Consider the following 279,531-nt stretch of genomic DNA (forward strand, 5'->3'; position numbering starts at 1 on the left):
CCTCGTCTGTGACCTGCACCACAGCTCACGTCAGTGCGGGCTCCTTTAACCCAATGAGCGAGGCCAGGGATCGAACCCGCATCCTCAAGGATACTAGTCAGGTTTGTTGCCACTGAGCCACAACAGGAACTCCGAGATTTCTTTTAGAGGTGATGAAAATGTTCTAAAACCAACTATGGTGAGAGTGGCACTCGTCTGTGAATATGCTAAAAATGCTGAGTATACACTTGAATGGTGAATCGTATGGCATGTGAATTATAGCTCAAGAAACTTGTTTTCTAAAAAGAGGAGTTCCCGTCGTGGCGCAGTGGTTAACAAATCCAACTAGGAACCATGAGGTTGCGGGTTCGATCCCTGCCCTTGCTCAGTGGGTTGGTGATCCGGCGTTGCCGTGAGCTGTGGTGTAGGTCGCAGACTCGGCTTGGATCCCACGTTGCTATGGCTCTGGTGTAGACCAGTGGCTACAGCTCCGATTGGACCCCTAGCCTGGGAACCTCCATATGCCGAGGGAGCGGCCCTAGAAATGGCAAAAAGACAAAAAACAAAAAACAAAAAACAAACAAAAAAAAAAAAAAAAAAAAAAAAGAGAGAGAGAGAAATGGGGAAGGGGCAGTTGAGATGGAGCGGGAAGGCTGTGACCAGAAACAAAGCCCAGGCCCTGTCTCTCCTGGCTGCCCCCCAAGCCAAAGCCTGCATGTCACAGAGGCAGTGTTATGGTAGCCCCCCAGCCACAACTCGGGAAGATAAATTGGCCCCAGAGCTATAGGGCTGGGTCCCTTCTCCCCTGACAGCTCCCCCTCTGTGTTTTTTCTGGCACAAGAAACATTCTGTCCTCTTGTATAAATAGGGGAAATTTATGAGAGTTTTTCCCCTTCTCCTCCCTGGTGGGCTACTAGGAAGGGGCTGGGTGGGTGGGGGTGGGAGATACATATGTGAAAAGACTAGAGGGAGTCAGGGAGCTCGGCTCTGGCCCTGGCTCTGCTTTGCCGGTTTGACCATCTGGGTGAGGAGGCGGCTGGAGCAAAGGTGCAGCCTGTTCATTCCCAGGCCCAGGGAGGCGGGTCTCCCAGGCAGACTTCCAACGAGGGGACACGGGGGAAATCAGGGAAATGGGGCCTGACTATCCCCAAGCCTTATGCGGGGGAGACACAGTTCCCTGCCTGGTCTGGGTTATTTTTGTCCTTGTGATTTACTGAGGCGGCTGAAAGGGTAGAGAACCCATTTTGGATTCCGAAAATGACAGAAACATGAAGTGCGTGATCTTAAGCAAGTCAATTCCTCTCTCTGGGCCTCATCTGTGTGTGTGTGTGTGTGTGTATATATATATATATATATATATATATATATACATAGTCTTTTGTCATTTTAGGGCCGCACTGATGGCATATGGAGATTCCCAGGCTAGGGGTCGAATCGGAGCTGTGGCCTCCAGCCTACACCACAGCCACAGCAATGTGGGATCTGAGCCATGTCTGTGACCTACATCACAGCTCATGGCAACGCCAGATCCTTAACTTACTTAGCAAGGCCAGAGATCGAACTCGCGTCCTCATGGATGCTAGTCAGGTGCGTCAACCACTGAGCCACAACGGGAACTCCTGTATGTCTATTTTTTTTCAAGGGGGGGCGCTGCTGAACTTTTACGGGTTTTCAAACTGGTTTTCACCGTAGAGTCCTTTCTTCAAATAAAACCTTATGTAAAACCTACCGTGGGCGTGCTGCCGAGCTTCTTGGGTTGAAGTCAAGGTAGGGAGAGGAGCTACCCAGGCCCCTGTGGTGACATGACGGGGCTTAAGCCCAGCACAGGATGGTCGCCAAGGTCCCCTCCATCTTTGTCCTCAGATAGGAAGGTATATTAGGAAGGATGATGGCACACAGCTATAACAAAAAGGGGCCCAGTGAGTTCCGGTTGTGGCTTGATGGTAATGATTTCAACTAGTATCCATGAGGATGTGGGTTCGATCCCTGGCCTCCCTCAGTGAGTTAAAGATCCGACGTTGCTGTGGCGTCGGTCGGCAGCTGCAGCTCCGATGCAACCCCTAGCCCAAGCACCTCCATGGGCCGTGGGCGAGGACCTAAAAAGACTAAAATAAAATAAAATAAAATAAAATAAAATAAAAAAGGCCCCGGACACAGTCACATATAGAAAACAAATTTATTTCTCACATAACGATCTGGGAGGGAGCAGCCCCAATGACAGGTGGTCCTGCTCCACGTGGCCAGTCGGGAACTTGGGTTCCTTTCCTACTGCTGGTTGCTTTGCCCTCTGTTAGGGATTTCTCTTCAAGGGCACGGTCCAAGCTCAGTCTCAGGCGCATCCGGTTCAGCTCACATAAAAGAGAACGGACCCCACATCTTAAGGCTCTGATGACCTTACTCGGCTCACATTCCCCCCTGGCCGCTCCTGGCAGCTGGGGAGCGGAGAGTCTGGCTGGGACGCTCTCTACCCTCCAGGAACAAGGACAAAAGGGACTTTAGTGGACAACTGGCAGTCTTAATCCAAGGCTCCATCCCCTCAGAGGAAGGGAAGTAGAGTCCACAGTCCAGAAAACGGTGTGATTCCCAATGAGGGTCCACCATCCACCCCAAGGTCAGGGGTCCCAGGAAAGTGACTTAGAGGTCTCCTCCCGAGAGAATATCCTTCTAACCACCTTCTTCGAAAGGATGTGAGAAAAGCTTCTGTCCCCACAGCCCGCATGCCACGCCCTTTGTCGGTCTCACCTCATTCTCCAACCTCTAGTCCCAGCCATTGGGCATGACTACAACTATGGGGGTGCAGGTTGACCAGAACTAGGAATGGGAGGCAAAAGCCGGCTGGGGAGCTGGGCTTTGCAGGCAGCCCAGGCCTGATTCTGGTGCCAGGTGGACTCAGTTACCAGATGTAGGACCTAAAGGGGCCACTAAGCTCTCTGATCCTCAACTGACCCTTCTGGATATAGGAATAAGAAGCCCACTTGTCAGGATTCCTGCATGCATGAGACGGGATAACTGGTATACCTAGCACACAGCAGGCCCTCAAGAAATGGTAATGGATTTATCTGGTGCCAGCAAAGTAAATCTGATCCACATCCCCTGGCCTCACCCAGCCTGTGCATTGGTCCTTCTTTCCTTGCCAAAGTGACAAAGCCAATCCTTAACCAATTGAGCTACCAGGGAACTCCCTGCCCTCGTCTTTGCTTCCTATCTTCCTTCCCTTCTTACCTGAACCCTGGTCTCTTTCCTCCTCCAGGAAGTCTTCCCTGACTGCAACTTTCCCACTCCCCACCCCCATCTTCCAGCTGACCCACGGTCTGGCCTCTTCCTTGTCCCAACTTTACATAGGTCCTGCCTCAGCCTTTGGAACGTCCCACCTCCCTGTTCAGAAAGTGTGTGGCAATGGAAGGGAGTTAAGATTTGTCACGAGGCAGATCAGAGTTGAGATTCCAACTTTCTAGCTCTGTGACTTTGGCAAGTTACTACATCTCTTTGGACCTCTGTTTTCTGCACCATCTCAAGTGAGTTCAGGTAAGGGGGGGGTGGCTAGTACATAGCTAGAAGGTATTTAGTAAATGCTAGTCCCCTCTGCTCCACCCCATCTCCCCCAAACCCCACTCTAGGGACTGACTCTCTCTCAAAGGGAGGTATTAGACCAACAAGGTAATTTCCCCAACACAATCCTCCCAGGGGAAAAAGAAGTAACTTTCCTTTGAGGTCTGTGGTCACTGAGAGGGGACCACCAACCCAAGAGCCAGAGCAGAGGCCAGGGAAGAACTCAGGGCCCATAGGTCCCAGTCTGCCCCACTCCCCGACCCCGCCCTCATTGCACGCACCCCAGCTGTTAGACCAGATTCAGGGATGAGAGTGAGAGGGCTGACCTGTTCACAATCTCAGAGAACCCACTGAGCCCTTAAACTCCTAAGGGGTTCTGTGCCCCATCTTCCAACTTCCCAGATCAAAAGCAGCAATGTCATAAAAACTCAGAGTTCCTGCTGTGGCGCAGTAGAAACAAATCCGACTAGGAACCATGAGGTTGTGGGTTCCATCCCTGGCCTTGCTCAGTGGGTTAAGGATCCCGAGTTGCCATGAGCTGTGGTGTAGGCTGCAGACACAGCTTGGATCCCGTGTTGCTGTGGGAGCTCTGATTGGACCCCTAGCCTGGGAACCTCCATATGCTGTGGGTGTGGCCCTAAAAAGCAAAAAAAAAGAGAGAAAGAAAGAAAAACAAAACTAGTGCTTCCACAGTGCTTCCTACATGGACCATCGCTGTTCTAGGCACTTCACTCGTATTAACGCATTTAATCCTCCCAACAGCCTATGAGCCAGGTACGATTAACTCTCTTTTACAGATGAGGAAGCTTCAGTGTGGAGAGGTTAAGTAACTTGCCCAAGGTCATAAAGCTGGCATCAGGCAGGGCTGAGAGTCAAAACCAGGCAGTCTGACTCTAGAATCCAGGCTTTGAACCACTAGGCTATACTAAGAGCTGGCATGCACTGGTGGTTTCGAGGTGCCAAGCATTGCAGAAAACACACTTACGTGTGTTTCATCACATGGCAAACAACCCCCTGAGACAGCTACTCTCGAACCCTTAGCTGCTCTGCCTCACATCTCTGCCCTCCCCTCCCCCAGCACCTCCTTCTCCAGGTGGCATTTTGAACTCCTAGCACCTTCCTTCACAAATGTACTGTTACCCCCACCCCCAGTGCACAACCTTGTGCCCCAGCTACTGCCTGTTCACTTCTGCCTCTTCTCCTCCCCGCTGCCCACTCCCCCCACGCCCACCCCTGGCCTTCCTCTCCCCACAATGTCCCCCACAGCTCCAGCTGGGTCGGATGAATGTCATCTAAAAAGACCCTCAGACGGTCCCCAATCAGGCGCCCACCGTGCCTTGATCTTCCGCCCCTGGAGTGTGCTGGAGTGAGTGTGCTGGAGTCAGAAAGTGTGCTGGAGTCAGAAATAAAATCCTCCTTCTCCTCTGCCCCCACTTCCCATCACTCATCTGGGAATCCAGGGCGAAGAAGGGAGCGAAAGTGCAGAGTGTTCATTTAATATTAACAAATTGAAATGAATTCTTTTAATGCCAATTAACTTGGAGCGGCCCCTTATTAATAGTAATTTAGATTCATACTTGAGAGAGGCCGGGACGGGGGCTGGGCCAAATGTGCCCAGAATGTCAATGTGACGATGGAGCTGGGGACCCAGCGGGGAGGAGCAGTGGCGGGACGACTTCTGCCGAGTTGGGCTGTTTCCCTCAAAGGAACGGACAGAGTCTGCAGAGGCGGATCTTCAGGGAAACAGATTTCGCTTGTCATTTGATTTTGGTTACCTGCAGTGAATCTGAATAGGCTGAAACCCTATCACACCATTTTGACGGTTTATTTCACAGTAAATTGGAAAGAAGATTCCTGAGAGCTGGGATTTGCCCCCAAACTCTCCCAAACCAGACCCCACTAACGTGAGGGGATCTAGTTCCCAAGCGAGCTCTCTCTCCTTCTTTGTGTCCATTCAAAGCCAGAGCTGGAGATCAAAATGGGTTCACCCCAACCCCTGCCACCTCCACCTCAATCAGAGGTCAAAGAGGGTAGTAAACACTGTGTCTCTTTTCTGGGAATCTTCGCCCAGGAGGTAAGAACCCCGACTGGCTGACCCTGAGTTAACCGCTTATATCTAAGGGGGGGGGGGGGAAAGCTACTTGTCCTTTTCTTAGAATTTAGGGGCCGAATAAGAACTAAAAAAATTCCATTTTGAGTACCAAAGACGTGCCCAGAAATCTTCAAATTTAGGGGCAAAATGAGAACTAAAAAATTCAACTTTGAGTACCAAAGACTTGCCCAGAATAGAGCCAAGGAGTAAGAACTTAGTTTCAAACTAAAAGGTCAAATAGAAATTCTGCTTTGCCTGAGTTTGTTAGCTTGGGAAGTCAGACTAGAGGTGCCCACAACCAGAACCCCGAGTGTAAGCTTTGATCCAAGTAGGACAGTTTCTTCTTCCCAGGTTGCCTGCTTGACTGGATGGATGGGTGAGTCACATTTGAGGCTGGGAATTGTGGAAGTTGGCAGTGGGAGTTCTGAGATGGAGAAGGTAGGAGGGCAAAGGGGGTTGCAGAAGGATAAGGAAACGTACAGAATGGTACATTTTGTTGAAGTGGTGAAGTTTCAAAAAGTAAAAACTTCAAAGATGGTTTAACATATAAAATATTCAATTTAAAGAAGAGATCAGTTTTTAAAAGGAGGTCAAATACATCAAACTATACAGCAGAAATTAGCACAACATCGTAAATCAACCATAATAAAAAATATGTGCAAGAAAAAAATATATAGTCAAACATACATCAAAATTGAAAGATGAAACAAAAATTTAGGGCAATGCATAAAACACTTTAAGTAAATTGTTCTTCAAAAGAGGAGGGGTCGGAATGAATCAAGAGACCTCATTCACACCCCCACAGAGTTTCCCAAACAATAAATTCATTTACAAAACAAAAAGAGAAATCAACACAAAACCAACCCTTGAGCCACACAAGAAGGAAAAAAAAAATCGTGTCGATTCAGTAACAGCCAAAATACTTGTGAGGGAGGAGAAAAACGAACGAAAAAACCCTTGAAATATGTTAGCTGATTATTTGTAAATATTGTACTTGGAAAATGGGATGGAAAAAGGCACAAACTTGACATCATCAGAAAACTGAAACTTGCAAAAACATAAGGGGTAACTCATCTCCAGAGTAAACTCTCAAGTAGAATGCTCCTCTCCAAAAGAAGAGAATATAAAATTGATCCAAAAAGTACCATCTGAACTTAATCTTTCCCCAAATCGGAAATTACACGAAAAAATGCAAAAGGATTATTATATTTTTTTATCTAAGAGAAAAACAAAGTCTCCTTTTAATTGTCTCATGTGGCAAGAAGGGGGGACGTTGTTTGCAGGTGCCAGAAAGGATGGCGGAGAGGGGGTTTGAGGGATAGAGGACCCGCTTACCTTGCTCTGGAACGGCGGCCGCGGGACAGAAGTGGGCGCGGGACCCTGCTAGAGCCTGCTTGTTGGGAGAAGGGAGGATTAGGGGATCCCGGCGCCCTGTACGAATGCAGAGAGTGGAAAGACTGGGGGCACCCATTTCCCCACCTCCACCCGCCTCCCTCCCTCGCGTACCCGGGCCCTGAGAGCTACTGAAAGTTACAAATTGCTTCCATTATTAGCTCATCCCGGGCGGCCTGGTCATTGGCCAACCCCGGACCACGTGGTACCTCGTACCAATCGATCGAATTTCTAGTTGCAATTCTCTGCGTGTCCCTTGGTTCTGGGGAGGAAAGGGGGGAGCGGTGGCGCGGGGACTGGGGAGGGGCTAAGGAGGGGGGGGTCACTTCGCCCCCTCACCCTCTCTCTCTCTCTGCCTTGTCCCGGCCCTGAGTGTCGCCCCAGAAGGGCTTGAAGGAATGTAGTGGGTTAGGACACAACGGGGAGGGCGCAAACTGGAGGAAGCGAGAGACGTCGCCAGGGACCCAGGGCCCTCTCCTTCTAGTTCCCCGAGCCCGCCCGCCTCCACTGGCAACTCCCTGTAGAGCGCCCAATCTGCCCCGGCCAGTCTCCGGGCTGGCAGTCTGGCCAGTACCCGGGGCGCTTGAGTGTCCTCTCCCCGGATCACTGCTTGGGCCCCCACCTTGGGGAGGATGCGCCCGAGGTCTCGTCCCCGGGGCTCACTCTGAATCTGGCGCCTGCTCTCTCAGGGGCACCCTCCCCAACCCGACGGTGGAGTTTTTGCCCCTCCTGAGACAGTGTGAGAGAAGGACAAACTTTTGAGTGGATAAAGATCAAGAAGAGCCCGTCCAGAGCAGGTGAGTTGGGTCTGGGAGGGGTGCGCTTTAGCCTGAAAACAGCGTCTCTCTCTCCCCCTCTCTCTCCCTCCCCATCTTCTCTCCCCCGTAGGCAGACCTATAAGCTCCCCCCGCCCCAACCCGGGAGGAATTTGGGCTGGGGCTGGATTGTCGGAGGAGTAGGGCCAGAGCAGCTTTCCCCCCTCTGAGTTTGGGGACTAAGGTGGCAGCTGGCAGGGGGAGATGTGCTGCTTCTGAAACAGGAAAGAACGGGAGAAACTGGGGGCCTGGAGAGGCATAGAGGCTGAGAGTGGTCGCGGCTTTCTCCAGGCGAAACTTGCAAGAACTTCAGAAAAGTTTTCTGTGGAGCCACAGAGAAAGGAGCAGAGTTAGGGTTTTGAGGTTTAAAGTGGGAGGGAGGGCCCCTGCTTCTTATACAGAAGGAAGGATGTGTTTGTTTGTTTGTTTGCCAATCACGGTTGGTTACCATGTAGAAAAAAACCTGAGCAGGTCCCGAACCTGCTCACCCAGTAAGCTCTTAGAGACGCTTGGAGATCCCCAAAGGGCTTTCTCCAGAAAGCAAGAGAAATACCAGCTGCTCTGCGGGGGTTGGGGAGCAGGGTATCAGCCCAGAGCCTGAGCCGGGGATCTGCTCCAGCCCCTGCTGCATTTGGACCTTTAGCTGATTTTAAGTGAGGAGTGCCATGAACTCTCCTTGTAATTCCAATTTGACTCACAGACCCATTTCCCTAAAATGGAATTAAGGGAGCGCTCCTCCCCTCACCCCCAGCACATCAGCCTTCCTACTCTCTCCAGCTCCCACAGGAGGGCCAGGAAAAGAACCCCGTGCCCCATCCAGGGGCTGAGTTTGCCCTCCTCCCCAGAGAAGTTTCAGGAGGAAAAGATGAAGGAGGCTCTTCAAAAGGGCAGGAAGGACACAGGGTGGGTTCAGAGGGTGCAGCTGAACTTGGGAGCCCCGGGTTAGAGTTGCAGGAGTGGGCAGGCTGGGGAGGGAACCGGAGCTGCCCTGCAGGGTCTGCCCTGCAGGGTCTGGTGAGGGTAGGGGCCTAGGCAGGTGTTCCGAGCAGGGCCAAGGGAACTCTGGAGCCCCAGAAGGGGAGGCCCAGCCTAGGCAAAATGTTTGTGTGGTGCCTGAGGTTTGCAGGTCCAACCTAAGGAGCCAGGCAGGAGGCAGCGGGAACATTTGGAAGACTTCTTGGAAAGGCCCGGGAGAGGCTGTGGATCCCAGGAGAGAAAATTTCCACACCCAGCGTGGGTGTTTCTAGCCCCTCACCTGGTCTGCATTTCTCAGTCCGGAGCTGCCAAACTGCCCAGGCCTTTGTCTTTCACTGTGCCCGAGGTTTTTCTGCGTGTAATGTAGAGGCTGTCCCTGCACCTGCTCCTGAGGGAGCCCTAGGGCTGGGCCCACCTAGCTGAGAGGTCCCAGGGAGCCACAAGCGGCACTGCCTAGAGGCACGGCTATCTTGGGGCGTGGGCTTTGGGAGGGTCAGGAGGGTCGTGTCCAGGGACAGATGTGAAGCCAAGGTGACTGATATTCAAATCTAAGCCCATTTCTTTCCTCCCATCCCATGGCCCTGCACACCTCTCCAGCCCAGAGGAGTTGCATGGAAGGTGTCATCCCGCCCCAATCTCAGCATTAACATGGGGACCAACTGGGGTTTCTTTGGCCGGCTCCCTCAACTCTAGGCACACTAAGAGAGGGCACTGGGGTCTGGATTTTGCCCCCTTCCCTCTCTGATGAGTCAAGTCCTCTTCCCCCTGCTGCCCCAACACCCCCCTACCCACAAGCGCACACAGTCTGTGGAGCCGTCTCTCTTTTACTCTTTTCTTCTCTTCCTCTGTCTCTTTTACTAGGATTGATGGAGTGACAACAGTTTGGCAAGCATCCCCCTAAGCCTGTAGCAGGGAGCTGTGGACCCAGCCCTGACTTCTCAGCCAGAGGGGCACAGCTCATTCTTGGGCCCTTGAAATTGAACCCCATGTTGTTAAAAAAAAAAAAAAACATGAAGTTAAAAAAGAACAACGATGAAGTGTGGCTAGGCTGCCCGAGGCCAGAACCCTCAACCTGGGGAGGGGGCAGTTGTGTGCCTTTTCCCCGTTGCAGAGAGAGGATTTAGACACAATGCAAGATGGGAAGGCAGTCAAGGAAACAGCACAAAGGACTGGGGAAAAAAAAGATCTCGAACAATACAGAGAAAAGACTGGGGAGGGAAGAAAAGGTTTGCGAATGCCTCCGTGCTGGGGGCAGAAGAAGGGAGCAGGGAGGGAGGGGGCCAGAGAGATGAGATGAAGGGGTATCAATAAAGCGTGGAATGAAGAAGCAAGGTTAACGTTAATGGGTGATATGAGAGAAAAACCACAGAAAGGGAGGAACGAGAAAGAAAGAAAGAGAAAGGAAGAAAGAGGAAAAGGAAAGAAAAGACAAAGCAAATAAATGAAAGGAGGGAGCTGGAAAGTGAAAGAAAGAGAAGTGAAAAAAGGTAAAAGAAAAATGAATGGGAGAAAGAGCGAGCCGGGTAGGAAAGGAGGAAGGCTAGGAAAAGAGGGAAGGAAGAAAAGACTCTAGAGGGGCAGAGGTGGAGGGAGGGTGGGAAGAAAGCAAACGAAGGAAGGAAAAGGAGAAATAGAGATACAGAGAGAAAAATAGGAAGGAAAGAAAGGAAGGGGGGAAGGGGGTTAACAGAGAGACGGTCCCGACTGGGGAGGAGCAGCGAGAGGGAGGGAGCAGGGAGGAGGCGGAAAGGTGCAGGGGGGCTGTGGAGGGGGGAGCTGCCAGGTACCCAGGCTGCCTTGACCCTGACCTCCCACCACCACTGCTCCCCCACTGCCGCCCCCACAGTGCTCACCGCAGGCAGCTGCAGCCCTGGCACAAGGCAGGTGGAGGCGGGGAGCTCCTCCAAGAAGAAGTAGCTGACACAGCTGGAGGAGCTCCTCCTGCAGAGGCACCTGCCTGGCACAGGCCTTAAGTCTCCAAAGGTCAAGATCTGGTTCCAAAAGCAGAGCTAGAAGCAGAAGCGGTTTAGAGAAGGGGATCCCACCCTGGCTCAGTCTCCGGACCCCCCTCCACCCTGACCCGGGTGGCCGAGGCTGTCTGCAGACTGGACTGCTTTGTTCTTGGAGGCTCTGGCTCTGTGACCTTGGGCCTCCGTTTGGTCTCTATGTCAAAGGAGGCCCCTGTGCTGGAGGGTTCTTCTCTCCCCTGTTCATGAGCAGAGGAGAGGGAGCGAGGGATAAGGCTGGGTTCCTTCTGGGAAAGGCATTTTCATTTTCTTCCTTGGTAAGAAGAAAAAATATCTTCCTCCTTTACTTCAAAACCATCCCTGCCCCCAGAAAGCTACCTTTCAGGGCTAGGGATTTCTCCGTGCCAGAAGGAGTCGGATTAATCCGGAAAGGGCTGGGTGTGAGATTTGCCAATCCTGGAGGAGCCAGAGAAGGGCTCTCACTCTGGAAAGAGAGGAAGAACACCCCTTCCCAGGGTAAGCCGACCTCAGTTCTGCCGTACATCTCCCTGAACTGGTACCCAACCCAGAGATGCATTGGCCAAGTGGTTTTCGATTCAGTTTGCAGAGGAGATGAACTTCGGGTGGTTGTGTCTCTGGGGCCTCTTGGGCCTGTGCTCCCACACCCTGCCCATGACCACCCAGTTAAAGCCAGTGAGATAATTCTTTGGTTCCCCCAAAGTGGGATGGAGCAGGTCAGCACCTCTCCCAAGGGCAGCTTAAGCCTTGAGGATGGGCTGGAACCACCGGCTGGAAAACCACGTTCCCAGTAAACCATGCAGTTCTCCTAAAGGGGGTTCCATTGTGGCTGGTAGCTTTCCTCCTTGTCCTTAAGCTTCCTCTTTCCTTCTAGATCTTTCTCCCCATCCTCTTGCTCCCTTCCTTCCCTCGCCCTGTCTTTTCTTTTCTTTCTCTCTCTTTTCCTTTTCATCTCGTCCAGGCTGGGGCTCTTGCTCCGTCTTTGTGCGCAGAGGCTGTGCTCTGAGACCTTCAGACAAGTTACCATGTGTCTGAACCTCAGGAGTTCATTATCTGGGTGCAAATATTGGGATTGGACGATGAGAGGCCAAAGGGGGCGCAAGCTTCGCTGTGCAAGTGTGGGAGGTAGTGATTGTTTTCTGTATCAGTCATGCCCACGGCCATCACATCCCCCGTGGCTAACCCCAGAAAATCCTTCCCATCTCCCCCATCTGTAAGCGCCCCTGCCCAGAGGGGTGGAGTTGCTGGTTCCCCCAAGGCCGTTGCTCTCCTGGGGCAAGTGAGGGCCTGCAGGAGCTCGCATTGGTGAAGGCAGGATGAGGTCAGTGTTGCCAGGTCAGGGCCTCAAACTGTTAAATAAGCAAAGCTTATCTCCCCATTCCCGATGCATTTAGGGGTCCTCTTTCTCTTGGATGACGAAGCCGGTCGATTCTGATTCTGGATCTTGACCGTCTCTCCAAAGTACAAGCCCCTGATTAGCCAGACCCATCACCAACCACATCTGTTCATCACAGAAAGGAGGCCACTGATTCCAGGCCTTCATGGACAGGATGCAGACTCCCTGCCCAGAGCCCCTTCCTTGCCTCAGCCTGGCCCCGAGGGGGAGGAGGGAACCCCATTGGCTTCGCAGGATCCGGAATCTTGACTCTCCTCGGGCAGAGCAGACAGCTGCAGCTGCAACCTGGAGCCTGATGCTGGAAGCAGCTTCTGCCTTTGGGGTCTCCCTGCTGCCTCAGCCTCTGCTCTGTTCGCTTTGCTGTTGCGTTTTTCTTTCTCATTTAGGGGGGTTGGGGGACAGGGAAATGAACTGTTTCTCCTCGGGCCCCTAATCCTTCCCCATCCCCCCACCAAACCCATAAAGCTACGACTGTAATGAGCTGCCGCTTCTGGCCCAGCTCATAAGTTACTCAAAGCAAATTCAGATTCTCTTCTGGGCAGGTGGAAGGACAGACGCCCATTCTTCAGTCCTCCCTTGCTCACTGATCCATTTTAGGGGCATTTTGGGGGTCAAAATTGAGACCGGATCATTTCAATTGGTATAAAAGTAGCATTTTTTTTTTTTTAAATCAAGGCAGAGGCCCAGATTTCCTGAATCAAGGAATAGGAGGCCTTCTCCGGAACCCACACCTCTTCTCTGGCCTCTCAAACTGGTGATGCTGTGAAGGTTTGGTGACATGGAGGAGGAGAAGGGACAAGAGGGCAAAGAGTCGTTTGCTTTATCAAGAAATCAGTGGCTTCGGCGATTCCTCCCACTGGTATTTATTTAGTACCTACTCTGTGCAAAGCGCTGTCCCTACCTCAGTTTGTCACGACAGTCAGTAATGAGATTCCGGCCACTCTCAGGCTTCAGTGTGTGTGGACAAATATATAAATAAACAAACGGATGGAAAAGAAAGTCTGGATTTTGACTGCTGCCTTCGTGTGCCTGACCTCAGCTCCCCAGGCCAGGTCGGTGGGAAAACGGGATGGCCCTGGGGGCTCATTTGTTCCCCCGCCCACCCCCCGCTGGAAAAACATTAGAAAGGGAGCAGGAGCCAGGCATGGGGATGGGCAGACGCGAGAGGCCTGAAATCAAGGGCTTGGGGTGATGGGCAGAGGGGGTCCCCCCAAGGTACCGTCCCATCTTTGAGAGGTGCCTTGTCGGTGGGGAGGGCCGATAGGTCTGTTTGAGTTTCTGAGCAGGCCTGCAGGTGGCCCCTGGTGGAGTCACGTGCCTGAAGGTGACAGCAAGGGTGTGCGTGGGCAAGTGAGCCGAGGCGGGGTGCACAAGTGTTCACGCACCAGGCGCCTGTGCACTGTGCCAGGGGCGGGGGGGTGGGAGGGGGGCAGGTGCAAAGATCCGAACATATCTCCACATACATGACCCTCTGTGTATGTGGGAGCGTGTGTACCCGCTGAATTATTATAAAATTACACTGACCCTTACAGAAAATCCATACTGGGCCCGGCCTTTCTCCCCCGACCTCTCGACCTCTGGGGTGCCTGAGGAAAGAGCTGACCGGGTCACCGCCTCCCCCTAGTCAATGAGTCTCTCTCCATTAGCATAAAACATGAATCCACTGGCAGCTTGACAAATTATAACTAGCAGCCAGAGTTTTGCCAACTGGCTGGCTTGGGCGCTGTCTATTTATCATTGAAAATGGTAAATCATAAGAATCCAGATGACTTAATTATTCAAATCCACCCAGGACCCAGAGAACCTGCAGTCCCGTCAATCTCAGCGCTGGGCTCCAGGAGCGGGCAGGGGGAGAAGGCTGTGAGGCTGGAAGACTCCAGTTCCATCCCCGCCCCTCTTCTCTGTCCTGCCGGGCAAGCAAGCAAGCAGGGGGCTTCCTCAAGCCTGCTGGCCTCCCTGCCTTCCTGCCCACCTCCCCAGGCTGAAGCCTGGCTGATGGTTTTGGCTGCTGACCCTCCCGCGGCTCTCCCGTCCCCGCCTCCTGCTACCCCTTCCCCAGGCTCCTGCGGTGTTTCTCTGCCTCTCTTTGTGTGGGTCTGTTAGCTTGCGCTCGCTGTGTTTTAGGGCCTTCACTTTGATTTCTTCTCTCTCTCTCTTTTTTTTTGCTTTTTAGGGCCACACCCCGTGGCATATGGAGGTTCCCAGGCTAGGGGTCGAATCAGAGCTGCAGCCATTGGCCTACGCCACAGCCACAGCAACGCAGGATCCGAGCCACATCTGCGACCTACACCACAGCTCCTGGCAACGCCGGATCCTTAACCCACTGAGTGAGGCCAGGGATCGAACCTGCAACCTCATGGTTCTCAGACGGATTTGTTTCTGCTGCGCCACGATGGGAACTCCTGATTTCTTCCCTCTCTCCTATTCTCTTCGCCATTTCTTTCTCTCCCCTCTCCCTGCAGATGGACCCTGGCCCACACGCTCACACATGTGATGAGGTTTGCCTGCACGCCCCCTCCCCCGTTCTTTTGTTCTCACTGGCCCTGAGTGCCCACTTCAGGATCCCCCCCACACACAAACTGCGCCCCCCTTGACTCAGAGCTCCGAGTTCTGGAAGGTCTGAATCCTCTCCACCTCACAGCCACACAGAAGAACAGGTGTCAGCAGTGATCTGGGCTTATCCTGCCTTTCACCCCTCGCCCCGTATGCACAACTTCTCTGCCCCTTTCTTCTGTGGAGTGCTGCATGGCTTCAGAGGCTGCAGACAGGCTATCCTGCCAGAGATGGGCCCCAACAGGAGGCAGCCCTGTGTCCCAAAAAGGGCCACCTCGGGCCATCCCCTTGCTCCCAGCATGGAACCACCACAAGCCCTTACAGAGGGACAGTCACTGTGAGTTTTCACAGAAGCAGAAGCAAATTGTATACAGAGCAAAGCCTAGATCCAGAGGTCTGCACACTGAGCTTCTGGGGCTCTTTTTTTTTTTTTTAAAGGGCTGCACCCACGATATATGGGAGTTCCAACGTTGCCAGGCTAGGGATCGAATCGGAGCTGCAGCTCAGCTGCCAACCTACACCACAGCCATGGCAACGCCAGATCCGAGCCGAGTCTGTGACCTACACTGCAGCTCACGGCAATGCTGGATCCATAACGCACTGAGCAGGGCCAGGGATGGAACCCAGAGCCCTCATGGATACCAGTCGGGGTCGTTACCACTGAGCCACAACAGGAACTCCTCTGGGGGCTCTTTGATCTCTGGGTCCTTTTATCTTTGTGTCCCTGGCACGTTCCTATTTCTTCCAGTCCTGGTCCCCAAGGGAAGTCTCTGCTCTCCCGGCCCCCGATGGGGGTGGTGCTGGGTGGGTCCGCCGTGTCCCCTCGCTGGGGTTGCCCTCACTCTGGAGGAGAATGTGGACGGTGGGGAGGGGCCCCAGAGGAGACTGTCGATGGCGGGGAGGGGCTCCAGAGCCCCCCCTCTTTGAATGGTGTCCTGGTTTGTTCTTTGGAGAGGCTTGTTCCACTGACAAGGACCCCAGAGCCCTGTCCCCAGAGGCTCCTCAGAGCCCACTTCTGTGACTGCAGAGGCTTGCTTGGCTCTGCCTGGCGATGTCAGCATGTGTGACCGCACGCTTTCAGGAGTCCTTGTGCTGGAACAACAAGTGACAATGTCCCCACCAACAGGGCACCTGAGGAAACAATCCTCTCACTCCCCATAATTCCATTTCGAGGCCTCCCCGCCGTGTTGCTCTCTATAGACACCGGCCTTGCCAGATCATCGAACTCTGAAGAAGGAGCTGCTTATTTCTGCTACAGAAAGCCAGTAAGTTCTTCCTTGAGTCTAGCCTTCTTTTCCTTTCGGAGCGGAGGATGGAGATGGTCGGGAAACTTGAGATTCGGCCTCCTCCGAGAGAACCTATATGGGGCACCCTTCCACGGCGAGAACACCGCATCCCCCTCCCTCCTTCCTCCCTGCCTTTTCCCAGCCAGGTTGATATCTGACCACAAGGGCAGTGCCGAGGGTGAGGCAGACGCGGAGAGGATCAAGATTCAAAAGCAGGCCAGCAGCTGGACAGCAGGGAGATCAATAAGAGAGATAGATTGAAGACAGGTTTCTCTCACTTTTTTTTTTTTCTTTTTCTGCTGGCTCAGCGTCCCTGCCCTGGTTCCTAAGAGCAGGTGGGGGACAGAACCAAGCTCTGGCCTCTCTCTGCCCTTCTAACTCAAACAGGTTCCTAATCCCCGGGTAGAGGGTAAACAGCCCTCCAAGCACAGCCTGGATTAACCACAGAAATGCCACTAAGGTATTTTGGGCACCGTTCCTGCCCCCGCTTCCACCCCATGTTACTCATTAGCCCAACAGCTTGGGAGAAGCAAAGGGAGGGGTGGCCGGGAATGCCTTTGTGCAGCCCTGCAAGCCCAGGATGGAGCTCTGGAAAGTGTCCCTGGGCGAGTCGAGGGGGGTCGAGGGATTCCTGCCCCCCTCCCCACTTACTGACTCCGAGATCAGCGCCAGGGCAGACAGCATATTTTTCCTCCACACCCTCCCTGAACCCCCCCACCCCCCGCCTCCCCTTGGCTGTTCACAGCTGGGAGGCAGGTGGGGGACAAGAGGGAGAGTGGAACTGGCTCCGGAAATCAAACGACCCAATAAAAAATTAATTGTCTAATTAAAACCATGAGGAAGCCCCTTGCCAGAGTCTGGCTCTGAGTCGTCAGGGCTATAAAGGGTGGGAAAATGAGTCTCGGCTCCTAATAAATTCCTGATTTGCAGCTTGGTCTATCAGCGAAGGAGCAGGAGCACTGAGCACTGTGTTGGGCCAGGCGTCCTGGAGCTCATGCCATACCTCCCTGTGCCCCCAGCCCCAGTGATCACACCACCGCCCCCCCACACACCCAGCTCCTGCCCAGAGACAGGAACCCCTCCAAAAGGGACTTCCAAAAGAGAAGCCACAGCTCAAGGCTGGCGAGTACTCCAGGATGACTCTCCATTTCCCTGATCCAGGGCTCACCCGTTTCTTCCAGGTCTTTCTTCGGGAAAGGAAATGTTCCAGAAATTTCTCCAACTGGAGAAGGGTCGTTTGGTTTTTGTTTTTGTTTTCTTTTTTGGCCACCCCATGGCATATGGCGTTTCTCCGCCAGGGATCAGATCTGAGCTGCAGTGGCCACTTATGCTATGTTACCACTACGGCAACACCAGATCCTTTAACCCACTGGGCAGGGATCGAACCTGTGTCCTGGTGCTGCAGAGACACTGCCATTCTCCTGTTGCCTCACAACAGGAGCTCCCGGAGGGCTCTTTGTTTAGGTTAGCTGATCACTGTCATAAACAAGTTGACTTGTCGGTGCGTTTTGACCTCACCCCTTCCGTTTTTGTGAAAAATGCATTTTGACTGAATTCATGAACCAACAGCTCCCTCTTAGACTTTGGTGCTGAGTTTTGCAGGTAATGACAGAGAAACAAAGAAAGGACTCCCCCACACATACGAAAAAGGACTATGCAAACTCTGCCTAGTTGACCAAACCCTCTAGTCCAGAAATGAGCACAGAATCTGGCAACTCTCAAAGGCAGGTGGGGACCTGAACCTTCGCCCTGGACCAACGAATGGTACCAATTCTTCCCTTGGGTCTGTCCCGTACCTCTGTGCCCTCCCTCCCTCAGCAAAAGCAAATGTGTTATACACAGAAACACTGAGTCATAACAGCAGGAGAAGGAGGAAGTGCTTAGTACACAGCCTTCAACATCATAATACATTATTTTATTGTACAGAATATGATATGGGATGTATATCTGAGATTATCTTCTTTAAACAAACACGGGGAGTTCCCACTGGGGCTCAGCAGGTTAAGAACCAGACTAATATCCATGAGGATGCAGGTTCAATCCCTGGCCTTGCTCAGTGGGTTAAGGATCCACCGTTGTTGCTGCAAGCTGTGGTGTGGGTCGCAGACGCGGCTCAGATCTTGCATTGCTGTGGTTGTGGTGTAGGCTGGCAGCTGCAGCTCTGATTCAACCCCCTAGCCTGGGAACCTCCATATGCCGCAGGTGCGGCCCTGAAAAAAGAAAAAATGGAAACCAAACAAGGGCTGTCCTTCGGAACAGTCACCTTAGGAGGACACACACTTACACCATCTACCCTACGGATTAAAACATTTCTACAAAGACTCCTTTATAGCCATTTTACAGACTACTCAAGACAACCACGATGAGCCAGGCATTATTTTTGACTGATTCTAGAAAAGCAAAAGATAAAGGGTTGTCACCAGTAAGGACATTCAAAAAACAGAGTCACATACCCTGAAGGCAATACTGAAAGAGGAGTTACACAACTTGTCGTGAAGGCCTTGTTGGGAGGAGGGGTTCCCACAAGGTGACTGCTAGGAGGAGGCAGTGCTTTCAGCTGCGTTTCTCTCTGGCCACATCTGGAATGTATTATTTATCATTTCTGATGATCGTTCTTTCGTTCATCTGGTTGTTATTTTTCATCCTCAAGTGAACGAAGGCTTCCCTAGGAAGGAGAAAAAGGGAAGGAAAAAAATGCCTGACCCCCATCTGGGTCAGGATCCCATTTCAGATTTCAGCAAATTCCCATGCCCGAGTGTCACCAGGGTGGCTAGTGCTTTCCGTTTCCAAGAACCCCAAACCAGGAGAGATCCCGATTCTGATTCACCTCCTAGTAACTGCAGACCTACTGGGTGCCACTGGGTCCTTCTATATGGGTTATTCTTTTCTATTTTTATTTTTTTGTCTTTTGTCTTTTTTCTAGGGCCGCACCAGCAGCATACGGAGGTTCCCAGGGTAGGGGTCGAATGCCAGCTGTTGCTGCCGGTCTACACCATAGCCACAGCAATGCCAGATCTGAACTGTGTCTTCGACCTACACAGGTCACAGCCACGCGGGATCCTTAACCCACTGAGAGGGGCCAGGGATCGAACCGGCAACCTCGTGGTTCCTAGTCAGATTCATTTCCACTGCGCCATGATGGGAACTCCGTGTTATTCTTTTCAATTTGGGGACTTGAGACTTTTTCCTTCCCCAATGAATGGAATGTGTCAGCTCTCTTCCCTGCTACCTAGTGTAAGACTGCATCCTGCTCCGTGGCCCTGGTGTTCTGGGAGACAGACACCCCGGTTTCCTGGTGCCATGCCTTTGGAGATCATTTTGTCCCTCTCTCTGTCCCCAGGCAAAGCCTCGTTTGAATATTCCGCATTCTCAGGTTGACCAGCTTGAGCTGGTAAACAGAACCTCGACCCCAAAAAGGCATGATGGTGGCCCACCCTCAATCAACCTGGGGGGGCGGGTACAGGCTACCGTGTACATCGAATTCTATGTGAATGGCACCACCTAGAGTTGTGCTCCAGGAGTGCAGTGAGTAGCTTGGTCCCTGGAGCTGAGCAAGGCTGCCACTGTGCAGCCCAGAGATGCTGGCGAGTTGGTCAGCCTCACGCAGCATTCCTGGATGAAAAACTGAAGTTTTGACAATGAACGTGTCAACACCTCAGCCCCCGAAGAAGGGCTCAAAGGGGAGATCCCCTCCCCTCATTGACGGCTGGGAGATCTAGACTCAGGACACAGCTCACTAATCTTCTCTCCATCAACTTCAAAGGCAGCTCCAGCCCCAGGGAGGACCTCGAGGGTCTGGAGCCAAGCTGATCCGACCAAGCTCAGTGTCAGGAGACAGGTGCTGGAGCTCAGGCCAGCCTGGGCCTAGAAATCACAGTGAGACGTAGGATCCGGCCTGGCCTAGCGTTTGGGGAGCGATGGGAGCTGGCAGTGGTGGGGCGGTCACCGTCCTGAGGGTAGAGTGAAGGTTTATGACGGCCCAGGCCCCACTCTCGCGGGGGGCAAAGCTGCTCTAGCCTCCTCACCCGCCTCCGGGTCCCACCGGGAAATCTCCTTCTACCCTCTGCCTAGCCCTGCCTCCTCTCCTTTCAACCTCTTTCATACTTTCCAATCCCAAAGAGTCTTTCTGAATAAAACTCACTGACCTTGGAGTTCCCATCATGGTACAGCGGAAACGAATCCGACTAGGAACCATGAGGTTGTGGGTTCCATCCCTGGCTTCGCTCTGTGGGTTAAGGATCCGGCGTTGCCAGGGGCTGTGGTGTAGGTCGCAGAGGCGGCTCGGATCCCTCATTGCTGTGGCTCTGGTGTAGGCTGGCGGCTCCAGTTGCGATTAGACCCTAGCCTGGGAACCTCCATATGCCGCAGGTGCGGCTCTAAAAAGCAACAAAATGAACAAACAAAAAACACTGACCTCGGTCATTTCCATAACACAGCCCTTGAGCATTCTCTCGTCCTGCAGGGTCATCTGGACCCCGTGTCCTCCCCTCACTGGGACAGGGGTCCTTCCTGTGTCCTCTTCACCCCATTATGCCAGGATGCTCCCAACCCTCAGCCATTAGGGCCCCAGATGAGCCACCACTTCAAAGGCTGAGACATTCATGTTGAGGAGAGAGTCAGCCAGTCGACAGCCAGCCCGTCCTGACATGACTCCTCCACGCCGGGCACTGCGGGCCCCACAAAGAGTAGAAGTAAGAGTCTGGTCCCAGGAATTCCCGTTGTGGCCTGAAGAGTTAAGAACCAAACTAGAGAATACGAGTTTGATCCCTGGCCTCACTCAGTGGGTTAAGGATCCAGCATTGCCGTGAGCTGTGGTATAGGTTGTAGACATGGCTCGGATCTGGTGTGGCTGTGGCTGTGGTGTAGGCGGGCAACTGTAGCTCCAATTCTACCCCTAGCCTGGGAACCTCCATATGCCTCATATGTGAGCCTTAAAAAAAAAAAAAAAAGAGTCTGGTCCCAAAGAGCATTGGGTCTCACGTGACCAAAAAGGACACATCCATCCCAGATGAATAAATACCAATCATAAACCTGACCATGACGGTGAACCATTTGGGCATCACATTTCAGAGAAAGTGGTGTCAGTGAGGGCCCCCAAAAGGATTCACAGAGGAGGTCAGAGAGGAGTCGCCCCTGCAGCCCCTCAGAGGCCTCGGGGCTGCAGAAGAGTCATGGCCCAGGTTGTCCTTTGTTTCCCGGGAGCATTGGCCGTGGGTGTGCACGCTCCGGCTGGGAGCTGCTCCAGCAGTGGGGCTTCAGAGCCAGCAAGCACCTCCTCTCTGCCGGGCGCTCTGTCAGGCACTAGGAACCCGGGAAGGGTGAGGGAGTCCGTGGCTTCAAGGCTGACTGTCTAGGTGGGAAAAGAAAGTGTAAACAGTTCTGATGCTGTGAGGACTAGACGGGAGGTACGCCCACCACGCCCGCACCTGAACCTCTGAGAGGCAGGGGAAAGGAAGGGGCAGAGAAGACCTCCTGAAAGGGGGGCTGATGTAAGCTGTAAGCAAGGGGTGCCCTTTCTCCCCCCCACACACCCCTCCCAACACAAAGTCACCTTCCCCCCCAAGAAGAAACCATTGGCTTCTTCAACCAAGGTCACAGTGGGGTGTCATAGCCCAGCGCCCTTGGGGCAGAGTATTCAAATATGAACTGGGGCTCCCCCCTAGCCCACCTGCCCCACGGTCCGCCCCAGCCTGCCAGCACCCCGGCCAGGTGCTCTCTGACTCCCAGGCCTGGGTGGAGCCTGGGGAGCAGGGAGGGAGGAGCCTGCTAACTCCTAGAACCACAGGCTCAACAGCCTGCTTCCTTCCTCCCTTTGGGCACGATGCCCCTGCTTCCCCCTCATTCTCCGTCAAGATCCAGCTCCCATCTCCCACTGCAGCAGCTGCTCCTCCCTCTGCACCTTTGGACGGATGGCCCCCTCTTCCAGATCCTTCCACAGGGGCGGGGTGAGGCAGCATATGGCCCCACTCTCCTTGGCCTGGGCAGGCTATCTTGGAAATGAGAAACCCCCCGTGCCCCATCCTCCCCTCCCGGGAGCACCCTCCCTCCCCTCTCCACATTCCCCAGAAGTTCTCAGACTGAGATCCGTCCTACTCCTACGTGCAGTTATGTGGTGAAATCACTACTTTCCTGCCCCGAGGCGCCGCAGCCGGGAAGGGAGCCTACTCCGACCTTTGATGGAGGCACGTTTTAAAAGGCCCACCTGTCCCCTCTCTCTCCCCCAGCCCCCAGCCTGAACTGCTGGAGCCCCTCATCACAGCTTTAAATCCCAGGCTACCCCCAGACACGGCCAGGATCAGGTCACACACCCCCTCTCCCGCTGGGGGTAATCAAACCCAACCGTGCGCACTCGGGGACATCTGTCTCCGGTGAATACGGAGGAATCCCAAACTTGAGTGGTTCTGTGACACTTAAAAGCTTCAAGCAGGAAGATCTGCAATTTCTCTTGGAGCAGGGCGGGTGGGGAGGGTCGCTCCGAAACCCTCGTTTGATGTTGTGCTTTCATGGTTGCGGTTTGATCCAGATGTTCCCCACTTGTGGGATTTTCGCTCTGGGAGGGAGGGGCCCTTGGCTGTGAAGACATTTCCATCACGTGCACGTTTGGATCGGGGCGGCTGCATGAGGATGCGCTTCTAGCTGATGTCACACCCTGCTCTGGACAACCCTGCCCCTCCACAACCAAAGACCAGAAGAGGGCATTCTCAGAAGGGGGCATTCCCAGCTCCTTGCAGGTCTGCTGTGTCACTGTCCAGATGACCTCTCAGTTCTTCTGGCTCCATAAGATGGAAGTGGGGTTGTTTCCCAAAGATGTTTTCCAGATCATGGGAAGGACAGGAGAAGGAACCAAGAACCAGATTTCTGGCCAAGGAACAAACAATTATCTAAAAAATTGTGGGGAGCTCTGTTGTGGCTCAGCAGTAACAAATCCAACTAGTATCCATGAGGACGCAGGTTGGATTCCTGGCCTCGCTCAGTGGGTTAAGGATCCGGCGTTGCTGTGAGCTGTGGTTTACGTCACCGACATGGCTTGGATCCCAGGTTGCTGTGGCTGTGGTATAGGCTGGCAGCTGTGGCTCCGATTCGATCCCTGGCCTGGGAACTTCCATATGCTGCAGGTGTGGCCCTAAAGAGACAAAAAGAAAATAAACATTTTTTTTTTTTTTAATTACGAATGTAATCGCACTGAGAGTGACAAGGTAGGGTTTCTAAGGAGAACGTTTGAGCCCTCTTTTGGATCCATCCTTCAAGGGTGGACATAAACCTTTCTAGACTCACAGGCCCCTCTGCTCCCCAAAGCTGGAAAAGCTTAAGGCTGTCCCTCCCCAGAGGCTTCACTGAAACCCTGGAAATCTTTCCTTCAACCATAAGTGTCTTCAGAAATTCTCCCTGCTGGCCAGCCTCAGTCACCGCTGGCTGTAGCAGGAGGTGGCTTCCTCAGGGAAAGCACGTCAGTTGTACTCTAAAACGAAAAGAGTCCTCTAAAACCCTTCGGCTTCCTTCCAGATAGGTCTGCCTCATGGACTCAAAAAACAAGCTGTCAACTTTATCAAAAATCAGCTTGCTCCTGGAGCTGTGCTGGTGACCACATACACACTCGCATCCTTGCTGCTTTGTGGAGGTAGCAGCCCTAACCTGGACATGTGGGTGTTGAATAATAGGGGACAGACGGACAAAAGAAACTCCAGCTTTGCTGGACCAAAACACCAGACCACAAGTGGATCTTTTTTTTTTTGCTTTTTTTTTTTTTTTGCTTTTTAGGGTCATACCTGCAGCATATGGAGGTTCCCGGGCGAGGGGCCAAATTGGAGCTGTCACTGCCAGTCTACACCACAGCCCGCAGCAATGCTGGATCCTTAACCCACTGAGCAAGGCTAGGGATTGAACCTGTGTCCTCATGGCTGCTAGTCAGATTCATTAACCGCTGAGCCACGATGGGAACTCCCCACGAGTGGGTCTTAAAGGACTTGTATCAGCCACAAGGTTGGGTAAGCAGACTTGCTTTAGGGGAAGTGGCCTTCGTGGGGAGAGACAAAGCCCGGGAGGCTTCTGGCAGGAAGGGGAGATGTGAAAGAGACCAGAGGGTGGGAGCCACTGAGTGGATGAGGAGGACCCCGTGCGGGGGAGAACTGGGAGACAGGCCATCGGGAGAAGAGAGAACGGGTTCCCTGTTGGACTAGAGGGAGGAGGGACGGAGAGAGAGATGGGCACAGGAAGGACGAAGGAGGAAGACGGAGAAAGGTCCACGCACTGTCCCACCTGGAGAACTGGGGCAGCTGTTCTTGGCTCCCCGTGCTCTGTGTAACATCGGGGAAATGCACGTTTGGGGGATCAGCTTATTCTCAGGAGGCTCTGAGGGTCGGTTCTCAAGCCTCCCTCTCCCCTTGGACTTTGATCCAGTCAAGCACAGATGGGTCAAGGCATGATGGTGAGGGGGCGGGTGGCATCGGGTCTCCCCGGCTTGAATGTTTTTTATATTCCCCCACATCCTCGCTCTCTCAAGCAATAATTTCTCATTTTGCTTGGTCTTATATAGCCCATATGTCTCTGGCTTAGAGACCTAAGGAGCACTCCATCATTCTTAAGCTGGGCCTTGCCACCTGCAGGCCTCTCCCCTCCCACACATGTGTTCGCACAACTGGGGCAAGTGGTTAGCTTCCCCACGGCCCCCTCTGGCCCCTCTCGCCCTCCCCCCCTTCTCATCTTTCCAACGAGACTTAGAGCCTTCTCTCCTGCGGGAGGGTGGGAGGGGCATGGCAGGGATGCTCACAGCTGCATAGCAGCTGGCCCACCTGTTCTGTGCACTCACAGTGGCTCCCTGGAGGGGACTGATGACAAGGGGGAAAGGTGCTGGGAAATCGTGCAGGGAGGGGGCATCTCTGGCGTGGGACTCTCTACCTGGCCTGGTGTGGTCTGGGGGCAAGTCGATGCTCAGCAAGGTGTCCTGGGACTTGGGGAGGGGCTGACAGTGGCGGAGCACCAGCCCGCTCAGGCCACATCGCGTCTCGGCGTCTCCCCACCTCCCTCTCCTCTGCCTCTTGCACTCATCATTACTGTGGAATCCAAGTGAGGACACACCTGTCACCAGGGCTGCCCTCATCTCTCCTGGTGGCTCCACTTCCTCCACCCTACACCCTTTCAACCACACCCAAAGGATCTCTCTGCCGGCTTACTAGAGTCTGATGCAAATTCTCCTCCAGAAGCAGACCTGTTCCCCGGCTCCTACAGGTGCCGCTGACAGAGAAACTGAAAGGCAACCGGAAGAAATGCTCCTATCTCCTCTCAAGAGAGGCTAGCAGACCACCCCCCCTCCCCGCCAGCCTGTCCCCAGCATCACCACTCCTAGGCTGACATGAGGAACCTGAGAAGGGAAGGGCCATCACTGCGGCTGGTGGGCTGCAACGCTTCCCACTCTCTTATTTTAGTTTAAACCTAGGCGCTTCCCTCCACATGTGAGGGTTCTGCTTAGGTGCCATGGAAGACCCCCAACACCTGCTGCTCACCCACCTCCTCTTCAGCCCGATCACTGCCAGGACCGAGTTGTTTGGGCAACATGGACCCCCAGGATGGGGCTAAGGAGCGTGGGTGGGAAGGCAGAAGTGAGCAATACTTCCTTAGTGTTTCCTGCAAACCCTGCCAGGCTAGAAGTGCCACAGCCGGGGCCCTGTACCAGACCCACCGGGTCAGTTTGCCGAAAACCTCCCTGAGATGTGTGTGAGGCCCCCAGACTCACTGAAGATGAGATCATGGCCAGCGAGCGATTGACACGGAGCATCCACGATGCGCTTGGTGTGGGCCTGACTCTTGCTAGGGGAGATCAAGAGAAGTACATCTTACCAATACTGGAGACCCCACTGGGTGTACAGAACCCCATACTTTTACCCTCATCCCGTTCAGGCATGCGCTCCTATGTGGACCTCAGACACACGGGCTAGACAGAAGACAGAGCTTCCCTGAGCCTGGACTCTTAGTGTTGTACAGTGGACTCATCAGAAGACCTTTCCTGGGGTGTTCCCATCGTGGCTCAGCGGAAACGAATCTGACTAGTATCCATGAGGACGCAGGTTCGATCTCTGGCCTCGCTCAGTGGGTTAAGGATCTGATGTTGCCATGAGCTGAGGTGTAGGTTGCAGACGTGGTTTGGATCCCACATTGCTGTGGCTGTGATGTGGGCCAGAGGCTATAGCTCTGATTTGACCCCTAGCCTGTGAACCTCCATATGCCTCGAGTATAGCCCTAAAATGACAAAAAAGAAGACCTTTCCTGGACTCACAGAGGGATAGACAGATGGATGGAGGGAATGGAGGAATGAAGGGGGCTGGGGAACAGGGTTGGAGAGATGAATGGTCTTGGCTGGACTGACGGACGACACCAGGATGGATGGATGACGGCTGAGGTTTGTTTACCGGCAGCCCCCAGCCCGCCGTCGCGGGGGGAGAGGAATGGCGGCTGGCACATCAGAGGGCTCTTACGGAAGCTCACAGAGATGATTTAGATGGGAATGAATCAGCTCCATATGGATTAAGTGTCCCTGCAAATCCCAGGATCTTACAGATGAGGGGACGGGGCAAGGGCACTGGGGGGTGGGGGGAGCAGCATGGAGCTGGTGCTGGGAAACAGGCCAGTTGGAGGTGCCCTCTGAGGGCACGGGCAGGCCACCTGGCACAGACACCACCCTCCCTGGGTCCATCTACCCCACCCTCTCTCTGGCTTGGTACCAGGCTTTAGGAAAAGACCTTGTCTGATGGAGGAGTGTCCTCTCTGGGTGAGTTTCTGTCTGCCTCCCCTTGCCTCCGTCTCTCTCTCTCTTTTTTTTTTTTTTTTTTTTGCTTTCTAGGGCCATGCTTGTGGCATATGGAAGTTCCCAGGCTAGGGGCCGAATTGAAGCCACAGGCACAGCAACGCCAGGTCTGAGCTGCACCGTCGACCACAGTTCACAGCAATGTGGGATCCTTAACCCAATGAGCACAAGGCCAGGGATCGAACCCTGGATGCTAGTTGGGCTCTTCACCGCTGAGCCACAATGGAACTTCCCATCTCTTTTTCTCTCTGAGTCCCCCCATGTTTTTCTTTTCTTTCTTTTTTTGGTCTTTTTAGGGTCACACCCACTGCATATGGAGGTTCCCAGGCTAGGGGTCGAATTGGAGCTGTAGCTGCCGGCCTACGACACAGCCACAGCAACGCGGGATCTGAGCCACATCTGTGACCTACACCACAGCTCATGGCAATGCCAGAGCCTCAACCCACTGAGCAAGGCCAGGGATCAAACCCGGGTCCTCACATATGCTAGTCACAGGTTCACTAACCACTGGGCCACAACCAGAACTCCAGCCCCATGTCTTTCCATCTTCATTTCTCCATCCCTCTCCTTCTCTGTCCACCTTCTGTGCTGTCCCCGGTTCCCGTCTCTCCCTCCACTCCCCCCACGTCTCTTTCGCTAGAGGTATAGATGGCAGGCAGCTGACACGCAGTCCCGGTTCCCTCCAGCCCTCCCTCTGGCTGCAGGCACGCTGCCTGATCTCTCCAGGGCCTTCAAGTTTAGGGTGGGACGGGGGAACCAGGAAGATGGTCTGAAAAGTGACAGAGAGTTCTTTCTCTTCCCCTCCTTCCACCTGGCCCTCAGCCCTTCCTTCTCCCAGCACCAGGTCCTTGGATGAGGGGGGCACGTTCCCCAGGCTGGGGCAGGTCGTGCAGACCATGACTTCCCAGGGCTTCTGCTGGCCGTGGGGTTATCAGAGGCACCATCTCCCCACGCACCCCCGATCCGTGCCCTGCGTGGAGGGCCTGGGAGCCGACTGCACTTACGAAGCCGGCTGCCATGTGGACGCCGACCTGGATCAGAGCACGGGGTAGTCATATATGACAATTGGTTGAAATATCACAGCCACTCTCCCCCCACCCCCACTGGTGATCTATGGGCTGCGTGCCCTGTAAAAATTATTTATCGGGGCCTCAGAGTGTCCTGATTTAGTGCTGCTGCCTCTGGGGCCGAGGGGCCTGCCTGTCCGCCGGAGCCTAAGCGTTAAACGACGCTAAAAAGTTAAACGGCCAACGTTGGGGGCTCACTCAAGGAGGTGCCGTAAAGCTGTCGGAGCTGCTTAAATCAGGAGCGAGGATTCCCAGGGACATCTTCTCACCATATGCCTCAAGCCAAGAAGGCTCTCCTCACCCCCCTGCGCTCCCCGGATCCCAGCCGCCTACACAGGCCGGGGGCCGCAGAGGCTGGCCTGGGGCCCAGCGCAGAGGAGGCCAAGGATGGCCTCCTGCTGGCCTTCTCCAGTACCCCTGGGGCAGCGCCCAAGAGGGTAAGAGGCCACGTGTCCAGCCCTCTGCCTCTGGCCACTGGTTTCCTCGCTCAGATCCAGTTCTTAAGGGCTTCCAGCAAAAGGTGGTACAGCAGCCTCTTCCAGTGGCCCAAGTGAGGCAGTGCTTTCCTAGCGTCTGATTTCAATCTGTGTTCCTGTGGATCAAATTGAGCAGGGTCTTCCTGCTTGGATTTGGAGAAGGTGTTCCATCCAAGTCAGCCTGGGACCTCTGGTCTCCTTTGCGCCCCCCACCTGCTCCTGCTCACACAGCTCTCTGAAAAACAGAGCCCCACCCTTCGATCATTGCCCTCCACCAGGCACCCCTGGGTGCCAGCCTGACACTCAGGCTCATTGACAGTTTTCCCGCTGAACCCCAGTCCATGCTGCCACCACCCGGCCGCTGCCGAGAGAGAGGAGGTGGGCCTCTGCTGGCTGCCTATCACGCCTTCTTTCAGCAGCAGTAAAACTCACCTCTTAAAACCACCACTTGGGTCCCTAATATTTGCCTGGCTATATATCTCCGGTGATATATGGACAGAAATTGCTCGTAAACGGCTATAAAACCTCTCCGTTGAGCTGGGGAGGAGGCGCGTGAGGGCGGGCACGGCCCAGGCTACAGGAGGATTGGAAGTCGAGACGTTCCACAGAGCACCCCAAATTCAACCCCGGATCCCACGGACCAGGGGCTGGGTGTGTGGCCCTCAGAGGAAGGCTGGAAGGAGGAGCCCCAGGGGAAGATCTCCAAGCCCCTCAGGTGGTATTACGGGGCTCTCCTACCTGACTCCGCCCCCGTAAGGTGCTGTGTGGCCTTAGGCATGTCACGAAGCAGCTCTGTGCTACAGTTCCCATCACTAGAAGGACAATGACACCCACCCAGGCTCCTCGAGGAAACGCACAGTGAACTAATCCATGCTTTGTCAACAAAAGAGGCTGCATATATTGGGCACTAACCCCAGATGGGCCTGGCGTCTTGGGAAGTCCTGCCACAGGCTGGATGCTCTACCTAATCATCGCCAATCCTGACAACACCCTGCCACCTAGATACTGCCATCACCATGTCGTAGATGCAAAACCTGAAGTTCACTGAGGTGCATATGGGGAGTCAGTTCCCAGGGACTGGTTCCAGAGCAGGTGCCCTCCCCACACGACAGAATGAAACCCCAGCAGCAGGAGGGATAACAGGCGAGACACGAGGGGAACTTCCAAACAGGCATGGGGAGGGTGTCGTTAGGAGGTCTCCTCTCCTGGGTCCCTCCTGGGTTAGGAGGCCTCTCGTGCTCTGACACGTCTATTCCAGTCTCCCGAGGGCCTGAGAGCCAAGGGTTCCTGCAGCGCATGCCCAGTCGCTACACATCATCTCCCAGAGAAACGGCGCCCAAAGTAGAAGGAGAAAGCTGGAGCTTTGCAGGAGGTCAGTCCCCTCCACCCAGGAGACCAGGAGACACGGGTCTTGGGTGGGCCAGGGGAGGAATGGCCTTCGTAGGGGCAGGTCAGCAGGTGGAGACAGAGATGGCCAGAGTCGCAGAGCCCCTGGCCCAATCCCACCCCACCCCCAGTGCCCGGGGCATCCCTTCTGCTTACCCCTCCCCTGCCCACCCTCTCCCAGCCTCTGGATGCCTCTTCCTCCAAGACTCCCAGCCCTCCCCTCCCCCCGACCGCCCTCTGTCCCCTCTGCTCCCCCCACATTCTCCCTCCCCACAGCATCTCCCTGAGAGCCACTGCCCCCTCTGGTGGTTCCACCCTCCCCCTCCCCCACCCCCACCCCCACACTGTCCCTCCAGCACCTGGCCACTCCCTCCAGCGTGAGCCCTCGTCCTCTCCCTCCTCTCTCCCAAGTCCCTTCAGGCCCTGGTTGCCCTCTGTGCTGGCCCAGCCTTCCCTCCCTCCTGGGGTCGCTCTTGCTCCTGGACACCCCTTCCTTCCATGACCCCCAGCCCCTACCCTTCCCCGAGTGAGCCTCTCGTGGCTTCTCCCCTGCCCTCCAGGACCCCCAGCCCCTGTCCTGCCCTTTGTCCCCTTCTTGGGACGAACCAGGACAAACAGGAAGAAGGCCACCCTCTGCCCCACACCTCTCCTCCTCTGGTGGCTCCCACCCCCAACCCCACTTTTCTTTGAGTTTCCAAATCAACCTTCCTCCAATAATAATGATAAAGCAGGAAGCTGGGCCGGAGGACAGTACAGATTTTTCTTCTTGACACGGAGTTTCCGATTAAAGGCAAAGGGACATAAATCCTCCTGCGTAATTGCTGTGCTCCAGCTCGGAGCCACTCGGAGGGGAGGCTCCCACTCCTCTGCCCCTGCCCCCTGAGAGCCCCACCCCCATCCTGAGCAGGGCTGGTCTCCAGAGGCTGGGCTGGGCTGGGCAGGGAGCAGGGAGGAGCATAAATCCTCCAGGGGTCCAGCCTAGATGGACTGCGGCTCATGACCCACCTCTGAACACCCCACCTCCCCCACCCCCACCCCAGCCCCAGGCAGCCCCTCAACCCCTTACCCTGAGAGCATGCTTTATATTTTGGCCAAGTTTCTCAGCATTCATGATCTTGTCTGATTCTTGTAAGGACCTTGAAAATTATTAAACAAACATCAGATTGATTTAATATCAGGAGAGAGGGGCCCTGAGTGACTAGCCAGTGCAACTCCCCTCATTTTACAGATAAGGAAACAGGCTGTCGAAGGGACTGGCAGGGCTGTCCTAGCCCCCTCAGAACTCGTCTTCTCACCTACCAGGAGGGGCTGACACTGCTGAGATCTATTACCTTGGGGCCCAAATAATCTCCTCTCCAGGGGTAGCCTTACTCACTAGAGAACCTCTTTAAAAATTAGGAATGCCTGGAGTTCCTTTTGTGGCTCAGTGGGTTGAGAACGCGACATAGTATCCATGAGGATTCAGGTTCGATCCATGGGCCTTGCTCAGTGGGTTAAGGACCCGGCGTTGCCGTGAGCTGTGGTGTAGGCCGACAGTTGCAGCTCTGCTTCAACCCATAGCCTGGGAACTTCCATATGCCTCAGGTGCGGCCCAAAAAAGGAAAATTAACTGATTAATTAAGAATGCTTGCTTTATCCCCTAAGATTCGAGAAAGAAGACATTAAGTGTGTGGGAATTGCTCCAGGGCGAAGATTAAGGGCAGATCCTGGAGTCTCCAAGCCTCCTGCCTCCACTTTCGTGCTCATTCTCAGGATTTTACTCCCAGAGATTCTAACCTCTGGTGACTCTGCGGGTTGAACTCTCAGGCGGGCCAGGAAATCTCCGCCCACGTCCCTTCCCTCCCCAACTCTGCCTCTCCCCCCTTTTCCATCTAGGCTGCCCACTCTTCTCCTCCATGAAGCCCTCCTGATTTGAAACCCTTGGTTCTTCACCTCTGTTTCTGCCCTGAACGACCCCCTCTGTCTATTCCTAAATCAGGTCCTGGATGTAAGTGTCTTCACCCCTCATCCGATAGGCTGGGCCTGTGTGTCCTCCCTCTGCACTGCCATTGCCCAGCCCTCCCATCAACTGCCCCCTCACACCCGCCCAAATCCAGGCCCCAAGCTGATCTGTACGGATGTGTGTGCAGATGTGCGTCCTGGGAACCCAGCCGGTCCCTCTCCTTTTACCCACAGGATATACCCACATACCCACAGGATATGGAAGTTCCCAGGCTAGAGGCCGAATCAGAGCTACAGCGGCTGGCCTGTGCCAGAGCCACAGCAACGTGGGACCCGAGCCGCATCTGTGACCTACACCACAGCTCACGGCAGGCCAGCTCCTTAACCCACTGAGCAAGGTCAGGGATGGAACATGCATCCTCATGGATACGAGTCCAGTTAGTTATGGCTGAGCCATGACGGGAACTCCCGTATCCTATCATATCAGTGGGCATTTCCACAGAAGCCTCAGGATTCCCATCTGAGGTATAAACGATCATGGCATCTGGGTTTCTCTGGCCCTCGGGGGCCCTCTGGTCTGCTGTCCTCCCAGACATCTCACGGGAGGAGGCGCCTTCAGTGGGACCAAAGAAAAGAGAAGTCGCACCCGTCACATCCTCGTCTGCTTCCCCATCTCTAGCTAAACCTGAGTCTGACTGATTCAGCCAGGGCTTCCCCAGGTCTAGCCTCTAGGCCTCCTGCTTGAGTTTCTTGGGCATCCTGCCCAGCTGGCAGATGACCGGGTCCCTCTCCTGGGCCTGACTGGCATCCTTCACGCTCCGCATGACCCATATCCTCCACCTGTGCCCTTCGCACCACCCCCCGCCCCCCACCACAGTGAATCAGTGGGAGCAATGTCCAGTGGGGGTTTTGAGGTCTTCAAGAAGAATGTCCGGCGAGTTCCCGTTGTGGCTTAGCGATAACGAACCTAACTCGTATTCATGTGTATTCATGTAGATGCGAGTTTGATCCCTAGTCTGGCTCTGTGGGTTAAGGATCTGGCATTGCTGTGAGCTGTGGTGTAGGTCACAGACACGGTTTGGATCTGGCTTTGTGGTGGAACTTCCATATGCCGTGGGTATGGCCCTTAAAAAAAAAAAAAGGAGAAGAATGTCTGGTCTGGGTGAAGAAAAAAAACAAGTGCAAAGAAGCAAGAAGCCCAGCTTGAGGGGTTCAGGAACTCCTGCAGGGAGACTGCGTGGGGGTTGCTCTGCGATGCTTGGCGCTATTGCACTGCCTGGACTGGCTAGTCCTGGCTGATACTACAGGGCTCGGCGATGTTCTCATAGATTCTGGATGCTGATGTTTGGTTGAGGATATAACCGGGAGTTGCCCTGAAGATGACGGTGGGTTTTCTGGGCTTTATGGTAGGGTTTCCCTGAGATTTCTAGAGGGTTAGTCTAAACGGCCGCAAGCCCAGGCTTCTTCCTGGTCCTGGACAGGAGAGGGAGCTAAGGCTATAAAAAATAAAGAGTGGGTGGGGGAGCAGAGGTGGCCCAGGTCTCCAGAAGAGGGGATAATCTGAGGCCCTTCTCTATCCCATCTTGGTAAGGTCCCCAAACCTGGCCAACAGCTCATTTGTGGAGAGCCGGGAGCTGGGAGTGGAGAAGGATTCTTTCTCCCTTGGGAGTGACTGCCAGCCGGAGGTGGCGCCGGGGCATGCTCCCAGCTTTCCTTAGGGAGGAAGGACCAGGGAGAGGGGCCTAGGCAGGGGGGCCGTCCCCCGGGATGTGTGTCCCCAACAACCACCAGGCTCCAAGCTCCCACCTCAATCTGAGAGCCACGCCTGAGTCTGAGGCGGGGGACCCTGTGGAGGAAAAAGAAAAGATACAGACCCTTCTCCCTGGAGACCCCGCTCTTCCAGGAGGTGACAGCCCCTCATCGTGGACCCTGTCAAATAAATGGAGAATCGTCCTTGCCGCTTAATGATGGAAAGCTTCCAGAGGGATGGGGGTTGCGGGGCAGGGATTGGGCAGAGAGGTGGGAAGGGAGGGAGTCCCGAGCAGGAGCAGGCTGAGGGCCATTTCAGAGGTGAGCAGGGATGAGGGGGTGGGTGTTCTGGCCCCAGAGACCTGGGGTGGGGTCAGAAGAGTCAACACCCTGTACCCATCATCACTCAGCAAACATTTGCCAGGGCGGCAGTGCTTCGGGCGTGGCACCAGGATACTTGAGATGAGTAGCAGCTGGAGAGTTTTGCAGCTCAGTCCCCCCTCAGACTGGCGGAGTTCTCCAGGTCCTTGCTAACTAAGCTTCCACCTCCGCGTGTCTCCAATCCTAAAGAGGCCCATTATCCGTAATTCTAGCTTCTTTCTTCCCCGGGGGTCCCACTCCTGCCCCTGCCCTTGCCCTAGTCTCTGTCACTCCTAGTCCCTGGAGCACGTTCTGGGCCACAGCCACAGCAGGAGGGATTGGAGTTAGACCTTCTGAACACCTTCCCAGCAGCAGGGAGGAGGAGATCTGAGGAGCCGAGAGGGAGGCCAAGGAAATAGTGTGTGCGTGTGTGAGTCCAGGCCGACTCTGCATGGCGCTGGGAGAGGCATCATTCATCCGCCCAGGGATGGAGATGGGGCAGGGGGAGGAGAATGAAAAACACCCACAGCCCATTAACCTACTTTTGCAACTTCATTAAAACAGAGTCTCCGACATGTCGCCATAAATTGTCTTGCGAGGAGGAAGCCAGATCCAACATCCAGTTCTAGTGGTGAAGCTTCTGAGAAGAGGCTGGAGTCACCAGGGTGGAAAGGATAGACACTGCTCGGGGGGGTGGAGGCTGAGTGGCTTTGCAGGCTGGACCAGTCCTGCTGCCAGCTGCAGGGTCTCCTGGGTGGGCAGGCTCCTGGGTGAGGGGCTAGGAGGGGGCATTTCTATATTACACAGTTGCTGCCCTGCTCAAGAACCCTGATAACAACAAGGATTTACTGTATAGCACAGGGAACTATATTTAATATCTTAAACTATAATGGAAAGGAATTTTTTTAAAAGAATATAGATATATGTATAACTGAATCACTCTGCTGTAAACTGAAACTAACACAATATTGTACATCAACTATACTTCAATTTTTTAAAAAAAAGAGGAGTTCCCGATGAGGCTCAGTGGGTTAAGAACCTGACTAATATCCATGAGGATGTGGGTTTGACTCCTGGCCTTGCTCAGTGGGTTAAGGATCCGGCATTGTTGCAAGCTGCGGCATAGGTCATGGAAACGGCTCAAATCTGGTGTTGCTGTGGCTGTGATGTAGGCTGGCAGCTGCAGCTCCGGTTCGGCCTCTAGCCTGGGAACTTCCATACGCCATGGGTGTGGCCCTAAAAAGACAAAAAATTTAAATTAATTTATTTTATTTTTTGATGATCTTTTTAGTTTTAAAGATTTTCGTTTTTTTATTATAGTTGATTTACAAAAATTATTTTTTTATTTAAAAAAAAAAGAATCCCCATAGTTTCCTAGAGTCCCTTATAACAAATCTCAAAGCTCTCCCCAGCCTTTCCAAGCTTTCTTTAAGAAGCTCTGTTCTGCCCGAAGCCTCCTGAGTGCAGCCTGCAGACAGTGTGAGGTCCGCGCTGCCCTGTCTGAACGGGCGGCCTGATCCAGCAGACCAAACACTGGCCCAGGGTGAACAGGCTGGGCTTCCACTCCCCAGCTGGCTGATCTGGACCCAGTCCTCGTGCAAGGAGAGGGACTGCCAGGGTTCCAATCTGACTTTGCCACTGAAGAACCTCTGCCAAGTCACTTAACCTCTCTGTCCCTTAGTGATCTCACAGGAATAATGACACCTCCTAAAGTGACTGAGTCTTGAATGCAGAACCCACAGAAAATGCACAGCACTGAGGACCTGGCAACATCTTAGGACATTAGTATCTACTTATGTATCTAGGGCTTCACAGACCTGAAAAGTACCTTGGAGTTCACGGGAATCTGATCCCCTGGTTTTACCAATGAGGAAACTGAGGCGCAGGGAGAGGACGTGATGAGTCAGAATTGGAATCAGAGCCCAGGTTGCCTTTTACCCAATCCAAGCATCTTCCCCCAAACATCCAGCAGGGCCTCAGTTTCTTCGCTTATGCAATGAAGGTATAATTGGAATAGACCAGTGGTTTCCTTCTTTTATTTTTGTCTTTTGTCTTTTTAGGGCTGCACCCACGCATATAGAGGTTCCCAGGCTCTGGGTATAATCAGAGCTACAGCTTCTGGCCTACGCCACAGCCACAGCCACAGCAACTCAGGATCCAAGCCTCATCTGCGACCTACACAACTCATGGCAACACCAGATCCTTAACCCACCGAGTAAGACCAGGGATCGAACCCGCAACCTCTTGGTTTCTAGTTGGATTCCCTTCCACTGCACCATGATGGGAACTCCCTCCTTCTTTTATTCTTGTTATTGCCTTAGAACCACTGTTCAAACAATATGCTTAATAAGCAAAGGTGGACGAGGTCTGGAGAAAATAGTCCAAGAGTGGGTGGGGGAGGGGTCCCTCCTTCTGCCTCAGCAGCAACCCCAGAGGCCTGCCAGAGACACCAGGGTGTCACAGACCCCGGGTCACGCCCCTGGCCAGATGACCTCAGAGCTTCTGCCACTGGCACTTTGGGAGGCTGGTGCCCCAGAAAGAGCGAGAACTTTTTAAATCCCCTTGGGGAGAAGAAGGGCCTGAAAAGAGACTGTGGGGATGAGGTTGTTTCTACATCATCTCTGCACAGAAAAGGGGTGGAGGGAGCGAGGGAGGGATGCGGGGACTGGACCAGAGGGATGCGGGGACTGGACCAGGCATTACACACCCTGAGCGCCTCCACCCTCTCCACGCATCCCAGCTCTGAGCCGCCCCGCACTCCCGCCATAGCTGCAGCCCAAGAAAACATGGCCATAAAACAGACATTTGCTTTAATTTTCACTTGAAGGGGCAATTTAGCACAGGCTGTTTGCAAGCTGTCGGAATTCTTTACGAGGCTCTATCATGTTTTCCCAAAATGCTCCCCCCAAGCGGCCTCCCGGGGTCAAAGTTCATACATCACTATTTAGCGGGGAGAGGGGTCGAAGAGAGCATGGGAGATTGTGGAGAGCAGAGAATATATATTTTAAAAATCAGATCAAGAGCGGCTGGAAAAACTAAGAGCAAGAGAAAGCCAGGACAGGACAGACCATGGTCAGAGGTGAGTGCTGTGTGACTTTGTCCAGGCCTCTGCCCTCTCTGGGCCTCCCACAAGCGGGTCCTGGTCATAAAAACCAAACATTGTGATTCAGGCCCCACCTCAAGGGCCCTCACACACTTATTCACAATGACCTGGATGCTTGATTCGATTCACAACCAAAGCCATCTCTCTGAGTCCTGATGGGCATTTCTGCTCCGCACTCACCCTAGCACTCCCTCCCAGCAACTTCAGCCCCCACAAACTGCTGACCCTTCTCTGTCCCCAGTCTCCCCCTCTTGGTCCCCACCCCCTGCTGGTTTTCTAGGGTCTTTTTTACCCTCGGAGAAAGTACTAGATTTTAAAGGATCCTCCCAGCTACTCCAAGGAGGTGAAAAGTCTCCAGCCCACCTCCTCCCAAAGCGAGGCCTGGCTCCTCTCCCTGGATTTTCCCACAGTCCATCCCCTCTTCCCTCAAGAGCCCTGGGCTGAGAGGCGTCAGAAGGAATAAACCTCCCCCACCATAAACAGAGCCCTCTTTCTGGGTCTGGATGTACCGAGGTCATTGGAGATCACAGAGCAGGGAGGGGCTGGAAAGCTGGACCCTGGGGTCCCCTCAAAATCTTCCTGATCCCCTTCGGCTCCCTGTGAAGAAAGTTCCTGCCTCCAAGGTCTTGTGGAGGCTGGGGGCCAAGGGGGCCAAGGGTTGGGGGGCCCTCATCCAACCCTCTCCCACGGGTGACATGGGAAGCAAAGGGGAGCCAGAGGCCATAGTGTAGGACAGGGGTCCCTCCCCACACAAGACCCCTCCCCCTGCCCCACACTTCTGTGGAATTTCCCTGGCCACTGACGACAATTCCGGCCTCCGCATTCCCAGAGCAGGGTGATGAGGCAAGGGGGATGGGCCTCAGGCTGGGAGCGATCCCAGAGGTCAGGGCAGATGGGGGGCAGGATGGCCCGGAGACTCTGGGAGCCTGGGGTGTGGGAAATCCCGAGATCCCTGCCTTGCAGCCTTTGCATAGGAGACTCCCCTGAGGGGCAGACCGGAAGCTCACGGGGTGTTCTGCAGCCCAGACCTCCCAGCACAGACCCCAAGGACCCCAGGCTGATTGCAGAGGAGGTGAGGGTGGGGTCCCCCAGGCCATGATCAAGGAGAGAAGAAACAAAGCCGAGCCCCACCCACCCACCCACCCAAGGAGACACGAGACAGGAAGGGGACCCAGACACAACTCCCCAAATCACCGAGTTCCTAACTGTACTGTGCAAGTGAATTAAGCGTCCCCCTATTTAATCTTCTCTAGTGACCCAAAGCAGCCCGAAGAGGTTAAGGAAGTCTAAGTTCCTGTGGGTCTGTCTACACCTGACACCAACTCTCTCCCTGGGTCGGGAACCCTCTGAGTTTAATTGCCAATGACCTGGTAACCACCCCCAGCCTCCTTACCGTCGGTGTCGAAAGGGACTATCTATGCCTCTATCAGAGGATGTTTGTCTCCAGCCTCAGCACCACAGAAATGCAGACTCTTAGAGGAGGGAGGTCGAACGTCCTCGTGGGTGGTACCATTGGGAACCCGGTGCTGCTGGCTCAGGGTCACGCAGCCCGGAAGAGCCAGAGCAGAGACTTGACCCAATTCAGATGGATGCCCTTCCCTGGAGCCAGGCCCTCAGCTCTTTACACATACAGATGCCAGTTCCCATGCTGGCAACAGGGACATAAAGATGACTAGATATAGGCCCTGCCTTGAGGGGCTCAGAGGTGGGGAGAAAGGGCCCTCCCCCTAACCCGTAGAAAGACTTACCCTCGGAATGTCAGGGACATGTAAGGAAGAAGCTGCTGGAGGCTGAGGCAATCAAAGAGGCCTCCCGGAGGAGGTGGCCCTGACCCAGTAGAGATGTGCATGGGAAGAGGCTTGTCCCCGGTGATCCACCCTGGAGGAGGAAATGTAAATGCATAGGATGAGTCTTTCTTCAGGAAGACACTTTTTTGTTGTTGTTGTTGTTGTCTTTTTGCCTTTTCTAAGGCCGCTCCCACGGCATATGGAGGTTCTCAGGCTAGGGGTCTAATTGGAGCTGTAGCTGCTGGTCTGCACCACAGCCACAGCAACGCCAGATCTGTGCCGCGTCTGCGACCTACACCACAGCTCATGGCAACGCCAGATGCCCAACCCACTGAGTACGGCCAGAGATCGAACCCCCAACCTCACGGTTCCTAGTCGGATTCGTTAACCACTGAGCCACGACGGGAACTCCCAGGAAGACCCCTCTGTTGGAGGATTATGGGGGACCAGGCTAGGAAGTCAGGTTGGGACCAGATCAGGGAAGACCTTGAACGTGAGGCTAGAGACTCTGAGTCACCCCATAGACACCAAGGAGTCATGGAAGGTTTTCATTTGGGGGAGGAGGGAGGGAGACCCACACAAGGGGGCTTCTTGGGAAATTGACCCTGGAAGCAGCTCACAGGGCAGACACGTGGGGAGAAAACATGTCAGTGTATCTGTGTGTAATCTCCTAGGGCGGGGGTGTGTGTACACGTGTTAGTGTGATGCTAAGATCAGGAAAACCTGGTTTCCAAAACCGCCCTGGTCTGCTCCTGGTGGGAGGGGAGATGATGGATCGCCAGCTCCCCGCCCCTTCTATCTCCCTCCTATCGGCCCTGAACAGGCCACAGCGTTGCCACTGTCCCCAGCAGGCCCAGAAAAAATCTTCTGAGAAGCAGAGACACACACTCGGGAACAGAGTGAGCATCCCCTGGCCTGACACGTCCCCCAAACCTCATGACAGTCGTGAAGGACACCCAGGACACTAGGAGAGGGCAGGGGAGGGAGAGGGCTGACCAGTCAACAGCCTGTGAGTTCAGAAGGGCAAGGAGAGTCAAGTGCTGGGGGACAGGTCTGCCAACTGGGACCCAGGTAAACACAGGGAGCAGGGGAAATGCAAACAGAAGAGGGGTGACTGTGGTCACTGGGAGCCCACCTGCCCCTCGCCTTCCTGCTCATTATACTCACTGCAGGCACTGGCTGAAGTCAAGGGAAGAGCTGTCTTCTCAGGACAGCTGTTTCATTTTGTCCTCCTTAGGGACCCAGGGTGCCAGTGGCTCAGGCCACCCCTTCCCCCTCTTCCCTTAGCTGAGACCCCCAGTGATGGGGGGGCACTGTGACTAATGAATCCTGGTGTGGCTGTCATTACTGAGCCCTGCAGTGTCCATCAAGAGTGATCAGCAATCGTCACACCATCATATCCACTGCCCCCAGGGGGAGGGGGCCGGTGGCCAGGATTCCTCATGCTCTTCACCAGCTCTGCTCATTACTTCCCTGGTTTCCTGCCTTGAAACCCACGAAGAATCCTAACTTGGGGATTCATAGCATCTCAGAGGCACGGCAAATCTTGGAGAGGTCTCAATCCCTCCGTAACCACCGACTTGCCCACCTCCAGCCCGGGCACGGCAGCCCACCAGGAGTCCAGCCATCCCGCACTGGGGACCCATTAAAAATAGGCCCCTAAGACCTTGGTAGGGAAGCCTGGAGGTGTTCTGCCCTCTTTGCAATCCCAAGGTGTTCCCCCACCACTCCCCAGGCCAGCCCAGACATAGCGCCTTCAGCAATGATCTGTGACAAGCTTCTCGAAGGTCCAGGTCCAGGGCCACCCAGCTCCACTCCTCCAAGAAGCCCTTCCATGCTCTCCCTCCAGCCCTGCCACTCTAACTCCAGCTTCTGCAGCTGTGTGCTGTGGACCTGCCTCGAGGCAGGAAAAGGAGACTCTGATTCGCTTCCCAGGACTTCCTCCAAACCTCTACCTCCCCGTTTCTGACTTTCACACAACTGTATCTTGTCCCTGACTGCCAGGAAGCTCTCCTCCATATTTAACCTGAACCTTGCCCTCAGTGGGAAGGACTCGAAGAAAGGTCATGTATTCAAAGTCCTGTCGCAGCTCCCCAGGTCACTGCTGTTATGGCTGTGACGTGCTTTCGTTCCCTCTATTAGCCTTCCAGAAGCCCTGCCTTCCCCCCCACCCCACCCCCACACGCCCATCACCCCAGAGCAGTTCAGGGAATGCCTGCCTCCAGGCCTGGCTCTAGCTCAGGATGTCAGCCCAGCCCCAGTGGAGTAAGCGGGGAGGTACAGCCCAGCCCAGCCCCCAGCCCAGGCTGGAGAAGGAGGTAATTAGGAGCTGTGCCGTCCCTGTCCCCCAACAGGTACAGCTGAGCAGCTGCATCCATCATGGGGGGGGCAGCTGCCAGAGAAGGGAAGGGTCACATGGCTCAGCAGGACCAACAGGAGGGTGAGGGGGACGTCGTGGGGGCCGGGGATTGGCTGGGCTGCAGCCAGAGAGTCAGGCTGTAGGGGATAACCTGAGAATGACCTTGTGGGGACTTTAGCCCCCAGTCTCTGCTCCTCCCTAGACACCCCCCACCTTCCCCCCAGTTCTTAACCCTCCCAGCTGCCCTTGCCCATTTTCTTTCCTCCTTCAATACCAATTATCCAGGGTGCAAGGGCCCCTCTTAGTCATTTTTTAAAAGGAAAATGGCCTCTTGTGTGCTTAATAGATCTGCAAAAGCATGTGGGGGTGGGAGGGGGTGGTTTTCTGGCCTGAACAAGAGCTGGTGACTCCATGAGAAACACTGCCATTAGGTTCCCAGGGAGAAAGGAAAGGGCGGGGAGCTTGTGTGGATGGAGGAAGTGTTGGTGCAGGTGCATTTTTCTCTAATTGCCTGTGTTGGTGCCAGGGTGTGAGTGTGAAGGAGCGTATGCTGGCAGCCGTGTGCAGGCGCGTCGTGTGGGTGCAGCCTGGGACGTGTCTTGCATCCTTGCGCTGACCTGGGTACATTACCGCGGGCTGCAGGGCACCTGCGCAGAGATGAGGGTCTTAACCTTGACCTTCTCTCTGTGCTTATGCCCAGGCTCCTGTTCACACGGCCACAATGGGCTTTCATCTTGCCCGTTTCTGACCCAGAGAGGGGAGCCCCCCACACCTCGCCTGCCCCTGGGACCCCTCAGCACATCTACCAGCTGAGTGGGCAAGGACCCCCCCCCAACCCCCAGAGCCACAGGTCAGGGTGGCAGCTGGTGGGAGAGAGGAAAGGAAAAAGAGAGGAGGGGCCGATTCCCCAACACCTGGGAAGGTTCTTCGTTATATATGCAAATGTCCTCATTAGAGATGCAGAGTGCTTCCCGGAGCTAATGGCTGCTGCAGCCATTTCTGCGTGCAAGAGCTGAGCAGGAGGAGACTGCGGCTGGGAGAGAGGAGGCAGGACCGCTTGCCCTCTGGCTGAGCAGCGCCAGGGCTCTGGTTCCCCAAGCTCATGATCTCTGGCAGACCTGGGGATGGTGGGGGAGCCCAGAGGAGGGGCAGACAGAGCAGAGGGGTGGGAGGGGTGGCAGAAGGCACAGCTCTGGCACTTGGCACTGCCTGGCCTCCCACTCCCACCGGGACTCCCCAGCAGGGTCCTTTGAGGAGGGTGGTAGCCAAATGCACAACCCTCACCACCAACCCTCCGCGCACCAATCCCAAAAGCCAGGCTCCCTCGGGGTCTGGGAGCAGCCTGCTTCCTGGGCCTGCCTTCCTACCACCTTTGCCATCAAACCCTGGGTTCCCAAGGTTCCCAGTCCCATTGTCTTCTTTTTCTGTCACTCAACCGTAGAGAAAGGAGCCGGATTCCAGATGCCGCTGCCTCTCAGCCCCTTTGGACATCCACTCATAGACCCGCCACTCCTCAGGGCTGCCTTCTGCTTTTTCACCTCACTGCCACCGACATGGCACCAGGGACAAACACCATCAGCTCACACACACCCTTGGAAACGGGCAAGTATTCGCCTCATTCCAGGGGCACAGGCTGTCCCACTTGGGTGAACGTGCCCTCAGCCGCACACCCACACCTAAATGGTCCTGCCAGCCTCCGCTGTCCTTGGGCACATGCATCACCCCGTTTGGGGACCAGAGTCCACAGAGATGTCCACTGCCCTACCCCCCACCTCTCCTCTCGTTGCTTCTCCCTCCCCCTCCCTCCCTCCTCCCTGGGCACCCGTTTGCCAGGGTTATTTATAGAAGCAAGCGATAAATTCAGTGTGTTTCTCGGCGCGCAAAGCTATAAATAATGGCACAGATCATTAAACCCCGAGAGCAGGCCCAGCCGCCCCGCAAACAAGATGAAGTGCAAACCAGCACGTGAGCGGGAGAGAGGGAGGTGCAAGGCAGAACCCTAGACCCCAGGCTGGCGGGCCCCAGCCTGCACCCCTCAGCCTGGTGGTCGTGAACTTGGACCTCCGAGGAGCCTGGCTGGGTGGGCGGTGGGGGAGGGGAGAGCAGCGCTGGGGCCTGGGCTTGCGGGCTGGCAAACGGGCTCACCCCTTCTTAATTTCCACACCCTCCCTCCCTCGTCACCCTCTTTCCAATCTCCCCACCCTCTGCTTCCCTCCCTGTTCCTTGGTCTTTCCAATGCTTTCTTCTTCCCAGTCTCTTTCCCCCCTCTCCCTCTCTCCATCCTCCCTCCTTTCTCTTTAACCGTCTGCCCTTCTCCTCTCCCTCTCCGGCCACCTGTTCTCCGCCCAAGCCCTTCCTTCGCCCCGTCCCGAATCCCCAGGCCCCAGGAGGGGCCCTGATCCCACCCAGGAGCCCTCAGAGGCAGAAAGTCCCCTGTCAGCAGAACGCTGGAGCTGGCTGCTGATTCAGTGTCTATAATCTCCCAGGCGGAGGCGGCTGTGGCAGGGGGGGCAGGGAGGGGGGCACAGGGAAGATGGATGAGGTGCAGAAGAACAAAATGGCACAGACACCAGGGACAGGCTCCTGGCTGAGGCAGGGTCCGGGGAGCGGAACCAGAGCCCCAAGCTTCAGCCCAACCGCACCACCGTCGGCCTGATGGTGGGCGAAAGAAGTGCCTGCTGGGTACAAGAGACGGCAGCGTGGGAAAGATCAGGCAGAGAGAGGGGAGTGGGCAGGAGCCGCAGGGAGGTGTTGGGGGAACTGGGGAAAGAAGGGTGAGAAGGAAGCCAGAGAAACCAGGGCATGGCCCACCCAGTTCCACCCGCCCCAGGTCCAGTGCCAAACGGGGCAGCCATCCTGAGAATGGGCCACAACATAGGAGGTTTGGGGGGGGTCCCTTCTTCACTTTTAGAAAGCACCTCCACTCTTCGGGGTTCACCCACCATGACTTAGACCTACTTTTTGGAGCTCTCCCTGGCACCCCACTCTAGGTCACCTACATTCTGGGGCCTTTCACCCCATTCCCCTGGGAAGTTCTTACCACTTCCTGCTTCAGTCTGAACCTCTCTTGGGAGGGCAGAACCTACATCCAATATGTGTCTACGGGGCCCCAGAAAAGCAAGCAATGCCTGAGTCTTTGAAGCCTAATCAAACCCAGGGATGGATGTGAGCGCTCTCCCTCCCCAGTGATGCCGGGCAAATAGACTTCAGATGGAGCAGCGGGGCTAAGACTCGACATCCACCAGAACCCATGGGTGCTGGGGGTTGGGAGATGCCAGGATGGGGCCGTCAAAGCCCCTGGAAGTGAAGAGGGACCCATGGGCCTGAAGAAGGTACAGCCTGGCCTTGTGGCCAGAGGTGAACGAGAAAGCCCTGGAGCCTTCCCCGTCTGCCCCTGCCCTCCACACCCCATGGCCAGGCGGCCATCTGCTCCCACTCGCTCCCCTGTCGGCCACTTTGATGCAGAGCTCCGTTATTTGCCAGGGAATTTATAGTAGGAGCCAGGACAGCGGCTAAATCCCCCAACCACAGAGGTAAATCAGCTGCTGCGATGGGCCGGAACGAGGGAGCTGTCGGGCTGGGCGCCTGCACAGCAGGGCTGGAGAGGAAAACACTTGTCCCTGTTCCCCCCTGGGGTGGGGTGCAGCCAGTAAATCCCCTCAGGCACCGATTAGAGCTGGTGGGGCCAGATCCTGAGGACTGTCGGTGCGGGGCGCAGAGATGGCACCGCAGCCGGCAGCACCCACAGAAACAGGCTGCAGCCAAGGAACAGGACGGGCCACAGGAGCATCTCGGAGCAGCTGAGCGAGTCACAACAGATGGGAAACCAAAACTGGGTTTCCCAGGAGCTGGGTGGAGCAGCATCACCACCAAAGAGGGCAGGGTCTCTGGGCTCAAATCCTGGCTCTGCGACCGATGAACTGTGTGACCTGGGCAAGTTACTCATGTCCCTGTGCCTCAGTTTTTCCATCTGTAAAATGGGGCTGAGAAAAGCAGCTACCTTGTAGTTATGGCGACGGTAAAATGAGGGGACATGCATGGAGTGCTCTGAGCAGTGCCTGGCGATGTAGGGCTCGTGGTACTGTCTCACAGCATATGCTCTTAAAGTTAGGCTAGATCCGGTCTTACGCAAAGAGAGGAGGAAGGCAGGACAAATGACCTTCGGAGGAATCTGGGGGTGCCAAGACGATGTTTCAAGAAAGCGGGTTTTCTTAACCACCCTGGGGAGAAAGTGAAAACTGCTTTGGAGTTTTCCGGTGGCCTAGCAGTTAAGGATTAGGCATTGTCACCGCTGTGGCTCAGGTTTGATCCCTGACCCATGAACTTCCACAGACCCACAGGTGTGGCCAGAAAAAAGAAAAAGAAAACAGCTTCTCCTGGGACCATTAATAGATGGATTCCTGTGGGTAAGAGCACAGGTGCCTTAGTCACATGGGCTGACCTTTGAGTTTCAACACCTATTAACTGTGAGACCTTCGGCAACATAGTCCACTTCTCGGCACCTGACTGTCCCCATCTGTAAAGTGGGGCTGATAATACCACTCATCCCACAAGGTTATTGAGAGGTTACATAAGATCAGACATAATGGAAGTGTTTAGTGGTGCCTTGTCCATAGTAAGTGCTCATTAAACGTTTGTCTTGATATTACTATAATTTCATAAAGGGAATGATGGCTACTCAGGGGATCCTCTATCCAAGCAGGGAAGCCTACGGGGGGCGGGGGGGCCGGGAAGGAGGGGAGAGGGGTGAAGGTTGGGGGTGGGGACAGAGGGATCAGTAAAGAGAAAGAGAGGCAGAAAATGGAAAAGGAAGACAGAAGGAAGCAGGTAAAAATGGGAGGCTGGGAGGCAGAGAGAGAAAAGCACAGAGATGAGGCGCAGGGAGGGTTGGGGAGCAAGATGGATGGAGAGAGGGGAGAACCTGCTGGGGGAGGGGGAATCAGGAGGACAGATGAACAGAAGGGGTCTGTGGGGAGTAATGAGGGGCAGGGGCAGTGAAGAAAGAAGAAAGAGGAAAAGAGATGGGAGTACAGGCCAAGAGCCAAGGGAGGAAGAGCAGTATCTGGAAAAATAGCAAGCTGGAGCTGGGGTCGCTCCTCGTTATGCAAACATGGTTCCAGGCGCTGCTCCTCTGCCCCCTCCCCAGCTTTCATTTTCAGCTTGGCTTCCTCCTGGCCTCCCTCCTGCGCTCTACTGCCAGCCTCAACCTTCTCAGCACCTCGGCCTGGATCAGAAGAGGCAGGAGGGTGAGGGGGTTGGACTCTGCTCCCCAGGGGTGAGAAGGAGAGGAAGGACCCCAACAGGGGTCCTCACCCCCTTCTGGCAGCTTCCCCCTTTGTCCCCATGAATGTAGACAGTGGCCAAAAGAAATGCAAGAATGGGGAGTTCCCCTTGAGGCTCAGCGGGTTATGAACTTAACTAGTGTCCTTGAGGATGCCGGTTCTACCCCTGGCCTCACTCCGGGGGTTAAGGATGCCGTGAGCGGTGGTGTAGGTTGCAGATGTGGCTTGGATCTGGCATGGCTGTGGCTATGGTGTAGGCTGGCAGCTGAAGCTCCGATTCTACGTCTAGCCTGGGAACCTCCATATGCCGCACCTGAAGATGGAATGAAAGAAAAAGAAAGAAAGGAAGGAAGGAGGGAGGGAGGAAGGAAGGAAGAAATACAAGAATGGAATAATAACAATAACAGCAGCTAAAGCGTTAGCATTCTGCCTGCAGTTTACAAAGTGATTTTCAAGTTCCAAGTCTCCCAACACCCCTAGTGATGGAGGCAACGTCACCCGTTTATTATTGCCATTATCATCAAGGAGACTATAAAGCTTACTATCCATGAAGCATGTCACTGGTGCTAACTCTCCTACTCCTGACAGCAACCCTGTTAGCCCCATTCTACAGATGACAAGCTGGGACTCAGATCCAATGTCCCTTCCCCTTTGTCTCACCTCTGATCTCTCCCATCCTGGCTCCACCCTCTTTCTAGTCTCTCACCTCCTGTCCTCTCTTGATTCTTCTCTTTCAAGAACTTTCTGGAGTTCCCATCGTGGTGCAGTGGTTAACGAATCCGACTAGGAACCATGAGGTTGAGGGTTCGATCCCTGCCCTTGCTCAGTGGGTTAACCATCCGGCGTTGCCGTGAACTGTGGTGTAGGTTGCAGATGCGGCTCGGATCCCGAGTTGCTGTGGCTCTGGCATAGGCCGGTGGCTACAGCTCCAGTTCGACCCCTAGCCTGGGAACCTCCATATGCCGCTGGAGCGGCCCAAGAAATAGCTAAAAGACAAAAAAAAAAAAAAAACTTTCTCCGTCAAATCGGCTTTTGGTTCACTCTCCAGGCACTCCTTCCCCCCAGTGACCGGCAGGACCTGGTGTGATCACATATGCCTGGCGGCCCCTTCACTGGGTGTCACAGGTGGCAACCAAAAAGAAATCGCATGGCGGTGGAAGTAAACTATGACAATGTCTTCATAGATGCCGCTTTTCCCCACTCTCCTCCCCCAAAGATCCCAGAGGATCTAGCATGTCAGGCAAACATAACAGAACCGTTAAAAGCCATCTGAAAGAGTAAGACAAGAGCAACAAGTCGGGGTGGGGGGAAGAACGCACCCCCGCAGAGGAACCTAAGGATGAAGAGTTACCCTAGAGGAACCCAAAACAGCCCTCAGCTCTCAAACACAAAAAATAAATCAGGGAGTAGCTGAAATCCTCCTCGCCTCCCCCAGAATCTCTTCACCTGTTCCCTGACCATGGACACAGCACATATAGTATGCCACACATCAAAGATGGCATCAATGCCAGGGACAGATTTTCTTTTTTCTTTTCTTCCTTTTTTTTTGGTCGCACCTGTGGCATATGGAAGTTCCCAGGTCCAGAATCAAATCCTGGCTGCAGCTGCAACCTATGCTACAGCTGTGGCAACACCAGATCCTTAACCCACAGTGCCACAGGGGGAACTCCTGAGACTTTCCACTCTATAGGTTCAAGGAGGTTTTACCTGAGATGTGAGGGGCACAGTTGCTATAGAAGTGACAGGACTCCGGGCCGAATGAGCCGGAGAGCAGTGAGGACTGTAAAGGTGGGAGGCCGTGGGAAGAAGGGTCCGTCCACATGATGTGTCCCAGAGCTGAGAAACTGAAGCGGGGGTGTGTCAGCGGCAGCGCTCAGACCGGTTTCCTGCCCCTGAGTCCTTTCCCGAATGGCCTGTGCTGGACGAGGTCCCTGCCTGCCTGTCAATCCATCTGCCTTGCACGCGATGCTGGTGACGGCTGCTCCTGGCCACTTCTGCTCCTTAACACATCAGCATGGGGATCACTGGGAACCAAGATAAATCAGCTGAAAATAATATCTCACGCTCTCCCGCAGAAACAAAATCTGCCCTCCCTGTTGGCGTAATTTCCAGCCTGCGGGAAGAGGGAGTGCCAATGAGATGGAGAGGACAGGAGCAAGCGAGGAGGAAAGACAAGGACCCGTGTCAGGGAAAACCCCAGATTTGCGGGGGCGGGTGCTCTCCTACAATCACAAAAATGCTGCCCCTTCTCCAGCAGCCAGCAAAAAAGAGCCGACACTCATATGTGCCTGTGGTTAAAATACAAACGCTTTAAACTTGGTTGGTTCTTGGGAAGGCTGACATCTGGCCTGGCCTGAGCTGGAGGCATCTAAGCAGGAAAGCCTCCAAGCTTATGGTACTGGGGACACACCCCAAGGCGCCCACTCCAATGTCTTAAAATGCATTGAGGGGGATTTTCGTGGCTGGTGGGGTTTAAGACCAAAGCCCAGGAGTTCCTATGTGGTGCAGCAGAAATCAATCTGACCAGGAACCATGAGGTTGCAGGTTCAATCCCTGGCCTCACTCCGTGGGTTAAGGATCCGGCGTTGCCGTGAGCTGCAGTGTAGGTCGCAGACTCCTCTCAGATCTGGCGTTGCTGTGGCTGTGATATAGGCTGGTGGCTATAGCTCTGATTGGACCCATAGCCTGGGAATCTCCATATGCCTCGGGTGTGACCCTAGAAAAGACAAAAAAAAAAAAAAAAAAAAAAGGGCCGAAGCCCCATCCTGAGCGGGTAGGTGGATCTAAGCATTCAAAGCACGAAGCAGTCATGCTTCACCTGCTCAGCTGCCATGAAAAACCCACCTCATTTCCCCTCCCCTCCATTTCCTGAAATATAGTTTGTCCTCATCAGGGACTCCTGAGTAAAAAACCCTAGAGTTAGGGCAGATCATAAAAGATCCCACATAACAAAATTAGCTCTTTCTGGAGTGGCTCAGCAGTAGTGAACCTGACTAGTATCCATGAGGATTCCAGTTGGATCCCTAGCCTCACTCAGTGGGCTAAGGATCCAGGGTTGCTGTGAGCTGTGGTGTAGGTCATAGATGTAGCTCAGATGTGGCGTGGCTATGGCTGTGGTGTAGACCAGCAGTTGCAGCTCCAATTCCACCCCTAGCCTCGGACCTTCCTTAAGCCATGGGTGTGGCCCTAAAAATAGCAAAGAAAAAAATATTAGCTCTTTCCCACAGTGATGGGAAAAAAAGCCACACCTCCAGCTCTTCCCAAACCCAGGCACCACTCTCTTACCTTCAGAGCCTGACCAGGCCTCCGGCAAGTACAGAAATGAACAAGGCAACTGAAAGAGAAGGGCCGCTCCACGGTACTCCAGGTAAACCAACAGATGGCAAAGCCTCTCCTCCGAGCACCTCTTCCAATACATGGAACTCCCTTCCGTGGCTCCCTAATGCATAAAGAAGAAACCTGCTTTACACCATGCGCTGATTCCGCAAACTGGCATTTAGAGCCGTCCTTAATACAGACCCACTCTGAGCTCCCACACTCTCTCCTTCCTCTACCACCCCCCTCTCCCCAGCAGCTGGTCCCCACATGCTCCAAGGAACATGCCCCAAATCATCCTGCTTCCAGCTCACGTTGCCTGGAATGTCCTTTCCACCAGCTCCCAGGGCTCCCATAGGCCCAGCAAAGCTCTCCCCATCCTCCTCCAAGACCAAAGGCAAACCCAACCTTCTTTCACTCTTGCAAGTTGTCTCCCTTCCCACTAGATGGGCCTCCTGGCTCTTGTTCACCCTCGTGCCTGGTGCTAAGAGGTAGTCTGGGGCGTGGCCATGGAGCTGAAGGAAAACTTCAAACCTGTTCTTGGCCACGCTTTCTTTTCTGGGACTCACAGTGGTCTCAGAAATAATGAGGCCACTCAGGGACACAGAGGTGGCAGATGTCTCCAGAGCCCTGTTGCTTTCAGTCTGGGTGGGGCCCTGGGGAGACAGAGGCTGCTTCAGAAGATGTTAGGGGTGCTTCTAGGTTCCTGAGACTGTTGGGATAGGTACTTCTATTTTTTTTTTTTTTTTTTTTTGTCTTTTTGCCTTTTCTAGGGCCACTCCTGTGGCACATGGAGGTTCCCAGGCTAGGGGTCTAATTGGAACTTTAACTGCCGGCCTATGCCAGAGCCACAGCAACACCAGATTCGGGCCACGTCTGTGACCTACACCACAGCTCATGGCAACGCTGGATCCTTTACCCACTGAGCGAGGCCAGAGATCAAACCCGCAAACTCATGGTTCCTAGTCGGATTCGTTAACCACTGAGCCACGATGGGAACTCCAGGATGGGTACTTCTGGGGGACCATTAGACCAGCGGTGGTGGGTTTCCTTTCTTCCTTTGGTCCCTCTCTTTCACGATCTCTCAGTCTCTCACAATTGTCATCATTCTCTTTCCATTAGGCAGGGGGGGGTTCCTGCTGCCTGAGAGACATCTCCCCTTAGAGCTTTGCCGCTCAGAATGGAATCGGAGAACTGACAGCGTCAGCAGCCCTGGAAACGTGCTACAAATGCAAACTCTCAGGTGCCAGCCCAGACCCAGTCAATCCAATCCTCCCGTCTAACAAGATCCCCAGGTGGCTGACTACCCATTAAAGTTTGAAAGCAGGGGCCCAACGGGGAAGCTGAGTGCCTCAGACCTTCATTCATTCATCCCTCGTTTCGATAAATATTTAATAAGCACCTACTGGGTTCAAAGTGCTGTGCTAGGCATTGGGGATAAAACAGTGAATGATTCAGACTGGGGTGCCCGGGCTGGCAAGAATGAGATCGGTGTTCCCCACCTGGTCGTCCCAGCTCCCCAGAGTGGGAGGGGGACTTGGATCAGGGGCAGGGGTGCATTTGACTGGAGACGCTGTCAAGACCCTGAGGCTGGTGAGGGATCCTTGCTACCCCCCTCCCCCATACAAAGATAGGGACTCAGTCAGTGAGACAAAAGGGAAGGGGCCAAGAGGAGGAGGGAGAATGCTGTTTAGGAAGAAACAGGATACGGAAATGAGGAAAACGGGAGTTCCTGTCGTGGTGCAGTGGTTAACAAATCCGACTAGGAACCATGAGGTTGCAGGTTCGACCCCTGGCCTTGCTCAGTGGGTTAAGGATCCGGCGTTGCCGTGCAGGTTGCAGACGTGGCTCGGATCCCGCGTTGCTGTGGTTCTGGCATAGGCCGGTGGCTACAGCTCCGATTCAACCCCTAGCCTGGGAACCTCCATATGCCTCAGGAGTGGCCCTAGAAAAGACAAAAAAAAAAAAAAAAGGAAAAAGGAGTCCACGACAGGCTCCCTGAATGCTCCCGGCCCCTCCAGAGACAGACTCAGTCTCACTGCTCCACCTCCCCATGGATTGTCCCCTCCCGGACGTCCCCCATCCCAACTGCAGGTAGATGGCCTCCCACAACAGAGGGGTCCTTGGGGCCCCCATGATCAGAGGACAGCACCCGCCTCCAGCACCTTCCACCCCCAGGTAGGAGGGGATGTGACCATGGCAGAGGGACGGGTTTGAATGGCGTAGGGACAGTAAGAAGCACATGGATGCGGACGGTGTGGGTGTGAGGTGGACGGACTGTGCTGTGGAGGATGAACTGTAGGGACGCCCATCCAGGGACGACTGTGGTCAGCAGTGCAGGCAGGACTGTCTCAGCCAGGACTCTCCAAGGGGAGACTGTGAGGCGTGGTCAGATTGGGATACATTTGGATGATAAGGCCGACAGACCTTGCATATGGATTGAGTATAAGAGGTAGGGGATGGGAGTTCCCATTGTGGCTCAGTGTTAACAAACCCAACTAGTATCCATGAAGATGTGGGTTCGATCCCTGGCCTCGCTCAAGGAGCCAGCGTTGCCATGAGCTATGGTACAGGTCACAGACATGGCTTGGATCTGGCATTGCTGTGGCTGTGGTGTAGGCCGGCAGAGGTACAGCTCTGATTCGACCCCTAGCCTGGGAACCTCCATACGCTGCAGGTGTGGCCCTAAAAACAACAACGGAAGACGTAGAGGAACGAGAGTTAAGATGACTGACCCCTGGGTTTGGGGCCTGAGCTACCTGTCAGATTAGGGTAATCCAAGGTGATCTGGGGAGGGTTCTGGAAGAAAAGCTTGGAGCAAAGTTTGAAGAGAAAGACAGACCTAGGGTATAAAGTGCTGAAGAAAAGAGTCCATGTTGGGAAGTCATAAGGACTGAAACGAAGAGATGGGGAAAGAATGGGAAAATTATTCAGGGGTCCTGAGTCCAAGCCTCTTGAGGGCTAGAACTGCATCATCTGTTTCCACTGGATCCCTTAGGGCTCCATTGCTATTCTGCACATTTCTGACATCAGCAAACATTTATTACTTGCTGAGAAGTGGCCCAAAAAGGAGGGGAGGGTGGTATAAAGAGTGCTCAACTATGTCCTGGGAGCTCTGGCCACCTACTGACAGAGGGACTTTGAGCAAGTCACTGTCTCTCAGGGTCTCAGATCTTCAGGTCCTCTCCCACCCCAATTCTCTTTCCTTGGCTCTAAGACCAGAAGGCTGAGCTTCAGGAGCCACTCTAGATGTTCGAATAGGTGGGCAGCCTGGAGGGGAATGAAGTCAAGGCCCAGAGAGTGGTTGGGACCTTCTAGATACAGGTCAATGAGGGTCACATCAGGGTGGCTGGAAATGAAGAAGAGTGATCAAGCCAAGAGCCACCTAAGCCCTATGCCCGCATCTTCCTTGTTGTGATGTCTCAACATTTGGGAGGAGTTTTTGCAACGCCACAACTTCTCAATATTGAAATACATGGACTCAGTCATTGGATGGCCTTTTCTTTTCTTTTTTTTTTTTTTTTTTTGTCTTTTTATGGCTGCACCTGCGGCATATGAAGGTTCCCAGGCTAGGGGTCAAATCGGAGCTGTGGCCGCTGGCCTATACCACAGCCACAGCAATGCCAGATCCGAGCCGCATCTGGGACCTACATCACAGCTCACAGCAACGCCAGATCCTTAGCCCACTGAGCAAGGCCAAGGATCGAACCTGTGTCCTCATGGATGCTAGTCAGATTCGTTTCCGCTGAGCCAGAACAGGAACTCCAGATGTCCTTTATTTTCTATCTGCTCTCATTCCTTAGGGGATCCATTCAGTGTCACTGAAGACCCCTAAATTTATATCTCCAGCCTGGCCTTCAGCACTAAACCCAGACCTGCGCATCCATCTGCTGACCAGACACCTCCACCTGGTTGCTTCACAGGCATCTCAAACCTAACATGCCCAAAACTGAACCCCCAAACCAGCTCCTCCTGTATCGTCCCCTGAATAAGTTCATGGCAACTCCACAGTTCTGGTCACTCAGGCCAATCTCTCGGCCTCATCCCAACTCCACTCCTTCTCCCACATCCTCCGTCTGGCCCACTGGCAAATCCCTGGGCTCTCTGCAAAGTATATCCAGAATCTGACCACTTATCACTACCTCCACTGTCACCGCCCTGGTCCAGGGCCACCACCATCTCTTACCTGGTATTGCAATAGACTCCTGCCTGGTCACCTTGCTTCTGCCCTTGTTTTCTCAACTGAATCTCAAAAGAATGCTAAGAATTTTCCATAAAAATACAGGCAGATCATGTCACTCCCCCGCGTAAAACCCTCCAGTGGGTCCCCATCTTACCCAGAGCTAAAGCTAAAGCCTCTTGGTGACTTCTCCGTCCCCACGGGATCTGACTCCCATTACCTCTCAGACCCACCATGCGCTCCCTTCTTCTCTCTGCTCCAGCTGCCATCAGCCTCATCGCTGTGCCTCTAACACAGCAGACACTGCTCGCATCAGGGCCTTTGCCCTTGCCGTTCTCTTTGTCTCTCTGCTCTTCTCCCAGAAATCTGCGTGAGCCCACAGCATCTGGTAAATGGCAGGCTCCATATGTTGAGGGGCCTGAGCAAGGATAAGAAGGGGAAGGAGGAGGAAGAGGAGACAATGATGGCGTCTAGGCCCACATAAGAAACAAAATGCCTGGTCTAGCCTTCTCTGTCTTCCTCCTCCTGGGGGATTTGCTCCACCCTGGTTCCTGAGCAAGGACCCCACTTTCCATCCAGCCCTCAGGAGAGCCCCAAGACCCGCTGGCACACATCCACCCAGGACTCCTGCGGACCTCCTGGAAATGAAACACCTCACTCCCCTGACGCTGAACAGCCGACATTCTCTGCTTTGCTCCGAAAGGATGTGGGAAAGAATGGGTCTCGTCCAGTCATTCACACAGACACACTTGTTTGCAGACACACTTGTTTCCACTACCCCCAGCTGGGCCTGTGCCCATCAAGTCCATCACCACAACTGTCCCCTCTGGTTTTTTTTTTTGGAGGGGGGGGCCACCCCGTGGCATATGGAGCTTCCAGGTCTGGGATCAGATCCCAGCCAAGCTGCGGAACTAAGCCACAGCTGCAGCAGCAACAGATCCTCAATCCGCTGTGCCTGGCCTGGGATCAGACAGGTACCAGTGCTCCCAAGTCGCTGCCAATTGGTTTTGCCACAGCAGGACCTCCTGTCCCCTCTTTTGCTACAGTTGCAGTGTGCCACGGCCACACCAGATCCAAGCTGCGTCTGAGACCCACACCACAGCTCACAGCAATGCCGGATCCTTAACCCACTGAGCGAGGCCAGGGAGCGAACCCGCAACCTCATGGCTCCTAGTTGGATTGTTTCTGCTGTGTCACCACGGAAACTCCTTGTCCCCTCTTCCTAACCTCTGCTTCTTTCCCTCCTCTGCCTGCCTTCTTGCTCCCAAACATCAGAGCCCCCATTAACCCTCACTGGAGGCACGCTGAGGAGTGAAGGCTGGCGGGTTGAGGCCACAGACCTCTGAGTCTCCAGGGGAGGAAGGCAAGTAGACCCGAGGTGGAGGCTTTAGGGGTCGGAGGCTGCAGAGGCCAGAGAGACAAGTAAACAAGCAAAGGGAAACGGAAGCTATGACGAGATGGTGATCCGGAGAGACGCGGAAAGGGCAAGGGCCACAAAAGCGGGGGGGTGGGGTCACCTGCAGAAGGTGCGGGCCAGAGCCAAACCCCCGGAGACAGGGCGTAAGAGAGAGACAGACGGAGGGGCAAGCCCGCCAGGCAGGGAGGGGGGGCGGCGGACCCAAAGAGATGGAGAGACGCACGGCCAGACCAGAAGGCGGCAAAGGAGGCGAGGGAGGAAAGAAAGAGCGGAGGCGGGAGTGGCGGGAAGCGGCGGGCGCGGGGCGGGCGCAGCGGAGCGGGCGCGGGCGCCGGGAGCCGGCTCGTAAAAGCCGCGCCGAGCGGGGAAATTGCCGCCAGAATCGCTGAGCTCCACAAAACGCCGCCCGCGCGGCCCGCCGCCGCGCCCGCTCCAATCTCCAGCCTCATCGCCGCGCGGGCTGGTTATGCATTTAAATGTTATTTAATTGGATTGCGGAGGAGCTGGGGGCCAGAGCGCCCCCGCCCCCGCCCCGCACGCGCCGCGCGCCCGGCCTGCTGCCTCCTCCACAAATCTGTTTTCCGAGTCACAGATTGCGGCGCACCCCCTCCCCCCGGCTCCCCCACCCCGGCGGCTCCCCTCCGCGTCTGGGCTCCTTCTTCTGTTCCCCCCCTCCCAAACGGAGCCAGAGGACACTCAGAAAGACACAACAAGTCCCCTGAAGATTGCATGAAAACGCGAGGGCTACACGAAAAGACACCAGACGCACAGAGACACAGCGGCAGAAAAATGGGTCACACAGAATGACCCGAGTGTCCACCTGGGAGATTTTAAATGCGGAGACAAAAAAGATCCCCACGGATCACAAAAGTACACAAATGCATGTGTACCCTGGAGACCCACACTAAACAGGGAACACATCACTGTATGCCTTGGAATGTTTCTTACCAAGTGCCACGACAATACAGGGGGACAAGATCACGCTGACTCAGTGACCTCACCTAGACATCCCTCAAAGCTAGGTAAGGAGTGAAATACACATTCACTCTCATTCTCAGGGCAGCCTTCACCCCCCCAGTGGCTCAATTGTGGTGCCTTTCCAGGGTTGGAAGGCAAACCGTTCCTTCAGAGACATCTTGTTCTTCTCCTACAGCAGAAAGCATCACTGGATGCGGTTCTGAGAGGCAACTGCATCAGTCATCAAGTTTCTTCAAATTAAACAAAGAAACATAACTGAGCCAAAATCACAACAAGGTGGGCTTGAGGGTAGACACAAGGAGGCCTTCCTTAGAAGACAGAGAGGAGGCTGGGCTTTCCCCATCAACTAAAATAGGAGACTCCTTTTCGCATCCTGGACTAGAAGTCAGCAGCATCAAGGTAGAAGGAAGGACAGAATGACCTAGTGAGGCATGTCCCCCCTCCACCACACTCCCAACCAGCAGACAGGAAATTGCTGGCCTGAAATGATCAGGGTCAAGTAGCTTCAATTAATGAAAATGGAAATGGCAACCCAGCTTGGCACAGGCCACCATGGAGGACTGTTCTGGGCACTTGGCCACCCTCTCTGCGAGCAGGGCCTAGAGACTCACATCAGGCCAAGATCCTTGAGCAGGAGGTAGGGGTGGAATCACGGGCAAGATGTGCAGCAAAATTCTACTGCAGTTGTTTTGTTTTTGATAGAATGAGGGGCAAAACAAGAGAGAGAGAAAAGGGGAGAGACAGTTTCCCCAAATACATTCTAATTCAACCTTGACTGGTAAGCTTGGGCTGGGGCCAGGCTGGCATTAAGACCTTGGAAGAAGCAAGCAATTCAGCCTCCCCCTGAGCAATTTATTTCTGTATCACCTGATGGTCATAGCTGGGAAGTTTATCCATGTGTCTCACCTCAGTGTCTCATGGTCCAACTGAAATTATTTCCTTCTTTGGGGCATTAGGGAAAAATAGAAAACAGCTGGCCTACATCCTCCTAAACAGGAATATTTGGAGAATTGAGACCTAGTCTGGGCTGGATCACAATCTCTATTCCCTTCCTCCACTCCACTCATCTTCTCTCCCCAGCGATGCCCTGGCTGGGTTTCTTGTGTTTTCTGAACATCCCCTGACACAGCTGCTTCAGTTTTCCATCCCAGAGGTTCTCAGAACAAGAGATCAAAAAGAAAGCCCCATCTCCCATCTCCCACAGAGCCAGGCCCATCCCCAGGTTCTGGCTGATTCCTGGTCCTGAGCCCCCTCTTCTCATCCTTGCAGTTGGGGCTGGGAAATTCTTGGGGCCATCTGACCTTTTTTCGAACACCCACTCCCTGGAGGTGGCACGATTGAGCAAGTGGTAAGAAAAGAACTCCCTGGTCACCTCCCTCGCTCACTGGCACACGACCTCCTACCCACGCACTGAGAGCTAATCCCTTCCTCAGTGTGCCCAGATTGCCGTGTTTAGAACTTGTTCACAACACGTTTTCCGTTTGATTTATACTATAATTAGATGCTTGTATCTCCCAGCACCAGACAGTGAGCAACGTGAGGGGAGAGAACCATCTAATTCACCTCTGTCACTCCCTACGGTGCCTAGCGTGGGGCAAGGCACACGGCGGACATCAATAAATGCGTGTCAAATTGAGAAAGACAAGTGAAGGACCCCACGATCTTCCTTTAAGCCATCTTGTTGCGGTTACAAAAAAAAAAAAGAGGAAGAGGCTTTCCTCCTGACACACTCCATCTTGCAATCTCAGAAGCACCCCTACCCCAAGCACAGCTGGGTTTCTATCAGGTGTAAGTGTGTGTGTGTGTGTGTGTGTGTGTGTGTGTGTGTGTGTGTGTGTGTGTGTGTGTGCGCGCGCGCGCATGCGCACACGCGTACATGCTGTGATGGGACTTTGGCGACCCCATCGCACCTCTGAAGCAGAATTTGCATCGCCATCACTGTGCAAAAACTCAGGGGACACTCGTGTTACTGGATGGGCACCTGAAGGTAAAACTCCAAAATCAGATGTGTGCACGACTTACGCATTCGTCCAGGACGCTTACTTTGTGCCAGATATGAGGTTAATATGGGGAAAGAAAATGAAACCCTCTCCTTGCCTTCAGGGCACCCAGTGCAATCCTGCCATCCCCTTGGCTGCTTATCCACAGCACAAAGAGAAAAGTAAGTAACAGGCTGCACTTCAGACCAAATCAAGATCTCTTAAAGTAGAGCTAGGGAAGTTCCCTGGTGGCTCAGTGGGTTAAGGATCCCAATAGCCCTATTGCTGTGGTGCAAGTTCGATCCCTAGCCCAGGAAACTTCTGCATGCTGCAGACATGGTTGGCGCTTTCACCGCTACCACCCAGGTTCAGTCCCTGGTCTGGGAACTGAGATCCCGCATCAAGCCGCTACATGCTGCGGCCAAAAATACATATATTAAAAATAAAATAAAGTAGAGCTGAGGCGCTGGCCTTTTTTTAAAAACCTCTACAGGGGCATTCTGACTTACAGGCAGGGTTCTATTCAATGGTACTTTCCATGATGATGGAATGTTCTGTAACTGCACCATCTAATCAGTAGCCACCAGCCATGTGTGGCTATCGAGCACTTAAAATACGGCAAGTGATTAAAGAGTTGAATTTATTACTTTTTTTTTTTTTTTTTTTTTTTTTAGAGCTGTGGCATGTGGAAGCTCCCAGACTAGGGGTTGAATCGGAGCTGTAGCTGCTGGCCTACGCTACAGCCACAGCAACACCAGATCCGAGACACATCTGTGACTTATACCACAGCTCATGGTAACACTGGATCCTTAACCCACTGGTCGAGGCCAGGGATTGAACCCGCAACCTCATGGATACTAGTTGGGCTTGTTACTGCTGAGTCACAACGAGAACTCCTCCATGAATTTTTTCACTTTGCTTAATTTTAATCAAACCAGCCATACGTGGCTAGTGGCCAGCAGATCAGACTGCAGAACTCTCAGCACTCCCAAACTACTTCAATTTGGCTTTAAAATACCCTTGACAATCTTATTTTGTAGCAGCTGACATCTCCATTCCCTTTGGCCCCAAAGAAAACAATGAGTTTGCCCTCCTTAAGGACACTCCCATTTGCACTGAAGAATCGGCTCTAGAATGGATTGGGGGGTAGGGACCAGTCTGGTGGATTAAGTCCTAGCCAGCTAAGCCTCCACCACCAGACTGGAGAAAAGGCACGCCTGAGTACCCTTTTGTAGAGGTTGACATTGATGGGGGAAGAAAAAAGCAAAGACAATGACTTAGGTCCCTGTTTTGAACTGAATTGCTGACTCCCCAGAATTCCTATGTTGAAACCCTAATCCTCAATGTAACTTGGGGAGATATTTGGAGAGTGAGCCTTTAAAGAGGATTGATTAAGGTTAAATGCAGTCCTAAGGGTGGGACCTTAATCCAGTATGACCAGTGTCCTTCTAGGAAGAAAGATACCAGGGAGGTGTGTACAAAGAAAAGGCCACAGGAGGACACAGCCAGAGGGCAGCCGTCTGCTCACCCAGGAGAGACCAAACCTGTGGACACCTGCATCTTGGACTTCCAGCCTCCAGCACTCTAAGAAAATAAACCTCTGCTATTCAAGCACCCCGCCCCCAGTCTGTGGTATTTTGTTATGGCCGCCCTGGCAGATTAATTTGGCACCCTTGGGAGAAGGTAGGCCCAGGACCCTCTTCAGCCTCCCCCCAAAACTGAGGGCAACAGCCCCACTAGGAGCCAGGTCCAGCAGACTCTGTCACACCGAAGTCGTCACGTCATTATCTCGTTCAATACCATTCAAGAGCCTCAATGCACCACCCAACCTTCCCCCACCGTCTCATGATTCTCACCCCAGTGCTGGCCTTCACCCCGACTCTAACCCCCAGGATACCTTCTCTACACGGAACCCCCTGTCTTCCCATTCCTGACCCCACTGCCCTGCCCTGCCTCCTGTACAGCTTGTCCCTATGCCCATCTGTTGGGTGTTTTAAGTGTGTATGTTCTGGGCATCTTTCCCTGGACTGCGAGTTCTCACAGATTAGTCTAGCATTCAAGACTCTGCCCAAGCTGGCCCTACTTAACTCCCCAGCCTGTACCCCCAACTGGGCCAAGTCCACACTTATGTACCTGCTACCCCTTGAACATAACCAAGCTCTTCTCTAAGTTCTCCAACACCTCCCCAGCCTCTAAAGCCACCTAAAACGCCACCTCCTCCAGAGAGCTCTCCCTGGTGACCTCAGCTAAATATGTAAGAGAACAATGGTGTCTGTCTCTGTGCAGCTATTTCCCAGTGCCTTATCCAGTGCTCTGCAACATAGGGCAGCAACTATTTAGCACCACTGCACTGATGGCAGAAAGGAAAGGAGTCTAAAGCATGTTGGAGTGCAACACTGTAATGCAGGAGTTCCCACTGTGGCTCAGAGGGTTAAGAACCCAACTAGTATCCATGAGGATGCGGGTTTGATCCCTGGCCTTGCTAAGTGCATGAAGGCTCCAGCCACAAGCTGCAGTGTAGGTTGTAGATGTGGCTCAGATCCCACACTGCTGTGGCTGTGGTGTAGGCCGGCAGCTGCAGCTCCAATTCAACCCCTAGCCTGGGAACTTCCATATGCCATGGGTGCAGCCCTAAAAAGAAAAAAATAAATGAATGCAACTCGGATACCAACCCTCTGGAGTTAGCAAAGATCCCTGAGGTTTAAGGACAGAGCCCTCAACATGACTGCCCTCACTGCAGATGCCAGCTGCAAGTTCAGGGGTACCCAGGTCACCTCACTTCTAACTGGCTACAAATTCAGGGGTTCCCACAACCCCCTCAGGTTCAATCACTTGTTAGAATGACTCACACAACTCAGGAAAGCACTCCACTTGCAATTAGTTTTATTATAAAGGATACAAATCAGAATCAGCCAAATGAAGAGACATATAATACAAGATCTGAGAAGGGTGGGACCCAGTTTCCATGCCCTTTCCCCATGGAATCAGGAAACATCACCCTCCTGACACTTTCATGTGTTCACTGAAGAGGAAGCTCGCAAAGACTCCATGTCCAGAGTTGTGTTTTTATGGTTTTGTTTTTGTTTTTTTTTTTTTTTTCTCTTTTAAAAGAGCCACACCTGCAGCACATGGAGGTTCCCAGGTTCCCAGAGGTCGAATCGGAGCTGTAAGCCACTGGCCTACACCACAGCCACAGCAACGCAGGATCCAAGCTGCATCTGTGACCTACACCACAGATCATGGTAATGCCAGATCCTTAACCCACTGAGCAAAGCCAGGGATTGAACGTGCGTCCTCATGGATGCTAGTCAGATTCATTAACTGCTGAGCCACGACGGGAACTCCTCCAGAGTTTTTATTAGGGTTTCATTATCGAGGCATAACTGATTGAAATCACCGACCACATGCTTGAATTCAATCTCCAGACTGCCCCCCACCCCCGTGAAGGTCAGGCTGATATCACCTGGCTGGTCTTTCAGGCATGGTCAGCCCTCCTGAGTCAAATTTCAGCATAAAGGCAAGTGTGGTCCAAGGGTCCCACCATGAGTAAGAAACTCCTATCCCTTGGGAAATCCTGAGGATTTAGAGGTTCCCTCCCAAGAACCAAGGACAAAGGCCCCTCAAATTATTATACAACGGGAGAGGGAACACTTAGACTAAAAATCTTACACATTTTGAGAGCTGGAGATGACCTGTCCCATATGTTCCTTATTAGGGTGGTCTCTGCTCTCCTGTGGATTCACTTCCCCAGCCTTTGCTAAAGGGATGCACCACCCAGCCATTCGGCAGACAGAAGAACCGAGTTAGCTGGAAAGGCCAGGCTCCCATCTACCGGCGCCCTACTCTCCACAGTGCCCTGAGCAGCACGCAAACCACCGGACAGGCCCCTCACAGAGACCCTGCAGCTTTGCTCAGACGATGAGAGACTGTTCCCACCATTCCCCAGCTACCCAAGAGGACCCTTCTCTGCAAACAGGGAAGAAGCTAAGAGGGGAACATGTGAACTACCACCTTCCAATTGCTGACGCACAGGAGGGAAAAAAGGGCCCACACACAAGGGTTTAGGGGCTTTTAATGCTTAGATTGAAAAAATCACAGGCTGGGTTTTTCATAAAGTCATTGGTCCAGCTCTGGCGGGGCAAGAATCTGCCCCTCACTCAGGCCCACCCCGGCCTTGGGAGCAGAGGGGCTCCCCGTGTAGTGTAGCGCGGTGCCTTCCCCACCCAAAGGCGAGAGCCAGGGGAGGTGGGATGAGCACCCGTGCGCCAGGCACTGTGCAAGGCACTTGTAAGTGTTATCTCAGTGAATTTCCACACCAGCCCCAGGAGGCAGAAACCCTAATTTACAGAGGCTCCTGAGGCTTGGAGAGGTCGGTCAACTCATCTACAGTCACGGGGTTCACAAGTCTTAAGGCTGGGTGGAGATCCAGGTCTTCTGGTCCCTCCCGTGCTGCCACACTGAATTCTCTCTCCCTGACCCGCCCTCAGTCTCCCATCAGAAGTTCACCCTTAGCATCCATGGCTCATGCTTTCTCCTGGTCCCTGTGAGCGAAGGGGTGAGCTGAAGGATGAGTGGGGATCTGGGCAAGAACTTTTCTCTACAACTGAAAATATGACCTCAGAAGTCACTGTTGAGGTCACTCTCCACCAAAGAGCAGCCCCCAGGGCAACAGGGAGGTAGAGCAGCTTGTGGGCGCCGGCCCTCGGTGGCGCTGGGACCCACAGACCAGAGGCCACGCTCAGAGGAAGGTGAAGTGAGCAGGAAATCGGGAGGGCGAGCAGGAGTAGTGTTGCAACTGCCGTGGCAGGTCACAGCAACCAGGGAGCGGAGGGGAACTTTGTTGCTCCGGTCCAGGAGGCGCGTGGTCATCTGCTTGTCCAGAACGACCCTGGGGGTCTTGGAACGCGTCCTGTGCCGGCCGCAGGGGCACTCATTTCGTCAGCAGCGGCAGCAGCCCCAGCTCATTCAGTCTCTCCTTGGCCACTGCCTCCCAGCCCTTGTTGGCCTGTGGGCTACGAGGGGAGGGGTGCAGGAGCCCCTCCACCTGGACCTCAGGCATCAGGCCGGCCAGAGCCCGCCGTGCCCGCTGCTCGGCCACGCGCCCCACGCCCACCACCAGCCGCACCCCCAGCAGCTGCACCTGCCGGCAAAGCGCTGCGTCACACACCCCGAGGAGCTGTTCTCGCTGCTTGGCCGGCAGTTCGGCGGGGGTGAGATTGCGCCCACTGGGGGCCAGGAGGAGCAGAGGACACAGGTTGTGGACGAAACAGTGACGGAAGAAGACCTCGGGCTGTCCACAGAGGTTCCGGAAAAAGCCCCAGAACCGGGCACCACTTACCTCGGACTGAGGGCACTCCAGTCCCAGCACTGGTCGCTTGGGGTGCTCTTGGGGAGGGGTCAGCACAGAGCCCCCGATGCCTAACCAGTCCCGGACCATACTCACTTCCCCAAAGGGCACCTGGGGGGAAGGAGCGAGACACAAGGGGTTCAAACTGGGCTCTGGACCAACCCACCCCTTTCCACCCTCCATGGGGATCCAGCCTGGCTGCTGCCCGCCCCCCACTGACACCCCCAACCCCTGTCTCCTTCACCCAAAGGCCCAACACAAGGGTTCCTGGCCCTTGGCTTAATCCTGTCCATCTCTGTCCAATTTTCAGGTGGACTCAGGTCCAGAAGAATCTACTTGTTTGCCTCCACCCCCACGAGCCTTTGGAACCAGAGACAGGGAGCACACGGGGAGGAGAGGTGGCCTGACCCACGGCGTGATACCGGAGACAGAAAGATGGCCTGAGACGGAAAAGTGGCCGGGGTTAGAGGAGGCACAAGGACAGGGCTGACCCCTGTTCTCTGGGTGCCCTCTCAGCCCCAAGCCTCAGGCTGTCATTTCCATCGATCATCATTGATCACCTTTCAGCCCCCAGTTGGGGTCAATAAAAGCGATTGAGCCTCCTGCCCTGAAGCTCTTCCCCTCCCCCACCTGCCAAGCACCCCCACTGAGGGGCAGTCACTCAGGCTGAGGTCTGAAAGGGAAGCAGTTGGGCAACCCCCCCCTGCACCCCCCCTCCCAGCCTGGCTCAGGTCTGAGCCCCTCCGCAGCTAAGAAATAGCACCCAGGTTGCTGGAATGTCCTGTGTCCCTTCCACACCCACCCCTGGCAACCAGTCTCCTGAGGACCCAGTAGTCCCGGTCCCTCTCCTGACCCCAAGCACACTCTAGGGAGAGGAGGGAGCCAGCAAGGTAAGGCGAGGGCGGGGCCGGCGGAAGGAAGGGCTCTCAGAGGCAATTAGTGGACAGCTCACCAGGGAAACGGAACTACCATTAATGCGCTTGGCTAACATGGGCAGCGAGGCCGGCAGAGTATCTGAGACCACAGGAGCCGGGGTGTGCAAGGGGAGGGGGCATGGCCACGCACATGCCCCTCCACACCACACGCAGCCAAGCATCCAGCCTCCCCCTCCGCCCACCGGGGGAAGCCAGGCTCTTTACCCCAGTCTGGGCCATGCCAAAGGGTCCTGGGTTCATGCCCAAGAAGAGCACTTGCTTGGGGCCCTGGCAGTAGCGGGTGACGTAGCTGCGATGTGGCTCCCAGGCGTACTCCACAGGATTGTAGATGAGGCCCACAGGCTCGGAAAACTGTAGTTGCTTCAGCTCACCATTAAGCCGGAGCTCCTCCTCCAGGAAGCCCTCAGCCAAACTTCGAGGGGAGGGCTGGGGCTCCATAAGGGCGCCTGCAGGTTCGTGGAGGGGCCCCAGTGGGAAAGCCTGGGGCACAGCCATGCCACTGTCACCTGGAAAAGAGATGGACAGAGGTCCCAAGAGCCCTCAGCCACAGAGATGAGAGAGCCCCAGGGTGGCCAGGGCCCCCACTACCATTTCCTGGGCTCAGAAAAGACCGTGTCAATTGCCCCCCAGCCCCCTCACTCATCTCAGTTCCTGGTAATGAAGGGCCCCTCCTCTCCCCGTATCAAGTATCCTTCCTCTTCGTGGATCACCTGGAGAGCAGAACCCCAAACCTTCAATCATCCCCACTCCAAACCTCCCTTCCATCACCAGTTTGAGTCACCAGTTCCCAGGCCATGCCTAGGTTTTCAATACATGTTCACAAGGCAAACTTTGAGCACCTTTAATGTCATCCTTAATAAAACAAGTCCAGGAGTTCCTGTCGTGGCACAGTGGTTAACGAATCCAACTAGGAACCATGAGATTGAGGGCTCGATCCCTGGGCTTGCTCAGTGGGTTAAGGATCCGGCATTGCCGTGAGCTATGGTGTAGGTCGCAGACATGGCTCGGATCCCACGTTGCTGTGGCTCTGGTGTAGACCAGTGGCTACAGCTCTGATTAGACCCCTAGCCTGGGAACTCCATATGCCGTGGGAGCAGCCCTAGAAAAGGTAAAAAGACAAAAAACAAGCCCAGCCAGGATGGGCTGTGTCCTGGAAACCAATGGGCTGAAGGATGGGATGCAGGCACAAACCACACCTCAGAGACCAATTACAGGGAGCCGATTACAACAGCTTCCAGGTGGTGAGCAAGTGCTCTGTGCAGGTACCCCTCACTGACGCCCATTATAATCCCATGAGGTGGGTATCCCTGCGCCCACGTTACTGGTGAGAGGACTGAGGCTGAGCAAGCTCAAGCAAGTTGCCCAAGCCCAGTTAGCAAGAAATAAAGCTGGGATTTGAACCCAAACCATCCGACTCAAGGCTGTGCTCTTAATCACTCGTAGCCATGTGGCCTTAGATAGTCCAATCAGCCACTCTGCTAATTCTACAACCCTCCCCCCCAAGTCTACCAGACTCAGACTAGAAGCCTGCAAGCTACGTAACCCTGGCCAGAGCCTCGGATCTCCTCATCCAAATCCTAAGAAAAGCAATATCCACTTAATATTGCCATAAGAATGGAAAGAGACATTATGAGTAAAGGGGAGACTGGGGAGGAAAGAGGAAAAGGGAAGAAGAAAGAGGGAAGTGGGGAAGGAGGCAGAGGGGCTCTCCAGTGAGCTCTGTAACCCGCAAAGGCCATTCCTTCCCATCTTCCTTCTCACCACTCCCATGCAAAATCAGCGTTCTACCCTGGCTCTTCCATTCTCTTTCCCAATGCCTTTCCTATCCTAACCCCCCAAAACTGCACCCATGCCAATTCTACAAACCCAACCATATACACTGCTTGAGAGAACCAGGACTGGGCTGCCTCCTACCCCTCCACACATGCAAATCGTACCGCCCCTTCAAGATGCAGCTCAAACTATCCTTTTCCTCTGCAGGACACTGCAGAATTTGCTGTAGCCTCCTGGCCCCATCCAACCCGAGTAGGCCTGGCGTGAGGCCTGGGAATCTGTATTTTAAACAAGCTTCCTCAGGTGATTCTGATGGCTGGTGATGGCTGAGAACCACTGCATGTAACCACAGTTAGTGGCTTCTTTGTGAATTCACATCTTGCCTCCTGGACTAGACTTGAGCAGATAAGAGCGGCGACCCTGTTCAACTTCCCCCAGTATCTTCAAGGTCCCAGCTTTTATTAGGCAGTCAACAAACACCTGCTCAGCTGTCTCCAACCCACCTTTTTCAATCCTGTTTAAAACTACCTTCTACCAAGGAGCCTCTCCTGATGGACTCCTCCCCACTTCTATATCCTGAGTTCACTCAAGGCTCAGCTGCCTGCTTTGTACTCTGCTTGTTTCCAAGGGTCTGATAGGCTCTGGGTGTGTTTCCATCACATCTGGGCCTCCCACAGGGCAGGGACCATGGTTCTCCTCCCTCTCAAATCCCTGCCCAGGTCAAGAGTAACCTCATCCCCAAAATGGAATTTCAGGGTTGACACAACAGCTTGATCTATCAATCTGTTCTCTGACCCTAGCCTAGGGGAAGGGGGGGTGGGCAGGGAACAGAGACAAACTCAGGAGATCTTTCCCTAGACTGATCTTAGAAGTCCTTAACTGATCTGTCTAGGTGGCTACCCAGGGCCAAGTGGACTCAAACAAACGCTGAGAAGGGAGCTGTGGAGAACTCAAATGTCTCAGGGGTCCTTGCTCTGCACTTCCCCAGACAACACCACCATTAGTGGACTGGACGCTCCAACACCAGACTGCTCTCAGGTCTACCTTTGATCTTTAGGGACCCATGCTAAAGACAGCAAGGCTGGGGGTACACTTAAGAGTGACAAGGCTTTATTTTCAGTGTTCCAGAATTTCAAAGCCTGATCTGATGGCATGAGCCACAGGCTGTGTATTAACTGACTCAAATTCTTGTCCTAGCTTTATCTCCAAGCTTCTTCTTTTTTTTCTTTTTTGTCTTTTCTAGGGCCACACCTGCTGCATATGGAGGTTCCCAGGCTAGGGGTCCAATCGGAGTTGTAGCCGCCAGCCTACACCAGAGCCACAGCAACTCGGGATCCGAACCGCATCTGCAACCTACACTACAGCTCACGGCAAAGATGGATCCTTAACCCACTGAGCAAGGCCAGGGATCGAACCTGCAACCTCATGGTTCCTAGTCGGATTCGTTAACCACTGAGCCCCAAAACCACTGAGCCATGACAGGAACTCCATTTTTTTTTTTTTTTTTTTAATCTCCAAGGTTCATTTCAGCAAGTCACTTAACTCTCTTCTCTATGAAATGAAAAACACAAATTCCATCCAACCTACCGCCAGCTGTTAACTGATTTATTTTTTTCAATATTTATGAATATCTTACATGATAGGCACTGTGTAGTCTCTCGGTGGGCAAGAAATCCAAAATGAATAAATGTAGGCCAGACTACACTTACTGCTTGTAAGTTTAATTATAAGACAGATAATTGTAATATGCTGTGACTCCATTTAAGGTCCTTTAAAAAACACCGTGAAAGCTCAAAGGGGAAACTTGGAAGTCCTATCTAAAGTCACCAAGAGCCAGAGACTTAGGAAATGCAGATACTTTATAAATCACAGTGTCATATCACGTTAAGGGCAGAGGAAGCGGAGGGCGATCCAATGACTAGACTTGCCATCTATGCCGACACTAAACTCAGCAAGTGCAAACGGAACCCAAAACACTAACCACTCCCCTGCCCTTGGGGGCACTCCAGGAACCCCAGGGACAATCAGCAAATCCTTAACCAGTGAAAATAATAATAGAGCATGTACTCAAAAAAAAAAAAAAAAAAAAAACAACGGCAACAACAACAAAAAAAACCACTTAATCTCTCCTCCTGGTTCCGAGGGGGCCGACGACTAAGGCTCCACAAAAAAACCTCCGCATTCGCCCGCGGGCTCCGCCCGACGGGAAAGCCTTGTTCCCGCAGGCCCCCCGAGCGGCTCCATGGGCTCCGCTCTGCCTGCGCTGGGTAAACCCCAAACGGAGCGAGGTGCCCCAAAACACAGGCATCCCGACTTCCCGCCTGCCACCGCCCAGAAGGCCGGGGAGTCCCCCGGCCAGCCCCAGCGCCCCAGGTTCCCAGCCTCCAACTTCCTACCTGGTCCGGTGCCCCATCCGGCTTCCGGTTCCTTTCTCCCGCCCCTGGGCGCAGAGGACCTTGGGAGTCGTAGTCTACTTTGTTTAGGGAAGGCGATTGGTGTAGCCGTAGCCACTTCCGCCGGAAATACTCAAATTCCCGGAAGGCATGCTAAGTTAGCCCTAAGCGATGCTGGGAGTTGTAGTTTATTCTTTACACCAGGGCTAAACCGGAAGACTTCAGAAGTGAGAGGCTAGGCCCCGTAAGGACCTTGGAGATTCTGGGTTCTATCCATATAGGGTATCACTCTTACAAAAGTTCATCCGCAACACTATTCCTAAAGAGATTGCCAGTCAAGGAGCTTGAACTGTCCCCAATCCCTGAACTCACTTGTGGATAATAACAGCAGCTAAATACCATTTCTAGCCCTCCTGCTGCCCCAGGTACAGAGAACTCTCTGCTGCAGCCCTCAAGGACTGTATATAGAACAACCACGGAGGCACTTCTGGCATCTCTAACAACTCCTTAATAATGATTCTGAGACTCTTCCATCCCCTGCCATTTTCACTTTTTCACTTCTCTCTCTCCTTAATAATGATTCTGAGACTCTTCCATCCCCTGCCATTTTCACCTTTTCACTTCTCTCTCTCCTCTGCTTTGCTATCTATGCAGCCCTATGACCTCCCATCATTCCCAATCCTCCCTCTCCGATACTCTATCCGAGACACCTTCTCTGACCAATCCCATGGCAGGACCTAACAGTTCATTTGCTCCCACCTCCCCAACCCAATGCTAATGCCCAAAGCTGTCCCATTCCTAGTTTTGTTCTTGTCCTGTATCTGGGTCTGTTTCTGTGTCCTAACTATTAAGATTTTCATTTGACTGGAAACCCCCTAAGGCCAAGTATCTTCTAGATTTCTCCCATCCCGACACACTGCATACTCCAGCACAGCAGCTACTGAGACCAGGGAGAAGCAAAGTCCTGCTGCAGGTGGCAAGGAAGGAGACCAATGAATTCCAGGACAGGAAGAGGTGAAAGAAAAAGGATGCTCCCCCTTCCCTATCATCCCCTGCTCTCCTACCAACATATAAAAACTTAAGAGTGTGGCAGGAGCTCCAGGGAACTATAAGCAGTGGTCCTCTGAACCAAAGGTGAGAAACCACCCCCACCCTTAAGACTTTGGAAACTGTTATTCACTGGAATCATACCTTAACAAAGTCCATTATTTCCTGAGCTTTCATTGGTACCAGATTCTCTCCCTCTCTGTGTCTTTGCCTTTCTCTGACTATGTAAGTATAACTTTATCCCTAGTCTCTTGTATCGATTTCCCTGTGTATCTCTAACTCCCTCTGTGTCTACTTCCCTGTCTCTGCCTTTTTCTCTGGAATGAGTGAAATAAGAGTATCCTGGACTGACAAACTTTGAAAAGCTTATGATTACCTAAGGGGACAGGTTGGGAGGGAGAGGGATGGACTGGGGGTTTGGGATTGGCATATGCACACTGAGTTATATGGCATCATTGGCTAAAGGGGACCTGCTGTTTATATAGCACAGAGAACTCTAGCCAATATTCTGTGATAATCTAATGTGGGAAAAGAATCTGAAAGAGAATGGATATGTGTACATGTATAACTGACTCACTTTGTGGTATAGCAAACTTATCACAACATTGTAAATCAACTATACATCAAAACTTTTTAAAAAATGGAAAAAAGAAAAAATAACAATATCCTGAACTTCTAGACTGACTCCTCACTCAGGCTCCTCTGTCTCCATAGATCTCTGCTTCTGTCTGTTTCTAAACAAAAATCAAGGGGGAAGAGGAACCATGCTGTTGTTTTTATCTAATTGCTTAAGAATTCTAGGAACCTCATCATCCTTTGGACAACCCTTCTGCCACCCCACCCCTCACCCCTTGCTGCCAAGCACTTCCAGGTTATCGTCATGACAGCCCTTCATGTTCCAAGTCTGCTGACAAGTATGAGTGAAATGAGTGATGGGTAAGCAGAGATCCCCAGGACCCTAATTCCAACATCCTGGAAGGGCTGGATAACTGTTTCCATCCCTGTAAGCCCTTTCACCCAGGGAGCCCAGAGATCAGGGAGTGCCTACATGGGGAGAAACTGAGTCTTGGGCAACGCACAGTGAGTCCCTGTCGCTGACCCCAGATGGGGCCTGGGGGCCTTCTCTGTCTCTTGTCCATGCTACTCCTTCCCACCTGGTGAGTCCCTCTGGGAAGATGGAAGTGCAGGACTCTCCTGAAGTGGGGGTGATTGGAAACAGAGACCCACATACTTTCAAGAGATAGAGCCTGGGAGATGACACTTGGGCTGGGTGGGGCCTCCCAGCCTGCCTTGTCCATGTCTTAGTCACCTGGCCCTCTGGAAAGTCTCCAAGTGGCTGGCTGACAGGAGTTTATGGATAGAGCTCTGGGGCCCGAGCAGAAGCAGACCTAGGCTATGAGCTGGACAGAGCCTAGAGAGGTGGGTCATTTCTTAGGGGCCAGCCAGGCCTGATGCAGGGCCCTCAGCTGCCTGTCAGCCTGCTCCTGGGGCTGGAGCGCAGGCGGGAAGGGGTTAACCAACTGGCTTGTTTTCCTTTGGTTTCCTTAGGCTGTATTGGGCCACGAGCGCCATCTATCGGCCTTGGGAGGTCCTAGCTCTGACTCCCAGCTCACTTGGGCGTCTAGGCTGATCTTTTCGCCCTTCCCAAGCTTCCAGGTTCCTAAAGGAGGGACGGGGGCCTGCAAGCTCAGGGCTCCAGTGAAGAAAATAGCTACTGGGGAGTGTAGACGGGGAGGGCCAGGTTTCTCCTTCCCAAGTACCAGGTATCACCCTTGTCAGCTCCCTCCACCTCTGCCCTCGGGAACCCCAAAGGGCTTCTAGTGTCTGACTTTCAGTGTGGCCGTGTCCCCCTGCCCCCCTCAGTGGGGACTCTCTCTCAGTTGCCCTTTCGGTCAGCCCAGTAAACATTAAAAGGGCTTTGGAGAGGAGAAGCGACATAGCAGAGGCCTCTAGAGTGTGGTCTGGATTTGATTTTGATTTGTCTTTTTTGTCTTTCTACAGCCTCACCTGCAGCATATGGAAGTTCCCAGGCTAGGGGTCAAATTGGAGCTGCAGCTGTGGCCTACCCTACAGCCACAGTAATGCCAGATCCAAGCCATAGCTAGGACCTACATGACAGCTTGTGGCAACGCCAGATTCTTAACCCACTGAGCGAGGCCAGGGATCGAACCCGCATCCTCATGGATACTAGTGGGGTCCTTAACCCACTGAGCCACAACGGGAAGTCCCGTTCAAATCCCAGTTCTGCCACTTACTAGGGTTGATCAGGGGCAAGTTACTTAATTTCTGTGTGCCTCAGTTAGCTCAACTGTAAGATGGGGTAATCACCGAAATCCATGTTTTCTTTTGTGATAATTAAGTGACCATTTTGTAGGGTGCTTCGGGTGGTATGTGTAGCACAGGATTAAAGGTTAGTTCGTGGTATTATGACCATGCACCAGGGTCATAACAACGCCGATGCTAATCTGAGGCCCCCATAAAGCCACATCAGACACACGAGCACAGAGGACAAGACTGGGTAACTCGTCCCTGGAGATCACCACAGAGACAGTGACCCATATGGGCTAGGTTTGGGGGTTGGATGATGAAGAAAGTGTTTTCAGGGCTCCAAGATCTGCAGGAAATGGGATAAGAGGAAGCTCTAGGAAGAAAAGACATTAAGGAAGAGGCATTCACAGGCCCTTAAAAGGATTTTGATTTTGAGGCGTGGGGTGAGCTAGAACCACTTTATCCCAAAGATATGTCCTCCGTGGTGCAAGCACAAAAGTCTCAGGGTTTGGTCAGGCTCCAAGCCGCCAAGAGCCCTCATATCACAGCCACATCCCAGCGCTCTGGGGGGATTTGACCCTCGAGGTCTCTGCCCCAGGGCTGGTGAGGAGGGAACTCAAATGGAGAAAGCTGTCTGCACATCCTGCTCCCATCTCCCTCCTAGAACTGGACTAGCAGAGGAGCCAGGCTGTGGATTCATCCACGTGTTTCTTAGCAGATTTGAGCATCTCCCCAAGTCAGTCTTCCATATCACTGCCTTCATCTACCTTCCTGGAAAATGGGCACTTAGGATTCTCCCCACACAGAGGGGCCAAGGGATATCGCCTCAGTTAAGGCAGAAATGCAGAGCCAGCAGGCTCCCTAGCCCAGCCTCACTGCCCCACCACCCCACCTCAGCCCCACAGCAGCACAGACTAGCTCTATGGATTGATGGCTCTTAGCTGGAGGCAGGTGACAACTTCCAACGTCTCTCCAGCTCGGGTGTTCTCCCTCTCCTGAGGCCTGGACGCCTGGGTCCCCAGGAGACAGAGCAGGGACTGGCTAGATGGGCTGATTTGCATCGCTTACTTGGGAAGCAATTATCGGAGGAGCTGTCAGCTCTGCGCAGCGCTCTCCTCGCTAATCGGATTTTGCCAGAGCCTGGGGCTGGGGGGGAGCTGAGTAATTGGGCTTGATGCAGTGGTGGGAGATGTCGGGGCCAGAAGGCTGGACAATCTGTCTGAGTGGCGTTAGAGTTGTCCAGAGCAATTATCCCCAGGGGGCCACCCAGACCTCAGACAGACAGACAGCCAAGGGGATCCGTCTGCTCACCGGGCCCTGCAGCAGGAGGATGGAAGTTCCACTTTGGGCAGAGGGGGAGGCCCGTCTCCCACAGGTTGAGTTGAACTAAGCCACTGAGAAGAGGAGTCAGGTTAAGTCTGGAAGAGGGGCTGAGTAGCCACGTGGGCAGAGGACCCGAGAACCCCAGCTTCCAGCCCACTCACCTCCCAGACCCTGCCCTGCCCTCCCAGCAAACCAGCCACGGTGCAGGAACTTGGCCAAGGAGAAGTTCTCCCAGCCCTGCTCATCCCCCTGCCATGCTCCCAGAGCACACGCTCCACCTGCCCCTACCTCTGGCACTGTCATTTGCCTTCTCTTGTCCCTGCAGCCTTCTACCCACCCCCTCCTTCCCACCCACACTGGCCCACTCCATCTCTCCCCAAATTTTCCAGCAGAATGCTGACCCCTCTCCCTGCCTCTGGCCACCAACCCATACCTTTCAGACCAGTGAAGTTGATGACAAGAACCTTTACCGAGTGCTCCTTCTACACGAGACACTGCCCTAAGGACTTCCCTCCCGTGCGTTCTCCTGTCTCATCCTCACACTAACACCGTGAGGGACACGCTCCGCAGCCCTGTTGCTAAGGAGGACACTGCCACTGGCTGAACTTCTCAAAGGAGGGACCACTGCTGATCTTCGCATCCCAAGCCACCAGGGCAGCCCTGGCGTGTGGTTCATGTGCAATAAATATCTACCTGCTGAATCAATGATTGACTGAGTGATGTAGCCCCCCCCCCCACTTCTGGCTGACCTCCAAGTGACATCTACATGGGCTGCTGCCCCCCCGCAGGTCCTACCCCCCACTTCCCTTACCATCGCAGCTTGATCTCCCTCACACGCCTGCACACACTCTGTTCCTCTGCTGCCTTTGCCCATCTTGCCCCCCTCGCCTGGAACATTCTTCCCTTCCCATCTCCACCACTGAATACACATTCTGCCCGCTCCCCAAGGCCCACAGCAAATGCCACCTCCCCTGCGACGCCTTCCCTGATCCGCCCTTTGCACGAACCTCCCTGGCGAGTTTCACTTATTGCTGAAATGTCTTACAGCCCCTGCTGTGAATTTTGAGAGACCAACACTCAGCCTTCTCTCTCCTGAACACAGGCCCTCTGCTTTGTACCTGCTAGGTGCTCAATAAATCCCTGTTGAAAACACGGATATCTGCTCCCTGTTTTTATCTCGTTCGGAGATGTTCTTACGGTGGATTGAAAGCATCGCTGAACCTTCAAGGGCACTCGGAGCTGAGGGTCTGGCACTTACCAGCGGCGTGACCTTAGGATGATCATCACCTCTCTGAACCTGGGGCTGGTCATCTCGTTCTTCACCTGGAAGAGAGGATGACAACGGCTACCTTGCGGGCCCAGGGAGCCACCCTCATCGTATCTGCTTATCTGTCTCTGAGCTGTGGAGGTCTGTCTCTCTCTCTCCATCTTTCTGCCTCACTGCTGAGCCTCTGCCTCCCAGACCCCCATCAATTCAGGCGTGCAGCCCAGGAGTCCTATCACTCAGCCCCCTCACTGTCACTCAGGCATGTCAATTTTCCTGATGCTACCGTGGGTGGGGGGAGGGGAGGGCCTCGCCCTTTCCCAGGGTGACCAGAGGACCAGCCCCGCATTGGCTCCCTCTCCTCCTTAACAAGTGAGGCCTGTGTTCTCCCTCTGAAAATATTAATAATAAAGAATCAAGGCACTGGGCATGAACCGGATGCAAATTGGCCCCAATTCTCAGCCCAAGGAAGAAAATGCCTAAGCTATGGACTCTGAGAAATCCCGGGCTCGTTTGCATGTCATTTGCATTATATTTACATGTGATCAATTTCATGTTCAAATGCACAATCCTCCCTCCCCAGTTTTTCTCCTCCAGGGTCCCCACAGCCACTGCCCCTCATCATTCCCCGCAGCCCCTGCCTCTCTTCCCCCAGCCCCTGTCACAGTCCTCCTCACCCTTCTCCTCCTCCTTCCTGCCAGGTTCCCCAGCGCCACCCCCTCCACTTCCTCTACCCACAAGGACCCACTTTCCCAACACCCAAAACAGATTCCTGGGGTCTTACCCCTCAGTTCAGGAGGGGCATCCCGGCCTGCCCCCTCCCACCCTGAGCCGGGCGGGCACAGCAGACAGCAAGCGCGCCTCTCAGCAAATCCCAGCCCCATTCAGCCTGGTGATTAATGGCGCTGCCCTCCCCATGAACCTGCCTTTAATACTGAGGAAGTTATGAAACCGCTATACATCAGCAGCTCCGGCCCCACTGCCCCCGCCCGCCTCCTCCGCTCCGCCACCCCCCACCCTCCAGCTCCCTCTTCAAAATCTCATTTGGGCTCCTGCCGCCTGGGCCCACCCCTCCTCTGGCCTTTGCTGGGAGGAGGGGGTGTCTGCCCCTGCTGCCGTCCTGGTGAGGTCCCACATCTCATTTTCCCTTCCTCTCTCCCCCCTGCTCCGCCCTCTCTCCCTCCACCCCCCCCCCCCATGGCTGCATCTCCGGACCCATTTAGAATTGCTGACATTTTATCTGCATTACATACATCACTCCGTCCCCAGCAGCCATCTCTCATGGATTGTTGGGGGGCGGGGGCAGGGTGGTCCTGAGCTTGGGAAGATGGTGGGGAAACCGGGTGGAGGAGAGGAGATAGATAGCACTTCCTCTACCTTCTTCCCCCCCGCCCCGGGCCCTCTCCCCTGCCACCTGGGAGCTTGTGCGGGTGGGACCTAGGGTAGGTGATGGCAGAGGCTGGTATCCTACCCTCCTCAAGCAAGTTCCTCTTACTTCACATCAAAAGACATTTTCTTAGACGGCACAGACCAGGGAAGGTCATGTGGTCCAAACCTCCCCTCCCCCGGTGGGACTCCTCTACAAAAGATTATGATGGCAGTTATTTAATCTCTCTAGGCTGACCTGTCCTAATAGCCCCCGTTCCTACCTACTGGGAAGTCCCTCTGAATGTCTAACTCCTGTGCCTCATGCTGCAGTCATTTTCTTCCTGCTTTGTCCTTAGGAGGTGGAACAGCAGTATCACCTCTCAGATGAATTAAACCCTTTGTTCTGATGCCTGAGCCATGAGAAATACAGTCACCAGCCCACACCCCTGAGTCTTATAAACACAGTAAGAGGCAGAGGGTGGGGCCCCTTAGAAAGGAGGAAACTGAGACCCAAATTCAGGAGGAGGAGTGAACCTGTCCGAAACCAGGAGGCAAGGACCCCGGGGTCCCACGATCCCAGTGAGCAGTTCATGGAGATGAAGAAGGCAGAGGCCAGCAACAGATAGAGAGGTCTAGACCAAGAGACAGACAGCAGAGGGGAAAGGGGGGCGGGGGGAGCTGGGAGAGAGACAGGCAAACAAAGAGACAAACAAACAAAGAGCTAGACAGACAAAGGGACCATCCGCCAGAGACAGGCAGACAGGCAAGAGGAAGCCAACAGAGGCGCTGGTTGGCGTGTCCTGAGCGGACCCATGAGACGGTCTCTGTCTGTCTGCCTGTCAGTCAGGGTCTCTGGGGCTTCCTGCCCACGGGGTCCACATCTCTCCGTTTTCCTGGAAATGTGTCTTCTCCTCGGGCCTCTCCACACCCCATCTCTTACCCTTCAGTCTCCCCAGCCCTGCCCCATCCCTGTTGCTCCTTCTCTCAAGACATCTTTCTGACCTGCCCTGCACTCCCCTCTCAGGGAGATTCAGACACTTCCTGTGGGCTTTGGGCAGCTCCCACAGGAACCGGGCCAGTCCTCCAGGGATGGACAGGATGGCCAAGGGCTCCAGCTCAGGGGACAGCTCCCAGGTCTGCTGAAGAGAAAGAGCAGCATAGGAGTGTGTCCCCATGTCTGGCAGGCGTAGCCAGTGAGGCAGGAGGAGCCCTGGAGGAGGAGGTGAAAAGTCCCTCGGCCTCCACCTCCTCCTGCGGCTGGACCTCAGACTGCACAGACCTCAGGCAGTGGATGGAGAGGGGAGTGGCTGGTTTACATGTTGTTTGCATCTCATTAGCATGTCCCTGACTCCCAGTCATCCCACAGACCCTGTCTCTCCAATACCAGGCTCTCTCCAGCTCAGTGTGGTCGCTTGGAGGGCTGGGGGCGGAGAGAGGGTGGGTTCACAAACGGGTGCCTAGACGTCTTTCTCCCGCACCTCCTTCTGGCACAAGTCACACACACCTGCCCTGCTAAGGGGCACCTCCTCTCCCACCTTGGGGCCAGCCTCTCAGCCCCATGTGCCAGCCACATGGTCCTCCGGACATGACTCACCGTCTTGCCTCTGAGCTTTGTGCCCATATTTCCCCCAGCCTTCCCGCTGCTCTCTGTTTAGCCAATATCAGCATCCCTTAAGGCCAGGCCCCAAGCCCCCCTCTTCCACGAAGACCTGGTCACACAGCTCAGAGTGGCCATAAGACTACAGTTGTCAATACTAGAAGACACCTCAAGAAACCACCCCCATACATAGAGAACAGACTTGTGGTTGCCAAAGGGGAGATGGGGGAGGGAGAGAGATGGAATTGGGGGGGTGAGTAGATGCAAACTATCACATTTATTTACTTATTTATTTATTTACTTTTAATTTTTTGCTTTTTAGGGCCGCACTCGCAGCATATGGAAATTCTCCTGCAAGGGGTCGAATCAGAGCTGCAGCTGCCAGCCTACACCACAGCCACAGCAACGTCAGATCCAAGCCACGTCTGCGACCTACACCACCACAGCCCACGGCAACACCGGATCCTCAACCCACTGAGCAAGACCAGGGATTGAACCTGCATCTTCATGGAGACTAGTTGGATTCGTTTCTGCTGAGCCACAAAGGGAACTCCAGCAAACCATTACGTTTAGAATGAATCAACAATGCAGTCCTACTGTATATAACACAGGGAACTATATCAAACCTCCTGGAATAGACCGTGATGGGAAAAAACATAAAAAAGAACATATAGGAGTTTTCTCGAGACACAGTGGGTTAAGGATCTGGTGTTGTCACTGCAGCAGTTTGGGTCACTGCTATGGTGCAGTTTTGATCCCAGGCCCAAGAATTTCCACATGCTGCAGGCACAGTCAAAATAAAGAATAAACAAATAAAAATAATTTTTAAGGAGTTCCTGTATCTCCCTGACTTGGTCAGTTAAGGACAAGACATTGTCTTTGTGAAGATGTGGGTTCGATCCCTGGCCTCGCTCAGTGGGTTAAGGATCCAGCATTGCCACAAGCTGTGGCATAGGTCACAGATGTGGCTTGGATCTGGTGTTGCCATGGCTGTGGCGTAGGCCTCAGCTGCATCTCTGAGTTGACCCCTGGCCTGGGAACTTCCATATGTCAAAAAATAATAATAACAACAATAATGATAATAGTTTTTAACAAGAATGTCTCTGTGTGTATAACTGAGTCACTTTGCTGTAGAGCAGAAACGGGCCCAACAGCGTAAATCAACTGCATGTTAATTAAAAAAAATTTTTTTAAAGAAACTACAGTTTATCCTACCTGTCTTCAGGTAAATGCTGCATCACTGTCCCTATTATATAGATGAGGCAAATCGAGGCTCAGGATAAGTTAAGTAAGTTTCTGAGGACAGGATAGGCAGCAACAGGGAGGAAGTGAGAGCCCAGAGCACTCCTCTCAGTGTCCCTTGTCCTACCCTCTCCTTGTCCTTCATTTGTCTGGGAGCAATGCCCTGTTCTGGAAGCCTCTTGTCTGGCCAGTGAGCAAACCATTAGAGATTGTTGCTGAACTTTTCCCGGATTGGAATTTTAGTCTCCCGCAAGCTCCCTGGGCTCCAGCCACACAGGACTATGAGCAGTTCCCTGATTTCTCCTTGCCCCTTCTTAGCGACATGTCTTTGCCCAGGGTGGGTCCCTCTGACAGGACTGCCTTTCTTCCCATGCCCTTATGAAGTGGAAAAACTCCAGCGCATCCCTCAAAACCCAGCTGAACTCTCACCTCCTCCGAGAAGCCTTCCTTGATATTCCTCCGTGAGCCCCCCAGCCTCATATTTAAATCTTCGAGGCAGCACTTGTCACACTGCTGCTGACATCTTCCAAGTGCAGGGATCACCATGCCCCGCTCAGCACCTTCTCCAAACACACATTGTTTAACCGGACCCGATTTCATTACCACCATCCTTGCCAATCCAGATCCACGAACAGAAGTATCGACCTCTCTTAGGGAGGTCAAGGAGAAGAGCCAAGACATCTGAGCAATATGCATGAGGAGAAGCCACTCTAATGCGGAGGAGAAGAAGCCCAAGGAGGACTTTGCAGGAGGCAGAGCCGCGATGCCTCCACCACGGGCTGGCCCACCTTCACCTTCAGCCTGCAGAAGTCCCAGCGCCTCTTCCGGGGCAAACTGGAGGTGGTACGCATTACACAGCAGCAGGAGAACCCCAAGGTCCTGTCCCACGTCACGAGGAAGTTCATCACCCACTGGGGCAAGAGGAAGGCGGCCCAGGGTACCCTGCAACAAAGCCTGGACCAGGGGCCCAGGATGTGTGTATCTCGATTTTCTAAATGAACCTTTTCACCAAACTAAATGCAGCACAGAGAGAGGAGTGTGGAGGAACAGAGGAATAGAACCGAGGGAAGAAGGGGGAACAGGAAGAAAAGGGGCGGGGGTGGGGGGAGAGTCAGAGAAGGGCAGTAAGCAAAGGGGGGAGGAGAAGCCGGGAGACCACACCTGCGACCCTCAAGCACATCCAGCAGAGACCCCAGCCTTGGGCCTATCAGCCCGGGCACATCTTCTCCAAGAACGAGTGAGGCTGGGGAGGGGGTGGACAGAGGCACCCCCTGGCCCGTGTGCCCCGGGCTGTCACCCATACGATCCACAGAGCTCCCCCAGGGGGCAGGAGGTATTCTTCTCACCTACAGGTGGAGCCACTGAGACACAGAGACATGCCATTTGCCTCCAGGCAGTGGGCTGACTCCAAAACCCCTCTCTCCCCACAGCCCAGGGCCCTCATGGCCTTGAACACAGACAAGAAAGAGGGGCAGACATTTGGCATCCCGCTTGGAAAATCAAGGTGCAGGGAGCAGAGCAGTGCCAGCCACCTCCATACCCCACAGAGGAGTGTGAGGTTCAGGGCATCTCCCACTCCAGGAAGTCCTCCCCCCCCCACACCTCCGCTTTGATGGACTCTTTGCCTCGCAGGTTGATGGCGCTCAATCTGCTCTGTTATTTCATCCTTCCCGCTGCCAGCGATCACCAGCCAGGGGAGGGAGGGTTCAGTCGTTTTCCTTCCAACAACTCCTCACAGATCTCTTCCCAACCCCAAAGCCCAAGGATCCAGCAACCTCCATGGTTCTCTGAGGCTCCGAGATGCCCCGAGGCAAGTAGTTGTATCCAGCTGTCCTCTCTAATGCCCCGTATGGAAGTAGAGATGGGAACTGTGGGTCATAGGGGACTCCTCTAGCCCACAGAACCAGAGCCTCACCCCAGCTGAACAGGCAACGTCCCTGCTTTCATCTTCCTTCAGACATCAGACCCAGTGGCTCATGCGCGTCTCTGACTGGAAGTCCCTCCTGATGTCTAACTTACATCTTTCCTGCTGCTGCCTATCCAGTCCTTGGCTATGACAGAGTTGAGTCTGCACTCTACTGGTCAGGGGGTGGGGAGGAGAAGAAGGACTGCACTTTAAGCCTGGGAGAAGAGAGGAGTGGCAATGCACAAAAGAAAGAGGAGAAGGATGGCTGCTCTACCCATTCCTTCTCCCCTAGTAGCAATAGAAATGGAAGGTAGACAGCTGAAGCCGTCCTGATAGAACGGGGTTATGAAGAGCAAAGACGGTGTCCCCCTCTGGTTGCCTCCCAGCCTGGCAGAGACCCTTCAGTGGCAGCTGCAGGAGGATGGCCAGCACTTCCAGAAAAGCTCCGTGTGCTGGTGCTGCTGGGAATCCTGGCAGCTCCAGCGGGAAGGAGAAAAACCTGGTTCCAGAGCCCCCTTGTGGCCATGTGCAGGCAGGACCGGCAGCTCTGCCTCCGTTGGCCCCAGGGCGGGGGAGGAGGGGCTGGAGACCTTGCAGCCCTGCTTCAGGGAGGTAGCCCTCTGCATCCCACCTTTGGAGAGAGGCCCAATCTGCAGCCCTGAGCTCATCACACCCGCCAGCTAACCCCAGGGACAAGGTGGGGACAGAGACCAGAAAGGGCCTCTGTAGCTCTGGGGCAAAGGCAGCTGCAAAATTGCATGGGGACACACAGGCACGCACATCCCTGGCTCCATAGATGTAAAACACACATACACACACACCACACACACACACAGACACACAGACACAGACACAGACACACACACACACACACACACACACGGATCTCCCCACAGAGAGGTGGCTCCCACAGACTCTTTGTTGTCCCCGCCCTGAGAAGATGAGGGAGGTTGGAGTGGGTGGTGTGGGCACAAGTCCCAGAGCAGGGACAATGGGCAGGGCCACGGTGGGCGGGTGCCCCACCCCATCCTTCAGTATCAGTGGGTCCCTGAGGAGCCCATGACCACTGACCACCCCTCACCGGTGTCCATGAGGGGGTCAGAGGACGGATACAGGGTGACCCTCACAGGACCTTGGGGGTGTGGAGAGACTAAGGAGAGGAAGAGCTCGCAAGTCTGGAGAGAGACCTGGCAGCCCCACTTGGGTCCGCAGCCTCCTTGGAAGTCCTTCCAAGATCTAACCTTGATCCTTCCTGCTGGGATGGGAGAGGATTTCTCTATGGGGATTACTCTGGCTTTTGCCTCTGTCTTAAACCAAACTAACACTCTGGAAACTGGAAGAGGGAGGAGGGGGAAAGCTGGCCATGGATGAGAGAAAGAGCAAGAGGCAAGGGAAGGTGGGACAGGTGACAGTCAGAAAGGGGGCATTTAAGACACTCCCCCCATATGAGAGGAAGGAACAGGGATTGTGGACTCCCCTTGAAGAAGGGATTCAGGGCTGAGGACAGGGCAGACCTCCCCAAAAAGTGTTGATGTGTCTGAAAATACTTTAAAAACCAGAGATGACAGGGAGAGGCAGGAAAGGAAGAGGAAGGGAAAACATAGGAGATGGAAAAGGGAGCATATTATCCATGAAGAGAAACAGGAGTTCCTGTCATGGCACAGCAGAATGAATCCAACTAGGAACCATGAGGTTGCGGGTTCGATCCCTGGCCTCTCTCAGTGGGTTAAGGATCTAGTGTTGCCATGAGCTGTGGTGTAGGTCGCAGATGTGGCTCAGATCCTCCTTTGCTGTGGCTGTGGTGTAGGTCACAGCTGTAGCTCCAACTTGACCCCAGCCTGGGAACCTCCATATGCCATGGGTACAGCCCTAAAAAGCAAAAAAAAAAAAAAAAAAAAAAAAAAACACAGAGAAACCAACAGAGTGGAGAAAAACCCCACAAGCTGCAGTGGTGAGAACCTACCATAGATGGTCCGTCTTAACCCCCCTGGGCCTCTGTTCACACCCCTTCACCAGAATGAGGGTCATAGCACCTGCCTGGCTCTAAATGAAAGCAACCCCATGGCTTCCTCCCAAATGCAGGCTGGCAACTGGGTCAGAACAGGAGGCAGGAGGGGCCCTGGGAGACCCCACCACCTTCCAGCTCTGATCTCATCACCTGGCTGCCCACCAGGGCCGAGGGGAAAAACATAGGTCCTGACCCCAGAGCTCGTGGGTCAGAGGGACCCAGGAATGTGAATCCTGAGTTGGCTGGCGTCTGAGAACCATTGACTTAGCCTCATGCTGTCAGTTTTCAGGGGAGGGAAGTAAGGTCCCGAGAGGCTGAGCCACCTGCCCAGGCCACCATCTGCACCCTCGTCCCCACACCCTCTGCAGGCAGGGAGAGCTTCCTCTTCATTTCAGGCCTTATCAGCTGCAGGTTCCAGCAAAAGTCTTCCTGGCCTTGCCTCTAAGTCCTGCCATGACTGGGGCCTCCATCCCTCTCTCTGACCTCTTGCTTCACCAGAACCTGAGCTGAGCCCGAATCTCTGAGGTCCTTCCCAACACCTAACACATGGGGTGTATTCATTCAACAGGAACCTGTAGCATGAATGACTCCATCTCAATCCCTCCTGGCTCTACCAAGGGGGCAGAAATTTCCTTGGAAGCCCTGGGGAAAGGCCAGGAGGAAAGCTGCTGGCTCCTGTTCCCTCCAGTCTGTGTCCTGTAAGGAGCCGATCCCTTGGCCCCAAGTCCTTCCTCAGCCACCCCCACATGGGGCTGGGAGAGCAGCCGGGCCCAGCTCTGCTTTGGGGCTTCCTTGGTGAGTCGCTGGTCTACCTCCAGGTAAACACGTGATGTCAGCAGGCCCTTTGGGAGACCAGGCAGGGCTGGGGGCCTGAAGAGACCAAGGGTTATAGATGCGCCACCACCCCACTCCCCAACCAAAGGCCAGGAGAGGGACCAACCTGATGGCCGCTGCAGGATGCAGGGGTGACGTTCTGGCCCCTGTCCAGCCAGTTTCTGCTGGAGGTCCACCCCCCAGCCAGGAGGGAGCCCACCTTCCTGCTCTTGCTACACACCTGCCCAGATCGGCAGGTCCCGCCCTGTCAGCCTCAGGGGGGTCTGTCCAGCCTGAAGCTATCCTGCCACAGAAAGCCAGGCAGGCACCGATCTTGGGAAGAACTGATGGAGCAAGAGAAAGAGAGAGTGGCCTGTCCATGTGAATTGGTCAGTATCATTCAAAATCGCCCCTGTGGGGAGTTCCTGTCGTGGATCAGTGGTTAACGAATCCAACTAGGAACCATGAGGTTGCAGGTTCCATCCCTGGCCTTGCTCAGTGGGTTAAGGATCCGGGATTGCCATGAGATATGGTGTAGGTCGCAGACGCGGCTCGGACCCCACGTTGCTGTGGCTGTGGTATAAGCTGGTGGCTACAGCTCGGATTAGACCCCTAACCTGGGAATCTCCATATGCCATGGGAGCAACCCTGGAAAAGGAAAAAAAGACAAAAACAGCAACAACAACAAGACAAAATCACCCCTGGAACCAAGTGCTGGCAGGCTGGGAACAGGTGGGATGGAGTCAACCAGGGATGCAGTGAGCTGCAGGGCTTAGGGACAGCAAGGGACAGAGAAGGTGGGGAGAAGGAAAGAGAAAGCAAGACAGAGAGGATGGTGCCAAGGCAAGAAGGGCAGCTGGCTTCCGGCTGCCTCTATTTCCCCTTTGACACTATTGCCCATCACAAGGACTCATCATGCAGCCTCACATGGGAGCCCAGCCCCACCACTGTCCAGTGGCTGGGCCTCCCTTCGGATCCCCAGAGCACTCAAGGGCCTTTCCTGGGAGAGCGCAGGGCACCTGACAGGGAGTCTGGGATAAGGCTTCCGTATCTGAACGTGCTGTATGATTTTGAGAAAGGACCTATGCCCACTAGGGCCTTTGCTTTCCCTGCTGTTACAAAACCGGGGAGGAATTCTCACTGTGGCTCAGTGGTTTAAGAACCTGACTGGTATCCTTGAGGATGTGGGTTTGATCCATGGCCTCACTCAGTGGGTTAAGGATCTGGCATTGCTGTGGCTGTAGTGTAGGCCAATAGCTGCAACTCCAATTCGACCCCTAGCCTGGGAACTTCCACATGCCAGAAGTACAGCTCTAAAAAATTAATTAAGGAAAATTTTTAAAAAACAAAGGGGACAGAGTTCCCATCATGGCACAGTGGTTAACAAATCCGACTGGGAACCATGAGGTTGCAGGTTCCATCCCTGGCCTTGATCAGTGGGTTAAGGATCCGGCATTGCTGTGGCTCTGGCATAGGCCAGGGGCTACAGCTCTGATTCGACTCCTAGCCTGGGAGCCTCCATATGCCGTGGGAGCAGCCCCAGAAAAGGGACAAAAACAAACAAACAAACAAACAAAAAAAACCACAGGGGACACACCAGGGGACACTGGAGGTCTTGAAAATCACCTCCACCTTGGCTCCCAGAGACAGCGATGCCAAGCTTAGAGATGGTGGGGGAGGGAAAGAGCCTGAACTGAGAATCCAGACTCCCTTTGTGACTCAGCCGAAACGAACCCGACTAGTATCCATGAGGATGCGGGTTCGATATCTGGCCTCATTCAGTGGGTCGAAGATCTGGTGTTGTGGCTGTAGTTCCGATTTGACCCCTGGCCTGGAAACTTCCATATGCCATGGGTGAGGCCCTAAAAAGAAAAAAAAAAAAAAAAAAAAAAGACCAACAGGCCAGAACCAGAAGGAACCAGTATGATCTGTGCACCAGTACCCCTGATGCCACCAGAAGGAGTCAAGAGAAAAGCAGCATCTCAGGCCCGGCCCCAGACCAGCTGGACCAGAATCTGCTTTTTCACAAAATCCCCAGGTGATGTAACGTTGGAACCTTTGAAAGCATCACACCTGCAGACGGCCAATTGTGTGGGTTTCACATGGAGCAGCACAGGCCTGGCTCCTCTGCTTGGTAGTGACTGAGCTTCCGTTCCCTCCTCTGCAAAGCGATGAGAAAACCCACTTCGCAGTCACCATGAGGAGGGGAGGACCACATGGAGTAAAGTTTGGCACATATTGAACCTCAGCAAGTGTCAGAGAGGTTCCTGCCATCCTATGATACTTTTTTTTTTTTTTTTTTTTTTTTTTTTGTCTTTTTGTCTTTTCTAGGGCTGCTTCCTGCAGCATATGGAGATTCCAAGGCTAGGGGTCCAATTGGAGCTGCAGCCGCCAGCTTACGCCGGAGCCACAGCAACGCAGGATCCAAGCCACATCTGCGACCTACACCACAGCTCACGCCAACGCCAGATCCTTAACCCACTGAGCAAGGCCAGGGATGGAACCCGCAACCTCACAGTTCCTAGTCGGATTTGTTAACCACTGTGCCACGACGGGAACTCCATGTGATACATTAACCTTAGTGCTTAGAGCTTCCCTAGGATGGCCTGGTTACCTCCCGGCTGTGTGATTTTGGGGCAAGGTACTCGATCTTTCTGTGCCTCCATTGCCTTATGTGTAGATTGAAAGTAAAGTCTCAAATCCCGTTGAAGGATTAAGTAATTAAATGGTTTTGGCGCATGTGGCAATGACCACTCAACGAATATTTTTACTATTATTATTATGAGAGCTCTGATCTCCAAAAATCTAGCTGTTGTCATCCAGCTAGATTTTGAGGAAGCATCTGGGGCAGGACGTCTTAGGAGGAGAGCCAGGGAGGGGAGGGCAGGACCACTTCCGGGTGGCAGCCACAGTGGCTGGGGACCCAGCAGGCCCTTGTCCTGAAGCCTCGTTTCTGAATGAGACAGCGTGCACGCCTAGGTCACACAGACACACCAACACACACTAGAAGGGCAGTGGGTTAAGAGTCTGAAAGCTCTGCCACAAACTCGCTGTGCAAACTTTAACAAGCAGCTTGACCTCTCTGTGCCCTGAGCCTCCTCAGTGGAAGAAGAGGATTGGGCTGTTAGACAGTCTCTGAGTCCCTTCTGGCTGTAACATCTGTAACATTCTGATTCCATGGTTCTGGTACATTGGAAAACATACACCTGCCCCCGTATGTGTCACAACAGTGGATGACGGCAGGGAAGAAGGCCTCCCTCCCCACCTCACCCTCACACACACAGAGGTACTGGGGCAGAAGGGAGACACTGGGGAATAAGCCTGGTATTGCCATAGGCACACAGGCCCTGGGCTCTCCTCAGGGCCCTCCTGGGTGAATTCCATCAGCAGGGCCAGGTGAGCCGGGCACACCCCTTCCCAGGCAGCACAGTCAAGCATCTGCTGCCCCCTGCTGGCCAAAGAAGGGATGGATGGCTGGCCTGCAGAGCCAGACCCAAAGGCCAGCATGGGTGGGAGGAAGGAGGTCCAGCAGGCACCCTGTCCTTAGGGGTCCCCCTTAGTCACGTCCCTTCCAGGATCCAGGTGAAGGCTGTGAGGAAAAAAAACGAGGAGAAGAAAGCCCGTTGGCTAATTTGGATCCGTTGTCAGGGAACAGAAACAGGAAACATCACACAGAACGATGATATTTACTACGTAATAGACAATTGCATTCACTCTGAGCCAGGCACTGACCTCAGTGCTTTGCAAATGTTCCCTCTTCTAGCCTCTGAGATAAGTACCAGCATGATTTCCCATTTTACAGATAAGGAAAGGGAGGCAAAGCAGTCAGAGAGTTACACAGCTAACGGGCTCCCATAGAAGTTGAACCACCCCTCAGATGAAGGTGCAGAGAAGGACCAAGTCGAGGGAGAGACACATGGACGCAGCTACAGAAACGTGGGAGAGGAGGGGGTGGGGAAGGGGAAAGAGCAGCAGGATGGCTCCGAGAGGGAGGGCAGGGAGGCGGGCTCCCCTTTGACCCCAGGGCCCCAAAGATGCTATCAGGCCAGACCCGGCCGGAAAATCCTTCCTGGATCCCTCCACATTCCAGCCTCTGCCCGGCTGGTTTTACAGCCTTGCAGTGCTGCCCGACACTGTTTATGGCAGCCCCATTCTCCAGCCCTTGTCTCCAGGCCCCAAAGGCATCTGGCCAGGCTGAGGGAGGCTTGTGGGGGCAGGGGTCCCCCGCCCAGCCTTCCAACCCCTCCTTTGAACCCTGCTGGGCGCCGGAAGGAGGGGGCTGGGTGGGCGCCACAAGGGCCCCTTCCAGGGCCGTTACTGAGTGTCTGGGGGGAGGAGGCAGACTCCCAGGCAAGGGCCACCCCCCCAGGGACCCAACCCCTGTTCTGCCCACTGCTCACTGTATGACCTTGGGCACATGATTTAACCTTCCTCAGCCTCAGTTTACCAGTAAGTAAAATGAAAATAGGAGTTCCCATCGTGGCTCAGCGGAAACATATCTCATTAGAATCCATGAGGACGCAGGTTCGATCCCTGGGCTTGCTCAGTGGGTTAGGCATCTGGCGTTGCCGTGAGCTGTGGTGTAGGCCGGCAGCTACAGCTCTGATTCAGCCCCTAGCCTGGGAACTTTCATATGCCACGGGTGCAGCCCTGAAAAGACTAATAATAATAGTAGTAGTAGTAGTACCTCATGGTTATTTTGAGAATTTGACGTATTACATATAAAGTGCCCCAAATTGTAACCGATATTATTATCTATTGCAGTTTGTAAACAAGGCAAAGAACTAGAGATTCCTGCCCCATTTAGGGGTCCTAGAAATTTTCCACTAATTCTACCTCTGAGCCAGTCCCTATGCTACAAGCTGCCTCTATCTCACCTCTCACCATGGGCGTACCCCACCCGGGCGGGCCCCACCCCAGACCCTTCAGCCTCCACACCCTCTGCCTGGGCTTGGGTGTGTTGCCCTCTGCTGGCAACAGGCAGAACTGCAGCCTCCACTCCCCTCTGGGACCTAGAAACCCAGGGCTTTGCAAGCAAAGAACCAGGGAGGCAGGGAGGTTCTCCCGTGTTCCAAGTAGTTGGGAAAACCTCCACGGAACCCAGAAAAGACCAAAGGCAACAGGTCCCAGAGAGGTTTTGAGGGAGAAGTCAAGGCCTAGAATGTCTGTGTTCCAGGCAAGAGTTTGGGCAGATGAAACTGAACGGAAGAGGAGGAATGAAAGAAGGCTTTCAACAAGGGCTTCCCGGTGATGCTGGGAGAGGTAGATCAGGGAAGGGAGCAAAGTAAGACACCTTCTTTCCAGCGAGGTCCCCACCTGACAAAGACGGGGCGAGGGAGGACATGGAGAAGAAGCAATGTGTGGTGACCCCGGAGAGACACAGAAGGGGTGAGAGGGGGCACTGGGGTTAGGAGGATCCCCCCCACACACTCCAAAGATGGGAAGAGGTTAATTGAGGCTGTCTGCTGGCAAGAGAAAGACTCTGGCGGAGCTGGAGCTGGTTCCCTGGAGTGTCTTCCAGATAACACTCAAAACCTGGCTGAAGATGAACAACTCCCAGGGAGAATCAGGAGAGAAGAGCCAAGAACCCCGCCTCCTCCGCTCTCCCTCCCTCCTTCCCCCCCACCAGCCACCACCCCGGCCCCAGTAACTAGACTGAGATGGCACTGTGTTCCCCTTCCTGACCCCCGAACTGGGGACCCACAGATCTCCCCATCCTTTGCTCTCCCACCCCTGCCACCACTGGGAGATGTCATAAGAAAGGCGGTCACCCTTGGGACTGGACGCCTGACCTTCCCTCAAAGCCATCAGCAATGGGTCCTTGAGCAATGTCAAGGGCTGCAGGGCCCGCTGTCCCATTTTTCTGCGCCCCTGGACCCTCCAGGAGGTCTGCTCTCCCCCTCCAATTCCTTTCCTGCCACCTGCCCCCTCCCTACCCCAGCACCCCCAGCACCCCCAGCTGTCAAGAATTCCAAACAAGAGCCTGGGTTCCAGGCCCCATGTTTGTGTTTATCTCACGACAGGCTCTGTCTTGTCAGAAGCTGCCCCTGCGCCTGACCCCCTGCCCTGCCCCCAGGGCTCTGCTGAGAGGATACACTGAGCAGGGACGCCCCGCAGACAGGCCCTCCTGGGGTGGGACCTCAGGGCTGTGGGGGCTGGATGCTCAGAGCAGCCTGAGCCCGGAACAGGTGGGGCTGGGCCTGTGAGGGCCGCTTCCCGTCCCCCTCAGAGTGGGGTCTTGGGGAAAGGCCTGCAAACAGGGCGCCAACGGGAGGAATAAACACAGTGCATGGAAGAGAAACCAGAGAGGCAAACATGAAACCGACCCTGAGCAGGTCATAAACAAAGCAGGACTGAGGTAAATAAAGAGCAAAATTCACCATAAACAGAAAGTGAAGTGGACTCTGACAGAAGGGCCTGGCGTGGTTAAAACCATCACTCACCCCTCCCAAGGGACCCAGGAGGGGAAGGGGACACAGGAGCACCTGGCCTGGGGAGAAGGAGGCCCTGGAAAGGGACAGAGTGAGGGACAAGAGTTCTCTGTGACCTAACAGTGCGCCACACAATGATAAGAGGGATGGAGGTGAGACTTCCAGAAGGACCGCCTGGTGTCAAGGTGGAGTCCCCAGAAGTGGTGGCGCGGGGGGGCGGGCGCAGGGGGGAGATTCAGAAGCTGAGGCCCACCCCAAACCTTGGAAGAGGAGCGCGAGTTCCTTGGGTCACACAGCAGGTTATGGCTCGGGTTCGATCCTTGGACCCAGAACTTGCACATGCAACAAGTGCAGCCAAAAAATAAAATGAAGTAAAAGCAAATTCAAATTTCAGGAGAGGAGGCGTTCCTGTCGTGGCTCAGTAGTTAACGAACCCGACTAGCATCCTTGAAGACTCTGGTTCAATCCCTAGCCTTGCTCAGTGGATTAAGGATCCAGCATTGCCGTGAGCTGTGGTGTAGGTCTAGATGTGGCTTGGATCTCTTATTGCTGGGGCTGTGGTGTAGGCTGGCAGCTGCAGCTCTGATTAGACCCCTAGCCTGGGAACCTCCATATGCCTCGGGTGCAGCCCTAAAAATACAAAAAAAAAAAAAAAAAGCTTCAGGAGAAAGGAGTTCTGAGTAGGGTAGGTAGTATGCACAAGAAGGTGCAGAAGGACTCATCAGAGACCCCAGAAAGAAAAAAAAAAAGGGGAGTTCCCGTCATGGTGCAGTGGTTACCGAATCCGACTAGAAACCATGAGGTTTCTGGTTCAATCCCTGGCCTTGCTCCGTGGGTTGAGGATCTGGCATTGCGGTGAGCTGTGGTGTAGGTTGCAGACATGGCTCGGATCTGGTGTTGCTGTGGCTGTGATGTAGGCCAGCAGCTACAGTTCAGATTAGACCCCTAGCCTGGGAACATCCATATGCCCCGAGAACGGCCCTAGAAAAGGCCAAAAAAAAAAAAAAAAAAAAAAAAAAAGAAGAAGAAGAAAACAGCATACAGGAGCCAGCAGGTAAATCCAAAACCAAAGGTCAAGAGCCAGCCACGGGCATCGCCGCTGCTTCCTCATCCTTCCTCCTGCCGGTCTCCTCCTTCCCCACCTCCCCCTCTCTGGTCTCTACCTCCTCTGCTTCTCTTCCTGTCTGGTGGCATCCACCTCTTTCCAAAGCATCACGTTCAAAGGCAAAACTTTGCGTCAATCCGAGCATCGCTTTTCTATAGCAACTGACCCGCCAGACTGAGGTTGTGGGGACCTCTGCAACATTTAGGACTTGCCTCTGTCTCTCCTCACCAGGTCCCTCCCTATTCTCACCCTGCCCCCCACCCACACCCACACACTCGCAAGTGCAAGTTCTCTTCATTTTCCTTTCACTTTTGTGGGTACACAACAGCCCCTACATCTTGCATGTGCCCAAACCGTGGAAATCAGAAAGAGAAGGATGAACTTGGAACCTGCCTTTGCAAAGAGACCCAGGTAGACCCCATTCAGTTCCTAATCTCTCAGCATGGCTGGGAGAGTCCGGGGAAGGATGGGGCCTCTAAACCTTCCCAAAGCTTCCCAGGACCAGGAGAAGGTCCAGATACTGTCAAGACCCTAGAGCTATAACCTGCCCCCCTGCTGCCCCCACCACCCACCACCACACAATTACTATTCATAGTACACAGCTGGGTGATTAATGACCTGATTAATAATTACTCAGGCTAATAAAATAATTAATTAATTTGGCAAGCCATTATTTATCTGTTCATCCCCAGCCTGAAACTCTTCAACTAGGAGTTTGGGAATCTCCCCTCCAGGCTCTTTCAGAAATGTGATCATTAATGCGAGTAAGGAAGCTGGCGGGGGGGGGGGGGGGGGGGGGGGACTTCTCCATCCTGAGACCCACCCAAGGTAGAAGAGGAGAGGGCCCGAGGGCTTTCTGAGAATGCAGATGGGAAGGGCTGAAACAAACTGACCAGGCAAGCCCCAGCCCTGGAAGGAGCTGTCCAGGGAGGTCTGGGGTGCGGCTGGGAGGACACTTGGCGGGGGCGGGGGCGGGGGTGGGGGAGGAGCCCACAACAGGGAGTTGGGGGGGGTAGGGAGCCGAACACCCAGGTTTGGGGAATTCTTGGATGTGTTCTCTCCAGCAAATGATTGATGACACCATTTTCAACAAATGATCTTTATCTCGCCTCTTGTCTCCCAAATTTATGATTTTGCCCCCAAGCTCCAGGCTAGACCTGCAAGGATCAACCGGGTGAGTCCTGGGCTTGGGGGAGGGCTGACTTGGGGTGGGCTCCAAAAATCAGTGGGGTGTCTCCAGGACTCTGAAGAGGGGAGAAGCCTCCCCGCTACCATCTATTTCGGGGCTCTTGAGAAAGAGAGCTCTGCGTAGGACTTCGATTTGAGTTTCTAGAACCTACAGGGTCTGAAGCACCCACCTCTCAGTAGGGAGGGGAGCAAATCCCAGGAAGAGAGAGGGGACAGCTGATCTCCTGGGAGCTGGGAAGGGAGGCCGAGTCTGGCCCCAGGACTGAGGGAGGGAGATGACTGGCACATAAAGCCACTCTTTAAGCAGGTGAGCGTATCTGTGCCACATTCCAGGCTGAGGGGTAGACATGAGACATTGACTCTCCGCGTCTAAGGCTGAGACAACAGCCAGCCATTCACTATAAATTCAGACCTATTTGCAGGTGCAAATAACCAAATCTTGCCCTAGGGGAGCTTGAGTTCCTATTGGGGCGGGGGGAAACAGACTTGCAAATAGATCATTCCCCCCCGAATAAATGCCATTAGAAAAAGAGGTGTGTATAAAATCCATGGGGTTGCAGAACTATTCACAATAGCTAGGACATAGAAACAACCTAAAGGTCCATCACCAGAGGAATGGATAAAGATGTGGTACATATACATAATGGAATATTACTCAGCCATAAAAAAGAATGAAATAATGCCATTTGCAGCAACATGAATGGACCTAGAGATTATCATACTAAGTGAAGTAAGTTAGAAAGAGAAAGACAAATGCTATATGGTATCACTTACATGTGGAATCTAAAATATGACACAGGAGTTCCCGTCGTGGCTCAGCGGTTAGTGAACCCAACTAACATCCATGAGGACACAGGTTCGATCCTTGGCCTCTCTATGTGGGTTAAGAATCTGGCGTTGCTGTGAGCTGTGGTGTAGGTCGCAGACCTGCATTGCTGTGGCTCTAGTGCAGGCCAGCGGCTACAGCTCCAGTTAGACCCCTAGCCTGGGAACCTCCATATGCCGTGGATGTGGCCTTAAAAAGACAAAAAATAATATGACACAACTGAACTTATCTATGAAACAGAAACAGACTCACAGACATAGCGAACTGACTTGTGATTGCCAAGCAGGAGGGCAAGGGAGAGTTTGAGATTAGCAGATGCAAACTATTATACGTAAGATCTTAACAATAAGATCCTGGAATTCCCATCGTGGCGCAGTGGAAATGAGTCCAACAAGGAACCTGGCCTCGCTCAGTGGGTTAAGGATCCGGCATTGCCATGAGCTGTGGTGTAGATCGAAGACCTGCCTCAGGTCCTGTGTTGCTGTGTCTGTGGCATAGGCTGGCAACTGTAGCTCGGATTTGACCCCTAGCCTTAGGAACCTCCATATGCCGAGGGTGTGGCCCTAAAAAAAAAAAGAATACATATATACACACATATATGTACACACTGTATATACCGTTCTGTATACCTGAAGCTAATGAGTCATTCTAACTCAACTATACTTCAATTAAAATTAATTTCTTAAAAAGAGATGTGGTAAATATATACAATGGAATATTACTTAGCCACAAGAAGAATGAAATAATGCCATTTGCAGCAACATAGCTGGACCTAGAGATTATCATGCTAAGTGAAATGTCAGAAAGGGAAAGAAAAATACCATATGATATCAGTTGTATATGGAATCTAAAATATGACACAAATGAATTTATTTACAAAACAGAAACAGACCCACAGACATTGAAAACAAAGTTAAGGTTACCAAAGGGATATGGGAGAGGGATAAATTAGAATTTGGGATTAACATATACACACTGCTATATATAAAACAGATAACCAACAAGGACCCACTGTGGCACAGGGAACTATATTCAATATTTTGTAATAACCTATAAAGGAAAAGAATCTGAAAAAGAATATCTATATCTATAGATATATATATATCTCACTGTGTTGTACACCTGAAACTAACATGACATTTTAAATCAACTATTCTTTAATTTTTAAAAATTTAAAAATTAACCTCATGGCTCCTAGTCAGATTCGTTTCCGCTGCACCAACGACAAGAACGCCAAAGAGGGGACATTTGAATTGGGCCCTTGAGGAATGAGTAGGAATTCGTCAAGATGGAAAGGATGTGCAAAGCCACAGGAGAGCAGAACGTGCTTGGAGAGTTGGGAGTAGGGAGGCAAGAAGGCACCTGATGAGACTGGAGGTCAGATTATCAACCATCAAGGTGGCCTGAGCCAGAGTCTAGACCTTTTCTTGTAGGCAATGGGGAGGTTCTAGAGTTTTAAGTAGGAGAGTGACCTGCACTGATTTGTGTTTTGGAGAATATGGGAGGTGAAGAGGAGAGATCGCAGGCAGGGTCCAGTTGGAAGGCTGAGGCATGCCCAGGCTGAGAGATCATGAAGGACCGACAGGTTGGGGCAGGGAGCTGGGAGCAGGCAAGTTGAACTTCAAGCCTACATGAGTCTGGATATAGACTTCATCACCCATGGCACTCGGTCCAATGGTCCAGTGGGTGCGAAGATGGGCAGGCAACCTGGGACTTTGATACTTCTGAGGGGTAGGGAGGAGCCTCATCCTCCTCCACAAATTGAGGGATAGGGAGAGTCAGAGCCAGGCCTGGCTGGTTGTTAGGCCCTCGGGATTAAGTCCGGCTTCAGCAGGGGCGTGTCCAGGAGAACAGAGACCATCAGAAGCCCTCCCAAGTGGTGGCACAGGGGAGGGGCCGCGCGGCGGTGCCCCCCGTCGCCAGCAGAGGGCGCGCGGGAGGTGAGCCAGATCTGGAGAGGTCAGTAACGAGGTGGCCGCGCGGACCCGGGCGCCCTCTGCTGGGAACTGGGCCCGGAAGCCCGGACAAGTGGCTCCCACAGCGCGGTCTCCCATCTCAGGTTTCTGCGGCCGCGCCCTCTGGTCTATGTCTAGAACCCCGCAGGGTCCCGCCCTGGAATACCGGATCCTTGGTCTGACAGCCAGTTCTGGGGGCCACCTGTCGCATCCTTGGGCTCCCTCTCTAGCATCTCTGACAGTTGGCTCTCTCTTTTGCTTGATCACCTCCGGGACTGGGACCTACCCTCTCCAAGAGCTTCAATCTGTGTGTGTGTGAATGCGGGTATACCTATGCCTGTGCACGCGGGCGTCTGTGTGGCTTAAACTCCTATGGCTCACAATTAGCATAAAATAATACTTTCACGTCCATTTTTCTTTCCAACAGCCTGGAAAGTGAACAAGACAGGAGAACATCCCCATTTCACAGATAAGGAAATGGAGGCCTTAAACCGAGGTCACATGGTTAGTAAGAACAAGACTTGGAGTTCCCACTGCGGCGCAACAGGATCGTCAGAATCTCTGCAGCGCCAGGACACAGGTTTGATCCCCGGCCTGGCACAGGGGGTTAAAGGACCTGGTGTTGCCACAGCTGTGTCCTAGGTTGCATCTGTTGCTCAGATCTGGCTGGGGAACTCCATATGCCACTGGATGGCCAAAAAAGAAAAAAAAAAAAAAAAAAAAAAAACAGAAAACAAACAAAAAACAAGACTTAAAACCAAACCTCTACCCCCAGGCTATATTCGGTGTCCCTATGATGTGCTAATCAAGGTGTGTTCACAGATGAAGGATCACCCAGAGAAACAAACTAGAGAACTAAGAAAAATATCAGCCTGGCTAGCATGAGCAGGGTAAGCTTCCTTAAGAAGCCCTTTCCCAGGGTTACGGATGGACATTTCAGGAAGTGCCCTAAGAGTGCCAATGGCGGCAGGCGTGGTGCAGTGGGAGCCAGTGTACAGACCTTGGTGGAAGTCTGTGCCGCCAGAGTGCAATCTGAGACTCAAGACTGGGCTCATCCAGACACAGTTCGTCCCATCTGACTGGGGATGGGCCTGCGGCAAGCCTCAGTTGGGGGGCGGGTCGCAAGGCCACCTAGTGTCTGTCCTGGTGGGCGGTCAGAGTGAGAGCACCTGGTCCGCTGCTGCCTATCCCTCAGGCTGTGCAGTCGCTTCCGTGGGGGAAGGGCAGCCACGTCCACCTAGGCTTCTGCCAACCTGTCTAACTCTTAAAATATATTCTCTCTCCTGCCCTCACCATTTTGATGGGCTTCCAAGGTAAGAAAGTTTCTGGTAATTTTCCATCAGCCCCCGAGTACAAGGCATCATTAATCCCCTTACGCCACACCAGGAGGGTCTGACCCCAATGGGGAAGTCCTTCCTGGCATCTGACCACCATTCCTCCTGCTGCAGCTAAATCTAACAAGCTCTGTCCTTATGGAAGAAAGCAGGTACTTTAACTTTCCTTCTTTTAGTTCAACAACCCAAGCCTCCAGACCCTTTTCTGTGATGACATTCCATTTCCCCATCCTGACAAGGCCTCCCTTTAGGGATCATCAAGATCTTTGTTATCTCCTGCCTTTCCTGGTCAGAATAATCCAAGGCTGTTTTCTGATTAGCGGCCCACACTCCCTCCCAATTTCCACCTCTCAGTACAGGACACACACACACACACACCCACACACACACACACACGCCCCCCGCAGCTGTACTCCCATCCAAGTCCCACGTGCCTGGGCCCAAAGATGGCCTCAGTTTCCCCAGCAGGGAGTTGTGCTATGTCTGCGGCGCCCTCCTGTTTTGTAAGGGCCCCCGCTCCACCGCATCTAGGTCATCTCGTTCCTCCCCCAGCTTCTGAACTGGACACCTTTACGGTCTTTCATTCATCTCGTAAACATTTATTGAGCGCCTACTATATATGTCTTGCCTCGACTCACTCCTAGCCCTCCGGCTGCTCCCTGGTCTTAGAGGAAGAAGCAGGAGATCCAGCATTGCCGATCTCCAGGCTGAAGCTCAGGGTAAAGAGCTGAAGGTCGTCCGCAACCGGCTGAAGCCACTGGGGTAGGGCGGGGCTAGGCGGACGCCCGCGAGTCTGAGTGCTCAGGGACCGCAGAGAGGACACTGCGCCAGGCGCCCCAGCCTCCCCGCGCTCCCGCCTGGCGCAGAATTTCCCATTCTTAGCGCAAGGAAGACCCCTTGTGGCTGTTGTGGGAAGAGCTGGCAAGGAAAGGGGGCAAGGCAAGAGCGGGGAGATGACAGTTCCCAGCCCTGATTTTCTTCTAGGTCTTGCCTAGGTGGAGACACTCCCAGGGCAGGGGTGGGGTTGGGGGGTGGGAGGTGGCTGTGTCCCGCAGTCCTTCACCCCATTCCCATATCCTCAAAAAAGCAACAACTGGGACTTCGGGAATAGTCTTCTCATCAAACCACAGGAAAAATAAGACAAACAGTAGCACGTGTGACTGTGGATAGACTTCTGGAAGGACTTCTCTAGATGTGTTCGAAGGGACGGATCGCAACGAAAGGATGAAAGAAAACAGGATTTCCGACCCTCCCCTTCCCTGGCGGTGAGGAGAGAGACGTTTCTGAGGTTGGGGCGGGTGTGGGATTATCAGCCCCTGCCCTCCGCTGCTTCCGCACAGAGAAGGAAGCTCTCACCAGCAGGGATGCTCAGGTGGCCTGGGCACCGGGGGCCGTCGGGTGGGGTGGGAGTGGGGTTGCACAAGGTCATAGGGGACAGGGAAGGGACTCCACATTCGTCACAATAGATTGTCGCGGTCCTGAAGGGGGACCCTCAGGGCAGGGAAGAGCCTCCCCCCCCACACACACACACACCGGGTCTGAACTCCTTCGGGGAGCGGAAGAACACTCACAAGACTGCGCCCCTTCCCCCACACTCTGACGCTGCTGGAGATCGAGCCTGGGTCCGGGGCCGCCTTCATTTTCATGCGTTTGCATACCCAGCTGCGCACAGCTGCATCCGGCTTTGGGCCATAAATTCATGGCAGGGGGCTCCGGGCGGCGAGCGGACCCCACGCGGGGCAGGCGTTCTCTCCGCGTGCCTCTATTGTCGCCCCGGGCGCTTGCGGGTTCTCACGCCTCCCTGAGCCCCCTCCCCCGGTTCGCGCAGCCTTCTGGGCATCTGTCTGCCTCGGCCAGCTGCAGGCCGGGCCTAAAAGCCCACCTCCCCGTTCTCTGTCTCTCTGGAACTCGACCCGGTCAAGGTCTCCAGAACGTATTCATTCAGCTTGCTCTGACGCCTCGCTCGAGCCAGGGGTTTCTGGGCGGATTTTCTTGCCAAGACCACTGCGTAGCCTCCTAGGTGATAGTCCTGCCCCTGGAGGCACCTTGCCAAAAAACAGGTCTAATCATGGTCAGTACCGTAAAACTGAATTCTCTAGGCTTGATGAATAAACCTTACATTGTTCACTCTCATCAAGGAAACCCCTCGCATTTTTTTTTTTTTTTTTTGTCTTTTTGCCATTTCTTGGGCCGCTCTCGTGGCATATGGGGGTTCCCAGGCTAGAGGTCGAATCGGAGCTGTAGCCACTGCCTACGCTCTGGCGGCATATGGTGGTTCCCAGGCTAGGGGTCTAATCGGAGCTGTAGCCACTGGCCTACGCCAGAGCCACTGCAACGCGGGATCCGAGCCGTGTCTGCAACCTGCACCACAGCTCACGGCAACGCTGGATCGTTAACCCACTGAGCAAGGGCAGGGACCGAACCTGCAACCTCATGGTTCCTAGTCGGATTTGTTAACCACTGCGCCACGACGGGAACTCCAGCCCCTCGCATTCTGCTGGCATCTCTTTGTTCAACTAACAATTGGTGCTAAAATGGTCCTTCTTCCAGGGGAGAAATTAGTTTCCTCCCTAATTTCTCTCACCTCTGGCAATTTGTAATGAAACGTCTGTTAACACTTACAGTATAAACGTTTGGTCAGTTGCATCCACCAGATTGCAGAGCTGCCTCAGTTAAGACAGGGACTGTGTTTGCTGCTATTTCCCAGCTCCCAAGTTCACGGTCCTGGCACCCAGGAGATGCTCAGAAATTCTGAATGAAGGAGGGAGAGAAGGGAATGAAGGAAGGGAGGAAAGGAAGAAGGAAGGAAGGAAGGGAAAAAGGAAGGAAGCTAGCTGTGATTTCCCCAGGCACCTGGAATATGACACACATAGGAGACACTCTGCTGGTCCCAAGCATCCTTTACATAACATCTGTGAGCCCACAGGAGAGTTCCTCCCCCACCCACCCATTCCCTTTTGGCCCAAGCACCTCTCCAAGCATCCTTAAAACTGTGAGGAGTGAGAAACCAGGCGGATTATGAATGGAGAGCTGGTGCAATGAAAGAGCACTGGACTTAGAATCCTGAAGCCTAGGGTCAAATTCTAGTGCTGCATGACACCTCGGAAAAGTAACTTCCTCCCACCATTTCCTCAACTGGGAATAACAGAAATAAAACTGACTTTTTTTTTTTTTTTTTTTTGCCACGGTCTCAGCAAGTGGAAGTTCCTGGGCCAAGGATCAAACCAACACCACAGCAGCAACCCAAGCTGCTGCCATGACAACACCGGATCCTTAACCCACTGTGCCACAAGGGAACTCCAATATTGACAATTTAATAAGAATATCATAATGGGAGTTCCCGTCGTAGCGCAGTGGTTAACGAATCCGACTAGGAACCATGAGGTTGCGGGTTTGGTCCCTGCCCTTGCTCAGTGGGTTAACGATCCAGTGTTGCCGTGAGCTGTGGTGTAGGTTGCAGACACGGCTCGGATCCTGCATTGCTGTGGCTCTGGCGTGGGCCGGTGGCTACAGTTCTGATTAGACCTCTAGCCTGGGAACCTCCATATGCCGCGGGAGCAGCCCAAGAAATGGCAAAAAGACCAAAAAAAAAAAAAAAGAAAAGAATATCCATAATGATTGAATGAAATAGTTCATGAAATGCTTACTCTGTGTCAGGAAATGCTGGACTCCTTGAGATTCCAGGCAGATGATGTAAAGATCCACCTCACCCCCTTCTCCTGAGGAGGAGAGAACATCCACTAACCATCCAAGCCAAGAAGTTAAAGAGATTGAGGTTTCCAGGACCTCAGGTTTCACCAGTCTGCATTCTGCAGGAATGTGTGGGACAATAAGACAGTCACCGTGTAGGGTGGACATGGCGCCGCCTGTCCTCGGAGTATCGTCCTCACTGCTTTTCTCCTAATGGCTACCAGGGGGCAGCACAAACCCCCAAATCACCTCAGGCCGCTAGAGGCAGGTACCCTTTTGGGCCAGCCTGAGAACTGAGTCCTGGTGGGCACCTCCTCATCCCCTCCCCGGCAGGGCTTGGTGTCCTGTCCATCCTTTCTCCCCCGCCCCCACCCCTCGCCCAGTGCCTCCTGTCTTTTCTGGTGGTTTTGTGCTTCCTTGGCTAACTTAGAGCAGACTCCTGCCCCCAGTTGCCCAGCCTCCCCTTGATCACAGCCAATCAAGTAGGCATCTCAGGTCTGGGCATCCCAGGGCTGAGAAGGGTGTCCTAAGTAGGCGTCCCAGGACTGGGAAGGACATAACTAAAGCCTCGGGGAACAGAGCCCAGCACAGAGTTCTTAGGAAGACAGACCCAGGTTCTAGGCTTAACTGTCACTAATCAATAGTGACACAAAGGGCTTGGTCTCTCCGAGTGGTGAGGCGTAAATGCACTCGCTGCATGGAAAGCTCTGCTCTATGTGTATCTTGTCCAGTGTTGATCCTTCTGACTCAGCCCAGGGTGCACCCTACCTCTGCTCAGGCCAGAGCCTCCCTCATACCAGCCCTATATCCTGTCTGGTCTCAACTTCCTTGAATTGGTGACAAGACCTCTCATCCTTCTGACATCTTCTTGGATACACATACTCCTCCCTCACCCTGTCCCGCAGACAGGAGGCTCAGTGAAGTTGTCCCTGTCAGGACTTTCATCACTTTTCTTTTATGGCGATGGTGTCCAGAATGTGCCTGAACACAGCTCAGGTGCCCCCCCCCTCACGGGGTGCTTTTTTCTTCACTCTCCATCACACTCATCCTTCCTTTTTTTTTTTTTTTTTTTTTGTATGTTTAGGGCCACACCTGTGGCATATGGAAGTTCCCAGGCTAGGGGTCAAATCGGAGCTACAGCTGCTGGCCACAGCCACAGCCACAGCAATGCCAGATCCCCAACCCACTGAGCGCGCCCAGGGATCGAACCTACATCCTCATGGATCCTAGTCAGATTCATTTTTGCTGTGCCACAACCGGAACTCCACACCTCATCCTTCTCACCCTTCTTTATACTCTTTTCTTTTCCTCTCCATTTATTTATTTATTTATTTATTTTATCTTTAGGGCGCACCTGCAGCATATGGAAGTTCCCAGGCTAGGAGTCGAATTGGAGCCAGCCGCTGCCTACGCCACAGTTCGAGGCAACACTGGATCCTAACCCACTGAGCAAGGCCAGTGATCAAACCCGAATCCTCACGGATACCAGTCAGGCTCATGACCTGCTGAGCCACAGTGGGAATTCCTTTTCCTCTCCTTTTATGTACCCATGCTTTTTACTTCCTCTCCTCTTTCTTCTGAGACTTAGTTTCTTCCCAGCCTTTCTCCCTCTAGAAATCCTGTCCTCTCTTCATCCCAAATGTTTCCTCTGCTCTCTGAGGTGAGCTGTCCATCATCTCCTTCCAACTGCCCCCTCTGTGCTCTGTGCCTCTCCTCGCAGGCCCAAGATCCTACCAGGGCACGAAGGATTTATGAGCCACTTTTTGAAGATCCCAAACTCAGAAGCCAGCACCCTCTGGTGCTTTAAGGGACATAATGTGCAACCTCACTGCTGGGACAGCCTCGATGATAAGGGAATTGAGATTTTGACAGTCCCATGCAGAAAGCAGGAGGGAGGGAGAGAGGATGGGGTCAGACAGCCCGGACAGTGAAGGTCTTGCCAACCATGTTTTTGTTTGTTTGTTTGTTTGTTTTGGTTTTTTTAGAGCCACACTCACAGCATATGGAAGTTCCCAGGCTAGGGGTGGAATCAGAGCTGCAGCTGCCTGCCTACACCACAGCCACAGCAATGCAGGATCCGAGCCACGTCTGCTAACTATACCACAACCCAGGGATCGAACCCACATCTTCATGGATACCAGTTGGGTTCGTTAACCTCTGAGTCATGACAGGAACTCCATGTTTTGCTTTTTTTTTTTTTAATTTGGTTTTTGTTTGTTTTGCTATTTTAGGGCCACCCCTGAGGCATATGGAGGTTCCCAGGCTAGGGGATGGAGCTGTAGCTGCCGGCCTACACCACAACCACAACACAGGATCCAAGTCGCGTCTGTGAACTACACCACAGCTCACGGCAACACCAGATCATTAACCCACTGAGCAAGGCCAGGGATTGAACCCACGTCCTCATGGATACTAGTGATATTCGTTTCTGCTAAGCCACAGCAGGAACTCCCTCATGTCATCTTTTAAATTATGTTTACATCCTTGTTCACTGGCCATCTTGCAGAAAGTCTGTAGATGTCACTGCCATCCCCCAGCAGGAACTCTGTCTCAGCTCCAGAAGGCAGGGACAACGTGTCACTCCATCTGTAAAGCTCTTTGCTTTGACAAGTCTCCAGGATACTCAAGAGGAGGCCACAGAAGGCAAGTGACACTTAGAGGACAGAGAAAGAGTTGAGGCCCAAGAGACCACTCACAGGTTTGGCGGTCATGAGCCTTATCATAAGCGATGGTGGAAATCATGAGTGGATGAGCTATCTCAGGAAACAGAAGAAACTGAGGGATGAGAATAAGAGCTGAGAGTAGAACACTGGAAACACCACTAGTTCAAAGGTACGAGGTTGTGTTGAAGCAGCCAGAGAGGTAGAAGGGGGCCTTCCAGACCCCAGGACCTGATAGGACCCATACATAGTACATTCATAATAAATTTAAACAATACATAGTGTTATTTGGGTCTCACCTGGGGTACCAAAAAAAAAAAAAAAGAAAGAAAGAATTCATGGTGCCATGAAACTTTTTATTTTGCTCTACCCTTGGCATGTGGAAATTTCCAGGCCAGGGATCAAACCTGAGCCACAGCTGTGGCCAGAGCCACAGCAGTGACAACACTAGATCCTTAACCCACTGCACCACTAAGGAACTCCTGGAAAATATTTTATAATGAGCGAAAATATACAAAAATGTAAAAATAGGAATTTGTCTCCTATGGACAAAATCTGATCTATCCCACAAACATAAAAAATATGTATTATATTAACAAGATAGGATTATAATTTTTACACTTTTATCAATTTTTTCTTATGATTTTGTGAAAAATGAAATAATCATTTACCATTTGAGCTGACTCCCCTAGGAAACTGACACAGGAAGGGGAAATTCACACAGCCTATGAATGACAAATCTCCACTTGAATTCTCACCTAACGATTTTTTTCCAGTGCTCAGGCAGTTCTGGGCTGGTGCTTTGGCTAATTCCGGAGCAAGGTCAGCTGGGAGTTTCTATTGCTTTCTAACCTCTCTCAATCCACACTTCATCCTGCCACTCTCTGTGCCCTTGGCCTTTCAACACGTTTGCTAGCCTTGCAGTAGCATGCTGCCCCTGAGGCCCTTTCGAGCCTCTCTGCCTTTCCACCTGACCAGACATGTTGCCTGCAATTTCCTGCCTCCGATCTATACGGCTGTCCTGGTGTGGAGCTAAGAGGAGCTTTGTCGCCCTTAATGACTTTCTCCTCTTGGCCCAGAGAAGCCCGCAGGTACCTAGCAAAGCCCGTCCCATGCACCTTTCAAGTATATTCATAAAGGGTTTGGGGATTATCTGCTGCCTTGAATTATTCCCTAGGCCATTGCTTCCCCACGGTTACAGTAACACAACTTGGGAGTTAACATATTCAAATGAACAAAAATATACATTCCGAGAGTTACAATCCAATTAACACATCCCTTGAACCCTCAAACACACACAGACCTGTCATTTCCTCGGGGGGGGGGGGGGGAGGGCAAACAAGGAGCTGTTTGTCCCATCTCATCTTTGGAGACAGCAACTGTTATTCAGTTCTAGAAATCTATAATGCACAATAGTGCAACCCTATCTGCAGCCTGTGGGACCCCTGAACTGCCAAGGCCCTCCCCCACAAATAAAAATCACACTCTCCTCTCTTCCTGGGACCACATGAAGCAGGACTTGGGATTGAAGGAAGAAACACCAGGATTCCAGGCCCTCCACCCTCCATCAGGCTGGAAATTGAAGTCAGGGTGCAGAAGGGCCTTCTGAAATAATCAAAAATATGTTTTAGATTTTTCAGGATGGTTATCCACTCGAGAGCAAAGACTATTCTAACTCAGAACACGAGAGTAAACGCTATGTTGATTCACTGCCCAGAGCTCTTTCGAAGCGAAGTTCCAGCCGCATGCATCTGGGGGAAGACAGGATGCCTGGGCGCAGAGGACGCAGCCTCCAAGGGCCTCGCAGGCCCCTCGGTGTGTGTCCACATCCCGCGCATCTGTTTTGGCGCATGCGCACGCGCACGCGCACATGCCCAGCCCACCCTGTTTTCTACCCTTCTTCCTTTCGTGCCAGTCTCCCGGTTTTTCACAGGAATGACTTTGTACCTCCCTCCCTCCGTCCCGCCGTTCCACCCTCTCTCTCTCTCTCTCTCACACTCCTCTATCCTAGCTTGCAACTTCATTCTTAACCATGCCTGACCCAGCTCCTTAATCCAAACAAGAAAACCTCTTCTCTGATCCAAACCCTCAGACCCTCAATAAGTGAAAGAAACGTGGAGCGATGTAAAAGGAGATGAGAGATCTAGTCCCTGCTCCTCGCTTCCCTCTATAGTCGGGCTGGGACAGCATTTTAGGGGTGGGGTAAGGCATCAGGGAAGCGGTTTCCACCTGTCACATAATCCCTTAGTCTGATGAATTGAGTTCCCCAAGAAGAAAGCTTTTACTCTCACGCTGAAAGGCACCAAAAAAAAAAAAAAAAGAAAAAAAAAACAGACTGAAATAAGGATCCAATTGGCTCAGCTGGCCACTACAATGCAGTGATTTCCAGCCTTGTTACTACACCCTAGATTCCAATCTCAAGGAGGGTTATGAAGTTCTTAAAAGTGATTATCTTAATTTTTTTTTTTTTTTTTTTTTTTTTTGTCTTTTTAAGGCCGCATCCGCAGCATATGGAGGTTCCCAGGCTAGGGGTCCAATCGGAGCTGTAGCCACCGGCCTACACCACAGCCACAGCAACGTGGGATCCGAGCCATGTCCGTGACCTACACACCGCAGGCTCAGGGCAATGCTAGATCCTTAACCCACTGAGCAAGGCCAGAGATCCAACGTGCATCCTCATGGATGCTAGTCAGGTCCATTAATCACTGAGCCACAACAGGAACTCCAATTATCTTAAGATTTTTAACAGAAAAATATAACAGAAGAAAGGGTGGGGGAAAAACTGTAATTGTAATGTATACATGTAAGGATAACCTGACCCCCTTGCTGTACAGTGGGAAAATAAAAAAAAAAAATTAAAAAAAAATTAAAAAAAAAAGAAAAATATCACACAGTGACCTGTTTTTGTAGGGATGGCAAGGGTTTCTTTCTCTCACCTACAAAATCACACACAAAAAAACAATAAAAGTAGAAACTGTTTTTTAAGGTTAAGAATCACTGTTTTAGACATCTCTACTGAGAAAATGAGGAGGACTGAGGGTGGAGAGATGCTCCAATTCCCAGAAAGAGAAAAATGTGTGATCGTACTCTTCCCCACACTTCCAAACGGGGAAGTGAAAAGAAAATCTGCGTACTTTTCTTTCCCTCCCAATCCCTTCCCTCCAGCCCTCTTATTAGCTGTTTTACTTTTATAACATGGAAATAAAAAACAAGGAGAGAGGAGTTCCCTAGTGGCCTAGCGGGTTAAGGATCTGGTGTCACTACTGTGGAGAGGGTTCAATCCCTGGTCTGGGAACTAACTTCCACATGCCACAAGTCTGGCCCAAAATAAAACAAAACAAAAAGAAAAAAAAAAAAAAGGAGGGGGGAAGAACTGAGAAGATGATTAAAAAAAAAAATCAGAGAGGGGCAAGTAGTCAGGGAGAGGCAAGAAGTGTGGAGAACACTGGGAAAGAGAGAGCATCCTGTGCCTCTGTGTCCCGGTCTAGAAGCCTGTGCTGCAGCCTCCCCAGCATCCTTGAGGAACAGGGAGCCCCTGCCCTGCTCTCCAGGATCAAAGCGGCAGCTCCATCGCCTCTCCCCTCAGACAAGACTGGGGAGGTGAGGTGGGAACTAGAGAAAGGAGGACAAAGGAGCACTGTCAGGCCCAGGTCTCTGGGAGCTGGCTCTCCTGGCCCCTGCCAGGAAGAGTTGAAACAGAAAGCAGCAGAGGGTTACAGCAGAGGTGAGGGAAGTAAGGAGAACCAGGCTGCCCAGAGGGGCTGCATGGCACCGGACTGGAGAAGGAATGGTCCATCCCCATTCCCACGCAGCACAGGCAAGAGTTTTTGTGCACCTGTCCTCCTCCCTGTCGCTGCAGACCTCACCTGCCCCCACCTCCACCCTTGCTGCAGATGCAGAAGCAGAATTTCATAAGCTTCAGCAGCTGTGGCCAATACCTCAGCTCCCCACCAGTTTCCTTCCCCAGAAGACAGCAGCAGCGGGGGAGGGGGGGCAGAGAAAAGGAAAGGGTGCAATAATAAACCCAAACCTTTTCATCTCGGCAGCCCCCATATTTATCGGCAAGCTCAATTCTCAGCAGCTCTTCCTCTCTCCTTGGCTCATAACCAAATGATCACATAAGGCTTTGCTGAGAAGAGGCATGAGGCTGTTGAGCCGGCATTGCCTCTCCCAGTCTGGGAGGGGGTATCACATTATGTGCAGAAAGAGATGCACCTGTTTCCAGAGGTGGCATGGGGTAGAACGAGCTCGTAAAGAGTCCCAGATTGTTGCAAGAAAGATAATAATTTGATGGGGTTGAAATTAAATGTCCAAATTGAGGCTGCTTATGGACTTTGAAGGGGGTGGGGAGAACCTGGGGTGGGGAGGCTAGAAATGAGAAGAAAAAAGACAAAGAAAGAGAAAAACACACACGATAGAGTAGACAAAGGGGAGAAAGCATAAAAAATACAGACGCACAAATAAAGACAGAAGCTGAGAGAGGAGGGAGCTGGCACCTGGAAGGCAAGATGTTACAGCTGCAGAGAGGGTGGGGGAAGCAGGAGAGCGATGGGGAGAAGGGAACAAAGGCCAGAGCCTAGGAGCTAAGAACCAGACCCCTCCATTCCTCTGCCTTCAGCGTGTCCCGACTTTGAGCAGGGGAGTTCATGTGGGTTCTCGCTCACTCTTTACTCCCCACTCTGCTGGAATAACACAGCCCACCGTGCTGTGCGTGATCCATGCTCACCCATCAGGTGGCCAAGCTTTGCCTTGTTTCCCACCCTGCCCCCACCCATAGTCACACCCCAGGCTTGGGAAGCAGCTCGGTGTATCCACAGGCTCTAACAGGCTCCCCTCTGCACACGCCCCATGTGCAGCAGCTCTCAACCCTGGGGCTCTCATCCCCCAGCTGACACTCCCTTTCACAGGGCAGAGGCTGCCTGGGGGGCTCCTTCCTCTTAACAGGGTGATTTCAAGCTGTGGCTCAGCCATCCAGCTAAGCGCAGACTCCCACATAGCGATCCTCCATTTTCCCCAGGCTGTAGGGGCTGCATTGATTTCCTGGGCTCTGCAGCCCCTTTAGTGGAGACAAAAGGGGATGCACAACTGGCCAGCCCTGGCCCAGTCCAGCACGCTGAGGCAGGGTTCCCGGGAGAAGAGTTATGAGCGGTGATGAGCTCATCTGAGTGAGCGCCAGGCAGGCATAGCCCCTGACACACCAGAGGGAAACAAAACCAAGACATAGTTGTTTAGGAGTGGGAGGGGGTGTCAAAACCCTGGAGCCATGCTCTCTGATGGGCCCAAGGCAGAGACAAAGCAGAGTGATGGTGAGAGAGCTAGAAAGAGATGGAAAGGAAAGGGGTAAGCAGTCCCAGGCTTCAGAGGTGGGAAATAAATAATGTCCAGAAGGGTCTGGCTCTGAAGTGGACCAAATGGCTCTCCTGTCCCATGTTTATGGGGTCATGGACCATTAAACCAGCCAACCTACAGATGTCTTCATAAGACTTTACGAGATTAGACTGGGGAGACCCCATAACTCAGCAGCAAGAAGGGAAAACAAGAGGAATTGCAGATAAGAGATCGTGGAAACGAGAGGGCTCGGCCTTTGGAGGAGGCGCCTCTCCGTGGGAGGATGTCTGGGTTCTGGGATCCCTCTGTCTTCACTTCTCACTCCTCAGTTTTTGCCATAAGATCTGCATCAGGCTTATTTACCCAATAAATTCTTGATTATCCACACACTCCCTTTTCCTTCCTAAGCCAGCTTCCAATTACCCCCATACCCCCACCATGACTAACAATCATTAAGGCCTCAGTTTCTTTGGCATTTGTGAAGCAAATCCAAAAAAATAGTTACATTTATAAACTCACATATACTGGGGTTTTCAAAACTGATTCAGATTATTTGTCAATGTGGTTTTCTGCAAATTCTCGTAACCAGGAGCTGATTTTTCAAGGGGTCCCTGGGTTCCTAAAGGTTAATATTTATTCTCTGAGCCACTTGGACCATGAAGCCATAGTCTGAAGGGGTTAAGGGAATGGAGTAGGAACAGGATGCTTGTTCTCTTTTTCCCTCAGGCTTGCGCCACCCTGTGGTCTCACAAAGTCAGAGACCAACGATCCTTAGAAAAAAAGCCCTTGTCCTTCCTCCAAGTCACCCAGCTTTCGGAAACACACGTGCGATTACCAGCTGACATTCGGGGCCCAAATTAAGGAAGAAGCCTAAGATCCAGATCTTCAAACCACTACTCAGGATCCGTATTTGAAAAGCAACCATTTATTAGAACCAATACAAGAGTATGAAAAGAGGGAAAAGAGGAGGGTGGAAGAGGGGGAGAGAATGAGGTCTGCATCAGATGTCAGTTGTGGAAACACATAAATTGCCTACTTTTAAACATTTACATTTAAAAGGCGAACATATATATATATCACTTATCCTAAAAAAAAAAAAAAAATCAAAAGCAGACATGTTTGGCTGAAATAAAACCAGGAAACACAACCAAAACTCCCCCACAAACCAAAAAGGTCCATAGAGAATTCAATTTTCCACTTTTCCATTCAGAAATCTGGCTACAAAGTGTGATTTGTTTGCTACTCAGGATGGTACAGAGCGCTGAAACCCAGCCTCTCATGTCTATTCGATCCCATCCTGAGGGAAGGGGAGGGAAGGCCTGCGGGCCATGGGCGTATCAACTCCTGGCTGCTTGGCAGGATGTCAGACTGTGCTCTCTCCATCCTCCAGAGAACCGCCTGGTGCCGCCACTGCAGTGAACAGAGGAGCAGAGTCCACAAAACACCGAGAACCGAAATGGGACCGCAGCAAGGGGCCGGGACCTTGTGCTTTTTCAGGGGTTACACATCTAGGGTCAAGGAGAGGGAAAGAGCCCTATTGGGAAGAGGAGCTGGCTGAGCCCCTAAACTGAGATGGATAGTAAGGCTCTTGAGCCCACACCTGGGCAAATAGAAAGTGTCCAAAGTTTTCCCAAACCAGAGGGGAAAAAAGGTCAAAGTCAGGTTCAAACTGTAGACACTGAGAAAGAGATGACAGATGCTGAGTACAGTGAATTGGATGAAGTTTTCAGGAGTATCAATGCCCAATTCTGAATGTTAAGTATATCTCCAATAAATTTTTTTTCTAATGTGGCTCTTGTTTGGTGGGGGATGGAGAAAGTGGTTATGCTTATTGAACCAGCTGGTTCTCATGGGGGGCAGGGAGGCTTGGGTACAGATACCACGAAGGGGTGAAGTGATCCAACCGACCTCAGATCAGTTCAGGGAGCAAAAAGCAAAGTTATAAATCAAACCCACTGTGTGCACTTTGCTCCCAAGACGGCCCAAGTCTGTTCCAAGTCCATGGGGTACAGGACCTTAGTTCCCAACCTGCAGAGAAACAAGCAGGAGCATCCCTGATTCCCTAATCCAATGCTCTTGGGTCTCAAACAGCCTCTCTTTGTGGATGCAAGCCATAGAAAATACTAAGTGCCTTCCCCCATAACATCCTAAGTCAGTCTGGACTATCAAAAGACGCCAACATTCTTGAAAACACTGTCAACATCTGAACTAGCAGCTTTGATGAGGGGTGGGGGGCAGAGAACTTGCCGAGGTCACTAAGTAGTTCCAACCTTGGGACAGCTCAGTGAGGACAAAAGCCTATGGCAGGCCTGGATTTCGGCTCAAGGCGTCCTCCATTGAGGACCCTAAAGTATTCTATCAATTTTGATTTACAATGCCTCACAACACCCCTGTGAGGTAGTCAGTATTATTACCCCCATTTGACAGATGGGGAACTGAGGCATTGAAAGGAGTGACTTGCCCAAGGTCAGCCATTATGAATCAGTTGAGGAGGTTGGCACAGAGTCTGCATCCACTCAATTCTTGTTCCACTCCCTAGAGCATTTTACTTCTCCCATGCACTTGGGAGCAAAAGGGAGTCGGGAGGCACACCTCACTACAAACTAGATGAACTCAATCGACCCACAAATATTAACTGATGGCCTATTAGTTATCTAGCATATGCAATGAACCTTGGAGAAGCAGCAAACTGCTTCTGAAAGTCATGTGTTAATGGACGATTTGAAAACAAAATTACATTCAAAACATTAAGGGCATGAATTCTTCTGTACAGAAATGCTCGCTTCATCCTAAGAGGCGAAGGACTAAGTCACATCAATTTCTCAAAGTTCTGTACTAAGTAACCCAAATTGCTAAAATTCAGAATAAAGCAAGACCACACGCTCAAGCAGAAAGCCAAGCACCATTTCCTCAGTGGTGGTCTGGGTAGTGCTCTGAGCTGCAAGGTTGGTGGGGAAGGGCCAGCAACAGCGGTGGCAGCAGCAACATTCTCTACAGGCTAAGCTAGGAGCTCAGGAACCCTAATACCACCAACACCCCTTCACCCCTGCTGCTGCTTGCCTCTCCCCACCACACTTTCCAATCTTTCTGCCTCAGCTCAACCTCAGGAGTTGCAGTATCTTCACAAACAGCTCAAGATTAAGGATATAAATGATGATACTTTTCCATTTAGGGGGAGGGTTTGAAGTGCTCTCTATAACTAGTCAGAAGACTCTTGTAATATTCCTACCTCCTGCCAGAGGCAGGACTCCTTAGAAAGACAAAAGGAAAACACTTCCCCCCTCCCTCTGGATTTACACTGGATTCTGATAGAAATCACTATGACCCTTATCCTAAAACTAGGGGGGAAAATACTAAACCACAGCCAGCCCTGGTTGAGAATCAAATCCTAAAGCTACTGGAAACTGCGAAACACTGACTTGAGACTTAAAAGTGCTGTGACATGATGAAATTCTATCTTCTCAGGTCTTCTTGAAGAATCTCCAGGCACTCTGTACCCACTTGCAGTAGCCAGAGCAACAGGACCCTATGTACATGATGAGAAGCTCAAAGGATTCATCAATACACACAGTATAATGTTCACCAGGGACACTCCAGTTCCAGGAAGGGCCAACCACCCCAAGGCCTAAATTATATTTTTTCACTGAAACCTTTTCCCTTGATTGCAGATCACACTGGACAAGTCCAGGTGATGAGGAAGTTCAAGAATGATTAACGCAGCAGAGACAGTTCAGGTTCAGTCTGCTGGACTTTTTCAAAAAGCATGACCAACTGGCTACTGGGGCCTGGGTCAATTGTGAGGGTCACATCTGCCAATGCTGGGGGCATTGCCAAATTAAAAAAAAAAGAGAGAGAGAGAAAGAAAAAAAAAGAGAGGAGAGAGAAGATAAAAAGTTCATTGCATTCAATTTGGCCTAATTTCTTGATAATAGTTTCCTATTAGATTTTCTGATTAATACTGATGGCTCTTACCTAGGCTGTGATAATTAGGTTTTGATCTATTGTGACATTAATGATCACAATCAGTTGACTTTGAAATTGTCTTAATTAATGGCTCTTCCCTTGTTGGCTGCCTCCAGCGCAGGTTCTCCCCCCTCCCCCAGCATCTTGTTTTAACTCCTTCTCTCACTGACCTCAGAGACAAATAGCATTGGAGGATCACTTTCTTCCCATAAGCCAAGATGCTAAACTATCTTAAAATATTTCTCTGACAGAGGAGCTATATGAATTGATGTTAGGTGAAATGAGGATCAGGATAAAAGGCAAGAAAACAGGCTCTCAGCAAACAGGAAATAGTCCATCTTGGAAAACCACCACCACAGTCAAGCATGATGTTTAAGTGGCAACAAGTTGAAGTAACTCCAAAAAGACAAGATGAGGTAGTTTAAAATTCAAGAAATTCAGCACAGGCAAAAAGAAACTAGAAATTTTTATGGAGCTATCCAAAGAACCATCACTCTTTAATTTTCTAAAACAGTTATTCTAATTCTTGGGAATTCTGGCTTCCAAATCTAGTCAACTTTCAATTACCCACTTCTCAATTACCCAGGCAGAGAAAAGTATCATTTTTCCCATGGTCGCATGGTCAGAACTAAGACATTTCTTAAGCTCAGACTCTTCCTAACAGGGCTAGGCCTCACCCTGGACCTCCCTAGATTGATTAAATCCAAAACTCCAGGGCATAAGTATTTTTGGGAGAGGTTTTCACATAATTGATGCAAGTCTCTGCTTAGAAATCACCATCCTGCAGTGGTTAAGTAAAACTATACTGCCCAGAATAGATGCCCAGGTGTTACCAGATGTGCCCTAAGATGCTTTTTTTTTTTAGCAAATCTTTTTGTCATTGGAATATGTCCCTGTTTTAGGCTTCAAGCCTGCTTCATGTTAATTCCTTCAAAAGGGATGAGAAACTGAAAAAGGTATGAACAACTCATACAATAAGGTAACAATACATAACTGGATCTGCAACATAGTTAATACTTTCCACAAGCAAGGATTAACTAAAACATTAAACACTTGGGCAAAGAGCCTACAATGGGGACCAAAACCAAGGGTTCTCAACCCCCACTCACTCACCTGTTGTTTTCTCTCTCAGACAGTATTCCTGACTACCCTCGGTTACCTTTATTTTCTGGAATAAAGCAAGCCTTTGCTGTGGTCTCTCTATGGCCAGTTAGCTCAGTTCATCCAAGGTCACAGGTCTTTTCTACCTACACATGAACCAATTTGTCACCCCCCTTATTCTAGGGCCACAACCTATACCAACCAGTTGTCTCTGCCCTAAATCTGAAATGTGTACCCATTTATAGCATTTATTACACTAAACTATTAACCGTCAGTTCATCCCATACCAGTATGAAAATCTTTTGAGGTCAGAGACTGTATCTTCTTGAACTTTGTATCCCCAGCACCATAAAATGCTTGTTGAATGAAATCAGTGTTGACCCACTAAGTGGCTGAAATGTGGATGCCTCAATACAAATCCACCAAGATTAACTGTGTGCTGTGGGGGGTAGGGGTAGGGGGCGCCCAATTCCAAGCATAGGCTCTTGGGTACAAAGCTGGTAATATCTCTATTTTTGAGAATACTAACTTTTTTATTAGTGGTAAAACCAAAATGAAACCTGACACTTTCCCTCTCTGCCCAGACATAAGTAAAGCTTGCTTGGTGGTCTGATTACAAAAGTACAGATCTCAACACCAATCTTCAAACCAAAGCCAAAAGGATGGAGTCAAGGGTGAAAAACAAGCTTTTCCTTTGACCTAATTTGTGAGAAACCATTTCCACATTTCAAATCTAGTGACATAACCCTTTGTGCAATTCTCATATCAGTGCAAACTTATTTTAGGCCCTTGAATTAGAACTCTAAGGACAAAGACAATCACTCCCTAGCCCAAACACAGATCCCTCTGACCCCTCACTGTACCTCAGGTGAGCTGGGCTAAACACAGAACCAACAAAATCACAAGATGAAAATCACAAGCCCCTTCCCCAAGGCCCTAGGATATGGCCTGAAGATAAGGAAAGCGGACTGCAGGTAGGCAATAGCACAGGAATGAAGAATTAGGAATAATCAAAACTGCCCAAGCTACAGGAACAGGACCAACTTTTCACCACCGACAAAAAGGAATACAGACATATGACTGGGGGATAGCCAAGGATCATCCAGACTTTTGAGAGTCAAGGAACACCACAGGTCCACGCTCTCCCAAGCAGACTAACAGCCCGACTGCTGGAGGAAAGATGATCCGAGTCTCTCCAGGTTAAAAATGGGTGCGTCCATCAGGGCTGACCTTCTCTAACAGCTGATCTTAATGGGAGGGCCTCTGCCCAGCCCAGGGCTCAGAAAAGCAGCTGCACTGACCTTGGTACACTCTGCTGGTCAAAGTTCTGCTATATTCTGTGGAAAGCGAAACCCTTGAATGCTGATTACCAGAAATTCAGCTTAAAGAGATGTTTTGAAAGAGGACCTAACATAGGAAAAATATATTTTGAGCACCCAACACCTAGATGTTTAGGAGTGCTTAGCCCAGGGTTAACCCTTCTGAGAGGAGAAAGCCCCATGAAAACAGGTTTCTGTTTGAGGCTGCAATTCTCCAAGGGCCTGGACAGCTGCCTAGCACTAACAAATGTCGGGGGCACCGGCAGGCATCTCGTTCCCTTTCTGCTAAAGGCTAAGGTCAGTACTGGTCACTGGCTCCCTCCATTCCTATAGAAGTCACTGAGCAGCATGTGGAAGTTCCCAGGCCAGGGATTGAACCCACACCACAGCAGCGAACCAACAAACCACAGGAGTGACAACATGAGATCCTTAACCCACCATGCCACAAGGGAACTCCAAAAGAAACCAGATTCTTGACGAATGTCTTTAACATTACCTCTAACATCAGCAACCATGTGTCCCAGGTTTCTTAGGATTACTCTCAGGACCAAATAGTTCTGATGTGCTTTATCCACAAGCTAGATTTGGGCTCTAAAAATACGGTCACTATAGTTTGTTTACATGCCCATTGCTCCTGGCTACATGGATAATTTGTCATTTTTTCCACCTACAAACTTGAGAGGCCCAGATCACCTCCTCGGGGGCTCTGGCCTACTTCTGCCCTATCCTAGTACACCCCAATTGATATCCTTAGTTACTTATAAATGAAACATCTCTTTCCTAACCATCCTTTCTTTCTTTCAGATGCCCATCAGATTAAGTCCTAACAACTGTCAATTATCCAGCACTCGATCTAGGCCTTTAATTCCTTCAGAGAGTTAAGGAAGATGGAGATAAAACTCCTACCCACTTGAGGTATAGGCTGAGTTCTCACCCAATCACATTACTATTCAGAAAGATTTTCTTGGATGGCTGAAGCCAAAAGCTTCATTGTTCTGGCCTGTCATGTCACGCAGCAACAGCTGTCTTCTCAACTGTGCAGTATAATTTTTGACGTAATTTATACGAGCACACAGAATTCAATCAGCAGCTGAGCAGGGAAGCAATGGTAACAAATGCTATGAATGGGTGTATGATTTGCATATCATTCAGCGCGTCTGTAGACTGGAGCAATCTCTCCATTCTCATTACTCTGAATAATCTAGAAATGACTGAACACTCCTGGCCAGACAGCTGTATGTTTTAAAAATCAAAAGCAACCCAAAAAACCACCTCAATGGCTGGTGAACTCTAGAGTTAAGGCTATTTCAAGCATTTGTTCATATTTCCTCAGCTTTGGGCTGGGACAAGGATGCTCAAAACCCTGCTATTTCCTTATTACTTTTAGTCTTGATTCTCTAGCCCCCTTCAATTATGAGGAAAAAAAGGGTAAAGAGAAGTAGGGCATTTCTTGGGGAACAAAGGCAGAAGGAGATAATCAGAAAAATAATCTCTACATATAAGGGCAGAGCAGGAAGAAGCCAAAAGAGAACTATCTTGCCAAGAAGGGAGAGGTTGTGTCAACATGCTAATTAATGCCGGGGCCTGTCACTCTCCAAGGTGATAATTTCCATAGAAATGCACTGAAAAAATAAGATACCACTACGAGTTTAAAGGTGGAAAAAAAGTAAGAGCACTAATACTTTGGGGACTCTTGGTGGCAAATCCAAGAGTCAACAAAGCAGGAAACTTATGATTATAGACACTATGAATATTTAAAATTGATATGGTGGCCAATGGCTCCCCTCCAAGAATTCCCCACTGAAAATAATGGCATGGAGGAGAAACGTGGGTCCACTGAGAAGTGAGGGTCAGGTTTGAAGCCTCTTTGGTAACAGGAATGCTTTGGGAGGCCACAAAAGTTGGCAGGGTTGGAGGGTGCCTAGCACCTTGGCACAAGCAAGCACCAGGCAGTCACTCACACCTACATAAATACATAGCCCAAATGGGAGGGGTGAAAGGAAATAATACATATGTACCACATGTGATAATAAAGACAACTGTATCCTACCCCACCATCCTCATGTACTAATAGCTAAAAATCTCCACAGTTAATAATTTTGTCATTTTATGACAGACTACACCAACTTGCAGAAGCAGAATCAGGGACAGCTAAGAAACAAGGCCAAGAGTCCTGGGGCTAAAAGGAGTGCCTTGACAAATCTGAATGTAAAATTTCAAGTCCTCCAAAGGATGGAGCTATTCTGGAGGATGGGTGAGGATGAACAACAGAGGGTGGCCCAGAAGACCACACCAGAAACCCTGTATTCTCCTGGGTAGAGCTGAATGAGGTTGGGGGAAGCCCCAACAGGTAGGCAGTTGCTATTGGCTTTTTCAAAAGATGGGCAACATCATTTCCATCCCAACATCTCAAAACAAAGGCTAGCTGGTCATCAACGTGTTCTAAGAGCCAAAGCAAGAAACCAAAATTCTTCATCAATGTAACAAAATCCCCCATCTAAAAAGCAACCAACCCTGAAGATCAAAACTCTAAAGTGATTAAAAAGTTAAAACTCATCTTGAGGTCACAGGGGAGCAGAAGGAAGAGAGCAGGGCAAAGGAAAAAACTGTGGGAATTACACACAGTATGTAAATGCCTGGTCTTCACAGAGAGACACTTATCATGAATCAGACCATCAGTTATGTTACAAGAGAACCAATACCAACATTTCTCCTGTGGAGCACAGTGATAAGCACATTTTTTATGGATGTGTTTAGGATAGAAGGGGGTGGGTAGAAGGGAGAGGAGGCAGGAAGGTGAATGTATTATGTACAAAGAGAAATGACAGAGACCACCCCCTCCTTTAGCTCTTTGCTGTTTCTTTCTCTTTGTTTTCCGCATCCTCAGGATATGCATGCCACGTCAGTCTCTCTTCATAAAATGCTATCACAATTTGTGGACATTTAACATTAGCTTCTTTTGCAAGAACCAGGTCTGCTTCATCTGTGTCTTTCCTGGAGAGAAAGAATTATGAGATTTAGAATGAGAGGAAAGGTGAGAGAGTGTCCAAACACAGGTTTATGTCATTAAATTATGATTTAGCTGACTTGATTTCTTCTCCATCTTGACTTCAAAGGGAAAAGGATCCTAACAGTCCCACATTTTCAAGGAGAAATTTAAGTAAATGAATCGAGTTAGTAAACATCATTCGACTACCACATCAGAAGACTTAAGCTAGAATAGATGGGAAACCTAGCAGGCTTAACCAAAAGGCTGAAAATTAAACTACTATATAAATTCTGCTCCCATAATTTTTATGTGTGGGTATGAGCATGTGAGCAAAGACACAATCAAACCTACATTCAGCCCTATTGATTAAGCATAAATTGCTCAATCCACTTTTTGGATCATCTGGATCATTGAAAGGTCCTAACTCTCCTCATCATGTGGCCTTTTATTTATTTATTTTTTGGCTTTTGCTCTTTAGGGCCACACCCGAGGCATATGGAAGTTCCCAGGCTAGGGGTCCAATCGGAGCTACAGCTGCCAGCCTACGCCACAGCCACGGTATCCAGGCAATGCAGTACACGAGCCGCGTCTGTGACCTACACCATGGCTCACGGCAACACCGGATCCTCAACCCACTGAGCGAGGCCAGGGATCAAACCCTCAACCTCTTGGTTACTAGTCAGATTCGTTTCTGCCCAGCCAGTAGGGGAATTCCTGCGTGACCTTTTAAACACTCATCCTTTTGGTCAGAACTGTGGATTAGAACAGTAAGAAAGTAGAAATTTCGGTCAGCAACAGTCCTTATAAAACAGAGTGAGGACGAATGTAAAATCTAGTCACTAAAATAAAATGTAGGCATTAAATGCAAATTTCAATTACAATATGAAAAAGAAATCCAGTAAGTTCCTTAACCAGAAATCCAAATCAAGAAAGAAAAAATTTTTAAATTAAAATCCCACCGAGATGTGAGCAAAGACAGCTAACCTCTTTCCTAGGAAACAGAGATGCTGAATTCATAGAGGTAAGCATTATGGATGAGAAGGGGGGTGGGGAGGGAAACACATCGCTAAGAGCAGCTACCCAAATTTGGACTGTGGTGGAAAAAGCTAGTTAACATGTGAATGTAAATCATAAGTACCACATATGGCTGAGTGGGAAAAGCAGTCAATACAGCTCCTTATGCAGACAGAGTATAGTGATTCTTCAAATACAGACTTCTGGGTAATTTACCAACAAAATTTCGATCAGATAAAATATTAAACCTCTTGACTATACAACTTCTAAGGTAATTAGCTTCCTTAGTGGCACTGTAGCATGAACTCTCTATTTAGAGACCAAACTTAAATTACAAGCCCAGAACACTTGGAAATAGAGAGGTAGTGAGGGCCACACTATAAATCACTCTGTCTTTAAGAAACCAAATTGAGGGGAAGTAACTATACTTTCCTCTAAGATCCATTCCCTCTACCGGATGAAATAATTTGTGCTTTGGCCAGTATTATTCTTAATGCTTTTTGTTGAGATTACTCTTCTCTTTTAGACATTATTGAGTGGTCTTGGTCCTCAGTGATGGCAGAAAGCCTCACTCAATTCCTATTCCATGGCCACAGGCTCGTGGTCTGATGGTAAATGATTCACAACTGTGTAAATTAAATGGTTAGGTCATGTTTATATGTTTCCTACCTCAAATCTACACATTAGTATGTGTGCTAATATATTATAATTTGGCTTAATACTAAAGCTTTCAAATGTCTTAAATCCATTCTGAACTATAATTCCCATTTAATACTGACAGTTGGTATCAGCTAAAAATTTAGCTCCCTGACGATCAAAATTCTTAATCAAAATTACTCAGTCTTCTCTCCCTATCTTCCGTACAAATTCAAGTCACTGGCAAAGAAACACAATTGCAGAGTGAGGCCCAATCTCTCTCACCATTTCATTAGGAACATTAAATCGCCACAGGAATCTGTCGCCCCAATGATCTTTTCTGGTTCCAATCCTCTCTCAAAGCCCCGAGCGATATCATTGCTCTGCTATAAATAGAAGATGAAGAAAGGTTACAGCTTGGAGATAACAGTCAAAAAACCTTCCCGTTTCTCAGCTCAACAAAGCACAACCTAAGTTAATATCACTAGATATCACTTTTGTCACCAATTCATAAAATTCTTAGGATCTAAATACAATACTGCATCAGCCAGTGACAGAGATATTTCTACAGGAAGTTGCAGCTGTCCTTCCAGTATTCCTTCAAAGGATTTGGAGTGGCCCCTAAAACTATTTAATATCCTTTAAAATATTCTGGAGTCATCATATAGAAAATCCTCTATCCCCTCATTTAATCTTGTTATTATAAATGGACTACTGCTAAATTGTTCCTTCTGGGTTGATAAACAAGTCCACAGGGGTTACCTGAAAGAAACCCTTTTTCATTTTATAAACTTCAAATATAAAACCTCTTAATCTTTATTTTTTTAGACTTTTAGTTCACCTAACACTGACCAATATTTTTAATACTTCTTTTCCCAGAGTCATCTATGCTTATGGAAGAACAGAGATAAGGATAATTCAAGGCATTATCATAAAACAGAAAATTTCTTTTCAGAGCTCACATACTGTAACACCCACACATTTGGGGAAGAGGCCCTGGTCTATGTCTATCCCTTCCTGAAGGGGATAGATCAATTGCATTAGAGAGCAGAACTGGGGACTTTCCTGGTAGTCTAGTGGTTAGGACGCACGCTTTCACTGCTGCAGCCCAGGTTCAATCTCTGGTCTGGGAATTGAGATCCCACATTAAGCTGCTGCTTGCTGCAGCCAAAAAAAGCCCCCCGAAAAAAACAAAAATAAAAAAAGAGAGCAGAACTAGACTGATAATTCTGTAAGGAATTATTCAGACTTGGTCAAACGATAATCACGCAGTCCAGACAAGGAGCATTAGAGTCTGATTCAGGTGTGCTGCCACTTGTGAGAGCAAAATGGTGAAATTTTATACAAACCAGGTAATTAAAAAAAACCTTTTTATGGAAGATAATGCAAGCTTATTTAGTGTCAATACAAAAAAAGATTTAGAAAGACTGCCCAATTGAACTAAATCTCTGATATCTGATTTTCATAATAAAATCTCTTTGCTCTGATATTCGCCTTGCTTTCTTCTGAGATACAAAGCATTCAGCGTCCAGGTGGTCCCCAAAGATACCAGAATCCAACATTGGGAAGGAAATTCCACGCATGGATCAGGGGACATACAGACTTAAAAACATAGCCTCTTTTGGGGGTGCTTAAAAGGAGGAGGTTCCCAGATGTGCACACAGCTGCTCACAGCTGGAATGCTGGCGCACGAACTGAGTCGTAAATCATAGCTGGCGGCTGAAAACAGTTTGCCACATAGGGAGGGAAGGAAAGAAAAATGTTCGAGATGCTGAAAAGGAGCCGAGGCGAGGAAAATGCTAAAATCATCACACAGGCAGTAATCTTAAATCAGGCATAATGCCGACTAACAAATTTCTTCTGCAGTGGTCTAAAGAAAGAAACGCAATCCCCTCCTGCACCCTTAAAACACACAATCACCCATCTTCCCAGCTGCCTACCTGACAGCCGCCAGCACTGCTGAGAATGCTGTCAAGGGGCCCCAGATGAACATTACAATGTAAGGGACATGTGGGGGTGGTTTTCAAGGTCAGCAGCATCAGAACCTGGCCTAGGAATGAAACTCTCTACACTGGCCAGTGGCTCAAAGTCAGATTGCTCATTTTTAAAAGGAGAGAAACTGTAAGTTGAGGAAATACAAACTATATGTCACAAATGGCTATACAGGTCTTATGCTGTGTTGTTTTTCAGTCTCTTTACTTAGCTAGAAAATGAATCAAATGACAAAACCAAAATACAAAGGACTAATAAAAAAAAAGAAAGAATCAAATCTTAGCTCCTTAGAGAAGAGAAGGCATTCTCAAATTATTTATCAGTACACTATATCAAATGTTATACACACCTCATCAGAACAGGGCAGTTTTAAAAATAAGATTGTAAAAAATAAAATTAATCATGGAAACAAATAAGGAGACAGACAAAAACCTAGAATCCACTTTCACTGGGAGCCTCCAATCTTTCACTCTTATTTCCATTCTTTTTGGAAAGCTGGTCTCCCATTTTCTCTCCTCTGGAGGTCAGGAATCACTTGTGCAAGTCTCTATAAAACACTGATGACAATGTCCAATCCACGGAAATTTGAACTTAATTAGTCTGGGGTGTTATCTTGGGCAGTGGAGTTTTTTGAAGCATTGTCCCCTAACCTCCTGTGGTGATTCTAATGTGCAGCCAGGGCTCAGAACTGATGCTCTAGAAACATGGGTATCCAAGGAAAACGAAGATAAATAGGGATGTTTATGGCAGTGACACTACAAGATTCAGAAGCAGACTTATGCTTTTATTTTATTAAACTTTAAGGGTATGATACATCTTTCACCACAAAAGGCTTCACAGCCTTGAAATAAATGAAAGCAGTAGAAGCTGGGGAGGTGGGTTATCTGTATATGTGTGTACAGATGGAAAAGATATAAATGAAAAAAGAAGAGAGGCAATAATAGTGCTTATGGCTAGTTACTTGAGAGCTAAAGATCAGAAGGATCAAAGCAACTGAATTAAACCAAAATTTCATAAACATACTTTCCAAACTGAACAATAAAAACATCCAAAAGGAAAATGAAAACTAATTTCTTATTTAATGTAAAAACATAGTAGGATCAGAAGGGAATATACATGCCACTGAACTGTACACTTCAAAATGGTAAACTATATGTTCTGTGGATTTCACCTTAATTTTAAAAGACAGAGAATTATAAAGGGTTGAAAATAAGTGTTAATTTTGGCACGAAAGAAAAAAGTGAAATGGTAAGACATTTTAAAGTTCCTTTCTATCCTTACAAAATTCACCAAAGACTCTAAGATAACTCTGCCTGTATTCATGAATAAGGCAGAGTATGAGATGTTTTCCAAGGATTTCATTTTCCCACCTTAACCCCAATTTAGAGGACTCATATTATGTTCCTCACTCAGTCAGGAGGGGGCGCTGTAGTCAATCAACATATCTCCCTGGACGCTCTATTGTTCAACAATTTACCTTGTAGCCATCCAGAGAAGGGAAACAACCAAAATAATGCCCTTTTTGGGGGGAAGGGGGAGCCACAGTGGCAGAAGAAATAGGTTGTTGAGGAAAAAGGAAAATAAAGCTTACCTCTCTCTTTTTTTTGGATTTGATATCATCAGCACTGTTGGAGAAATTGGATTTCCTCTTGTTACTTTCTGACTTCTCCCTCGGTTTGTTATTTTCACCCTCCTTCATCTTCTTATACTTTTTCATGAACTCAGAAATTAGCTCAGGGCAATCCAAATTTTTCTCAGGTTCCCAAGTATTGTGCTCCCTGGGCAAGAAGAATGGAGAAAAAAAGCAAAGAAATAAGGGGGGGGGAATCCAATGCCTTATTTAAAGAAGACAAGTAGGCAAGAAAAGAAGCGCTATTCTTTTTCTTTTTTCTTTTGTTTTTATAGGGCTGCACCTGCGGCATACGGAGGTTCCCAGGCTAGGGGGTTAAATCAAGAGTTGTAGCTGCTGGCCTGTGCCACAGCAGAATCCAAGCTGCGTCTGTGACCTACACCACAGATCAGGGCAACGCCGGATCCTTAACCCACTGAGGCCAGGGATGGCACCCATGTCCTCATGGATACTAGGTGGGTTTGTTATCACTGGGCCACAAAGGGAACTCCAGAAGCTCTTTTTTATTTTTTTGCTTTTTAGGGCTGCACCCATGGCACAGGGAGGTTCCCAGGCTAGGGGTCAAATTGGAGCTGCAGTTGCCAGCCTGCACCACAGCCACAGCAGCTCGGGATCTGAGCCACGTTTGCAACCTACACCATAGCTCTCGGCAACACCGATTCCTTAACCCACTGAACAAGGCCAGGGATCGAACCTGCATCCTCATGGATACTAGTCAGATTCATTTCTGCTGAGCTACAACGGGAACTCCAATAAATGAATTTTATGGTATATAAACTATGTCTCAATAAAGCTATTAAAAACTCAAACATTGGGAGTTCCCATTGTGGCTCAGCAGGTTAAGAACCGGACACAGTGTTCATGAGCATGCAGGTTCAATCCCTGGCCTCGCTCAGTGGGTTAAGGATATGGCGTTGCTGCAAGCTGTGGTGCAGGTTGCGGATGTGGCTCCAATTTGACCCCTAGCCTAGGAACTTCTATATGCTGCAGGTGCAGCCATAAAAAGGAAAAACAAAAACAAAAACTCAAATATGAGTTCTGCTCTGTAAGTGGCAAAATAATGTGATTTCATACATATAATCGTCTATGCAAATCCTGGAGAGGAAAATCTAATACGTTGTCCAGTTTATATTATCCTAAATATGTGACTTATATTTTGAAGAAATGTCAACAAATTATTAGAAGATCGAAAATACTTAGAAAAAAAGCAATATGGGCTTAAAGCATTACAATGTAGGCATACCATTAGAAGGAAAAGATTCAAAACTGGAATTTTGACTGCATTAGTTCAAAGCTCTGGATTCAAGCCTATCGTCTCTAGGTAGTCCAAATACATTTTAGACTGATAAGCACAAAAAAATACAAACTCAATAATTATATCTAACTAAACTTGGATCAAGGGAATTGTACTATGAGGAAAACAGAACTAGCTATGTTAAGACACTTTGTAAAGATATCATAGAAGCAGTTTCTATAATCCCTTCAATGACTTAAGAATTTTTTTTTTCACATTTATGCACTATATATTTTAGTTATTTTATTGGGTTTTTTTGTCTCTTTAGGGCCACACTTGTGGCATATGGAGGTTCCCAGGCTAGGGGTCTAATTGGAGCTATAGCTGTCGGCCTATGCCAGAGCCACAGCAACGCTAGATCTGAGCCATGTGTGTGACCTACACCTCAGCTCACAGCAATGCCAGATCCTTAACCCACTGAGTGAGGCCAGGGATTGAACCCACAACCTCATGGTTCCTAGTCAGATTCATTTCTGTTGCGCCACGATGGGAACACCTGGTTTTGTTTTTTTAAATAAGGTATCTTTAGATAGAAATGGTTCGAACAAACGCCATAAAAACTCAACTCAAATAAGAAGCAGAATAGAAAAATCTGAGATATTTACTCTAGACTTCAACTTTCTGCAAAAAGAGCTTCAGAATGAGACAAAATTTATTTCCAAACTGGAAAAGCCTCTCCCTCATAGCTCTTCTTTCGGTAAAAAAAAAATCTTCCTCATACAATAACTTTCCCCCCAAATCCACAAACTATATAGTTTACTATCCCAGAAGAAATTAAGGTGCCAAAATCAAGAGGCATGCCAACACTGCAGCACAATAAGCAAGCAGATGTGGAGGTAGGAGAGTCTCTGGTTCAAGCAAGGAAAGCCAGTCCTCTAAATGAGATTATCCCTTTTCCCACCATATTTGTATCTTGCTGTGTCTACATTAACCACTTTTCACCCAAAAGACATCACGGTATAATTTAAAAAGAATCTGGGCTTTAACACCAAAGAAATCTGATGCTGGATCTTTGTTTCAGCATTTACCAGTTATGTTACTTTTGGCAAACAACTAATTTCCTCATCTATAAACTGAAAATACCTCTAAAGGCTGTTATGAGAATTCAAGAGACATATGAAATAGAATATGTCCACTGCCTAGTGAGCAGTAGGTACTGAGTTGTAGACAAGGCTGAAGGGGCACAATTTGCTGGGGCAGTCTTAAATGAAACTCCAGGTATTTCTGACAAAGTAAGGACAAATGTTTAATCCATCAACCCTAAACCTTTTCTTCCTCTTCTATCTGTGAAAGATACCTGGAGCTCAATTATATAGTCCTGAAAGTCTTCAAAATGCCCAGGAATTTCCAGTGGTGATACAATGAGCCAAATAAACACCTTTAAAATTTTACGGTGAGGAGTTCCCATTGTGGTGTGGTGGAAACGAATCTGACTAGGAACCATGAGGGTGTGGGTTCGATCCCTGGCCTCTCTCAGTGGGTTAAGGATCTGGCATCACCATGAGCTGTGGTGTAGGTCTTAGACTCAGCTTGGATCTGACGTTGCTGTGGCTGTGGCATGGGCCGATGGCTACAGCTCTGATTTGACCCCTATCCTGGGAAACTCCATATACCTCAGGTGCAGCCCTAAAAAGGGAAAAAAAAAAAAATTTTTTTTGAGGTGTATTTAAATTCCTATTTCCTAGTACCCTAGGTCCTCAAATTCACAGTTCTCATCTCTAGAGGATGTTGTGAAATCACTCTAGAAATATGGAAATATTCTGAGTGCTGTGCTACCCACATTTGGTGTTCTGTGTGCTACAGATGCTAAGTCCCGTACAGTGTATGAACCGTCCCCCCCGCCCAAACACCAGCAGTGCTCCACATGAAACAATAATTTTAGATATAATCCAAAGGCTCCTGATCATTCCTTTGTCCAAAGATACTGTGAAAACATTCAATCTTTCATGATATTTAAGTCTCACACTTTAAAGTTGTGATATTCAACGTGGTACCTACTAGCCACACATGGTTAATGAGCACTTGAAATGTGGCTAGTATGAATGGAGATGTGCTATAAAATGTAAAATATACATCAGATTTTGAATTCTTAGCATGAAATGTAAAATTTCACTGATAATTTTAAAATTAATTAATTTTGAAGTAGCATTTTGATGTGTTGTGTTTAATAAAACACATTATTAAAATTAATTCCACTTGTCTTAATGTAGCCACCATAAAATTTAAAATTACATATGTGGCTTGCATTACATTTCTATTGGACAGCACCACTCTAGGGAGCCTAAACCAGTTCCTAGCAGCTCACTGGGGTTCTAAGAAAATCCGTTCTTTGTTATCAGGCATCCTGGGAAGAGAACTAATGAGAAATTAAGGCAAAATGCCTAATGATTACACAGCTTCATGTATTTCACTTCTCAAGCTACCTGTTCTACGCTTCAATATGTGTCTAGTTTTTGGTTTTTTGGGGGCCTGAAATCACAGCATGTGGAAGTTCCTGGGCCAAGGATCAAACCCACGCCACAGCAGTGAAAACACCAGATTCTTAACTCACTGAACCATCAACTCCAACATGTCTAGTTCTATTTATTCCAAAAGAAAAAAAATTTATTTCAGCATGTCAGCATAAAGTCAGTTACCGCCTAATTCTAAATGGTCAACACTTCAGTATCATCATAACTAACTTAAAAAGAGGGGTTTTAAAGTCTTTAAAATAAATTATTTAAAAAGCTAAATTGAACAGAGTTCCCGTCGTGGCGCAGTGGAAATGAATGCAACTAGGAACAATGAGGTTGCGGGTTCGATCAGTGGGTTAAAGATCTGGCATTGCCGTGAGCTGTGGTGTAGGTCACAGTCGAGGCTCAGATCTGATGTCGCTGTGACTGCGGCATAGGCCAGCAGCTATAGCTCCCACTGGACCCCTAGCCTGGGAACCTCCATGTGTCACAAGTGCAGCCCCAGAAAGCAAAAAAAAAAAAGCTACATTGAGGGATAAAGGGAAAGATTACAGTTTACGTTGCTTCTGTGGCACAGGTTCAATCCCTAGCCCAGGAACTTTCAAATGCCTTGGGCACAGCTGGAAAAAAAAAAAAGGTAATTGTAGAAACTAGGTGGTGTGTATCTGAGTGTTCATTCAATTTTTTTTTGCCTCAGCTGTATATATGGTTTGAAATTTTAAAAAACAAATATTTGGGGGAAATGTGGTCTCAGATCTAAGCCTCTCATTAAGATGAGTGCCTCATCCTAGGATACTTTCGAGGTCCAAAGATCATTATGAAAAGCTATGAGCTATGCTTTTTGTTTGTTTCTTTTGTTGGTATGCAGAAGTTCCCAGGCCAGGGATGGAACCTGAGCCACAGCGGTGACCCTCACCATCACCTCAACAGTGACAACACTGGATCCTTACTCTGTTGAGGCACAAGGGACCTCCTCCTTTTGCTTAAATGTATGTACTTTAGCTTAGTTATATCCAAAAGAATAGTAATAATAACAGTTTATACTTACACTGATGTATTAGGCTTTACACATCTCCCCAACATCTCTATGCTATATACTATTTCTTATCCCTCTTTTACAGAGGAGGAAAAAAGATTAAGAAACTTCACCAAGGTCACTCAGCTCTTATTAGAAGTGGTAGAGCAAGAATCTGGACCCAGGCAATCCAGCCCCATGTCTACTCTCCTAAAGTCACTATACTGCCTCTGAAAAGCCTTCTCTTTAGAACATCTGCTCCAAGAAAGGGGAAACTTTGCTTAGTTTACTGTGGTGTCTTCTGACTCTTACGAAAGGAGTGCTGGCAGAGAAAGAAACAGACAAAGACGGTGGTGATGGTGCACGGGTGCAAAGTCTCACAGCCTGAGAGAATGTACTTACTCGGAAAAGCCTTTCCACTTCAGCAGATATTCCACTTGCCCCTTAACCACGCGTCTGTCTAGCACCTTCTCCACAACATACTCCTCCTCATCCTCTGAAGAAGAACTGTCAGCTGTCCGCTTGGTTTTCTTTCCCATGTCTCACGCTGTTCCACCTGAAGGACTAAGGCCACCGGGTTCCTGCAAGTGCGAAGGACATAACGGTCAGAATCCAGGTGAGCAGTTAAAATTTTCTGTCTCTTCTTGATGGAATGCAGGGGGTATAATACAAAGCAGCTCCCCTATAAAACTGCCATATTGCACATACCTTAACAAAGTTTGAATGTTAAATAAATTATATATTCACTTAGAAAACAAAGTTTCCATGTACCTTTTTCTTGGGTCTTGAGGCATTCTATAGATGAGTCCTAAGAATTTAATCAAAAACAGGTAAATCCTCACTTTCCAAACCACAACTTTCTCTTCAGCTAACAAGATCAAAATTATTAGATGGCACAATTATCTAACTCTTCTAATTTCAGATTCCAAAAAATAAGTAGTGTGTGGGATTTTAGTCTTGGATACTTCTGTAACTGTTTACAAGGCATAAACTCGTTGGAAAATGTGGAAAAACATTCTGTTAGAAGAACCAAGACAGAACTAAAACCTTTCCCTCCAAAGTGACTAAGGTTCTTTATAAAAAAGAAACAAAAAATGAAAAGCCATCAAAATTTAACTTTCCTCTGCTCTGAGCGCCTTGAACAGTCTCTTAGCAGCACAGAAAATGCCTGCTCGGGCATCTTTCACCACATTTTCAGTGATTCAGGACATTTCCCTTAAACAAATTGAGCCTGTCCCTTCAGAGCATCCATCAGCTCACAAAAGTGAGGCTGACATCTCAAACACACTAAACCTCTTCTTTCACTTGGGCATGGGAAGGAGGCAGGGAGGGAGGAGAAATAAATTTTTAGTCCTAAAAATCAAAATTAGTCATTGGGTTGTTCAGTAATTCTTAAGGCTCAACTAATCCAAATACTAAGGAGGTACCTCTCCTCTAACTGGAGTTGACTCTGGGCCAAAGGAAGAGGAGGAGGAAAAGAAGTCTGGTCCCAGACTCACATCAACATGAAGGCTCAAAACACAGAGGAACCATTCATAGGCCCAAGGAAAGCTGAAGCAAGGCAACACAAATGGAAATTGAGTTAAGCTCAGAAATATGCACAACCAGGGGGTACTCAACAGAGATTCTAGTTTTTAAAATTCCCACATTGTTGCTACCATACCCATTTTTAAGACTTCTTCCTTAACCATGTTAAATGGTGCCTAGAATCTGGATTACAGAGCAGAATTGTTTTCTTAGCTGAACTCCATTTTTATCTTGCCGTAATCTTTAAAGATTTTTCAGCACTCAAAAAATATTTCCATCCTGATCAGAAGACCACCATAGGAATAGGGAAGGCCACTTACTAATCTCAGAATTTTGTTCAAGTAGCATAAAAAGTTGCATTTATCGATTTACTTCATATTGGCAAGATTTAGGGAATTATTTCAAGAGTATACAGTTGGGAATCATACCTGCAGAACTTACTAGCAATAGGTCTGCCCACCCAAAATACTGTTTGTGCCCCTTACTGTTCTGTAATAAAACTATGGTTTTATTAAAATACTTTACTTGGAAGTGGGGTGGGAAAGCAGAGGAATGTTAAGGTAAGGGGTTTCAAAATAATTTTTCCATGAATTCAGAAGAAAGTCCTAAGCTTCAAGCAAAAAAAAAAAAAAAATCTGATTTATTTAAAATAAAAGCAGCCTCCAACCTCACCAGAGACAGGAAATGTCCTATTCCAGGGAGAATACCCCACCCCCACCCCCACTCACCTTGGAATTTCCGGGAGCTGAGCAGTTTAGGTCAGAGCGCTGGGGTTAAAACCAGCCCCGGGTTAGATGCATGCAGTTAAGCATTGTGGCTATGGCCTCCCCTGCCTCACAAGGAAAAACAAGGATTTACATATGTGTTCTTCAGTTTGAGGGAGGAAAGAGGAAAATCTCCCTTTATACCTTCATGCAGAAGAGGAGCCCCAAAGGTAGAAGATGAATGGGGGTTCCCTCCTTTACCTACCGGATCGCCCCAGTTCTTTCTTTCCCTCTGGGCTAACAGGAGGGGCCTCCCCTCCCAGGTCTGGGGCTTGGCGGGCTGGCAGCTCCCCCGCCCCCACCCAGCTGCCTAGGCGCCACTGCGCAGCTGTCCCAGTCCGTTGCCATGGCAACTGGCAGCAGTACTAGACTAGGGGGAGAAAGGCAAACGGAAAAGTTAAAAGGCTTAACTTTCCTTTTCAGTGAAGACTGGGTGGAGAAGTTGGAAGGTACCTCCCTTGGCCTCAAGGCTAAGGCTTCAGAGCTCTAGAGAACTGGCTCCAGGGTTTTAAACCCAAAACTTGTGCTTATTCCTTTAAGAACACTGGGAATTAATCAATAGCATTTTAAGATCAACTAACAGGATTATAGCTCAACTAGAAGGGGGGACCGCCAGGGAAAAGCTAAATCCATCTACACATGATCAGAATGAACTGCCCACCCCCTAATCCAGCCCTCCAGAAACATTTCAGACAAGGCCTTTTCTACCATCTGTCACTGAACAGTTAATTAAAATTGTTGGTGTGGGGAGGACCTGGGAATGGGAAGTATTTCAAAGATACTATACAACTTCCTTCTCTTGGGGGATTACTAGAAAAAGAAACAGATTCTGGAGACTTGAAGGGCTACCAAAGAACCTTTCAACTGAAATTAAGGCTAGGAAGAAATTTAATTAAGTAGATTTTTTAAAAGAGGGTAGAGGGAGCATCTAGTCATAACCATTACTGTTAAAACCACTTCTCATTAGTTGTTCTTTTAACTTTTTTTTTGGCCATACCCTTGGCATGTGGAAGTACCCAGGCAAGGGATCAAACCCAAGCCACAGGAGCAACCTGAGCTGCAGAGATGACAATGCCGTATCTTTAACCTGCTGTGCAACAAGGAACTCCTCATTAATTGTTCTTGTGATGTTATAAAACATATTTTAAAATAATTACTATGCACCTGGAACATTAAATTATATAATATAACTTAAAGCTTCATATAGTAAGGATTCTTAATACTTGAGAAAAGGAGAACTGAGACAAAAGAAATACTCAAGAGACTCGCAGTCCCATGAATTTTCTTTTTTCTTGGTCCTAAAGAATGTCTTATTTTTTTTATTTTATTTTTTGTCTTTTCTAGGGCCACTCCCGTGGCATATGGAGGTTCCTAGGCTAGGGGTCCAATCAGAGCTGTACCTGCCGACCTATGCCAGAGCCACAGCAATGCGGATCCGAGCCGTGTCTTCGACCTACACTACGGCTCACAGCAACGCCCGATCCTTAACCCACTGAGCAAGGCCAGGGATCGAACCTGCAACCTCACAGTTCCCAGTCGGATTCGTTAACCACTGTGCCACAACGGGAACTCCCCTAAAGAATGTTTTAGATCTCCAAAACACTGCCCTACTTTACAGACAGACATGGGTCTTTAGAGCTAGAGGCTGCTGTCACAGAAGATTAAGAAAAAGGGACAATCAAAAGCAAAGAATCCAGAGTGGCTCAGCAGGTTAAGGACCCAACATTGTCTCCGTGACGATGCAGTTTCAATCCCTGGCTTTGCTCCGTGGGTTAAGAATCTGGTACTGAGCTGCAGCACAGGCCACAGATGGGGCTTAGATCTAGTGTTGCTGTGGCTGTGGCACAGGCTGAGAGGGGCAGCTCCAATTTGACCCCTCGCCCAGGAACTTCCACATGCTGCAGGTGCCGATGTTAATTTTTTAAAAAAGCAAAGGATCCGTTGAGGAGAAAAATATAATCGTGACTATTTTGGCTATCAGAAGAAATACTAGGACATGAGAGCAAAGTGGACAGTTTTCATCCATAGAGGATTTCTTCAAACTTGAATAGACCCATAAGGAAATGTGAGTAAAAACTGCCCATTTCAACTCTTCCTAACTTTTTAAAACTTTTTGTAGATAACGGATATTTAAATAATGCCACAAGAATTAGATCGGGGTTGTGATTCTGTGATTAACTTGCCATGTGTGATGGTGAGTAAATAAATTTTAGCTCTAACCCCAGAATCACTAAAATGGACCAAATAAATCTCCATTGCCTATCTCCTAGAGAAAAAGTAAGTTTATATTGAAACCAAAGGGCCTTCAAAGAGAAGCTTTTGTAAAAAATATTACAGGACCTAATACAACAGAGGCAGGAAAAATGGGACCTTCCAAATTCCTAAGCCATTAAATCATATCACATGCAGTAACTCCTGCAGTTCAACATGTTTGTTAGACAGCAAGGAAGAACAGTGTCTTTGTTAACTAGGTGCTGGTAAACTAATAACCTTCAGAGAAAAGGCAGATACTCTTTCCCTCAAGGACAAAATTCTTTTCTTTTTTTTTTTTTTTTTTTTTTTTGGTCTTTTTGCTATTTCTTTGGGCCGCTCCCGTGGCATATGGAGGTTCCCAGGCTAGGGGTTGAATCGGAGCTGTAGCCACTGGCCTACGCCAGAGCCACAGCAACACGGGATCCAAGCCACGTCTGCAACCTACACCACAGCTCACGGCAACGCTGGATCCTTAACCCACTGAGCAAGGGCAATGACCAAACCCGAAACCTCATGGTTCCTAGTCGGATTCGTTAACCACTGCGCCACGACGGGAACTCCAAGGGCAAAATTCTTATTCCTTGAAACTAAGACAGGCATTGGAGATAGCAGAATGAAAGGGCTAACAGCAATTCTGTGAAGGGATAAAGGATAGGAAAAAATGACAGCAATATTAACACTTAAAACAAGTGAATTCAACAATAAATTGAATTTTCCCTAAAAAAAATCAGGAAATAAAGGGAGTTCCTGATGTGGCTCAGCAGAAATGAATCTGACTAGTATCCATGAGGACACAGATTCGATCCCTGTGGGTTAAGGATCCAGCATTGCTGTGAGCTGTAGGTCGCAGACGTGGCTCAGATCCCGAGTTGCTGTGGCTATAGTGTAGGCTGGCAGCTATAGCTCCTATTTGACTCCTAGCCTGGGAACCTCCATAAGCTGTGGGTACGGCCCTAAAAAAGAAAAAAAAAAATCAGGAAATAAAGAGCCAGATCAAGTCCTTCCTTCCCACTCTTAAGAACCGCCTAAAAGGCACAAGGCTAAGATCCCTCTCTCTTTGGGAAATGGGTTTTGTAACAGCTGACAAATCAAATTGGGCCTGATGCCAAGAGTCAGAGTCCAACCATAATATTCTGTAAAGAATGGCATGCAATTGTCTTGTAAATCTCCTGGACAGTCACAGATCAGAAGCTGGCAAGGATGACGACATAGTTCTGATGGAATGTGTCTTATCTTAACCTTGAAGTTACAGATCTGCTCAGGAGCAGCAGTAAGAAATGAGAAATGCACTCAGACATCGGAGGGGACATAATTCTCTTCTAGACAGCGTGACCCAGTGTATTAGGGTCAAATGAAACACAAAGCCAGACGGACAATTTAAGGGCTAGTGCCTGGACCAGATAAAGCATCGAGACTGGTGGTTCACGCTGAGCTTGGGAGGAGGGAGCTTTCCAGTGTGAGAAATGAGACATGGCTGGCAGGATGATGGAGTGATTAAGGTAGAATCTTGATACCATGACAGAGGAAGAAGGGCTGAGCCTCTGCACACAACCTTATTATCCTTGTAGAAATCTCCATGGGAAAGGGTGAGCAGCTTCTCAAGTTTCTAGTCGTACAGACATAACAACTCTTAGCCTTTTCTTAAACATACACAGGAACTCTCTGGTAAAGGCATCAACAACTATAGACAGTCCAGCAATTTAACTGCCCATCAGATCATGAGAAAGAGCAGGCAGGGTCCACCAACGCTTCACATAAATGACACAAGGCAAATTCACCTTATAGGCCTCAGAGCACTGGGGGAAAACACCTAAACCAGGGATCTGGTGAGAATTCAGCCTTGGACAAACATCAAAAAGCTTTGTGGTCAGGCACAGTCAGAACCCACATTCCAAGGTGATGACAGGAAACTTCTTTAACAGACGAATCTTCCAGAAAAAAAGGGGGGGTGGTGGTGAGGAGGTGAAGCAGAAAGAGAGGGATTAAAAACAAAACAAAACAAAACAAAACAAAAAAACCCACACATTATAAAGGTAAAAGAAAAAATGGTAAAAGTGCCAGTACTCAGAAATTACAGAAAGGTCATTATACAAAGTTGGCGCAATCCAGAAGAATGGAGGGATGATTAGCTATTTGCATTAACCAATCAATCCTAGAAGCAGAGAACCACCTACATGGGATCTCTGGTATCCCGCTGCTCTGTCTAGTTCAGGCTCCACTCTAGTCCCTCTAGTCACTAATTTTTTCTTCCCTCCCCCCAGTCACTATGCCAGCTGTCCTCGTGGCTTTTCTTAGATCTTGGTGTAGCACATACAAGCAAAAGCATATGGATATATATACACATATAATTCTATATCTTTCTCTAAGCTTTCTTTGTATTGTTTAAAAATGTCAAAATATATAATCACTGAGCTCTCTTCATTTTAGAGTTTTTTTGGGATATGGAAGTTCCCAGGCTAGGGGTCGAATTGGAGCTACAGCTGTTGGACTATGCCACAGCCACAGCAACACTGGATTCAAGCTGTGTCTGCAACCTACACCACAGCTCACGGCAATGCTGGATCCTTAACCCACTGCACAAAGCCAGGGATCGAACCCGCATCCCTGTGGATCCTAGTCAGGTTAGTTAACCACTGAGCCACAAAGGGAATTCCCATTTTAGAAATTTAACATAAATTCTCCAAGGCCACTAAGAAAGCAAAATCCTCTATAAAGAAAGCCATTCTAAAGAGCAGGAAAGAGCAAGGGCATATTAAAGGTCCCTATCACATTATTAATTAAATATGCCCATGATGGGTGACTTTAGTTGGTCCAGGCTTGATAAATTCCCATTTCTCCCCTAAGGCCCTTGATGAAACCTGTTGGCTTATATGAAGATTAAAGTGTCAGCTACAACACTGTCTTTAAGGCATCTTCTTTATAGCCATATTGTAGAAAATAAAACAGATGAAAAGAAACTAAATTTACAGAACCATTTTAATCTGGTCTAAGTTCTTTGCTCTTTATGGATCTACAAGTACCATTGGCTTTAGGTTTGTAATACATACAGCATAAAACTAAAATACCCTTTATAAAGATGTTTTCTTCCACTAGATTTATGATTTCCAAAGTATTAGGCATGTGGCACTTTAACAAAAACACAGTATAGAGATGCACATTACAGCTGTCCTGGCTGTCTCAGGTTTTGTTAAATGAGCTGATAACTATCACTCCACCTCCACCAAAAGCCTATGAGCACCCAATTCAAAAGGAGTTAAAAGCTTTTTAAATGTCTGTTTAAGAGACTGGATTAGGAAAGAGTTGAGGAGGAAGATTAACTGTGGTCGTTAACACCCCTATCATTAACAAGCCACAAACAGACAACACAAACTTTATTAATAGAGAGGAGTGTGGAAAGAGGAAAGGCTCTCCCTTGGCTAACACAGCTCCAGTTTGTGATTCTTTAAAAATCAGGCCAAGGCACTGTTTCAGCCAGTCACAGAATTATTCTGGGGCCAAGTATCCTATTTGTTGATTATCTAAGACTCTTGCTCCAGCGAGCAAGGGAGTAAAGAGACATTTGTTCTTTTAGATTAAAACATATAGATTATAAATAGAGATAAAGGCTGCCTTATAAATTTCACTTAGCTATACTGTCCTCCAAGCTCTGACCACCACTAAAAATATAAATGAAAGTGTATTACAGCAATTCTCAGAACTGCTCAAAAGTTTTAAGTATGGTTCACTGGAATATTTAGCAGTAACATACAAATTCTTGATGTCTTAAGAAAAAATGGGTAATAGCAACATTTGAGTAGATTACCATGAAACTTCAATTTTCACATACCACTCTGGCAGGTCATATTCACAAAATATGGAAGGGTTAAAAAAGAACTGAAATGTCCACCCCCAAATAAAATTATGGTCATAAGGTATTTTCCAAACAGCCATAAAATTAAAGACTATGCTTATCTAGCTTGTACACATTTTGGACATCAGCAGCTTAAGGGTTACCAGGGCCCCATCAGGTCATTTCAACAAATCCTCTATTTTAAGGAAGAGCTTCTACTATGCCAGACAATTTATATTCTATCAGAGTCTTTGTTCAGCAGAGACTCAGGAGACATACAAATTTGCATAACCATAAACTAAAATATCTAAAAATCTCTAATATTACTGTTGAGATGGTATTAGACTTTAAATCAATATGCTAAAATCTAATTAATATATCCTGACCCCCCCCCCAAAGAGGACTTTTTATACAATTGGAATAAGAACGATATCTCAGACTGTAAAACTTCAGGGGGTAAAGAGAGCATATGGCATAATTTTGTGCTTTGCCGTTACCTTGGTGTGTTAGTGACATGAATTACACTGAAATCATAGTCTACAATTTAGACAAATAAAATCAAGCCAGTATTGAACTTTTTCCCATCCTATACAACAGTATCCTTGGCAGCTCCTTGGCCATCTGTTAAGATCCTGACCAATTCCTCTCCGTGGCAATTTAAAAGCTGTAAAAAAATACATAATGGGTGATGACAGGAGAAACAAACCCACACCAGAAATTATTGAACCTTGTACATCTTTGCAAGTGTCTCTATTGACATTTAAGTGTGAATTACTATACCACAATATCATAAAAGTGTGCTCTACACTTCAGATATATTGATAGTTAAATGCAAAGAAAGGCCACCATCAGATAAACAGCCAAAGGGATGGCCAATGTCAGACCACCCAGCTCTTCCACTGAGCATTCTGACATGTTGCTTAAACCAAGTGAGATGTTTCTGCCTCTTCTTGTCTGGCTTCCAACCATCCTCCCAATTCAGATCCTATGCCAAAAGGATGATTAATATAGTAATTTTGTTCTTTGCTCTAAAATTGATTGGTTGGTTATTGGTTGGGACATTTATTGAGGGCCTAGTAGCTGCCAAGCAATGCATGGGCATTGAGTCTAGCCCAGTCCTCAACTTAAGGACTAAGGATTTTAAGTGTCTCCTTGATTAAGTCAGCACTGGTTAGCAGGGTCTCCAAAGAGTAATACAAAAAAGCTACTAAAAGGGCAACTTGTTAACAGCGGCAATATCATGAATAAGAATAAGATGTGGGTCCTATCCCAAGGAGATCACTGAAAGGTTGAACTTGACAGTTCACTTAACTTGAAGGGTGTTAGCTACTTGCCCTACTTACCTCATAGGTCTATGGCAGTGGGGTGTGTGTGTGTGTGTGTGTGTGTGTGTGTGTGTGCAGAAAACACTTAAAAATGTAGACCAAACAGAATATAAATGTCTGCTAGTGGAATTTAAAAATAATGAACATTTTGGCAAGTGTTCCCTCCTCTTCTATCTTCTGGAAGAGCCTGTATAGAATTGATATTTCTCCCATCAGGGTTGGAAAATTCACCCCATAAAGCCATCCGGACATGGAGTTCTCTCTGTGGGAAGGTTTCTAACTACAAATTCCATTTTCTTAATAGATATAAGGCTAGTGAGGTTCTGAATTTCTTCTGAAGTGAGCTTCAGTAGTTTGTCTTTCAAGGAAGCCATTCATTTTATCTTAGATATTGAATGTATTGGCATAGTTGTTCTAATATTCCCTTATTGGCCCTCCCCCACTTTTTAATGGCCTCACCTGCAGTAAATGGAAATCCCTAGGCCAGGGACTGAATCTGAGCTGCACAGCTGCCTCAATGCTGGATCCTTTAAGCCACTATGTGCCAGGCCAGGGATCAAACCCCAGCCTCTGCAAGGACCCGAGCTACTGCAGTAAGATTCTTAACTCACTGTGCCAAGGTGGGAACTCCTCTCAATACCCTTTAAGCATCTATAGGATCAGTAGTGATATCCCTTCTCTTATTCCTGGTATTAGTAATTTGTGTTTATATTTCCCCTGATCAAACTTGCTTATTAATTTTATTGATCTGAAAAAACTTTCAATTTCATTGATTTTTCTGTTTTATACTTCATCAACTACTTACTGCTTTTACCTTCATTTTCTTTCTTTCGGTTTAATTTGCTTTTTTTTTTTTTTTTTCTTTTCTGGGCCACACATACAGAAGTTCCTAGGCTAGGGGTCAAATTGGAGTTGGAGCTGCAGCTGCCAGCCTACACCATATCCACAGCAACGCAGGATCCAAGCCATGTCTGCAACCTACACCACAGCTCACCGCAACACTGGATCCTTAATCCACCAAGCACTACCAGAAACTGAACCCACATCCTCATGGATGGTGCATTGCTGCTGAGCCACAATGGGAATTCCTGCTCTTCTTTTTTTAATTAAAAAAAATTGACATGTAACACTATAATTTTAAGGTTACAGAGTTACTTTGATACATTTGTGTTTTGTAATATGGTAGACAATGTGATATTTATTACATTACATAATTACAGTAACATATTATTATCTACATTCATTATCCATGCATTATATCTTTAGAGCTTATCTACTACTTGTTACACACAAGTTTGTACCCTTAAACATCATTACTTTCTTTTTTGGCCACCCTGAAGCATATAGTTCCAAGGCCAGGGATCAGATACAAGCTGAAACTGTAACCTACATGGCAGCTGCAGTAACACCAGATCCTTTAACTCACTGATTCAGGGATTGAACCCAAGTCCTGGCACTGCATAGATGTTGCCAAGCCTTTTGCACCACATCGGTGACTCCTAAACATCATTACTCTTATTGCTTCTTTTTCTGGGTTCTTAAAATAGAAACATGGACTCTAGATCTTTTTGCCTTTTTTTTTTTTTTTTTTTTTTTAACCAAGGCACAACTGCGGCATATGGAAGTTCCCAGGCTAGGGGTCAAATTGGAGCTGCAGCTGCAGACCTACACCAAAGCCATAGCCACACCAGATCTGAGCCACATCTACAGCCTAATCCACAGCTTGCAACAACGCTGGATTGTTAACCCACTGAGCAAGGCCAGGGGTCGAACCACATCCTCACAGACACTATGGTCTGTGGGTTCTTAACCCACTGAGCCAAAAGAACTCCTTTCTACCTTTATAATTAAAGCATTTAAAATTATAAAAATTATAAAATTTTCTCTAAGCACTTAGTTATATCCCAAATTTTGACATGTTATCATTTTTATTCAGTTCAAAGTATTTTCTAAATGGAAATCCCTGGCAGCTCAGTGGGCTGGAGATCGGTGATGCTACTATAGTGAGGGTTTGATCCATGGTCCCCAAACTTCTGCATACCATGGACATGGACAAAATCTTTTTCTTCTTTGTGATCTCTTTGATCCATGGATTGCTCAGAAGTGTGTTGTTTAGTTTCAAATGTTTGAGGATTTTCCAGATGTCATTCAGTTACTGATTTCTAATTTAATTGTGTTATGGTCAGGAACATCCTTTGTATTTTTATGTTTACAAATCCTTTTAATTTTGAGATTTGTTTTATGACAGAAGATGGTCTGTTTTGGTAAATCTTCCTTTGCAATTGAAAAGAATATATTTTTCTTAAAAAAAGAAAGAAAAGGAAGTTTCCTGGTAGTCTAGTGGTTAGGACTTGGCGGTTTCACGGCTATGGCCTGAATTCAATCCCTGGTCTGGGAACTGAGATCCCACAACAAGCCACAGCACACTGTAGGACTACCCCCGCCCCCCGCTTTCAAAAGAAAAAAAAATGTGTATTCTGCTGCTGTTGGATGGAATATTCAATAAATGTCAGTTATATTATGTTCATTGACAGTATTGTTCAAGTTTATTTCCTTACCGATTTTCATCTAATTCTATTAATTACTGAATGAGGGTGTTAAAATTTCCAAAACTGCAGATGTGTATTATTTAGTTCTATTGTTTTTTTCTTGTATTTTGACGCTTTTTTTTGGGTCTTTTTTAGGGCCACACCCGTGGCATATGGAGGTTCCCAGGCTAGGGGTGAAATCAGAGCTGTAGCCGCCGGCCTAAACACCACAGCCACAGCCACAGCCACGTGGGATCCAAGCGGCATCTGTGACCTTAACCACAGCTCAAGGCAATGCCGGATCCAGATTGTTTAACCCACATGGATACTAGTTGGGTTTGTTACATTGAGCCACGAAGGGAACCCCCTTGATGCTTATTATTAGTTGTGTAAAATTTGGGATTGTTGTGTCCTCCTGAATTGATCCCTCTATCATGTAACCTAGTGTTAGCTATTTGTCCTACCTACCTCATGTCTGTTATGGAAAAAGAACAAGAAAAGCACTTTGGAAAATACACAGAAAACAGAAGGTAAAATGTCTGATGACAGTAGTTTAAAAATAACTTTAATGAATTTTCTGTACTATCTGTAAGTTTTATCTACGCTTGTCTCCCATTACACATATAAATGGGGTTTGCCTATGTTTTATCAGATTCCTAGATATAATTTATTATTGTGAAATACTGAACAAATTAGCAGTATATTACCCTCCATAACTCCCTGTGCGGTAAGTGAGTCTCACTGATTTAGGGATGAGAAACAAGGCACATGGAGTTCAAGGATTTGCCTCAGAAACCAAACTTAAGATAGATTTCCCAGCCTGTTAGTTGACCTCTTTAGCAGAGGGCATTTTATTCTGACATAATTATGCCCGCTGGCTCAGATATGAACTTGCTTTATTCTAAGAATTGTAGATTACAATCACAGAAATACTTGAATTCAATTTGGTTCCTCCTTTCCATGAAGAAATAAATAATGAGTGTGTTATAAAACTTGATCTTGAAATAGTCCTTTCAATGACACCATCTCAATCCCAGGCTTTCTGGTGTCCTTCCTAGCAAAGAAACACAATGGAAAAGGCACTTATATTTATTAAGACTGAAGAATAAGACTGCATGAGAAAAAATTTTAAACTAGGTCCATGATTTAGTTCCAAGTAGAAAAATCTGGCAGTGCTGTTTTTTCTTTCTTAAAATTCTGCTTATTCCCCTCCTTTAAAAATGTATTTATTTATTTTGGCTGTGCCCAAGGCATACAAAAGTTCCCAGAGCAAGGACTGGACTCGAGCCACAGCAGTGGCAATGCCAGCCAGATCCTTAACCACTCAGCCACCAGGGAACTCCTTAAAAATTTTTAATGGGGATATAATTGACTGTGTTTAAATTTGATGAACTATCCTTACTGGATAGGAAATTCAGACCATATAGTCCACAGCCTTATAAGAATGACAGTGAAAAGTGGCCCAGCTAGTTCATGATACTTTTTTAAGAAAATTCCACACAATTAACAAGTACATGTTTGCTACCCTGGGCTGTCTTTTTTTTTTTTTTTTTTTAATACTATGATTTTAATTTTTTTCATTATAGCTGGTTTACAGTGTTCTGTCAATTTTCTACTGTACAGCATGGTGACCCAGTTACACATACATGTATACAATCTTTTTCCTTAATACTTGAGGGGTTGACAACCAGCCAACAACTCAGTATTCTGTCCCTCAAGTCCTAGGCAAGACCACCAGTGGATTATAATGGCCCCAAATATTAGAATGAGTTTTTGAGTCACCTTTTTAAAAATTTTTATTTTATATTTTTTGGCCATGCTCACAGCATGCAGAAGGTCCCGGGTAAAGGACTGAACCCAAGCCACAGCAGTTACAATACCAGATCCTTAACTAATAGGCCACCAGGGAAGTCCACCCCTCATTTTAGAAAATAACTTATATTTGGATAGGGATTGGAGAAATAGGGTATAATGGTCTGCATGATCACACCCCCCCAACCCCACTAAAGACCATGACCTAGTCACTCAAACCTGCATGATTATTAAGATGTGATTTAATGATGTGAAAGCAGAAATTAACCCTGAATTATCTGGTGGGGCTTAAATTCAATCACGTTTAAAAAAAAAAAAGAGGGAGTTCCCGTTGTGGCTCAGTGGTTAAGGAATCCGACTAGGAACCATGAGGTTGTGGGTTCAATCCTTGGCCTCACTCAGTGGGTTAAGGATCTGGCGTTGCTGTGAGCTGTGGTGTAGGTCGCAGACTCGGCTCGGATCCTGCGTTGCTGTGGCTCTGGTGTAGGCCAGTGGCTGCAGCTCCAATTAGACCCCTAGCCTGGGAACCTTTATATGCCACGGGTGCAGCCCTATAAAGACAAAAGACAGGAGTTCCCGTCATGGAGCAGTGGTTAACGAATCCGACTAATGAGGCTTCGGGTTCGGTCCCTGCCCTTGCTCAGTGGGTTAACAATCCGGCGTTGCCGTGAGCTGTGGCGTAGGTCGCAGATGCGGCTCGGATCCCGCGTTGCTGTGGCTCTGGCGTAGGCCAGTGGCTACAGCTCCGATTAGACCCCTAGCCTGGGAACCTCCATATGCCACGGGAACGGCCCAAGAAATGGCAAAAAGACAAAAAACAAACAAAAAAATTCAATCACATGTATCCTTTGAAGAAAGGCCAGAGTTCTGAGACAGACACACAGAGAAGGAAATATGAAGACACAGCAGGGAAAGACAAGGCCATAAACCAAGGAATACTGAAAACAGCCAGAAGCTGGAAATGGAAGGAAGGGACTCTCCCACAGGGCCTCCAGAATGGGCTCAACACCTTGGCTGCAGACTTCTGGCCTCCAGAATTGTGAGAGAAAAGAAGTTCCTATTGTTTGAAGACACCAGGTTTGTGGTAATTGCAACCACAAGAAACTAACACATAAGGAAAATAAAATTTTAAAAATCATAAGCTGGACATATATAATTCCAATTAATGATCCAAAAAGAATTGTGTTTTAAGTAACCCAAAGAATGCCTAAAACCTTTACTCCTTCATTTCGAAGGATAAATTAAGGCAATCGATCACAGGATGCAATTTCCCCAAAGTATGGCAGATCTGAGAAGATGAACGCAGAAAGGTCTAATATTTACAAAGCTGCTAACAAGAACAGTGTAGGTTTTCCCAAACATGCTAGCTGGTAGAGCTCCCGGACAGACTAAACATAGGCAACAGTTGTCACTGTGGGTGTTCTGCCAACACAAGTGTAAAGTTGTCATCAGAAATGAATATGTGGCTTCAAGTGGCTCACAGAAATCTAACAAATCTGCGTCTTGGACTCTGCACAAGCCAACTCTTCTCAGGATGACCTGGACTCCTTCCCATTAGTGCAATGGTCAGCTAAAGCCATCCGCTATAAGTAGGGAAGGAAAAATCAGTTTCTGTCAGGGAAAAAAAGGCAACTGCCCAGAGTCCAAGTTTATCAGTAATACGTTTAAGTATCAGCCATACTCAGTCATAAATGTTATCTTACAGTGTAATTTACTGCTTTTAAAAATCAACATTCAGAGAATTGAGGCCCAATTTCATCTAAAGTGAATGGAAATAAAAATAGACTAAAAGGACAAGGAAAAAAAAGAAATGCTTTACCAGGGGATGTTAAATGTGCTGTTTCAATAAGACATATAAATCACGCTATGTGGTTGAATAAAATACCTCAATAAATGGAAAAAATTACTAGTCTTTCTGAGAAACCTTTGTACCCTGGATACCTTTCTGTCTTTCCAGAGCTACTGTCAAGGGCTCAGAAAATCAACAGAACTTGCCTAGACATATAAAAATCCAGTCACCTCAGAGGTATGTTCTTTCTTTCTCTTGCCCCAGTTATCATCCTGATCACTGCCTACCCAGACAAGAAGCTTTCTACTTACTAGATTTCAGAAAAACCACTGAAGATATGTTATTTTCCCTTTTAGTGAAAAATCATTTTGTTTGGATACAATATTATGCCTCTAAGTTCTAAGCATAAGTGCTTAAAACTTAATTTTTGTAATACTAGGTTCAGTGCTTTTTATTGTTAACAGAGTGGTTAACAAGTTAACAACCAAACCAGGTACTCCAAAGGCAAGAAATACAAGTCTAAACTTGGGATTTTCAATGTGACAGTCTCAGAATTTCAATGAAAAATTACCCCACCAGAGAGAAATGTTTGTCAGACCTACTAATTGTGACACTCTAAAAGAATTCACAATAAAACATGCAATTTTTATTTGTACACCAAAAAGTCTAGGTTGAAGTCATGAAATGTTTCAAATTAAAAACATCAAATAAGGGGTGGCTGATCATTTTCTTTATAGACCCAAGTAACTGGAGCTGGAGATGAGAGCAATCTACTCAAGAGTAATCTAAGGTGGGATGATTTGGTTATCTATTCTTCAGATCAGTATTCCTTCTTTTTCTTTTCTTTTTTTTTTTTGGCCACACCTACAGCATGCTCCTGAGCCAGGGACTGAACCCGAACCACAGTAGTGACCCGAGTCTCTACAGTGACAATGCCAGATCTTTAACCTACTGCACCATAAGGGAACTCCCAAATCAGTATTTCTTTTTCCTCCAACGCATGTGTCTCTACATAGCTGAAAAATCAGTTTAGCAGAAATCGACTTGTGTTTTTAACCAAATGATACAGTGTACTACAGAAGAGAAAATGTCAGTGCTTTGAACATTTATCTGCATAGTGAAACTTTTTTCAACGTGCCTACAGGGTCAGTGTAAAATGTATTTCTTACTCTGGGTCAAGGTCAAAAAAGTTTGAGATACTGATCCAAAAGAATGCTAGTAAAGGAAAGAGAAATAAATCAGATAAGAATACAAGAAACATCTGAAGCAAAGTCTACATTCTTCAAAAACACATTTGCTATTATTTCAGGAAGCCAAACATAAGATGCAATCAATGTTTAAACTGCAAGAAATGGTAAAAATCTTAATGAAAGTTTTCTTTTACCCAATGAAACAATGATCATGCTCTATCTGAACAGATAATCATAAGGACTCAGTGATCCACTTTACCAAGGACACTTCCTAAACATTCATCTTCTCCCTCTGATTTCCAATTGGCAAAAAACAAAATATTTTGACAAGATAATCAACTCTACGATGTCTCATTTTTTATTTTCATTTATTTATTTACTTGTGGTCTTTTGTCCTTTTTTTAGGGCTGCACCCATGGCATATGGAAGTTCCCAGACTAGGGGACGAATCAGAGCTACAGCCTCTGGCCCATGCCAAAGCCACAGCAACATGGGACTCAGGCAGAATCTTCAACCTACACCACAGTTCACTGCAACACTGGATCCCTAACCCACTGCTCGAAGCCAGGGATCGAACCTGCATCCTCATGGATCCTAGTTGGGCCCGTTAACCACTGATCCGTGAAAGGAACTCCCAGATAAATGGTTTCCAAGTGGAGATTTTGCACCCCTCCCTCCCAGGACAATTGGGAAAACTTTGATTGTCACAAGTGGGGGTATGGGGAGGTGAAATGCACTTACTAGGCTCAAAATGTAAATAGCACTGAAGCTGAGAAACCCTACAGATCAAGATTGTATTCCTTTCAAATTTAAATAAATTAGGGACAGAAATTCTTAATCTATATCACTTCAGTTCTTATAAACCAAGTAGCTACACTATTAGCATACCTATAGTTTATACGCAAATATGAAACAGATTTTCCATTTCAAGTATCAGAAAACATGAAAATCTGTTCAGGATAAGCTCAGCTAAAAATCATCCTTTTGCACAGTGTTACAAAGATCTCTAATCATAACAGAACTTCTTCATGTGTATTTGAACTTACTACAGTATTTAAACAACTGTCCCTTGATACTAAATAAGGCAGTTAATAACAGAGGAGTATAGGAATTCTCTTATGAGGCAGTAGGTTAAGGATCCAGAATCACCACTGCAGCAGCCTGGATCACTGCTGTGGTGCACGTTAGATCCCCAGCCCAGGAACTTCCTTATGCCACAGGTGCGGCCAAAAAAGGGGGAGGGGCAGTATAGACTCTCATACAGTCAAAACGTAATGAAAATTTCTATGGTTTACTAAAACATAGTGGAATGAGTAGAACAAGCATTACTAACAGGATATGGACTGCACAGGAAATACTTTGAAATTCTATAATCAAAAGGCAAAAAATAACCCAGGTGATGGATGGGTTCCGTCTCCAGCACCCTAAGTATCACCCTCCTTAAGCAACTTCCTTTTTATCCAAATCCAGATATCCTTAAAGGAACAGCAGAAAGAAGGCCTAAGAAGATCTGTAACAATGTAAAGAGATATATATATATGGAGGAGAAAGTTCCTCAGAGCAGAGCCTAAGATAAAGGAATTGGACAATGCTTGTAAAGCACTTAACATCATGACTATCAGTACTCAAAAAAAAAAATTATCTTTTTAAAATTTGTTTGTTTAAACCAAGAATCGCTTTAGTTCTTAACTGAAAAACAGCACCTTTTTGAGGTGTAAGGAGGTGGTGAGAAGTACTTGACTATAACTGAAAACACAAAAACAACGAGCTTTTAAATTTATTTTTAATTACAAATTATTATCCCTGCAAAAATGTAAACACTGGAGATGCGATGTGTCTCCAACCCACTGTATCCCTAGAGGTTAACATATTTTGCTATGCAGTTTTCCGAAACATTTCCTATGGGTTCACAAATATTTCTTTGTCTGTGGAAATATGCATTACTGTTATTTTGTAGACTCTTCTTGGGTGCTATTCCACAACAGTACAAATAAATTCTATTTGTTCTAACATTTCAAGGCAGTCTTCCTAAAGAAGCGAGTTTTCCAGTCATGTCTTTGACATCCCTTGTTCCCCTCCAAAACCTAAAGTGCTGGATGGTGAGATATACCGTTGTGGGGGGGAAAGAGCCAAAACCGAGGAATACAGGACCAAACTTAACAGCTTTCCTACCAGAGAAGTGTGGCACGGAGGCCCACAGGTTTTGTTAAAGTCATTGTGAATAAAATAGCCCCTACGCGCCATCACAGGCATTGAATCCCCTTCCTCGCATCCCCAAATCTAAGACCTCCCTCTTTTGGAGCGCTGATTGGACGAACAGCCTGAGCGCTTTCCAGAGGCTGCTCGCCTACTGGCTCCCGATTTGGTCCATCCACCTAACCGCCCAACTCCCGCATCCCCCATTGGAGTCAAATCGTGGCCTCTTGGAGGAGCCCAACCTACCGCGCGCTTCGTGCTCATTGGCTCAGTGAGATGCTGCTCAGGAGGAGAAAGCCCGCCTCCCACATACCGATGGCCCAAGGACCGATGAGTCGGCAGCTAAGGACAGCCCCAATTGGCCTATACACTCGCCAGTCAAACTCTTCCGCTGCAAAGCTCCACAGAACCTACGGGGATAAAACATCCCGCCCCCGTTCTTCCATTGGTTGGCCGATCTCACCGCTCCCCCTTCACGAGCCCCCACCCCGAGGTCCATTCATTTCACACAATAACGGGCCCAGTTGGAGTCAGTTCAAGACCTCGTATGGGTAGGCAAGATGGTCCGCCACTTACCGGGGGTCGAGACCGATCACTCACGCTAACGCCTCGCCTGTTCCTCTGTGGTGCGGCCGGACCACAAGCCACCGCCGCCGCCGCCTTCTGCGCAACGCCAACCGCCCGCCAAAACGGATCCTTCCCTGCGCCTGCGCGACCAATCCTGGGACCCGACCCTTTCCCCGCCCATTACGCCTGCGCAAAAGGGGGCACAACTCCCGCCACTACGCAGGCGCCTTAGGTTCGCCGCTGTCTCCTGCCCGCCATTTCACGTGTTGCAAGCTCCGGGCGGAACTTCTTAGCGCGCCTGCGTAAACTCGCCATTTTACTACACATGCGCTCAGCAGGCGATCTTGCCCCCGCCCCCGTTCCGCCAAATTGTCACATGCTAGCTACTTTTTTGATACATAGTATTAAAAATGCTTTGACACAGGCGTTGAATATTCCGGACATAGCTAATTAAAAAGTTATCTCAATACCCGAAATAATTCAAATATGAATCATTGGTTGACCAGCCAATCAGTCTAGTTAAGAATAATATTACTTAGGAACCAATGGACCGGGAGGGGTTGAGACTGCGTAGAACGCCCAAACGGATGACGTTACACAGCAACGCATACGAGAGACCAATAGTGGGGGAAAGCTATGTCAAATATCCAATCAGAGCTACTCAGGGGCGGAGTCTACCAATGCCGAACGCGAGGAGGCGGGATAAAAAAGCGAGGCCGAAGGTAGGCTGGCAGACTCGTTCGTTAGATTACTCCTTTCTGCCCCCGGACGCCGCCGAGTAAGCATCGTTGTAACCTCCTCCCCACTACCGTCATGTCTAAGTCAGAGGTGAGTGAGACTCTTTTTTCATCTGCGTTTTCTTCTTCGCCGCTTGCTGAGTTTGGTAGGGTGCAGTCTGGTTTGGCTGCTTGCACCAGCCTTTTCGGCAGTTCTTCGGTCGCTGCCGGGGCCTACCCCTCCCTGAGTTCAGGTCGCCATTTTGTCCTCGTCGCCATGAGGCTGTCGTCGTGCAATCCTTGGTTATCACGCTGCTCTCGTTCTTTTTTGCAATGCTCGTGGACACATTCGGTCTGTTTTTCATCCTTGTCCTAGTGGACGACTTTCTTAAAGAGTAGCTGTAGTCCAATTTTGGCGATGCACGCCCTCCCAGTCCTTTTGTTGCGCGTGCGTCGTAGGGAGAGTAAGGGGCGCATGCGCTCGCCGCTTCCCAGCCCCCAACATACCGCCTCCCCAGATGGGGAGAAGCACGTGGCTTACAGCGACCCGAGGGAACAATAAAAGCTTCGTACGTTGCTACCTGGTGTTGCTTCTTGTAGCGGGGAGCTTGTTTGCGTTATAGCCCTATTTAACGCTTTTTTTGCCCCTACTTCTAGTCTCCCAAAGAGCCCGAACAGCTGCGGAAGCTCTTCATCGGAGGTTTGAGCTTTGAAACAACCGATGAGAGTCTGAGGAGCCATTTTGAGCAATGGGGAACGCTCACAGACTGTGTGGTAAGACTTGGAAGAGACAAAAGGCCTTAGAGCTAGTTGTTTTTCTTGGCTTATCTCGCTGTCGTTGCTGTTTGAATGCTTATGAAGATTCCTATTGACTTTATAGCTTACTTGACAAAGGAAGGTGTGGCTTCATAGCTGAAAAGCTCCCAATTGTTAGGTTTAAGGGGTGGGGGCGGTGGTCATTGAAGAGCTTCGTTTAGAGGGTTGGTAGAAAGTTTTCCATTGCCTTAGTCAAGGTAGAAAAGGCTGTAACTTCTGGTGTCTTACCATGTGCTAAATAAACATTAAAGGTAATGAGGGACCCAAACACCAAGCGCTCCAGAGGTTTCGGGTTTGTCACGTATGCCACTGTGGAGGAGGTGGATGCAGCCATGAATGCAAGGCCGCACAAGGTGGATGGAAGAGTTGTGGAACCAAAGAGGGCCGTCTCAAGAGAAGTAAGTGATGTTTTTCTTGTGTTTCATCGACTGGAAATGTTCGATTAGCAGGATTCACTCACATTAAGGGGATGTAACAGACTTAGTATTAACATGGTCTTAGGATTGTTACTATTTTCTCCCCCTTTAGGATTCTCAAAGACCTGGTGCCCACTTAACTGTGAAAAAGATTTTTGTTGGTGGCATTAAAGAAGACACTGAAGAACATCACCTAAGAGATTATTTTGAACAGTATGGGAAAATCGAAGTGATTGAAATCATGACGGACAGGGGCAGTGGCAAAAAGAGAGGTTTTGCTTTTGTAACTTTTGATGACCATGACTCCGTAGACAAGATTGTCAGTAAGTAGCAGGTGGTTGGCATTCGCTAAGAGTTCTGAAATCCATTTGTGTCCTAAACTCTGAGATGGTGTCTTACTTTCAAATTTTTCAGTTCAGAAATACCACACTGTGAATGGCCACAACTGTGAAGTGAGGAAAGCCCTATCCAAGCAAGAGATGGCTAGTGCTTCATCCAGCCAAAGAGGTGAGTTTGTTGCTTAATTAAACCTTAAGCATCATTTTGAATGATTTTAACCGGTACAATTTAACGTTAACATTTTTTTCTTCAGGTCGAAGTGGTTCTGGAAACTTTGGTGGTGGTCGTGGAGGTGGTTTTGGTGGAAATGACAACTTTGGTCGTGGGGGAAACTTTAGTGGTCGAGGTATGTATGGTTTTTTATTATTTTAACGCTTCTTAGAATTTAGGCTTAGAAGGGTGTGATTTGTATGCGATCCACATACTTCAAACCTGGCTTTTAAATTCTGTTCCAGGTGGCTTTGGTGGCAGTCGTGGTGGTGGTGGATATGGTGGCAGTGGGGATGGCTATAATGGATTTGGTAATGACGGTAAGTTTTTTTGTTTTTACTGTTAAAATTTTGTGTGTGCGTGTGTGGGTTTTTTTAGTTCGTTTTGTTGTTGGATTTTTTTGTTTTTTAAGAAACTACAGGTAAAAAGTTTGACTACTTTTAGAATAGGCTAGTAGATACTAAAACTTTAGTGCATGATAAGTTCAAGTTTGACTCTTACAGCATGTTGTGAGCCGGCCTTTAGCCATCATGCTTGCACAGAATTTGAATGTTGAATACTTGTGTCTTATTGAGAAGAATTGTATTCTTGTAGGTGGTTATGGAGGAGGCGGCCCTGGTTACTCTGGAGGAAGCAGAGGCTATGGAAGTGGTGGACAGGGTTATGGAAACCAGGGCAGTGGCTATGGCGGGAGTGGCAGCTATGACAGCTATAACAACGGAGGAGGCGGAGGCGGCTTTGGCGGTGGTAGTGGTAGGTATCCAGTGATCCAAGTACTTGGTGCAAATAGCTAGCTTAGCCATATGGGAACTTGATGCTCTCTAGGCATAATGTGTTTTACTGCATGGTACTTTCTTTTAATGGGCTTGCAATGCTACCTCCTCCTAGCTTTAAGCTGGGGCCGCCTCACTCCCAAATAGATTAAGGGGGATAGTGGTGCCTACAGTTAATCGGGATTAGGTTAGCTTTTATTTAGGCACTTAGTTGATGTATCCAGCATGTGTTTGCGGTGCCCCTGGATGGGTAACAACAGCCTTCGAGGCTAGAGACTATACTACTTGCTCTACCATGGTGAGTCAGGGGTAAATTTCTAGCTACTGGATTATTCAACTGAATGCCTTGCCCAGAAGGAATGAAATATGTAATTAAACTTTGAAACAACCAGAGTTTGGGAGAAAGGCAGGTAGATCATGTAATCATTTGCTCTGAACACTAGAATTTATCATTTTCCCAAGTAACAGGTAAAGGCCTCTTTTCTATTCTTAGGAAGCAATTTTGGAGGTGGCGGAAGCTACAATGATTTTGGCAATTACAACAATCAATCTTCAAATTTTGGACCCATGAAAGGAGGAAATTTTGGAGGCAGAAGTTCTGGCCCTTATGGTGGTGGAGGCCAATACTTTGCCAAACCACGAAACCAAGGTATAGTATATATGTGGTATTCGGAGGGTAAATGAGCTTTGATAAAGGGAAACATTTGATCTTTAGGCAGTTCTTAGACAGCAAAAAGTTAACAGCTTAAAACTTTGAATTGTAAGTGACTGGTAGCTTGTTGAATTGGGGAAACCATACGGGCCCAAACTTTGTGAATTTGAATTTTATCATCCCAAATATAAAAGCATTATGTATTGTTGGTATTTCTAAAGCTTAAGGGAACAAATTTGTTCGTAGGTGGCTATGGCGGTTCCAGCAGCAGCAGTAGCTATGGCAGTGGCAGAAGGTTTTAATTATTACTGCCAGGTAAGTGAACACCTTTTTGTGCTTTTACTTAACTTTTTTTAAAATTGATAATGAACCCAGTAACCCTAATGTAGCTGAGCAGTGCAACATACTTAACATTAAAATTGCAGTAAAATTGTGGATGTTAAGTTAATATTCAGATCAGCAAAATTTGTGGGAAAGAAAACTTGCTATTGGATTGTAGCCTTGAGTCTTAATATGTTTAGATTAACAACTTTATTCCATATTGTTCAACAGGAAACAAAGCTTAGCAGGAGAGGAGAGCCAGAGAAGTGACAGGGAAGCTACAGGTTACAACAGATTTGTGAACTCAGCCAAGCACAGTGGTGGCAGGGCCTAGCTGCTACAAAGAAGACATGTTTTAGACAATACTCATGTGTATGGGCAAAAAAACTCGAGGACTGTATTTGTGACTAATTGTATAACAGGTTATTTTAGTTTCTGTTCTGTGGAAAGTGTAAAGCATTCCAACAAAGGGTTTTAATGTAGATTTTTTTTTTTTTTTTTTTTTTTTGCACCCATGCTGTTGATTGCTAAATGTAATAGTCTGATCATGACGCTGAATAAATGTGTCTTTTTTTAAATGTGCTGTGTAAAGTTAGTCTACTCTGAAGCCATTTTGGTAAATTACCCCAACAGTGTGAAGTTAGAATACCTTCAGGGTGATGCCAGGTTCCATTTGAAATTTACAACCTGCTTGGGTGGAGAAGCCCTTGTCTTCAGAAACCTTGGTGTAGTTGAACTGACAGTTAACTGTGTTGTGACCTGGAGTTCACCCTTAAAGGGGCCACCCAAGCAAAGTCATGGAGGTTTTTTTTGGTTATTAATATGATTGTTGGCACATCCTATGCAATATATCTAAATTGAATTATGGTACCAGATAAAGTTATAGATGAGAATGAAGCTTGTGTATCATCCATTATCATGTGTAATCAATAAACGATTTAATACCCTCTTGAATGGAATGGCAACTGTATGGATTTGGGACTGGCAGAGCTTTGGACTTTCCCTACCCGCTACCCCTAATAATGTTGAATGCTTCTATCACAATTCAAGTTCAAAACTCTGCCAGAGAGTAGAAACCAGCTGCTGGTTAATGCCACCCCGTAAATCCACAAATTAGAAGTTTTGGGGAGACCTTTTTAAACTGACCAGTACCAGTAAGAATTTTACGTTTAACACCAAAACAGTCATTAAAGGAAAACTGCAGTTTTTGTTCTGATTGGGTGGGTCTTTATAGAGGTTTATGGATTGACCGTACTAGTTAATTATATGGAAATTAAAATTGCAGAAGTGGTGAGGAACTGTATTATGCTTATATTCATGCTGACTGCAGTTTTCCTTTAAATGTGGCACAAGATCACACAACCACCCTAAAATGTTGATTGTATATAGAAAATGATTTCTAAATCTTTATAAGAGTTTACTTAATATCAAATCATTGTTATTTGTATATAGCTTCCTTTGAGCCCTCCCCTTTGGTGCCCTCAATTTCAGTGCCATTGTACCCAGTAGCCTAGAGATATGTTTATCGCTATAGGACTATGTATTCCATTCCATGGGTGTGTGACTTGGAAGTTTGGGAGGGGGTGGGTGGGGTTGTGTGGGAGGTGGAGGTGGGTGGGAAATGGAAAACATGGATAATAGTTCCATGGGCTTGATACTACTGGCTGAGTTTGCAATGGCAGGTGGAACCTTAACTATTGAGGGAGTTTGCAGATACCTCAGGATTCGTGACAATGCCTTTAAAGATCCAGGAGAGATGTTCAGCTACTAGGAACTGCTAGCAAGTATAGCGCGAATGGCTCCGAGCTCAGACACTCTACAGCTGAGAGTAGACACTTGTGGTATGTGGAGTACAGATAAGCCAGGGGCAGGCCACGGCACCCTCCATGAAAGCTAGGAGGGAGTGAAGTTTGAGTGACCATCGCAAGGAAGGAGGCAGACCAGAGTAAGGCACACCTGACTCTTAGGACTAGCAGTCAGAACCAGGAGAAAAGGTTTTATTGCTATGCTGGTAGGTAAGAACAGATTTTACTTACATCCATATAGTTCTAAAGTCCAGTTTTCTCTTAAATTGTCCCTAATGTGTTGAGCCAAAACTAGTCCAGTTAAGCTGATCTTGGTTTTTCTGGAGATAATTGGCTTTAAATTGACACCCTATTCTTGGTGGCTCCCAATTGAGGGAAGTGAGCACTTTAATCATTTCTGTGATAATTTCTACCCTTTTAATTTGTTTTCTACCTTCTTTTGACCTATTATCTTAAAACAGTGGCTCAAAGTAATGCATTAGAATCTTTCCCCAAAATTGTGGTGGGAGGGTGGGTGGACCATTAATGGGGGTGGGAGGATTTAGCCTGAGATGGAACTTGTCTCAGAGAAAAGCTAGTTCTAAAGGCCCTTTACTTTTCTAGGGAGGAGTCTGCTACTACAGGCTTATCAGCTCTTAAAAAACCGGGAACTCTTCAGTCCAAGCTCATGGCTAAAAGGTAAGTTATAAAGTAACAGAGTTTAATATTCCCAAAATAAAATGGCAAGTTGTGCTTTAGAACCAAAAAAGTAAGAATCTCATTTGGTTTATTTGTTCTTAGATTGTGTAACCAGTAAGAAACTTAGCAGCTGGGCTCCCAGTGAGGAGAATGGATGTAATATCCTTTTTTTTTTTCTTTGTTGCAGGAACATCCTTAAGAGGACATTTCTCTGAGCCACTCACTGTTCATTTTAACTGCTATGCAGTAATCATTAGCTGCTATGCAGCTGAAATTAATCAATTCAGTTTTGTGAATGGACTTTGGAAAATAAAGACACGTTTAACTTGGTTCCGTTTGTTTTATCTCCATACTATTTGTTAAGTATCTGGTAAACCAGGAGAATTTTTAGTCAAAGTTAAATGCCTTCCCCTCACCCACCCCTTCCAGATGTTCCCTATAGTCAGCTGTACCAGTTTTAATTCACATGGAGGGAGGATTGGGTTAGAAGTGATTTAAATTTTGCCCTATCAGCATTTGTGGTTTAGTAAAATTAGAAATTGGCTTTCACTGCTAGAGTGAATCTTGGCCAGTTAGAAGTAAGTTGTTTACTATTGCTTGCTCCTCTTGAGTATGTCCTTTTTGTAGTTTCTGGCAAGTGAAAATCATGTAGTAAAGGCCAACGGCTGCTGTTGAATTTGGTAAGTTCTGCTTACCAGTTCTTGGGGCCGTCATAATGAACAAGCATTTATTAGCTATTTCAGGCTTGAAATGTAGCCAAGAGTAAGTTATACAGTATAGAAGCTTTTTTGTCAAAGGTAGTGAACCTGAAAGTAGCGGTTGAGCTCTTTAAGCAGATACCATCTTCAAAGGTCATTATTTAGCCTGAATTTCCAGCCTTGCTAAAGAGAATATAGGTTAGTTATTATCAGAATTATGAGTAAGAATCTCCACTACTGAAGATTTATCTGTTTCACACAACCATGATTTAGAGGGACAGGACCACTCAGGCTACCAGTTTGCGAAAAAGTAAGTTACATGGTTTAATGGCAGAGAGTGGGTTAATGATTGGTGTTACTGTGGAGGCACCGTTTATGGTCCCTGGACCAGTGCAATGGGTTGGTGGGGGTGGGTCCAGCATAGCTGCAGCTCAGGAAACTAATAATGTGGGTGTGGCCAAAAAAAAGCAAATCCCCTGTTTTTAGGGGAAGAAATAACAAATATAAATGTTAAAATTCTTGACCTGTGGAGATCCCTGGTCACTTCATCTTTTGCCTTAGGTGCTGATGTATACATGTATATGGGTTTTAACCCACTGCAGTCTACCTCCAAGAGGTATCTGTCTTCTGTGCACCCTATGCCTGAAACTCAGGTGCCTAGTAAATGTTGAATAAGTGTCTAAATTGAATCTGTGGAGTTCTCTCGTGGCTCAGTAGTTAACGAACCCGACTAGCGTCCTGTGGTGCTGGTCGCCCACACAGTGCATTGCTGTGGCTATGCCATAGGCTGGTAGCTACAGCTCTGATTCGACCCCAAGCCTGGGAACCTCCATGTGCCACAGGACAAATAAATCACCATCTGTGAGCTTGGTTAGAATGAAAAACCCTTTTGTCTACTATCCCTTTTGTGACTAATATCCGTTTTGTGAATAAGCAAATTGAACAACTAATCCCGCTACTACTTGTAACCTCATTTTCAAGTTTTTATTTTTGGTCTTTTTTTAGGGCCCCACCAACGGCATATAGAGGTTCCCAGGCTAGGGGTCAAATTGGAGCTGTAGCCAACACCACAGCCACAGCAACGCCAGATCTGTGCCGCGTCTGCGACCTACACCACAGCTCACGGCAACAACAGATCTCTACTAACCCACTGAGCAAGGCCAGGGATCAAACCTGCGTGCTCTTGGATGCTAGTCAGATTCATTTCCGCTGAGCCATGACGGGGACGCCTCCAGTTTTTGAGAGCGTGGACAAGTTGGACTGTCCTCAGATGTACTAGTAGGAAAATTTCATTCCCTAGAGACCATGTTTCTCCCAATCAGTAGACAAGAAGATTCCACGTGTTTGATCACCTTTGCTTTTTTGTCTCACAACTGTAGTGACTATCAGAACTTGGAAATAAGTTTACTCTGTTGAATGGAGCTAGTAAAGTTGAATAGAAGTAAAAAACTCCAAAGGTTCCCTTTGTGGCAGGGGGTTAAGGATCCAGTGTCATCGCTGCTGTGGTACAGGTTCAATCCCTGGCCCGAGAACTTCTGCATGTCATTGGTGCAGCCGAAAAGAAAAAATACTCCAAAGAGATAATCTAGTGACTAGGGAAGATGGGACCCACCCCAGCTCCAAGCAAGGAAATGAAGGTATATGAGGCTTGATTGGATTTTGATCAATGAGGCTAAGGATTCCGAAACTTAATCTGTTCTAAGAAAAAATAAAAGGCCTTAGATCTTCAAGAATCTAGAAAAGGTGGGCTTCAAAACAAGGAAAGGGGGAATTCCCATCGTGGCACAGCGGGAATGAATCCGACTAGGAACCATGAGGCTGCAGGTTGAATCCCTGGCCTTGCTCAGTGGGTTAAGGATCTGCCTTTGCTGTGATGTAGGTTGCAGACGGCTCAGATCTGGCGTGGCTGTGGCTGTGGCTGTGGCGGGCAGCTATAGCTCTGATTCGACCCCTAGCCTGGAAATTTCCACATGCCTTGGGTGCGGCCCTTAAAAAGCAAAAAAAAAAAAAATGGTAGCATCTGTCTAACATAACCAGGGAGACAGAAGATTTCACTGAAGAGTTCCCGTTATGGCTCAGCAGTTAGCGAGCCCAACTAGCATCCATGAGGATGCGGGTTCAATCCCTGGCCCCGAAGAGTGAGTTAAGGATCCAGCGTTGCTGTGAGATGTGATGTGGTGTAGGTTGCAGATGTGGCTCAGATCCAGATTTGCTGTGGCTGTGGTGTAGGCCAGCAGCTCCAGCTCCAGTTGGACCCCCTAGCCTGGGAACTTCCATATGCTGCCAGTGTGGCCCTGAAAGACAAAAAGACCAAAAAGAAAAAAGATTTCACTGAAATGCATATTGCGCTCTGCTGTGGGGCAGATTTTACCCAGACATGAGTGGGAATGCCCTGAAACTTGGCTGTCCAATCAGATTCTGTCATTCCAATCAAGGTCAGCTCACTCGGTCTTCTGAGACAGCTCTGGCACATCAGAACCCAGGCTGAGTCTTGTAGAAGTAGACATGAGGGGGAGAACAGAAAAGAAGGCCTGTGGGCCTTCCAGGATTTGGGGTGCTCCTAAGTTCCCAAAAGGTCAAGCTTAACCCTCGGGGGACCTCTCACAGCCGTCTAACCAGCTTCAGCAGCAATCCCAGCCCTATAAATAGGGGACCACCGGGGAAGGTAGGGATCCTCAAATCATCTATGGCCCCAGGCTCTGAAAAGGGGGGTGAGGGTGGTAGCTCTCTCCACACACAATTCAAGTTCATGTGTCCAGCCCAACAGAGCTGTAGGGGAAAGAAACGAACTCGGCAGAACTCGCCGCCACCAATAGGCAGCAAGCTCTGAGGAGCGCTCCGCTTCATCACCCTCCCTTGAGAAGGAAGACACAGGGGAAGGCTATTTCTGGAGAGCGCTTTATATACCGAAGCTCAAACAAGAGATTGGAGACCTAGGAAACTGCATCACGGAAGAGAGATTCCAGCCCTCCCCTCCCTTCCTCGCCTCCAGGCAAGCCTCACTGAACACACCTTGGACCTTCCAAATGCCAGGTTGCCCATGGTTGCCCCCTCCTGGTCTGCAGAACTCAGCTCCTTCTGGGCCTCAGAGTTGCAGAGAACCTTTCTCAGACGAGCATGAAGGAAGCCTCCATCACCAGTCCCACCCCTCCGGCCAGCTCAGTCTGTGGCCTCCATCTTGGTCCCCCGAGGCACCAGGAAGATGGCCCCATCAGCAGCCTGTTGCAGCACATATTCTTCAGGGGAGTAGCTGTTGCCTGCTTCATCCCGCAGGTGCTGGAAAATGTCACGGTACAGCTCCGTCAGCTGTTGGCGCATGACCTCCAGGGTCCGGTCGGCCTCCCCTCGGGCCCGCAGAAGCCGCTCCCGCTCACTGCCTAGCCGCTCCAGTTCCCGCTCCAGCTGCACGATGGTCTCCAGCTTTCTCTTGCGACAGTTCTGGGCAGCCACCTTGTTCTTGCCCCGCCTTCGGATGTCCCGGACTAGTGCCAGCTGGCTCTCCGTCAGCGGGTACCTCGCCAACAGCTCGTTGAAGTCATCTACCGGCAAGTTGACGATCTTGTCCGTAGGAAAGGGGATCTTCATGGCCAGGGCCCGCCGCTCATCCCGACTCCCCGCCTCCCCCCGAGCAGTGGGCTTGGCCCGCACAGGGCCCGAGGAGGGCTCTAAGGCTAAGGAGGGCTCAGCAGGTGGCAAGGCATAGTTGGGGTGGGCCAAGGAGTTGGGCATGAGTGAGTAGGGGTACTCCACTGGGTACATTTCTACATACTCGCTGCGACGCCGACCAGCCTCTGTCCCCTCCAGCTCAAGAGACTCAGCGTCGCTGTAGTTGAGGGATAATCCTGAGTCGGATTCTGGGTCTTCCTGGGGCTTGGATGGCCCTGCAGACAACCCAATGTCCAGGAGGGCCAAGGGGTCTGGGAGGGGGTCACTGAGCAGGCCTGAGAGGGTCAGTGGCTTGGAGGCTGGTACGGTCATGTTGCCATAGGAGTATGGGGGTTCCGGGACATGAGATGTGGGTGCTGGCAGCTCATAAGGTGGTGGAGGAAGGGGGAAGCCAGCATCCGGGTGGATTGAGCAGGGGCAGTAACTTGGAGGCGGCGGGGGCCCTGGGTACGGGACTGGGGCTGGGGGCTCGAACGATGGCTCACTTGGAGCATTTAGGCCCTGCAAGAAAAGACACCAAGAGGGTTGGAGACAGGCTGAGGAAGATGAGACACCAGCTCTCTCTCAGAACCAAGCTGGGTCCTGCCGAAAGACCCAGTGAGCCAAGAGACCAGAAAGCTGCTAAGCATCATTGAAAGTTTCTTGCAAAGTTTCGATACAGCTATTTCATGAAGAAAGCAGCTTAACCAGGAAGGGAAGTCACTGAGGTCAGACTTCAGAAGAGACTACCTAAGGCTGCAGCAACTATGGGGTCGCCTCCTCTTCAGGAGACATTCTCCCTGGGTTGAAATGGCTCACTTCCCTTTAGTTCCTTCAGTTCCTTCGGGAAGACAAGTCATTATCCAAGATGACCCTCAGAACCCTTTTCCTGCCACCATTATCTAGAGTCAAAGGGGCAAGGGCAGGCCCTTGGCCATGCCCTGGGTGCCCAGCAGAGGGAGCCGCTGTGTGAGAAGAGGGCTCAGGGCAGATCCTGAGGACCGGGGCTTGATGGCTGGGGAGAGAATGGGGTGGGCATAGAGCCAGGTCTGAGGCTAAGAGGTACCTCAGGGAGCCTGCACTAGTTCTGCCCTCTCCCCTTCGGTCTCTCTGTCCCTGCCCAGGTGCAGAGAGGAGGAGAGAACATGCTAGAAACAGGGCCCCCAACCCACATCGGGGAGCCACCTTGCTCCAGCCCGCCTGGCGACAAAGGCATCATTGTTAAACCAACAGACACCCCTTTGTCCAACTAGCAGAAGGAGAGGACCCCGGCATAGCCTGCCCCCCCCCTTCCCGAGGCCCCTGAACTACTACTGCTCTGCTACCTGAGGGAAAGGGGCCCAGCTGCTGAGGGGGGAATGAAGGAGGAAGATGGGCAGGATGGGAGGAGTCAGCATAGAAGGTGAGGAAGGAAAGACGGGGCCTGAGGTGGGGTAGAGAGACGTGAGCAGAGTGGCTGCTGAGAGAGCTTACACCCCCAATCAGATCCTTCCTTCCCCACCACTCCTATCTCCTGCTCATCCACACCCCCTCCCCCTCAAGGCTCCCCCGTCTGCCATCCAGATCGCCCTCCAGCTCCAGCCCTTCTCTTTACAGCGCCTAAAGCATTGCCATCTTGAGCCCCTGGGCTCTGCTTGCTCCAGCCCCCTGCCTCAGACCCAGCCAGACTCCCCGTTTCTCCCTTTTCCCTCCCCCTACCGCCCCTCCCACCCCCAACTCTCCCACCCCCACTCACCTGCAGCTCAGTGATGGACATGATCTCTTGCCAAGTCAGTTCCATCTCACCCAGCTCCGGAGTGGGCAACTGTGTCACCCTGTTCCTGCTCTGCTGGGGAGGACACGGGGGCATCCTACTGGGCCAGGGCCTGGTCCAAGGTCCTGAAAGCCCAAATGGTCCCAGCAGTCTGTGTCAAAGGAGAAACAGGGGTTAGGAAGTCCCCTGCCATGGGTCAGCAGTGTTGTCCTCCTCCATGGAGAGGCTCCTCCAGCCAGGGAAGGAGACACCTCACTGCCCCCCATTCGTGCTGGACTCATCAACCAACTCCCTAAGCAAGAAAGCCCTTTTCTGCCGTGTTATCCCTACCTCACCTGCTCTGGCTGTAGGCAGTTCCTTTGGGAGCACAGTAGGTGTTTATCTTCTTTTCACAAGATGCCTTCTCTTTCCCCTATTTCTTAGTCCCCAAAACCGTATCACTGGCCGGGACAGAAGTCACATCATTTAAGGGTGTTTTTCCGCCTGTTTCCTGCTGCAACATCAGGGGATCACTTCTGCTGTCCTCCTCTGCCTTCAGTTTTAAGATCTCAGTCTTTTCTTTCCAAGATGAGAGCAAGCGCTTGGGGATGCCCAAGGAGCGCCTTGTGGGAAGAGCCAGCAGACAGCCCCGCCCCTTCTCTGAGATACAGCCCAGGCCTGGTGGCTGATAGCAGCCCTGCCCTCTCCTCCTATCCTGGCCCTGGGCTCCCCTGCCTGGGCCAGATAAGAGGTTTATCAGCTGCAGGCAGCAGAAGAGGAATGGTCTCTGGAGACACTGGACCTCTGCCCTGTGTCCTGCAGGGTCATCTTGGCTATTCCCCACCCCAGACAACCAGGGGTCTTTCCTCTCCGAAGGTCATGCAACAACCATAGCAGAGACTTATTCAGCATCTGTCAAGAACTGCGCTGGTGTTTCAGAAGCGTTCGCTTATGAGATTGATTTTCACGTACATCCTACAAGATCCATTGAGAAATTGAGACTCAAGCTCATAAATAGCAGGGTCAGGTCTGTCTGGAACCCACCCTCGCTCACTGTACGAGTCTACGCTGCCTTCCAGGCCCCTTCCCAATCCCACTCCCCTGTCTCCACATGCCCAGACTCTCCTGGCGGTTGCCACTGGTCAGCCCTTTCTGTGGAATCTCAGTCTGTCTTCTCTTCCACAGAATCACTCTTTAGAGGCTTGAATACACACTTCCCTCTGTCCCCTTGTCTTTGGATCTGGGTTCTAGCTGCAGCTCTGCCACAAAGCAATGGCGCGATGTTGGGCAAGTCATCACATTTCTCTGAGCCTCTGTTTCCTCATTTGTAAAACCAGGGAGTTAGACAAGTTGAACTTGGAGGTCCCTGTCTGCTCGGGCAGCTGAATGTTCTCAGCAACCCCTCACACTTGTCTTCATCTTCTCCCTTCTGCCAGCCTCTTTCCTCATCCAACCGTCTCACCATGCATCTGTTCACCCCGCCTTCAGCAAGAGATTCCAAGTAAATTTGGCAAGGGCCTCCTGATCTCTTAGGGCCTGACCCTGCACCCTACCTTGGCCACAGAAGTAAAGGCAGGCAGGCAGGTTGCGGTGGGGACGGATTTAGAGAAAGATAGAGCCTAGGATGGGATGACCTCAGTCACCACAAGGATGGCCTGTCACAGCTATTCAGTATGGAATCCACTGTTTGATTCAGCCCGAAATTAGTGTGAAGTGCAAACGACCCTTGCGAAGGAGGATCTCCCCTGGCCCCTGCCCCCACCCCCTTCCTACCCTGCCATCCCCAGGACTGGGAGTTGGTGCAGGCACAGGCCTTGGCCAGTGGGCAGAGGGTGGGGTGTTTATGTCTGTCCAGGATGCCATTTCAACACCGGAACCCCACCTTCCTCCACCCAGGTTCTGGCGGAAATTGCCCAAAGGCAAAGTGAATGGAGAAGGGGTTTTAGGGGGCAGGGACAATGATTCTTGCCTCATAGTCCTTCACACACACACACACACACACACACACACATATCCCATTTTGTCCCTCCTTAGGGTTTCCCGGATCTGACTCAGGTGCAGTACAAAGATTCTGCCCTAGGAGGCAGGAGACCAGGTTCTCTGGCCTTCCAGATACATGGTCTTGGGCAAATGGCCTCCTATTCAGTCTCCCTCGTTAAACGGAGACAGACCTGGAGGACCCCCTAGAGTAGATTGCATCTGGCTCGGGCAGTCACTAACGTTAACATGAGCTGTATTCACCTGGGATGCTTGTAAAAAGACAGAATTCTGAACCCCGCCCCCAGACCTATGGAATTGAATTCAAACGTGCAGGCACCCAGCGATCAGCATTTTAAACAGTGGCCTGGTGTTTCTGATGCCAGAGGCCCACCTTACTTTGAAAACTGCTAAACTAGTTCAACCATAGGGATTTACATCCAAAGCCAGAAAAGAAGCCTGGCAAGTAATCTCAAGCTTTCTAGCTTCACACCCTTGATCCAGGCAAGGTTGGCTTCTAGGCTGCCCAGCTCCCTGAGACCAGCTAATTGGCCCCTTCTCATAAGGACCAGGAATTCAACCTTCCCCTCACCCTGGGATGAGGAGATGAGAATCCAGAGGGGTTGCTGGGGGAGGCAGGAGGTTAGGGAAGAGGGAGTTAAAGAGAACCTCAGGATCAACTTCAACCAACTCTCAGGTACAGGGGCAAGTTCACATGAGGCCAAAAAGGATGCTTTTCCCTAGACACTCAGGGACAGGCAGTGGTCTCTACACCAGGCATAGGCTCCTCTGGGTCTTAGGACCCTACGTTCCTGAGGACGGGCCAGGGGACTGGCCACCAGTGGAATAGCTCAGGGAGGAGGGGATGGTCAGAATTGGATCAAATAGGACATCACAGAGGGCACAGAAGCTGGAGAGATCATGGGAGTGAGGAGAGGGCCTCCCTGTGTCCCTTTCCTTTTGCAACAATCAATCCCCACTTTCTAGTTGAGCCCACACTCTGAGATCCCCCAGCCATCTTACTCCCCAACACTGCATATCAGGTAGGATGGGTGCCGTCTCCTGGGACTCGAATCTACCCTCTTTATTCTCATCCTGCTGGGCCTTCCCTGAAGGATCTTGTCACAATCCCTGAGGACACAACGGAATGACATGAAGCCTCATGTCTAAGGATACAGAATGATGGCCATTTAGGCAGGGATGCTGGGGCCAGGAAGGTATTGGCTTCATCTGCTGCCCCAGGGCTCTAGTGCCTTGACAAGGGGGAGATACAGAAATAGAGCATGCCTCTGGGACCCTGTTCTGTGGCTTACGGGACCACCCCACCTCTCCAGATGTCAACAGAGGCAGTGAAAGGATGGGGAGGGATCAGCAAAACCTGGAGTATGGAGTGGCAGGTGAGCAGTTTATTTAGAAAGATTAGAAAGAATCTCCAAAGAGAGGGAGGCACCCAGAGGCGAGAGAAAGAAACAGAATGGAAGCTTTGAAAAGGGGGTGGGGGGAAAGATGGGGGGAGGAGAGTGAGTGGGGTGGGGAAAAGATTTCATCACAGTAAAATTCCAGTCTCTTGGGGGCATACACGACTCATACCGGTGCATGGGAACGAGGGAGAGAGAAACAAGTTTCTGCCATCCTGTCACTTGGTTATTAGACCCCAAACTCCAGTTCTTTCAGGGGCCAATGACTAGAGAATCTCAGTCCCAGCGGTTCTATACCCTACCTCTTCTCTTCCACTGCATCCCAGCCCTTCGCTTCCCAAGCTGCCAAGATTTCCAGCCAGAGGGAACTATCCTGGGGTGTATGGGATGCCTTCCTCTCCCTTTCAGTTCCAGCTGATCCCTACTGCCCTCTGCCCAGGGCAGAGAAGGGGCCAAGGGAGAAAGAGCTCAGCCCACCCTGCGGCAACACCTCTGCTCAATGATCCAGGCAGCCACAGTCCCCGATTCCTCACCTTCCCCTAAATTTTCCCAGATGGCTGGATGGGGCAGCGTGATGGAATGGAGTAGGCGAAAGGGTGGTACCTTATACCTGAGAGTCTGTCCGCTGCCACAGTGCAGCCAGCCTGCTGAAGGGTTACTCAGGGTCACTCCCCAGTCCCTCAGGCACGCCTCTGGGGACCACTGTCTGGTCCCCATCCACAGCCTTTCACCCCAAGAATCCCAGTGTGCTCCAGAAGCCATCTAGGTCTTCTCCCAGAGACATTCCCAAAGATGTCAAATTCCTAAACCAAGGGCAGCCTGGGAAAATCTGAGATCGCCCAGGAATTCGAGGCAAGTTGGTTATTTTCTCCCTCTGGCTCCTCCACTGCCCCAGCCTGCCCCTGGATCCCACTGGAATCCTCCTCCCACCTGGCCCCTCAGGCACCTGTGGCGGGTCCAAGCAGGGTTGAGGAGAGAGATGAGGCTCCGGCTGCTGTCTCTGGGGAGGCTGGGCCTGGGCTGACACCTCCAGGGGGGTGAGGATCCCCGCTACCTCTGAGAACCGGGGAGGGCCATGCCCCGCCCCCGGGCCATCGCTGAGAACCCAGTGTGGAGGCTCGGCTGAGGGTGGGGAGCTCCGGGGCAGGCAGACAGGCGCACCAGCCTCCTCTCTGAAGCTCTCGGCCTGAGTTCTCCGTCCTTCCTCCAACCCTCCCCTTTCCCCGTGGCCCTCCTCTCCTCCTGCCCCTTCTGGCCAAGAGAGGAAACTTGAGCCCAGTGTGGTTTCTGCCCACACCCCGCCCCTACCTTGCTCCCAGCCAGGCCAGCGGGGGCACACATGGCTCCAAGCCTCTCCCAGCCCTGCTTTTGAGCCCAGGAGTCCAGCTAGCTCTGTGTTTCTCCCATGCATATGATGAATTCCAACCGGATGATCCGTGGCAAAGTGACCTCTAAACTTTATACAAGTTGTAACCTCCTTCTTTTTGCCCCCCTTGACTCTCTCAGGGACAGGGAAACTGAGTCACGGTAAGATGGAGGGCTGCCGAAGAAAAGAACCAAATGTCTAGCATCCCAGCTCTTAGGCAGGTGGGCATTCGGGGCACTGCTTTTATAGAAGGAAAGCCTGGGATCTGGGAAAGGGGTAGGGGAGCTTTTGGGGGGAGGAGGGCCGGCTGCTTTTGATGTGTCCTTTCACCTGTAGCCTTCTCCCCTCCCCCTGCAGCTTCAGATGTCCGAGGACAAAGGCCTCTTTCTTGGCCAGGTTTGTTGTCAGTGTGTGAGGGGAGTTGAAGGGGGAGGCGGCCAGTAGAAACATTATTCACCTCCCTTAAAGGGGACCCTGGGTGCCCTCTGTCCTTTCTTCCCAGGCAAAGCACTCTAGCCACATGGCAGCCACATGCCCTGGACAGACCAGGACCTGTGTGTAGGGGACCAGGTCCATACCCCAACACCCACAGTCGCTCTGGAGCAGGCCAACAAGTACCCCCAGAAGTTGCTTGTTCATCCCTCTGCCTTCAACACACAACCCAAGTCCCAGAGCAAATAGACCTCTCTCTCTCTCAAGACTAGGAGAAAAGTCTTGCTTCCTCCTAGATTTTAGTGGCTTTCAGCTCTAAGGAAAGTCCTTTCTATATCTAGCTTCAGTCCTTACAGCTGCAGCTTACAGTTTTTTTTTCCTTCGATTGTTCTTCTTATGATGTTCAAGTAAAATTGGAAACAAAGACTGGAGAGGCAAGCAGTTGCCACCCTAAGGCAGGGCTGGCATTCAGCCAACCGTCTCTGTTGGGGTTGTGTTCGCTACTAAAATAATGAAAATGTCCTCTCCCAGTTGGTAAAGAAGAGCTTCTGGGAGTCTTTCAAGTGTTCACCATTTCAGCCTCCCCAGTCCTCTCTCAGGACAGCCTACACACAGAACACAACCCAGGAACACAAGGGGCGCAAGGCGATACCTGCCTCTTTGCATCCTCCTTGCAGTCTGTGTGTGTGGGTTTGATCAAAACTCATGCCAAATCCATGGTTCAATGTTTTCAATTCTTTTTTTTTTTTTTTTTTTTAATTTTAGGGCCGCACCCACAGCATATGGAGGTTCCCAGGCTAGGGGTCCAATCAGACCTACAGCTGACAGCCTACGCCACAGCCACAGCAACGCGGGATCCGAGCCAGGTCTTCGACCTACACCACAGCTCACGGCAGTGCTGTATCCTTAACCCACTAAGCGAGGCCAGGGATCGAACCCAAATCCTCATGGTTCCTAGTCAGATTCATTTCCGCTGCGCCACAGAGGGAACTCCCATGGTTCAATGTTTCGAATTCTGTCCCCATCCCAGGAAATCATGATTCTACAGGCACGATCTCCGTAGGACAGGCGATGACCCATGGCTTCACTGCCTGTTACATGTGGGTTCAGGGTCTCTTGATGACCTGGGTATGAATCTGGGTCACCTACATGAGCAGTCAATAGCTCTCTCACTTGCATACTTATTTGGGCCCCTTAGAGAGGATGAGGAATGGTGATAGTCATGCTATGGCTGATTAAATAATGATATCAGGTTACAGCTAGTCAACAAACATTTACTGAATGAAAGCTACCAGTGCAGGACACTATTGGTGGCATGGCAGCACAACTATGGATAACATGAGTTATCCAATGAATGAATGGATATTTACTGAGTGTCTACTCATCATTCATTCATTCAACAAATATTTATTGAGTGTCTGCTATGTTTCCCATCCCAGGAACCCAGAGATGAAGAAGACATAGTCTGTGTCTGCATTAACAGTCTAAGCAGGGAATTACATTAATAAAGGTCTACATAAAGTGCTACGGAGCAGAATTGCTGCCTGGTGAAATTCAGATCTGGCTTCACAGAGGCGGAGACAATTAACCTGGGCTGTGGAGAATGACTCGGGGTTCTCCAGGCAGAGAAAGGGAGAAGGGCATTCCAAGTGAAGGTGTGATGGCGTAGAGGCATCAAACACGGAGCACTTTGGGTTTTTTAGGATGGAGTGTGGGGTCAGAAGTAGTGAAAGATAAGCCAGAGGCAGCCAGAGGCGTTTGACTGGGGCTAGATTGGAAAGTCTTGAAAATCACATTGGAGAGGTTGTATTTAATCCTGCATGCGAGCATAGACACGTTTGGAGCAGTGTACTGCTTAAGGTGGCGGGGGGCGGGCGGGCAGACGTGGTTGTGCAGGCTCAGCTAAGTGAACAGACACCCTTCCTTTGGGCGACTCGCCAGGTGGAGGTGCCGCTCCCACCTCACCCGCACTCCCCTCCTGTAGGAAGATGCTGTTACTGCAGTTACCAGCCTGTGTGTCCTGCCTCCAGAACACCCGTTACAGCCCTCAGGGGCGGGGATGTTTCCTTTATCCCCCTCCTCTCAGATTCCTAGAGTCAACCCGGTTCTATCTTAAATCTCCTTGACTGGATGTATGATTAGCAGGGGATCAGGAGTGTGAATGGGTTGGTTGATACCTATGACTAGGCAAGGCAGAACACCTAAGATTTTCCTATGCTCAAGATTCGCCCGCTTCAGCAAAGGGGACAGAGACAGAACACGGAGAAAAACACGGCTCTCCTGTTATACGCTTCTCCATCCATGCTGCTCACGCATCCCCAAAAGGCTGACTTGTTGTCGCCCCAGGTCAATCCACCCCACCCACACCCCAGCGCGTGTGCACACCGCCACCAGCATCAGGGCAAGCCACAAGCAATGTTGCCAAACACCCCCACTGGGTTATGCAACCAGCTTCCCGAGTAGGGCGGGGTGGGTAGAGGTGGAACCAGGGGAGGGCCACAGGTCCCGGAGGGAGCTGGCTGCCTTGCCTGCTTGCCTGCTGGGCTGACCGCAGTGGCCCCAGGGGGCGGGGGCAGGGCTGGCCCTTTTATCAGTGCCCTGCAGGGTTGCACCCGCCACCCCCTGGCTTCCTCTCTCAACAGACGGAAAGGGGAGGCAGCCACAGGGTGCAAGGGAGGGCTGGGCGTTATCCTAGGCTGCAGAGCCTGGCGGTTGCCCCGGATGGCTGGGGGAGGTGCTGGAGGGGGTCTGGGACTAGGGAATAGTGAGGCCCCTCTTATTAAAGCAAGGCAGGGGAGATAGAAACTGAGGCCCAGATGGTGGAGTCAGATGTCCTAAGCCATCCACTGGGTTTTCCTTGTGTTCCAGTTTGGATGAGGCTAGGATAAAACAGTCTTTGAGGAGGTTCCTTTCCGCAGATAAAAATTCTTAGAGGATTGACTCAGGAGTTGAGGAGACACTGAGGCCCACTCTCAGGTCGAAAGAGTTTGTGGCTTTCAAGGGCCCAGGGAATTGGGCAGGACTGAGGTTCCCAGAGACGGGCATCTGAGAGCAGTGCCAGCGGAGCCTGGCACTGAAACTGAAATGGATGAAGGCTGATAGTTGAGTCTGGAATAGTCCAGAAGAAATAACCCCTAGAGCTTAATTCTAAAACTAGAGAGAGGAGTAGGTTGCATGATATAGAGTAAAATGAGAGAGGACCAGATCTTGAATCTTAAGACCTGGACTTGAGTCCCTGCATTCACTGGCTCTGAGGCTTTGGGCAACAAACCCTTTCTGAGCTTTGTTTCCTCCCTAGAAAAATGGAGATAATGATGATAATATCTATTTCGTGGAGTTTGGGGGAAGATGAAAGGGAGAACAACCAGAAAGTGAGTCTGTCCGTCTTAGGGGATGGAAGCATAGAAACCTGGAGACAGAGTGCCTCAATGCTTCAGGGACTGAGAACAGTCTATGTGGGACACACCTGAAGCCAGGAGGCAGACTGGATCCAGGAGAGAAACAGGACTAGGAGGCAGCCGTGTTTGGGGGCCGTGAGTGGTAGACTTCCAGGAACTAGCCCTTGGGCCATGGCTCTCCCACCCCAGCCCCACAGGGCGGGGCCAGTTTTAGCCACACAGTGGGCACAGTGCCAACCTTATGGGCTTCAGTCACCTTCCAGGAACCTCAGCATCCCAACCCCCACCCTACCCTGTTGCAATCCCCTGGAGGGGGCGGAGCTGTCTAGGAAGTCCCACCCTCTGCTCCTTAAGAGGCTGGGAGGCTTGATGCCTGGCTATTTATTTCCTCCTTTCCACAGGCATCCTATTCATTCCGGCCTCCTATTTTTGTTGCTGCTGTTCCCTTGCACCAGAATGCATTCCTTGGCCCTTTCTCCCAACTGGAGGCAGTATGGGGTGGAAGAGAGGTCTGGGTTTGGGTCTTGGCTCAACACTCAGCAGCGTGGACTTTGGGAAAACTGCCTAATCTCCTTGAGCCTTCAGTAAATGGGGACAACAGAGCTTCTTGTGAGGGATCAGATGAGACAATGTGCATACACCGCTTATACAGAAAGTACATTAACGTTGGACCCCTTCTTCTGATTCACTTTCCCAGGTCCAGTTCAGTTCAAGTTCTATCTCCATGACACTCTTCTCTGGCTACCTCAACCCTTACGCATATTTCTCTTGTCTAACTCCTTTTGCAATTTTACGTACCAAAGAATAACTTCATTTAAAAATTTTCCTAGGAGTTCCTGTTGTGGCTCAGCGGTTAACAAATCCAACCAGGAACCATGAAGTTGCGGGTTCAATCTCTGGCCTCGCTCAGTGGGTTAAGGATCCAGCGTTTCTGTGAGCTGTGGTGTAGGCCAGTGACTGCAGCTCCAATTAGACCCCTGGCCTGGGAACCTCCATATGCCACTGGTGCGGCCCAAGAAAAAGATTTAAAAAAAAAAAAAAAAATTCCTGGGTGTTCCCGTCGTGGTGCAGAGGAAACAAATCCGACTAGGAAACATGAGGTTTTGGGTTCAATCCTCACTCAGTGGGTTAAGGATCCGGCATTGCTGTGGCTGTGGCTGTGGCTGTGGCCAGTAGCTGCAGTTCCGATTGGACCCCTAGCCTGGGAAACTCCATATGCCTCAGGTGCACCCCTAAAAAGCAAAAAAAAAAAAAAAAAAAAAAAAAAAAATCTGATTGAACCATCTGATTTTGCGTTTTGTTGTATCATTCTGTAATAGTGATGATATAAACGGTATTATACAAAACTTGTCTCAAGTGTTGTAGTATAGTGGTTAAGAGCATGAGTTTTATTTTTTTAATTTTATTTATTTATTTATTTTTACAGCTGCACCTGAGGCATATTAAAGTTCCCAGGCTAGGGATCAAACGGGAACTGCAGCTGCCAGCCTACACCACAGCCACAGCAACACTGGATTTGAGCTGGAACTATGACCCAAGCTGAAGCTTTTAGCAATGCAGGTCCTTAACCCAAACCCACTGAGTGAGGCCAGGAATTGAACTTGCATCCTCGAGGACACTAAGTTAGGTTCTTAACCTGCTAAGCTACAACGGGAACTCCAAGAGCAAGAGTTTTAGAGTCAGAAATAAATGCCTGTATCCAAACCTTGGCTCTCAAGCAAATTATTTCATCTCTGAATCTAATTTTACCCATCTGTATGTGGGGATAATAACAATACTTATTTTACAAGTTATTGTGGGAAGTTAAAAACTGGGTCTGTATGTTTAATTTAGTAATTCAGCACCAAAGATATATATACTAAGAAGTATTAAATGGCACATAAATGGTACATCTAATATTATTATCAAATAAATATTAAATAAATTAAATTATTGTTAACTAATAAACTTCTTCTCGAGGACTGAATCTTATGTTTTGTCTTTTTTTTTTTAGGGCCACACCCATGGCATATGGAAGTTCCCAGGCTAGGGGTCGAATTAGACCTGCAGCTGCCGGCCTGCAACACAGCTCACAGCAACGCTGGATCCTTAAGCCACTGAGCAAGGTCAGGGATCGAAACCGAGTCCTCATGGGTACTCCATCATGTTTGTTACTGCTGAGCCACAAAAGGAACTTCTGGGTTTTTTGGTTTGTTTGTTTGTTTGTTTTGCTGCACCTGCAGCTGGTGGAAGTTCCGGGCCAGGGATCAAATCCAAGCGGCAGCTGCAACCTACACCGCAGCTGCGGTAATGACAGATTCTTTAACTCACTGCATTAGGCTGGGATTGAACCCAAGCCTTCACAGCAACCCAAGCTCTTGCAATTAGATTCTTAACCCACTGTGCCACAGTGGGAACTCCTGGTTTGTCTTTTTTATGTATACCTCAAAGTGTCTAGTTCTGGAGTACAATATACTATGACTCATTCAATAAATATTTATCTAATATTTAGCAGATTATCACATTCGGAGTATACCAAGATAACTAAGGAGCGAGCCTTGCCTTTGGGCAGACATGTATATAAACAGATAAATGGTGATGCGATGTGCAACTGGATAAGCTACATTTGGGGGAAAGAAAGAAAAAGGAGCAAGGGTTCCCTGATGGCTCACTGGGTTAGGGATCTGGTGTGGTCACTGCTGTGGCTTGGGTGGCAGGTGCAGGTTCAATCCCCAGCCTGGGAACTTCTGTGTGCTGTGGGCATGGCAGAAAGAAAGAAGGGAAGAAAAAAAGGAAGGAAGAAAGAAAAAGGAGCGACAAATTTTCTCAAGGAAGGCCTTAGAGAAAAGGTAAACTTTCAACTAATCTTGAAAAACTGAATTTTATAGGGAGAAAAATGGGGGACAGCATTCTGGGCAGGCAGAAGAAAGAATATGTGTGATACACAGTTGTAGGGGGAAAGTCATAGCAGTTTGATCAGTTACAGAGTCTGGGAGTCCTGGGATTGTGAAAGGAAGTTTGGGTGGAAGGGGCATTTCCTGCAGTTTCCTGGGACAGCAGAGTATGTCATGGTGACCAGGCTCAGGGTCCACTCCCCCCATAGTCTAGCTACCTATCAAAGCTCGAAGACAGTCCTCTCCATCCAAGGACTCTGGGGCAGGTTGGGCTGAATGCCCCTGGGAAAACTCAGAGGGCTTTCCTGAGGGGCTTCTGGTCTCTCAGAGTGACCATTTTGGCCTAAAGTGACAAGAATAGGGCACCCTGGGTTCTCTTCACTGTGGTGAGCCTGGGTCCTTTTGAATCCCCAAGTCTCAAGTATGGCACTGGAGACCCAGGATGAGGGTTGTCCCATTTGCTCAGTGCCTCTGGGCCCCTTCCCACACTCTCTTGTGTTGAAAGCTCTTTCCATGAAGGTGCCTCCATATTCTCTGGTTCTCCTCTGTAATTGTTCCGCCCGGTTGCAGCTGAAATCACACTCACAGCCTGGTTGCTGCTGTCCCTGGCTTTGTTTTCCTCAAAGAGGTCACTTGCTAGAGACAGAGACACCCACAGGGGGGAAGGTCAAGGGCTCCTGGCCTCACCAGCCCCCAACCATCAGCTTCCCTTTTCCAGAATGGAGAGACTGAAAAAGAGAGACAGAGCCATCTGTGGACTGGTGGAGATCCAGGCTCTCAGTGGTCCAGACAGGAAATGAAAATTGGACTTCATTGCTTCTCTCTCTCTGGTGGGAGGAGAGGTGGGAAGAAGAAATAAGGGAAAACTCAGGGTTGGAAAAGAAGAGAAATTGAGAACAATTCAATCCAGATAAAATTCTCGGAAACTGAAAGCATCTCACCCTCTGTTTACCATCTTCTGCTTTTCCCTCTGGTACCCTTTTTTTTTGTCTTTTTTTTTTGCTATTTCTTGGGCCGCTCCCGCGGCATATGGAGGTTCCCAGGCTAGGGGTCGATTCGGAGCTGTAGCCACCGGCCTACCCCAGAGCCACAGCAATGCAGGATCCGAGCCGCGTCTGCAACCTACACCACAGCTCACGGCAATGCCAGATCATTAACCCACTGAGCAAGCGCAGGGACCGAACCTGCAACCTCATGGTTCCTAGTCAGATTCGTTAACCACTGCGCCACGACGGGAACTCCCCCTCTGGTATCCTAACAACCCTCCTGCACCCTAACACCCTTCTGTCTCAAGGACCTCTAGTACTATTTATTTTATTTATTTATTTATTTTGCTTTTTAGGGCTGCACCCGAGGCATATAGAGGTTCCCAGGCTAGGGGTTGAATAGGCGCTGTAGCCACTGGTCCACACCACAGTTACAGCAATGCAGGATCCGAGCCGTGTCTGTGACCTACACCACAGCTCAGGGCAACGCAGGATCCTAAACTCACTGAGTGAGGCCAGAGATTGAACCCACAACCTCATGGTTCCTAGTCGGGCTCATTAAGCACTGAGCCATGAAGGGAACTCTCTATTTATTTTATTTTATTCTCAGGGATACTAGTCAGGTTCGTTAACCACTGAGCCACAAAGGGAACTCCTGGACAGCTACCTATTGAGGGAGGAAATCCCAGAGTCTTGTTGACTAGTATACTTCAGATTTATGCTCCCTAAACTCAGCATTGTCAAATAGTTCTATATTTCCCTGGCAAAGTCTCTTTTCTACACGGCTCAATTATTTCGCATCTTCTCTCTTTGAAAAATCTCCAGCAGCCCTTCCACTTCTCTCTCAGCAGATGACTTTGCCTCAAAATTCATCGATAAGATAGATGCAATTAGATGAAACGGCCCTATATTTTTTTCAACATCGAAGCTACCAGCTTATTTGCTTCTACATGCTTGATCTTCTACCTTATTTATTTATTTTTTAGGGCCATACCCAAGGCATATGGAAATTCCCAGGCTAGGGGTCGAATCAGAGCTACAGCTGCTGACCTACACCACAGCCACAGCAACGCAGGATCTGAGCCCTGTCTGCGACCTACTCCACAGCTCTCAGCAACGCTGGATCCTTAGCCCACTGAGTGAGACCAGGGATGGAACCTGCATCCTTATGGATACTAGTCAGGTTCATTACCGCTGAGCCACAATGGGAACTCCTTAACCTTCTACCTTACTTCACTAAAATGAAAGAAGCAGGAGTTCCCTGGTGGCTCAGTGGGTTAAATATCTGGCATTGTCACTGCTGCAGCTTGAGTTACTGATGTGGCCATTGTTCCATTTCTGACCCAGGTAACTTCCGCCTGCCGCAGGCACAGCCAAAAAGAAAATAAATTAAATAAAATCGAAGAAGTATCCCGGAGTTCCCGTTGTGGCTCAGTGGTTAGCGAATCTGACTAGGAACCATGAGATTGCGGTTCGATCCCTGGCCTCGCTCACTGGGTTAAGGATCTGGTGTTGCCGTGAACTGTGGTGTAGGTTGCATTCTTGGCTCGGATCCTGAGTTGTTGTGGCTGTGGTGTAGGCTGGCAGCTACAGCTCTGATTCGACCCCAAGCCTGGGAACCTCCATATGCTGTGGGTGCGGCCCTGGAAAAGACAAAAAAAAAAAAAAAAAAAATGAAGTATTCCTGTTCCTAAGTAAGGCCATCTCCTCTCAGCTCTGTGAAGCGATGAGAAAATTCGTTTCCCTGAGTGCATGGCTAACATTCAATTCTGCACCGCAGCAAGGTGCAGCTGACTGCATGGATTCAGTCATGAGGAAGAGTGAGAAAAATAATTCAGAGGTTTACAAGGTGGCATTCTTAAGAGTTCATCCAGGAGTTCCGGTCACTGCTCAATCGAAATGAATCTGACTAGAATCCATGAGGATGCAGGTTCAATCCCTGGCCTTGCTCAGTGGGTTAAGGCTCTGGCATTGCCATGAGCTGTACTGTAGGTCACAGACATGCCTCGGATCCTGCACTGCTGTGGTGTGGTGTAGGCTCGCAGCTACAGCTCCAATTCTACCCCTCGCCTGGGAACCTCCATATGCTGAGGGTGGGGCCCTAAAAAGACCAAAAAAAAAAAAAGAGTTCATCCGGGTAGAATTCCCTACCTATTGCCTTTGTGGTCTTTTTTTTTTTTTTTTTTTTTTTTTTTGTCTTTTTGCTATTTCTTGGGCCGCTCCCGCGGCATATGGAGGTTCCCAGGCTAGGGGTCTAATCGGAGCTGTAGCTACTGGCCTATGCCAGAGCCACAGCAATGCGGGATCTGAGCCGCTTCTGCAACCTACACCACAGCTCACGGCAACGCCGGATCATTAACCCACTGAGCAAGGGCAGGGACCGAACCTGCAACCTCATGGTTCCTAGTCGGATTCGTTAACCACTGCGCCACGACGGGAACTCCTGCCTTTGTGGTCTTAAGTTTCACCATAGTCGTATGTTGGGGAGACACTTCCTATAACTCAGAGACAAAGCCAGACTGCTGTTAGTTCAGAAAGATGCTACCTTTTCTGTTGTCGCCTCAAGATCTGCTTCGCTGTCAGGGAGTGTCCCACTGAGACCTGAGGGAGGTGTCCTTCTCAGTCATCCTGCAGGTGCCCTCACCTCCAGATCAACAGCTGTGGCTGCCAACCCTGCTGTCTGTGATTACCGCTGTCTGTGCCGTTGCCCGATCTGCAGTGGCTGGGGTAGAGGCAGTGTATGATTGCCTGAGGGAGAGGCAAAGCAAGCCTTGGCCTAGGAGTTGAGAGGGCTCAGCTCTCTTAACTGCATCCATTGCTTTTGCAAATATATAAGACGTTCACTTGTCTTGGCCAAACAGAGAATCTTTTTTCCTAAATGTCACTGGAGAAATATTGACAACTTTTGTTGTTGTTGTTGTCGAGGAGGGGAAACTCTATGTACATTCTCTCCCCCTTCTATGAAGTCCTTGTACAGTTCAACTGGGTTTCAGCTTCAGCCAGTCTAGGTGAACTGTGTGTGGCCCTAGGCAATTTGAATCACTTTTTTGAGTCTCTGGTTCCACTCTAAAATGGAAAAGCCAAACAACAAAAAACTCCTCTCACTCTGTTCCCAAGTACATGAGATAAAGTTCCTTCCATACCTGGGTTGAAGTTCGAGTGACAAGAAATAAAAGCATTTGTTGGGAATTCCCGTTGTGGCTCAGCGGAAACGAATCCGACTAATATCCATGAGGATTCGGGTTTGATCCCTGGCCTCGCTCAGTAGATCACAGCGTTGCTGTGGCTGTGGTGTAGGCTGGCAGGTGTAGTTTGGATTTGACCCCTAGCCTGGGAACTTCCATATGCCATGAGTGCAGCCCTAAAAACAAAACAATAACATTGTTGATTTGTCTCTTTAAGAGGATTCTAGAAGATCCTGTTGTGGAGCAGCAAAAACAAATCCGACTAGTATCCATGAGGGTGAGGGTTTGATCTCCACCCTCGCTCCCTGGGTCGGGGATCCAGCATTGCCATGAGCTGTTGTTGGTGTAGGCTGACAGCTATAGCTCCGATTCACCCCTTGGCCTGGGAACTTTCTTTCTTTCTTTCTTTTTTTTTTTTTTTTTTTTGTCTTTTTGCCATTTCTAGGGCCGCTCCTGCGGCATATGGAGGTTCCCAGGCTAGGGGTCCAATCGGAGCTGTAGCCACTGGCCTACGCCAGAGCCACAACAACACAGGATCCGAGCCGCGTCTGCAACCTACACCACAGCTCATGGCAACGCCGGATCGTTAACCCACTAAGCAAGGGCAGGGACCGAACCTGCAACCTCATGGTTCCTAGTCGGATTCGTTAACCACTGCGCCACAACGGGAACTCCTTTTTTTTTTTTTTTTGTCTGGCCTGGGAACTTTCATATGCCATGGAGGTGGCTCTAAACAGCAAAAATAAATAAATAATCAAGTAATTAAATAAATAAATAAGCCTAAAAAAGAAAGAGGATTCTAACCTCAGCTCAAAAGCCCAGAAGTTGATTTTGGTCAATTGATTAATCTTGGGACAACTGACTTATGCTAACTAAACTTAAAAGAACATTCCCTAGTAGCCTACCAGGTTAAGGATCCGGCATTGTTGCTGCTGTGGCTCAGGTTCAGTCTCTGGCCTGAGAATTTCTGCATGCCTTGAGCATAGGAAAAACAAAAACAAAAACATGATATATAAGCCATATAGTTGATTTACACAGCCTGGGCAATCTTAATGACCGATCAAAATAGTCAACAATTTTGGAAGCCAAATATTATAATTAGAAGGCTGTTTAGTGAACAATGATTTAAATTAGATAATTTTAATGGCTAATAGAACCTCATCCCTCTCCTTTGTAAAAAGATAAAATGATCACTTGCTTGGACAAATAGGGAAATGTTCTTCTGGAGAAATAGTGATTTTTTTTTTTTTTTTTTTGGTTGGAGAGGGGTAATTCTATGCAGACTATCTCTCCCTTCTATGAAGACAAGGTACAATTCAGCTGATTGGGTTTCAGCTCTAGCAGAGTTAATATAATTGATTCTGTTTATGTTCACTTCAGCCATTTTATTATAATTGATTGGGTTAGAGCTTGATTGTGTTAGGGTTTCAGCCATTTTACTTTAAGTGATTAGGCTGCTAGAACTTTAGATATATTGATAGAATTATGCTTTCCTGGAGTTCCCATTGTGGCACAGAGGAAAAAAATCCAACTAGGAACCATGAGGTTGCGGGTTCAATCCCTGGCCTTGCTCAGTGGGTTAAGGATCCGGCGTTGCCGTGAGCTGTGGTGTAGGTTGCAGACGCGGCTCGGATCTGATGTTGCTGTTGCTGTGGCTGTGGTGTAGATCAGCAGCTGTAGCGCCGATTACACCCCTAGCCTGGGAACCTCCATGTGCTGTGGATGAGGCCCTAAAAAAAAAAAAGCAAAAAAAAAAAAAAAAAAAAGAATTACGCTTTCCTGAAACTACATCAGGTTATTTGCTACTTCTGTATATGGCTGATCTCATCCATTGCACATTGACTTTTCCTAGCTTCACTTGTGGGACAATCTTTTGGGGGCATTTTCCTATGGTTGCTATTTTGTGTTCACTGCAACTTGAATAAATGCAATGGCTTTCTAGGGTCTTTCTGCCTCTCATCTCTCCTCCAATCGTTCCTGCACACACAATCGTCAAATTATAATCATCTTAAAATTTCATCCATACGACCTACAAAATAGGAGAAAATGCTTGCCGTTCATAGATCTGATAGGGCGTAATATCTGGAATATATAAAGAATTCTTAGAGCTTACCAACAAAAAGACAAACAACCCATTTAAAAATATATATATAACTGGGAGTTCCCTGGTGGTCTAGTGGTTACGACTCAGAGCTTTCACTTCTGTGGCCCGGGTTCAATCCCTGGTCTGGGAAGTGAGATCCCACATCAAGTGACTGAATGCCACAGCCAAAAAAATACATAAATACATTTTTTAAAAAATGTCTTGGGGAGTTACCGTCGTGGCTCAGTGGTTAATGAATCTGACTAGCATCCATGAGGATGCAGGTTTGATCACTGGCCTTGCTCAGTGGGTTAAGAATCCAGCATTGCTGTGAGTTGTGGTGTAGGCCAGCAGCCACAGCTCCTATTCGACCTCTAGCCTGGGAACCTCCATACACCGTGAGTGCAGCCCTAAAAAACAAAACAAAACAAAGCAAAACAAAAAAGTTGTGGTTCATGGGGTTTAGAACCTGACTAGTATCCATAAGAATGTGGGTTCGATCTGTGGCCTCGCTGAGTGGGTTAAGGATCTGGCATTGCCACAAGCTGAGGTGTAGTTCACAGATGTGGCTCGGATCTGGCATTGCCATGGCTGTGGCATAGGCTGGCAGCTGCAGCTCCAATTCAAACCCTAGGAACTTCCATATGCTACAGGTGCAGCCCCCCCCCACCCCCCACCAAAAAAAAGGAAGAAAAAAATTGTTTAAATAATATTGGAGTTCCACTGTAGCTGCTTGGGCTGCTGCAGAGGCATGAGTTCCATCCCCAGACTGGCTCAGTGGCTTAAAAGATCAGGCATTGCCAAAGCTGTGGCATAGGTCACAGCTGCAGCTGGGATTCAATCCCTGGACTGGGAATTTCCATATGCCACAGGTGTGACCATTGAAAAAAAGTCTTGAACAGATATTTCTCTAAAAAAGAATATCCAGCAGCCAAACAAGCACGTGAAAAGATGCTCAAATCATTAGTCATTAGGGAAATGCAAATCAAAACCACAATGAAACACCATTTTATACCAACTAGAATGGCCATTTAAAAAAAAAGTGAGGGCACTTCTCTGCAACCTGAATGGTATCACTCCAAATTGTGCTATGTGGTAGGATTGCCCCCTAGCCTCCTTTTCAGTTTTATTTTCTCCATAACACTATCACCACCTAACCTCTTATACAGCTTACTTATTTCTTTGGTTACTCTGTGCTCCTGCTCCCCAACTAAAATGCAAGTTCCATGAGGGCAGGCATAATTGCTTGTTTTGTTCTCTGCTATGTACCCATTGCCTAGCACGAATGGCCGGCCCACTGAAGGCATTCGATAAATATTTGTTTAGGAGTTCCTGCTGTAGCTCAACAGGATCAGCGGTGTCTCTGCAGTGCCAGAACACAGGTTCAATCCCTGGCCCAGCACAGTGGGTTAAAGGATCTGGTGTTGGTGCAGCTGTGGTGTAGGTCCAAACTGCGGCTCAGATCTGATCCCTGGCCCGGGAACTCCATATGCCACAGGTGGACAAAAAATTTAAAAAAAAAAGTTGTTGAATGAGTGAATGAATGAATAGAATAGAGTAGAAGCATTTACTAACATAGTTATTCATGATGAGGCGCTTACTATTTATTTTTGTTTTTAATTTTTTTTGTCCGCACCCACAGCATATGGAAATACCCAGGCCGGGAATCAAATCCCAGCCACACAGTTGTGGCAACAGCAGATCCTTAACCTGCTGTGTCACAGCAGGAACTCCAAATCTTACTTTTAAAAATTAATAAAATGGAATCACACCACATAAATTCCTCTGCAACTTAATTTTTTAAACTAATTTCAGTGGGTACCCTTATTTCATTATTTTTAAAATTTTACTTTATGGCCACACTACAGCATATGGAAGTTTCCAGGCCAAGGATTGAATCCAAGCCACAGCTTCAACCTATGTCACAGCTATAGCAGTGCTATATCCTTTAACCCACTACGCCATGACAGGAACTCCCTCTGCAACTTATTTTTGTCATTTAACATACCATTCCCATTTCTCCAAGTAAATGCATATAACTCTAACATACATTTTTTTTAAACTGCATATTATTTCACAGTCTGGGTGTACAATTATTTATTTACTTTTTAGGGTTGCACCCGAGGCATGTGGAGGCTCCCAGGTCCAATCAGAGTTACAGCTGCCAGCCTACACCACAGCCACAGCAATGTGGGATCTGAGCCTCATCTGCGACCTACACCACAGCTCACAACAACGCCAGATCCTTAACCCACTGAGCGAGGCCAGGGATCGAACCTGCATCTTCATGGATGCTAGGCAGATTCATTAACTGCTGAGCCATGACAAGAATGCTGGGTGTACAAGCTATTCCTCTACTGATAAACACTAAATTTTTTTTTACCCTGGCAAACAATATTGCAATAAGCATTCTTATGTATGTGTCATTATGTACCTGCTGTGTTTTTAATTCTCTTAATTCTCTAGGAGAAGAAGATGTGTCCACCTTTAACTTTACAGGATATTGCCATAATATTTCCCCAAAGAGTGTAACAGTACCAACTCCCACAATCATGTGGTCCCACTAAGGCAGCTACCTAGGTTTGCATTCAAGGTATTTCACAATCTGGCCACAACGTATCTTTCCAGTTTCGTTTCCATCGTCTTTGCAATTTCTTTATTTAAATCCTCTGTCCCATGAAATCACTCCCTCAAAGATTTACACAACCGTGAAGACATTACATTAAGTGAAATAAGCCAGACACAAAAGGACAAAATTATATGATTTCACTTATATAAAGTACTAGAATGGTCAAATTCACAGAGACAGAAAGTTGAATAGTGCTTACCAAAGGCTGGGGGAGGGGAGAATGGGGAGTCTTTGTTTAATGGGTACGGAGTTTTAGTTTTGATAAAGTTTGTGGAGATGAACAGTGATGATGGTTGTGTAACAATATGAATATACTTAATGCCACTGAATTTTACGCTTTAAAAATGGGAGTTCCCCTTGTGGCTCAGTGGGTTAAGAACCTGACGTAGTGTCCATGAAGACGTGGTTTCAATCCCTGGCCTCGCTCCGTGGGTTAAGGATCCGCTGTTGCCGTGAGCTGTGGCATAGGTCGAAGATGCGACTCGGATCTGGCGTTGCTGTGGCTGTGGTATAGGCTGGCAGCTGTAGCTCCGATTTGACCCCTAGTCTGGGAACTTCCATATGCTATGAGTGCAGCTCTAAAAAGCAAAAAAAGAAAAAAGAAAAAAAAGTGAGGAGAGGAGTTCTGTGGCACAGTGGGTTAAGGACCTGGTGCTATTGCAGCAGTTTGGGTCACTGCTGTGGCCACAGGTTCAGTTTCTGTCCTGGGAACTTCCACATGCTCTGTGCACTGCCAAAAAAAAAAAAGGCTCCCATACATTTTAGGACAGCTGAAAAATATGGGAACGTTGAAAAATGTCCTAGCATTTCAAAATAACTACTGGTTACATCTTCACATATTTCCTTCAAATCTTTTTCCTCCACATATTTTTTTTTTTTTTTTTTCTTTTGTCTTTTGTCTTTTGTTGTTGTTGCTATTTCTTGGGCCGCTCCCGCGGCATAAGGAGGTTCCCAGGCTAGGGGTTGAATCGGAGCTGTAGCCACCAGCCTACGCCAGAGCCACAGCAACGCGGGATCCGAGCCGCGTCTGCAACCTACACCACAGCTCACGGCAACGCCGGATCGTTAACCCACTGAGCAAGGGCAGGGACCGAACCCGCAACCTCATGGTTCCTAGTCGGATTCGTTAACCACTGCGCCACGACGGGAACTCCCTCCACATATTTTTAATAAATTGTTTGTAACCTTTTCTACCTGATTTTATATCATGAGTATATAGAGAGAGACTGGGGGGTGGGGCAACATGCATTATCCATTTGATTGGTTCCTAAAGGTTTTCCAGGTAAAAAGGAGACAAAAGCAAGAACAGCAATGACCATAGGACTTAAACACTAGGTAGGACCTAGAAAGCTCTGGTCTGAGGTTTCCCATTTTCAAAAATGTGGAAGCTCTAGTCCAGAGAGGGTACCAAATTTGCCACAACACTTCCACTGCTTTTTTGTTGTTTGTTTGTTTTTTATGGCTGCGCATGTGCCATGTGGAAGTTCCCAGGGGAGGGATGGAATCTGATCTGCAGCTGGGACTTTTGCCACAGCTGCGGCAACTCCAGACCCGATGTGTCACAGCAGGAACTCCTCTCCCTCTTATTAAGGAAAAGTCACAACAAGAACTAAAGTCTCCCATCCAGCCAGTTGTCTTCTCCCACAGCACAGTTACTTAATAGGCAGAAGAGCTTAAAACCAGCCATCTTCTGGAACAATGGCTGACTGTGAAAATTTTTCAATTACTTGGAGGTCCCATTGTGGCTCAACTGGTTAAGAACCTGACCAGTATTCATGAAGATGCAGGTTTGATCCCTGGCCTTGCCCAGTGGGTTAAAGGATCCAGCATTGCTGCAAGCTGCTGCACAGGTCACGGATGTGGCTTGGATCTGGCATTGCTGTTGCTGTGGCATAGGCCTGTGGCCACGGCTCTGATTTGACCTCTGGCCTGGGAATCTCCACATGCCATGGTTGTGGCTCTAAAAAGACGAAAAAAAAAAATTGTCAGTTACTCCATAAAGAAAGAGGTGCCAACCCCCTCCCACAACCCAAGCACATCACACAGTCTTCCTCCTCAGGATCCCTACAGAACATCTGGATTTGTAAAGGGGACTTCAGGCAGGACTGGGATACATGAGAAGCCACAAGTCAGAGTAGTGGATCATGAGTAAGAACGTGTTTTTATTTTTTTTTAAATTATAATAATAATAATTATTATTATTTTCTTTTTAAAGCCACACCTGCAGGATATGGGAGTTCTTTGGCTAGGGGTTGAATCAAAGCTGCAGCAGCTGACCTACACCACAGCCATAGCAACACCAGATCTGAGCCAAATCCACAAACTATGCAGCAGCACAAGGCAATGCCAGGTCCTTAATCCACTGAGCAAGGCCAGAGATCAAACTTGCATCCTCATGGATGGATATTAGTCAGATTCTTAAACTGCTGAGCCACAATGGGAACTCCAAGTATGTGTTTTTATTATTTATTTATTTATTTGTTTTGTCTGTTCAGGGCCACACTCGAGGCATATGGAGGTTCCCAGGCCAGGGGTTGAATCGGAGCTGTAGCTGTGGCCTATACCACAGCCACAGCAATGTGGGGTCCGAGCCACGTCTGCAACCTACACCACAGCTCATGGCAATGCTGGATCCTTAACCCACTGAGCGAGGCCAGGGATCGAACTTGTGTCCTCATGGATACTAGCAGGGTGTTAACCACTGAGCCACGACGGGAACTCCAAGAATGTGTTTTTAAAACCAGACCATCTATGCTCAAATGCATAGTTATCAATGAACAGTTGTATTGCCTTAAGTAAATTCTTTAACTGTTCTGGACTCCATTTCTGTCATCTTTAAAATGAGAGTAATAACCATTTACTTCATAACACTTCTAAAAATACATTAGGAAGTTCCTGTTTTCGTGCAGTGGAAATGAATCCTACTAGGAACCATGAGGATTCAGGTTCGATCCCTGGCCTCATTCAGTGGGTTGGGGATCCAGCATTGTCATGAGCTATGGGGTAGGTCGCAGATTCAGCTTGGATCCTGAGTTGCTGCAGCTGTGGCATAGGCCGGCAGCTATAACTCCAATTTGATCCCTAGCCTGGGAACTTCCATATGCCTAAGGTGAGGCCCTAAAAAAAAGCAAAAAAAAAAAAAAATATATATATATATATATATATATAAAATAATGTGTTCAAAGATTTATCATGTGCCTGGCACATCATAAATGATCACTAAATGTTTCTTTTTTCTCTCTAGGGCTGCAGCTGCCAGCCTATGCCACAACCACGGTAACACCAGATCAAATCTGCATCTGTGACCTATGCTTGAGCTTGCTGCAACACCAGCTCCTTAAGCCACTGAGCAAGGCCAGGGATCAAACCTGCCACCTCAAGGATACTAGTTGCATTCTTAACCCACGGAGCCATAAGGGGAACTCCCAAGTAAATTTTAGCATTATCATTAAACTGCCAAGCCAAGGACTACCTTGTGATGCCAGGCAGGATGCTAAATGTTTGAATAATTCCCCATAGGAACAGATAAAAGCTAAAGCCCTGTTTCTTCCAGATTTGATGCTTGTCCCCTGGGACTTTAACAGAAAATCATATGCCTTTCTTCATAGCATATGTACTAACATAGCTCTGTAGTTTGTTTTGTATTGTTCTATACTTTTTTCTTAGGACATCTTACTCTACTCTGAAATTATTGGAAAAACTCCTAGGTTTGGATGTTCTTCTTGGAGAGTTTCTAAAGACATAATTGTTAGAGATGAGTGTGTGTGTGTGTGTGGTGGTGGTGGTGGCGGGGGTAGGAACACCCACAAAAACCTCTGGAGAATTTTATAAGGCAGCAGAAGGTGTCCCTGACCTAAGCAGGGGTCAGGGACCAAGGAACTGGGGAGTAAGGGAAAGCTAAACTTCATCAAAATCCTTCTCTATTGTGAAATCCATGCATTCAGTAAACTTCTCTTTTCTCATTTTGCAACGGGCTTGTCCCTACTGGAAAACCGCAGACCCTGCTCGCTCTACCCAACCTCATCCAGGATCCTTTATTCCTTTGTCCCTCCTACTCTTTCCTTGCTGGTCTCCAAAGCTCTAACATCCTGTTTCATGTCCGGCTAAAGAAAATGTGCTCTTAGGAGTTCTCTTGGTGGCTCAGTGGTTAACAAACCCGACTAGTATCCATGAGGATGCATGTTCCATCCCTGACCTTGCTCAGTGGGTTAAGGATCTGGTGTTGCCGTCAGCTGTGGTGTAGGTCGCAGACGAGGCTCGGATCCTGCGTTGCTGTGGCTGTGGCGTAAGCCAGCAGCTACAGCTCGGATTTGACCCCTACCTTGGGAATCTCCATATGAAGGATTTAGGGTGCGGCCCTAAAAAACAAAACAAAACAAAAAGAAAAGAAAAAAAGAAAATCCTCTTTTAGAAACTTCCTGGCTTCTTGTCCTTCCCTGGGTCTAGCAAAGTCTGGGACTCCACCTTAGGCAGATCGTTACTGCTGGCAATCAACTCCCAGCGGCCTTGGTGTTTATCTAGTTAACACCCTGGGCATCTTGTGGCTTTACTCTATGGCTGTGCAGACTTTCTGTGAGTATGCTGAAGAGATCTGAGTCTAATGAACAGTTAGTACTAGTACGGTTTGCCAAAGCAACCGTGGACATCAAGGACCTAATGGAGGCTCTGGAATGGGAAGCAGAGTAGGATTCCAAGAGCTGCCAGTGTTAAGGGCTAAAGAGACACAGCGCCCCCTAAAGGAAGTGCGAATTAAAGCTCCTAAATCCGGCCGACGATATCACGTGCCCTCCGCCCAGCCAATTGGAAATTAATAATCGCTTCCTCTGTTCCCCATGGAAACAACCCTGCCCCACTGACCTTCCCGCCCCATTCAGTCGTGAGGTTTTGTCGTTTTATTGAGTGTTTAAACTGACAATCAAATATCTGCGCCTTCTGGCTGGACACCTTGCTTCCGCTAAGCAAGCTAGTAAACTGATTGGTCAGTAAAGCAATAGCTGACACCTGGAAGTCCAATAGCCCGCAGGGTGGGCGGGGTCTAATAAGGACGTAAGGCCAATCAGCGGCGGCGTTGTCTTGGCGGCTCCACGTCGGCACCAGCTGCGGGGCAAGATGGAGGCGCTGATTTTGGTAGGAACCAGAGGGGCAGCCGAGAGGCTATGATGTCCCGAGGGGCCGCGAATCGGGATTCGACCTGAGTGGGAGGGGGTAGAAAGGGGAGTTCGGGTAATCCTCGGGGACCGAACGTTCTTGCCTTCCCCTGGAATAAACATGTGGCCTAGTGCAGTCGTTAAAGCCTCAGTTTAAAGTAGGAAGCTGTGCCGGGGAAAGGGCAGAGTCGGTGGAAAGTTGAAGGGAGCAAGCCCTTGGAGTCCTTAAGACTCATAGGATCATAAGCGTACTGGATTGGGGTCCTTCAGGTTCTCCCTGATTCTGAGCGTTGTAGATAATACCCTGATTTGAATTTCTCCAAATCTCCAGATTCGCCTGAAATTATAAGAATAGAGTGCAGGTGTTTGTCATCACACGCTCCTCTTGATAACTGATACATTTTGACTCTCTCTTGATAATTCAATTCCCTGTCACATTCCTTCAGGAAAAACTATTTTCTTCTTCGGTTTCCTTTTAATTCCTACTATATGGATTTGTCATGATAAAGAATCAGTATTCCATTAAAGTTCTGGAATACCTAGTAAAGTCAGCATGGATTATGGAATATTTTCCCAAACTCCTTATTCTGTTTTTCTTTTCCCTCCTTATTTAAACTTTGGGGATTCTTATTGTAGGATCTGGGATGCCAGTTATTCCTCTGGTTATATGAAAATTTGATGGCTGAAGGGTTGTGTTAGTTCCCTTGTCCATGAGATCCTTTTTACTTGCTCAAAAACAAATGAAAAACTGGGAGTTCCCTTCGTGGCTTAGTGGTTAACCGACCCGACTAGCATCCATGAGGGCCTGGCCTTGCTCAGTGGGTTAAGGATCCGGCGTTGCTGTGGCTGTGGTGTAGGCTGGCAGCTGTGGCTCCGATTCGACCCCTAGCCTAGGAACTTCCATATGCCGAGGGTGCGGCCTTAAAAAGAAAAAAAAAAAATACTGTTATCCCTTCTTTAGAACTAAATCAGAGCATTTCTTTCAAAATAATGCATGCCTCCCCCCTTAATTTTGCATTTTGAGAATGTTAACATATGTGTGTGTAGGTATTTAGCTCCTAGCTCCTTCCTTAATTGAGTCAAACTCTAGGTCTCTTTTTTGTCTTTTTTGTTTGTTGTTTTCTCCTTCAGCTCTCTTTAATCCAGATCTTCTTCAGGTAAAAGAGAATAACAAGTTTCATTTTCCTGCTTTCAAAATGCAAAGATATGATAATTCCTTCCGATTATATGGGTTGGTTAAGTGTAGGTAGGAAGCTTTAAAATCTGATCAGTTTTTAGTAAGATATTTTCTTTACTAAGCCGTCAACCCCTTAACAGACTGGGATAAATTCTAGGGAATTGGTGTCTTTGGAAGTTTTGAGAAATTTTTGGGAGTTCCCTAGTGGCCCAGCAGGACCTGGAGTTGTCACTGCTGTGGCATGGGTTCAGTCCTTGGCCTGGGAACTTATGCATACCGCAGGCACAGCCGAAAAAAAAGAAATGTTTCTTTTTGGCCACCTTGTGGCATAAGGAGTTCCAGGGCCAGTGCTCAGATCCGAGCTGCAGGTGCAAACTAAGCCACTCTTGTGGCAACGGTGGATCCTTAACCCACTGTGCTGGGCCAGGGATCAAACATGCATTCCAGGGCTCCCAAGAATCCTGTTGCATCACAACGGGAACTGCAAAAGAAATTTTTAGATTGCCCCCTAGATCTGTTTAGAAGTCTGCTTAGAGGTAAAGGAGTGAGGGAAATGATACTTGAGAAGACCTTTTGACAAGGGATCTCTTAACAAGTGGTGAATTGAGGGCATTATATGTGAAAGTTTCTGTCAGGTTTTCTCTTACCTCAGTCCTTGTCTCTCCTTCCTCTTTGTTTCCATATTCTTTATATATTTTTTTAGTTAAAAAAATTTTTTTTGGCCACCCCTGGGGGATGCAGAAGTTCCCAGGCCAGGGCTCAAACCCCCTTTATATCCATTTTAATCTATACCTAAGATGCCACCTTCATAGATCCTTGCTAACCTGGTCAGGTACCCCTGAAGTTTGCTTTAGAAACCTTACTGATTCTTTGTCATGAGGAACGTGTGTAACGTGGGGTTAGGGGAAATGGAGGTTTAGGAAAAAAGGCTTCCTCAAGGAAGCACAATGTCAAAACTAGGATTAGATTTTGATTCCCAATCCTCCCAGACCATGTCTCTCTGATGTTATCTCATCGTGGGCTTTCCCCCTCTTCAGTATGCCAAAGTGTACTTTCAACTATCAGTCATATAAAGCTTTGTCTGGGGACAAAGTACCACCAGGTATTAGTTCTTGTGCTGATCTCCATAGTTCTCAGGATATTAAACTAGTATTTTCCTTTCTCTGCGTCAGCTCTTCTCCACATTGTTTTTTTCCTCTTTACTATTTCAGTATATTTTGGACCCCCAATTAAGAATTTATATACCTTTCTCACCATTCTAGCCCTTCTCAGGTGGAGTTCCAGGGGAGAATGAAGCCCTAATGTCCTAAGGCGTTATCGTATGTAATGAATCAGTTCCTCTGTATCCACAATGGTACTGGTTTGGTAGTATCCTTGGGAGAAGTGAGAACAGTATTTAAAAAATCTTCAGTGTTCAGTGGTTCAGATGAGGAATCTGAGAATCAGGTGATATTTCCTAAATTTTAATTTTTCTTCTCTCCACACTCACATACTGGTCCACAGAATTTACCTCCATCTGGTTCAGAATCACCCTTCCTCCCTGTTCCTTTTAATCTCATCCCCTCCTCTGTCTACTCAGCAGCATCCCCTGATTCTTAGGTCACCATCTTCATGAAAAGTATGAAGAATTCACTGGAACTTAACCTTAGTGCCCTACTGAGCTAAAGAGTTTACTGTACCCAGACAGTATTTAACAAGCCACTCCCTAGAGAAGGCAGACAGCTTCTAGAGTTCCTTTAGGCTTCCTCCTCCCACATTTGTTTCCTGGTTCGCCTGGACCTTTGGGGAAATCTGATCAAAGCATATTCTTCTGTCCTCACCTCTGCAAGACATATAGCCATAGGATATTGAGAAGAAGGGAAGAGTGAGCTAGATGGGGTCAAGAAGAATCATCATTCAAAATTTGAGCTGAATATGGGAATTTCTAACTACCAGTAGGCTCCCTTCATTTAGGTACTTTACAGTGAGTCACATTTCTTTCTGGAATTAAGTAATCCAATCCTAGTTTTCAAGCAGATTTGTCCAGTCTTTCTCAGGTCTCTAAGGAAAGACCCTTTCATCTTCTATTGCCAGTGCTTGGTAATCATGCTCCCAGCCTGCATCTTTGAACTCAGCTTCCTCTTTCCTGCTGTTTTCTGCTGGTTCTGTCTTAGTTGTGAATGGAGAGGAATTTGTGCAGGTCACCAGTCTCCATTAATAGCTATGGAATCTTAAAAGATAATGACTTAGCCTCTTCTTCCCTTTCCCCTTTACCTTTTTTTCCCCTACCCTAGAAGTCTGGATCCTTCAATCTTTCCTCATAGGTTTCATTTTTTCCTAATCCTCTCTGGATTCACTTTCTGAGTGCTTTTCCATGCTTTACAGACTAGACTTCTTAATTCTCTTCTTTCTCTCCCCTTAATTAATTTTTATCCTACAACAGTGACCAGATCCTGAATCCTAAGCCTCGTTCAAAAGTCAGGGCATCCAAAGTGCACAAGAGTACTTGTGTATATGGAGGAAGAAACTATGCAGAATACATCAGTGACTCTTAAAGGTTGATATTGCTCTGTGGCCTTCGCTTCCTGAATCATTTTAATGGGGCTTTTGTTAAATTCTTTTGGCACTAACTGTAGAGGTACTTGGCCTAAATGCCCCCTCCCCCTGCTCTGGGCAAAGGTATCAATTACATTAAGCCCCCAAAGCACTCCCATCTCATTCCTGGCAGTCCCCTGTGCCCCTCTCCCAGCTGCGTCCTTGCTGGTGCCTGGCCTGTCCATTTCGTTAGGAGAAGCAATCTCCTCGTTCCTGCACTGTGGAGATATATTTCTCAGCTAGGGCGCGAGCGGTGCCAGCACTGCCCCCGGTGAGGTCCCTGGCAGCCATAAAAATTTTTATTGTGATTATGTTGGTGTCGGGGTGTCCATCTGGGTTATTGCACACCTAGTTTAATTGATTGAAGTTTAATTTATTGACACTTCAAATTAAATGATCAGAATAAACTGTGCTGTTACTCTGGCCGGCTTGTTTTAATGGTTGATTGCTGGAAGCAGACCTCGGCTTGAACTAAAACCCCCAAAGAGCAATTGACGCTGCTTCTAACTCTCCCCATGTCTTGCCCTCCAAGAAGACCTCGTTATAGATTTCCGACGTATTTATATATATTTTTTCCCTCTCCTTCACAGTGGTGGGAAAGAGTTGGTCGCCGGCAAGGTATAAATTACATCAGAGGTCTAGGGGAGCTGTCACACGATCAGAAGAGGAGGAGGGGGCCTCCATGTGAAGAAAGCCAGACCCTTGAGAAGCCAGGTCTTCCCTGGGAGGCAGAGGATGAATGCAATTATCCAGATATTTGAAGGAGCCTATTGGCAGATGTAGGGTCTTTTTCATCTAGGTATTTGCTACTGTTTTTACTTTACTTCATCAACATGACTTGGTTAGAGTCAAGATATTGACAAGACTGGTTGTGGAAAGGGGAACTAGAGAAGCAAAGAAAGGAAAGGATAGGAATAAAGAATCAGTGCCTACCTTACCCATTTATGCTAGAGTAATTAGGAAGATGGAAGGCAGAGTGCCCACGGGCAGCTGATGAAGATGGATTGGGAGGTCGAGTCCATGCACATCATGAGATACCCCTATTGGCAGGGGCCCTATCACCTTCTGCCTCTGCTGATTCTGCACAGAAGAGGCTTTCTCACAGATTAGTAGAGTTCTCCTGTCCTTGGATTCCCTAGCTGGTGTCACCTCTTCTGGTGTTTGACCATCTCATCTCTTAAGGAAGTTTTTTTAGTTGTTTAACCTAAGTCTTAGATGCTGCAGATGAAGCCTAGGTCTCCTTATTTGGCTTTTTTTTTTTTTTTTTAATTTTTTTTTTTTATTAATGTCTGTACCTGTGACATATGGAAGTTCCCGGGCCAGGGATTGAACCTGAACTGCAGCTGCAACCCACACCATGGCAATGCCACATCCTTTAACCCACTGCACTAGGCCGGGGATTGAGCCCATGCCTCCACAGTGACCTGAGCTGCTGCAGTTGGATTCTTAACCCACTGTCACCACAGGTGGGAACTCCCTTATTTGGCTTTTTAATTTTCCTGCTATTAAGACAGATATCCCCATCCCATAGCCAGTTGGCTTGGATAGCCCTGTCTGCTGATTTTCTCGAATTCCTTTTCTATTTATGTGGTTTTTAAGAGGGAGACTGAAAGTAGGTGAGGATGCAGATCTACCTCAGGGGTCAATTTGGGGGAGCAAAGAGACTAAAAGATGAACTCAGAGACTTTGAGTCCACTCCTTCAGATTAGCTTTTTGTTTCCAGGAGCGGATGGAGGGTGGGGTGGGGAATAAATTATACAAATCATGGACAGGGTCTCATCAGAAGCAGATCTAGCCCTGCTTGACTTTCTTCCCCTTGCTGCGTGATATTTAAATGAGGGCCCTTAGATTATCAAACTGGGCAGGAAGGAAGTTCTCATGTTGCTCTCAGGCCTTGGGTATGGCCTACTCTGATTTCTGCTTGTTCGACTCATCTCTTCCCTGCAGTGCTCCTTGCTTTGTCCCCCATTTTTATGATTCTTTCATTTCCAGAATAGTTGAAGAATTAGGGACTGTGTGACAAGATTATCTAGCAGGTGGCTTTCTGAATTTTAAGTAAAGACCTGAGACTTTGCATTCCTGAAGAGCTTGGGGCTGGTTTATCTTTGTCCTGCATCTCTTAGAGCCACCAAATTTAGTCACTGAAAGCTGGAGGGGGTGTGGTGGTGACCTTAGCTCCCCCTGCTGGCTGTGCTAGTTTTCTCAATCATTTATTAATTTATGAAGGCCACACGCATATTTGTTGAAGTCACTCTTTGGTGCCTGGCAGAGGAGAGGGGGTGATTTACAGAAGTATCACTCATCCTCCCCTTTTTTCCTCCTCTCCCCACACCATCATTTTGTTTTCAGAGAGAATCTCATTTAATTCTGAACCTAGGTTTATGAAGTCCTTGAAATCATAAAAAGTTGTGAATTTTTCTGATAACAAGGACCTTAGATTTTGTCAGCTTATCGCAGGGGTCTTCTGTAACTCAAAAAAAGTTGTTGACCTTACCTTAGCTAGCTCAGGCCTCTCATTTCTCCAGTGAGAAAGCTGAGACCTAGAGAAAGGTAGAACTTGGGTTAGCAGCTGAGGCAGACTACAATAAAGGATTTTAGGAGTTTAGAGACATTTTTTTTTTCCCTGTAGTGGCAGACTTCCAGTGCCTGTGCTTTCATGTTTTGTATCCATATCAGATAGGAAGCCTCTTCCATCAGCTAGGTGTCTCTTCCTGCTATCAGTTCTTCCTAAGACTTGTGTTCAGTATCCTCTTAATAACCAATATTTGGTCTCACGTCAGCAGGGGAATGTTTGGTACCTGTGGCTCCCAGTCTTTCCTGAGCTGTGCTGCTTGAATCTAAGCAAATCCTTGGGTAGATGTGAAAACTGCGCTTCTCTGTCAGAGCCTTTAGCTAATTCGTCTTGTTTTATCTGAAGTCCCTCAGCTTGTGGCTGGCAAATTGGGGCCCACAATCCCAGAGGAGCTCTTTATTTTAAAGAAAATCAGCACAGAGTCAGGGAGCAAAATACCTGGTTGGCCATGTAGAACTGGGAGCAGCATCTAGAAATTTCTCATAGTTTTTACTGTCTTGGTTTTACATAATGACAGGTTGAGGGAGGAGTATCTTATTTCTAGTTGATCAAGACTTATTGCCAGAGTTCCCATCGTGGTGCAGCAGAAATGAATCTGACTAGGAACCATGAGGTTGTGGGTTTGATCCATGGCCTCATTCAGTGGGTTAAGGATCTGGTGTTGCCGTGAGCTGTGGTGCAGGTCACAGACATGGCTTGGATCTGGCATTGCTGTGGCTGTAACGTAGGCCAGTGGCTGTAGCTCTGATTCGACCACTAGCCTGGGAACCTCCATATGCCGTGGGTGTGGCCCTAAAAAAAAAAAGAAAAAAAAAAAACTTATTGACAACCCAGAGTACTACTTTTTGGCATGGCCATAAAGATTTCTTTCTTTTTTTTTCTTTTTTGGCCGCCTCAAGGCATTTGGAGTTCCCAGGCCAGGGATCAGATCCGAGCTGCAGCTGCGGCAGTGGCAATAGTGGATCCTTTAACCCAGGCCATATCCAGCTGCTTGCCAGGCCAGGTATCAAACCTGCATTCTGGGAGTTCCCGTCGTGGGACAGTGGTTAACAAATCCGACTAAGAACCATGAGGTTGCGGGTTTGATCCCTGGCCTTGTTCAGTGGGTTAACGATCCGGCGTGGCCATGAGCTGTGATGTAGGTCACAGACGGCGGCTCGGATCCCGTGTTGCTGTGGCTCTGGCGTAGGTCGGTGGCTCCAGCTCCAATTCGACCCCTAGCCTGGGAACCTCCATATGCCGTGGGAGCAGCCCAAAAAATAGCAAAAAGACAAAAAAAAAAACAACAACAACAAAAAACCCTGCATCCTGGTATTGCAGATACTGTTGCACCTTGGAACTCCCAAGATTTCTTTACAAGTAGGGAATTAAGACATTTTTAGGAAACTCAACCATATTCTTACTTGTGTCCTTTCAGCTTTATGGATAGCATCCTCCAGCTCCTCTAAGGCTTCTTGGCTCCCTCCTTCCCACTCCTCCCTCTCCCTGGCATCCTCCTCCCTCAACAAAGAATCAAATAGTCATGGCCCCAGATATCTCCCTGCTACAAACACTAGTCTAATTCTCTTCTGGTAGCATATCATGATCTTAACTCAGTGCTTTTGCAGAGCCCATCTCTCCGAGTTTGACATCCAGGATACAAATAGGGAGTGCTTTTCTCCAGAGCTATCTTTTTCTTTTTGTTAGTCCTGAGGAAGCTGCAGGTCATCCAGAAGCCCACAGGGGGCAGCACTAGGAATGACTCTTTCCCTCTAGTCCTCTGTGTGCTGGGGTAGGGGTACTGGGAGATATTGATGTTTTTCATTAGGCTTCAGAAGCCCCTAATTGAGATCAGAGGCTCCTTTGCAGTAGGCTCGTTGCTTGTTCGGTGTTGTTCAGCTCTCCTGAGGAGTCTAGTTTGGTTTTCTTGATAATAAAAACAGACATGAAAATCTGAGCCACCCAACCTCCCACAAGCCAGTCTGCCCACACATCATTTCCAGGCACCATTAGCATTTGAGGTGAAGTTCTGTTATACACTCAGGCTGTGGCTCTCTGAAAGTCAGTGCATCACAGAACTTTGTCTCGAAAGCTTTCTAGCAGCTACCCATTTGGGAGTGGGAGGGAAGAATAGACCTTTTCAATCCTTTGAACATAGCCCTAAGCTTACAGGGTCTTTCTCAATAATCAGCATTTAATGTGTTACAAGGTCAAGCCTAGTCCATTGCCCAGGAAACCCATTTCTCAGTAGCTGGGAGTTATTTATAAACTTGCCCTTTGCAAAAAAACCTGAAAATGAAATTACATGATCAGTAATGGCTTCTAGGGCCTTTAAACTGGCTGGTTTTATGATATGAGAGGAACTCCAGGCCCTCCCCACTCCTGAGAGGTAAAGGCCCCAGGCCGAAGTGGAACCAGCTGCAGTCAGGAGGTGGCAGGAGAAGTAAAGGAGAAGCTGCCGGCTCTGGCCGTGGCAAGAGTAGAGAAGTAAAGCAGCATTTCAGCTGTTGCCCAAGTTCTCAGCTTTATTTAGTGTGGTTATTCCTTTGGACGTTTGAAATGACCAGCCTTTTCTCTATGTCTTCTTACCCCTTTCAGACCTGTAGTGAGTCACAGCTGGTCTTCTCCTTGCCTTCCTTTGCCTGTCTTTTATGCTCCCCAGGAAGAACCCTGTTTTTACTTTGCGGGTTTCCTTGATAGTATCTTCCAGGAAGCCAGTGAGAAGAGCTGGGAGCAGAACCCAGCAGTCTTTGTCTCTCTTTGCCAGCTGTTTTAGACATTTTCTTATCCCATTGGCCACAGAAGACACTGTCTGACGCTCCTAGTTGGCTGGTGGCCATAAGGTTTTTTTTGCTTTTTGTTTGTTTTTGCTTTGGGATCCCATTCTTTCTATGAACGCCAGACTCTGGCTGCAAGTGTCAGTTACCTGTGCCAGGTCAATGCCTGGTTTAAACCACTGAGAAGCTCTCTAAGGTTGCTGTGAATTAAGATAGAGGAACAGGTTCAAAGATTTCCAGGGGGAAGGTTGCGGGAAAAACTATTTCTTCTAAAGTTCCTTCCTTATGGACTTCCTTTCCTCTGTTAAACTCATTTCCCTAGGTGTCACTCCTTTTTGGTGAATTGAGGAACCAGGTTGCTATAGAATCGAGCCTGCTTTATGGAAAGCTCTTTCTCTAGGGGATTAGGAGTTAAGAAATCTGCTCTATTTGTGACCTTTTAGATGAGACTCTAGAGGACTTCCTTCTGCTAGACACAGTCCCTTAGTTTGACAGAGTATTTCAGAGAGAAATGTGTATAGTGAGGGCATCTCTAAGGAGCGTCTATCAGAGGAGGATGACTTGGTAGTAATATCACCCCAAATGACCACACCAGAAAATCCACCTACATGTGAAGTCTGATTATAAGAGGGTCCCCTAGATGCTGACTGCATCAATAAATTTTACTTCACTCTCAAATTTCATTTATTCTCATAACCATTCACTATGCATTGAGAGTTTAATATGTCAGGTCTTGTTCCGGACACTTGTAATAAATTGGCGAGCAAAACATTTCTGTCCTGTGGGGCGGCAGATCCTTGGCAGTGATTCTTTCCTCCTCACTCTTGGGTCTTTGTTAACCATATGCTTGGTGAACATGTTTGGCCCCTGTGAGGACTTTGTGTTTCCTAAGTAAGGCCAGCAAAGGGAGTTAGCAAAGCAACAGCTTTGTCTCATAGCACAGGAGAAGGATGTCCATGGTAAGAAATGCTGATTAGAAAGTCAGGGAATGTGAGCCTGCAAACACCTCGTCCCAAGTACCACCACCTCCCCTCCCTTCCTCCTCTTCCTTTCCTGGTTAGCTGGTTCCCTAGAAGTTTCAGGAGTAGAGGCGCTTTTGCAGAGTCATATGCTTTGAGTTTGAGTTGTAACCGTGAAGGCTGGGGCTCTGATTTCTTTATGAGAGCCAGCCAGTTTCCTCAAGTTCTGATTCTTGGTCTTGAAAGAACACTCCTCTCCTGCTCGTTATCGCCAGGCTCCACAGTGTTTCTTAGATGGCTCTTCTCCTTACTGCTTCTTAACTCCCCGGAAATTCAGACTGGTTTTTGTCTTGGCAAGTTAAGTGGTAGTGGTCAGGGTATATAGTAGAAGAGTTGGGATCCCAGGGGAGGTCTTGGGAGATGGATGTCTCCCTGGGCTGCATCCAGGACTGGTGTGTCTGTGTCTGCACGCATGCGTGCTCCTTTCCCTCTGCTCAGTGTGTGGGTGGTTTAGAGAAGCCGTGCTTTATGCCTCTGCATTGCTGCTGCATTGGGACTGCAGAAACTTCCAAGTACACTAGGGCATTTAGCCCCATTTGCAGATAGCCTCGTGCAGTGCCTACGAATTAATCTGGTCACATTCCATACCCACCTGTGCATGGGAGACTGGGGAGGGAGAGTAATTTGGAAAATAACTGTAGCATAATATTTGAAAACACAGCATGACCTACCTTGATTAAGCCCTCTGTGAGTCTGGCTCACATAAACTGTTTCTTTGGTGCTGCTTTGGAGTCCTTTGTGGAAATGCCCCTTTCCCCAGTTCAGGTCATTTACCACTTGGTCATTCTCAGTGGGAAGTGTCCAGGTTGGGACAAGGGACATGCAGAGGCACCTCTCTATCCCCTTGCAGTCTCAGTGGGACCAAGGGAAGGGTTTTGGTTTGCTCGTGGTGGCCAGAGCCTTCAGGACTGAAGGTATGTTCATATCTCTTCAGGAACCCTCCCTGTATACTGTCAAAGCCATCCTGATTCTGGACAATGATGGAGACCGACTTTTTGCCAAGGTGAGATTCCCTTTCAGATTAGTTTAGGAGCAAGAGACTTATTCTGAGCTTTGGATATTGGGACCAGCCTTATTAACGCATCTTCATCGATGCTATAATTTTGAGAATTCTTCCATCTACCTGTGACTACTCCAGATGAAACCTAACCTGCTTCTGTCTCTTAGCTGCCCTGCTTCCCTCCTTGCCATCCTCAGACTGTGTCATCAGCACAGAACAGGGAAAAGCTCTGAAACCTTGGTTTCTGAACAAAGCAGCTTCTAGATGTGAGAAGCAGCCTGCCCGTGTCCATCACTCCTGTCCCTTTTCCTTCTACCTTGTCACCTTGCCTGGCTTTTTCCAGGGGATTCTCTCGCAGGTCCAGGGTTCCAGCCCTAGGTCTGCAGTCACCAGCAAGCACATTAGCTCCTGACTTACCCAGCGTGATGTTTCTAACTTTGAATCTATTGAAAGAGAGGAGAACGGACACCCCTCTCCTCTCCCTCCATATTCCCCCCCTCCTGGAGAAATTTTTTCTGTCCCTGGTGTATTAACTCCGGGCGAGCATGGCATAAATCAATCAGCAGGTAGAGATTAGTTTAGAATTCACCAGCTGTTCCTCCCTGTAATTGGATGTAACTATGCAGGACACCTTTTGAAACAGTTATCCAGTTACTAAATGCCAGACCTGTCATAGGTCTTCAGCTGACTGCGACGGATTAGCCCCTAAAGAGCAGAGCGATTTAGCAGCCTGCATCTCCACCCCCATGCCAGGGAGAGCTTGGGAGTGGGCTCTGCCATGGGCTAGCTGCCCTCCCACTCCTTTCAGTTTGCTGGAAAGAAAGCTACGGTCCAAGAGAGCAGAGGGCATCGGGCAGGGCTTGCCCTTCTTTTGCAGAGGTGTTTGCAGCCCTTCCCGTTCCTCAGCTTCACACAGTGGTTGAGGGTCTGGTGCCTTTTGTGTTCTCTCGCAGTGCCCCCTGACCTTGGGTGGCGCCTAGGAATGGCTCAGGATTGCTGTCCCTGAATGCCCACAGGGCAGAGCTGCCTCACAGGGCTTGTAGGCCTCTTGCTTTACAGTCTTAGAAATGTGAGGATGGGTGGCTTACAGCAGGGTCCTTAAAAAATGTGTTTTGTGTCAGATTACACATTACCCATTCCCTGCCTCTAGAGTTCTTCCTTCTTTGTGCCCATATTTCTCCCTCTCTCATGCCTCAAAGGAAAGAAATCCAAGATCCAGGGCAGTCACTAATCATTCGAGGCTCCCAGCTCTAACGACCCAACCCGTCTCTTTTCCCTCTGACCAGTACTATGACGACACCTACCCCAGTGTCAAGGAGCAAAAGGCCTTTGAGAAGAACATTTTCAACAAGACCCATCGGACTGACAGTAGGTCGTTTTCCCTTCACTATTCCCGGTGGCAGGGGAGCCACAGCGGGAAGGGGGTGGCGGCAGGACTGCGGGAGAAAGGATAAAATGACTCTGCCTCCTTTTTCTCTTTTTTCCTCCTCCCCTCATATAATAAACTCTTCAGAAATGTAATGGGGAGGTGAGTGTACCTCACGCGGGAATACCGTGCTAGAAGGTTGGCTGTTAGCTACCTGTCTAGTCCCTGGATTTATGAGCCTCACTTGACAAATTTAACTGCAGCTCTGCTTATTGTACCGCATCCATTAGGGCAGGTAAATGGAAGTCTGTAAAGGTGACCGCTCTGCATTTTCACCTCCGAAGGATCGACTAGTATCCTGTCTCATGTACAAGGAGGGAAATCAGGGTGGTGGGCAGGGGGTGGTACGGTTAGAGGAGACGATGCATCTAGACGCCCCCAAGTTCATACTTGCCACCTTCTGCTCCCACCCAAAAAGAAAAAGCGGGTTAACTTCGGTCTTTGGGGGTCATTAGGACCTCCCTCACCTCAGCCCCACACAGCTGGAAACCAGGAGTTGCTGGTAACTCCCTCTGTCCTACTTCCTCGTCCCCACCTTCCTCAGGCCACCCGCTCTTTCCCCCCCAGGTGAGATCGCCCTCCTGGAAGGCCTGACGGTGGTATACAAAAGCAGTATCGATCTCTATTTCTATGTGATCGGCAGCTCCTATGAAAACGAGGTGAGAATCCCCACCGGCTCTGCTCCCACCTCCTGAACCACAGGCAGGATCTCATGACTGCCACATCCCTCTGGCTTCGGACGGGCTAAGGAAGTTGTCGGAGATCCCTGTCAGCCTCACAGACATGGCTGAGCAGCTGAATCAACCTAGAATGGAAGTGTTCCCAGGTTTCTCTCTTATCTCCATGTTGGACACACCACCTATGTTTTCCTACATACTAACCTATAATATCAATGACTTTCCCTGAATAGTGTTTTGGGCCGCACCCACAACATGTGAAAGTTCCCAGGCCAGGGACTGAGCCTGCCACATAGCAGTGCCCCAAGCCGTTGCAGTGACAACTCCAGATCCTTAACGCACTGCACCGCAAGAGAACTTCTGAGTAGCGTTCTTTAAGATGGATTTCTGAGGTGTGGTCAAGCTTCAGGGGATGCTTCTCCTGTATGAAGGGTCCACACCTGACTGAGTTTGGGTCAGTTAGGCAACATTTTGGGACACGTTGAAGCCGTACAACATGGCTCGCTTGAAAAGACCGAGGATATAGCCCTAACCTGCCTCCTGTGTGCAGGAAACTTCTAGGAGAGTAGATAAGTAAAAATAGGCCCCCACACAATTTGGGGCAAAATAAAAATTTGAGTGAACCAACTCTTACCGAGCTCTTATTGGTATAAGTGCTCTGTAGAATACATTGTTATTTAAACCTCCTAGCACTTCTATGAGTTTTCGGCGTTAGTGCGCTTGTTTTATAGATGAGGAAACTAAAGCTTGCAAAACCATATGGAATTACTTGTATATGACCACTGTTGAACTACAAAAGTGGCAGTTTCATGTGGTTCAGCCTGATAACTTTCCCAGGGTCACACATCTAGAAATGGCTCAGTTGGGATTTAAGCCCAGGTCTGTCTAATTCCACAGTCCCTGCTCATTCCACAGCTGTCTGACCTCAGCTATTGCTTGGTTAATGATTCTCTACATAAGACTTAGGGTAACACATATACAGTTGGTAAAGACACAAAGAGGACCATGACAGAAAGTTCCATTTGAACAGTCTGGTCAGAGAACTCAGATTGTGGGATCATGTAGCAGAATTTATTTCTGTGAGAAACCACAGGTCCTCTTCCTATTTTGCTCTCACTTCCACCGTATGCTATTGGTCCTTTATGAAAGCCTGTGTCTTTTTTTTTTTTTTTGTCTTTTCTAAGGCCTTACCCACAGCATATGGAGGTTCCCGGGCTAGAGATCTAATCGGAGCTGTAGCCGCCGGCCTACACCACAGCCACAGCAACGCCAGATCCAAGCCGCATCTGCGACCCATACCACAGCTCACGGCAACGCCGGGTCCTTAACCCACTGAGCAAGGCCAGGGACTGAACCCTCAACCTCATGGTTCCTAGTCGGATTCATTAAGCACCAAGCCACAACAGGAACTCCGAAAGCCTGTGTCTTTTGATGCTTAATGAATTAGCGGGTTTTATTTTCAGGTAGCAGCAATCTTATCTTTCTGCTTCTCTGTCTCCAAATAGCTGATGCTCATGGCTGTTCTGAACTGCCTCTTCGACTCATTGAGCCAGATGCTGAGGTGAGCAGGCCATCCTTGACATCTGTTTGCGAGAGAAAGTCACTCTTCTTCAGGCCAGGGATTTGTGGAGGATCAGCAGAGGCTCTAGGGATTGGCTTACCTTGAGAAGTTGAGCTTATTATTTCAGAGTAATTTGCGCTGATGGGGAAGACGGGATGGGAGAGTCTGTTACTCCTGTGGAATAATTCTCCTGAGAAAAGAGATTGGCAGGGAGCAGAATCTTCACCTGTGTGTCTACTCTTTCTTGCATTCCCCAGTGGCTCTCTCACAGTTCCGAGCACCCTCACGGTGCTTTCCTGGGCCTCATTCTTTACTTTTGAGGTAGAGAAAGGGCAAGTGTAGGGAAATGTCCCAGACATCAACACCTTGAGAATGGGGGCAGCAATTTTTCACATCCAGCCCTTAGTTTTTCCCTCCTTGGAACAGGAAAAATATGCCTTTTACCCTCTCCCCGCCTCCACCTCTGCAGCAGCCCTCTGTTCCCCACAAAGCTGGGCAACGAAAGAGATATAAGATACTTTTCCTGGAGACATGCAGGGCTCCCAAGTGAACCCAGTACAGACAGCCGTCCGGACCAGACCAGCAGGCACTCTCAGCCGCACCAAATCAGCAGGGTGAATGGCTCAGATTTCTTCAGGAAGGGGATGATTTATTCCTTAGCCAGGTGAATGAATAGACCTCATTTCAGTGATCCAGTGAAAGAGTCAAACGGACGGATGTGACTGGCCACATATACCCACCACCGGATCTGGGGTGGATGCCGGCCAGTCCCAGGCCCCTAGTCAGGCTTCTTTTCAAGGCCTGAGCAGAGCTGTGGAGAGAGGGGGAGGGGGAGCAGAGAGAGCTTAGAAGGTTTGTCAGAGCTTGAGTGCAAAGAGAGTCTGTACTCAGCCCCTCCCCACCTCCCGCCACCTCCACATTGAGTTTTCTTCGCTCTGTATCTTTCCTTTTCCCACCCACTGACGTCAGTGTTCACGAGCAATGTTGCCGGCAGCATCATGGCAGGTAGGAAAGAAACAATAGCTCTGGAAATCAGCCCTCGAATAGTCAGAAATCGACTGTATGTGTATTTAAAATCTCTTTCCTGGCATTCCTAATCCTTAGTCAGCAAGTTCGAGTAGGCAGGGGGATAGAGTGAGTTAGCCAGAAAGTTCTTATTTACTTTGCGTGGTTGGTGGAGACCTTTATTGGTCTAGTTTAGGCTCACCACCTCAGACAGTGTCCTAAGATCCCTTTCAAACCCAGGTCTTTCTTGTTCTTTCTCTTGGGGACTCAGGAAAAACGTAGAAAAGCGAGCTCTGCTGGAGAACATGGAGGGGCTCTTCTTGGCTGTGGATGAAATCGTAGATGGAGGGTGAGTTCTCTGACCTCCCTGGATCTGGGGTGAGGGGGGTGGGGCCGCTGCCCCTTCCTAAGGCAAGCAAGCTGAACCACCAGAGGATCCCCACAGAAAACTGATCCTTCAGGACAGAGTCAACAGTGGCCTCTGCTTTGTCTTTTCAGGGTGATCCTGGAGAGTGATCCCCAGCAAGTGGTACACCGGGTAGCGTTAAGGGTAAGTGAGACTATGCCCTGCTGCCTCCCTCTCCTGCTCACCCTCCAGCGCTCCGGAGCACCTGCTCAGGGCAGCCACGGGTCGGGGCTTGTGGAATACCTGTAACCATCTCTTTCCCTTTCAAATTCTCATTGTTGCAAAGAAGGGAAGCAGAAGGACTGTATTTCTGCCCCTAACTTGGTAACCCAGCATCTTATAATAGTCTTTGCACAGAGTGCACATTTAACACATCCTTCTCAAATCATAAATGAAATTAAGGGAACTTTCATATCGATGGTTGTAAAACAATAAAGGGATTTGATGTTGGCTTATTCTGCCCATGGGGATGAATCCCAATCATCTGAGGCAGAGGAATGTCTTGCTTGTCTTTTCAAGTCTTATGTAACCGAGACCACCACCTCTCCCTCAGGACCTCCTTATTTGCTGGGACCTCTGTCCTCTTTGGCGCTAGTGATAGCAGAAGGAGGCCTCTGAATTGACCATAGAAAGCTCCAAGCCTGCTGGGTGCCCACCAGCAAATTGTAGGGGTGCAGAGCTGTCTGAGCAAAGCCACTCTCCCCGTTCACAGAATGTCCCAGCTCTGACCTCCACAGAGTGAGGGCTGGCGGTGCCGGGTAATGGGAAATCTTCTCCCTTAACTGCCGTGGGCTCCATTTGCATAGTTTAATCTTCTCCTCTAACATATGTCTCTATGTGGCAAGAGAGAAGGTCCCCCCCTCCTCACCAACTCCCTCCTTCCCCTTCTCAGGCTGCTGTTGCAGCAGTTTATTTCTTCAAATTAACATGCTGTCGTTACCCATCAGGCCTTGCGGGATCCATTAAACTACCCCGGCTCCCCCTCATCCTTTCCCTAGCGATATTGATATTCAGGGAAGGTCTTCTCTGACTAGGGAATCAGGTCTCCCACCCCCAAGTTGAGGATCAGATAACCTGATTACTTGGAATGGAATAAATCTTTTAGGAAGTGCTCCTGCCTTAAAACAAGATGGATGAAATGACCCTTTTTTTACTCACAGTCCCTTTGGCCAAGTAAAATTGCTGCTGTCTTAACTAATCCCTAGGAGGGACTGAGAAGTTCAGGGCCTCTGCCCTTTGCTTCAGTTTAAAGGACCACCTCTTCCTTCAGTGCTCAACCTCAGTCAGGTCCTCCTCCAGCTTTCTCCCATGCTGAGTGCTTCTCTCTCTGTGTGTAGGGAGAAGACGTTCCCCTGACGGAGCAGACCGTGTCTCAGGTATGCCTTTCTTCCTTCTCCCTCTCCAGATGGACTGGGTCACTAAAGAGGGCTAGCGTAGCATTGCACCAAGTCCCACCCAGCCTGAAGGAGGCTAGAGACTGAAGACACATCCAGAGAACTGGGACTCATAGAGCCCACTGCTCCCTACCCCACCCCAACTCCTGTCCCAGTTTCCTCTGAGCGGTGGCTGTCAGCCTTGCACTGTACCCTTCAAACCCTCCCTGCCTGATGCCTCACTCAGTGATTTATTCCCCAGCAGAGGCTTGCCTTAAGCAGATGGTCTGTGTGCCTGCACACACACATTCTCTCTCTTTCTCTTATTATTCAAATGAGGGCTAAGCTGGAAATGCATATTCTAGAATATGCAGGTTTTGCAGATCCATTCTGCTACTTTGCAGATAGCTTGTCTCTACCTGATGGTGGGGGGTGGGAGGGTGGGAGGTGGTGGCACACCAGGGAGGGATTCTGTTTTCTGCCCACTTGGAATTCTCACCAAGAGGTCCATCTGGATGTGGTAACCCCTCCCCGCTTAACATATGTCCAGTAACCCCCAGTTTTTTTCTTTTCTCCCAGGTATACCTCTTCTCTCTTCATCCCCCCAGTGGACTTGAATTTTTTTGGAATTTCCCAAACTGACAGTCCTCTAGGGCCTTAGAGAGCTTCTTCCCATCCCTCTACCCTTGGGGATTTTCTATTTGCCATTCTTCTAAGGACAGGGAAGGCAAGTGAGGGGAAGGAGAGCCCCAGTCCCCACCCCTGCCCTTCCCCCCAGCAAAGCCCCTCAATGCCGCCCTTGTCCCTGCAGGTGCTGCAATCAGCCAAGGAACAGATCAAGTGGTCACTCCTCCGGTGAAGACCCCACTATGCCTGGCTCCTCACTCCCTCAAAAAATCCACATGTCTGCTGTGACTTCTCATCCAGTCCCCCAACTGACACTCTCAGGGTCATCTCGGGGATCACAGGGATCCTTAACTCTCCATCCTGTCTGTGGTTGCCCCCCAAACCCGTATATGCTTCTTGTTCCTTCTCGGTCTTTTCTGCGGTTCTGGGAGTAAAGCTCTCAGCAGGTTTGGACACAGGGCTGGGAAGGCACCCTCTTCCTTTCTCCTCTGGATTATGTTCCCGTGCTCTCCTATCCCCCATATTTTCTCCTCAATTTCTGTACCCTTCAGATCAAAGCAGGAGAAAGAATGTGCTGAGCGTTTTCCTCCCTTTGCCTTTACGCGGCCTTCGTCTCAGCAGCCCATATGTCCAACGAGGGGAGGGAGAGAGAATTCTTTTCCATAGAAAGAGTGGGGGTGGGGAGAGGCACATCGGGTCCCTCTTACTGCCCAGTCCTCCAGCCTGGGAAGAAAGATTGGGAACAGCTCATAGGCAAAAGACAGAGGGGAAGAAGCGGTGATTTAAGTTTTATTGGAGAGGGCTTATAAAATTCTGTTTTTCAGACACAGCTGCAGTTTTTTACTCTGATCCTAGCTTATAGCTTCAAACTGCTGTGGTTTGTGAGTGCTCCTTGTGGGAGTGTCCATCTCTTGGTCCGAATAGCTTAACTCACTACCTTCACCACCCGTGGGATCTTTGCCTGGCTCGTTCTCTCTGTGCCCTGGAGCAAGGCCAGTCCCTGAATCAAAACTCCATTCTGGTCTTGGGAAGAAGAGTATCTGCTCAGAACTGGGGGACAGAGTGGAATTTATGACTTGGGCCTCTGGGTTCTCTCAGTCCCCTTCTCTCCCTCACAATGCATTTCCCTCCGTCTGTCTTGGGGCTGCGATCTCTGCCGCTTAACTCTGTCCTCTCTCTGCCTCAGTCTTACATCCAGGCAGTAGGTCTGGGCGCTTCCCCAGCCTTGGTCGCTGAGAGAGGTACCTTTCTTCCGAAAACCTTTGGGATTTGGATTTTCCCAGGAAGATGGAGGATGGAACACCACTGTTGGGTCTCAAAACTTCCCACAAAAATGTCTCAAAAAACCTTCCTGAGACTTAGCATTCTGCCCCACTCACTCACTGCCAGTTCTCCAAGACTGAAGTGGGGGCAGATAACTGGGCATCCTTGAGGGGGGCGTTTTTGTGTAAGAGATGTATGGAGTCAGGATGATGGCCACCTTCAGGTACTGCTCTGTGCAAAAAGGAATAAAACATTTTTTTTTCCAAACTGCCTTTGTGTGATGTTTCTGTTCCTCTTCCTCTCTTTTTGGCAGCTGCTCCTATTCCTCTAGCCTCCCCCCCCACCCCGCGCTCCCCATCTTATAATATTTCTTCTCTCCTACCTCAGAGACTCCCCAGCATCTCCCCTCCCCCGCCCCCCCATCCCTAATTTACAAGGCTGTTTGCCTCCTTGGCATCTCTCCGTCCACTCGCCTGGAAATTGGCGCCAGGGGTGGGGTGGGGATGGTATTTTCTCAGTGGGAGTCCCAGGGAACTGAGTTCTCCCCCACCACCCCCAAAGCCAGCTGCCTGCTCCCGCCTCAGCCATTAGTAACCCGGAGACGCGCACCTGCGTGGGGGCTCGCCTGCAGCCCCGGCTCCCTTCCTGCACCTCCCACTCCCGCTCTGAAACGGCGCTGAGCGGGTTATTTATCGGAGCCAGCGCTGCTCCAGAAGGTCAGGACGGTGGTGTAAATAACCTCTCCTCGCCATTTCCCCGTCCCTCCAGAGCCTGCTCCCCTCCCCCTCCTCCACCTTTATTCGCACAAATGAATGTGGCTGGGCTGGCGCAGAGCCTGGCCCTGCATCTTAATGGGGCGGTGAGCTCACAAGATGGATTTAGCTGGGGGTTTTTATGGTTGCCTCGGCGACAGGAGAATGCTTTGGTTTTCTTTCCCCCTTCCTCTGCAGGATTTTAAGGAGGGGGGCAGTGTGGGGAGCCCTTCTCTGCACTGCCATTTGAAGGGTCTCCGCTGTCACCTCTACTGCCCAGGAGATGGGCCTGTAATTCCAGGGTTAGGCAAGAGAGACTGCATTAGCACCGCAGATAGGAAAGGACGAGGGAAGGAAGGTAACCGCAGGAGGAAGAATGTCTCTAGCATCAAGACTCGAAACCTAGAGTTGCCCAGTCTTGCCTGTTCTTTGAGAGCCTAGCAATTCAGCTCAGCAGCTCTGGGGCACCTGGGCCCAGGGTTCCCCTTAGCAGATAGTAAAAAAGAAAAATGCTTGGATATAGCACCCTGCAGTCCTGCACTGAAAGTTGGGGTACAGGGGGCTGGATGAGGGCTAGGTATTTTTGTGCTTGCCCAGCTGACCCACGGGAAAAGCATTGTCCAGTCATTAAGATTACCGCCCTGGGAGTTCCCATCGTGGCTCAGTGGTTAACGAATCCAACTAGGAACCATGAGGTTGTGGGTTCGATCCCTGACCTTGCTCAGTGGGTTGAGGATCCGGGGTTGCTGTGAGCTGTGATGTAGGTTGCAGATGCGGCTCGTATCTGGTGTTGATGTGGCTGTGGCTGTGGCCGGCAGCAACAGCTCCAACTAGACCCCTAGCCTGGGAACCTCCATATGCTGTGGGTGCGGCCCTAGAAAAGACAAAAAGACCAAAAAAAAAAGATTACCATCCTAATTTTCCTAGTCATCACCCAGCATGGACCCTGGTGTGTGTGTGGAGGGGATGGGGGTGAGTCCCTGTCGGTGTGAGATTCCATTCGAGGGCTGCTTGATCAGTGATGATGTGGGGAACGGGCTTCTGTCCGGTTCTCAAACTTGGGATTCTCTGAGCTTGTTTCCTCAACCTGGCCTGGTTTGAACGTTTCCTGCTTCCTCTATTTCCCATTAGGTGCCCTGGCCTATCCAACAAAGCCATCCCCAGCACTGAGTGAAAAAGGAGGCTGGGGACCAGGGACTGATTGTCTCCTTCCCCTGGTCTCTTTCTGTCTGATTCTGGGCCAGGCCTCTGTCTCTGTGAGCCTTTCCCTCTTCCCCCAGGGACCCTGGGAAGCCCCTCCTTCCCTCTCCCCCTTCTTCCCCTTTGGCTGGGAAAGTGACTACAGTCTGAATAGTGCCAGACACCTGCCTGCCAGATGTGGCGATTCCCCATTCTTCTCTCCCCCTCTCCAAATGTCTATCCTTTCCCCACCCCACTGAGCTCAGGCACAGGGAGCCCCCCCACAGGGTGATTTAGTGCTGCAGCCCCTCTTCCTCAGTGGCCCCCTCCAGTTCCTCTCCCTCCCCCCGGTGTCAATGCCCTTCCCGTTTTTTTTTTTTTCCACCATGTCCTGCAGAGGCCTTCCTGGTACAGCCTCCTCCCACTCCCACCCCAGGGTGCTGGCTGGTGTGAGCCCCAGCTCCCAGACTGGAGGACTGGAGAATGAATGGGGCAGAGGTGACTGGCCTCTGTTTCACCCATGGGAGAGTACATCAGCAGGGCTGAGCACGGTGGCAGCCAGCGCTGATGTCATTCTCACTGGTGGGGTGGGGAGGGGTTGGGGAGGAGGAGGGGAGTGGGGAGGGAACTGTCTGCAGAGGAGAAAGAGGTCTCAGAGCTCTTCCCAGGTAGGCAAGAGAGCTCAGAATTGTGGCTGCCTGGTGGATGATCGCACCCTCGTTTCTCTGACTGGGACTCCAGATCTCGTCTCTGGATCTGTGTCTCAACTGGACTCAGTACATGCCCCTCGGCTTTGCCTTCAGACTGACCCAAACCATACACCTAAAGGGAAGCCTAGGAAGTTCTCATTGTGGCTCAGCGGTAACAAACCCGACTAGTATCCATGAGGTTGTGGGTTCGATCTCTGGCCCGGCTCAGTGGGTTAAGAATCCAGCATTGCCGTGAGCTGAGGTGTAGGTCACAGACTTGGCTTGGATCCCTGCGTTGCTGTGGCTGTGGCTAGGTCAGCAGCTAAAGCTCTGATTCTCCCCCTAACCTGGGAACTTCCATATGCCACAGGTGTGGCCCTAAAAAGAATGAATGAATAAAATAAAGGGAAGCCTAAGTCCTTATCCTTCTTTCTTTAGTGCTTTTGCCCTTTTGTGTCTTTTCTCTATCAATCTCTCTTCCCTCCCATGTCACCCCTCCTCCCTTAGTTGAACATCCTGGTTACCTATTGCCCCCCCCACCTCCTTCCATCCCATATCATAACACAGTGCAGTCCTCCCATCAAAGCAGAGACTCATTCACTGTCACTCATCTCTCCTTTCCACCCCTCTCTGCAATCTGATGGTCCCAGGCCAGACAGAGGGCTCTAGGGTGGCTGTGGAGTAGAGAGATGGCTGGTCCAAAGGGCAGCAGAGGCAGAACAGGACAGATGGAGAGTCCATGGAAGTAGGAGAGGTGGGAGGAGTGGGACAGGAAGATGCAAAGACAGAAAAAGTGACTGAGAGGCAAAAGAGGGCAGAGGCTGAGAGTTAGCAGAAAGCCAGCCTAGCAAACTGGGGAAGCAAGAGACACCCACAGGAAGAGAGCAGCAAGGCTGGGAGCAGAGAGGAAGAATGGAACGGTGGAGACAGGAAAGTCACAGCAAGAGAAGGCAGCTGGAGAGAGGCCAGGCCAGGAGCAGGCTGGCCCTCCTGGGCTGCCTCACACGGCTGGGCCTTAAATCTTGTGCATATGAATGTGTATGTGTCTGTCCATCTATGCGCATGCATGCAGGGCACACACATGGAGGAGTTTGTGGTGGGGACAGAGATGATCCCCCAATATTCTCATTCTCCCATTTCTTTCGGCAGCCTCCTTCCCTGAGGCACCCCGTACCAGCCCCACCCCCACCCCCAGTATCCCTGATGCTCCAGAGGCCATTCCCAAGGTAATTCCAGGATTTCAAGGAATCCTGGCTTTTTCACTTGGAATGCAGGCCTGCTGGAATGTGCAGTCAGGATCTGAGGCATCGAGAGGCCCCATCCCCTCACTGCCCACCCCCCATGCCTGCTCACCAGCTGCTCCTGTCCATCTTCTCCTCCCACTCTCCTTGTAGGACTCCCTCCTCTGCACTGACCCCTCCCCCAGCCTCTGACCCCCCAGCCGCCTGGGGCCTGGGTTGGAGGGGAGACAAAGACAGGATTTATCACCAGGATAGAGAAGCAGCCCCGAGACCAGGACTGAGGGCAATGGCTGACCTCCCTGGATGGGAGGGAATGCTTGGCCAGATGCTGGGAGGCAGGAAGCCTGGGTTGCAAAGGCTCCTGCTCACAACCCCGCTCCTCCTCTTTTTCCACTCTAACCTCGCTCTCTCATTTGTCCCTGAAGACTGAGGAAACAGGATGGCCTCAAGGTGATTTTAGGCCTCTGAAGGAAAATCTGGGAGGAAGGAAGAGATGAGAGTCTTAGGGTCATTTTCTTACAAATACTGGGGAGGATTTGGAAACCAGGCAGCAATCAGGTGCCAATTGTTTCCAAGACTAGAAAAGAGTTCAGGTTTAGCACTACAACAGCTGGGATGGAGAGGAACTTCCTCTGATCTAGAAGGACTTCTCCAGAACAGACCCTCGTTGCCCCCAATAAAGACGGAGATAAGGGTGATGATGAGCCCTGAAAGATGGGAGATACCAAAGATGGGAAATATTGTCTCACCTGGAAGCAAAAGAAGAAATGGAATGCCACAGGGGTTACTAGCCCCAGCCCCTCTGAGGAGGCCTTCCTCCCCAAGGTCCCCAGCTGTCTCCCAAGAGGTATGAGGAGCAGCAGGACCCTGGCTTGAGAGTAAATAGACTATTCGCCCGAAATTGTCTCTACTCAGCAGGCAGGGTGTGTGCTCACAGAGAGGGAACAGTATGATCCAGGAGTTTCCGAGAAACCAGACCATATATCTTTCAGTGGACAGCTCCCGCAGCTTCCCTAGCGGCCCTCAGAGGCCCACCAGCCCCTCCAGAATCTCCATGAGTCAGAGGCCTCCCCAAACCTAACTCTGAAGCTGCACCCTTCCCAGCTCCTGGCACCCAACATCCTGCTTCCTGCCAAAGGATGAAGGAAAGAGAGACCGAGGCCACGGGGAGCTTCCCATCTACCAGTCTCTCACCACAATCCCACCAACCCATTCCCACCCAGGGGGCTGGTGAGGGAGACCTTCTTTGGTTTCTTTTTAAACTCCTCTGCAAGCTGAAACCCTTCCCTCAATTCCAGATGGAAAGCCAGAAATTGGAAATTTCAGAGGGAAGTATTCATGAGTTGTTGAGAGGAGACACTGGAGTGGACAAAAGAATTGGGGGGGAGGTTTGCACAGAGTAAGGAAAAAAAAACAGGAAAAGGGAGTAGTGAGCATCTCGTTTTTCCTCACTCCCCCTTCCCCCAATTGAGAAGGCAGATTTACAGCCCTGGTTTGGGGAGGGGGCTGAGCATAAGGAAGACAGATCTGCAGTTCTGCCCTCTGAGTGTCTGGGTACTTAGCTTTAACTCCCCCATTAGCATCAATCCCCATCTTGCTGCCCATCCGTCTTCTGACATCAGCTCCTTCCCCTCTCTGTAGCCCAGGCTTTCTGACCCTAAGTGGCTCTTAAAGGGCCAGTCTAGACCTTTCTGTCCCTCCCTTCTCCCACTCCAGGCAGCACAATCGGGTGTGTGTGTACACGCGTGTGCACATGCAAACACGGTGGCCATCCTTGCTGAAGCCACAGTGGATGGGAGGCACAATGTGTGTATGGGGAAGGAGCGATGGCTTTTCCTCAACTCTCTCTGTTCTCTTTAGGTTCCCCCATATGGACCGCACACCCCCTTTTTGTTCACTACCTCCCCAAGCTCAGAGCAAGTCCTCTGGCTGGGCTGGGTGTCACAGACTCGGCTCCTGGAGCTGAGGGCCGGAGAAGTCTTGTGGATCCACAGAACAGATCCTTTCTCCCTCCCTCATTTCCTGGAGGCCCAGGGCAAGGGGTATCTTGAACTACTGGCTGCTTTTAATTCTCAGCTGGCAGTGGGGGTGGACAGGTTGGAGGCTGAGACTCCTAGGAGATGCCCTGAGCCCCACATTCCTAGCCTCCTTTCCCAGGGACCCAGCTGTGGTCCGTGGTGGTGGTGGGGGGGGGGAGGTTTCAAATCTTCCTCTGCCTGTGAGGGAGGTGACAAGTCAGAGAAACCTGTCTCTGAATTTCCTGGCTCCTCTCCCTTATTCCTCAGCAACCGAGTTTAGGGGGGCAGAGGGGAAACTGGCTTCTCCCCATGTCTCTCCATCTTCTGCAGAAATGCTGTGACGGCACTCCAGAGGCTATAAGAATGCCAGGATGACTGGAAAGTTCCTCCCCCATCTGCCTTCAATCCTTTCTGCTGCAAAGCTCTCTGCAGTCCTCTGAGGGGCTCTCCAGAATAGTCGAACCCCCTTCCTGATATCTGAAACCCATTCCCCACCTCCCTCAGTTCTCTCTTCTCTGGCTCAGGATGAGAGGGAACTGGTGGGTGGGGGCTTTGGGAAAGTGGCCACACTAAAACTAGGAGCCCCCAGCTGCACCCCCCTCAATGGCCCCTTATTTATCACCTTCCAAACCTCACTCTCAAAGAAGCATAAATATTCCTAATTCCTGAAGGCCAGCCCTGAACTCATAAATTTAACTGGGGAGGTGGGCAAGGGAGAGGAGTGAGGTGTTGGGAAGGGGAGCCTACTGCAGCCTCGAGGAAGTAGAACATCTCCTGGGGGTGGCGTCTGACTTGCCTCCAGGCAGACGCCTCTGGGTCTTCTTGGAGAGGAGGAGGAGTTGTGGGCTCTCAATAGTTCTTCTGGGGATTAGTCTTTTCTCACCAACCCCCTCCAATAAAAACCAACCCTAGTTTTGTCTTGGAGCTCCCTTAGTTCTCCATCCTTCTCCCTCCTTCCTTTCTTGCTATTACCTTCCCGTTCTTTCCTGCGCCCCTCTCCCCTCTCTGTTGCCCTTTTCTTTGCGTCTTTACTCCTCCAAGTCTCCCATTTCAGAGCCATTGTCTGAAGAGGAAATTTCTGTTTTTCATTCAGTCTGGATAATGAGGTCTGAAAAGTCTCTCTCAGGGCCCGAATCTCCCGGCTTCTGCCTACCCGCCCCCTCAAAAGCGCGCTTTCTTTTCAGTTTCTCCCCGTCTTCTCCTCAGACTTCCCTTTGTCTCCCTCAGCCTTCCTTTTCTCCTCAGCCTTCCTTTTTCTGTCACCCCCTTCGCGCCCGTTTCCCCTTCTCTCTTCAGTTCAGGACACTTCCCTTTCCAGTCTCTTTTTCTCTCCCTATCCCACTCCAGCTCTCAGATTTCTCCGCTCTTATTTACCCCTTCAGACCCCTTCGTCTGCTTCAGTTCCCACACTACCACACCCCTATTTTCCCCTCTCCTTGGAGGAAAAAGGAGAGGGCTTGAGGAACAGGTAGAGGGAGTGCGGTTCCTTGAGGGGAGGGAGAGCAAGGGGAGAAAAAGCAGGGGAGAGGGAGACGGAAGCGGTGCAGAGGGGAGGGGCATCCTCGCTTCCCAGCGGCGCCCTCCCCCGCCTCGCCGCCGCCGAGCCATAAATCAGGACCAAGGCGGTTTGGCCAATGGCAGAGTGACTCGTAAATCGGCCTGTCAAGTTCAGCCAATGAGAGGCGGCGTTAAATCAAGTCCTGTCAGCGCTTAACCAATGAAAGGCCCTGGGCTGACCATAAATCTGCCCGTAAGAGACAGCGTTGGAGAGAGAGTGTGCGGACGAGCTAGAGCTGCCTGGGCGGGGGACCGGGGAGGGGGAGCGGGGAGAGCGGGCCGGGGGCGGGCGGGAGAGGAGTAGCTCGGGAGAAAAAAGGCGATAACCGAGGTACAAGCGATGAAGACAGCCTACAGGAGAGACGGACAGATGGAGAGAGACAAAGAGAAGCCTTGAGAGATAGCGTCAGAAAGTCCGCGATAGAGCAGGAGCTCGTGCGGGAGACTGACAGAGATAAAGAGAAAAGGGAGACAGACACTGACACACTCAGGAAGGCCCCCGTGATATTCTTCCCCAAGACAAATGCGTACACTTCCCCAAGACACGCGTGAGCTCCGCATCCTGAGGGACCTCGTGCGTGGACACACAGGCGCCATACACAGCTACAGGAGAAAGACTGAGATAATCTTCCTCTTCTTTTCCCTCATTCAGCGCCTTCCGAGATCAGGGATTGGGATGGGTGTGTGAGCTGTGGAAGGGGGAGGAGGGGGTTGCTTTCCTGCTAAGATCTGTCCTCTCTGGTCTCAGACTCTAGGGTTTCCTCCTGTGTCCCCTGAGTCATTCTTTTTCCAGCGACTGATAATTGGGAAGTCCCTCCTGAGGTCTAACCTCAGTCCCTATTGCTGCTCCTTTCTACGTGCCAAAGCTTTTTCTTTTTCTTTCTTTCTTTCTCTCTCTCTCTCTCTCTTTTTTTTTTCTTCTTCATTTTTGGCTGCCTCTCCTCATATGGAGCTCGCATAGGGAAGAGATCTGAACTGCAGTCTCTACCCAAGCTAAAGCTGCGGCAATGGTGCATCCTTAACCCACTGTGCAGGGCCAGGGCCGGGGATTGAACTCAAGTCCCCGCGCTCCCAAGACTCCACCAATTCTCTTGTGCCACAGCGGAGCTCCTTGCCAAAGCTTTTGAATCACCTTCAAGGAATATGAAAAGTGAAACCTTTTACAACCCTTCAGAGAACTCTCAACTTTCAGAATCTTAGAAGGTCTGAGCAGGCAGGATTTTTAGGGATCATCTGGTGATTTGATTCTAGTTATAAAAAGGCTTCTGTCCTATAGTTGCTAGACATGGGGGCTGGTACTAAAGTCAGACTCTCGACCCTCAAATCATGATCATACTACTGACACGCCCTTGGACTTAGGACAAATTGCTTACCCTATTTGTGCTTTACTCTTTTCATTTGTAAGCAAGAGATTATAATAGATACCTTATGGTAAATTTTGTGAGGATTACACAAAATATTTACAGGATTTAGGACAGCATGAGGCATCTGATAAAGGTGCACCCCACCCCCACCATTGCACAGATGATAAAACCTGAGGTCCAGAATAACGCAAGATCCTGCTCAAGTTCATAGAGCTAATTTTCAGAGAGCCTTGATTGGAGCTCTGTGCTCCCAGGCTGATGTTATTTATCGGTTCTATTCACCCCACCTGCCTCGACCTCTGCCTCAGGTACCTGAACTTGACTCAGTATAGGCTTCTGTGATTTTTGTGGGAGGAAGACACTCGAAAGCATATGTTCTCCATTAGGAGGCAGGATTCCTGGACTCTGGAAATGTGTTGAATAAGAGGATATCAATCTGGCACACCCCGACTTTGTTTCTGCCCTCGTCTTAATCTCTGTGGACTTCACTTTGTTCTCTCAAACCCTGGACTTGAGGGCAGGGAGGGGATAGCACGAAACCAGAGCAGCATCACCAACATGATTCTCACATTCAAGCCCTGGTACCCACCCTGTTTCTCCCACCCCAACAAAATAGACAATAAATATCTCTTGAATAGTGTCTAATTCTTCACTTTTCTTCCTAAGCTTTGGGGAAAAGTGAGGCATGCAGATCCCTGGGTCTCCACCCCTGCTGGCCAGCACGGGGCGTTTATCTCTGGACTCCCAGTCTTACTGACACCTTCTGTCCTCAACAGGGAAGCCAGAAAGGAAACACAGAGAACCAGCGTCACCTGGTGGCCACAGGTGCTTTAAATTTGAGAGAGCGCACGCGCACACACACATGCACACGCGCACACACACACACACACACACACACACACACACTGGTGACAGGAAGTTGGTCGCACTGGAGGAAGGAATGGTATGATCTCCCTCAGGCTGGCCCCTGAACCTTCTTAACTAGAGTCTCAGTTCTGCTTTCATAACCTAGGATGATGAGAGACCAGGACCCGGATGAATTAACTACAACCAGCATGACCCCACTAAGGCAGCTAGCACACCCATCTGCCATGGACTGGGAAGCTCAGTTCCATTTCACAGAGCATGGAGTGCTCTCCCATGACCCCTTCTCTTTGTCTTTTATTTTTTTCAGGGCTGCACCCGCAGCATATGGAGGTTCCCAGGCTAGGGGTCAAATCAGAGCTGTAGCCACTAGCCTACGTCACAGCCACAGCAACTCCAGATCTGAGCCTCGTCTGTGACCTACACCACAGCTCACGGCAACACTGGATCCTTAACCCACTGAGCAAGGCCAGGGATCAAACCTGCGTCCTCATGGAGGCTAGTCAGATTCATTTCTGCTGAGCCACGACAGGAGCTCCATGACCCATTCTCTTTGGAGAGGGCAAGGGCCGGGGGATGAACTCACTGGAGTGGATAGCAAAACCAGATTTCAGGAGTTCTCCTGTGGTGCAGTGTGTTAAGGATCCGGTGTTGTCACCACAGGGCTGGGGTCACTGCTGTGGTGCAGGTTCAGTCCCTGGCCCAGGAACTTCTGCTTGCCATGGCCTCAGGCAAAAACAAAACAAAACTGGATTTCAAAACTTTTTTGGAGTTGGAAAAAAACTGTTTATAGGAATGGAGGATCCTGGCAGTGGCAATTAGAGAAGAAAACATTTCTGGGAATTTTAAAAGGCTGGCTAATCCTTTTAAACCAACTTACATGTTTTATACCTGGAAAGTCCTCAGCTGAAAGCTATGTCCTTGTCCCCCTGCTCTGACCTAGGACCCCCAAACCCTCAACTTTTAGGTGCCAGTGGCAAATCAACCCTGGCCTATTTCTTTCTTCCCCATAGATCACACCTGAGAATGAAAAGGATGGAATTCATTTATTATTAATAATAATAAAAATTTTTATTAATAATTATTAATGCACCTTGGGCATCCTAAGGCTGGAATGTTGAGCAAGGAATGGAGAGGCCTGGTTTAGGGGTTTGGGGGAGGTTTCTGTGAAAATGCCCACAGGGCTCACTTTTATCTACTCCCATAATGGCTGCCCACTTTAGTTCTGGAGGAGATACCAGATTCTGGTGACTGGGGGTACAGTTCTAATAGAACCTACGGAAACTCTGGGGCCCTCGTTTTAGGAGGGAGCTGTAGGCTTGGCGGAACTGGCGGTTCATGGCTGCATAGAGCACAGGGTTGATGCAACCATTGAGCCAGGTGAGGTTGGCAGCAAGCATGTGGACAACCCGGGGAGCCCGGACCTTGGCATCCAGGATGTTGAGCAGCAGGAAGGGGATGTAGCTCAGGGCAAAACAGAGGAACACAGCAAAACACATCCGAGTCACCTTCCCAAACTCTGATGGAGAATTCTGAGTTTTCTGGGCTACTTTAGTTGGCCTGGTTTTGGCAGTCACTCCTGGAGGGCTTGTCTCTACCATCTGCTTAGCTGCCTTGCTGTTGCTCTGGTCCCCCACTTCTGATGAGTCCCCTTCCAGGGTGTGGGTGGTGGCAGTACTGACTGGCTCAGATGAAATCTTCTCGCTGGGCCCTCCCGATGCCAGCCCGCTGTCCAACTCCTGAAAACGACCAGGCATGGCTTCATCTGTCCCGGCCACATGGTTGGAGCGGATGCTTGCTTGGCGCAGCTTGTACTGATCCAGAGCCTGCGCTGCCTGCTTTACCTGGCGGTGGATGAGGCAGTAGAAGATGCCGACACTGCTGAGCCCAACCACAAAGTAGATGCCCATGAGGATGGTGGTGTAGGGTCGACCTCGAATGCGGTCAAAGCTGCAGGTGCAGACTACAGGCACCAAGATATAGATCTGCCAGAGGGGAGCAAAGCTGCCCACACCCACCACCCAGGTGCTCACCAGGGCCAGCACTATGCCCTTGGCACTGAAAACTTGGGGAAAGAGCTTTGGGTGGGCAATGAGGAGGTAGCGTCCCAGGGCGATGAGGCAGAGGGTGAGGATGGAGACAGAGTTGGACGCAAAAAGGAGGAGTCCAAAGACCCTGCAGAAGGTGGCACCCGTGCGCCAGTGCAGGTGGAGGTAGGTGTCGACAGAGAAGGGCTGGAGAAGGGTGCAGTAGAGCAGATCGGCCACTGTGAGGTTGGCGATGAGCAGGTTGAAGCGGGTACGGAGCTTGGGCTGGATGGCCAAGGCCAGCAGGGTGAGCACGTTGCCCACGGTGCCCGTCACAGCCACCACCACCCCCCAGATAACTGCTACATAACGATAGCCTATCACAGACTCATGGTAGCAGGAGAAGTTGGCATCAGAGGTGTTCCACATGATGGAGACTGAAAGGGGTGGGAAGGGGAAGAGGAAGAAGGAGTCAGAACCTGACTTTGAACTTAGATCTTTTGAACAGCTCTGGGCCCCAGACACCTGAACCACTCCAGGATCTCACAAGCCCCTGGAGCCATTCCCAGGCCTCTTTATCCCAAGACCCCCCAACCCCCTCCTTTCCTATTCTCAAAGATTGTCCCAAATTTGTACTTCATTCTTAGTTTCTGTCCACTCCAAAATCTAGGCCTTTTAAGTATCCATCCAGATACTCTCAGTAACCCCAGCACCCTCCAACCTTTCTAATTCTTCCCCTGTCCCTCAAGACCACCCAGGAGTCCCCTTTCCTCTGCAGTCAGGATGCTACTCTCTGCCATACACACAGACCAGCCTCAGTTTCTTCTGTTTTTACTGCCCGGGGAAAGAGGAGTCCGAGAACGTAAAAATATACCCACTAGAAAACTACTCACCTGAGTCTCCCAGTCTTTAAATCTCTCTCCAGAAAGAGAGTTGAAAAAAGTCCAGCTCACTCAAAGAACAGTTCTTACTTGTGGGCAGACAGGCTTCAAACCGGAGGTGCTCTGCTCTCATGTCTCCTATTATACCAGACTGAAAGAATAAGAAACTCCCCAGTTACCCAACCTTAGCCACTTCCTCTCTTGCCTCCGGTCCCACTCACTTTGCTTTAGCTAGTGAAATCTGGACTTCTCTGTTGAAATTTCCCTGCTACTTACCCCAAAGCCATCTTACTCTTTCTTTTCTCCTTGAAACCCAAGTTCTGTTTCCTTCCTCTCTTTGCATGACAAGACACCTATAAGGTAACTGCCAAGAATTGACTCTGGGGATGGTACATGGACTTGCGTATAGTCTAGGAGACAGATACGTAAATATATAAATGCCTAACTGGGACTTCCTTGGTGGCTCAGTGAGTTAAGGATCCAGTGTTTTCACTGCTGTGGTTTGATTCTTAACCCAGGAAAACTGCATGCCATGGGCATGGCTGAAAAAAAGAGGGAGCTCCCATTGTGGCTCAGTGGAAATGAATCTGACTAGCATCCATGAGGACGCAGGCTTGATCCCTGGCCTTGCTCAGTGGGTTAAAGATCTGGAGTTGCTGTGGCTGTGATGTAGGCCAGTGACTACAGTTCTGATTCCACCTCTAGGCTGGGAACCACCATATGCCATGGATGTGGCCCTAAAAAGACCAAAAAAAAAAGCCTAATTGATTTTCTAAAGCAAGGGGTTGGCAAATTTTGCCTCTGGACCAAATCTGGCACACTATATATTTTTGCAAGGGCCTTGAGCCAAGAATGTTTTTTTCCACTTTAAGGTGGTTTCTTAGGAGTTCCCATCATGGTGCAGCTGAAATGAATCTGACTAGGAGCCATGAGGTTGAGGGTTCGATCCCTGGCCTCGCTCAGTGGGATAAGGATCCGGTGTTCCCATGAGCTGTGGTGTAGGTCACAGACTCGACTCAGATCTGATGTGGCTGTGGCATAGGCCAGAAGCTATTCGACCACTAGCCTGGGAACCTCCATGTGCCCAGGTACGGCCTTAGAAAAGACAAAAAAAGACAAAAAAAATTTTAAAAATTTAAAAAAGAAGCAAAATTGAGGGTATTATGTATTTAAGGAAGTAACCATTTAGTTGGTGTTTTCCTTTTTTTTTTTTTTTTTTGCTTTTTAGGGTCACACCCATGGCATATGGAGGTTCCCAGGCTAGGGGTTGAATCAGATCTGTAGCCACTGGCCTATGCCACAGCCAACAGCAACGCAGGATCCGAGCTGAGTCTGTGACCTACACCACAGCTCGCCACAATGCCGGATCCTTAACCCACAGGGCGAGGCCGGGGATCGAACCTGCAAATTTGTGGTTCCTAGTCAGATTTGTTAACCACTGAGCCATGACGAGAACTCTGCCTCAATTTTGCTTCTTGTCCGGTACAACCTAAAATGTTTACTATCTGGTCCTTTAAGAAAACATTTGCTGATCCTTGCTGTAAAGTATATCAGGGGCTTAGAGAAAAGTAACAAGCTGCCAAAGAAGGGGTCAGGAAAATGTTTAAAGAGAGATACCTGGGCTGGATTTTGAACAATGAACAGGAGTTTTTGGGGGAGGATAAGTAGAAGGACATTCAGGATAAAGGGAACAGGACACAGAGAGTCACAGAGGTTTAGGTAGAGGTGAACAAAGCCTGTGAGGGAGGAAGCAATAGAGAAGATCCCAGAGAGGTGAGTGGAGCTGGGGTTTTACCCTGAAGGCTACAGGGAGATTTACACTCAGAGATCTGTGAATAAGGAGTGAAAGTGCGCAGGCCAGAAGGGAAAGAGATGAGTAAAAAGACACCAATTCAGACAGTGGGTGGGCAGGGCCTGCGTTAGGGCCAGGGCCAGCTTTGTTTGCATGATACCTGTGTGCGTACTCACACAGGACCTTGTACTGAAAAGGGTTAGGGATTTGGTTTATGGCTCTACAGTCAGCCTGAGGATTTTTTTTTTTTTTTTTTTTGATGGCTATACCTATGGCATGTGGAAGTTCACAGGCTAGGGGTCGAATCAGAGCTGCAGATGTGGTCTACATCGCAGCCTCAGCAACACTGGCTCCAAGCCACATCTGTGACCTATGCCACAGGTTACAGCAATGCCATAGCTTTAACCCACTGAGCAAGGCCAGGGATAGAACCCACATCCTTACAGAAACAATGTAAGGTCCTTAACCCACTGAGTCACAATGAGAACTCCATGGAGATCCTTTTTTTTTTTTTTTTTTTTTGTCTTTTTAGGCCCAAACCCGTGGCATATGGAAGATCCCAGGCTAGGGCTCGAATCAGAGCTGCAGCTACTCACCTACACCACAGCCACAGCAACTCGGGCCCAAGCCGAGTCTGTGACTTACACAGCAGCTCACCACAATGCTGGATCCTTAACCCACTGAGCGAAGCCAGGGATCGAACCTACATCCTCATGGATATTAGTTGGGTTCATTACTGCTGAGCCACGACGGAAATGCCTGTAGAGATCATTTTTGAACAAAGGGGATCTGCTTTTTCATTTGGGCACTGGGCCCCCCAAGTGATGTAGCCAGTCCTGGTTAGGGCAGTGGTTTGGGGAATGGAGAACAAGGATCATGAAGTTCCCTGTTGGCTCAGGATTGGGCCTGTTGGTTAAGGATCGGATATTGTCACTACTGTGGTGTGGGTTTGATCCCTAGCTGGGAAATTTTGTATGCAGCAAGTGCAGCCAAAAAAAAAAAAAAAAAAAAAAAAAAAAAAGGAGTCCTCGTCGTGGTGCAGTGGTTAACGAATCTGACTAGGAACCATGAGGTTGCAGGTTCGGTCACTGCCCTTGCTCAGTGGGTTAAGGATCCAGCGTTGCTGTGAGCTGTGGTGTAGGAGGCAGACGTGACTCGGATCCTGCGTTGCTGTGGCCCTGGCATAGGCTGGGGGCTATAGCTCCGATTCGACCCCTAGCCTGGGAACCTCCATATGCTGCGGGAGCAGGCCTAGAAAAGGCAAAAAAAGATTAAAAAAAAAAAAAAAAAAAGAGAGAGGGAGAGGGAGAGAACAGTGATCAGGATCATAGGTCATTAAGATGTCAAATACGACTCATTTAATAACTCATTGGATGAAGTAGGAGGAGGGAATCTGACTAGAATTAGGACTCCCAGTTTTCCACGTGGATGGTGGTTCTCAATCAATGAGACAGGGGATATGGGGAGCAGAGCAAGCTTAGAGAAAGGTAAGTTTATCGTGAACTTAGTTTCTTTCTTTCTTTCTTTTTTTTTTTTTTTCCCTTCTCTTTTTAGGGCTGTATCTGTGGCATGTGGAAGTTCCCAGGAGAGAGGTCGAGTCAGAGCTGCAGCTGCCGGCCTACACCACAGTCACAGCAACACAGGATCTGAGCCACATCTACAATCTAGGCTGCCGCTTGCAGCAGGGCCGGGTCCTTAACCCATGGAGCAAGGCCAGGGATTGAACCCGCATCCTCATGGATACTAGTCAGTTTCTTAACCCACTGAGCCACAATGGAAACTCTATGAGCTTAGTTTTACATCAGATTTGATGTACCTGGGGGACATGCTAATATCTCAGCCCCTCTAATTCCAATTTCATCCAGCCCCTCTCTCTCCCGCTAAGTTGTGGTCCAGTTTGTGCTTTTCTCCACACATCTCCTTCCTATCTGGCTATTCTTGCCCCTCAGACTTCTAGATCTCCAGTCTGTTTTTTTTTTTTGTTTGTTTGTTTTTTTTGTTTGTTTGTTTTTTTTTTGTTTTTGTTTTTGTCTTTTTGCCTTTTCTAGGGCCACTCCTGTGGCATATGGAGGTTCCCAGGCTAGGGATCGAATCGGAGCTGTAGCCACCGGCCTACGCCAGAGCCACAGCAACGCGGGATCCGAGCTGCATCTGCAACCTACATCACGCTCACAGCAATGCCGGATCCTTTACCCACCGAGCAAGGCCAGGGATCGAACCCGCAACTTCATGGTTCCTAGTCAGATTCATTAACCACTGCGCCACGACGGGAACTCCCAGTCTTTTTTTACCTAGATCGACCTGAAACAAAACAAACAAAAACCACAGACAATCCCTCACCCTCAAACTCTTTGTTGGGTTCCACTTCTGAACCTAAACAAACTCCCACCCCCATCTTCATAACTGATTAACCCAGGCCAGGCGACTCCTATTTCCCGCTCCTTCCTCTTTTAACAGTCATCATCCTACCTTCACTCCCGCCCCCCTTTCTTCTGTAAGACGGGGAAGTGGGTAGAGGAGTGGAAGTGAGTAAAGAAGATGCAACTCAGGAAGACTTCACACATGTCATCAAGGCTGGATTCTCGTCTGGACTTTTTTGGGGGGGTGGGGGGGACTGCGCCTATGGCCTTTGGAAGTTCCCAGGCGGGAGGTCAAACTCACACCACGGCAGTGACCCAAGCCACAGCAGTGACAACACTGGCTCCTTAACCACTGTGCCACCAGGGAAATCCTAGTCTGGCCTTTTTGTTTTACTACCCATTAGGGCTAGAGGAAAGGGGGTCACATTAATCATTGCCTGCTCTTAGGAGTGCGTGGTCAAACTGAATTCTGGAGATAAAGAGGGGACCCCTTCCCCCCACATCATGTGAGAGGCAGCAAGCAGAGTGGGCTCTCCTGTCCCACACAATAAGGCATTCTAGCATATTTATAAATGGTACGAACCCAGCTCTTTAGCCGTGGATCCATGAAGCCTCAACGAACTGTTATTTTTTTTTGTCTTTTAGGGCCGAACTGGCAGCATATGGAGGTTCCCAGGCTAGGGGTCGAATCGGAGCTGTAGCCACCGGCCTATGCCAGAGCCACAGCAACACAGGATCCCAGCGGCATCTGCAACCTACGCCACAGCTCAAGGTAAGGCCAGAGCCTTAACTCTAAACGAAGCCAGGGATCAAACCCTCGTCCTCATGGATGCTAGTCGGGTTCGCTAACCACTGAGCCACGACAGGAGTGCCTCAGTGAGCTTTTAAGAGACTCGAACCTACGCATTTTGCAGATGGGGAAGCTAAGGTCCCCAGCAGGGACTAACCCAAGGTCACTATTTATACAAAGCAGGGCAGAGCTTAAAGCTCAGGTTCCCAAGCCCCTGCCCACACTTCTTCCCATGCCTGAGTGTCACCGGCATGGTTTTCCCACCAGAGGCACAAAAGTATGGATTCTTTCCTTTGTCTGAGACCCGGTCAAGACCTAACTCCCTAGAATCTCAAGACACGCACTGGCACGTCTTAGCCAAGAGGGACATCTTCTTTTCCATGTCGTTGGCGCCGCCTGGTGGAGTTGCGGCGAATTCTCAACAGCCGTGGCTGTAGTCCTAGACCTGGACGCTAACAGATTCCCTAGAGCCAAGTTGACACACTCGAGCTAGGCCAGAGTCGGGGTGAATAGGATGGGGAGCTCTGCTCGCTCCATGCAAGCCCCAGATATTGCCTCCTCCCACCCGTGTTTTCCCGTCTCCTTCCTTCTTCTGGCCCTTTTAGCTCTGTGCTGGCCCCCCACCATACCGATAGAGATAGCCTTGATGGAATTGCTCCCCAAACAGCGGGCAAAGATTGAGTCTGAGTCTGGGGGACGGAGGGCAACGAATCCAGACTTTATTGTCAGGGCGAGGGAAAGGGGAAAGGCGTGGATGGGGGGCCGGGGTTGCTACATCGTCAAGCAGAAAGAGTTGATGGGGAGGGGAAGGCCAGTAGGGGCCATCCCCCTCCCAGGTCGGTACTGGAAGGGCTGACGATACGAAACCACAGGGGGGTGGGGGGAGGTCACGACCCCGCCCGATTTGTGCAGTGGAGGTGTCTGGGGGGAGGGGACAGCCATGAGGTCTAGGAGCTGGGATGGGGGAGGCTACAGACTCTGCGAATCCTGCGGAAAGGGGCGGGGCGGGGGCGAGGCTTCTATTGCTTTTTGCTCACAGTTTTGCGGAAGGCGAGGCGGGGGTGGACTTGGACTGGACACCCCTTGCCCCCCCTTGGTACCCCTTGGGCGATGGGTGCTGGTGAAAAGAATGGAATCCGGACCGGGGAGGAAGAAAGTGAGGAAAAGGTCTCTAGGGGCATCTACTTGGTCCCACCCAAGTGCCAGAGATGCCCCCAAGTGCTGCCCATGGGCCCGGCTAGACCTGGGCTGGGGCATGATGCGGGGCGGGCACAGTGAGGTTGCAGGCGGTAAAACCAAAGTGCTTATGAGGGACCCAGGATCCCGCCTGCTCCCCTCCCCCTGCGGAGGACGGGGGTGTTCACGGAAGCGCTTCAGTTTGGGGGTAGGGGGCCGGAGTCCCAGAGTCCGCTTATTGCCAAGAAAATCCATTTCTGCCCCCTGGACCCCGACCATGGCTTGTGAACCCCGTTTTGTGCTAGGTTTGGGGGGGAAGGGCTGGATGGACATGGCTTTTGGGGGGGTGTCTCCAAGGGGGCTCGGGGGTGAGACGGCCCCCCTTTTCGAGGGAGAGGGAAGGGCAGGGGGCGGGGTTCCCTGAGATCTGGGGTGTTCCCCCCCTTCTGAAGCCCCCCTCCCCCGCTACCCCTCCCCTTTCCTGGAACCCCGTATCTCGGGGTGGGGGGGAAGGAGATAGATCATTCAGGGAGTGCCAGGAGGAGGGGCGGGCTGGGAGCCCGGAGGCCTGGGTCCCGGCTGGAGGTGGGGGGGGGGTTGAATGGGAGGGGGTTCAGGGTTCGGGTCAGTAGGGGGAGAAAAGGATGGGTCCGTGCGCAGTTCGGATGGGCCCGGGGGCAGGGTGGAGCAGGGGGTGGGTGATCGGCGGTCCCTGGAGAAGAGGTGCGGCTGGAGCCGGGCGCAGAGACAGCGGGGAGCCTGCTGCCGCTGCCATCACAGCAGCCACCGCCAGGGGGCTGGGGAGCAGGCCGCCGGCCAGGGACTTGGGCAGCTCCTTGGAGAAAGTCAGAGTGCCCTGCGGGCAGGGAGAGAGAGAAGTCATTCTGCGGTCCTGCAAACTCCACCTCTCCCAGGGCCGGCCCGCGTCCCCTCTCCCCCGCGGTCCGGTTCCCCCCACCCCCCACCCCATGGCCAAATTCTCCAGCGCCCAGGTCTCACCGCCAGCTCCCCGGCGCCCCTAGGCTTCTTGTGACGGCTCAGTAGCGGGTTGGGCTTCCCGGCCACGCCATCTCGGTGCCGCCGGCTGGAAATGTGCTGCAGGGACCGGTGGGTAGGGGATTGTGAGCCACGGGGAAAGGGGCAAAGGCCAGGAGGCAGCGTAATCGCAGCCCAGCATCTGGCCCGCCCCTTCTGTGGCACGAATGGCCGACCCTTAAGAAGGGCCCTCTGTTCTTCCTCCCCCCTTTGCGAGTGGACTCCCCAGAATTTCTGGGAAGGGCCTTGGACCCACCTGTTTCAGTTGGACCTCCGAGTTGACCTTGACATTGCAGATCTCACAGTGGAAGGTTCGGTCCTGGGCAGGAGCCTCTGGTTCCCCGGGAGTGGGAGGCCCCAGCCGAGGGTAAGCTTTGATGGGACCCAGCCCACTTCGGGCCTCCAGAATTGTCTTGTGCTTAGTACCTGGAGCCCACAGAGGGCAGGAGGTATAAGGGGTGGAGAAAAGTTCTCCAGGTCTACTAGGCCTCAAAGACCCACATTTCCAATTACAATAGGGGGCCAGTGTGTCAAGTGTGGGTTGTTTTTTTTTTTTTTTCAAGCCCCTTGGGACCCTTCCAAACACAAGGTGGATGAGGTCATGGAGAGTCACAGTTACAAAAAATTAAGTGGTGGGGGGTGGGGAGGGGACTGAGGAGATAAGGGGCTAAGGAATGAGGGAGATGATTAGGGAGGGAGATAGGCTGGTAGGTCTTAGAGGGTCCAGGATATCGGAAGTCAGAGGAGTTAGGATGTAGGGAGCAGGAGTGGGCTGCAGGCGGGAGAGTGAGGGTTGGGGAGGGGAGGCCATACCTTTGTTATGGGCCTCAAGCTGGGACAGGGAGTTCACTGCCACCTTGCACAGAGCACAGTAGAGCAGCCGCTTGGCCTTCTCTTCCTCTTCCTTGCTACCTCCAGGCAAGGAGGCTGGGGCTGGAGTAGTCCCCACTTCACCCTTGGTCACACCCTGACCAGTCTCCGGAACGCTGGGAGGAGATGGGGAGCCAGGCTGTTTCTCTGGGGATCCTGGGGCTGGACCCAATCCATTCTCCATGGAAACTGTTGTTGGGGGAGAAACATAGGGGTCACCCCAGATGGCTTTTGGAGAAGATTCTTTATGTGGAGGAGACCTACCCCCATTTCCTGGAGGGCGAGGGCCCAGGAGTCCCCACCCTGTGACAACATGCATGCTCTCATGCTCTGGGCCAGAGCCAGATGTGGTCCAGCTGCCGCAGGCTGGGTGTGAGACTCCCATGCCTGGCTCATTCTCCTTAAGTTGGGAATGGCTGAGAGGTCCAGCCCCATCAGCTTCCCCTTCAGCCAGGGTGAAGCTGGCAGCCAGCCTAGTGGGGGGAGAGAGGCACAGAACAAGGATTCACCCCTCGAAGGCCTGCCAGCCAGCCTGGGCTTCCTGCCTGGCCAGCCCCCTCCCAGGGGCCTGCCCAGTCCCCAGGGAGGCATGCCAAAGAACTCTAGGAAGGGGCAGAAGTGAGGTGAGGAGAGGTTTGGAGAGACAGACACAGACATGGGCGAAGGGAAACAGAAACAGCAGAACCGGAGAGGGAAGAAACAGGGATGTGGGCTGCTCTATAATTCATGGCTCGATTAAAGATGCACAGGCCCCAGGCCTCAGCGCTGGGTTCTGGCCTCTGCACAGGGGAAACTCTAGCGCTCCCATTCTCGCTCCAGCAGCCGATCCAGTTTCCGGGTCGGGGGGAGGAGGGGCTGGGGGTGGGTGGGAGCTGGTGGGAGGGGACTTCCTGACCCCTGTACATGTCCATTTGCTTGCCCACCCTGTGATCTCTCCCTTTTTTTCCTCCTCCTCATTTCTGACACCTTTACCTTCACCCCCAATCCAAATAGCACACTCACATCTCAGTCTGGACAGGAACTCATGGCTTGCAAAAGCAGGGTTACCTCCTTAGATACTATAGGAATGAAGTGAGATAATATGCATCACGCACCTAGAACAGTGCTAGACAAGAAATGTTAGCTACACCACCACCGTCATCATGCCCACTTTACAGAGACCCTACCAAGTTCACCCAAGATGTTCAGGCTAAGAAGCAGCCAGAGCACAATTAGAACTTAGCTCGGAGTTCCCATTGTGGCTCAGCGGGTTAAGAACCCGATTAGTATCCACAAGGACGCCTTTTCGATCACCGGCCTCACTCAGGGAGTTAGGGATCCAGTATTGCCGCAAGCCATGGTGTGGCTCCGATCTGCTGTTGCTGCGGCTGTGGTGTAGGCCAGCAGCTGCAGCTCTGATTTGACCCCTAGCCTGGAAACTTCCATTTGCCATGGGTACAGTCGTAAAAAGAAAGAAAGGGGGAAAAAAAAAAAAACCTCAGCTCACCTACCCGTCCTATTTGTGCATCCCTGAGGATCAGTGTGTGCGGGCGTGGGTGCATGGGTGTGCGTGTGTATCTGTGTATGTGTGTGGTGAGAGTGGGGGCCTGCTTCCCAAGCTGGTGGTACAGTTGTTTGTTTCTCATTCTACCTAGGGTGGGGCAGGAAGGACAGGCAAGGACACGGAGGACGTGGAGATGTTGGGTCTCTGGAGTTGGCCGTGACCAACATCTGATGGTGGTAATCCCAGGATGCAGATGGCTCAGATCCTTCTGTCTTGATAGTCCTTCTTTCCAGTTTCTTGGCTGGAGTGTGGCTGAGGATGGCCACCAGCCATGAGGGAGAAAGGATCTCAGAACTGCTTTTTGTAAACCCAGAAAAGACCTCAAAGATCTTCAAGTCTCACTCTCTTATCTCCTGGGGGGAAAAACTCTGGCCTGGAGAGGTCAGAAGTTTCACCCGAGATCACCCAGGGAGTTGCCCGGGTTTCTGGGACAGGCCCTCAGATAGGCTGACATTCTCTCCTGCCTCTCTCCTCAAGATAAAGGGGCCTCTCCCTGGATTTGATGGGTCCTTTTTTCTTAAAGTTTGCCAGGTTGGCCTCACCCTAGCCCCTCTCTGAGTCACTGGGCGGTGGGGAGGACAGACAGTGGGGACTATGTTGAGAGGAGCTGGGGCGGGAGTGGGGGTGACAGGATGGAAATTTTGCATCACTGCATTTGGCTCCAGGACTCACCTTGGGTGGGGGCTGAGGAAGAGAGAGATGAAGGCAGAGGAGAGCTGCGGGAAGTGGGGACAGAATGCAGGAGATGAGATCAGCTGAAGAATGTGGGGGGAATCAGACCTACCTGGACGGGGGGCTACACCATCTCCATTTGGGGGGGTGCTGCCTGGAGGAGCTGGGTCTCCAGATTCCCGGACGCCAGGCTCCCTGCCGCGGGTCTTGGCAGCCTCGATGCCTTTGACTCTTCGGGCATGGCGGTTACCCTTGTAGTGTGCCTCAGCCTGGCTCTTTGGGGATGGAGGGAGAAAATGGAATCTGAGATCACCTTTCATCTGACCATCTTGCCCATGAAGCTCCTTTGGGTTCTGAGGTGGCCTCAGCGGGCTCTGGTTCATCTCTCGCTACACCAGGGTGATGTAAAGCCCCACACTGAGGAGCCTTGGTTATTCCTGTCTCGGTTGCTGGGAACCTGGATCCCCACCTAGCCCAGGCTCCACCCCACCAGCCCACCTGGGGCCTGGCTGCTGACCCAGGCTTTCTGCCTAGTCCTGAGCGGAGGGAAGGGGACCTCACAGCTCAAGTTGAATCTGCCACAACTAGGGGCCTAGCAATCTGGCTAGTTGGCACCCTCTTCAACCCCGGGCCTTTATGTGCCTTGGCCCCATGATCCAGCCTTTGCTGCTTCCACGCTGAAGCTGGGAGTCCCAGGCGCTCTGGGGCCTGGGCTCTACCCTGACCACTCCCCCCTGGGTCTCATTTTCCCTGAAGCCTCTGCGGACACCCTGGAGGACCCTGGCCTCAAGCCCAGCTCTGGAGACAGAGACAGCAGCAGAGACAGCTGTGAAAACAGAGCCACTTGGTGGGGGAGGGAAGGGGAGGGCCAAAAGAGGGGAGGGCTGCCTACCATTGGCCCCCTGCCCTCCAGTCTTCCACCCTCCACCAGTGAGTGGAGACAGGGTTGGGAGAGGGGATGCTTGGGGTCGAGGTTAAAGGGGAGGCTAAATCTGGGTTGGTTCTGGCTCCGCCCTGGCACCATGTGCACCCTCTGCTAAGAACGTGCAATCCTGGAACCACAAGGTCACCCAGCCGGGGGAAAGTAGAAATAAAAGGTGTGGATAGGCAGGAAAGGATTGAGAGCCCAGGGGCAGAGCGGCAGTGTGCAGAGCCTGGCAGCACGTGGCGTGCGGACCAGGTAGAGAAACAGAACAGGCTTTCTTTCCCCTACTCAGCAGAATGAGGCTCTGCTGTTTTTCTCCCAAAGCTCTCCGAATCGGCACCCCACAAGGCCCCCTCTACACCCATACAGAAGTCCTAAGGGAGCCTCAGAGAGAGAACATCTGGGAGGCCAGATACCAGGTTCTGAGTTTGGGGTGGCAGCTCCCATGGAAGAGAGACTTTCCCATGGGAGAGCAGTGGGGACCAGGCCTTGTGTGTGATTTGGAGGGAGGATGGTAGCGGGGGGAAGGCAAGAGGTTGGAGGGAAGTGGGTGGGCCAGGGGCGGAGTTTAGCAGAGGCCAAAGAGGGCACAGGCTCCTCCACTCTAGGGAAAGACCATCGACCAAGCCAAGCTTCTGGCCCTGCAGGGGAGCCGATGACTCAATAACTCAGCCCTGCACCCAAGACCAGTGGGCCAGAGGCCACACTCCCACCAGACACTGATGGCCACCTATGTTCCAAGAAGTTCTGAGCCAGGGATGTCTCAGTCCCCAAGGGACTGTCAAAGAGACAGCTATCTCTTGTCCCTCCCAAGGGCCCCTCCTGCAGTAGCCCCATTCCCTGCTCTTCCCCCAGACCCCCTTAATCCCTGCCCCTCATCCAGTGCTCCCAGCCTCTGCCTTCCCCACCCCAGATCCCCTGGCTGCCCCTGCCCCCCTCAGGTGGGTGAGCAGCTGGGTTTCTTACCTGAGAATTGAAACGGATCTGACAGACATTACAGGAAATGATGGGCCGCTTGGTCTTGAGCAAGGGTCCCCCAAAAGTGTGGGAGAGTACAGCCTTCTGCACAGGGTCCATCTGTGGAGGCAGGCTGGGGTGAGCCAGGAACCCCAGCACAAGCTCATGTCCATCACAACCCCACCGGCAGCAGCTGGGTTGAACCAAAGTCCCCAGAGCCCCCAGGGTGCCAGAGGGCTCTGAGCCTTGGCGCCCTGATCCCTTCCCAGCCCAACCTTCATGGCACTGGGAAGGACCTGAGGGATCCACTGGCCCAGTGCTCCCATTTGACAGAAGGTAGAAGTGGTCTGCCCAAGGTCACGGCATGAGTTAAGAGCAGAGCTGAGACTTGAACCTGGACTCCTGTCTCCCTCTGTCATACCATGAAGATCCAACATGAAGATCCAACTCTGCTACCTTGACCTTTCTCCTGGGCTGGTCCGCCAGAGGGACCCACTGACAGGAAGTCTCAAAGCACCCCAGATCCAGGGCCTTCAGCTGAAGCCTTTTTTGGCCTCCACTCTAGGGAAAGACCCTCGACCAAGCCAAGCTTCTGGTCCTGGGAGTCAGATGTTTCTAGCTTCCCATCTCTGGGCCCCAGGTCACCCTTCCACACTCACTCCCTGGACCCTTAAAGGAGCAGCTTCCAGAGGGAGTAAAAGGACTCAGGAGAGAGTAGGTGGCTCCAGTGAAAGGCTGTTAAGCGGGGGAATCTAAGAAGATGGGCTGGCCTGAGGCAGCCCTGGGATCTTTCTCTCTCTGATCACAGGGCTTCTGGGGCAGGGCTGTGGGGCTGGGCGGGGTCAGGAACAGCCTCTGCCCCCACCCTGGGTCAGCAGATGTCTTTGCAGTCTTCTGCCAAGAGTTCACATGAGGAGGGAAGGGGATGGGAGTTTCTCTCTGAGGCCTCTGCTATCAGGGGATGAAGCCAGGGACCTAGAGGCATAAAAATTGTCTCCCTGCTCTGTCCTCCTCCTCTCTGGCCCCCAGGCGGCCAGGGAGAGGCGAGCCTGGAATGCAGCTGAGGCTGAGCAGGACTGGGTGATGCCTGCGATCTCTCATAAGCCTGCAACCAAATTAGAGCCGAAACCTTATCTTCGAGGTGGAAGGATCAAGTAAAAAATAGTTGCTGGAGACTTGGGGGTCCTTGGCTCCTCAGCTGAGGCTCTCCCTGTGCCCAGGTCTTCATGATTGCCAGGGAGGCACTGGTGAGAGATAGGCACACGGAGCCGGGGAAAGAAGGTGATCTGGAAAGTCCACACATCCTGGCTGCCCTCTGCTTCCTGGAGTTGTCTCACTGGCTGGTTGGGGTTAATGCCCGGCTTTGGCATCCCATCTGGCAGTGGCAGAGGCAGGGGCCATGACCACGTTCAGATAACCAGTCTGAGGGACAAGTGTCATCCTCCTGGTCATCCCTTGGCCAGAAGCAGCCCTTCTCAGTGGCTTGCTCTTCACCTCCTGGAAGCCCGGGTCCTTTTCAGGGAAAAAGCCAAACAGGGGAAGATTGGGTGTGTCTGTGTGTGTCTAGGCAGGCTGCGATCAGTCTGTGCAGGGGTGGAGTGTGAAGGCGTGTCATGCGCTGTGTGTGTACATCATTTATGGATCAACATTTCTGTGTCAGGGGCTCTGCCGAAGCCATGAATGGTCGGGTTGTGCAATCTTCAGCTGCGTGTTTATCGGTGTGAATGTATGATGTGTTTGGCAGAAAGACAGACAGACCAAGTTGGAGACAGGCTTTAATCAGAAAGGGGAGACAGATGACTGCTCTCAGCTCCCAGTCTCCAGGAGACAGCCCTTCCTAATCAGGGACCCCCCAATTTTGCCCCAGGGCTCTCCCTCAGCCCCTAGACATCCTCCCTTGTGGGGAATGGAGTTCGGCCCAAACAGAAACCCAATCTGGGCCGGGAAACCTAAGTCGATGAAAACAGTAGGGAGAGAGGAGTGGGATGGAGAGGGGAGACCAGAGGCCCCTGGTTCTGTCTCTGCCCCAGCCCAGGACCCCAGCTTGCTCCCCAGAGTGGCTGAGGACCTAGTGCCCTGAGGAGGACCTGTGAGCTGACCTGTCCCAACATCCATCCCCTGCGAATGGTCCCTGTCCCACTTGGGTCCTTCCTCCAGGGTGAGAGAGAGCCTTTTCTTTTACACAACCCCCTCCTCGGGTTTAAGTCCACAGACACCAACTAGGGGTGGGAGTGGGCAGGGAGAAGGGCCAGTCAGGTGGGTGCTTTTCACCCTCTCCTCTGGCAACGGAGGAGACACCGGGCTGAAGGTGAGGGCTCCTGGGCCCAATCCCTGCGCAGGTGGAATGTGAGCCACTGAAGTGCTGCTCCAGGCCAAGGTCAAGAGGCCCTGGTGACCTAGATGAGGGCTCTCTGGGGAGGGATGGAGGCTAGCATCTCCCAGAGCCCATCCCATTCCAGAGCCCCTTCCCTAGGATTCTGGCCTAGACATCGTCTGGAAAGGTCTACAAAACAGTCCCCTCCCACCTGCCCTCCAACAGCAGACATGAAAGGGAATCGCTCCCGAAGCTGGGGCAAAATGAATCAGGAAGGGCAAGGGGGAGGGAAGGGGGAAACCAGATCAGGAACAGGAAGGGGGGGGGCTATGATTATATTTCCTTCCATTGCCCTTTATCTGATGGCACTGCTGCCCCTGTTTGACGACCCCACTTCCCCATCCCCCCCCATAAAGGCAAAAAGGGAAGGGGATGGAATCTCAGGGATGGGAAGACCTGAGGGACAGGAGGATTGAAATAGGAAAGAGGGGGAGCTAGAGGGTGTCTCAGGAGCAGGTGGAAACTGGTGGGGGAGGGATGCTAGGAAGGGGACTAGGGCTGAGATGGGGTCAGGGCTGGATAAGGGATCTGAGCCGGTGTGGCAATCTGAGGGTAGGTGTAGGACCTGATGGGAAGTCTGAAGATTTGGGGGACTCCAAGGAGCTGAGAAACAGAGGCCGGGGTATCCAGTATGGTGGCAGCAGTCTGGGGGCGCCAGATGGGATCCAGAGATTGGTTGGAGCCGCGCCGCTCGTGGGGGATGGGTCGATTATCCCGACGACGGGGCGAAGGGAGCGGTGGGGAGTCGGGCAGGGGAGGGCGGGGATGGGGTGGGGGGGCGCTGCGGCAGCGGCGGGAGCCAGGGAGAGAGGAGGGGCCGGGTGGCTTACCCTGCGGGACCCCGGGGGACGCGGCTCCATGGCCCGGGATGGCGGACCCGGGCGGGGGGGGGCCGAGCCTGGCCGGGCCGGGCAGGCCGGGGACGCGGCGCTCGTTGCCCGGGTGGCTCGGGGCTGTGCGGCCGGGCCGGCCGGGAGAAGGGGAGGCGGCGCCGGCCGGGACAGGAGCCCGCCCCAGAGGCGGGGCCGAAGGAGGGCCGAGGACGGGGGGCGGGGAAAGGGAGCTCCGGAGGGAGGAAGGGGCGCTAAGGCGACGAGAGGAGAGGGGGGTGTCTATGTCCAGACACTCGTTCCAGGAACACTTGGTCCTTGCGACAGGTCCCTTGGCCCGGCGACAGGGCATTGACCAGAGGACCTCAGTTTCCTCCACTGGGGACCCTTGCTGGGGCTAGCATCCCCACCAAGCCTATGGCCCACCCTGTTTTTTCTAGCTCGGACCGTTCTCCTCCCACCCTCGCTCCTCTGCTGACATCTTCTCTTTTGAGTCCCCAGACGACCCTTCCCCTGCTCCCTCTGCACGTGACCCCTGGGCCCCTTTTACATGTCACTTCCCCTATCAGGGATGGGAAACCGAGCCCAGGTACCCAGGTGGTAGGCACTGCTCTCTCAGTGACTCCTCTGAATGGTGGCGCTGGGGGCGCCCAGGGCAGAAGGACCTCAGATTGCGGACCTCATCCCAACCTCTTCCCACCTCCTCCCCCTTGCCCGCCACCTGCTGGAGAACCAGGCTCCCGAAGAGCCTGTGCTCCGTGCATTTGCTGCCCTCTGGCGGTGAAGTGGGCACAATACTGGGGGACGAGACAGGAGGGCAGAAGAGCCCACTCTCGCAAACACCACCTTATCCTCTCCGGATAGGTTCTAGAATTCCCGCGCTCTTTCTCATCTCCGGATCTCACCCCCTCGACACCACCTAGGACCAAGGGATGAGTGAAGCAGGGACCAGGATGTAGAGAGAGAGAGGCTGTCTTTGGGAGTCGGTGAGGGACATCCAAGGGCAGAGGGACACATAATGCTGGGAAGGGTCTGAGGGGTAGGATCTGCCCGAGGAGGAGAGAGATCTGGGAAGTATTAGCGCAGGGAAAGAGAGACTTTTTCATGAATAATATTGCCATCACCACCACCACCTAATGTCTATTGAGCCCTAGGAATGTGCCAGCCTCTGTACTGAGCTCTTTGCATGGATTATCTAATTTAATCTTCACAACCACTATTCGAAGTAAGTGCTATTATTATCTTCATTTTATAGATGAGGGAACTGAGGTTTAGAGAGGCTAAATAATTTGCCCAAGGTCATAAGCTAGTAAGTGGCTGAACTGGGATTTGAATTTAAACCTGGGCAGCCTGACTCCAAAGCCCTGTACTTAACTGCTGCACAGCACTGCCAAGGCCTGTCTGCAGCTTTTCTGCGGTGCTCGTTCCCCTGCAGAATTTGACACTATTGATGCAGACTGCCACACTCTCTCCCTTGGCTTCTCCAACTCTACAAGAACTGGTTCTGTCCCCACCCCCTCCAGTGGCTCCTCCATTTCCTTTGCTGGAGCCTCCTCCTGTTCCCACTGCCTAATTCTGCAAATTCCCCAAGGATCGGGCCTTGGTCAAACTACCTTTCTCTCTCTGATCCTCTCTTAAATTAAAAAAAAAAAAAAAGTAGCATAATCATCATAGCAACCAAAACTGATTGAAAATTTACTTTGTGTCAGCCATTACAGTTATGTAATACAATTCTCACACCAGGCTTGCGAGTTGGTACTATTACTGTCTTATTTTGCAGCTAATAAAATAGAGGTTCAGAGTGGTTGAGTAATTTGCCTTAAGTCACACAGCCAATACTTTTGGAACGTCAATTCAAATCCTGCCAGTCGGATGCCAAAGTTGGTGCCACTCAACACCTGGCTGCACTCTCCAAGCTTATCCAGGCTCCTGGCTTTAAATAGCTCACCCCTACTAGAGGCAGTGGAGCCATGAACCCTGGAGGAGTCAGAAACTCCGGATTATCCACGTGAATTCACTAAGTAGCTTTGTGACCTTGGACAAGTCGCTTAACCTCTCTGGGTCTGTATTTCCTCATCCATAAAATAGGGACAGTTCTGGGGAAGCCGAGGCTAATATAAACCAGATATATAGATGGGGGGATTATTCCCAGCACCCTCTGCTCCAGTCACAGCCAGTCAATTACACTTTCTCAAATGCTCTTTTCTAGCCCTCATTTCAGTCTGGAATGTTCTCTGAGGCTCCTTTTAAAATCCTACTAATAATTCTTCAAAGCCTAAATCATAACGTCGCCTGCTCCGGCTTAAATCCCTTTTTCCTTCATTCTTTTCTCCCTGTGCTCAGCTCCGGTGCTCAGCTCCGGTTCATCCATTGTCGCATCCAGCAAGTCTTTCCTGACACTCCCTTGGGCTCGCCTACCAGCTCCATGCCTCTGACATAGCTCTTCTCACACTCTAGGGTAACTGCTCCCTTGTTATCTTTCCTCCTAAGCCAGGAGCTCTCCAGGCAAGGAGTCCTGTGTCCCTGACTCCAGGCACAGTGCCCGGCACATTGTGGGTGCTCAAAAATGTTTCTGTTCAGTTGAATTTTTGTGTGTCTCGGTCACAATATTTATAACCCTTCTCCTGTTTCCGATTGTAGATCGCTGCTTATGTGCTTCCACTCCTTGCCTGAATATAAGCACCTTCCGGACTGAAGCGCAAGACATTTTCCCTCATGTCTCCATTGTATCTAGGACAGATCCTTGCTTATAGTCAGTACTCAGTCTGTAAAATGAGGATAAACGAGAGCTACCCCGCAGGGTTGCTATAAAGATTGAAAGATGAGAAACGCTTTGTAAACTTCAAAGGGCAATGCAGGAGTTCCTGTCATGGTGCAGCGGAAATGAATCCGACTAAGAACCATGAGGTTATAGGTTCAATCCCTGGCCTCACTCAGTGGGTTAAGGATCTAGCATTGCCGTGAGCTGTGGTGTAGGCTGGCAGCTGTAGCTCCAATTAGCCCCCTAGCCTGGGAACCTCCATATGTCTCGGGTGTGGCCCTAAAAAGCAAAACAAAAAAACCCTGCAATTCGAATGTTGGTTTGCATTCTCTGGGAGGAGTTTGCAGGAAGCATCTGTGGTGATAAAGAGAATGCTATTTGGCGCCAGATGCTCTAGGTTCAAATCATTCCTTAGGCATGTACTGTGTCAATTTAAGTCAATTCCAAAACCTTTCTGGGCCTTGGTTTCTGTCTTCCCATATGTCAGTCTGGAATAATAATGTCTACCTTGGAGTTCCCATTGTTGCTCAGCGGGTTAAGAACCTGACTGGTATCCATGAGGATGCGGGTGCTATCTCTGGCATTGCTCAGTGGGTTAAGAATTTGGCATTGGTGCAAGCAGCGGTGAAGGTCACAGTTGTGGCTTGGATCTGGCATTGCTGTGACTGTGGCTGGCAGCTGCAGCTCTGATTCAATGTCTAGCCTGAGAACTTCCATATGCCTCAGGTGTGGCCCTAAAAAGACCAAAAAAAAAAAAAAAATCTACCTTGTTGTGGCAAGGAGTTTTTTTTTTTTTTTATGGTCAACACCAGCAGCATATAGAAGTTCCTGGGCCAGGGATTGAATCTGAGCTGCAGGTACCACCTATACTTGGGCTATGGCAATGCTGGATCCTTTAATCCACTGCACAGGGCCAGGGATTGAACCCACACCTCTGTAGTGACTTGAGTTGCTGCGGTCAGGTTCTTAACCCACCTGGCCACAGCGGGAACTCCTATGGTGAAGATGAAAAGAGATCACGTATAGAAACATCTATTGCAGTGCCTGGTGCATAGTCTTTGCTCAATATGTGTTTGTGGCTGAATAATTTGATGGTGGGTTACTTGCATTGAATAAAGCTGACCTCCCCAAAACCTCTAGCTCCAGCCCACTCTCCTGGCCCCAAATTCCAGCTGTCTGTTGGACAGTTTTGACTCAATGCTCCACTGGTACACCAGCTCACCCTGACCTAAAGTGAGCTTGGTAGCCTCCCCGAAGGCCAGCTTCCTCCTCCAACCCCCTGCCGCTGGGAGAAAGGTGACTTCTTTCTCCCAGTCATGGAGGCCTGAACCCTGGAGTCATCCTTGACTCATCCTCTCTCTCTTCTTAACCACCCCCAAACCCCAGTTGGTCACCATGGCCTGTCAATATTTCCTTGGAAACACCTCGCCCATCCCCCTTCCTTCACTTACTCTGTCACTGCCACATTGCCTCGGGCCCAGTCTGGCTCTCCAGCCTCCCTTGCAGGCCCATAACACTGGCACAGCCTCCTAACTGGCTGCCCTCCTTCAGCCTCTGCTCCCTTCCATCCTGCTGCACCAGTCACCTGCCTCAACCCTAACCCTAAACCTAATCCTAACCCCAACCCTGCTCCTTCTAAACTATTCTCCTGCCCGAGAATGGATAATGGTTCCTGTATCACACTGTGTTACACCTGGACAGTCTTTTTTTTTTTTTTGGTCTTTTTGCCTTTTCTCGGGCCGCTTCCGCACAGCTTATGGAGGTTCCCAGGCTGGGGGTCGAATCGGACCTGCAGCCGCCAGCCTACGCCAGAGCCACAGCAACGCGGGATCCGAGCCACATCTGCAACCTACACCACAGCTCATGGCAACGCCGGATCCTTAACCCACTGAGCAAGGGCAGGAATCAAACCCTCAACCTCATGGTTCCTAGTTGGATTCGTTAACCACTGAGCCACGGTGGGAACTCCACACCTAGACAGCTTTAAAAAATTTTTTTGTTTAAGTTTGATTAATTATTTTTTTTTTTGTTTTTTTGCCTTTTTTTTTTTTGTCTTTTTGCCATTTCTTGGGCCACTCCCTCAGCATATGGAGGTTCCCAGGCTAGGGGTCTAATTGGAGCTGTAGCTGCCAGCCTATGCCAGAGCCACAGCAACACGGGATCCAAGCCGCATCTGCAACCTACGCCACAGCTCACGGCAACGACGGATGGTTAACCCACTGAGCAAGGACAGGGATCGAACCTGCAACCTCATGGTTCCTAGTTGGATTCGTTAACCACTGCGCCACAATGGGAACTCCTCTTTTTGCCTTTTTAAATTTTGTTTTTTTAATTTTTTGCTTTTTAGGGCCGCTCCAGAGGCATATGGAGGTTCCCTGGCTAGGGGTGGAATCAGAGCTGGAGCCGCCGGCCTATGCCAGAGCCACAGCAAGGTGGGATCTGAGCCACATCTTTGACTTACAGCACAGCTCAGGGCAACAATGGCTCCTTAACCCACTGAGTAAGGCCAGGGATCGAATCCGCATCCTCATGGATCCTAGTCGGGTTTGTGAACCGCTGAGCCACAAAGGGAACTCCTTACATCTAGACAGCTTTGCCAGCCCGCCAAGCCCTACTGCACTGATCCTACCCACCCAACGGTGGGCTCCAGAGAGCTGGAAATTACCAGCAGGCTGCCTATGCCTTGCATAGTCCCTCTTCCACCTCCCTGTAGTCACGGCCACCAATCTAGGTCTCATGACTTTTCTCAATGGTGGACCGATTGAGATGATTCATATAAAACCGCCAGCACAGTGTCTGGCCCACAGCCGGACCTCAGCAAATGTTAGCTATTATTGTTATTGTCGTTAATAGAATACCAGATAGTCAATGGCGCTTGTAACTGACTAGGAGTAAGGGGGATGGAGCCCTAGGAAGAGATAAGGAATTAGATTCTCGAGGAGAAGAGGACTGGAATGGGGTGGAGGGAGAGAAGCTGGGGTCGCGGGAGGGTAGGAAAGGCAGGTGGCCTGCTACTCACAGTGCTGTAGTTGCTGAAGAGGCCCAGGGTGGGTGCCGGCTCCAGTGGGAAGGGCAGGATCTGCTTGAGGTCCAGTGGGGGCTGCATGATGGGGGGCTGCCGTAGCAGAGGGAGGGGCCCTGCCCGGCTCAAGCTGCCTAAAGGGCAGAGAAAACATTATGTGGGGCAGGAAGATTGCAGGTTGGGAGCCCCACCCAAGCCTGGAAGTCCCACTCCCCAGATGGGGCCCCCCACACTCAGAAGCGTAACCCCCGCCACGCACACTTCCCCCACCAGCAGGCTCCGGAGCAATGGAGCACGGTGCCCTGTGGGCCTGGGGGAGGGTTCAGACCCGTGGTTCTTCCCTTCTGGGTGATTTTCACTTCCCCCTTCTCCAGCCTCCCTCCCCCAAGAGCTTCAGGCATTTTACAGACCCAGGAAGAGCAGAGGCCTTCTCTGCAGGCTGCCTGCTGGACCCGCAGGACTCCCGTGCCCCTGGCCGCTCCCTTCTCCTGGTTTTGCTTTCCCTCAGGGAATCCCAAAGGCTAAATCTCACCCCAGGGAGAAGTCAGGTGCATGATTCATCCCACTGTTCAAATAGGGGAATATTGAGCCTAAATTTGGAGGAGGGCTGCTAAATCTTCGGGTTTCCCAAAGAGTTATGATGTTGTCCCAGTCATCACTCTTAATTAGCTGTCCACACCTCAGTAAGTGGCATTCACTCTGGGAGGTGGGACTGCCTGGGGCCATTCTCAGAGCCCCTTCTCCCGACCTTCCTGTGTTGCTCAGGCCCCTCTGTCAGCCTTGGGAATGTTCGACTCCGGCTTTGCAGGAGGAACTGCGACCTGGCCTCTGGGAGGGGAATGCCTGGGTCTGAACCCAAAGGGAAATGAAAGTCCAGGCCAGCCACTCCACTCACTACTGTCTCCGAAACCTTCTCCTCCTCCCCCAGGGCCATGGGAGGAGCCCTGCCAGGCTCCACAGGGGCAGCTTGGAGGCCCTCAGGACCCCTCTGGGCTTCTGCTGGCCCAGCTCCCTTCTGCGACCTTGCTGTCAACCAGTCAGGGAACTCTGGCTGCCCTTCACTGCTCTAGCAACCCCCTGCCAGCAACGGGGGTTCCCAGGAACAAAGGCGAACCCAGGAGGCTGCAAGCTTAGCCCCGTCCTCCCTCGACCTTCCTGGGGCAGAAGGTCCCCCAGGATCCTTTCCGGCCCCCTTCAGAGCTGGCCCCTTTTCATACCTTCAGTGTCTGGTGCCCGCTGCCCCCAGGCAGTGGCCCGGCCCTGGCCCCCCAGGGGCCTGGGCCTGACAGCGTCCCCTTCCCTTGGTTCTGCCCCCCTGCCCCCTCCCTTGTCAGTCCCCCCCCCCAGTCCAGTCAGTAGAATCAGCCAATCAGAGACCTGGAAAAGTGGGGCAGAGGGGAGGGCGGGGGAGCAGGGATTAGGGGAATTGGAGGCGGGAGGGAGGGGGGTGGAGAGGGCTCAGGCACAGCTGGGGGCAGGGAGCTGGTCCAGGAAGGTCTGGAGGGGTCTGTCCTTTCCACCCTCTGCTAGCACTGAGCAGCCTGAGACAGAGAGGGGTCAAGGCTGCTGGGAGCCTGGGCTGCAGACATCTAAGGGTTGAAGGAGAAGGGCAGGATGCTTGGCTTTGGCCCTTGGGCAGCTGGGGGTCTGTATGCCATATCTGTTCTGTCCTCTGCCCCCTCCGGGTTGGGATGGGATAGGGCCAGAGGAGAGAGAGACACAGATAGACAGACAGACAAAAGTGAGTAAGAGAGAAAGGGAAAGACTGACAGACGCCGGAACAGGCGACTGAGAAAGCGGATTTAGACAATGAGAGAGAAGAGGGTAGAGGCTAATGGAGAGATGAAGAGAGTGAAATGAGAGAGCAACAGAGACACCCTGAGAAGCTGGACACAGCAAGAGACGAGGGCAGAAAGACCAGAGGACAGAGAGAAGTGGACAGGGAGCAAGGAGGGAGAGGGGCTGATGGACTGATGGAGGGGGGCCACCATCTCCCCTTCCGGCCTGTCCCCCAGTGGCCTCTCCCCTCTGTGCCTGCCCCCTCCTGCCTGGCACACGAGGCCAGGGCAGCCTTAACGAGCCCCGGGCAGCATCAGGAATGGTGAGAGAAACCTGAGCACTCCCAGAGTCCCCGGCACCCAGCACCCACCCGGAGCAGCTGGTTCAGGGCTGGCACTTGCTCGGGGCCCCAGAGAGCTCCAGTCCCAGAGAGGGTGGCACCTCCACTCCTTGACCCTTTCCCCAGCCTTAGATTTTCCAGGCCTCACCCCTCAATAGGCACCTCAGAGGGGAGAGGTGAGATTCCCCAAAAGGCAACAGAAAAAAAAAATGTAGTCAGAAGCCACTTTGTGCCAGGTAATGAGTTCTGAGTATTAGCACGTTTAATCTGTGGTAACTTTGCTATGAGTTAGTTGATACTAGGTTTTCCATTTGACATATGAAGAAACTGAGGCTCAGAGAAGTTTAAAAAAAATATTCAGCTGATATTACAAAATCTGTAAGTATCAGAGCTGGGATTTAAATCCAGATCTGTCATCCTCTGTAGCAAATTCTTTCTCAGCTACATAACCTCAAAGGGCTCCAGTCTAACCCTGAGGCAGAGATCTGAGCAAAGCTTCCATCTTAACCAAGGAGAGGAAGTGGGGGACAAATTCCAGGCACTTTCTGGGGCTGGAGGAAAACAGGTAGCAGCCACCCAGGTCCCTCTGGCCAGCAGCTCATTTTTTCCACTGACATGCACCCTGGGGTGGGGAGAGGGAAGGGGAAGCGGGAGGAAGGAGGGAAGGATGGAGCGAGGCATGGAAGCCAAGTGGGCACCTGGAGATTCATTTGTCTCTTTCCCAGATTCCTGGGTCCACTCCTCTGAGATCTGAGGCAGGGACGGGGCAGATGGCAGTTTATAGGGTCAGGCAGCCCAAGCCTCAGTCCTTTCCCCTCTTTCCTGAGAATAATAGCAATTGCCACTGTTTTCTCTCTTCTGTGGTCTTTTTAGGGCCGCACCCACTGCATATGGAGGTTCCCAGGCTAGGGTCGAATTGGAGTTGCAGCTGCCTGCCTGTGCCACAGCTACAGCAATGCCAGATGTGAGCAGCGTCTGTGACCTACACCACAGCTCACAGCAATGCTGGATCCTTAACCCACTGAGCGAGGCCAGGGATGGAACCCGCATCCTCAAGGATACTAGCTGGGTTCGGGTTCGTTACTGCTGAGCCACAACAGGAATTCCCAATTGCCGCTCTTTTTTTTGTTGTTGTTTTGTCTTTTTAGGGCCACACCCAAGGCATATGGAGATTCCCTGGCTAGGGACTGAATTGGAGCTCCAGCTGCTGGCCTATGCCATGGCCACAGCATGCCAGATCTGAGCCACATTTTCGGCCTTCCCCACAGCTCCTGGCAACGCTGGATCCTTAACCCACTGAGCAAGGCCAGGTATCAAACCTGCATCCTCATGGATGCCAGTCGGGTTCGTTACTGCTGAGCCACAAGAGGAACTCCCCAACTGCCACTTTTTGAGGGCTGACTGTGTGCCAGGCACTTTACATACACCCCCTGAGGATGACTCCGCTGCTCACTAGCTGAGTGACTAGCACCTTTCTCAGACTCTAATCCATTTCTCCTTTGTCGGGGGAGTTCCCATCGTGGCTCAGTTGTTAGCGAACCGGACTAGCATCTATGAGGACTCAGGCTCGATCCCCGGCCTTGCTCAGTAGGTTAAGGATCGGGCGTTGCCGTGAGCTGTGGTGTAGGTCGCAGACATGGCTCAGATCCCGTGTTGCTGTGGCTCTGGCGTAGGCCTGCAGCTGTAGCTCCTATTCGACCCCTAGCCTGGGACCCTTCAAGTGCAGTGGGCGCGGCCCTAAAAAGAAAGAAAGAAACCATTTCTCCTTTGTCAAATGAGAGTTATGGTACCTGCCTCATGGAGCTGTTGAGAGGACTGAACAAATCCACATAAGGTGCTGGCCTGCCACAAAGATAGTTCAACAAATGTTTGCTAAATAAATGAATCCTCCTCTTACAGATGATGACAATCAGCTCAGAGAAGGGGAGTTACTTGACCAAGGTCACACAGCTAGTGAGGCATTTGAATCTGTTCGTCTGGATCCAGTCAGGGCTTTCACATTCTATTCTAGGGATGGAGGCAGAAATGGGCAGGAATAAAATTCAGGCTGAGAAGCAGGAAATGAGGTAGGAAATCCAGGGCTTCTGATGGCTGGTGAGGTGAGGGCTTCAGGTGTGTTTGGAGGAGGGGTGTATGAGCAAGGGGTGTGTGCATGCATGTGTGTGCGTGTACGCGCATGTGTGAGGGTGTGTACACGCATGTCAGGCAGCGTGGGGAGGGTTGGGGCCTGGCTGGGACAGGCCACTCGAGAGAGAAGCTCATTAGAGTAATTACCTCCAGCAAGTAGAGCCCCACCCAACTCTGTGGGGAGCTGCCAAACACTTTATTAAAGACAGTTCCCAAAGCACTTTAGCGGGGTGAACTCTCAGTCCCTTGGATGAATGTCCATCTGTCCATTTCTGCACCCTACCTTGCCCGAGGCATTTTGATCCTGCTCATGTTTCCCCCTCCAACACCAAGCCATAACCAGGCCACATCCAACTCCTTCCATCCCACCGAGGGCTGGTCTTTTCCTTCCTCTCTTCCCCAGAAATTCTGGTCCGGATGGGAGTCCTGGCCCCTCTGCTATGGCTGTCACAGGTTGGGCCTGGGGCCTGAAGCCCCTGTGGCAAAGAATGGGAGTGTCTGCTGTGAGCTGGCACAGGGAGTGGTAGCGTCTGGGTAGGAACAGGAACCAGGAAGGGTGTTAAGGTAGGGCTGTGGGTTAGTGTTGGTCTGGAGATTGGGCTGGAATGAGACACAGATCAGACAGAGGTACTGGGGTTAGGGTGGCATGTGGTGTTAGGGCCCAAGGTGGTGAGAAGTACGGGGTCAGCACTGGGTTAAAATGGGAATTATGCTCTTGGGGCCGAAGGAGGAATGGGATTGGCATCTGGACTGGAATCTCATCTCTCATCCATCTCTTTTTCTCTTCAGGCCTTTTGGCCTGTCTAAGCCCAGAAATGCCTAAAATTGGGGGATTGAGCGGAGAGCTTTGAACCCCCCCTCTCCCGGTTCTTGCCTTCCTGACCAGGTCCCAGGTATCTGTCCCTTTCTGCTTCGATTTCCCCCATCTTGGCAGGAGGCAGGCTGAGTGCTAGAAAGGCTTTGAAGTCAGAGATGAAAGCAACTAGGGGATGATTATGAACAACACTCAAAACATCATCCCTAATAGCCCTGGGGTGGATGTGGGCGGGGGGCAGGGCCTAAAGGGAGGAGATGGCCAGAAGCAGGAAGACCCCTGGGAAATTCTCCCCAGCCTGATGGGAAAGGCCTCCTTCAATGCTCTCCCCCCCTCTCCCCTGCAATACCACGCAGGGGGCCCAGGTGGAGACGGGGGTAAGAAAGTTTCCAGAAAGGTAGAACCTGAGCCCAGGGCCACCACCCTAAACCTGGGCCCACAGTCTAGCACTGGAGCAGGCAGGCTGGGCCTCACCTGCTGGGCAGGGCACCTCAGAACCTGAAAACTTTAGACTGGGCCTTGAGGGTGGGGCCCGAGCCCTCTCTCCTTCCTTGGTCAAAGAGGGCTAAGAGGTGCAGCCCGCCAGGCTTTCCGCCCCTCTGTGGGCTGGGCCCAGGAGGGGGTTAATTACAGCGTCCTCAGGGAGATGTGGTGGGGGTCCAGTTGGTGGCCCCTGGCATTCTTCCTGTGATGAGGCCTTGGTCAGATTCCGTCCTTTCCAAGGCCTACTGATTAGGGGAGTCACAGCTCAAACTGGCCTGTCCTGGACAAGCATGATGCTACCTCTGGGGCCCGTGCCCAGGGTGGGGCCAGGGTGCAGGGTTGCACAGTTTGGAGGAATGTAGAGCCTGTGCTCTGGGGACCCGAGTCCAAGGGTGTTGTGGGGTCATGCTAGGGTAGGGACAGTCTTCACAGATGGGTGGGGTCTCTTCCCTGCCAGAGATACTCTTGGGAAGGGGGCAGGCAATCAGTCATTCGTGCCTCCGTTAGCTCATTCATCTAATAGATTTGACGGAGTGCCAGGTGGAGGGGGGCAGACGGAAAGTAGTGAGAGAGTGAGGAGATACAGGAGGGGAGACAGAAGGAGATGGAAGAAGGAGGGCAGAAGGGGAGAGAGACCCCTAGTGGGAGTCCATAGGGGTCAAGGGAAAGAAGAGAAGCAAAAGAGCCAAGGAGGCACCAGCAGAGGGCTGAGGCCAAGCCAGGCTACCTCTGGGGCGCCAGCCTGGAGCCAGGTGTCGCCAGTGGGGGGCGGGGAGACCACAGGTGTCTGGGCCTGGTGGGGGGTCTCCCACCACAAACAGGGCCCAGGAACCTGCCCAGCCAGGGCAGAGGTCAGAGGTCAGGGGACAGAGCAGGCGGGTAGACGATTGTGGAGGCAGGGGCCCGGGAGCCAGGCTGATGAGGAGTCCAGTGTGCAGCCGAGTCCCTCTCCTCCCCCACCCGGGGCTCCCTTCCGATGTAGGTCATGAGGCTGGGGTGGCTGTGGCTGAAGGGATGTCAGAGCCCCACGGGAGTCTCCCTGCTGCATCCTTGCTTTCTGTTGCCCCTTCCTCTCCTGGCGCCCCCAGCCCCAGGCGGGGGTGGGGGTGGGGTGAGGGAGGAAGGAAGGAGAAGGAAGCCGGGAAGGAAGGGCCCAGGCAGCCAGAGCAGGGAGAGAGAGGGGCAGGTCCCGGCGTGTTGGGGCAGGATGGCTGCGGAGACAGGATCCGAGCCGCAGGGGCCCCGGGATGGACAGTTTCCCACCCCTTCTTCTCCCCAAGCCCCTTATCTTCAGCCCTCAGGTTCCCACCGCCCACCGCACACACACCTCGAGGCTACACCCACCATCTTCTCTTCCCCCCCCCGCCCCCCACTTCCTCCTTTCCCTCTTATCCTGGGCCCAGAAGGATGTCGGAGTGTTTGAGCTAAGGGTGGGGGAAGGCGCTGGGGGTGACGGGGGGACGAGTCAGAACCTTTCCCTCAACTCCCCCAGGCTAGGACCAGCCCCCTCCCCCAGCTTCTCGTGGACTATCATATAATATTCATGAGCCTCATGAATACGCAATGTTCTCCTTATGGGGCGGGGGTCTCACTCGGCTCTGCCTCCCCCTTTACCACTCTCTGGGTTTCCGGGAGAAGAGGCGGCAGTTTGGGGACGCGGGGAAGAGGGGGCCCCAGATGTGGAGCCAGATGAAGGGGGAGGGGGAATGGGTCGCTGACGGGCGGCCGCAGTCACCGCGGTGCCGGGAGGTTGGGGCGGCGGGGGGTGGGGGGGGTGACCTACTGAGAGGGACCCAGGAGCCTGGAGCCTAGAGCCGCAGAGCCCACTCACCGAGGATCATGCTGGGGACACAGGCGCCCGGGGTTCCGCGTCGCTCTGTCCCGGGGGCCGTTCTGGCCGGGCTGGGGGTACGAGGGGTGGAGTCAGGGGAGGAGCAGAGGCCGACTGAGGCGGAGCGGGGGCGGAGCCCGCAGCAGGTGAAGACGGGAGGAGGGGGGACCCGGGCACCCAGGGGTCCAGGAGGGGGCGTCCTGGCGGCTCCTCGCCTCCCTCCCCCGCCCCTCCCGCTTTCTCTTCTACTTGCTGCCCCTGAGCCTCTTGGCTTTACCGTGTCACCGCAGCCAGGGCTGGGGGACCAAGACATCTAGAAGACGGTGTGTGCTGATAGAGGAAGCTGGAAACAGATGCCTGGGCTCCTGGGAGGGGCTGAGTCTGAGGGCGAGAAGTCTGGTCCTGGGCAGATATGGGTGGAGGATGCCTAAGTACTCTGGGGAGGGATAGGGGCTGGGTTGGATGGGACACCTGAGTCCTTTCCAGTGATGGGCTGGGCGGGGTGGGGGTGGGGTCGAGAATGTTTGGGTCCTAGTTTGCTTCTCTGGCTTTGGAAGAGGATGTCTGGGGGCTGGGTCTCAGAGGCGAAATGTGAGGTTGAAGATGGACCCCAGGTTGACCTCTGGCTAAGGTCAAGAATGCCTAAGTCCTTAGGGGAAGACCTGAGGGAAGAAATTGCAGTCAGTGGACCCAAAGACGTGAAAGAGAAGCTTGCAACTGAGATTAGGGCAACCAGAAGATGACAGAAGATCCAGAACTGAGGCCCTGCTTTGTAGAGATGACCTGGATTGGTGTGAGGATAGGAGCATCTATCCAGGGCACTCCCCACTAAGGTGAGCTTGGACTGAAGAGGCCTGGAGGGGGGTCTTTGATGAGGTGGAGGGGAGGATGGAGGATAGGACAGAATGTAGGGGCTGGGGAGAACACGGGGGGCAGGGAGGCCGAGTTCGGGATACGGGATGTAGTCTAAGGACCAACAGGCGGTATTCCAAGGCCAGCCACTGGGACCGCAGCACAAGGCTGGAGTCTGGGAGTCTGCGAGGTGTCTGGGGAAGATGCAGCTGCTGCAGCCTGGACCTGTCTGTACCTGCCCCAAGAGGGAGGGCAGCGGAAGGATTTCCCAGAATGCCAAGCAGCCTGCTTCAGGCCAGCCCCAGCCAGAGGGAAAGGAGGTGTGACTAGAAACCAGAAGCTTTGGGATTAGGGAGGGTGGAGGCAGGGAACAAGAGGTTCGGTGGAAGGGTGGTGGGACTGGAATCTCTCGACAGTCTAGGAGAGAGGAAGGGGATTGGCAGTCCTGGGTTCTGCAGGGAATTTAGGATTCAATGGCTAATTAAGGTACAGGAGGTTCAAGTTCCTGTTCCTGGGCCTCAGCAGTCACTTGTCCTCACTCCACTGATCTCGTTTGAAGAAAGGATCTGTTTCTATATGCCAAGATGTTCTAGCTCAAGGGCAAGAGAATCATGGGGGTGCCAATGCCTTGGTTTTGTTCCGACCCAGAGGATCAGAGATCTCAGGGGGCTTTGGGGGTGGGGGTGGGGGGCAGGTTGTGCCTCCAAGCTCATCGGAAGTGATCCTCTTGCTCCAGATTCAGCCACCACCATGCTGTTCGACCCTAGTATCACAAAGCTTTCTTCTCCTAGACCCTGTTATTCACCCCACACACATACACTCCTCCTTGCCTCTCCCTGTTCTTCCTCCTCCTGGGTGGACTCTGAGAACAAACCAGAGTCAGCATCAGGCCTAGTGGATCGGTGATAGAGACCCCTTGGCCCTCAGCCTCGTCTACCCTCCCACTCTGCCCCAGGGGACTCTGAGTTAGGGAGGTCTCAGAAGAGGGGTTGCTTAGCTCACCAAGGGGAGGCAGCTGGCTGGAGGGCGGGGTGACCTTGCAGGCAGCTGGAGGGGGGCAGTGTGCAGGGTGAATTCATTATTGATGAGCCCTGCACCCCGGGCTACTAATGAGCCCAGGCCGGCTGCTCTAATTGATGTCAAGAAACTTGAGACCCCCAGATCAGCTTCCCGCCTGCCAGCTGCCTCTCCTGAGCCCCCTCCCCCTCCTGCGCCCCCAGCTGCTCTGTCCCCTTCCTGGGGCCTCCTTTCCATCTCCACTGACAGACAGGGCCTTACCCCTACCCTCGAGCCCCCTACCCTCCTGTCCCCATGCATCCTTCAAATCTCAGGATGGGAGGCAGACATGCTCTGGAGGGGCTGGGAGGTTTGGAAGGGGAAACAGACCAGAGCCTGAGAATTACAGTTCAGGGACAGAGGCTGGTGCTAGATTACATCTGCAGCATTTCTGAGCCCAAGGAATTCCCACTTTGTACATCCTTGAGAGAGACCTTGTCACCCTTAGACTCAAAGGTACAGGCACCACCCAGACATGCCTATGATACCAGCCCAGTACTCAAAGCCCACTTCCCCTCATTTCTTCCCCAGGAGGGTAAGGAATCTCAGTCTTGGCTCCTGGAGTTTGGCTGATGCCATTCCCACCCATCCCCCAAGAGGGCGAGTGTGGGATTTCCTTCCTGGAGAATTCCCAGTGCCCTGCTATGCCACAGCTGTCATCCTTGGAGATACTAGGTGGCTCTTTGCCTCACTGGGTCTCTCCATCCTCATCAGTCCCTCTTCATTTATGGGTCCTGGGAAGATATTCCTGAGGTACAGGATTATCAAGAAGTCACAGATGGCAGTGTGCAGCAGGCTTGGCCTCCCAGGAGAGATCTTTTGCGATCATGTGGGCACTGCTAGGCAGGAGCTGAACTTAATAAGAATAGCTCTGGCCATGGGGGAAGAGTATGGAGGACCTCACAGCCTCCCGTCCCCAAATTCCCATAAATTTGTGGCTATGCTGCCCTCTGGTGGCTGAACTCTGGTCTAGCAGGACATGGACATCTTTGCGTCTAACAATCCTATTAGAACTTCTGCACCCCTCCCTCTCTGTCTTTTTTTTTTTTTTTTTTGGTCTATTTAGGGCTGCACCCGGGGCACATGGAGGTTCCCAGGCTAGGGGTCCGATCGGAGCTGTTGCTGCCGGCCTACGTCAGAGCCGCAGCAACGCAGGATCCGAGCCGCGTCTGTGACCTACACCACAGTCCACCACAACGCGGGATCCCTAACCCACTGAGCAAGGCCAGGGATCGAACCCTCAACCTCATGGTTCCTAGTCGGATTCGTTAACCACTGCACCTCTCTGTCCTCTTGCTGGACATTAGGACAGGCCTTGAAGCGACAGAGGAGCCTGAAGCATCCCCTTACTTTGATTTCTCTTCAAAAACCTGATCCTGGAGTTGCCGTTGTGGCGCAGTGGTTAACGAATCCAACTAGGAACTAGGAGGTTGCGGGTTTGGTCCCCGGCCTTGCTCAGTGGGTTAGGGATCCGGCGTTGCCGTGAGCTGTGGTGTAGGTCTCAGACACGGCTCGGATCCTGCATTGCTGTGGCTCTGGCATAGACCGGTGGCTACAGCTCCGATTAGACCCCTAGCCTGGGAACCTCCATATGCCGAGGGAGCGGCCCTAGAAAAGGCAAAAAGACAAAAACAACAACAACACAACAAAAAACCTGACCCTAAGCCATGTTGGTTAAGATGAGGGCTGGCACAATCAAGCAAGGCAATGAATTTGACTGTGTGACCTTGGGCAAGTTACATAACTTCTCTGGACCTCAATTTCCCCTTGTGTAAAGGGGAATCAATCACAGGATTATTGACAGAAATTGAGATCATGTACATAAACTATTTAACACTCCCTCGACCCACCAGTATAAAATGGGCAATGAAAACAAAACAAAAACCTAATTGGCTTTCTTCTCATTTAGTTCTGTGGCTTTTTCTTACAGCCTATTTCATTATTCTGATTGAGGGAAGCCTGGGTGAGTCTTCCAGACCATCTTCCCCCACCTTCAACTTGGATCCCCCCCCCTTGCGTTCTTCCCTAATCCTCAAACCCAAAGAGTAGGGATTCCTTTTCCCTTCTTGGAGGTGTTGGGACCAGATCCGGTGGGGCTGGGTGATGGGCAGAGGAGTCAAGCCCTTTTTCCACCCCTTCCATCATCTCTTTCATTTAAGGGAGCCCCCCCAGACTAATTCCACAGTTGCTGGGGATCAGACTCCTAGCTCCCAGTGGAAAGATGCTGCAAGAAACCCAGGCATTTCCCACCCACCAAGTGGTCTGGTTCCAGGAAGCGTCTGGAAAAGAGTGGGGCTAGGAGAAATTCCAGCCGTGGTCAGTGGGGGCACCGGGCCGGGTTTATTGCACTTGCAACAGAGTTTAAATAAGTCCCCGGTGTCCGGAGCCGAGGTGAGGGGAGGGTTGGGCAGGGAGAGGAGGGGCAGCGTCAGTGCAGCTGGCGGGCAGAACCCAAATCCTACAGGCCCGGGACGGCGGGCTCCCCCTTTCTCCGGGAGACTGGGAGGGCCTGCCTCTGGCCAGGGTTAAGGTTCCAGATCTGTTGCCATCACAGCCCCTTCAGGGTCCTGGGCAATTGCTGACTTCTCCTGAGTCAGAAGTGGATTGGGCCTCCAGGCCCAGGTGTGGAGCAGGCTCAGATGTAGTCCTGGTTCTGCCTACTTAGGTTACCAATGTCTGAGTCTGGGGCCCAGATCAACCCCAGGTTCGATCTGGCCCTTTTAGAGTTCCCCTTGGAGTGGTTCTGGGCCAGCGTCGAATCTGCTGTGGGATCTGTCCTGAGCTGGGCCTGGGGCACCATCCACGGTTAGTGTTCCTTGTTGGCCCACCAGGGTGGGGGCTGTCCAGAGCTGCCATGTCTCGCTCCCCAGGTCCCAGGTTCTTAGCTGGGGGCATCCTGCGGATCTCTGGCAAGACTGAGGACAGATCTTTGCAGGCTGGAGCTGGACGGGAAGTCCTGGTGGCACATGTGGGCCAGAGAACTGGGATTGGATCTCCCAGTTCTGGTTCCAAGTTGTTTTCTGGAAACTCTCCAAAATGCAAAGGCTGCAGGGAGGCTGGGGCCTCTGTCCCTGGATCTGAGTCCCCCATCCATGAGGAGGGCGTGTGTAAACGAGGGTCCTTCACAGTGCATGGGGGGAGGGGATCCCCAGCTCCTCACCTCCCGGCTCTGGCCCTTCAAGTATGTCTCCGGGCTGGGGAGAGGAGCTTCTCCCTGGCCCTCAGCACCTTCAGGAAGCGCCCAGCCTCCTCCCTGTCAGTAGACTGAGGGTGGGGGGACTGGGCCTTCAGGATCGGGAGTCTGGGATCGGGAGGACTCAGGCATCAGAGGTGGCTGGAGGCTTGAGCTGAGCTTTTTCCATGGCGGTGCCGTATGGGAGGGAGCGTTTGAAGAATCCGAGCTAAGGAGGGGAAAAGGAGGGGGAGTTGAGATACTCTGGTTCCCACTTCTCCCCAGATCTTATCCCAAGAGGGGATGGAGGTGACTTCAGTGCTGCCAAGCTCTCCATCTTACAAAAGGGGCCCAAATTCAGCCTGCTAAAACCGCCTCTCCAACAGGCGGACTAGGCCAGGAGGGCTAAAGTTGGGGCTGCTTTGGTGCCATAAAAATGCCCCAGCTAAGCCAGGGATGGCAAACAGGCTTGCAGTCAAGTTTTAAGTCTCACTGCCTATTAGTGAAAAGGATTCTGAGGCTACTTCTAGGGTATGATCATGGGGTTCTGGAAGAAGTGACAGCACAAATGCCGTAGGCTGGCCACCTGTGAGTAACACTGAGTTTGAAAGTATGGGCAAACTTAGCAGCTTGAGTCAAGAGAACTCTTTCTAAGCCAGGGGCCGTAGAATGAAGGAAAATCCTAAAGGCAGTGTCAGGATGGGATGTGCGTGGCCAGGGAGAGGTGGGGGCATGTGGCTGGAGAACCGATCTGGAGGCAGATGTTTGGGACTGGGCTGGGTCAGGAGCAGAACCTGGTGAGAGAGTGGCCAAGTCGGGTGGGATGTAGCTGACCTTGTAGAGGATATAGATGAGCAGACCCAGGAGCAGGAGGCCCACGAGGATGGCTAGGATAATGATCCACAGCGGGACGCCGTGGCTGCCTTCTGCCTTGATCCACTGCACGGCTGTGGCCACCTGGGGAGCAAGCCAGGAGAGGTCACTGAAAAGCCATTAGTTCTTCCTGCCCTACTTGCCAGTGGACCTAGACCCACCTCTCCCCTGCCATCTTGGGCGAACAGAATTCTGAACTTCAAAATTCAAATTCCTAAAATGTCCCTTACTTTGGGGCCTCCACCCCTGCTAATCCCCTCTCCCCAGAGAACCTTCCTTTCCTGACTAGTTAGCCTGGTAGATCCGATTTATTCTTCAGGTCTCGTTTCAACATCTCTTCCTCCAGGAAGCCTTTCCTGACTCTACACACTTGTGTTCAAGCGTCCCTATGATGTATTCCCATAAACACGTGGGCACTGGTCACACTAGGTTCTCCCTGCCCTGTCTATCTTGCTGATCATTGTATCCCAGGACCTAGCATGTGCCTGGCACATAGTAGAAGCTCAATAAATATTCATGACCATAATTAGGCCGGCCCCTGTCACATCCCAGGCCTAGCACTCTACCTCCCTGGGCCCAGACCTCTGGCCCCAGACTCACCTGAAGTTCCTTTTGGGGAAGCTGCCGAGGCAGGATTCTGTAGGGCATCTTCAGGGCTTGGTACACAGCTTCACACTGCAGGCTAAATGGCTGGTGCTCCCGCTGTGGGTGGGAGAAAGTGTTATGGGCAGCCCCTCTTGCCATCCAGAGGATATAGGGCTCCCCATGGTCTGGCCCAGGTTATGATTTTTCCCTATTCTGGACTCATTCGCTCCTGAATCTCTCTCTATGCTTCTTATATGAGATGATAAATGTGTGACCGAATAGTTATAACTGAATAATTTATAATAACAGTATGCTCAATAAAAAAAAAAATTTTTTTTTTGAATCATTCATGTGGGTTAAGCACCCAGGACAATGCCTGGCCCAAAGGGTGCCCTTAATAAATGACTGCTCTTTACTGTTCCTACATCTGCTTGCCTCTCCACGACGGATTCATATTCCCCCTCGGTTTTTCTATCATTCTCTGCCCCCTGGTGTTGGTTTTCAACCCTCCCTACTCTGAATGGGCCAGGAAAAGGAAGCTGTCGGTCACCAGTATGGCCACTAGGTGGCGCCGAGAACACACAGCCCGGTCCAAACAAGGGTGAGGGAGGGGAACGGGACCGCCTGGGTCCCGGGTCAATAAAGGGAGTGTCCAGGGCCGTGGGGAAAGGGAAGGTCATTCCAGACAAGCCCGAAGGTCGGGGGTCAGGACTGAGGTGAGGCTCCCTCACCTGCAGGAAGGTCTTGGCCCAGACGCGGAAATGCAGTTGCAGGCTTCGGCTCTCTTGCCGATGGAGTGGCCCCAGCTCACAGCGCAGCCTGAAACATTCTGCCTCCGGGCATTTCTGGAAGAAAGCGCAGGCTTGAACCCGGTGCTCTGCCCTTCTGGTGGCTCTGAGGATCCACACAGGTACTGAACACTCGGGCCCAGGCCACATGCCAAGGACGACTTACCAGGATCTGAGGGCCCGAGGAGGCAGGGCTCCTGCTAGCAGCATCCCGTCTCTGCAGCCGGTGGTGCTGGGGACTCTCGGGATCCAGCTGGAAGAGGAAAGAGATGTTAGCAGCCTCTCCCACCTCATTACAGCGTCTAAGTCAGGCTGCAGCTGGGGGCCAGAGCAGCTTTGACCTGATCTTCCATCCGTGCAACTGACCACCTGCCATGGCGAGGCACCAAACTCAGCATTCAAACGGTGGAAACGAGTAGGACTAAGTCCCTGGAGCTTACAAGGAGGTGTCAAATAATTAGGGGCCCATCCCTGCCTTGGGGCCTTTGCCCTGGCTGTTCCCTCTGTCTGGAATGCTCTTCACAAACTGGTCTTTCATGCTTCAATTCACCTGTTCCCTCAAGAGATTTTCCCTGAAGACTCAACTTAGGCTCCTAGCTCCACCCCACCCCGGCAGGTTAGCCCTGTGCTTCTCAAAATTTGTTCCTCTCTCTTTTTAATTTTTTTTTTCATCTTTTTAGGTCCACACCTGTGGCATATGGAGGTTCCCAGGCCAGGGGTCAGATTGGAGCTGCAGCTGCTGGCTTACGCCACAGCCACAGAAATGCCAGGTCCAAACCGCACCTGCAACCTACACCACAGCTCACGGCAATGCTGGATCCTTAACCCACTGAGCGAGGCCAGAATTCGAACCTGGGACTTCATGGATACTAGTCAGACTCATTTCCATTGAGCCGCAAACGGGAACACCTCGCTCTCTTTTTAACTTTTATTGTCTAAGACCCTACACTAAAACATCAACTCTATGACAGTGGAGACCTTGTGAGTTTTGCTTGGTGCAATATTTCCTATGCCTACAACACTCATTTAATTTAAACGTCGTTGATGAGTAAATGAACATTACAACGGGCCCTGGGGCCCTGGGGCCCTGGGGAGGGGATCTGAAGGCTTTCTAGAGGAGGTGCCACTGAGCTGGGCCCTAGGAGTGTGCCAGGGCAAGAAGTAAGGGAAGGATACTTCGGGCAGAAAGACAGGGGTGCAGTGCATAAGTCTTTTTCCCTCCCAGGGCCTTAAGATATCCGAGGGCCTTCTGAACCCTTTCCAGGGGCCCAAGTCCTAGCTCAAGGCACATCCTTATTGGCTCTTCCAGACCCAGAGCAACCTTCCCAACCAACCCCCTCAGCCTTGGTCCCCTGACCCCCAGGCAGGTCTCCAGGCCCCTCACCTCCAGGCCCTGTGGGTTGAGGGGGTGACTCGTGGTGCAGTTGCTGAGTCCTGTGACCCTGGTCACATAGAGGAGCTGTCGACCTTCCAGAGCCTGGGGACAGCTGAGCTCCAGCACGCCCCGGCTAATGGAGCTGGGGCCCAGGTTGATGAGCTGAGGAGAGGCGAGTACAGTTATCGCGGGAAGGGAGGGCGTGATTCTGCCCTGCTGAGCCCCGGGTCCCATGGCCCACCCTTCCCGGCCTCGTGTTGCCATCTCAGGAGTGAGGGAGGAACTCACCGTGCAGGGATCCTCTCCAGCCAGCGCTCCGGGAGGCGGCTTCATCCTTTCCTTCTAAGCTCCTCGACTGGCCCGTCCCTCACACTGACCCTGCCCGGGCCTTTACCTCTCATTTCCCGCTGCTTCCCCTCTCCCCTGCGGTGGTCGGTCGGAGGCCATCTGTCCCTCATACTAGCTCCTCCCTCCTGTCACTCATTCTGGCCCCGCCCCCCACTCCCGTTGGCACCCTGGCCCTGGCGCTTCCCGGCTCTGTCCTTCCTCACCTCGTAGACGTGGTGGACGGCAGGACCCACATCCTCCTCCTCCTGAGGCGGGTCTCGGGGATGCCAGTCGCTCACGGGGAATATCACTGCTTCGGGCTTGGAGACCCTGAAGAGGAGGAGGGTTTAGAGGACAGAGCAGCCCATAGGCACCCTTTTCTAGAAATCTGCCTCCCCGCCCAGAGACGCCCCATTTTGCCTGGGCACTGACCCGTTTAGGGACACCTGGGCCTGAGCCTCCACCGAGAGCCGGAAGGAAACCACTTCGCTCTGCGAGTTGTTGAGATTCTTGCTGTGGGATGGAGGGGAGACTGAAGCGCCTTTGGGGCCCAGCCAGGAAGGAACCCGCTTGCACCAGACTCCTCCCCCACCCCACCCCTGCCACGCAGCCACAGCCTGGCCCCACCACGCACTCCCTACCTGAGGATTTGGAAGTCAAACTGGATGGTTTTCTTCGTGTCCCTAAGGTGAGGGACTGTGAACCGAAGGCCACTCCAGAGCTGGTGGGACAGGGAGGGAGGACAAGGGGGCCGTTAGACTGGGCATATGCCACCTCCCAATTGCAACCCTCCTTCCCGATGCCACAGCTCTGCTCTGGATGAGCCCGTCACTGTCCCGTCAGGTCCCCCCTCCTGTCCCAGACTTACACTGGCCCCCGCCTTCATGGGGTTGCCCAGGTCACACACCAGCAGGCGGCTCTGGTTCACAGCAAAGTAGTCACAGCTCAGGCTGGAGAAATTCTGGAGGTGAGGTGGGTGCAGGTAAGGCTTTGGTGTCCCGCTGGCAGGGTCTCCTCCCAAGCCCCGCCTGAGAGTCCCCTCTCACCCCTGGGTGTCTGACGAGTCCGGAGTACTCAGCCTCTGGAGGGGCCGTGACCCGAAGCTCTGCCTCGTAGGCGCCACCCTCACCCACATTCTGGGCATGGAAAGTGAGGTTCAGGGAGTTCTTGTCGCCCAGGTACACGTGGTTCTGATCCCTGGAGGGGACACACAAGGTCAGGGTCCTTGCGGGAATGAATCCCTTAACCAGGACGATGGGCCATGAGCATCATAATATAGTAACACTAGATACCATTCACTGAGTCCCGACACTATGGCAGGCACTGTGCTTGATGCTTTTTTTCGCTTTTTAGGGCTACACCGCGGCATATGGAGGTTCCCAGGGTAGGGGTCGAATCAGAACTGCAACCGCCAGCCTACACCATAGCCACAACCATACCAGATCCTTAACCCCCTGAGTGAGGCCAGGGATCGAACCCGCATCCTTGCGGATCCTAGTCAGGTTCATAGCCCGCTGAGCCACAAGGGAAACTCCTTGATGCTTTATATAGATCATTTCATTTCATCTTCCAAAAAGCCAGAGGCATAGATGCTGTCCTTCCCACTATCTGGATGAAGAAGCTGACGCTCAGCGAAGCTGAGTCATTTCCCAAGGTCAGGAGGTGAGCGAATACGTCCCTATTCTACTTTTTCATGTGCCAGGTGCCTCCAAGCTCCACGTGTCCTGTTATGAGACTTTGGCATCTGGAATCCTGCAGCTGGACGTCAGCCTTCACTTACCCAAACACTTCCAGCTGCAGGTCTGGCACACAGATATTGTCTTCTCCGCAGTCCAGCAGGATCTGAGCCTGGGGAGCAGGGCAGCCTTGAGGGGGGGTTGTGACCCCCTCCTGAGCTGTCGCCTCCCCCCTCCAGGGCCCCGCCCCCAGGAGCCCAGGCCCCTCTCCCCTGAGCCGGCGTCCCCACCCTGTCCTCACCTTGTCCTCTATGCGGCTCTTGCTCTGGTAATGTAGGACAGGCCGGAGGCCGTGGCTGTCCACAGGGGCTTGGGGGTCCAGGGAGAAGTTGAGAGCGATGTGAATTGGAGACAGTTTGTCTCGGAACTCTGACTCGTTCTGGGGCCAGGAGAGAGGGTTCAGAGTCAAGGGACACTGGGGACGTGGTGGCTCTGTTCCTCACCCTCTCACATCTCCCTTCGTCCCCCCAGGGCCCTCCAGAATTCAGGTGGCCAAACTCCACCTGAATGCTCATTGCTTCAGAGGCAGCCTGGTTCCCAGGGCCTCTGATGGAAAGGTCCCCTTCCCCTGCAAAGTCCCAAGCCCTTCACTGGAATCTCCCAGTCTCTTTCCCTTCAGGCGGGACCCCTGGTTCTATGTGGCCACCCTGCCCTCGGGGCCATACCCTGAGGTAGATCTTCATCTCTCTGCAGTCCTCCCGAGCCCCGTTCTGGATGAGCAGGGTCTGGGTCAGGGTGGCCTGTCGGGAGGCCAGGAACAGCACCCGCCGCACTCCTCCCTTCTGCTTCTGCCAGTCCAGCTGGAGCTCCACCGTGAAGCCTGCAGCCAGGTGCACATGTTAAGGAGGAGCTGCCTCTCCCTCCCAATCTACCCAGAGAGAAAAGAGGTCCCCGGGCGCCCCGCCCTGCCATTGCCTGTCCCAAGGCCCTGAGAGGGTCACGCAATCTCCCTCACCGATGGAGTCAGGAACGTGTTTTCCAGAAGCGTTGAGGCAGAAGCTGAGGTTGATGCTGGAGGAAGACCCAAAGGAAAGCTGGTGGGTCCAGCTGGAACAGGTACCCTGGCCTCCACCTGCCTCCCGGATAGACTCAGACTAGGACAGCCCCACTTGTCCCCTTCCACAGACCCGGTCTCCCTGCCCACTCCGGGCACAGATGAGGTACCCCAGACACCATTCCGCCATCGCCTGCCCTGCTCACCAAGCCACAGGGTTCCCCTCCAGGTTGCAGCTGCGCTCCTCTGGGTTGAACATGGCGGGAAAAATGCTGAGGGAGGCACTGGCAGACACGATGGGGCGACCTCTGCCAAGAGCGGACATGGGGTCAAAGAACTAAGACTCCCTGGAAACCTGAGCACAGGAAGCTGATGCCCAAGCCCCTGGATCCCGGTTTGTACACGTCCCCAAACTCGGCCCTCTTGAGAAATCCTCCAGTTCCCACTTCTCCCGGGTGGCCCCCTGCCCTTCATACCTGTACACCACAGCCTTGTCCACACCAAAGGACCCCACAATCAGATCTGCAAGAAGTCAAGAAACTACCCCTTACAGCAAGTCCCAAATCAGGATCATCCCCTCCTAACCCCTTCTAGTTTCATTGTTCAAGGAAGCTGGCGTGAGAGGACCGCGCCACCTGGTGGCAATACCCTAGAAGTGCACCCAGGAGCTTAAGAACGTGCATTAGAGGGGAAAGGGGGTCCGTGACGAGGGAATTCTAAGGTGAAAGGGGGCTCTGGCACAACTCACCAGGGTATCCGTTGCCATCCAGGTCTCGGCCTCCTCGAAGGGCCGAGCCAAAGAAGTCTGGCGTGTGGCCAGCTGCCCACAAGGGCTGCAGAACCTGGGAAGGCTTAGAGGCCAAGCCCTCTGGGCCCCCAGGAAATATAAACACTGCTCCCTGCCGGTTCTCCCCACCAAAGGTAGCCCCGATGGCTACATCTGCAAGACACATGGCACACACCAGTCAGTGGACGAGGAACCCGGGAGCCCAGATCTCTACCACCAGACCCCAGGACCTGGGATCCTATTTTCCCCATCTGTCATTCCCAGGATTCTTATCTCTTTAAGTCCCCAAATCTAGACATTGGAATTAACATTGACACACCTGGAGAAGTCACTGGGAGTCTTGGGTATCTATCTTTATTATTTTTTTTCTTTTTAGAGTTGCAGCCGTGGCATAGGGAGGTTCCCAGGCTAGGGGTCAAATTGGAGCAGTAACTGCTGCCCTACACTACAGTCATAGCAAAGCGGGATCTTGAGCCACATCTGCAACCTACACAGCTCACCACAATGCTGGATCCCCAACCCACTGAGCAAGGCCAGGGATGGAACTCGCATCATCATGGTCACTAGTCGGATTCGTTTCCTCTGCGCCACAATGGGAACTCCCGTGGGTTTCTATCTTATCTGTCACGCCCCTCCCACCCCTTTTGACTCAGCCCCCAACTCCCCCTTGTCACCTTGTGCCCCTGGTGCTTACCATTGTAGCCATCCTGGTCCAGGTCCCCCAGGGGGGTCAGGGAGCTGCCGAATCGGCCAAACTCATCGTGGCCAGTGAGGGTCCGGGCAGGTGCAGGCTCCATGCCCGCCGGGCTCTGCAGGTAGATGTAGACCCTGCCCACCTCCTGCGGCCGCCCATCGGCTGTCCGCTCCATGAGCAGGGGCGCCCCCACCAGCAAGTCATCCAGCCTGGGGGTACAGGAAACCCAGGCATCCTGAGACATTGCTTGCCACCTACCCAGAGCCACTCAATCCCAGATCCAGGAGACCCCAGGCTTCCTGGATCCCGGGCTCCCTGCCACCCAAGTGAGAGAGCTGAGGTTTCTGGTCTTTGGCTCTCAGCGCTCTCCTTGCCCCGAGCAGAGGGAATTCAGGCAGGGGAATCCAGAGAAAAATTCTCCTGCATTTTCTCTGTCTCTCCTACCCCTTGGATCTGGGGAGGGCACCGGGCTGTGCCCCCTTTCCATTACTCACCCGTCCCCATTGATGTCTGTGGCAGCCACTGCATAGCCAAAATAGGAGGCCATCTGGGGGGAAGAAGGGGTGCCAGTAGGTCAGAACTAGGGGGTCCATGGATGGGGTCATGTGGGGGGTGGGGTCAGGGACTCCAGGAAGCCCAGCTTATTGGCTCTGGGCCAGGGCTTGGTTGGCAGAGGACCAAGCTGGGTTGTTGTGGGGGGGTATGGGGGGGTGGCCTCACCTGTTCCCCTGAGAAGTTGTAGAGGGACCGGATGTCTGAGCCATTAAGGATGGTGACCTGGAGACGAGGAGATACACCTATTGGTTCCGGCTTCCCAGACCATCCCATAGGTGGAGGACAAATGGGTACAGGATACCCAGGGACAGGCGTTCCTTGGAGACACAGACCACTTGTCCCCTAATTCCCTCCTTTGCTTTGCCTCATATTCCCATCTCTACCCTGGGGAGTGCCATCCCAGGGCTGCTACGGAATTTTCCTCCATGTGGCCCATCAACTACCCTGACAGATTTCATACTCATCTGCCAGCTGTCCATGTCTGCCCCCTAGAACGTCAGATCAGTGAGGGAAGGAGCTTGGGTTTGCTCTTTGCCTTCTCCCTAGAGCCTAAAGTAGTGCTTCGTGAGCAGAAGACACTCAATAATTATTAGTGGAATGACTGAGGCCTCACTCCCCAGCCCTCTCAAACCACAAACAGGCCTGTCTCCCCCATGTCCCTCTTTAGTGATGAACCCTACCAGTCCCCCTGAAAATCTTTTTTTTTTTTTTTTTTTTGTCTTTTTGTCTTTTTTAGGGCTGCACCCATGGCATATAGAGATTTCTAGCTAGGGGTCCAATCGGAGCTATAGCTGCCAGCCTACACCACAGCCACAGCAACGCCAGATCCTTAACTCACTGAGCAGGGTCAGGGATCGAACCCCTGTCCTCATGGATGCTAGTCGGGTTCCTTAACCACTGAGCCACAAGGGGAACTCTCCCTGCCCCGAGAGAATCTTGATTCCTTGCTCTCCTCCCCACCCTGGCTGATGTCCCTTTGATGTGAGCCACACCCCCAGGACTTCTGGAGAGTCCCCTGGCTTCCCCCTGCTTTGGCCTCTCCCTTCCCCGACTGCAGCGGGACCCACTACACTAAGGCCAGTCTGTGAGGGCATCTCTGGCTTGGAAACACCATAGTGGTTCCCTGCAGCCACTGCCCTGTCTCAGCTTCTTGGCTGGTCCTCTGAAGCCCTGGAGAATCTGGCCCCAACCTGTCTGTTTTTGCCCAACCTATCCTTATTCTCATCATCCATCAGCCCATGAGTTGGCTAAACTGGCCTGAATTATTTTCCTTTCCCTCCGTGCCTTTTTTCTTTTTCTTTTTGTCTTTTTGCCTTTTCTAGGGCCGCTCCCTCGGCATATGGAGGTTCTCAGGCTAGGGGTCTAACCGGAGCCGTAGCCACCGGCCTATGCCAGCCAGCATCACAGCAACGCGGGATCTGAGCCGTGTCTGTGACCTACACCACAGCTCACGGCAACGCCAGATCGTTAACCAATGCCGGATCCTTAACCCACTGAGCAAGGCCAGGGATCGAACCCACAACTTCATGGTTCCTAGTCGGATTTGTTAACCAGTGAGCCACGATGGGAACTCCCCATGCCTTTTTTCATGCTCCTGCCTAGGATGGTGCCTCTCTTCATCTCTACTGATCCTTCATAGAACATTTTCTGATCCATCCATACCCTAGAAAGGGAGTTATTCCTTCTTCTAAACTACTATATCATCGTAGCCACTTTTCTGACATTTATCCTAGTGGAGAAAGGATGCCGACTTTGGAATAGGACAGACCTGGGGGTTTTTTTGGTCTTGCCCCCAGCATGTGGAAGTTTCCAGGCCAGGGACTGAACCTGTGCCACAGTAGTGACCTGAGCTGCCACTGCAGTGACAACGCTGAATCCTTAACCCACTGAGTGAGGCCAGGGATCAAACTTACATCCTCATGGAAAATGGTTGGGTTGTTGGGTTCATAACCCGCTAAGCCACAACAGGAACTTCTATTTTGTTTTGTTTTTTCGCAATTAAAAAAAAATTTTTTTCAAATGGCCGCAGGGGGAGTTACTGTTGTGGCTCAGTGGTTAACAAATCCGACTAGGATCCACGAGGTTGCAGATTCGATCGCTGGCCTTGCTCAGTGGGTTAAGGATCCAGCATTGCTGTGAGCTGTGGTGTAGCTCACAGATGTGGCTTGGATCCCATGTTGCTGTGGCTCTGGCATAGGCTGGCAGCTGCAGCTCCAATTAGACCGCTAGCCTGGGAACCTCCATATGCCCCCAGGTGCAGCCCTAGAAAAGACAAAAAACAAAAACAAAAGCAAAAACAAATGGCCACAGGGGCAGCATGCGGAAATTCCCAAGACAGGGGTCAAACCCACAGCCCCAGACAATGCCGGATCCTTAACCTGCTAAGCCACCAGGGAACTCCCAGGTCTGGTTTTAAATCTCTATCCAGCCACTTACTAACTGGGTGATCTTAATTTACTTGGTCTCTTAGAGCCATAGCTTTGTCATGTGTAAAACGTGAACGGTAATATCTATCCCGATAAGCTTGTTGTGAGGAAGAGAAATCATGAGTGGACAGGACCTGATGTGCTGAGGGGCTCGTGAATAGGGGCTGCATGTTAGATTACAATCTCATGGATGTCTTATCTTCCACGCTTGATTAGAAGCACCTTATGAGACAGGGTATGATGTCTTATTCATTTTCTTATCTCTTACCTTGCCTTAATAAATGTTGGTAATTGAATGACATTCTTATCTATGTCCTTTTGAAAGCACTTGTCATGGTCTAATTATAACAACTACAGTTGTACACTGCCTAACAGTTCATGAAGTACCTTCACGTGCTTTATCTCACTTCATCCTTACAAGAGCCTTGTGAGGTCAGAGCTATTATTATCCCATTATATAGAGACGGATGAGGCTCAGAGAGGTTATGCAGACTCCAGGTTCTTATGGGATGTAGGGGGGTAGGAATGAATAACAGACTGATTCATCCAGAGTAAATGTCAGAACTTGAACACTGGTCTGACCCAAGAGCTGGTGTTCTGACCCACTTGTGTTTTGTTTGTTTGTTTGTTTGCTTTGTAAGGCTGCCCCCTCGCCAAATGGAGGTTCCCAGGGTAGGGGTTGAATTGGAGCTACAGCTGCCGGCCTACACCACAGCCACAGCTACGCCAGATCCGAGCTGTGTCTGTGACCCGCACCACAGCTCACAGCAATGCCAGATCCTTAACCCACTAAGCGAGGCCAGAGATTGAACCCACAGCCTCATGGTTCCTAGTCAGATTCGTTTCCGCGGTGCTGCGATAGGAACTCCTATGAGCCACTTTTTTTTTTGCCACACCTGAGCCACAGTAGTGACAAAGCTGAGGCCACCAAGGAACTCCCTGATCTTGTACACCCCCTGCAACTGTCATGCATGGTTTCGTGTGATCAGCCTGGGGAGGGGAACGGAGGGGAGGCGGAAGGGTTGGGCTGGGCCTTACATAACCGTAGGTGAGGTTCCCTTTGGGCACGCCAGCAACGAAGTCTGCAAAGGGAAGAGAAAGTTATAGACTAAGGGCAGGGAAGGGGAGCTTGCCAAACAGTTTCAGTTCCCATGGCCCTCGGTCCCAGGTCTCCAACCAGCCTTGGCCCCAGCCTGAGGACACACTCACCTTCTGTGTCATCGCCACTGAATTCACCCACAGCCACAGAGTATCCTAGGGGACAGGGTGGGCAGATATTAGTATTCCTGTTTTGGGGACCCGTCTTCCCTGGACCATCCTCAATCCCTTCCCCACCCCTACTGGGCCTTCATTGGCATAGAGGGCAGGGGGCAGTAGGAGAAGGGAAGCGAGGGGCGAGCGATGACAGGGCCCCAGAAGTTCTCCCCCTATAGCTCCCAAGCCCTGGTAGCTCACCCAGGTAGCTGTCATCGTAAATGGAACTAGCCTGGCGAGTCTGCAGCTGCCCCTGAACCGGGTTGATCAGGTACTCGGGATAATAGGATTCTGAAATCTGCTCCTGGGTGGCCGACAGGATCTGGCCTGGGGAAGGAGATGAGGAGGGGATGGCCGGAGGAAGAGGTAGCAGGAAGGGGGACCCTGGGGGCTGACTGGGTAGGACTTCCGAAGTCTGGTTCAAGGAAGGAAGCTCGTGGAGGATGGTGGGAGAGGATGGGTTAGTCTCAGGAAAGGGACAGAAGAGCTGGGGCGGGGCCGGAGGAGGGAGGGATGGTGACCTCTAGCTGGGAGAGGGATGAGAGGCTGGGCAAGGAGGACAAAAGGATAGTGATGGGCAGTCTCACCTTGCCAGAAATAGCTTCCCGGTCCACCCAGGACCACACGCCCGGTCTGTGGGGGGGGAAGGTGAGTTCACATCTGGCCCTGATTCCCCACGTGTCCACCACCCACAGCCCCTTTCCTCCCAGATCACCCTCTCACCTTGGTGAACTCGGCACTGAAGCCCCCTTGGCAGTAGCCCTGTCCTGCCGCCGAGCTGAAATCTGCGAGGGGAGAAGGTGGTGGAAGGAGCTCAGATGGGTCAGGCAGCAAAGGACAGGGAGCTTGGGGAGGAGGTGGGAGAGGGGACCAAAAAAGGACCTCCCTGGACCAGACAGTGAGCATCAAGGCTAATGGGGGCAGAGCTGTGGGGACTCACAGAGGAGACAGGGGAGGGGCACCGGCCCTCTCTTGTCCTACCTGAGCGGCAGGGTGCATATTCCAGAATCCGGGTGAAGTTGTCTGTGGAGAGGTAGCAGGTGCCCACGGGATCATTCAGCGGCTCCTTCTCGGTGCGCCAACTGTAGAGGGGAGCACAGGCCTGGGAGGGCACAGGAGGAGGGGGCTCCAGGTTTAGTTCAACTGGGCCTCTCCTCCCTCCCTCCACCCCCCCACCGTGCTCCCCTATCATCAACCACTGTCCCTCTGAGCCCACTACGCCCCTGAGCCTGCTGGGCCCTCACCAAGATGGAGGAGCCATGGGCTCTAACCGTCGCTCCAAACCACTGCAAGGACTTGTATTCCACGGGCTCATCTCCCTCTAGGCTGGATGGCGAGGACTCCAGGATCCGAGAGCCTTGGGGGAGTGAGAAGGGGAGTCACGCCAGCCATGGGCAGCGGAGCCCTGGAGAAGCCCCTGCCCTCAGCCCAGGGACGCCCAAGAACTTGCAAGCCCTGAACCCACGACTCATAGGAGGGAAGGGTCTTTAAGCACTGGCTTGGTGTAGCCTGACTCACCCTCGCCTGCACACATGCATACATGCCCATGTGCATATATGCACACGCAGAACCTGGGGTTTCTAGAGTTGCTTTCCCCCGGTATGCCTGCCTCCTCACCTGGCTGGCACAAGGATGGGCACAAAGATGCTGGTGGTGAGATGGGGAAGAATGGATATTTCCCCAGAGGGCAACCCTCTGGCTGTACTTCCCTGTCTGTACCTGGGTCTGTCTCTTTAGCAGCACCTGTTCTATGTCCTTGACCCTTCTCCTGTCTCTGGATCTCTGCCTCCCATGTCTCTCTCTCTGTGTACATCTGTCTGTCTGGCTGTCTTTCTCCTCCCAAGCCCTCTCTAGGACAGCCTTTTCTATTCCTCTGCTTCTCATCTGCCTTTCAGGTTTTTTAAAAAATTCAGTCCCTTGAACAAGCTGACACTGCCCTCCCACCCCCCATGGTCTCCATCTTTTGAGGCTCACTTTTTTTGGTGCCCTCACCCTAGTTTATCTCTGGAGCCAGTCTGCTCAAGTTCATGTCCTCGTTCCACCATTTACTAGGTGTGAGATCTTAGACACACTACTTAACCTCTGTTTCTTCACCTATACAATGGGGATAATAATAGCTCAGGCCTCCGTTGAAAGGATGAAGTGCCTTAATGTATGCAAAGTGTTTACAGCGTTTGCCCAGTACATAGCAAGTGCTCTTGAAGTGTTAGCTATTATTATTGTTTATTTCTCGCCCATCTTCCTCCCATCCATCTCTGCATCTACTCCAGACCTTAAGCTCCTTGAGGGCGGTGGCTTCATCATGTTTCAATCCCCTGCAGCACCAGCAGAGCCTGGCATGCATTATCACTTAGTCAGGGCTTCGTTAAATGAATAGAAGAGTCTCTGAGACTCTCCTTGTCTTTGTGTTGCTGCCCTGGCTTCCCTGCGTTGTGGGTGATTCAGGGAAAATGAGAGCCACATGTTTCTGAATCATGCCCGCCCTCCTTGGGCTGGGCTGGACTGGGAACCGGGTGTGAGTGCCACGGGGAGCCGCTGCACCGCTGCTCCTGCTCGCTCGGAGCTAGAGTCCCAGAGTCCCGGAGCGCGAGGCCCTGGAACCGCTTGGGCTCCGCCTCTCGCTCCAAACCCTGCCCAGGCCCCGCCCTCCGCCGCAGTCCCACCCCTTCGTCCCGCCCTGAACCTCACCGACCTGCGGAGGGGGTTACCTTTGCTGTCGAACTCAATGGGGGTGCATGGTGCTGGGCTGGTGGCCCAGGGACAGAGGTAGACCGCACCGCCCTGCAGCACTCCCGGCTGGCTAGTGTTAGCCTTGGGTGCTCCCACCAGCACGCTGACCCTGCGGAGGGGAACCGAGAGGCGGTTCACGGGGTGGCGCGCGGGGGGGGGGGCTCCTAGCTTTCCTCATCTTCCCAGGCAGGAAGGACCCAGGCCCCTGGGCCAGGGGCTGGCTGGGGGGTGGGGTAGATGCCCCCCGGTTTGTATTTATATCTCAGAAGATGCCACACATGCCAGAGGCACAGGCTGGAGTCAGGCGGTCCCCATGTGCCGCTGTCACTAACATAGCCCCTCCCCTCTTCCCCGACTCTCGCCTCTCCCACCTTCCCCGTTATGAGAAGGAGGAGGCAGAATCAGTTCTGGGAAAAGGTGGGGACCAGAGGGCCTAGACCCCAGCTTCTCCATTTCCCTTAGGGACCTGCCAAGACTGGAGGCACAGCTTCTAGAAACCCAGGGTCCTCTTACCTAGTCTGGACCCTCTCCTCCCAAGCCAAAGCCCTTCTCTGGACAAGACTCTGGCGTCCAGCTGCCCAGCTGCCCAGCCCTGGGGTGTGTAGGAGGAAAATGTGAGTCTTGGAAATCAAGCAGGAGAAGTGGAGACAGGAGCTGGAGGATGGTGAAAACAGATTGTTCCTCTGGGCCTGGGCCTGCCCTCATCCGGGGCTCTGGTGGGACCTCCCCATCCTGGCTGGGTCTCTGTCTTAGCCTCTGAACGCCTTTCCCATCCACCATCCCAAGGAGTCTGAACTGGGGTTTTAGTTCTGGACACCGTGCCTTTGTTCCTCCTGAGATAATCAGGAGAAGGTTGCCTTTGCTGGGGTGGGGTGGGGGCGATGTAATGGGGTGGTCCGAGCTAAGGTCCTGGGCGATTTCCCTGCCTTTGGCTCTGCTTCCATCACTCTTGGGTCCCCAGCTCTCTGCGCAGCTGTCAACCCTCCGGACTTTCTCCTCCAGAGTCTCCCATGAGGACTGCATCTGGCAGCCAGGCAACTGGACCAGTGTCCCTGCCAGCCTTGGCCTCCGCTCTCCTCCATGTCTACCTCTGGCACTGCCTCTCCCTCTGTCCCTCTGGCCCTATGACTGCTTGCTCTCTTGGTTTTGGTTTCAAGGGCCTCTCTGTTGAGCTTAGATCTTGGGCATCTCTATCTCTGTTGGCTTCTGGCCCTTTTCAGATTCCAGTGCTCCCGGCACTTACCCCTTCCCCGATCCGTGGGTCCCTTCATCAACCAACCAGGAGTGCCCAAGTCGGGGTGACGGCAGAGGTCACAAAAGCGAGTGTGTGTGTGTGACAGGGGGACAGGACAGGAGACAGGATGGGTGACAACAACAGATGCATTGGGTAGGAGAGGGGTGAGAGGGGTGAGAGGGGTGGGGCCTGAGAGGCCTGGGAATGGGAGCACCAGAGGAAGCATCTGCAAGGGACTGAAGCCGGGAGTGAGGGCAGTCTAGCAGGGCCAGAGGATGAGGATGGAGAGAGAAGGCAGGCTCCAGAGGAGCAGGAGAAGCGGCTGGAGTGAGAGCTCCTGGAGTGATGGGGGTTGGGGTGCCAGCCTTGGTTACCCTGGGGACAGGAAATGTTTACTGCCTGTGGCTTCCTGGCTATTTCCAACCTCTCACTTCGCCATTTGTCTCCCACCCGCCTGCTGGGCCCCACCCCTCTCACTCAGGCAGTATATTCAGCTGGGGGATGGGAGCTAGTTACTCAAGGCACAGTGACCTGGTCAGCTGCCAGGCCTAGTAGGTGAGGTTGGTGGTGGGGAGAGATTGCATTGGTCCAGGGTTAGGGCAGGAGAGAGGGGTGCAACCCAGTGGTAGCAGGGTCTGCCCCAGAAAACAGTTACGGTACAGGAATTATGGGTCAGGGAGTTCCCTGGTGGCTTAGTGGGTTAAGGACCTGGCATTATCATTGCTGTGGTGAGGGTTCAGTCCCTGGCATTATCATTGCTGTGGTGAGGGTTCAGTCCCTGGCCTGGGAACTTCTGTATGAAGGTGCGGCCAAAAATAAAATTCAAAATTAAAAATAAAAAGAGAAGGAATTCTAGCTTAGGTCTTAGCTCAGTGTGGACTTGGGAATACTGTTTCACTCTTCACCTAGGTAAAGAGGTTGAACAGGTTATCTCAAAGTCTTCCAGAGCCCCGATATTCTTCCAGGAGAGCATAGGCTGCTAAGAGATCCTGCTCCCACCCCCAATTTTCACACCACTCCCTGCTCTTGGGGAGCAGCTGAGCCTGAGTGCTCCTGGGGTGGCCTGAGGGAGAAGCTTGGAGTTCCGTAGGGTGGGAAGTTGAGAGAGGGGCCTTACAAGGCTTATAAAGCCCACAAGCTCGTGGGCTGGGGGCACATGCTGGGGCTGTGGGAAGGTTCAGGGGATCTGGCGCGCAGATGAGGAACACAGATCCAGACCCAGACCTGCCCTGCGCCACCCATGGCTTGTTCATGAGGGTGCAGTGGCCCTTCCTTCCCAGCTCCCCCACGTCAGTCCAATAAATACTACCCTCCCTCACATGCCAAACAAGGAGCCCGGTGTCGGGGAAGACACATCTCCCAGCTTATCCTTCTTCTCCCCCTCCTAGTTCCTGCTTCCCAGATGCTGTAGCAGCTGGGCCCTACTAGGGATCCAAGACGGTAACAATGGAGCGTGCTTGAACTATTCTCAATATTTCGGAAAGCCTAACGGAAAGCATGCATATACCTGATAAGGCAGCCCAGGCTAATTAAAACTTCCAGTGTATTTGCTTTGGGCTGGAATTAGATCAACTCATGTGGGGAACCTGGTTATCTCATATTGGTCAGAAGCTCTGATTGGCAGCTACAGATGTCTTCTTGTTCTAATTTCTAGTTGATTAAAAAAAAAGAAAGAAAGAAAACAGGAAAAAGGAATTAATTATTCCTTCCTAAAGGCAGTTTTGCAGATAAAGGCTTCCAAAAGATAGAAACCAAGGGAAGAAATAATTGCCATAATTTGTTCTGAAGCCTCAGAACCCTGAAATTCTAGAGGTGGTTCTTGGAGACCCAGGCTGCCTCAGCTGGAAGGTACCATGGAGTTCACCCACTGGTTGGAAGGCTTTCTTGTCGATGCCTCAGGGCTGCCATAAGGAGAAACAGGAGGCCAGTTGGGTCCTGACACTCCTCCCCATCTTCTTTTAGAACAAGCTCTTTTCTGTTTTAAATAGAATGCCCTGGCAAGACAGCATTTGAATTTTGAAAGGCAAATAAATAAATATGCCATGAGCTGTGGTGTAGGTCGCAGATGGCTGGGATCCCGAGTTTCGGAGGCTGTGGTGTAGGCTGGCAGCTACAGCTCCGATTCCATCCCTAGCCTGGAAACTTCCATATGCCACTGGTGTGGCCCTGAAAAGCAGGAAAAAAAAAAAAAGCCACTACAGCAGATATTGACACAACATTGTAAATTAACTATAATAAAAAAATAAAAATACTGCTGACCTAATCCCACGTCCTCGTTATCCAGATGGGGAAACTAAATCCAGAGAAGTTAAGTAACATGGCCAGGGTCACTCAGAAGCCTTTCCAACATAAGCACCAGAAGCCAGGAATCCTGATACCTGGGCTAGTGTTCTGGGTCTGCCCTGTTGCCAATTTGTCCCTTCGTCTCCCCTCTGCTATCTCCTCAGCCAGGCTTCTGATTAACCAAGTTCCTGTTCAATACATGGTTACTGTTTGACTCTGTTGGCCTGACAAGCTGGGGGGGTGGAGAGTAGCAAGTGGGTGGGACTCAGCTCCTACAGGTCCTACAGCTGCCAGGGGCCAGGCCACAGGAGACACTGCTCTCTAGGGAAATGCCCGGCTGGCCGGAAAGGAAGCGTTGCCTCCACTTGTGGCAGTACCACAAGGGACCAAGGAGCTGGGCTAAGGCTGGGGCACCTTTCAAGCTCATGTCTTGGGCAAAGCAATACGCTCTGTCTGCCTAACGTAAGGAGTTTGGTCATGATCCCACAGAAAAAAGTGCTAGGAAAGTGCTAAGGAATGGGAGGGACTCTTACTACTGTCATTGCTATAAGCACATTTTATAAGCAAACAAGAAATGGGGAAAAAACTTAGACAAAGAACTAGGTGGTGGAGTTCTCTTGTGGTGGGTGTGGCAGGTTAAGGAGCCAGCACTGTCACTTCAGCAACCTGGGTCGCTGCTGTGGCATGGGTTCGATTTCTGGCCCCGGGAACTTCCACATGCCGTGGACGTGGCCAAACCAAACCAAACCCTAGGTGGTGTCCGAGGAGGGGAGAACCAGAAAGGAAAAGAGCGACCTTATAAAAATCATGCCTCCCACGTACTGATCACTTTCGAGGGACCAGGCACCTTTTATACACATATTTCATTTCGTTCTCAGACCAGTGTCTGATGATTCTTCTGAGAAGTCCAGGTGCCAAGATTTAAGTATTGAGGAGCTCACCCCAGGTCACACAAAGAACAAGGGAATGGTGGATGCACACCCAGCTCTGCCTGACTGCAAACCTGGCCCTTTCCTACTGTGAAACCTCTCGTGTGCTTATCCTGCCTCTGAGGCTGTTTCGGTTTCCACCTTGAGAGGTGAAGCAGGGGGCCCTGACCACCAAGGCCTCCCCTCTCTAGCCATGGCCCCAGGTGTGTGGCTATGTTTGTCCCCTGCAGGGAGGAGGGGGTTGAAAGCCCAGCTGTGGTGGAAGGGAGGTCACTGGGGAGGTGGAATGTTCCGAGCCCTACTCTAAGAGTGCATTGTAAAGAGAAAATGAGAGGGGGAGGTGTGCACGCTGGACACCTGGGTTCTCTAGGGACAGAGAGATAAGCAGAGGGGGAGGGGGAGGGGGAGGGGATGAGAATGCTGGGCCGTTTTAGAAAAGGGCTTTGGGGACCCTAGGATCAGGCCAGGGGCCAGAGAGACACCTAGGGAACCGGGTGTGTGTGGAAGTCCAGATGTTTTTGAGGAGTGTTTGAAAAGGGAGATGACACTCGTGTTAGGTGGCGGTTGGGGTGGGGTAAGAGGAAGTTTTAAGAGCCAGATAACTGGATATCCTGATGTGGGGGAAGATACCCTCCCCTTCCTCAGGTCTTCTCGACTCCATTAGGGTTGTGGTAAGCAGTTTGAGGGGGCCTGGGGGAGGCCAGGCCTGGCAGAGGCTCCAGGACAGGGTGATGCAATGGGGTTTGGGCAAGAGGCCAGAGGGGGTGGGGTGGGGGTTGGGTGGGGACCTTGACTAGCCCAGAACCAACAGCTGGGACCTAACTATCTTTCTTTTTTCCCATCCTTAAGTCCTTCAGACAAAGGAGAAATTCGCCCCCCTCTCCCCAGTTGAATTACCTAGATTAACCCCTTTTCTCCAAAAGTGAAAGGAAATGAGTGGAGATCTGGCAGCTTTATCATGTGTAAAAACAGCTCCCCTCAGAGAGCGGTCCTATCAAATCCGGTACGAGGGGTTGGGGGGGGTGGGGACCAGTGGGGAGCTCAGAGCCCAGAGAGGAGGGGGAAGAGCCTCCAGTTATGGGTCCTGCATCAGGCACCTGGGAGTCCTGATCCCAGCCCAGGGGCAGCTTCCTTTCCCTCTTACTCCCCCTCCCCATATTTAAAAAACACCCTTGTTCTCCGGTTGCCTGGCTCATTTCCCCAAGTCTGTGGGCTCCCCATTTTCCTGGCACTCGGGGTCCGGTCTGCTTGTCACCCTGCTGAGCTGGGAATGAGGATTCTCCTTCGAGACCCCCGGGGCTCTGACGTCCTGTATTCTGATTCTCTTAGGCCCTACGAACTTGCGTCTCCCCAGCTTCCGACCCCAGCCCCAGAAGTCCCGGTCTCAGTTCAGCTCCAGCCGACAGGATACAGGAAATCAGCTTTTCCCTTCCTTCCAAGAGCTAGAGGGAAACCACCCACCCCCCTCCACGCGCGCACACACACCCCTCCCGACACATCCGAGCACCCGCCCCTTGGCTGAGCCAGCCCCCAGCCCCCCAGTACCAGGGTCCCGGGACTCTCCCCAGCTTCCCAGATCCTCTCGTCTGAATGGAGATGGGGGGTGGAGGGCGGAGTAGGAGACCGAGGAGAAAGTGGAGGGAGCCGCCGTCCCCCTCCCGGGTCTTTCCCGGTCAGAGTTGAAGGGGGGAGGGGAGGATGGGCCAGCCCCCATTTAACCTCCGGACCCCCCCCCCCCGAGTCTCCGACTCCCTTCTTCCAATAAATACACAGCCCATTCTACTTCGATCCGTTCGCTCCCCGTTCCTCCTGGGGTTCTCCAGCGCTTCAAAAAGCCCTTCTTGGCCCCTGCGCCCCTTCTCCGTCCCCATCCACCTCCGGTCCCCGTCAGCTCAGGGATCTCAGCCAGAGACCCTCTGCTCTCCATTCACGCGCCCTCTTCTCTCTTGGCCCCAGACCCGTGCCTAGACTTCTCCAGCTTCCAGCTTCGTGTCCTCTCCCCACCCTACACGTGTCTCCCCGCTAATCGCTCTCAAACTCCTGGCTCCCCTCCATGCCGGCCACTGTCCCTTCCCAACTCCAGCGCGGGCCCCCAACTCCAGCGCGGGCCCCCAACTCCAGCTCTAGTCCTTCCAAACTCCGCCTCCCAAACTCTAGCCTCGGTCCCCTCCAGACTCCAGCCGCGCCCCCAGTCTCCAGGCGCCCCCCCACCTCCGGCCCCCGCCATCCTGCCGCCAACCCTCCTCAACTCACCCGTCTGTCCCCGGCCGGTAAAACTCCACCGAGAAGCCGAAGAAGGAGCCCGGGGGCCCAGAGAGCACTGCTGGGGCCTCCGCGTCTAAGTTGAAGCCCCCGACCCTGAGTGGCGGCGGCAGCAGCAGCAGCAGCAGCAGAGGCGGCGGCAGCAGCGGCAGCAGACGCGATCGGCGCCGGGGGCCCCAGCGCAGCTGCACAGCCTGGAGAGGGGACCCTGGCGTCCGGCTCCCCATAGCGCCCGCTCTTCCCTGTCCTGGGGCCACCGACCCGGAGCCGCTTCCTAAACCTCCCAGAGGCGAATGACTCAACGCGGGGAGGAGTTTGCCAAACTCCCGGCTGAGCCCTTCCCCCGCCTGCCGGGAGGGCGAGAGGGAGAGAATTCCCGTGGTCCCTGGAACGCTGAGCCCGCGCCCCCCACCCCGAAGGGGCGTGGGGGGGCCGCACCTCTCCACTTCCCTCGCCCCAGCCCCAGCTGGAGGCCGGTTGTCTGCACTGGGTCAGACTGGGCGGGTTTGGGCTCTTCCCCCCTCCTTCTCCCCGCTCCCCCCTCCTTCCTCCCGCCTCCTTTCCAGATGTACAACGTAAACGCTCGGAAAAGGAGTCGGAAAAAGGGAGCGGAGAATTTCCTAATGAGGAAAGGAATCACCTCTGGAGGGCGGAGGGAGTGTGTACATGTGTGTGGGGTCTCCCTCACTAATTCAGGGAGGAGACTTCGGTGTCTAAAGAGACAGACACTTCTGGCATCTGGCCAACTGGGATTCCCCCTTGCCTTCCGGGGCCACGGGGTGCCTGGGTTCCAGCCAGCCGGGTTTCGGACTAAGAGTTGAGGTGCAGAGTGCTCCCAGTCAGCCTGGGCTGATGCGGGACCTACCCTGGTTCCCCGAGTTCCACTCCCCACTCCCCTCTCCCCCAGCTGTTAGAATTGAAAACCCAGGAGTTTGGGGTTACTCACCAGGAGGATGCTGGTCCAGGCCTCCCCCTTTTTGGTTGTAGGATATGGAACTTCTGCTGAGTCCTTATCTAGAATCTGGAGTTGATCAGATCGGGTCAATCTTGGAGCTGACCAAGAACCTCGTAGTGGCAGGCAGGGGGTTGCTTTGGCCTCTCAGTGTCTGTCTTCTTGATCAAACTGGCCTGATTCCTACAAAGCTGGAGAATTGTGACAAGGGGTGGAGTGGGATGGGGTGGTGTCTTGCAGAAGGGCCCAACTTTTAGTTTATATTGTCTATAGGCTCTGGGAGCTGGAACCCAGGACCCCATTCCCCCTCGATTCCCTGTGGAGGTAGAGGAAGGGATTCTAGCAAGAGAAGGCAGTGACCCCTGCCCAGCCCTTCCCCCAGCTCTGGCTCTGCGTGATGAGATCACCTTTCAGGATTCTGGTCTTTATCTTAGTCTGGGGGAGGGGGACCAAGGGGCCTAGATTCTCTCCTAACCTCTGCTCCTTTCCAGCCCTTTTCCTGCCTCCTTCCTCCAGGACTCCTCCCCTTCCAGAATAACAATCCCTCAGATCCAACCCTGCCCCTTCTCTTTCCCAGTCCCCCATCCCACTCTGGCTGGGGGAACTCAAAGTATCCAGAATCCATGCTTTTTCCTTCACCACGAGTCTCCTCATTCTGCTATTCTACTTCCTGTCCCAAATCACCCAGCTGTTTTTTTAAAAGCCCCTCTCCAGAGCCAGCTGCAGCCCCAGAGAGAGGCCAGCTAGTCAGATTGTGGGGTGATGCTGGCTCCCATCCCACTCTCACATCTGCAGGTCCTGACCTTTACTTAGGCGAGGAGCTCAAAGAATCTCTGGGTCAGGATCGTAAGTACGGCCCTGCCAGTCAAGGTGACTTCTAGGTGAAAACTACTCAAGCCAAGGGCTGAGACCCCCTCTGCGAGGAGAGAGGCTGGAGCTTGACTTCTTTATAACCTAGGAGAGCATGTGTATGTGAACCCAACTCTCCTTTTTCAGCCCAGGCGTAGGCTCTTTAGATTTTCCCAGGACTTGGGAGCTTGGGCTGGGGGCGGGGAGGGGTACTGGGAGGGAGGTGTGACTCAGCTCCTCCCAGGAGCCTTGGTGAGGGACAGGGGACATAGCGTCCTGCCCCAGTCCTCCTCCCCACTCCACCCCCCCCATCCCAGCCTTGGCCAAGCCAAACAGGCCCCCTCCCTGTCCATTCCCTGCTCCTGTTTACACCGGGAGCCCCTTAGTCATTCTCTGGCTGGCTTCTCTACTCTCCCCAATATCCCTCCTCTCTTGGCTCTCTCTGCCCTTATAAGTCCTCTCCCAGTGGCCCCAACACCTCCTGCCTTCCCTCACTCTATGCCTGCCTTTGCCTGGCCCGTCCTTTCTCTGCTCTGGGTCAGGCCTGCACTTGGGGTTCCTTCCTGGCACAGCTCTTCTGGTCTGGAAGCTGGCTTAGAAAGATCAGCCAGGATGGGGTTCCTAGGGGTCATCAGTCCAGGCCTCCCCTTCAGAAGAGGAAATGGGTGTAGAGAGAGGAAGACACTTGTCCAAGGTCATGTGGCTGGCCAGTTCGTGATGAGCTAGAACCTAAACCCAGCGCCCTCTCCTCTTGGCCCACTGCCCTCTAAAGGCTCTGTCTCTTGTCAGCTTTTTCTCTGTGTGTCTCTCAGCCGCTTTCGGGACAGCTTGTGTGACTCCAAGTGTCTCTGCTTTCTCTCTCAGATCTGACCTCTCAGGTAGCCTCTGTCCCTTCATTGTCCAGTACGAATGATTTGCTGTGATGACTGATTGTTATTAATTATGGCCTGCTTGACCGAGGGGCATTAGGGGTGAAGGGCAAGGGCAGGACACTCACCAGACTCCTGCTGTCACCAGCCTGCCTGCCCTGAAGGCTGGAGCTTAGAAGCCGGAGACTGAATTTCTGCAGAGGAGTTCAGGGTAGAGGGGCAAGTTTTCAAACCAGGAGCCAGGCTGAGTTTCAATAGGGTGGAGGAGGGGGAGGAAGAGTAATAAGAGTTCATTTAGCCTATGCTATGTGCCTGGCCCTGGGCTTGCTCTTTATCTTGCCTTTATCTCATTTCATCTTCCGAACTATCCAGCACTGGAGGAATTATGATCCTCATTTTATTATTAGGAAACTGAGGCCCAGAGAGGGAAGTGACTAAGCCAAGGTCAACAGAAAGAAAGGGGCAGAGAGGTAGAATCCAGATTTCATCCTGACTGATCCCAAAGTCCTTGCTTTTCCCATTGCACTATTAGTGTAGTCCCCTAAATGGGGGAAGATTCTAGATGAATTTTTTTTTTAATTTGGTTGTGCCTGCTGCATGCTCCTGGGCCAGGGATTGAACCGTGCCACAGCAGGGACAGCACTAGATCCTTAACCCATTGAGTCACCAGGGAACTCCTGGAGCAGGGATCTTTAATATAGGACCATTGTTCCTAGAGTGGGATTGGGGAAGATTGGGTACACAATTCATTAATCCTCTGGAACTGGATGGAAGTTTTCCTGTGTGTGTCTGTGTGTGTGAACGTGCCATATGTGATTTCTCTGAGGAGAGCAAGACTCAGTTGCTTCTTCTAGAGTCTCAAATGCCTGGAAATTCTGAGAGCACTGAGGCTGGATGTCCTGATTTCTGTCTTGATTTTGGGGATAGATCGGAGCTTTGTGGCATAAGAAGCCTGGCTGGGCGGCATAGGCTGAGTGGGGTCTTCCTGAAAGAAAACCTCCCGATGGGTGTGTGATAGTGCACACAGAAGGGCTGAAGATGGGCTGAGACGGGTAGCAACCCCTCGAAGCCTGGAAAGACCTGGGACTGCCAGAGATTCCAGGCTGGTGGCTTCTGGCCAGAGCGACTTCTCTCACTAACTCTGGGAGGGTACAAATATCATGTTCTCAATGTGATGTGATGCCAACAAAATTGAGACCAGTTCACTGGCTAAAGGGATCAGAGGAGCTTGTTGGCTTGTGGCTCCTGGGGGCCCCCCCTTCCCTGCAGTGGGGTGATGAGTGGGAGTTGGGTCTCCCAGAGGGAAGGAAGGGGGGACAGGTATACAGATTATGGAACTGTGGGGGCATGGGGGGTGTCTGTGGACATCAGGCAGAAGGCTGACTATCCCAGGGGTCTAGGTCTGGAGCCTGCTAACACTGGAGCCGTGACCTGTGAGTGTCTGAGAGAGGAGTCGGAAAGTACAGGGAATGGCCATAGGAAACCTTGGGCTCTGTCACCATCCTGACTCAGGTCTCTGCTTAGGGGAACTGATGGCTCCATCATCTCTGAGTCACCGCCCACCACCCCCACTCCCTGTCTGACCCAGGGAGAAACCCCTCCCCTGTGTCCCAACCTAAAATAAACCCAGACTCCCCTCCCTTTTCCACCCCCACTTTGCTCAGCCCACAGGAGGGGTGGATGAAGGATGTTTGCTAGACATCCTGGGGACAAGACCGGTCCTGGGAGATGGAGATGCTTGTGTTCTCTGGTGCTCCAGGGCTATGAACCTAGGGCTTGACACTGGACTCAAGTGTCTCTGTAGGGACCAAACTGGGAGTTTCTCCAGGCTGGACTAGGTTTGGGAGGGACAGGGATTAGGCGAAAGGCACTACGGGTGAAGGGTAGGGATAAGGGAACACTGGGGTTAAAAAAAAAAAAAAAAAGACCCAGGCATCCAGAGCAAGCAGATTAATGGAAAGCAATTTCCCCCATCCAAGGTAGTGTCTTCTTTCCCAAAACCTCTTTAGTTTTTCTATTCCATTTTCCAGCGTTTTGGGGAGAGAGCAGAATTCGATAGCAAAAAGTAACAATCTCAGCTAGGAAGTGAGGGAAATAAGATCCTCTGGGGTGTCCTAAACACTGGCCTCATTTTATTTGCGCACCCACCTTCCACCCATTACCTTCCAACCCTTTTCTCTCCTTTGCTGCCGTTTGTACCTACCTCTGGGGAGGAAAGGAGTGCCTGAGGCTTCTGGGCTCAAGGGCCTAGAAGCTGGAGGAGAGATGCATCCGGGGTGGGAGCTGTGGGCGGGAGCTGTGTCAGTTTCCTGGGATGGCCTTCCCAGATGTACGCACATCTGGAGCCCATCAGGGAGGGACCTGGAGCACCAGGATTCCCACTGCACACCCGCCTGGGGCTGTGAGAGGTTGAGGATGAGCCAGGCGATCCCTCCCACCCCCACGATTTGCCTGTCATTCCTGGCTCTCCCTTGGGAAGAATTACCAATCCCAGACAGGAAGTTAGGGCACTGGCAGGGGTTGGGAGGAGGGCAAGAGGGCCAGAGATTGCACCCAAAATGCAAACATACCGTTTCATAAGCTTCAGCTCTTTCTGGCTCAATAGAGATGACTGCATTTCTGATCAGTTAGGAATCAGGGTGTGTGTGTGTGTGTGTGTGTGTGTTTGTACACAACATAAGTAAGCCATTTGTCTTAACACAACAATAAATTTGCTGCGGTGTCAGGTTGGGGCTGAGGACCGACAAGTCCCCCTTCTTGCTTCTCCTCCCAAAGAGTGTGAGTGCGCCGGACCTCTGGCACGTCTCACCCCTCCACCCCCCAAACAAACAGGCACACTCCTTCCTTGGCTGCAAATTCCTCTCTGTCCATCGTCACCTCATAATGAGCACATTTGTTTTCCAGGGATCATGTACCGGGCTAAGAATAGGTCCATCCCCTTGCCCTTTCCTTCAGGGAGATGTAACCTGTTGGGGTGCTGAATTAGGGGGTCACTGCGGTGTACAGTGAACCCTGCAAGGGATCCAGGTGTTCCCAGCAGCCAGCCCTAAGGGTAAAGATGAGGTGTCTCTGGGCCTGAGATTCAGGAGACTGGTGGTGAGGAATGTTCCAGGGGAGCACCGCCCCCTCCCCATCTTCTACACTTATAGCTTGAGGGGGAACCAAGCCTTAAAAGGTTTATTTTATTTTATATTTTTTTGGTCTTTTTAGGCTGCCCCTGCAGCCTATGGAAGTTCCCAGGCTAGGAGTCGAATCGGAACTGTAGCTGCTGCCCTATACCACAGCCACAGCAACGTGGGATCCGAGCCTGGGATCCAAGCCGTATCTGTAAACTACACTGCAGCACCCAGCGATGCCGGATCCTTTTTTTTTTTTTTTTGCTTTTTAGGGCTGTACCTCCATGGGCGGCATATGGAGCTTCCCCGGCTAGGGGTCTAATAGGAGCTGTAACTGCTGGCCTACACCACAGCCACAGCAGTGCAGGATCTGAGTGGAATCTGCGAACTACACCACAGCTCACAGGAATGCAGGATCCTTAACCCACTGGTCAAGGCCAGGGATCGAATCCACGTCCTCATGGATATTAGCCGTGTTCATTACCACTGAGCCACAATAGGAACTCAGCCTTAAAAGATTTTTTTTCTTTTTTTTTTTTTTGTCTTTTTGCGATTTCTTTGGGCCGCTCCGGCGGCATATGGAGGTTCCCAGGCTAGGGGTTGAATCAGAGCTGTAGCCACCGGCCTACACCAGAGCCACAGCAACGCGGGATCCGAGCCGCGTCTGCAACCTACACCACAGCTCACAGCAACGCCGGATCGTTAACCCACTGAGCAAGGGCAGGGACCGAACCCGCAACCTCATGGTTCCTAGTCGAATTCGTTAACCACTGCGCCACGACGGGAACTCCTCAGCCTTAAAAGATTTTTAAACAACCTCTGGACTCCAAGGTTGTGGCTTATGGAGCTGAGATATTAATATA

General features: G+C 50.9%; 8 protein-coding genes, 3 long non-coding RNA genes and 1 other non-coding gene across 52 annotated transcripts; 6 read left to right on the top strand and 6 right to left on the bottom strand.

Moving 5' to 3' along the window:
• Positions 1-7,268: 7,268 nt before the first annotated feature.
• On the top strand, positions 7,269-13,147 carry LOC100519311 (uncharacterized). The gene is given in 2 exon segments (NR_131172.1): positions 7,269-7,809; positions 12,859-13,147. It is a non-coding gene; the product is annotated as an uncharacterized LOC100519311 (long non-coding RNA).
• Positions 13,148-18,905: 5,758 nt separating this feature from the next.
• SMUG1 (single-strand-selective monofunctional uracil-DNA glycosylase 1) lies at positions 18,906-98,265 on the bottom strand. 12 transcript variants are annotated; one of them, XR_014803266.1, is made up of 12 exons: positions 75,334-75,440; positions 74,544-74,608; positions 64,686-64,987; positions 63,538-63,657; positions 49,616-49,769; positions 38,651-38,780; positions 34,342-34,577; positions 33,565-33,619; positions 30,816-30,885; positions 25,753-25,826; positions 25,193-25,265; positions 18,906-21,372 (listed from the first exon to the last, which is right to left on the bottom strand). XR_014803266.1 is itself a non-coding variant. In XM_084955829.1 (4 exons), the coding sequence occupies exons 3-4, from the start codon at positions 64,974-64,976 to the stop codon at positions 63,130-63,132; spliced, it is 819 nt and encodes a 272-aa protein (XP_084811955.1). In that variant the 5' UTR covers positions 64,977-64,987; positions 74,544-74,608; positions 97,894-98,265; the 3' UTR covers positions 61,066-63,129. The 12 variants fall into 12 exon arrangements, 7 of the variants coding, with proteins under 7 accessions (XP_084811955.1, XP_084811957.1, XP_013853026.1 ...); XR_014803267.1 differs by lacking the exons at positions 18,906-21,372; positions 75,334-75,440 and adding exons at positions 23,172-25,072; positions 97,894-98,137; XR_014803263.1 differs by lacking the exons at positions 18,906-21,372; positions 74,544-74,608; positions 75,334-75,440 and adding exons at positions 23,172-25,072; positions 68,651-68,688.
• A 10,638-nt stretch (positions 98,266-108,903) lies between these two features.
• Positions 108,904-147,342, bottom strand: CBX5 (chromobox 5). Of its 6 annotated transcripts, none has more exons than NM_001444337.1 (6): positions 147,196-147,342; positions 146,933-147,029; positions 127,809-127,987; positions 122,606-122,792; positions 119,308-119,408; positions 108,904-117,377 (listed from the first exon to the last, which is right to left on the bottom strand). In NM_001444337.1, the coding sequence occupies exons 3-6, from the start codon at positions 127,943-127,945 to the stop codon at positions 117,227-117,229; spliced, it is 576 nt and encodes a 191-aa protein (NP_001431266.1). In that variant the 5' UTR covers positions 127,946-127,987; positions 146,933-147,029; positions 147,196-147,342; the 3' UTR covers positions 108,904-117,226. The 6 variants fall into 6 exon arrangements, with proteins under 6 accessions (NP_001431266.1, NP_001431265.1, NP_001431264.1 ...); NM_001444336.1 differs by having other exon boundaries at positions 146,866-147,029; XM_085024663.1 differs by lacking the exons at positions 146,933-147,029; positions 147,196-147,342 and adding exons at positions 128,178-128,214; positions 129,903-129,951 and having other exon boundaries at positions 108,910-117,377.
• LOC146403198 (uncharacterized) lies at positions 138,669-147,324 on the top strand. The gene is made up of 2 exons (XR_014803279.1): positions 138,669-138,728; positions 142,496-147,324. It is a non-coding gene; the product is annotated as an uncharacterized LOC146403198 (long non-coding RNA).
• Positions 147,343-147,940: 598 nt separating the features above from the next.
• Positions 147,941-154,242, top strand: HNRNPA1 (heterogeneous nuclear ribonucleoprotein A1). 5 transcript variants are annotated; one of them, XR_014845337.1, is made up of 12 exons: positions 147,941-148,014; positions 148,560-148,676; positions 148,970-149,116; positions 149,247-149,457; positions 149,549-149,641; positions 149,727-149,819; positions 149,929-150,003; positions 150,278-150,436; positions 150,950-151,105; positions 151,355-151,423; positions 151,661-153,912; positions 154,100-154,242. XR_014845337.1 is itself a non-coding variant. In XM_085024863.1 (10 exons), the coding sequence occupies exons 1-10, from the start codon at positions 148,000-148,002 to the stop codon at positions 151,408-151,410; spliced, it is 1,122 nt and encodes a 373-aa protein (XP_084880989.1). In that variant the 5' UTR covers positions 147,941-147,999; the 3' UTR covers positions 151,411-151,427. The 5 variants fall into 5 exon arrangements, 2 of the variants coding, with proteins under 2 accessions (XP_084880989.1, NP_001070686.1); XR_002343824.2 differs by having other exon boundaries at positions 153,838-153,912; XR_002343825.2 differs by lacking the exon at positions 150,278-150,436 and having other exon boundaries at positions 153,838-153,912.
• Positions 154,243-157,494: 3,252 nt separating this feature from the next.
• Positions 157,495-164,635, bottom strand: NFE2 (nuclear factor, erythroid 2). Of its 3 annotated transcripts, none has more exons than XM_021090964.2 (3): positions 164,329-164,635; positions 159,991-160,159; positions 157,495-158,777 (listed from the first exon to the last, which is right to left on the bottom strand). In XM_021090964.2, exons 2-3 carry the CDS (start codon positions 160,102-160,104, stop codon positions 157,770-157,772), a joined length of 1,122 nt encoding a protein of 373 aa, XP_020946623.1. In that variant the 5' UTR covers positions 160,105-160,159; positions 164,329-164,635; the 3' UTR covers positions 157,495-157,769.
• Positions 164,636-185,415: 20,780 nt separating this feature from the next.
• COPZ1 (COPI coat complex subunit zeta 1) lies at positions 185,416-205,184 on the top strand. Of its 2 annotated transcripts, XR_014803268.1 has the most exons (10): positions 185,416-185,461; positions 196,514-196,582; positions 197,866-197,947; positions 198,573-198,664; positions 200,188-200,243; positions 201,520-201,597; positions 201,747-201,798; positions 202,992-203,030; positions 203,607-203,754; positions 203,839-205,184. XR_014803268.1 is itself a non-coding variant. In XM_001927549.6 (9 exons), exons 1-9 carry the CDS (start codon positions 185,444-185,446, stop codon positions 203,884-203,886), a joined length of 534 nt encoding a protein of 177 aa, XP_001927584.1. In that variant the 5' UTR covers positions 185,416-185,443; the 3' UTR covers positions 203,887-205,184. The 2 variants fall into 2 exon arrangements, 1 of the variants encoding a protein (XP_001927584.1); XM_001927549.6 differs by lacking the exon at positions 203,607-203,754.
• On the top strand, positions 193,798-193,877 carry MIR148B (microRNA mir-148b). The gene has a single exon (NR_035387.1). It is a non-coding gene; the product is annotated as a microRNA mir-148b (primary transcript).
• A 10,424-nt stretch (positions 205,185-215,608) lies between the features above and the next one.
• On the bottom strand, positions 215,609-217,642 carry GPR84 (G protein-coupled receptor 84). 2 transcript variants are annotated; one of them, XM_021090914.2, is made up of 2 exons: positions 217,502-217,642; positions 215,609-217,045 (listed from the first exon to the last, which is right to left on the bottom strand). In XM_021090914.2, the coding sequence occupies exon 2, from the start codon at positions 217,035-217,037 to the stop codon at positions 215,847-215,849; it is 1,191 nt and encodes a 396-aa protein (XP_020946573.1). In that variant the 5' UTR covers positions 217,038-217,045; positions 217,502-217,642; the 3' UTR covers positions 215,609-215,846.
• A 5,484-nt stretch (positions 217,643-223,126) lies between these two features.
• ZNF385A (zinc finger protein 385A) lies at positions 223,127-246,058 on the bottom strand. Of its 11 annotated transcripts, none has more exons than XM_085025044.1 (8): positions 245,971-246,058; positions 238,594-238,726; positions 229,619-229,729; positions 227,840-228,002; positions 225,456-225,701; positions 224,899-225,068; positions 224,607-224,702; positions 223,127-224,463 (listed from the first exon to the last, which is right to left on the bottom strand). In XM_085025044.1, the coding sequence occupies exons 2-8, from the start codon at positions 238,678-238,680 to the stop codon at positions 224,233-224,235; spliced, it is 1,104 nt and encodes a 367-aa protein (XP_084881170.1). In that variant the 5' UTR covers positions 238,681-238,726; positions 245,971-246,058; the 3' UTR covers positions 223,127-224,232. The 11 variants fall into 11 exon arrangements, with proteins under 11 accessions (XP_084881170.1, XP_003481640.1, XP_005663915.1 ...); XM_003481592.5 differs by having other exon boundaries at positions 238,594-238,730; XM_005663858.4 differs by lacking the exon at positions 245,971-246,058 and adding an exon at positions 239,814-239,921 and having other exon boundaries at positions 238,594-238,730.
• A 2,857-nt stretch (positions 246,059-248,915) lies between these two features.
• LOC146403199 (uncharacterized) lies at positions 248,916-250,948 on the top strand. Its single transcript, XR_014803283.1, has 2 exons — positions 248,916-248,967; positions 249,482-250,948. It is a non-coding gene; the product is annotated as an uncharacterized LOC146403199 (long non-coding RNA).
• On the bottom strand, positions 250,196-277,825 carry ITGA5 (integrin subunit alpha 5). Of its 7 annotated transcripts, XM_084955803.1 has the most exons (32): positions 274,310-274,370; positions 273,829-273,903; positions 268,916-269,058; positions 266,153-266,283; positions 264,689-264,801; positions 264,426-264,546; positions 264,168-264,229; positions 264,032-264,077; positions 263,646-263,771; positions 263,400-263,444; positions 263,229-263,272; positions 259,930-259,986; positions 259,704-259,756; positions 259,210-259,418; positions 258,477-258,668; positions 258,205-258,250; positions 257,935-258,036; positions 257,690-257,745; positions 257,400-257,554; positions 256,976-257,113; positions 256,779-256,846; positions 256,045-256,195; positions 255,867-255,959; positions 255,640-255,719; positions 255,431-255,511; positions 255,223-255,328; positions 254,681-254,833; positions 253,463-253,549; positions 253,240-253,353; positions 252,524-252,625; positions 251,885-252,007; positions 250,196-251,279 (listed from the first exon to the last, which is right to left on the bottom strand). In XM_084955803.1, exons 13-32 carry the CDS (start codon positions 259,754-259,756, stop codon positions 251,196-251,198), a joined length of 2,193 nt encoding a protein of 730 aa, XP_084811929.1. In that variant the 5' UTR covers positions 259,930-259,986; positions 263,229-263,272; positions 263,400-263,444; positions 263,646-263,771; positions 264,032-264,077; positions 264,168-264,229; positions 264,426-264,546; positions 264,689-264,801; positions 266,153-266,283; positions 268,916-269,058; positions 273,829-273,903; positions 274,310-274,370; the 3' UTR covers positions 250,196-251,195. The 7 variants fall into 7 exon arrangements, with proteins under 7 accessions (XP_084811929.1, XP_084811933.1, XP_084811931.1 ...); XM_084955807.1 differs by lacking the exons at positions 268,916-269,058; positions 274,310-274,370 and adding an exon at positions 277,756-277,825; XM_084955805.1 differs by lacking the exon at positions 268,916-269,058.
• Positions 277,826-279,531: the final 1,706 nt, after the last annotated feature.

Source organism: Sus scrofa, chromosome 5 (genome assembly GCF_054392235.1).
Source record: "Sus scrofa isolate SSC_HxYL_T2T_F1_AM1 chromosome 5, Sscrofa_HxYL_maternal_Yorkshire_Landrace_v2.0, whole genome shotgun sequence".
NCBI classification, from domain to species: domain Eukaryota; kingdom Metazoa; phylum Chordata; class Mammalia; order Artiodactyla; family Suidae; genus Sus; species Sus scrofa.

Bases quoted from the DNA above. Each gene is read 5' to 3' on its own strand.
- SMUG1 (XM_084955831.1), bottom strand. From the start codon at position 98,023: ATGAATTTATGGCCCAAAGCCGGATGCAGCTGTGCGCAGCTGGGTATG. The intron at 74,609-97,893 runs GTGAGTGTTCTT...CCTCTCTTCCAG, and splicing joins GGGGGAAGGGGCGCAGTCTT to GTGAAGAACGAGATGACCAG. The intron at 64,988-74,543 runs GTAAGTGCCAGA...TCTCTTTTCCAG, and splicing joins ATCCTAAGGTCACGCCGCTG to GTGACAGTGGCATGGCTGTG.
- CBX5 (NM_001444335.1), bottom strand. From the start codon at position 127,945: ATGGGAAAGAAAACCAAGCGGACAGCTGACAGTTCTTCTTCAGAGGAT. The intron at 119,409-122,605 runs GTAAGCTTTATT...TTCTATTTATAG, and splicing joins AATCCAAAAAAAAGAGAGAG to CAGAGCAATGATATCGCTCG. The intron at 117,378-119,307 runs GTGAGAGAGATT...CTTTCTCTCCAG, and splicing joins TTAATGTTCCTAATGAAATG to GAAAGACACAGATGAAGCAG.
- HNRNPA1 (XM_085024863.1), top strand. The intron at 149,117-149,246 runs GTAAGTGATGTT...CTCCCCCTTTAG, and splicing joins AGAGGGCCGTCTCAAGAGAA to GATTCTCAAAGACCTGGTGC. The intron at 149,820-149,928 runs GTATGTATGGTT...ATTCTGTTCCAG, and splicing joins GGGAAACTTTAGTGGTCGAG to GTGGCTTTGGTGGCAGTCGT.
- NFE2 (XM_021090964.2), bottom strand. From the start codon at position 160,104: ATGCCCCCGTGTCCTCCCCAGCAGAGCAGGAACAGGGTGACACAGTTG. The intron at 158,778-159,990 runs GTGAGTGGGGGT...CTTTTCTTGCAG, and splicing joins TGTCCATCACTGAGCTGCAG to GGCCTAAATGCTCCAAGTGA.
- COPZ1 (XM_001927549.6), top strand. The intron at 201,598-201,746 runs GTGAGTTCTCTG...TTGTCTTTTCAG, and splicing joins GATGAAATCGTAGATGGAGG to GGTGATCCTGGAGAGTGATC. The intron at 201,799-202,991 runs GTAAGTGAGACT...CTCTGTGTGTAG, and splicing joins TACACCGGGTAGCGTTAAGG to GGAGAAGACGTTCCCCTGAC.
- GPR84 (XM_021090914.2), bottom strand. From the start codon at position 217,037: ATGTGGAACACCTCTGATGCCAACTTCTCCTGCTACCATGAGTCTGTG.
- ZNF385A (XM_003481592.5), bottom strand. The intron at 228,003-229,618 runs GTAAGAAACCCA...CCATCCCCAAAG, and splicing joins AGATCCGTTTCAATTCTCAG to AGCCAGGCTGAGGCACACTA. The intron at 225,069-225,455 runs GTATGGCCTCCC...TGTGGGCTCCAG, and splicing joins GCTTGAGGCCCATAACAAAG to GTACTAAGCACAAGACAATT.
- ITGA5 (XM_001925252.8), bottom strand. From the start codon at position 273,109: ATGGGGAGCCGGACGCCAGGGTCCCCTCTCCAGGCTGTGCAGCTGCGC. The intron at 264,802-266,152 runs GTAACCCCCTCC...CACTCCCCCAAG, and splicing joins CATTGAGTTCGACAGCAAAG to GCTCTCGGATCCTGGAGTCC. The intron at 255,329-255,430 runs GTCAGTGCCCAG...CCTCCTCTTCAG, and splicing joins GCCCAGGTGTCCCTAAACGG to GGTCTCCAAGCCCGAAGCAG.